Source organism: Capra hircus, chromosome 3, assembly GCF_001704415.2.
Source record: "Capra hircus breed San Clemente chromosome 3, ASM170441v1, whole genome shotgun sequence".
NCBI lineage: Eukaryota > Metazoa > Chordata > Mammalia > Artiodactyla > Bovidae > Capra > Capra hircus.
In genome coordinates, this window is record NC_030810.1 from 22,314,570 (window position 1) to 22,601,587 (window position 287,018).

The 287,018-nt window shown below is 51.2% G+C and overlaps 1 protein-coding gene across 1 annotated transcript; it reads right to left on the reverse strand.

The window, feature by feature from the left end:
* TRABD2B (TraB domain containing 2B) lies at window positions 9,635-230,675 on the reverse strand. Its single transcript, XM_018043936.1, has 7 exons — window positions 230,127-230,675; window positions 227,501-228,061; window positions 44,985-45,131; window positions 38,045-38,219; window positions 23,073-23,163; window positions 19,053-19,322; window positions 9,635-10,110 (listed from the first exon to the last, which is right to left on the reverse strand). Exons 1-7 carry the CDS (start codon window positions 230,226-230,228, stop codon window positions 9,891-9,893), a joined length of 1,566 nt encoding a protein of 521 aa, XP_017899425.1. The 5' UTR covers window positions 230,229-230,675; the 3' UTR covers window positions 9,635-9,890.

Below are 287,018 nucleotides of genomic sequence, written 5' to 3' on the forward strand. Positions count from 1 at the left end.
TTTATTATGCCCATTATAGAGATGAGGGAAATGAGGCTGAGAGAGGGACTCCTTGGAAGTGGGGGCAAGGTCAGGGCCAGGCCCCAGGACCCATGGAGACCAGCCCGTGACTGCTGCTGAGCCTGAAGAATCTTTGTTGGAGGACGAAGGGTGAGGGGGCTGCTCTCCTGAACTGGGGGACTCAAGCAGGGAGTTTGTGTTTTTCAAGTCTCCCTGTGTGGAGGAGGCTGCTTGCTCCCAAGAGTGTCTCTAGAGGTCTGTGTGTCTTGGCCCCTCATCCTAGGCAGCAGTCTGTGCTGACAACCCACGCCATGCTGCCTTGCTTTCGCTGAGACCCTGCTGTGTGCCGACTCCAGGCGGTCTGGTCCCTCTCCCCTTGGATTCTCCCCACTGGCGTTTTCCTTTCTGTCCTCCCGAGCCTCTTCTGACTGCCTTCCCCTTCTCCTCTTCCTCTCTCTGCAGCATGGTCTGTCTGTCTCTCCCTCTTCTGTCCCTCTTTCTGCTGATCCCTCACTCCTGGATCCTCACTCCTTCTTCTGTCAGTTTTCTCTCTTGTCCGCCTGTCTCCTCCTGTGTTCCTCTCCTCTCTCCCTGTTACCATCCTGCTCCGTCCTCCTTCCACGCTTCCTGAGTCTCAGGGAACAGGAGGCAGGTGAAAACTGGGGAGGGATCATCTGGGAAGCCTGTGACTCTCCAATCCTTGTCTGGGGGCTTGTGTCTCCAGGCTGGAAATTTTATCGTTCTTTTTTTGTGACTGATCAGGGAGGAAGAAATGGGAAATACAAAGAGAGAAAGCATAGGAACTGGTTTGCAAGCCCAGAACTGACATAAAACAGGGTTTTATGAATATTTTCTGAAAAATAATTTCTTTTTATGGTGCCGTTTAACAGGGGCTGGCCCGGCTGGCTTCCTGGCTGCAGCGAGTTGCAGATGGAGGTCCCCAACTCTTCTCACACCTCCCAGCTCCACCCTGCCAGGAATCGGCCCGGCCAGGGTGCTGCCCCTGCTGCAGCAGTCCGGTGGCGGGGTGGTGTGCGTGTAATGATGAGGTAGGGAGAGGGGAGGCTGATTCCTGGACCATTCAGTGAGCCCTGGAGCTCCCCAAACCCTCAACTCATGGGAGCCCAAGGTGGGCAGATCTAAGCTTGTGATTTGTGTCCACTCATAACCCAGACATGGCCAGAACATATATAGTGTAAATATCACAGCTGTAGCCTGTGACCTTGTGTTCTCTGCCCCTCCAGCTCTGGTCGTACTCAGGAAAGGAAGCCATCATCTACCTGCCTAGACACTCAGTGGGAAAGGGAGCCCTTGTCCTTCCTTGGGGGATGTAGTCCTCAGTTCAAGAAGCTACAGCCTAGGAATGGGGTCTCAGACACTATGGACTGAGTGACCCAGGGGACCAGGGACTCATCAGAGCCCCTGACACCTTGCTCTCCATATGGCAGCAGGTGGCAAGAGGGGAGACAGATCATCCTGGACACCAGCTCCATGGCTGACGTTCAGACCCTCCCAGAGTCAGTGGATTCCCTGGGGCTTATACTCAGGGAGGTGGCCCTCTTGGCTTCCAGTTCTCTGTTGTTTGACCTCACCACCTCTGCTTCACTCCATGCCAACTGGCAGCGAAAAGCCCCTCCTGTGGTCCCCTCATCCCAAATCTTCTCAAGCCATGGAGACTCTACTTGGACTTGGGATTGGCAGAGCAGATGGAGTTGGGCTTCTTGCTGCAGCCAGGAAATGACTGTTATCTGCACGCTTTCTCTCTGCCTAGGAGGTGCTGTGCCTACTTCCCTCGGTTTCTCTGTCTTCCCAGTTCCTCGCTCCGCTTCCCTCCTCTTGTTCTCTCTTTCAGAAGCAGTATGACAGAATTGTTCCCCTGGTCGTAAAGATCATCTTCCCCTTCACCTCCTTTGAGGTGGGAGAGGGTGGTAGTTTTCCTTCCTACCTCAGGCACCCACAGAGGAATATCTCCACATGAAAACGGAGGTTGCTCTTTCTCAAAGGAATTTTAGTGACCACAATCGGCTCCGCCTCCTTTCGTGTAAATAAGGAGACAGGTCCAGAGAGGGGCGGAGCTTGCCCGCGGCCACAGCGCTGGCAGCAGCAGAGATCGCAGCGCAGGGCCTGCGGTCCCCAGTACAGGTTCCGTTGCAGTGGACACTGCGCCGCTGCAGGGTTGGCTACAGGGCCCTGGATGCTCAGGGCCAGGAAGGAGGGGCCTCGGGGGACATAGAAAGATGGAGGGGGAGCAAGGGCCCAGAGGGGAAGAGATCAAAAAGAAGAGTCCGAGTCAGAGGGAGCTAGAGATGGCCAACTAGCCCGCCTTTATCCTGGGGTGGGATCACTTCTCCATGGAGACACCCCGGCCCCTCGCACACACCTCCCAGAGTCAGAGAACTCTCCTCTGCCTCCTCAGCGTTGCGTCCTGGTTCTGAAGCTCTTCCGCACCCCCTGTAGTTTTCTCCCTGGACCCAGCTCTGATCTTTGTAGCTGTATGGAGAAAGCCTCTTATCTGGGGCCACTCTACAGAGAGGTGGGGCTGAGATGGGGTTCTCCCGAATCTAATGATCTACTATCAGAAGGAGCATCTGGTTTCTCCCAGGAAAAGCATGTCAACTGGAGCCTGTCCAGAGCTCAGGGCAGGAGAGGTGGGCAAGGCTCCCAAGAAAGGAGGTGCAAACACGTGAGTGTACCAGGTATAAACACGGGGTCGCCCCTCTTGCCACCTGCTGCCATATGGAGAGCAAGGTGTCAGGGGCTCTGATGAGTCCCTGGTCCCCTGGGTCACTCAGTCCATAGTATCTGAGACCCCATTCCTAGGCTGTAGCTTCTTGAACTGAGGACTACATCCCCCAAGGAAGGACAAGGGCTCCCTTTCCCACTGAGTGTCTAGGCAGGTAGATGATGGCTTCCTTTCCTGAGTACGACCAGATCTGGAGGGGCAGAGAACACAAGGTCACAGGCTACAGCTGTGATATTTACACTATTGATGCCAACTCTAAAGACCATCACGGTGGGGCAGAGGGTGGGTGGGGAGCAGGAGGCTTCCTATCAGGAGCTCTGTCCAGAGTCAATGGGTGGGAGAGAGGTCTGGGCTGGCTCCAGGACACAGAAGAGGCATTGGGCCTCGGATGGGACCTAACCTCACCCACTGCCCTGTGAAATGGGGGAGGCAGAGGCCTCCTTGCTCACCTCACAGGCTGTAGCCAGCACAGCAGAGCTTGAGTAAAGGTTAAGGAAACAGTCTGGGAGCTTAACTACTTGGGTTGCAATCCTGGCTCCAGCATTTATAAGCTGTGTGATTGTGAACAAGTTACTTAACCTGTCTCTCTCTCTTTCTCTCTCTGTTATTTCATCTATAAAACAGAGATAAGGAAGAAGAGTTGTGAGAATAAAATAAGACAGAAATGCTTGGAACACTGTCTGATGCATAATAGATGCTCAGTAAGCATTTGCTTGCAGTTGCATCTTGTCACCTGTCTCGCGGACGGGCCGCCCAAGTGCAGCCCAGCAAGGGCTCATTAACATGGTCAGTGAATTGGCTCTGGTGAGGGCTCTGGGATTTCAAAACTAGAAACATGGCCCATCCCAAACCTCTAGGTGACCTGCCCCCTTCTGCCACCAAGTCCCAGGGGCCACGCCTCTTCCCGGGTGGACCCTTACAGTACGGTCACCTTGTGCAGATCCTAGCCAGCTAACACTGTGATATCTGATATAAAAGCTCTATCGTTTACCCGAAGTCTTGCCTCCCATTCTTCTTCCTCCCCTCCTTCACTGACTTGTCTTTCTTCCATGAGCACTCACTAGATGTCAAACCCTGTGCCTTAACAATACAGAGATGACCAACCACGGTGCCTGCCTCAGGAAGTCAAGGGGAAGGACAGCCACATGCAGGTCATTTCTGCACAACCCAGGTGCACAGTAAATGGGGTGCTGTGGGGCCGGAGGGACAGAAGGGCTGACGCAGCTTGAGGATTAAGGGAAGCCTCGTGGAGCAGATACCGCTGGAGCTGGGCTGTGCAGGAGGTACAAGAGCAATGAATGAGGGGGAGAGATACAGACAGACAAGGATCGCCGGGGGAAAGTGTGTGCAAAGGCAGAGGATGGAGACGATTAGGGTGAGCTGAAAAAACACGGAGACAGCCTGCAGTCCTGCAGTGCTAGAAACCAGGCGGGGAATGGGTGAGATGTGAATTTCATGCTGGGGACATGGGCAGGTTGAGGTTATCAGAGCGCCTTGTGTGACCTTGACTTGTGTACTAGGAACAGTAATTGGAAAAAGCCAGGGAGGTTTGTGGTCGTTGTTGTGGTTTACAGAGTTCACTTGGGCTGCCGGGCTTGTAGGGGGTGGGGGGTGGAGAGTGGGCCAGAGAGCACACAGCCCTGGTTGGCAAGGGAGAGTAAGGACACCTGGGCTAGGCTGGCGCCGGGGGAGGGAGAGAGGTGAGAGTGTTAACAAAGTTGAATCAGTAGGTGCTGATGAGTGAGAAGTGAGTGAGGGAGCCCCACGGGTGAAGCCAGGTTCCAGGTTGATTGTTCAGATGAACAAAGCTGGAGAGGGCTCCACGGACCCCACGTGGTGTGAGGTCTCTCAAGCCGCTGGACCCCTGCCCGAACACCCTCCCAGAACCTGCCTAAATTTTTACATGGAAAATGGGCCCATGCTAGGTCCTCTGCACCACCGCCTCAGGTGCTGGCCCTCTGAGCAAAGGTGACTCCCCACACAGCCCCCTGCGGGAGGAGGGGAGCCATCGGCATGCAGAGACACTGTCACATGGAAGTCATCATATCTTTTATTAATATATTATGCTACAAAAATATTCTTGGCAAAATAACATTAATAGCATCTTTCTTTGTCTTCTATTATATTCTTAAAGAACTCTTCAGGATAATTCACAGAGGTGAGAGGAAGAGGTGATTAAAAGCGCATCAGGAATACCTTTCCAATACATTACCATCTGAAGCTGTGTCACACAGTGAGAGTCGGGCCGGGACGCCTTGCAAGCTCTTTGAGGCCCAGGAATGGCACAGGGGCTCTGGCTTCCCTTGCTCTGGGCTAGAACATCCCTTGACCAGGAGTCAGCCCCTGCCGCCCCAGCCACTGGGGGCCCAAGATGGCTGAGAGCCCCGCCAGAAACTTCCTAGACTGAGAGTCTTATTCAAAAGTCCACTTTCCCGCAGTGGGACTTGGGATGGAGGGGCCCTTCGAGGCGCGCTACTCTGTCACCTTCCTTGCCTGCCACACCCTCCTGATCCCGTAGCAGCCCCCAGGTGCTGGGAGGAAAGCTGAGCACAGGGCTGGGGAGGGGGGAATGCCTCACCTTTGTGGAGCCCCAGGATTGCACGTGGCATTCCCCAAGCAGGAAACAAAGTCTCCATGTGACAGATAAGGAGATGGAGGCTCAGAGAGGGGTGGGGACTTGCTCAAGGTCACTCAGCAAAGTGGAGGACTCTCTAGGCTATCTCTGGCAAGGAAGAGCCTACACTCGGAAAAAGAGCAGGCAGAGCTGAGAGGCCTCCCCAGTGGCTCATCGGTAAAGAGTCTGCCAGGAATGCAGGAGACGCAGGGGACGTGGGTTCAATCTCTGGGTCAGGATAAGCCCCTGGAGGAGGAAATGGCAACCCACTCCAGTATTCCTGCCTGGAAAATCTCATGGACAGAGGAACCTGGCGGGCCACAGTCCAAAGGGTTGCAGAATCGGACACGACTAAACACACACACACGAGGGAAAGCTCAGGGTGTGCTGATGCTCCTGGGAAAGGGCCTGGGAAGGCTCAGTTGGTTCTCAGGCCCCCTCTTTTCTCTCCCTCAGTGTCGGGGCGGGGCAGGGAGGGAAGGAGTTCTGGGCTGGGAGCAGGGGCCTGGGTTCCGGTTCAGCCTTGCCCCACTGCCCAGAAGTCCCCCTGCCCCAGGGCAGCAGGCAAGCATGCCAATTCATGTCAGGCCTGGCTGGGCTGTTGAAGAATGGGGGTGGAGGGTGGGGGGAGTGAGGCTAGACTGATTTCTGAAACTTACTGGTTTAGAGAGCCAGCCCGGGTGATTTTTTTGGCTGCTTAGATGAATTGTTGGAAAAATAACAGTGTTCAAAGAACCTGAGCATTAAAGAGCCAGGAGGGACCCTACCCCACTGCCTTGCCAAGACTTCAGCTCTCCTACCACATCTCCAGCCGGTGGGCCAACTGCCCCTGCTCACACACCACTCCTGATGGGAAACTCACCACTTCTAGGGACACCTGCCATCTTACGACAGCTTTGGCTTTGCGGAGACCCTTCTACCAGCAGAACCAAGGTCTGCCTCTCTCCTTTCCTTCCTCATTCACTCCTTTCTTCCTCCGTCCTTCTCTGCACATCTCTTGGGTGGCATTTTTGTGTCCAGTGAGGATACAGGGATGAATTCACAAGACCCTTGCCACTGAGGAGCTCACAGTATGATAGGAGAGCAGAGACACAGTCAGTGCAGAGGGCTTCCTGGAGGATGTGATATCTGAGTTGATCCTCAAAGGATGAGCAGTTAGGGATAAAAGAAAGGCATTTCCAGGCCTGGGAACAGCATATGTGAAACAGCCTGTCTGTCGTGGGAAGGACAAATATGCTTCAGTCTGGCTACGCTTCATAGACTCCAGATCTTTGACGCTCAGAGCTGGGGGGTCCCTTGGTGGCCCGCTGCAGCTTCCTGCAGCTTGACTTGTACACCTTCGTGGTCCCGGCCTTCACAGGGTTGCTGGTGCTCAGAACAGCCTGGAGGGAGATCAGGAGACAGGGCCATGCTGACCTGACCTAGAAAGCCCCTAGGTCATTCCGTCAGCCGTTCTGGGGGACAGGACCCAGGGCCACCAGGAACACGCCGGCCCTCCGTCCTTGATCTCCTCTGCCTGCCTCAAGGTCAAAGGTAAGAGTCCTAAGCCAAGGATTTAGGATCTTAACAATGCTCTCAGAGAAACAGGGGCATTTTGTGAGAAGAGGCACATATCATATGCCGGAAAAAAATGTCAGCAGTGGTGGGTGGATTATTCCAAATCACGTGAGTGACTGCGGATGGAATGATGGTTCCCTGGCCCAGGAAGAGAGAATTCAAATGCCCCAGCTGTGCAGATTTCTGTCCATATGCCTCTGGTCTTTGGAAGTATAAGTCAGCAAGTTCTCTACTGCCTGGGAGGACTTGAGGGATGTAAGTTTCAAATCCTAGCCAGTGGTGGTTCCTCAGGGAACAGTGGATGTGGGCTGCAGATGTCTAACTCACACTGGCTCTGGCTGTCCCATCAGCATGTGTCTACCTGATCAGGCGGCCCATCCGTCTGCGGCCCATGTGGCTTCCTTTAAACACTTGAGTACTTGGTGGAGGGAGAGCTTGGGATCTCCCAAGCTGCTCAGAGGAGGGATCTGGGGAACCTGCCTGTGGTCAGGGGCCTGGACAGACTGACCTGTAAAGTTCCTCCTAAGAACCTGGGATTGGGTTGCTTGTTGCCTTTTGATGATGAACTTCTCTAGGCCAAGAAAGGTGGCTAGATTTGGCCCCAGCGCAGAGCCTGGCACTGTGTGTGTTTGATAATCACACACTGCATTAATTTACCTCTTTGGCCCCATGCCTGGCACAGATCTGGGCATGCGGTCAGGTGCTTGGACTGTTTACCAAGTGCTTCATCTCTAATTAACCTCGGGCTCCATCTCAATACATCTCATGCCACACTCTGCCCTGAACAGAGGGAAATCTGGCCTCTGTGTTTCTAATTCCTTTACACTTATCTCATCCAAATAGCACTCCGCGCCATCTATTTGATGTCCAACAGGCCTTCTGAGCCTGCTTTAAAAGTCAGCTAAGCCCCTTCCGGCTCAGAAATAGGAAGTCACATTTCTGCCAAGGATAAATGGACTCCAGCCTTGGCCGGGGTCAAGTTCAGTTTACAGTGTGGTACCCACGGGGCTGGCTGGACCCTGTGGAGCAGAGCTCAGGGCTCCTGCCAGGTCTCAAGTTCAAACATATTCATTTGGGTCAGAACTGAAAAGAATTCAGCTGCCTGCCAAGATGCCCCTGGGGCTTCTGACCATCCAATGAGTTGCCCAGAACCCTACTGTCTCAGATAGGAGGCAGCTGCCAGGCTGGGCACAATAGCACTGATGCTAATCAGACACTACCAGGCCTGCTAGGGAAGCCCATGGTGTGGCGTCGCTGAGGAACACTGAGCTAGCGTCAGCATGCCTGCCCAGCTGTGCAGCCTTGGGGAAGTACCTCGCCTCTCTGGGCCTATCTTCTCACTGTTCTTTTCTGTTGAATGAGGGCCCTTTCCACTCTTGCGTTCCAGGACTCTGCAACTAATGAGCTGCCAGCTCAGTGAGGGTCCAGGGCTGGGACGCAGCCAACCTGGGCCCTCTGTATTCTTGGCTGTCACCCTGGGGACAGAGGAGCTGGTCAGCTTCTCTGAGTCTCGGTGGCCTGCCTGCCCCCGTTTGGCTGCTCTGTCTCTGCAGGCCCATCACAACTATCCTCCAGCTTCACTGACTTGGCAGGAAAGCCTCTCATTGGCTCCAGGATAAGACAAGTTGGGGCATGGGACACGTGGCAGAGCCTGCTGCCAGAGCCCTTTGGCTGGAGGGACCAACATGATGACTGTAGCCAAGCGGTCTCTTTGGCTGCAGTAAGAAGCGTGTGCTGGCCCATTTGGTGAGATCTGCCTACCTTGGAACTTTCCTCTGCACAGAGAACCTGACAGACATGGTCCAAGAGACAAGTGTTGCTTTTGAGTCACCCTGATCTAGGGCCAGGTGCTGGCTGGGGAACACGGAACAAGTCCCCCTTTATCTCGTCCAGGGGCTCAGTTTCCTCATCTGTGAAATGGGGACAATCACATCTCACAGAACTGGCGTGAGGATCCGTGATAAAGTGAGTGTGCAAAATGCCTGCCAGACTTTGGGCTAATGGCAGCTCTCATTATGAGTATCGTTACCATGGAATTCCTAGAGGCCCTGTCTCTAAAACTGCACTTCTGTGCTCCTGTCCTTTGGCTCAGCTCACTCCATTTGGTCATGACTTCAACAGCCTCTCCTATAAGCCGAGATGGATTAATGATACCAGCCAGAACAGGGGGAGTCTAGACTCACACCCCGGATCTCCCACTTGCTTTGTGACCTTGGGCAACCGCCTTCTTCTCTTTGGTGAGTTTAACCATCTCAGTTTAACCATCTGTCACTTGGGGCTGGGGGGACCACCTCCCTCAGCGCCAACAGCCCTTCCCCCACCCCAGTGCTTTGGTCGGAACACTTACCAAGAGTTCTGGAGGGCCAGTTCACAGACACTCAGGGTTTTCAAAATAGCAGCATTCTCTTTCCTAAAGTACCTTCCCAGCCCCAGGATGCATCCAGGGGAAGGAAGGACCGTCAGCGTTCACATCTCTGGCTCCCAAGTCCAGTTTCACAAAAGCTAAGCCTGTCTGCCTGCCTCTCCCTCTGAGGACCCCACGGTGGGAGAAGCCAAACCGGCATGCTGGAGGACTCCACTGATCCAGGAGCTAGCCAGTTCAAAGCCACAGTCCCTGCACGGGCGCAGTTGTCCTGGCAACCTGGGTTCACCTCCTGGGTTGGTGATGGGGCTAGTTATTAACATCGGCCACATAAAAATAGTTTTATCAGTAGAATAAATACATTTTTCTTTTTTAATATGGACACATATTTTACAAAAGAGCCCCATAGCACTATGGGAAATTAAGATCCTTCTACAAAAAAGAAGATGTAAGTCAGGTACAATAAAGCTCTAGTGTTTTAACGGATCCCATCTGGACTGCCCGAGAGGTGTCAAGCACCCCTGGAGGGTGGCAGGGGCAGTGGGTGCGGCTGCAGGCCTTCCCGTCGGTTTCTCTGGCTTCTTTCTCTGCTCCGGGCAGGCATGTGGCCGAGGTCAGGAGGGTCCGAGGGTGTGCAGCAGGGAGGAGGCTACTATGCTGGCAGCAGTGGCAGGGAGCAAGCCCAGGGCGGCCAGGGAGCGGCCGGGCGCTGAGCTGCTGGCGGGTGCCGGCTCTTCCTGCTGCTGGAGTGGGTCGGAGAGCTGGAAGGGGGGCTTGGCGGTCCCGGAGCTGTGCGTGGTCTGGAAGGGCTGTGGGGGTGGCGAGGCTGTGGTGCTGGAGGGAGAGAGATACATGGAATGTGGGACGGCCGCTCAATAGCCTTGTCCTGGGCTGTCATCTTAGAGTTCAGATCCAACTTTCTGTTCAATCTGGGTTTTCTTCCCTCATAAAATGGAGAGGGAAACAGAGGGCTCAGACATGGAACGTGAGCAGCCCAGAGCCACACAGCCAGCCTCCAGTGTAACCACTCAAGAGAACTGAGTCCCGGGCAGAAAGCAGTGAAGTGTTTTGGGAGAGATCCATCTGGAGCCACACTGCGGCAGGCAGCCCTCACACTTAGGTACGCAGGGGCCCTGGGCTTCCTGCTGCCCTCCCCTCCCAGCCTGAAACAAACAGGAAAAACAGTACACAAACAGCAGCCACTGTTAACTGAGCACCTACCAGGAGTCTACACTTCACTACCAGCAGAATCTCTGGTCCTCAAAACAAATGTTCCTCGGTCTCACCAGATGAGAAAACTGAGGCTCCACAAGGCCAGCTCAGAGAGGGAGTGGGGCGGTGCCTCTGGGGGCAGCAACCCTGGTGACCTCACTCTGCACAATCACAGAGAGTGTTGGTGAAGGTGATCACTCATGAACTGATCAAAACAGAAGCCAGTTTGGGAGGTCACAGGTGAGGTTCCTGGCTCAAGAGAGCCCAAGTGAAAGAGACATGGAAGGACAGAGACAAGAGAGTGAGACCGAGAAATAAAAAGAGGTGAAGTACCGAAGGAATTGGCGGGCCGAGGCCAGCACTTGGTGGAACTGGGAAGCGGAGGGGAGGGAGGGGGGCCGGGACCAGGTTACCAGCTCAGGTCCGGGGGAGATAGGAAATGATGAAGAAAGACAGGGGCAGAGAGCAAGGCAGGGACTGGGGAGGACACAGGACAAGGAGGGAGGCGTAACAAAGAGAGACCAAGAGGGAGAGGGCTCCGGATAAAGGAAAGCACTGGACCCCACAGGTGATGGACCTACCCCTGCCCTGTGCAGCCCCAGGCAGCAGAAGGCAGATGGAGATGCAGGTGGAGGATCTGACAAGCCCCATCGGCCTAGCAGGTCAAGGCTGGGAGGGAAAGGCCAGGGACATGCAGAGAGGCCCCAGCCCAGTGTGGAGCCAGGATGGCTTCGCAGACGGGGTGGCGCTGTGAAGGCGGCGAGGCCAGCTTGCTTATGGCTGAGGGCATCTCCAGTGGCGAGAAGAGCACTTACTCACTAAGGGGCCTGCGACAGCTGTGCCAGCACGCGGCTGCTGTTCAGTCACCCGGTCGTGTCCACCTCTTTGCCACCCATGGACTGTAGCACACCAGGCCTCCTGTCCCTCACCATCTCCCAAGTTTGCCCAGGTTCATGTCCATTGCATCAGTGATGCCATCCAGCCATCTCATCCTCTGACGCCCTCTTTTCCTTCTGCCCTCAATCTTTCCCAGCATCAGTAGGGCACTGCTAATCCTCAAGACAGCACTATGAAGCAGGCAAGAACATTATCCCATTTTACTTGTGAAGAAACAGAGTCACAAAGAGGGTAAGCATTAATAACTCGCTCCAGGACACACAGCAGGGACGGGATCTGAACTGGGCGCCTAGTGGGTGCTCTCTAGCAGCTGACAGCTTGGCAGGGAGCCTGCCCCTCTGTGGCTGTCTGCAGAACAGGAAGCCTCCTCCCTATAGAACACTGCTGGCTCCCCAGTGCTTACCCCTCTCCCTGATGGGCTGCTTACGCCCCAGATCAGCCAGGAGTCCCTGTGCCATCTTGGCTGTGTTCTCACGTGCTGAGCCCTGTAACCATCACTGCTGCAGCCCAGCCTCATCTCTGTCCCAGCCAGACCCTCTCACCCACCCTGGCTTAGCCTCGGTGGGGGGTGGGGGATGGGCAGAGGAGCCCATGGGTTTCAAGCACATCCTTGTCTGTACATGGATCGGGACTTCTGATCAGTGTGTGTACTCGGCAGTGAAGGGGCTTATCACTCTCTGCCCTGACCCTCCATCTCTGTTCTACTCCGAGTCATGCTGTGGCTGCAGGAACCCACCACATCTTCTCACCCTGGACTCTACAGTTGTTACCTGTGTGTTCCTGTCTTTAGAAATTCCCAGAGACCTAATCAGGAGAGGAGGGTGCACATGTACCATGGATGGCAGGAAGGTGTTTCTGGACAGAGACTCTGTGGGTGGCACAAGAAAGAGGGGGCAGACGGCTTCGGATGCTCCTTATGACCACCCCCCAAGTCTGGCCTGTCCTGCCTCACACCCTGTGCCAGCCTTCGGAGCACCTGAGACCTCTCACATGATTTGGTGTGGGCTGACCTCCCCTTCCCGGGCTCTCTCAGGAACACTACCCTCCCCAGCCACATCTAATGTCCTGCCATTTTCTGACTCACCTTTGAAGGCCTGATTCCATGTCCCCTCACCTCTTTGATCTGTCCTCCAAGCCCCAAGACCCCTGGAAGAGTTGACGCTCCTATGAAGCCTTTCATATTTCTCACTGCTCACGCTGCCATTGGCAGTTCTGCACATGAGGCTTGAGTGGGTTTTGTACGTGAGGCATTATGTACAAAACAATGCCTGGTACACTGGGACTGCTGTATGGCCTTGGCTGTTTTTAGCATGATTATGACATTTGTGTGTTCATCTCTGTCACTAATAGCGTCCTCCATGTATGGAGTACTTCCTGTACGCTGGCGGATGCTGTGCTCCATGCTATACATATGTCATCTCATTATTCCCATTTCCAAGATGGGGAAACTGAGCCTGAAGATGTGCAATGGACTGTCTGCCTCCCCAGCCGCAGGTGGGCTGAGGTGCCATCCCTAACTGGGGAGATGGAGAGCCTGGGAGTGAAGCGTGGTGCTTCCTGTCGAGACCTCACACACCTGCGGATGGAGGCTTGCCAGGGTCAGAGAGGACGCCTCCTGCGGTCTCAGCCCTCGGAGGGGATCTTGCATATACCCAGCAGGGCCACTACCACAGCCCCTTCCCTCCCTTTCTCTTCTAGGGAAAAGTCCCTCCCAGCTGCTGCCCTATTTTTTCAGATCAAGAAGCCAGGAAGGCTGGCCTCAGAAGGGAGGCTGGGCTGCCACCTGAGATGCCCAGAATGGGAACCAAGGCTGGCTGCAGCCAGCCCCCCTGTAAGAAGGAAGACAAACAGACATCTTGAAAACTGTGTCTCACAAGGTACCCAAAGGCATTTGCTTTCACACTTTGAAAACCAAAGATGCAAGCTCCCTCTTGGAGCCTGAGTAGGGGTTTTATATGTTTGGAAGGAGTCCCAGGGAAATGGAGTGAGGTTGCTGGGGGGTGTGTGTCGCAGTGGGCAGAAATCTTCTCCAGATGCCCCCACCTCTTGGGCCCCCTTTAGAAAGCCCAGGCCCCAGTCCAGATCCCAGCCCTGCCCCAGGCCCATGCTAGGGAAAATCGTCTCATGGCAAAGCGGCCTCAAAGCCAAACCAAACACCCCAAGTGTTCCCAGGCTCTGCAGACGGCTGGATCCAAGGGCCGGGTGTGCTCAGAGCTGACAGGGACCCTGGTGTGGGCAAGGGCCCTCTGCCTGGGTGAAGGCAAGAGCCCGAGGTCCCTGTCCCCTGCATGACTTTGGGCAAGTCCTGCCCTCGAGGCCTCAGTTTCCCTGTGTACAATGAAGGAGCAGAAACAGACCCTTGGCTTTAAAGTGTTTTCGAGCTGTAGAAGCCAGAAGTGGGATCACAGGCACAAGCGGAAGGTATGATGTACAGGAACGCAGGGCTGGTGGCTGAGATGTGGCAGCTGGCTTCCCTGAGGCCCCACTGTGGGGCTTCCTGGAGGAGGGCCCCCATCCTGGCACTAGAGGGTCCCTAAGAACCACCCGGGACTGGGTCTGGGGAGTCCTGGGGCTGTGGCTCTCTTGCAGTACAAGCAGGTGGGCTCCTCAGAGGGCTCCAAGGAGACAAACGGGAGATAGAGCTGGAGGCATGAGGGCCTGGCTGATGGGCAGCCCTGCTGGCTTGGTGTGGCCCTCGCGATGTGGTCAGGCTGGAACCATCTGGGCAGACCGGGCAGATGCAGGCAGAGGTCTAAAGTGACCGGTACGCCCACAGCTCCCTGTCCTGATATCTAAGGCCCACGCCAGCCTCCAGGCCACATGGTCTTCTCTGTCAGGACTGCCTTCACCTTCCTCTCAGCTTCCTTGGGTCACTTCACCCCTCAGGGTCCCCGACCGTCCTCCCCTCACTGACTGGATTCCCTGCCAGGCACAGACAGGCTGGCCGTGGCTGCAGGGCTCTTTCAGCTGCACCATAGCTGGGAGCAGCCCCTGCCCGGCCACGATCCAAGGCTCTTCCTGCTCTAGTCCCCACCAGCACTGGACGTGGGCTGGGCACGCTGCACATGGCCATCACATTCTTGTTTAACTGTGTGCTGCTCACCCAGGGGGTCATTTAAGCCTGAGGTGCACTGATGGCCCAGGAGCCGTTTCCCGCTGGGGGACGGGGCGAGTGGTGCCCTAGACCCGACTCTGAGAGTCAGCCACCAACGGGGGGACAGCTGTTCCTGAGTGTCACCAGTGGCCTAATGCCAGCTCACCACTCTATAAGCACCATCTTTTTACTCTAAGCCTCAGAGCAAGGACGAGGAGGGGCTGGGGATGCTGCCCAAATTCATATATGTTCCCATCCACTGAGTGATCTTGTTCTCTGATCAGATGGGGTCCTGGCATCATGAAGAGACGCTGAGCACCCTGTCTAGTCCCGGGAGACAGCCTGGCTGTGCTGCGAGAAAGCTGAGCTCGAGAACCTCAGGGCAGGCTGGCAGACCAGTGGGAAGTATGCAGAGCCCTCCAGCGTTCCAGGGCAAGAGGACACAGTTCTCTCCTCCTCTGCGGGGCCTTGGACCATCTGCTCAAACCTCGGGGGGAAACCGAGGCCCAGGAGGCCAATGACCCCCTGCTCATGTGTGTCCTGCACCGCCCCCCGCCTCCTGTGTGGTGGCACCACAAGGCTCTGCGTCCACCACATACAGACGTCCACCTCTGCGCTTGGCTTCCGGCTGTGCCCAGAGCTTGGGAAATGCTCTCTACCCTGCACCTGCTCCCTCATGACGGTCCCAGCGCCCTGCTCCCTCATTTATCCAACTCCCCCCCTCCCCCAACACCTGAGCACACACACACACCCCAGCGGCCCAGCAGTGGACTGGGAGACAGCAGAGCTGGTGTGACCTACAGAGGACAGCCCAGGCACTGACTGTGCAAAAGGAGAAAACGAGGACTGTCACAGATCTGACTGATCGGGGCAGTGGCCTGCACAGAGCCAGCGTGGGAATCGACTGCGCCCTGACCTGCCCCCTGCTGGTCACGCCACTGCCCTGTTGCCCCCCATCCGGCTGACAGACGCAGGGGGTTCCCTGACAGCGCTCCACCATGACTGCTCAACCATCTGCAGACACGTGCCCCACCCCTTCCTCGGGTCCCCATAAATCATCCTGCCACGAGCTGCTGCTTCTCTAAACTTCCTTCATCGTGTTTACATTTGGGGTAATGAGGGGCGAGGGGAGGCCAGCCTGCTCCAGGTGGAGTCCTGGTCGGGCTCTTCAGCCCCCTCCTCACTCTTTCCCTGCTTCTCTGACTCATGCATGTGGTCAGCAAACGCTCATGAGGCCTCTGGTGACCCAGAAAAGTCAACCCAGCTCTGATCCCCAGGGCCTCCCACCCTAGACGCAAGTGAGGAGCTGCTGTCTGTGAGAGCATGCCAGGACAGGGGCACCCGAGGCACCCATGGACGGTGCGGGTGGGGTAAGGATGGGGGCTGTGGGAGCCGGGGCGGTGGGGGGCACAGGGAACATGATGTGGGGAGGAAGGGGAGGAGGGGGGAGACGCTGGTCAGGCAAGGACATCAGGGGCGTCTGCATGGTGCTGGACGACTGTGACTCAGCATCTGACAGACCTGGCTGCAGCTTCTGATTCCCTACCTGACTTGAATCCTGAATATTCATTGGAAGGACTGAAGCTAAAACTCCAATACTTTGGCCACTTGATGTGAAGAGCCGACTTCATTAGAAAAGAGCCTGATGCTGGGAAAGACTGAAGGCAGGAGGAGAAGGGAACCGCAGAGGATGAGATGGTTGGATGGCATCACCGACCCAATGGACATGAGTTTGAGCAATCTCCGGGAGATGGTCAAGTAGAGGGAAGCCTGGTGTGCTGCAGTCCATGGGATCACAGAGTCAGACATGACTGACCGACTTAACAACAACAACAGCAACAACAACCTGATTTGACACACGGTCTTGGGCAAGTTACCTGATCTCACTGAGTGTCAGTTTCATCCTTAGTCAAGCGAAGCTGACTTCCAGGACTCTTGACAGGACTGGGGGTCGTGATGGATGCAAGCAGCTGGCACAGCAGGGACTCAGCAAATGTCCACTCACACCCATTCCCCCTCAGAGAGAGAGGCAAGGACAAAGGTGGGGGTGGGCCATGCACAGTCCGCTGGGGGGCAGCACACAGCTCAGCCAGGACGCCCCAGGGGTCTCACAGGAGGAGGGCAGAAGCTCTGGATCCAAGTGTACCCAGTGAGGGATGGGCGGCAAGGGAAAGCTCTGAGAATCTCAGGCTTGAGGAGGGAGCTGTGCCGGGGCGTGACTGGGGGCCGGAGACCCAGGGGGACCTCGCTTCAGGATCACGGGTGGAAGATGAGGTCCGGCAGAGGGAATGGAGAGCGGAGGATGGAGCCAGGGGGGTGGACAACTGTTCTGTGCTCAGTCGTGTCTGACTGTGCGACCCCATGGACCGTAGCCCACCAGGCTCCTCTATCCGTGGAATTCTCCAGGCAAGATTGGAGTGGGTTGCCATGCCCTCCTCCAGGGGATCTTCCCAACCCAGGGATGGAACCTGGGCCTCCTGCATTGCAGGCAGAGGGGGAAGCAAATTGAGAAAACCCTGAATGGAATGAACGCTCCAAGGAACCCAGTACTGCCAAAAGGGCTGCAATGGACTCCAGGTCCCCTCCAGAGAGGCCTCCTCTGCTTCCTCTTGGAGAATGGCCAACTTGGAAGCTCTACGAGGGTGGGTAAGGTGAGACCTGGGAGTGGCGGGAGCTGGGCTCTTGCATCTAGGTCCTCGGGGACCTCAGCGCTGGCTTCCCCGTAACGCAGAGAAACCTGCAACAAACAGGCTGCCTGTTGGTGGAACTCTTCTTCTCTAATCCAACCAGATGGAAGAAAGTTATCCAACCACAGTTTATCTATTGGGACTGAGACGGGATCCCTCTAGTCAAAGAAAAGCTGTTTTCTTCTCCTGAAACCAGGCTCTGTATTCCAGAGCGACATTTTGTGAAAAGGAAACCGTTTGGAGTTATTTGCTGAAATTTACCTTTCAGACATGGTTAGGAGCTGGGGGTCTGTGGCTGGAGTTGACAGCCCAGCCTCCCTGCTGTCACCCCAAGGGCCAGACCCACTGCTGGCCACGTCTGGTCACCTGGCAGGTTGATCGGGGCCCAGGGTGAATGGCCTGACTGGGAGGTTTCATGGGCTGCCAGCCACTCCCTGGTGGCTCGTGAGCCCTCTCCAGGGCTGTGGAGCAGCTCTTGGTAATGCTGTGCTCTTGTTCCTGGTTTGAAGGAGGCAGACCATGCCGGCACAGGAGCCAAATGTGTCGAGGCCAATATAACTACAGCAGTGACCCCGCCTTGGGCAGGGCAGGCCCGTGGGACCCCTGAAGAAGCGTGTTTCCCAGCAACCCAAGGCAGGCGCTCTGAAACCAATATAGGCCAAATCAGCAATAGACTCGACTCTTACTGGCTGGAAGGCTCTTTAAGACATTGCACAGGCTGCACTTTAAGGCTGTAGACTGGACTATGTCAGCTTTCTGTCTATGACTCAGAGACCTGGCTAAGGGAGGATCTTGAAGGGAATTCCTGTGCAACCCTGGACAAGCCCCCACCCCAGGCCTTGGCTCACCATTGGTAAACTCAGAGTTGGATCCACGTTTCCCAAAGCTGCTCAGAAGACTCTAGCGCACGTTCAACAAGCAGCTTTCTGGTTCCAGTGCAGCATGTCCCCATACATCAGGGCCACAATGGGGCCTGGAGTGTCATTTAACAAGTGCCCGAGGAGATTCTATCTAGGGATGCTGAGGAAAACCCCAGATAATGATCTTTAGGGTCCGGGTGGAGACTCTGAGTCTCCAAGGGCCTGGCACTGGGCACAACGTCCGGCGCTGGGCACACAACCTCCAGCGCTGGGCTACCACGGTGGGCAGGACTCTGCCCGCCCCGGCGGTCATTCCCTGGGACGTCCTGGTTGCTCTGGGGACACTGTTCACCAGATGTGGAGATTTCTGCCCCAAAGTGGAATCTAGGGAGACCACCCAGTGCTGGGCCTGCTGGTGAAGGTTGGAAGGCAGCGTCTTGGTTACAGCAGGAGCTGTGAGCACAGACAGGCCAAGGGATTGCTGCAGGGAGACACGGGCAGAGGACAGAGGACGACTGCAGCACCCGCCAGCCCTGAACAAGGATATCACAAACCCCTCAGCCCCTCCTCAGAAGGAGCCCACGGCCTTCACCTGCCATCTCTCTGACCCGCTGCAGAGGCTGGCTGCTCAGACCATCCACCCAGGTCTAGGGAACTCGCAGCCTTCTGATGTAACCAGCCTGTTCCATTTCCTCCTACTTTCACCTTCTGGCCCCTGGGACAAATGGGGCCTGCTGTGCACCCCAGGTGCCTCCAGGAAAGCTAAGGGCAAAGCAGAGTTTTGTCCACTGCACCTGAAGGGAGCTGCTATTCACTCACCTTTAACTGGAAACTGACAAGTCAGGTGTGCGCATGCTCCGCAGACCCTGCCGGATGAACCCGGGACGAGCCTATTCCGATCGAGCGCCCACCCGCCACGCTTCCTCAGAGCCGGACTCGTGGATAACAGCGCGTCCGACCCTGCTGGGTCTGAGGTAGGCCGGCCAGAGAGAGGCCCAGCTCCCGCAGACCTGTCTCCCAGCTCACCTGTCCTCGATGCGCACCCAGAGGTCACTGAACTGCCGCGGCCGCTGGTGTTTGTTCTGCCGCTTGAGCCACTTCTTCTGCCGTCCAAACTCCTCCAGCTGGCTGAGGCTGTCGGGGAGCAGCAGGTGTGGGGACAGCGCTGGGTCCTCCTCCTCCGGTGGGGCGGTGGGGGGCGCCGATGGGGCCGCGGGCAGGGCAGCAGCTGGGGTCGCTGAGGAGAGGCTCCCCGAGGTCCCCGCGGGTGGAGGTGTAGGGCTCCCGGCGACAGGGCTGGAAAGGGGCAATGGTAGGTGAGGCATGCGTGTTGGCGCCTGTCATTCACGTGTCACAGGGCATACAACTCAGTGGGTGGGTTGTCGTGGCAGGAGAAGGTGCCAGGGTGCCCTGCTGAGAGGCACCCGGGAAAACTATTGCCTAGTGTCAGAGAGAGAGCTTTGATTCCTGCTTTCATTTATTGACTCAGTGTGTGAAAGTGAAAATTGCTCAGTCGTTTCCAACTCTTTGTGACCCCATGGACTATACAGTCCATGGAATTCTCCAGGCCAGAATCCTGGAGTGGGTATCCTTTTCCTTCTCCAGGGGATCTTCCCAACCCAGGGATTGAACCCAAGTCTCCCGCATTGCAGGCAGATTCTTTACCAGCTGAGCCACAAGGGAAGCCCAATACTGATACAATAAATATTTATTAAGCATCTACCCTGCACCAGGAACTTTCTAGGCAGTGAATGTCAATAGTGACCAAAATAGGCAAAGGCCCTGCCTTATTTGCGCTAATATTCTAAAGCAGGAGACAGAGAGGAAAATGTGCATGATGTCAGACAGTGGTAATTGCTGAGGAAAAAATAAAGCAGAGTCACAAGGGACAGTGTGGGCCATGGGAGGGGGCTGGCAGGGAGGACAGTTTGGTCCCTGTTGGTGACATTTGAGCCCAGACTAGTAGGAGTGAGCCCTGAGTGGGCATCTGGTTCCGTATCTGACCTTGGTCAAGGTCTTGTTCACTCAGCAGCTCTGGCTGAGGGGCCTGAGGCGAGTTGCCTAACTTGTAATGTGGTGTACCTCAGTCTCCCGCTCTGAAAAATGGGGATATTACAGCCAGTGCCTCATAGCTGCATCACGACGGTTTTGTGAGTTAACAAAGGCAAAGCACTCAGAAATGGTGCCTGGCAAATAGCGGCTGTAACATTCTAGTAATTAACATCCTTAAATATGAAATATTAACATTGCTGCTGTGTCATTTGTCTAACACACATCTCCTGAGCACCTTTTCAGGGGAGGCAGGACAGCTTGGAGCAGGTTAGAGCTCAAGCTGTCCTGGGCTCTAAGGTGGGTTCAGTCCCCGGCTCTGCACCTTCCAGGCTGTGTACCTAAGGACAGGGACACAAGCGTCTAAGCAGCTGCTGGCTATAAGCAGAAGTTAGTCACTTCATAGGGTTGTCATGAAGATGAGGGATGAGGTCTTAACATAGTGCCTGGCACAGATCTGGCCTCTCTTTAATGTTGCCCACAAGGGAATGGAGCTGGCTGCAGCAGGCACTGATGTGCAATTAAGTGTGTGGTGTGGAATCCATATTCCATACAGTGGTGCACAGACACCCTTCAGCCTGGAAACACCCTCCAGTCCTCTCTCTTTTATTCTTTCCTCCCTGTGGTCTACATGGAATTCCTGCTGGGGACATCTGACACGGGGAATGTTGGGCATGGTCCCAAGAATTGTAAAGGCGAGGTGGTGCCCAAGGGAGTCTGTCCCCCGACTCCATTCTACATGCATGAAAGGGGTGAGGGATTTCTCTCTCCTTGAAGGACAGAAGGCCATCAGCTAAGCCTGTCCTCCCCCAGCCCCCACGGCAACCCCAGATTCCCAGGGTCCAGGAGATGTCGCAGCTGCTGGGAAGATAATTCAAAACAGGCAGACAAAAAGATGGATCCAGGAAGCACCTGTGGTCGATGATGGCTTTTATTGTTGGGGCCTCCTCAGCATCCCCGCCCCCTCACCCCACCCGCAGGATTTCAGCAGAGACTCCGGCTGAGAGCGGGCCAGGGTCCATGGGGGCATCCCCCCACTACTGCCTGGGCTCTGAGATGAATAGGAGCTGAGGCAGCATTGCTCAGCTGCCCGCTCCCCTGCCCTGTTGGGACAGACACAATGAGCTTTGAGGTGAAGGTCCTTGGGGCCTGTGGGGAGGGGGAGCTTGAGGAGGGCCTTGTTCCTGAGGCTACCTTGGGTCCCTTACCCTTCAAGCACACGCCTACCCTTGACCCAGTACAGACTGATTTGTGCTGGGCTCAAATAGTCAGGAAGAGCAATCTGGTCAGGCTGACTCAGAAGATAGAAGGGGGAGGAGTCCAAGGTTTGTAAGTTCCTCCAGAAGTGCCATGGAGACAGGAGGGCATGGGCCTGGAGCTGGGAGACTAGACGTTCCAGGCTTCAGGCCCATCTTTGCAGAGTGAAGAGCAAGGCTACAGTCATTTCCGAGCACCTCCCACCCCTGAGCCACACCCCCAGCCCTTGAGGGAGGGTTGTGGTGAAGACCTCAGGAAGGCCCTAGAGCCAGACTTCCACTGAAAGGAGCTCTGTTTCAGCCTGGGACTGAACCCCCGTTAGAGCCCAGGACAGCTTGAGCTCTAACCTGCTCCAAGCTGTCCTGCCTCCCCTGGAAAGGTGCTCAGGAGACGCGTGTTAGACAAATGACACAGCAGCAATGTTAATGTTTCATATTTAAGGATGTTAATTACTAGAATGTTTCAGCCACTATTTGCCAAGGACCATTTCTGAGTGCTTTGCCTTTGTTAACTCACACAGCCTGCAAGCGGCTTCACCTCTCTGGGCCTCAGGTGCCTCAATTTTAAGGTGGGGATACCCATTGTTCCTGCCTCACGGGGTTGTCGTTAAGCTAAAAGCACTTAGAACCCAGTACACAGTGAGTAGTCAATAAACATCAGCAATGATTATTCAGGGCTTCCCAGGTGGCGCTAGTGGTAAAGAACTGACCTGCCAATGCAGGAGACATAAGAGATGCGGGTTTGATCCCTGGGTCGGGAAGATCCCGGGAGGAGGGCATGGCAACCCACTCCAGTATTCTTGCCTGGAGAATCCCATGGACAGAGGAGCCTGGTTACAGTCCACTGGGTCTCAGAGAATCGGACACAAGTGAAGCAGCTTAGCACACACGCACACATGATTATTCAAGCTTCTTTTGGACTCTGGGTTCATCAGGGACAAGGGCCTAAATCGCTCTGGCCATCGCTGTGAGGAAGGCTCCTGCTCAGGTTGGCCTGGTTTGGGATTCTGTCATTGTCTTCCAGGGCCGCCCAGCATGCGCTGACGCCTCTCCATGCCCAGCCTGTTGCTGGCACTGTGGACCACAGGCAAACCCAGCTGGCCTCCTCCCTTCCTCGGCTTCCAGCTTAGAGGGAGACAGGAAACCCCGCAGGAAGAGGGGATGGCCTCTATCTGGCTCTTTGGGCTGAGTGAGTGTGCTCTGGCAGGAAAGTCAGGGGTGAGAGACCCAGCCAAGAGACAGCAACAGGCAGGTATAGTCAGAGGAGGTGATGAAGACAAGGTTTGGGTGGGGCTGAGACTCAGGGCAGAGGCCTGGCCCTGCCTGTTGTCACTATGGCCTCATCTTGATTCAAGGCCTGGGCATCCACCAGGTCTTCTAGGCAGCAACCCAGAAGTCCTACAGAGTCCCTGCACCCCACCAATCACCAGTCTCTAAATCTTGAACATCTCTCAAGACAGTGCTCCGCCCATTCCCACCTCCACTCTTCCCCACTGTCCTGACCTCCTGCCAGGATTACCCACCAGCCTCCTCCCGGTCTCCCCACCTCCAGCCTAGCCCCCCACTCTTGGGTGCCTGCTGAAGGCCGGTCCCTAGGAGGCCCCAGAGGGAGACTCTGCCCTCCAGGCCTGAGCAGGAAGGCAGGGTATGGCCCTCTGTGCAGCACGTGGTCAGGCATGGCCTGTGGACCAGCAGCAGTGGGCCAGCCAGTCCCCCGCCCCCAGAGGCCCTGGCTGCTTACCTATGGATGGTCTGCCCTGCAGGCGTGTGCTCCACCTCCAGCCCTGCCTGCCGAAGGACATCGATGACTGTGTTGTTCCCCAGAAAGTGACCTGGAACACAAGAGACGGAGTGGGCTCAGCCACATACCAGGTCACTGGTGATTGGAGAGAGCCCCAGGCCGACGGCCTAGGCCAAAGTCAAGGGCTAGACTCCCTGAAAGGCAATGTGGTATAGCTGGAAGAGGGGCCAGTGCTGCCCTGCCTGGATCCAAACCCCGACTCTGTTGCTCATCCGTTGTACCGCCCTGTGCCTCAGTTTTCCCATCTGTACAGTGGTAACAACTGTACTAGCAGCCTCGAGGGTTGTTGTAAGGACTCAAGGAACACTGGCTGGCATGCAATAAAGGCTCACCAAGATTCCTGTTGCGTCACTGTCCCCCGCACCATCGAGCTGACCCCAGCTGTGGACTGTCCCGGTAGGGACAGCTTGCAGGAGTCACACAAGGACCAGCTCTGAGAAAACCTCCTCCAACAGGCCTCAAGGTCCAACAGGTTTACGGCTCAGCTTTGTCAGTTCCAGCAGCAACTCAAGTCTCCCTTCCTCGCAGGGAAATGGAGGCGGGGTTCTGTGTGTGCATGTCTGTCTCCTCACTAGGCTCCAAGAGGCAGGGACCACGTGGCCACTGCCCCCACATGCTCAGTATGCGTTGTCTGGACCCAAGACTTTGAAGATTCGTTTGTTCACCATCTATCCACACACTGCGACCCAGGCCCTGGGGTGGTCCCTGAAGACTCACTGAGGTGTAAGATTCTGGGGAAGGAGAAAGTAGTAGGATTCTGTGTGTTGGGAGACAGGCTTCTCAGGTGGCAACAGTGGTAAGGAACCCACCTCCCAGTGCAGGAGACAGGAGAGAGACGGGTTCAATCCCTGGGTCAGGAAGATTCCCTTAAGGAGGGCATGGCAACCCACTCCAGTATTCCTGCCTGGAGAATTCCATGGACAGAGGAGCCTGGTGGGCTACGGTCCATAAGGTCTCAAATCCCCATGGAAAAGAAATGCAAAAAAGCAAAATGGCTGTCTGGGGAGGCCTTACAAATAGCTGCGAAAAGAAGAGAGGCAAAAAGCAAAGGAGAAAAGGAAAGATAATAGCATCTGAATAAAGAGTTCCAGAGAATAGCAAGAAGAGATAAGAAAGCCTTCTTCAGCGATCAATGCAAAGAAATAGAGGAAAACAACAGAATGGGAAAGGCTAGAGATCTCTTCAAGAAAATTAGAGATACCAAGGGAACATTTCATGCAAAGATGGGCTCGATAAAGGACAGAAATGGTCTGGACCTAACAGAAGCAGAAGATATTAAGAAGCAGTGACAAGAATACACAGAAGAACTGTACAAAAAAGATCTTCATGACCCAGATAATCATGATGGTGTGATCACTCACCTAGAGCCGGACATCCTGGAATGTGAAGTCAAATGGGCCTTAGAAAGCATCACTACGAACAAAGCTAGTGGAGGTGATGAAATTCCAGTTGAGCTGTTTCAAATCCTGAAAGATGATTCTGTGAAAGTGCTGCACTCAATATGCCAGCAAATTTGGAAAACTCAGCAGTGGCCACAGGACTGGAAAAGGTCAGTTTTCATTCCAATCCCAAAGAAAGGCAATGCCAAAGAATGCTCAAACTACCGCACAATCGCACTCATCTCACATGCTAGTAAAGTAATGCTCAGAATTCTCCAAGCCAGACTTCAGCAATACATGAACCGTGAACTTCTTGATGTTTAAGCTGGTTTTAGAAAAGGCAGAGGAACCAGAGATCAAATTGCCAACATCCGCTGGATCATGGAAAAAGCAAGAGAGTTCCAGAAAAACATCTATTTCTGCTTTATTGACTATGCCAAAGCCTTTGACTGTGTGGATCACAATAAACTGTGGAAAATTCTGAAAGAGATGGGAATACCAGAGCACCTGACCTGCCTCTTGAGAAATGTATATGCAGGTCAGGAAGCAACAGTTAGAACTGGACATGAAACAACAGACTGGTTCCAAATAGGAAAAGGAGTACGTCAAGGCTGTATAGTGTCACCCTGCTTATTCAACTTCTATGCAGAGTACATCATGAGAAACACTGGACTAGAAGAAACACAAGCTGGATTCAAGATTGCCGGGAGAAATATCAATAACCTCAGATATGTAGATGACACCACCCTTATGGCAGAAAGTGAAGAGGAGCTAAAAAGCCTCTTGATGAAAGTGAAAGAGGAGAGTGAAAAAGTTGGCTTAAAACTCAACATTCAGAAAATGAAGATCATGGCATCCGGTTCCATCATTTCATGGGAAATAGATGGGGACACAGTGGAAACAGTGTCAGACTTTATTTTTGGGGGCTCCAAAATCACTGCAGATGGTGATTGCAGCCATGAAATTAAAAGACGCTTACTCCTTGGAAGAAAAGTTATGACCAACCTAGACAGCATATTCAAAAGCAGAGACATTACTTTGCCAACAAAGGTCCGTCTAGTCAAGGCTATGGTTTTCCCAGTGGTCATGTATGGATGTGAGAGTTGGACTGTGAAGAAGGCTGAGCACCGAAGAATTGATGCTTTTGAACTGTGGTGTTGGAGAAGACTCTTGAGAGTCCCTTGGACTGCAAGGAGATCCAACCAGTCCATTCTGAAGGAGATCAGCCCTGGGATTTCTTTGGAAGGAATGATGCTAAAGCTGAAACTGCAGTACTTTGGCCACCTCATGCAAAGAGTTGACTCTTTGGAAAAGACTGTGATGCTGGGAGGGATTGTGGGCAGGAGGAGAAGGGGACAACAGAGAATGAGATGGCTGGATGGCATCACTGACTTGATGGACGTGAGTCTGGGTGAACTCCGAGAGTTGATGATGGACAGGGAGGCCTGGCGTGCTGCAATTCATGGGGTCGCAAGGAGTCGGACACGACTGAGCGACTGAACTGAAATGAACTGAAGGGAAGCACAGGAGGTGGTGTGGGCACTCAGAAGGGCTCTAATTCAACCTGGGGGCAGGGCAGACTTCCTGGAGGAGGCATCGCTAGCTGAGGGATGGGATCAGAGTTAGCTAGGTGAGGATGAGAGTGGGGCAGCGGCGGGATGTTCCAGGCAGGGGTAAGGGCATGTGCAAAGGCTAGGAGGTCAGTGAGGCTCATCTGACCCAGTGAGCCCTGACCCAGTGTTAGAGAGGGTGGAACACAGAAGATTCTGCCAAGGCTCCTCTGTGAGTCTCCCCTATGTGATCCCAGGCAATCGGCTGCCGCCTTCCTGTTTCCCTGTATGTCAGATGGGTCTGGATCCCTTCTCACGGAGGCTATAATAAAGCCCTAAGAGACAGGAGGAGTGAACATGCTTTGGAAAAGCCCAGCGTGCACCTTAGAGCAAGGGACTGAGCCAGTCCTGGGCTGGGACCACCGAGCTGACCCCACCCTTGCCTGCCCCCAGGCGTGGTTGGGCGGGAGGGGCACCAGGTGTGGCAGCCTCCAGCACATAGGCTGCAGAACTTCCTACCCGCAGCTCTTGGAAGGCACTCCTGGCAGCAAAGGCCATTCCTTCCCTGCATCCATGGAGACCCATTTAGAGACGGGGGCCTCTGGGCCCAGCAGTGGTCCACACAGAAGACAAGAGCCACAGGGAGAACAGGGCACCCCAGGCTGCATCGGAGCAGATGGCCGTGTGGCCGCTCTGAAAGGGGCGTTCCTGGAGCTGGCAGAGGGGGCTTCAGAGGGGCCCAAGCCTTACGGGGCACTGGCTGTGTCCTGAGCACTGCCTGGCAGCATTTCAGTGTCTGGTCTGCATCCTGTCTGCTCCCTCGACCTCAGTAGTTCCAGACCCTTACTGTGCATGGTAAGACCCCAACAGAAGACTTCAGATACTTCGAGAAGCAGGAAGCAATCAGCAACGATTTTTCCCCCCAAATTCCTATAAGCCTTACAAGCCTTCACCTCCTTCCCTCCAGAGTGGAGGGCGGGGCGGGGGGGGAGGTCTGCCCCCTGCAAGGGGCAGCTCCTGCAGGAGGCCCGACTCCTATGGTGTTCCTGCCCCAGGACTGTCCGGCAGAAGCCCTCGCTCCTGACCGCGGGTTCCCATCGCCACTCCCTCCCTCGCCCTCTTTGAGGCTTGGTGTCACAGGACACCACAGCACCATTCTGTCCTGTTTTCTTCACGGCTCTCACTGCTCCCTCTCTGTCCCCTCAGTGGGTTCCTCTTTCCCTTGCCTGATAAATGTGGGTGCCCCTGTGAATGCTGTCCATGGCCTTCTTTTCTTCTCACTCTATTCACAATCCAGGGAATGTGAATCCATCCATCCATATGGTTTCAGAGACCACAGTGCCGTCACTGAACTGTCACTGACCACAGCTGCTATTCAGGACCCGCTGTCCTAGCCTGGACCCATTTGTCCAGTGGCCTCCCGAGCATCCCCCACCCAACATCCCCCAGAGCCTCACCCTCCCCTCCTGGGTGTGTCTCAGCTGAGCTCTGCTACCCTTGTCAGACGGACCCATCTTTGCTCTTCCTTCTCTCTCCTCATCCTCGTCCCATCAGTCACCAGAGTTCCCCAAATCCCTCTGAACCGTGCTCAGCCCTGGCCCAGGTCACCACCAACTTCTGCCAGAATCACTGCGTGTCGCATCCTCCCCACTCGCTCCAGTTCTCTCTCTTCACCACGGCTGGAATGAGCTCCTCACACCTCAGAGCTGCCTCTGTCAGAACGAGTTCCCAACATGCTGCTGGAGTGGAGACCCAGAGCTTTGAGAAGGCAGGGGACCATGCCTGATCTTTGCCCCCAAGGCTAAGATCAAATCTGGCACACGAATGGTGGCTTCACGAATGTTTGCTGAGTGAATGACTAACAGGATCTATTAGTCTATATCTTTTCCATGATCTCATCTTTTCTCCAGGAGACCTGAGCTCGAGGACCCCCTCACCCTGTAGCCCTGGCCCGACCCCTTGGTGAGGCTCCCCACAGATTCCATTGATCCTGGGAGCTTGGCCCTCAGAACAGCCCCAGTCAGGGCCTGGGGCACGCTGGCCCAGGGGTTGGTAGACAGGGTTTGGGCTTGCCTCCAAGGTCACAAATCCTGAAAAAGGTACCGCACCCATCCTGGAACCTGCAGGGAAGGTGTGGACAGTTTCCAAAGGGGCCCCTCGGTGTCGGAACTTAGCCTGCTCAGCTTGCCCAGGCTCCCGGGGTCTCCTGGCCACCACTCAGCAGCTGACGGCTGCTCCCCGGCCAGCTCTCTGCAGGAAGGCACATCCCATTTCATTTACTGAGGCTGCGTGAACCAGGAGAGGAGGGTGGCGAGGGGGTGGGGCACACAGAGCCACTGAGACAGAGTGAGGGAGAGGGACACAGGGAGAGAGGCAGAGAGAGGAGAAACACTCGCGACAGACGGGGAGGGGAGAGCTCCAGAACACAAGGAGACTGAGAGGAGAAGAGGTGAGGTGACGGGCTGGGATGCAGGCCATAGCTGAGACTCAGAGACAACAGCAGGGAGAGAAGGAAAAGCAGAGATGCCGTGACAGCAAGAAAGAGATCCAAAGAGAGACAGGAGGAGAGAAGGGAGAGAGGGATGAGAAGAAAAGGAGAATCCAGCAATGAAAACAGAGGGCATGAAGGGGAGACCGACACACTGAGAGCATCAGGGAAGGCTTCCTGGAGGAAGAGCCCTGGAAGGGGAGGATTCAAATATATGCGCTTGGGCAGGAGGGACAGGCAAGAGAAGGAACAAGGGCCTGGAGGAGGGTTATAGGTTTGACAAATGGTGGGCTGGTTTGGTCCCCTGACCCCACAAGCCAGAGCATCACTTACAAGACATCATATACAGTCAGGGAAGGGGTCTGGCTCTGAGCAGGCAGAGCCCCACAATGTTTTAGTGCAGAGACAAAGTTTCCCCTTCTTTAAGCAGGCCTATGCCAGGGCACAAAGCTCAGTGAGCAGAGCATAGGCTGGGTCTAGTCCCTATCCCAGGCTTTCCTGGTGGCTCAGTGGCAAAGAACCCTCCTGCCAATGAAGGGGAGACTCGGGTTTGATCCCTGGGTCAGGAAGATCCCCTGGAGAAGGATCTGGCAACTCACTCTAGCATTCTTGCCTGAAAAAGCCCCAGGGACAGAGGAGCCTGGTAGGCTACAGTCCATGGGGTTGCGAAGAGTGGGACGAGGCACTAGTGACCAAACAATAAGTCCCTACCCATCAGCTGGGCACAGCCTGACAGCTCCCATTAATCCTCTGAGACAAAAGACAGGTAGGACAGAGCCAACAATCCTGTCCTGAGGTTAGGACAGACCACCTGTCTCAACAGGCAACCAGCTATGTGATCTCAGACAGTTGCCTTCCCTTCTCTAAGTCTCAGTTTTCCTGCAAAGGAATCTCTCACCTTCATGATTCTATCATGTGATTACTTGAACATAACCTCCTCCTCAGTGAGTCTCCTGGGCCACAATAATTTTCAAACATTAATTCATTCCATCTTTGCAGCAGCCTTTCCAGGTACTCCTAGTTTACAGATGAGGGAACTGGACCTCAGCGAGGGGACGAGGCCTGCTCAAGGTCACACAGCCAGCAGAGGCAAAGCTTGGACCTCCATCCAGAGATGTCCTAGCTCGCTGCATGGGCAGTACACCCACTCTGAAGTGCCAGTGGCTATGAGGGATCCCGAGCTCATGTTTTGGGGTCAGGGCATCATCAGAAACATGTGTCCCTTGCTGGGATCACCAGATCGGAGAGGAAAGTGTGTGAGTGTTCAGTGCAAAGAATGCTCCAATTAACAGGGTAATTTTAAGACAGTGTTGGGGGACCCGGTGGAGGGGAGGAGGGGGAACCAGATGTTCCCACAAAGGCTCCAGAGTAACACGGGCTCCCCTCGGCCAGCACACATGTTTTCTCTCCAGCGAGTCCAACGGGTTTCCAGTTTTCTCTTCCTAGAAGAGGGAGTCCAAGCCCATATTTATGTTCTGTCTGAAATTAATGCAAGGGGAACTTTTTAAGTGCTAATCTCGCTGCCAGAATCAGTTGCTGGGTATCAAGCAATGGCAGTGTTTGTTTTCCTGAGGAAGTGTGGCAGGAAGGCTAGACGGATGAACCTGGGGGTGGACGGACAATGAGGGATACCCGGGGGCTTCGAATCTCCTAAGGAGGGTCCACCTGGGAAACTGGCAGTGCTGAGCTTTCTTTCTCCAGCTCTGCTGGCCAGGCAGGGCTGGACTGGGGCCTTGTCAGTCCTGTGAGGATGGAGACGATGTCTCCCTGTACCCAGTTTTGTGCCAGGAGCTGGAGGCACACGGTCCCCACCCTGGAGGGCATCACAGTGCAGAGGGGAGACGGGCGCACAAACAATCACAGGACGGAGTGAGCCAGGTGGCGGCAGAGGGGTGCCAGGGGCTACGGGGCCAAAGAGGAAGGGACAGGATGCAGCCTGGGGGAGGGGCCGGCCTCCTGCTTGGGCCCCACTCTCGTCCCATGGTGAGGATGCAAGCCCGGGGTTTTCTGATGAACCTGCACCCTCAGGACCTGAAGCCTCAGGGTTTCCTCCGCCAGCCTTCACTGGGTCTTCCTACAGGTCAGGCACGTGCTGGACTGGGGGACCCTGAGGTAGGTCAGATGTTCCTGCCTTCCCCTCCTGGGGTCTGGCACCGCCCCAGGTCCAGGCAGGCTGTGCAGAGCGGCTGGAAACCAGCAGGAGGCGCTGTGGAGAGCGCTGCGGAGATGGACCCTGCGATGGGCTCTGTGAGCTGCAGGGGGCAGTGCCCAGCTCGGGGTGCCCTGCCTCATGGTTGCTGCTCTTTTCAGCATCCAGAGGCTCCTTTCCTAGAATGGGAGCACCCAGCACCCCAGGAGAGCACCCTGTTGGCCAACACATGGGCAGGGACACTTCCCGAGCTTCACTGTCCCTTGGAGCTGAGACTGGCCATGGGGGTCTCTCTCCAGGGTCCCAGCTGGGTCCTCAGGGGCCACCGAGCACTTCAGCCCTTGGATAGCCCTGCTCTCCCCTGGAGGGAGTCCTGTTCCCGGGGGCCTCTGGGCTTTGAAATAATACTGAGGAGGCAAGAGCTCATGAGTGCTGAGTGATGGCACTGTACCATGTTTTGAGACCACTTGTGCTGCCCAGTGATGCCAGGCTCCTCTTAGATGGACTCTGAGGGTTGAGAGAAGCCAAGTACCTGGTCTATCTAGGCTCCTTCCTATGAGGAGAGGCACTGGGCTCCTCATGCAGGCAGTCTGAGTCTGAAGCCCAGACACTCTCTTCTCTCCCTGCGTTCCCCACACGTCCAGCAGGAGTGCTGAGCCCGAAGCTGACATTTGGGCCCCCTGGCTCACAGACAGAGCTCCAGCCTAGTCCAGAGCACAGTTAGGTTGGCTCTAGTTAGGGATGAACTAGCAGATGGGATGTTCGAACTGGCTGGATGCTCTGGGCTGAAACAGGAAGGGTGACTCTGGCCAAGGACTGCAGGCTAGAGCAAGCATGCCAGCTGCCAGATGTGTATATGGTGGGGCGGCAGGGCCCTTTGAAACACCGTCGGAAATTCTGAAACACTTCTGGATGCTGTGTGGCCTCATGTTCCAAGGTGGAGTATGGCAGGTGATTGGCGTTTGCCTGGGAGAGGAGAAAAGTGGCTGGGCGTGTGCTGTTTGCTGGGCCCCTTGTTTCCAAGGTCCCCAGGGCCCTGCGTGAGCTGTGTGTGCTCTTCTGGGCTTGGCTATGAGCGCTGAGGGGTTTTGTTCCTGAGGCACCCAAGTGGACAACCAGTGGGGGAAGAAGGTGGGTATGGGCCTTGCCCTGAGGACTGTGGGGATGAACTGGAAGAGGAACTGGAAAGCAGCTGAACCTGCATCAGGGAAATTTCAACCAGCCAGTTCACACCTCCTCCAGGAAGCCTTCTCTGACTTACCTTCCCTCCTAGAAGAGTAGATGATAAATGTGCTCAGCATGAACAGAGTTGTGTTAGGAAATCCTGTGGGACTGGGGGAATCCCAAAGCGGAGGTCCAGGCAGGAAAGGGGAAGGGCGTTCTCAGGTGAACAGAGGAGCAGCTAAATGACTTTTGGGTGGAGTCTGCCTGTCAGGAAGAATGGCCTAGTCATTGCTGACCACTGTTTCACTCAGTTCTAAGGTTCTTGCTCTACTTATCTGTACCTCGATTTATCTACCCACCAAAGGGAATAATCAATATCTTTTCGTCTCCCTCTGAGAGGCACTGAGGACATGAGAGTCACATAACCTGATGGATATGGGTATTCTTTAAGCAGGACGGCACGCACACTCCAAGGAGCAACAGCTGCTGTTATTAATTTTAAATGTTACCGGTGTGCAGTGTGTTGGATTTCTGTCTCTCCCTTCCTCAAGCCCAAGCCTTCATCATGACTCAACTTCTGTGTCTCGGCCCCATCAGTGTGTCTCTGGTTATGGGTCTGCTTCAGCTGGGGTATGAGAGAGGCTGGAGGCTGGATGTGTGTGCTTGGGGTAACAGGTACAGCACCTCTGTCTCTGGTGCTCCCACAACCTGGCTTTAGACTCTTCAAATCCTGCTTTAGATTTGAAGAAGCAGAAGCTTGGACTTCTGCTTCCTGTGGTAGGGGACAGGTGGCAACAGGCCCACGTGGAGGGATTTCCAGGCCCTGGAGGGCTCTTAGCTCCATCCTCTTTCCAAAGGATTCAAGAGTGATTGACGAAAACTCTGTGAGAGGGTTAGAATGCTATGATGATGGAAGGCTGGGATATCAGAACCACATAATCTTAGAACAACAGGCTGTTAGGGTCCAAGGAATTTGGAAAGTCAGAAGTTAGAATTATATTCAAATTGCTGCATGCTAGGGTCACAGGATGTATGATAGCCACTGGCTGTCAGAATTCACAATGAACAGGCCCTGCAGGTTAACTGGTCTACCCTTGAGTTTGGCTCGTGTCTCCAGCCCAGCTCTGCCAGCCAGCCCCTACATTATGCGCACTGTTTCAGATTCTATCTTAAGAAATGGTGGGTGAGGGGGAAAAACAATACAGTTACCAACTTTCCATTTTGCTGAGGAGGGCCTCTGAAAGCCCCATTTGTCTCATATCACCATCTTTTTTTTTTTTTTAAGCAAAAGATGTTTATCTTCAAACACAGTAGAAAGATGATTTCAGAATATAAGATAAGCTTATAGACTGAATTTTTCATTAATAAATTCTCCACCTTGTACTTATTTTTCTCAGTTATGTGGAGACCAGAGGAAATCCAGGGACACACTTGGCTCTTTGAGAACCCTCAGGATCACCTTGCCAAACTGCATGGGCCTGGCATTTGGGAATCAGCCCTTCTTTCCCCAACCCCAGGCCAATATACCCTTCCAAGGCAGGGGCCTGGATCCTTTCAGAACATCTGGGTTGCACCCTGGCCACAGCCACCTTACAGGGAGGTGGGGCTTCCATCTGGGCCTGTTTAGAGTTGTCACACATGTGCACACCCTACTGCCCCTGAACCTGCTGATTAACCTCCAGAAGAGGTCAAACAGCACCTGGATACAGAAACATCACAGACACCAAGGAGGGTACTCTTCTATGGGATGTGCCAGATAGAAAGACACTTGCCCACAATATTGTCAACCTGTCTGGAAGTACACAGCAAGGGCACCATGTGTGGGCGGTGGGGGGTGGGGGGGGAGGTGGGGGGGGTGGGGGGGCAGGTGGGGAATGGCCTGGTAGAAGACCCAAGAGGCAAGGATTCAGGTTGAAGGTCTGCCTGCCTGTGGCCTTGAGGAGGCCATTTGTCCTCCCTGGGTCTTATTTCCACCTGCAAAATGAGTATAATAGCTCCCATCTCCTGGGATTATTGCAAAAAGCAGGGGTGATGCAATCCAAGAGCCTAGAATGGTGGGGCTGGCCCTCAGTAGAGCCTTTTGGATAAGGGTCCTCCACCACAGTAGAGAGTTTAATGCTGCTTCCTAAGCACATCTGCTGCTGCTAAGTCGCTTCAGTCGTGTTCGACTCTGTGTGACCCCATAGAAGGCAGCCAACCAGGCTTCTCTGTCCCTGGGATTCTCCAGGCAAGGATACTAGAGTGGGTCGCCATTTCCTTCTCCAATGCATGCATGCATGCTAAGTCACTTCAGTCATGTCCGACTCTGTGCGACCCCATGGACAGCAGCCCACCAGGCTCCTCTGTCCACAGGACTCTTTAGGCAAGAGTACTGGAGTGGGTTGCCATTTCCTCCTCCAAAAAGCACATCTAGCACAGTCCAATGAGGCAGGTGTATTATCCCCATTTTACAGATGACAGACTGAGGTCTTGGAGGTGAAAGGGCTTTCCTAGGTTCTCTGAATTAACAGTGATGAAGCCTGGCTTTTTATCAGGCAGACTAACTCCGAAGCTCTCACTCTCTGCATCAAATCCCCCCTGGAGAGCAGACCAGAGGAGAGACCAGTTGGCCTACAGCACTGGGAATCCCAGTCTGTGCTTCTGGACTCCCAGGAAGGGGTTCTAGAGCAGGACTGGACTGGGGAAGGTAGGTGCTGATGGACCAGGCAGGTGGAGACTCTTTCTCTCTCTCACTCAGCAAGTCTGAGGCTGGCCTCTGAGGCTGGTCTGCTGTAGAATGGCAGAACCTCAGGCTGTAGAGTGATAGAACCAGCAAGGCTGGGCTGGGGATGACTGGGAGTCTTATAATTATGTTTCTGTATCCTAAGCTATTTCCTAGGGACATCCATGAAGTTGGATTGAGAAAACTTTGCATGAGCAGACACCTGTTGGAGGATAGAGAAGCATATTTCCAGGGGTACAGACCCTCCCTCCCACAGCCTCAGGGGCCCTGTACCTCCTTTGAGGGCTGGACAGGACATGGGCTGCGAGTCAGGCTGACTCAGGTCCCCAGTGCCCAGGGGTCAGGGAAGGCCCAAAATGGAACAGGCATCCAGAGGGTGCCGTAGAGCGGGGGAACCTGGAATTTGCAGACCATCCAAGACCATTAGCCTGTCCCTGCATGTACATCCTCAGCCTGCCAAAGGACATGGGACTCGGGAGCTACATGGACATAAGGACACAGTGAGGCAGGCATGGATTTTTGTCACCATGAGTTGTGTAGGGTGGGTCCCATGCCAACACACTGATTGTGTCACAGGTCCACTCAGCTGGCTCCCTGCCTGCCTGTGAGAGCAGAGCCCCTGACCACAGCTCCAGGACCAGGCACTCGTCCTGGCTCTACCCCCAAATCACCATGAGCTTCACCCACGTCCTGGTCTCTGTGGAACTCAGCCGGCCCATGGCTGCGTTGAGGCAGGCAAGCTCGAGCTGGAGGCTGAGCCCAGCTTTGAAATTCTTAGGATAAGGGTAAATGTGCAGCACTGAACAGGCCTTCTGCTCCAGGTATGGCTGTGCCAGAAGTGGCAAGATTGGCCCACAACCTGGGCCTGCTGCTACAGGGCAGAGGGTCTCTGAGAGCCAGGGTGGGGTTCCCATTGCCCTGGCTTTACTGCTGGCCCGGCCCAGGCTCTCCAGGCCCAGGAGACCAGGACTGGAGGATCTGGTCAACATTCGTCCATGTATTCCTCCCTTCACTCATACATTATACATTCATCGAGCTTGAAACCTGTTAGGTGCTACTGAAAACACAGGGATGAGTTAGTGGAGTCTGCGCTCCCGGAGTTCAGGGCACAGGTGGGAGACAGACCCAGCACCGCTCACCCACTCCACTGTGGGAAGCGGACTGGAAGCAGGGAGAGGACCAGGAGGCTGGAGCTGATGGAGCTCACTGGGCCAGGACAATGGCAGGGAGGATGGACAGAGTAGACAGGAGGCAGTGAGGTCTTTTGGGTGGTCTGTCGAAAGAACTGACCAGAAATCAGCCAGACTTCGGAGGCAGGGAAGAACCTGGAGGCGGGCAGGAGGCGTGCAGGCTGGCCTGTGCCTGAGTGGACACTTGTGCCCTGTCCCTGCCCTGCATGTACATCCTCAGCCTCGAGGTTTCAGTGTCAGGGGCTGCCCAGGCCATTGTGATTTTCAGCTCTAGGCTCTCCTGTTTCTACACTCACAGAAAGGAGCTGCTGTTAGCCACCTCCAGCCCATGGGTGCCTGATCCTGAGCCTGGGGGGAAAGCAGGGCAGGTGAAGCGTGCAGAATGCTGGTCCCTCACTGGCCTCCCTCAATGAGTGGGATCTCTTAGGCCAGGGGAGGAGCCTGGGGGCTAGCTGAGCTCCGAGTGGCTCCTTTCTCATGGTCAGCTGTGGGCCTTTCTGCCCAGGGACTCTGCCTATATGCCCATGGGGGAAGGGCTGGGATGGTGAATGAGGGAGGGGTGTACTGGGGAGCACTTCCTTTCCAGTACGGCCGGCCGCCAAAGCTGGGCCAGGTTCCCAGCAGGTGTCCTGCAGCCAAAGTCCTGCTTCCTTCAGGAAGCCCCTCCCACTGCTACAGGAATCCCTCCTGATCCTCAGAAGTCTGTTTTATAGCTCCTGGAATTGCGGATGGCCCAAGTGAGTCCTGGCTCTCTACTTAGATGAGCAAACTGTGGTTGCCCAAGTGGGCGCAGAGGCCACATCAGGCCATGGCACAGCCTCAGTGCGAGCCCAGAAGTCTCTGTTCAGCTGCAGGTGTGGCTCTAAAGGGGCCATCGCAGAAGTCCTGTGTTTCTGAGGCCCTCCCGTGTGCCTCTCCTGTGCTGAGGGCTGCAGGGAGGGAAGACAGGTGCAGATGCACGAACCCTGGCTCTTGCCCTTTAGCTAATCGGGGTTGAATGAGTGGGGATGGGGCAGACTTCCAGTAATGAATCAAGATGTCCATACAAGCCCTTTTGTGTGAGACCGCTTGGCTTGATCCAGCTCAGCCTGATGTAGGCAGGCAGCGTGTGGGTATTTAGCCAGGGTAGGGAGGGGAGAGAGGGCAGCCAACCACCTCGTTTAGCTTTCACAAAACAGGAGGTGAATTCATTCAGCCCAAACTGCCAGTAACATGAATAAAAAGACACAATGTTTGTCTTGCAGCTCTGGAGCAAAAGCTGACAAGGAGGTGAATGCGGTATCCTGGTCCCAACGTGGACAGCGCTGTCCTCAGCAGAGACAGCCATGGAAAAGAAAGAAAGAAAGAGTGGGAGAGAAGAAGGAGACAGAGAAGAGAGGAACAGGGAGAGAGATGCTGAGCAGGTGCCGCACCCGAGAATCTGGTGATGATAAAATTTGTATTCATCGTCCTCATCATAGTGGTGCCGATAACTGTGGCTGCCATTGTGAGTTACTCCTCCATGGTACTGATCTTTATGACTATTCCACAAGGTGTGTGTGGGTGCTAAGTTGCTTCAGTCATGTCTGAGTCTTTGTGATTCTAGGGACTGTAGCCCATCAGGCTACGCTGTTCATGGGATTTTCCAGGCAAGAATACTGCAGTGGGTTGCCATTCCCTTCTCCAGGGGATCTTCCTGACCCAGGGATTGAACCTGTGTCTCCTGCATTGGCAGGCAGGTTCTTTACCAGTAGAGTCATCTGGGAAGGGAGGTCTTTTCAATTAATCACATAATTATTGCCATCACTGCCCATTCATAGAAGAGAGACTTGAGCCTCTGAGAAGTTCTAGAGCCTCCTGAGGCCATGCCACCCAGAGGGGGCTGGGATTTGAAGCCAGGGCTGCGGGATGGCAGAGCTGCCCTCTCCCCACTGGGCCACGTGGCCCTCACCATCTTGGCCTTTGCTCTGCAGGGTGGGCCCAAGGCTGGGCTGGACACTGGGAACTGGCATCAGTTCTGGCCTTTCAACATGGCCTCCAGGGGAGTAAAGGGGCCACAGAAGTCGCCCTGCTCTTGGCGGCAGCCACTGCCCTTGCCCATGAGGACTGTTACAACAGAACCTTAGACCAGAGGTAGAGGACTTGCTTTGGCTCCCAGCTCTGTGGAACACTAGCTGGCTTTTCCTGCTCTTTCTGGGCCTCAACTTTTCCCTTTATAAAGTAGAGAGCCCAGCAAATTTCTCAGCTCTGAAGGATTCTGCAGACAATCCCTTCCCCACTCAGGCCCAAACCTGCTCCGAAGGCAAAGAAGCAGCTCTTGTCTTCGTTCTCCTGCAGAAGCGTCATGACCCTCTTCCCCATGCGCTCATTCCTCTTGTAGATGAGCTCCTGGCGGAAGTAGCTGTCAATCTCCTGGGCCGTGACCTGCTCGTGCGGTGGGAGGGTGGTGTTGATAAAGTTGGGCAGCTGTAAAGGCAAGACAGAGGCTGCCTTCAGTTCTTTCCGGAGCAAGGAGGGCTTCCAATAAGCACACACAGCCCAGTGTGGGGCCAGGTTGAAGTGAAAGTAAAGCGTTAGTCTCTTTAACTCGTGTCCAACTCTTTGAGACCCCATGGACTGTAGCCCGCCAGGCTCCTCTGTCCATGGAATTCTCCAGGCAAGAATACTGGAGTGGGTTGCCATGCCCTTCTCCAGGAGATCTTCCTGACCCAAGGATCGAATCTGGGTCTCCTGCTTTGCAGGCAGATTCTTTACCGTCTGGGCTACTTACCTTTATTAAGGTAATTGATGTTTTTCATCAGTTCCAAGATGCTTTGAGATGACTGTTGTTATCCCAGTTTTATGAGCAAAGGAAGAAGAGCAAAAGGTCCAGAGACAGGCAGAGAGTCACACAGCTAACTGAACAGAGAGCCCCGGATGCCACCCTCGCTCAACCCATCACTCCTGCACCTCTGCCTTGTTGAACTTCAGCCTCCGGACACTGAGGTCCTGGGAGGCTCTCCCTGTGGCACTGACCCTGTCACTGGCACACACAGCAAATCTGGCTTAGCAAGCAGGAGTAGCGGGTCAGCTGAGCTGCCTGCCTGCTATAACAGGAAGGCTGACCTGGGCTTTGGCCCTGTTCTGATGCTGTGGGACTGTGGCCAAGTTACTAAACTTTTCTGAGTTCCAGTTTCCTCATTTACAAGGTGGGACTGACGCTACTGTGGCGGATTGCATGACATGATGGGGGCTGTCATGGACACCTTTCAGCCCATCCCCCTCCAAAGAGGTTAGAGGAGGGGTCATAGCCTTTGGTTTTCCCAGTGTATGAGCACTAGTTGACCACTTTCCATTGCCACCACTATCTTCCCATCCCCAGCTCTGCCACTTCCCAGGGTGTAACCCAAACCCTCCATCCCTTCCTTTTTTTTTTTTCCTCCATCCCTTCTTGAAAACTTCAGCTCCAGGACCAAGGCCTTCTCCCATAATGATGGCTTGTTCAACAATCTGGCTTGGAACTATCCACATTGCCTAGCTCTCAGTCCCATGTTCACACCCAGCCATGTGGTCCAAGGCCAGCATCTCTGACATGATCTTGAACAAGGCACAGAGCTCCTTGAGTTCAGGGACAGCACGTGTGCCATTCCTAGGCCCTCAATGCCCGGCACAAAGTCGGTGACCAGCACCGGTTTCTGGAGCCTTGACTACAAAGATGTGCCATCCCTCCCCACTCCCACTGCGTTGCCTCTCTAGCCTGGATGGTGGATCCAGTGCCCCAGGACTGTGTCCTTCAGCGAGTGGGTGGGACAGAAGAGGAAGCCGCGGACCGCGGAACCTGAGCCCATGGATCAGAATGAACCCTCTTTCCCCACAGCCCACTGGGGTCACTAACCTTCAAGCCCTTGCTCACAGAATATCTTCCACCTGGAGTCCCCCCTTCCCTCACTCTGCCTCCACCAACCCAGGCCCAAAGTATAAGACCCGAGGCCCAGATGACTGGTGGACGAGCCAGGTGGAGAGTGCGGCATGCAAAGACTAAATTCCTGCAGGTTTTAGCCCAGTCACATGGCTTCTAGAGTCACTGATGAGTTTTCAACCCTTTTTCTGAGGAAACTGGTAGTATCCGTGGAGGCTGAACCCAGAAGGACTCAGGGGAGGCTGCGACCCCTGCCTCTGCTGTCTGTGGCCAAGGATGAGTACATTCCCCAAGAGAGAAGGGAGGGTCTTCTCTGCCAGAAAAGCCTGGTATGCTGTTCTGGGAGGAACAAGACAATGGGGTGACTGGGGTTCCCTGTGCTGGAGCAGTGTGCAGCCTGGTAAGCTGTATGCAGCAGCTCTCCGAGCGCCCGTCAGGGCCAGCACAGAGTCGGTGCTTGGGACTGTTGGGTAAATGGATACATGAAGGAACAGAGTTCTTACTCCCTCCCCTAATCATGGAAGAGATGCTTGGCAGCCCTGAAAAACCGGGCCATACCTGGACTTGATGCCGCTATAGGAAACTCTGCGGACTTCTGAGTGGGGCTGGAGCACAAGAGAGACTGACTCAGAGGGGTTATTTCTGGAAACATGGCTCTCGCAGGCTCCTCTCCATTCCTTGTGTATGGAAGAGAATGTGGGACACTGTTGTACCAAACAATAAATATTTTTTCAACGGGTGAGTGCATGGATGAATGAATAGGCTTGCAGGCAACAGCTCTGGAGATAGTGAACGGGAGTCCTGAGGTCAGACAGCCAGGTCAGCTCGGGCTGGAATCCCTCTTTTGCCATTTACCACTTGAGTGGCTACTGTAACTTATGTTACTTGGCCTGTCGGAGACTCAGTTTCCAAATTGGTCACATGAGCGCTATATACATTGTCATGGTAGAAAGGAAATCTTGACTAAACATCAGTACAACTAACTCAGAGGACGGAGCTGGCTCCCTCATCTTTCCCCTCTGATGGCAGAGGCTACAGCAAAGGGTGGCCTTGCACAGAGATGGAGATGACAGAAAGCTGGCCTTCAGAATCATTGGAGAGCATGAAGGCAGCGTTCTGCTTCCCTTCCCCTCTTCCAAGGGTCCAGGCATATGCCTTCTTCCTGGGACCTGTGATGTGTCCAGCCCTCTCTCCTTGGCTCCCTAAACATGAGCGTGCATCTGTGGAAGCTGAATCTCCATCTATTCTTTATGGAGATTTTCTTTTTAAAGAAAAACAAGAACCAGAAAGTCCAGTGTCAAAGTTGTGAAAAGGCTGGGTTAGCCATTCGGTTCCCTGAGCTGCCCAGCAGCTGGCTGATATTCTCTGCGTGTTTCATGCTGATGGGCCCTGGCTCCAGGCCAAGGATGAGGCCTGGCTGGATGGAAGCAAATTAATGATGCCATTAGGTTTGTTGGGAGCCTTAAATCTCTTGCGACAAGTTCAAGTGCAGGACGTATGAAAAGATTTTAAAGAGGATGTGTCAGGTCCCCAGGGCCCTAGAATGATGGATCCAAGATGGAGTGATGAGTAGATGGGCCTGGCAGAACTGGAACAGGGTCATGAGACTCCCCTGACTCTCATCTAGGACTGGGTGGTTTAGAGGTCAAGTGCTCAGGTCTGCTAATGTCACAACCTCATCCCTTCTCTTTACCTTGTCCATCCAATAGACACCTTCCAAGAACGTCCATGGGTCCAGACCTTGGTCCACTTAGGAGGCCACAGAGAAACCTCAGACTGGGTCTGCCGCCCTGGATGAGGCTCATGGCCAGTGGGGGGATCAGAAGATTGGGGGATGTGTGATTTCAGAGGGCGGTGAGTGATGTGGGAGGACGGACGAGGCCCTGATAGGGTGGCCACGTGTCTTGGTTTGCCCAGGACAGTCCCAGTTAATGGCTTGGGTAGATTGATTTCTGCATGCTAATTATTCTGACTCAATTATATTTGACCTTTCACTGTCAAAAGTATCTGAATACGAATGATAAATATATATATATATATATATATATATGGCTATTCTACACCTAATGCAAGCTAGGGGGCTCAGAGAAGGCTTCCCAGTGGATTGCCCTGCTGATCTGGGACATCGACAATGCTAGTGATCGGAGAGCGGTGGGAGGCCAGGGCCTCAGCTATTTCTGAAGGTGGGATGCGGGGTTAGGGGGATGAGGCGAAGCAGATCAAGAAGCAGACCAAGCGTGAGGTGTGCCTAGTCCCTGTCTGCCAGAGTTACCATCCTGCATCAGTCCAGCCCCGGCCTCCAGAGGCTGCTCCAGCAACCTCAGCACTGCAGCCAGAGGCAACTTTCTGACCACATCTCTGTCTGGCTTAAACACCCCAGGAAGCTGGCCCCTCAGTGAGCATTCTCACCCCTGCATGGTCTGCCCCCTGCTTTCTGCTCATTCCTCAGGACTTCCCACCATCCTGAGCACTGGCCACACAGCTGGCTCTGCTGACCAGTCCCTGCCTTCATCTGCATCTGGCAGACTCTACCCTCAAGCCTGGGACTCAAGACTCTACTCTCACAGCACCTTCTCCCTGAAGCACCCCCCAACTGCAGGTGACGACCGCTCCCCTCCAGCCCCTGGGTCCTGCAAGGCCTCCGTCTGCAGAGCCCTTCTCTGTTAGCACATGGGCTCTGGATTCAGCGTGGATACCCTGACGTCAGGCTTGTCTGTGTCTGGGAGCAGGGCTGCCTAGTCCCTCCCGTGAGTGCTAGACTCTGCCTGTGCACCCTGGGTGCAGCCTGGGTTGCTGTTCTAATCTGGGTGGGCGAATCTACCTGCGCCCTCTAACCCACTTCAAGTATAGGCACTGTGAAGAGACACCCTCCAAGGCAGTTCACCTGCCAGAGATGTGTCAGTGGTTCTGGACACAGTCGCCAAGAAAATCTGAGCTTGTCATGCCCGGGGGTCACCCCACTCTTCCCTGTCTCAGTTGAGTGTTATGCTGTCTGTGGCCACAGCTCTGTCCTGCACACCCCTTGCCCCAGGTTCCCCTCAAGCATACAGGTCCCTGGCGACCCAGGGCTCACCAGCCTCTGCCCAGCAGAGGATGCAGGGCCAGGCTCTATCATGGGGTGACTGGCTGGTGATGCAACTGTGAGCCTTGTGCTGCCAAGGTTCTCCTCCTTCTCTTCTCCAGGAGCGAGAGCCAGAGCACCTGGAACCCCAGCCTCCTGTGCGAGACCTCCCGATCCTCCCTCCCACACACCTGCGTTTGCCCTTGTGGCATTGAGGTGAGGTGAGGTGAGGTGAAGTTGCTCAGTCGTGTCCGACTCTTTGCAACCCCGTGGACTGTAACTTACTAGGCTTCTCCATCCATGGGATTCTCCAGGCAACAATACTGGAGTGGATTGCCATTTCCTTCTCCAGGGAATCTTTCTGACCCAGGGATCAAACCCAGGTCTCCCGCATTGGAGGCAGACGCTTTAACCTCTGAGCCACCAGAGCAGTTCACTGATATTTGCTCTGCGCCACACCCTGTGCAGGGCAGCCTGACGAGAGTGGGCAAGACGCCCTTGCTCTAGTGGGGTCCCTGGTTACGCCTCCAGCCTAAACTCTCACCCCTCCTCCAGCTCTCTCTTGCCTCCAGCTCATCCGCATGGTTTCCTCCATGGGCACATTCTTCCGCCTCCTGTCTGTGGCCAAGGCAGGTTTCTCCTCTGACCTTTCATCTTGCAAGAATGTTTCCATCTCTGCCCAGCCCTGCTCCACCCCTACCTCCAAGCCCACCTAAATTCCTGCTCCTGCCATGGGCTCCAAGGTCATCCTCCTCTCTCCCCTGTAGCAAGGGTCATGCTTTGTGCTATTGCGTGTTGAATCTCCCCTTTTCTCTTAAGAGACCCTCAGCCCTCTGAAGGCAGCTGTCTCTGGCTCCCTGCCATATCCCTTTCCATATCCCTGTGACTGGCATTTATAAATTATTTCTTTCATTCATCCAATATTTACTGAGTACTGTTCTGTGCCAGGCTCATTATCAGTGAATAAAACAGGCCCCAATTCTTGCCCTCAGGGAGTTAATGCTGTAGTGGGAATGGACAGACAACAAATAATCACTGACCAATGAATCGAGATATGTAAGTATGCGAGAAGATGATAAAAAGCCATGAAGGAGAAGTGGAGCACAAGAAAGGCGACAGGTGGGGAGGTGGGAGGTAGGCTGCAATTCTAGACCAGGAAGCTGGGCCTTCCTCCCTGAGACGATGATATGTGAGTTTCTATCTTGAAGGGAGAGGGGTGGTGAGCCATGGTGATAGCTGGGGAAAGGCCTTCCTGGCAGAGCAAATAGCCAGTGCAAAGGCGAAGTGTGCAAGTGGGCTCATGGGCCAGCGGGGAGGCCCATGTAGATGGAGTGATGCGTTGGGGAGGCAGAGGACATGGGGTGGAGGACACCTGGTCCATCACGGTGAAAGACCATGGGGCCATGCAGGTCATCACAGAGATTCAAGCTTTACCCTGAGAAAAATGGGGAGCAATTGCAGTGTCCTGAGCAGAGAGAGGGCCTGTTCTGACTAATTCAGCTGCCTCTTGAATGAATGGATTACTGAGCACCAGACGCAGAAAGCACAGGGTACCTAGAGGTGCCCAGGAGAATATCTAAATCCATCCAGAGCATCAGAGTGGTTTTGAAGAGATGACACTAGACCGCGGCCACGCGGGGGGAAACCCAGAGGGAGGAGGCTGAACAAAGGCAGAGCAGTGGGAAAGGGCAAGGTAGGGGAGGGCCCCAAGTGGCAGAGGTCCTCAGAAACAGGCCCTGGGCTGTGATGAGGTCCGTGGAGGGTGGGGGCGGGCGGGGGCCCCGACTGCCTACGAAACGTCTTAGAATCGTCCCCAGGGCAGCGGGAGACCTGGTGGAGCCACGCTCCGCTCCTTGACTCCCTCCCACCGTCCGGCCAGCCTGGGGTTAATCTTTGCTCTAGGACTCGAATCCAGGCAGAGCGCCCTGGACTGGACTCAAGCCCAAGCTCTGAGCACCTGTGAGCTTTCCCTTCCTTGGGCTTTAATCTCCCCAGATGCTGCATGGAGCCAAGCTTCCAGGGTCTAGGTCTCAGAGCCACACACACCAGGCTCAAGCAGGGCTCTTGACAACATAACAACTGAGCTGTGTGGCCTTGAGCAAGTCTCTTCCCCTCCCTGAGCCTCAGTTTCCCCATCTGTAGCAGGGATGCCAACAGCTCCTGCTTACCAGCTGCATCTGGCGCATAGTAGGTGTCTAATAAACACCTTCCTAGAGGCCTTGGTTATACGGGCACCCTGAAAGCTGCCTGGGCCTGGGGAGAGGAGCCTCACCTGGGAGGTGTCGTGGTTGAAGATGACGGCGTTGAGGTCCCCGCAGTTGTAGTGCTTGATGAGGTCCTCGGTGGTGTAGGGCGCCTGCAGGCTCCCAGCCCGCACGCTCTCGTGCTGCAGCAGAGTCTGGTTCAGGGCGAACAGCACCTGAGCAGAGGGAGGACAGGAGTCAGGGCTGCGCTCACGGCCCCTGGCTGAGGTCCCCGACCCCTGAAGGGAGGGCCCTCCACCCACTGGGCTTCGGGGCCACAGGCCTGAAACAGAGTGTGTGAGAATGAGGGGAGCCTGACATGAGCTGGTGTTGCTCGAATGCTCCACGGCCTTCGCTCTTCACTTGCTGGCCTCTCACCACACTCAGCCTGCTCTCGTCCCCAGCCCTTTGCCCTCACTGGTCCCCACTCCTGCTCTGGGCATCAACAGCTTAGTGAAGAAGGTGGCAATGGGAATCCTAGTTGTGTCAGGGTTTTGGAATGATAGGTGAGTTTTTTTCCTGACTCTTTTCATCTGTGCTTAGAAAAGTTCTAGAAGAAGCACAAACTCATTTTGGAATCAAAATGCACCCCAAACACTGCAAAACAAACAAATGAACCAAAAACCAGAAAGCCCATTAGATATCAAGGCCCAACCCAAATGCAACCTCCTTCAGAAGCCATCTTAAACCAGGCAGAGGGCTTAGGAGTCAGATCTGTGTTGCCACTCAGCACGTGTTTCCTCCAGCCCCTCTGTGCTCTGGGCCACCATGCCAGGCCCTGGGGACACAGCTGTGCCCAGCCAGACTAGATGGCATCAGGATCACTTGGAGGTACAGCCAGGCTGTGGATTTTTAACAGGCTTCCTGGGAACTTCTTTAGCAGTCTGATGGCTTCTGGTATTTGAGCCCCATGGCTCTAAAGGAACATGGTCTGCCCAAGGTATAAGGCCCTGAGAGATGATCTAAAATATCTCATTTTAGGTGGGGAAATTGAGGCTCAGGAGGGGAAGGGGCATGCCCAATTCTGTATGGCTGGGACTAGAGCCAGCTCCACATATCTGTGCACACAGACTCCTTTGGTCAGCAAAAGGGAGGAGCTTGACAATGAAATGGGTTATTTAACACAGTGAGAGGGAAAAACAATTGCAAATCCTGTGCAAAGCATCAGCAGGTAATCTCAGGCCTCCTGTCTTTGTTGTTTTTCCAGCTCCAGTCTACCTGGCAGGGCTCAGGCCCAGCTCATCCGGTCTGGGAACAGGGACCACCCCAGCCTCTTGGTCCACATTGATTCAGGCCCAGGCACCTCTCACTGCAACCCATGCTTTTTTGCAGACCCCCCCTCCCTTCCCATTTATATCATATTCTTCTGACACAGCTATCTTTTATTTATTTATTTATTTTTCTATTGTATGAAATCTTTTATTTTTATCTTTTCATTTATGTAAGACTTCTATATTTTCTTGTAGCAGTGTCCCACCATTTTCAGTGTGGAGGTCATAAACATTTTTATTATATTTAATTTTTCATTTTATTATTATTATTTTTTTTACTGCTAGTATGAATTTATTTATTTATTTATTTATTTAAATCTTTAAAAAAAGAGGAGGGGGGTTCATGTTTGGGAACGCATGTAAGAATTAAAGATTTAAAAAAATAAATAAATAAACAGCTATCTTTTAAAAACACAAATCTGATTGATTTTATTTTTCTCTTTTTTTGCTCAAAATTTTCATGGATGCCTCCTGCCCTGAAGATAAAAGCCTAGCTCTTCACTGGAGCACACACGGTAGTGACTTGGCCCCTGCTGTGGTCAATGACCTTATTTCCAGCCCTTGTGTCTCCCAGTGCTCAGCTACTTAGCAATCTTCTGACTCTGTGCTTCATACATGCTGTTCCCTGCACATGAGAAACCTCCCACCTCCACTCTCTACTGCTTGCAGATCCAGACTTGATCTTTTAGGCTCTGCTTAGATGTCTCCTCCATGAAGATTCTCTGACCACTGGGGGCTGGGTGAAGGCCTCCCGCTGAAGCTCTCATAGTCTCCCTGTGAGGTAGAATGACATCATGACCTCAAACCTTAACCTCCCCTTATATACATAGAGTGGGCACGTTTGGTTGTGAGAGCTGGACTGTAAAGAAGGCAGAATGCCAAAGAATTGATGCCTTCCAACTGTGGTGCTGGAGAAGACTCCTGAAATTCCCCTGGACAGCAAGGAGATCAAACCAGTCAATCTTCAGGGAAATCAACCCTGAGTATTCACTGGAAGGACTGATGCTGAAGCTGAAGCTCTAGTATTTGGTCATCTGATGTGAACAGATGACTCATTGTTAAAGTACCTGATGCTGGGAAAGATTGAGGGCGTCAAGGAGAAGGAGAGGAGGATATCAGAGGATGAGATGGCTAGACGGCATCATTGATGCAATGAACATGAAGTTGGGCAAACTCCAGGAGGTGGTGAGGCACAGGGAAGCCTGGTGTGCTGCTGTCCATGGGGTTGCAGAGTCAGACATGACTGGGCGACTGAACAACAACAATATACATACACCTGGCCAGGGACCTCGGTAGCTCCCTCACGTTCTGACTCTGGACTTGCTACGTGACAGATGGAGGCCAACATCACAAGCCTCCATAGACAAATGGAGAATGCATTACACACGCCCTGCTGCCGCTGCCTCGTACATGCCCACATTGTCTTGGGAACAGTCCACACTGGCCTGCTGGAGGGTGAGAGGCATGCAGGGCAGAGCCCAGCTGCTTCCATTGTTGTCCCATCAAGGCCGTCTTGGTCTGGCCAGCCAGCTCCCAGGCAAGCAAGTGAGCCCAGCTGAGCCCACCTGCCTGCAGCTGGGCCCAGACATCTGAGCAAAGGCTTCACAGCACAGCTGTGCTGAGAGATGAGCGACCCACCCTGCTTCCTCCAGCAGGGCGTGAACATCGGATTGTAATTACTATTTCACTACCTCTCTCCCCACTGAGGTTATGAGCCACTTGTAGATAGGAATTACATCCTATGTATTTTTGCACTGGCAGCACTCAGCACTGTGCCTGGTAAGGAGAGGGTGTCACACATCCTTTCTCTAGCACTTTGACACCTGCTGTGGTCAATTCATCATTCAAGGTTGCTCCATAAATCCTTCACACTAGCCCCTAGAACTCTGGCATTCCATCAGCACTGGGGGCACGCTGCCACCACGTGGTTCCAGAACACCTAATCTGAACAGAAAACTCAGGCCGTATGTACACAAAGTCTGGGGAAAATACTCTCCTGGGCAATGGGACCAAGCTTGTGCTTGTGGGATCACCTCCCCCCATCCCCTCCCACTTTTGTTTCCAGCGGGGCAGGGGAGCTGGCGTGCATGGAGCTTGACAGCACAGGCTGCTCCCTCTAATGAGCCGGCTGGAGATGAGGTCAGGCCCCACCAGCCTACCTCTGGGCCTTCTCCGGGCCTCCAGGTTCTGGCTGTTCCCCTTGAAATCTGATCTGCAGCCACCTGGTGCGGGGTGTCGATGGCGGCTGGGTGGCTGGGGATGGATCACAGGAGGCAGTGGCCCTGTTGGCCCGGACATCGCTAAAGCAACAGGCACTTCCTCCCGCCCGGCACATGCCTGGGACGAAGGCATCCATGTCGGGCTGGAGTGCGCTCCTCCTCTGGGGGGCTGGGACACACAGACTTCCTGTGACCACACCCTGTGCTGCACACACCTGCCCCGCTGATTCTCAGTGCCGGCGCCACCTGGCCTGTGCTGAGGTCACCGGCTCAGGCGCCCAGAAAACCTGGCTGGAGGGGAAATGGCCCCCCTGGGCCCTCTTCGACACATGGAGTCACCTCCGCAGACATGTAGCCTTCGTGGAGCTGGGAGGTGTTCTAGTGAACGAAGAACATCACAGTCTATAGGGTGCTGAGAACAGTCCTGGCATGTAGTAAGTGTGGAATAAATGCTTGTCAAATACAACTTGGAAGAAAACAGTTAGGCCTAAATATTCTTGGATTAGAGCTGGAAGATTCCCTTAGGGTCCAGTGGTTTCTCAAACCTTTTGTAGCCATGGAATTCCTTCCTATTGTTATTGTTTTCCAAAGAAACCCTGCCCGGAACTCAAAATGTGCAGTGGATAGAAATGAAAACTTCCCTGATTGATGTAAAGGAAGCAGGCTAGTGCCTGTCTGAAGTCTTACTGGCTCAGTGACCCCTGTGACAAGCACCTAGTGCTTCTCTGTGGAACCCATAGGTGCCCTGGAGCCTTGTTTCAGAACCACTGATCTCTTCCTATGCCCTCTTCATATGGAAGAGGAGAAAGGACAGGGGTCCAGAGCAGGCAGGATGAAGCTTGCCCAAGGCCACGCAGTGAGCTGGGGGCACAGTGAGCTCACTGTTCCCCAACCCCCAACTGAGGACCCTTTGCTGTGCCCTGGACCGTGTCTGGGGCGGGGTTTCCAGATGGCCACTAGCACAGTCCACATTCGTCCCACGCACCTTGCCAGATCAATTTTCTTTCAGAGCCTTGAAAGACAGCCAGAAACAGGCAGGGAGCGTTTGTTATTAACATATTAGAGATAAATCACTGCAATCAGACTATTCACGAAGCACCCCTAGGGTGGCACAGCTGAGGAGTGATGAGACTGGGGCTGAAACCCAAGCCTGTCATTCCAGACTCCCCTCACCCCCACCACAGACCCCCGAGCTCCCCTTGGTCTTGGCACTTATCCCACTGAAGTGTCCATTTCAGGCAATTCCCTGTTCCCTGTCTAGACTGAGAGCTTGGGGTGGGTGGGGAGCCTGCCTCTCTGGTCACAGCTGAAAAGCAGACAGTCAAGAACTACTTCAGAGAGTAGGATGCTAACCTGAATACCATGCATGGCCTTTCCCCACCATTTCCTGTCTTGTACCCATCCTCTGCAATTTGAAACTCGGTCCTCATCTATTTATCACTAGGGTAAGTACATTTATTGAGCACGTATCATGTGTCAGGAACCCTCTAAGCCCATATTAACTTATCTAACCTCTGATGCTGGGAGGGATTGGGGGCAGGAGGAGAAGGGGACGACAGAGGATGAGATGGCTGGATGGCATCACTGACTCGATGGACGTGAGTCTGAGTGAACTCCGGGAGTTGGTGATGGACAAGGAGGCCTGGCATGCTGCGATTCATGGGGTCGCAAAGAGTCGGACACGACTGAGCGACTGAACTGAACTGAAGTGAACCTTTACAACAACTCTGAGACAGGTCTAGTATTAACTCCATTTAATAGATTGGAAAAAAATACATGAAGCAAAGAGATAGAGAGTAACTCAGTGAAGGTGACAAAGCTGGAGAAGGCATGGCAGATGCACGGGACCCAGCCCTGGACCCCATCACCTCAATTCACCACTGCCCTTGGGGCTGCCCTCCGCTCTCCCTGGGAAAGAGCCAGCGGGGACAGTCCTTATTCACAGACGGGAAACTGAAGAAGCAGAGGGGAAGGGGACTCAAGGCCACTTGTCTCATAAAGGACAGATGTGGGCCATGAAATTTACTTTCGTCTGGCTCCCACAGGTTCCCACAACCAGGGCTTCAAAGTAATACGTGCTTCTTCATGAACAATCTTGGTACTTCCAGCAGACACAGGGAAGCTACACTCATTCAGGCATTCAACAAGCATTTACTTTCTGACTTTCTGCAGGCATCTGGGATGGTTGGCTTAATTGGACTTGGTTTCCACCCACAACACCCACTGGCCGTCACCATGGAGTGTGGTTGGTAAGTGGGGACTATAAGGCCCAGCGCACGGGCAGGAGTCAGTGCCCTGCTTCCTGCTTCCTTGTCATTCATCCTGAATCCCCAAGCCTGGCCCAGCTCAGACGCTCAGGCCTCGATGCCTTCTGCTCCCTGCCACTTTAGAATAACAAACCCTCCTTGCCTGTAGCCCTGGTGGCCAACTCTAGGATAATGTTTATGATAAGCCTTTGACATGAAATAACAAACATGGGGTGAAGGCAAGAGCCACCTCACTCCCTTGGATTGCCGTGTGTGGAGGCCTGGCCACCAAGAGCCCCGAGGGTCCCAGCACCCCCCTCAGTGGTGCCTGCAGGCCATGAGCTGGTCCACAGTGTCTGCTGAGCGTAGGCCCAGAATTTAAACACATCTTCAAACACGGGCTTCGGATGGAGGGAGGGAAGCAGGCGCCAGGAGGGTGCGGACAGGTTTATTGTTGCAGATTAGTCCAGTAAACAGTCCAAGAGGGGCTGGAAGGGTGAACACCACGACCTGTGTTCACTTGTCGGCCTAGCAGCGTCATGAGAAGCGTGAAGAGAAGGAAGGTGTTTGAGACAGGCCTGGCTCTCAGGCTGGTGCTGCCACGTCTCACCCACCCTGAAGCACAGGGAAATCACAGCCAAGGCCCCAACCCACTCAGTGGTGCTGACGGAGCAGCCAGCATGGGCCACACACCGTTCTAGGTCGAGGGATTTAGTCAGGGACAAAACAGACCTAAATCCTGCTCTCTCTGCTGGAGAGGAAAAGGAGAAAAATAAAATAATTGGCAAAATGTTAATATTTAGTGAGTTAAAGACACAACAATGGTTCCATTTAACTGAAAGTTCAGACCCACTGCCCCCCGTCACTTTAGGCTCCTCGTGCGTCTTAATCAACAGGCAAAGAAGGGAGTTACTGTATGGGCTTGGGGATTGGTCCTGACGACCGAGGGAATCAGACTGCTTTTCCACAACAGAGGTGAGGATGAGCATGTCCCTGGGGCAGGAGATCCCTTAGGGCATCTCAGATTACCAGGCCCGGTGGGTAACCAATGTTGATGGGAAACGACAATGACCCAATGCAGGCAGGACGTCTCATGGCCCAGACCCTCCAGGAATGAAGGTTTGGGTCATCCCACCAGGTAAAGAACCACAGCCAGCTGAGAAGCTTGCAGAAGGCAAAGGGAATGGGTAGTGGTGGTGCTAAGAGATGAAGGCAGTTATAAATACCAGCTTCGACCACATGACCAGTAACAGAAAGAAGGACTGTCCTGGAGTATTTCATGAATTCGTTAAGGATGTGTGTGTATAAAATCTTTGCTTTCTTCTTTCTCTTCTTTTTCTTTTCTTCTCTCCCATCATGGTAACAGAAGACATGTTGACTTTGTGGTTAAATTTTGTTAACTCAAGTACTTTAAGTATCAATTTAAGTTATGGTACATCAAGACGAGTAAATAACTTCCACTCAAAGATTCTGCATCCTCTTTGGGGGAAGGCATTAGTGTGCTTTGGTTGTACATAGAATTGTATCACGTTAGGATAAATGAGGCTTCGTTATTATTTATTTGGAGATTAGGTACCATTTTAAGGAGATACTGTATGAATGCCAACTAGACAAGGGGTGGACTTGTGATGGTTAATTTTGCCAACTTGATTGAAATTGATTGGTATGACGGGTTCTGCAGGTCGTGATAAGGACGTTGAGAAACTATCCTACACCATAATCCTTCCAGAGAACGGATTGTTATTCCCATACGACACTTGAAGAAACCGAGGCCTTGAGGCTGGTGAAAGCTCTAGCATGAGGTTTCACACTGAAGAACTGGAGCTGGTATTCAAACTCAGCTCCAGCTGACAGGTCCTGGACCTGACTCGCCAGGCTGCTTCTGGCTACCCAGACAGACAAGTAGGGACCAGCCTGTGAAGCCCCAATTCTGAGCAGTCAGTTGGGCAGGAAGAGGTCTTCTAGGGCCTCAGTCATGGGGCCTGCTCAGAGATGGCATATGAGGAGAGGAAAGAGGTCACCTGGCCAAGGAACCCCACCTGGAACGTGGCCTCCTGCTCTGTTTCTACTCTTTGCCCCGCCTGATGGAAACTTATTTGACTCCTCTCTTATGCTGAATTCTTCTTCTCAGCCTCAGGACCTGCCCCTTGCTCCCGCTTCTGCCTGGAACCCTCTTTCACCCAGCAGCTCCCACTCCCCTTTCACTTGGTTGCAGAGGCTCCCGTCTCAGGAGGACTGTCCTGGGCAGGGCCGGGCGAGTCCCCTGCTTAGTGCCCCCGAAGCACTGTCACTTTCTGAACCATTGCACTCCCCCTGCTTCATTGCTTTTTCTTTTAGTTTATTCATGTATTAGGTTTTGGCTGCACTGGGTCTTCACTGCTGTGTGCGGGCTTTCTCTAGATGCAGAGACTGGGGGCTACTCGCTAGTTGCAGCGCATGGGCTTCTCAGTGCGGTGGTCTCTGTGTAGACAGCAGGTCAGGTTCATGGGCCTCAGGAGCTGCAGCGTGTGGGCTCAGCAGTTGTGGCCTGCCCACTCTAGGGGCGTGGCTTTTAGTAGTTGCCGCACAGGGGGGTCATCATGCAGGCTTCAGTAGTTGTGGCTCTTGGGCTCTAGGGCACAGGCTCAGCCGTTGTGCACACAGGCTTAGTGAGCACAGGCCTGTGCAGTGTGCTCTGTGGCCTGTGGAATCTTTCCAGACCAGGGATTGAACCTGTGTCCCCTGCATTGGCAGGCGGATTCTTTGTGCCACCAGGGAAGTCCTGTCATTGCTATTTAATGCTCATTCTTCTTGCTCGGTGGTGAATGCTCCAAGGGCAGGCAAATTGCCTTCCTTGGTCTTGGCTATTTCTCCAGCAAAAGGCCCAGTGCCTGACGCTTACATAGTAGATGCTTGAGAAATTCCTGTAGCAAGAGTGAATGGACGCATGCATGAAAAGCTGGACCACTCACCCCAGGATCACCCCCTGAGCAGCTCCCTGCTGGGACTCCATACCCCCAGGGCACAGAGGTGGCAGCTGAGCCCCTGGCCCCTGGGCCACGTGTCTGTCAGCACCGATGTGGGCTGGGGTGAAGGGCAGCTCTGCCTTGCAGGAAGGTTTCTCCAGCCTGGGGGAGATTTCCTCAAAGGTTAGAGCTTGCCCGACTCTGACTGAGATTTATTTATTTATTCTCCTTGCTCCATCGGCAGGACCAAAGCAGCGCTGACAACTTCCCTGTTTCCTTCTCAGTGCATTGGGTCCCCTGGCCCCCGGCACAGAGTCCTGTCTCCTGACGCTGTGCCACTGAGCAGCAGGCCTCCAAGCACACACAAGGCTTTCTGGAGCCAGGGACTGGCTCTGGGCTGCCAGCTACGACCAGAGCTCCCATCGTCGTCTGAATCTCCACTATAAAGCCCTGAGTAAGTCATTTTCCTTCCCTGGGCCTTGGTTTACCCACCAGCCAAAAGGACCCATTCACAGGTTCATTGAATAAATATTTATTGCGTTCTTGTACCAGATGCTGTTCCACACCCTAGAGGGACAAGAGTAAACAGAGCAAATAGAGATCCTTGTCCTGATGGGAACTTTCATACCAGTAGCAGGAAGCTGACAATATACAAAAACAACTGGTAAAATATCTATGTTAGGGAGTGAATGTAGCTAACAAGAAAAGAAGGCAAGGAAGATAGGAAGAGTGTGTGTATGTGTGTGTGTGTGTTTGTGTGTTGGGGGATGACATTTCACATGAGATGTCCAGGAAAGGCACAATGAGAAGTGACATTTGAGGAGAGGTCTGAAGGAGATGAGGGGACTATCAGGTCATGGGAGTATTTGAGAGATGGAAGGGTTTTCTGGGCAGAGGGGAGAACAAGTACAAAGGCCCTGAGGCAGAAATGAGACTGATGGGTGTGAGGAGCAGGAAGAGGCCAGCATGGCTGGACAGGAGTGGGCAAGGGGGAGCTAGTCGATGCGATCTGTCTCAGCAGAGACCCCACAGAAAACAGATGGTGCACTGCCAGTGAAGTGAGCTCCAGGGAAGTAAGTTCAACTGATTGGGTAACTGAAGAGCATTGCATGATGGGAATATCCACAGGGGTGTGGGCTGGGGATGGCGGAGCACTGAGGAGCAGCAGCGATGGGAAGTTTTCCTGCCCCTGAGCCTTAATGGGACAGGAGGGGTCAGAGACCTGAAACCAGCCAGAGCCACAGCCATCAAAGGGGACGACAGCCGTTGTTCCATAGTCTGGACCATGGTGGCTGGTAGGAAGGAGGAAATGGGTGGCGGCAGGAACTATCCCAACTTTCTTCCCCTCCTGCCAGTTCATCCTCTGCCTATGCTTCTTATTGAAACCAAGATGAGACAGGCCAAGTGATATTGTGTCAGCTCCGGGCTCAGAGCATGCAGAGCAGAGGGCTGATCTGGAGAGGCGAGGGGGATTCCCAGGACACGGGCAGAAAGGTGGGGAGCACATCCTGTGGGGTCTGTGGGCCCTGAAGGCCTCTCGCTTTCCCCGAGGGGAATGGAAAGTCCCGGAGAGGCCGAGCAGAGGTAGCTGCATGGAATCTGGGGAGACAGCGTGAAGCAAGGAGATGAGGCTGAAGACGAAGGCGGCTGTCTTTCTCCTAAAGCGGAAGTGCTGAGCATGCTCCTCCCTCCCCTCCACATACACACCCTGTCCCCAACCCCAGCCACAACCCAAGAACTTGGACTTGTCTTCCAGTGCAGGCGTTCTCCGCTCCGTGGACGCCCACCGGTTAGACCTTGGTGGAGCAGCCACATCCTCTGTCTGCCCTGCAGTGTGGGCTGGCGGGCCCTCTGCGCTTTCCTGGGCCGGCCGCGGAGGCTGACTCACCCTCGCTTTCTTTCCTTCTTTTCTCTGAATGCCTCATTTCTCCACCCAAAGACCACCCTTCAAGATCCCAGCATTCCTCTTCTGTCCTTCAAGTCATGCCAGGAAATGCTCATAAATCCGGAGCCACCCACGGGAGGAGATTAGCATTCTGCTGGTAGGGAGGCTGATAGCTAGGCTGGGGATCAGGCTGGGGTGGGCGGTGGGGACAGGGCCGGAGGCTTGGGGTCTTCAGGAAGGGAGTTTGTATGGGAGTCTGCTCTGGTGGATGGCAGAGGGGTCCCTTGGTTTTTGGTTTTAGGCACAAGTAAGCCCAAGGGAGGCTGAAGACCTAGATTCTGTTGCTGCAGGCTCTAAACCCAGACTAGGAGTTGGCCCACCTTCTGGTCACAGGGTTTCCCTCTGAAACACGAGGGTGTGGGAGTATCCAGCTCTGCCTGCCATGTTCTATGAAGCCAACATTTTAGGATAGTGACACTCCACTATCTTATGATTTAACCTGTCTATGGTTCTAGGCACTTGGCATAAGAAAGTTCATTTATTCTTTGTAACAGTCCTGTGAGGCCAACATTATTGACTCCATTTTACAGACGGGGAAACCAAGGTGCAGAGAAATAAGTAATATCACATGCAACCCCATTGTTAGGGTTTTACATGACCCCAATGACCCCAGCCGCAGCTGTGCCTAGGCTTAGCACTCCCTGACCCCAGCACTGACTCTGTCATGAACTATTTTTGCTCCCCAGTAACTACTTCAGATCTCCTAAGTTGAATACACACCATGAATGGAGGAAAAAAATAAAAATATATCAGGATCCTCTAGGCCTGCCTATTTTCAGTTATAAACTTTTGAGGAACTTCAAGATGGTGGAGGAGTTGGACAGAGAAACAGGTAATTATAAAACACAGGGATAAGTTAGTGATAAAAAGAAAAAACAGGGACCTTTGCGTTTCAGAGAGAGTTTGTGATGCACCCTGGGAGTTGGTGAAGGAATCAGGCTTTAAGCTGGACTGTCCAGGATAAGTAGTGTTTGGAGAAAAGTGTATTCAAGGTAGAAGGGCTGGGAAATGCATGACATATTTTAAGATGTGTCAAGAGTTAGGCCAGGAGGGGACCCAGTGGTGAAAAGCCTTTAGTCTCAGGCCAAGGGCTCTGTGCTCCACCCACCCCTTCCCTGCTGGATGTTCAGACAGTGGGCTGGTCACCTGTGGAGGAAAAAATGGGTGGGAAACCACAGATGAGCAGATTGAGACCCTCAGAGGGACAACGGTCTATGCGGCAGGCAATCAGTTGGCGGTGGCCATGATTACCACCATCATTGTCATTATCGTGAAGCAGCTGCATCCACTGGTTGGCAGCATGTCATTTTTATTTTTCCTGCTGTCTCAGACCTGCCTGCTGACACAGCTGCCTCGACTTCAAAAGGCAAGTCTCCATTTTCATTTGCAAAATCAGTATGAAATTCCTAGAGGGCTTGTCTAATTCCTTCTGGTCTGACCACACAGCAATTACCAATTTGCAAGGAGGAGGAGGGGAGCCTCGGGGGCCCGCCAGCAGGGAGGGGACCTGTTCTGCCTTGGGCCTGGGCAGCGGCCAGGGAGCATGGGTTAGGGGTGGGCAGTTCCAGGTGGCCTGGGGTGGGGGGTTGGGGGGCTGGCTCCTTGAGCACTCGGTGCTGATGAGTGAAATCGTTTCTCCGCTAAGTCACAGGCTACAAGTGTTCAGACACCAACCACACAGAGCAGCAGAAGGGGCAGGGCTCTGACACTGACTCAAATCTGGGTCCTGGTGCATGCAGGCTGTGTGAAGTTGCCATTCTTTGGGTGGTATACTGCCATAAGAACACGGGCCAGACCCTTCTCCTCTCCAGGTCTCAGCTGACCCATCTGCCAAATTGGGGAGAATAATATTTGTTCTCCCTGCCTAGGGAGCTAGCACCCTAAAAACCTTGGAAAATATTACTGTTCTTTAGGGCATTTAAAGAAGCTTCTGTTCCCTTAGCAGCGGCGGGGTGTCTCTGGGTGCAGGGGGAAGGAATGAGCCAGTGTACATGGACTGATTCCTATTCACCCCTCAGTGATCACTATGGATTTGTACCAGGCCTGGTGCTGGGGCTATTGAACACTATCAGCACCATTTTTATCCTCAAGGAGCTCAGGGTCAAGAATGGGGTAGAGTAAGGCTGGAGGTACCCAAGGTAGGCTTGCAACCCTAATGTCACTCGTGAAGCTGGGCACAGGGATGGACACAGTGCTGTGGGAGCCCAGCTGGAAGGTCGGGGGAGGGGATGCTCATCCAGCCAGGGGAGGACTGCACACGGGACTCATAGAGGAGGCGCTTCGTGGTAGGAGCACACATCTGCCACGCAGAAGAGAAAGAAGAGGAATTCCAGGCAGTCTCAATGTCTATGCAAAGGCTGGGTGAGGCTGGCAAGTTCAGGGGAGTGCTGACGATCTCCTGGGCTGAATATAGCATGTGTGGCTGGTGAAGGGTGTGAGCTGGGACCAGAGCAGAGAGATGGGATGAGATCTGAAACTCAGACTTTATCTGAAGGACCACAGGAAGCCCTGGAAGTTATAAAGCAGGGAACAACCACTCAGACTTTTAATTTAGAAGCTGCCCTCTGGCTGCTTCACTGAGAAAGGATCCGAGGAGCCGAGGCCACAGGCAGGAGACAGTCTTAGACCTCTTTGGGCTGGGAGAGGTGAGAAGGCCCCACCTGGGCTGGGGGGCTTTGGGGATGAACTGAGGAAGTGAAGGCAGGCTAGAATTCCAATGCCTTCCTGGCTTGGATGATCTAGAAGCCTACAACTTAGGGCCTTGAGTCTCTCCTCTTACTTACCACTGGTACCGCTCCCCTACCCCAAATTTGGGGCTGGGTCCTTACCTTCTCTTCCATTTCAGGAAGCCTTAGTCACACTCGGGGAAGCCGTTGGATGAAGAGGAGCAGGCTCAGAATGGCAAGGAAAGAAGACAGCATGGGACTGGAACGGGACCCGCAGCCTTGACAGCGCAGGGGATTAACAATCTTGCTAGGGTACATCAAAGGTGACAGCTGCATAGAACTTGGCCTCATGGAGAAAACTAAAATACAGTCTCAAATTCTCCTGCTTTTCACCGGTTTAGTCACAGGGGACACTTCTTGGCAGCAAGAGAGTGGGGGACTCTGGCTCTACCAAGAGAATGTCAGGTGAGGGAGGATCCTTAGTTCCTCCGTGGGATCTCATTGTCAAAAGAGGACCTTGTGGCCCAGAGAGGGCAGGAAGGTGCCCAAGGCCACACAGCAGTCAGGAGGATGAAAACTAAGACAGGAATGAGGCTTTACTTGGGCAGCTCGGGTCTCCTAGGCCCCCTTATCCTTTTCTTCTCCCCACCACAGAAAAGGAAAATGTTTTTTAGACCCAGGCAAAAGAATGTGAAGCTGAAATCCGAGCCTTGGGTCTTGGGAAAAGAATACAGAGAAATCAGACATATTCTAGAGGAGCAGAGATCTGCTTACCCTGCAGACAGGAAATACTCAGGGCTGTCCAAGGCCTCCTTCTGCGCAGGTCAGACTTGGGAGGGCAGGTCGAGTGTGAGCTGATGGGAACACGGAAGTGCTGGGTAAAGGGCTAGTCCACCGTGGGCAGTTCCTTACCTGTAACCTTCTCCTGGGGCCTCAGGCCCAGGCTGGCATATTCCACTGCCTAGCCTGGATCTGTTGCCAGGGCCCTGCCAGATCAGGGGCAGGCGTTCTTGCTGGCCCCCACTTGTCCACACTCACACCCCTCCGGCCCCATCTGGAAGCTTACCACCTCTAAGAAGGAATCCTTTCCACTCCAGTCTTTGCTTGTCTTCTCTTTTTGCATGCTTCTGCAATTGAGAAGGGCAGCAAAGGACCAGAGTTTCTGCCTTGCAGGGTCTGGGGCTCTAAGAGTCTGCGGGTTCTGTAAGGATATGCGTGTGCACGTGTGTGTGAAAGAGATGGAGAGAGAGAGAGATAGACAGCTGAGAGATTCAGGACAGGAGCATGGACTGTCCTGTGTGCCATCCGCACCATTAAAGCCCTAACACAGACTTACGTTCACCCATGTATCAAACAACAAACATCCCATCTAGGCAGGAGACCCAGAAAGACTCAAATAAATGTGATTTAGTTTTGCTCCTGGCTGACACCCAGGGGCCCCATCAACCATTCTCCATGGTCAGTCTCAGGCTGGCCCACCGAGGTTCTCTGTGGTCTGGCCCCTACCATGTTTGGGTCTGCACCCTCATTCCCCTTCACTCTCTTCCTTTTAGTTTTACTGCCTCTTGCTGTCAGAGGGCACTGCACAGGAAGATCCTGAGCTCGAGCGTCAGGGTCTGGACTGTTCCTGGTACCGAGTATCCCTAACCTGATGCACGCCCACTGGTTCTGGGTCTAAAAGGAAACAGGATGCTATGTATAGTCATGATCTTTAAAAACCATAAATGAGGCCAGGGCACTGCTGGGCTTAAATCCTCATGGCTCTGCTCTGCTCGAGGAATAACCATGGACTCATTCAACACGCCTCTCAGCTCTGCTTGGCGGGCCCTGCCTGCCTCCTCAGGTTTATCGCGCTTCCTGCCCTCTTGCTCTTTGTTTTCAGCATGCTGCCTTGACAGGTTTTATTTGAATGTGATCTTTTGTTCCCACCTCAGCCCCTTTGAACATGCTGGTCCTTCTGTCATGCGTGCCATTCCCATCTCTGCTCTCTTTTTGGCCCCATTAACTCCTATTTATATTTGTTAGTGGTTTAAGCATCACCTCCTGAAAACATCTTCCCTGATGCCCAGATCAGTTCAGGGTCCCCATTCAAGTCTCTGCTATACCTGGCATCTTTCTTCAGTATGCTCATAATAGTCTGCCTTCATATATTGACATATATAATCATTTAATGTCTGCTTGGAAGTGAAAGTGTTAGTCACTCGGTCACATCCTGCTCTGCTACCCTATGAACTGTAGCTGGCCAGGCTCCTCTGTCCATGAGATTCTCCAGGCAAGAGTATTGGAATGGGTGGCCAGTCCCTTCTCCAACCCAGGGATCAAACTCAGGTCTCCTGCATTACAAGCAGATTCTTTACCATCTGAGCCACCAGGTTCAGCATCATTTTGACTTCCTTTGATTAACCATTTGTTCAATGCCTGACACTGTACAAAGTTCTTTCATTTAAGCTCCCAACAACCTTCTGAAGTAGTTACCATTTTTATCACATTTTACGGATGACGCAAAGGAGGCACAGAGTTGCTAAGTGATTTGCCTGAGGTCCTACAACCAGAAAGCCGTGGATGAATCAAGACAATCTGGCCATTCAGCCACGGGCCAATCCTCTGCCTATTGCTGTGGAGACACGATGGGGGTGGGGACCATGTCTGCAATGCTCATCCTCACATCCTCATACCTCGTCTTGGGCCTACCACTGGCAGCCACACCATTAAAGGGAAGGATGGAAGGACGGACTGGAATGCCCACTGTTGGAAAGATCTCCAGGAACAACCTTCAGAGGCCACATCTGCCCTGCCTCCTGCCTCCTGACTGAGGAGAGTAGTGTTCAAAACCAGTAAGTGTGAATGCTCTGTGGTGACCTAAATGGGAACAAGACCCAGGAGAGAGGGGATATATGTAAACATATAGCTGATTCACTTTGCTGTACAGCAGAAACTAACCCAACATTGTAAAGCAACTATACGCCAATAAAAACTACTTAAAAAAGAAAGAAAATCCTATTGATTGTTCAAAAGTTGATATTTTACAGGTTTCTATGTCTAGTCACAATCCAATAAAATTAGGAATAAATAATAAAAGTTGATCTAGAAAAAAACCCAAAACACAGTAAGTATACTTTTGTAAAAAAAGATGGAGCATGCAGAGAATGCAGCTATGGAGTCAGAGCTGGGCAAAAGCCCAAATGTGGACCAGAGCCTCAGGGTTTTCTGAGGGGCCTCAGAAATTGTGCAGTCCAGGGCTTCTCAGCTGCAGGGTTTCTTTTCAAAGTCCGTTCAGCCCAGGCGCCTGCCACATCTTCCCAGGGACACGTTGCAGGTCCAGGCTTGTCTGTGTGGTGGCAAGAGGCTTGTCTCCACCTGCAGGCAAGGCTATCGCAGGGCTGAGATGTGGACCATGGAAAGGGCATTCCTTCTACAGTCCTGAAGTCTGCCTGCTGAAAGCTTTGCCTCCTGCTGGAGGAGCCAACCTGCTTCTGAGACTGGCATCTGTTCTGGAGACGAGGTTCCAATCCCTTTACTGGACGTGAAGAGGGCCCCTCACCACCCTCTCCCTCAGCTGCACCTAGGCTCCAGCATCAGGAACAGGCCTGGGCGGTCAGTAAGCCTGGGAGGCTTCCCCCCAGCTCCCCGGCCCCCCTTTGAAGGGGATCAGGTTCCCCCACAAACATAATTGAACAAAAATATGAGAGAGAAAAGGTCTTTGTTCTCCCATTTACAGCGTCAGAAAATATGTAACAAATTAGCCGTTTATGAGGCAAGAGAACGGGGCCATGCGCTGCGGCCAGGAGGTGCGGCCGCCACACAAGGGGGCCTTTCAGCATGTCGAGTGCGGGGGGCAGCCAAGCTGGGAAGCATGGCTCACTGGGCCTGGCACTGGTGGGGCAGATGGAGGCCCCAAACGACCCCTAGCTCGGACTGGGTGAAGCCTGGCGAGTGGACACAGGGCGCCAGCCAATGAAGAATGGGGTCCTAGGAAGGACCGGGCAGTGGGCGAGGGGAAGTGGGGACCTCAGGAAGCCTAGCTTCCCCACCCACCTCTGACCAGCTCCCCAGAGTGACTCTGATGACCTCCTCCGTGCTGGGGACTTGCTTCTCCATCCCTAACAGGGGAGCCTGGGCTATGCTCTTGCGGCTCATTTCTGCCTACAGAAAAGCCTGGTGATGGCTTCCCTGCTGGTTCCTCTGAACCTCAGAACTAGGAAGGTGGCTCTTGGCATTACGTAGGATTTTTCTCTCAAATATTTTTGATATTTCTTTTAGGGTCTGATCAAAAATTCCAGCTGAAACACCAACAGAGGATATCATTGAGGTCAAGAGGAACCAGTGAGGGGATGGTTGGCTGGGCAGGAAGCCACCTCCTCAGAGGGAAGATGGGGAGAGCATTTCTTCTTCTTTTTGAGTATTTATTTGTTTTATTTGTCTGCTCTGGGTTTTAGTTGTGGCATGTGGGATCTTTTAACTGCGGCACAAGAGCTCGCAGTTATGGCGAGTGGGATCTAAGTTTCCTGACCAGGGATCAAACCTGGATCCCCTGCACTGAGAGCATGGAGTCAGCCACAGAGCACCACAGAAGTCTCAAGGGAGCACGTCTTTCTTCAACCTTGTCCTGGCCGTTATTTGCTTCACCAGCGTTCCCAGAGGAGCAAGGGGTGGGCTGAGCGCATTTGGAAGAGGCTCCTTTGGGCTATCCTGCTTGGCGAGTCTCAGAGCTCGAGATTTCACATGACCTACGTGTCCCTCTGTGGTCCTGAAGCCCTGCGACCTCAGCAGTTCACTGGTGTTCTGCAGCGCTGGCAACTCACGACTTGGTATTACTGATTCTGCAGTTGCCGTGTGTTCCTGGGGCCTGTGTTTCCCCATGCCCTTCATGCTGCTGCAGGGCTAGCACATGGCCGGCCAGTGAATGTCCTGCAGTCACTCAGGGCTGGGGTCTCTCTTGCGGCAGCCGGGTCATGGATTCATGGAGTCACGGTGTCTGTGCTCACACTGGCATTCACTTTCCTTTCATCGCATGGGGCAGGGGGCCCACGACAGCCCCAGGCCTCTGAGAGCACAAGCTAGTGAGATCATGGGTCCATGCCAGTCTGGGGTAAGCAATTCCCGCGAAAAGCAGGGTGCTGGGCTTCAGCATGAATATCCTGAGTGTTTCGTTTGCAGTCACAAACACATCGCTTTCCTGGATCTGATTTTATTTATTTTGATTGGATCTTAACAGTTCTTTACAAGGTTGAAACCGAAGCCGCCTGAGGTCCCTGGGAGACTTGCTAAAACTTCAACTGCACCCAGTTTAGCAGAGCAACTTGACAGTCAATCAGCGGTGAGGGACAATTTGCCTCATTATTTCCAGCCCTGGAATTTGGCAGCAGACGGAATTCTAGGCCTGGCGTGGACGTGGTGCAGGGCGATGAACACAGCAAGGTCTGTCGCCCCTGGCTGTGTCTGAGTAGGGTCTGCGGCCAGTTGGGCTGATATTCCCTCTGAGGGTGGGTGGTGCCATGAAGGCTCTCCTACTTGGGGAAACAAGGGCAAGAACCCCTTAGACCCCAGGTTCAAGGTTGCTGCTCCAAACCTGTGTGGATCAGTCCTGTAGGTACAGGATTCTGAACACCCCTGTGGGCTGAGCCCTGGCTGGGCTCTGAGGAAGCACATACGGAACCGGACATAGTTGCTATTCTCCATAAAGCAGCAGGGAGACACTGGGGCAAAATCTTACAGAAGAGAGCAAAGGGCCCTGGGAATGCCCAGGAAGGAACACCAGGGGCTGACGCCTTCTCCATTAGGCCTTCTTTTCTCTGTGAGGTCCACGCTGACCCCCAACCTCTGTGTGGTTCCCACCCCTCTCCCCACCCCCGCTTTGTAAGCACTATCATTTTCTTCATTCACCACTTTCTAACACACGATGCTAATCACTCACTTATCACATTTCCTCCCACTAGAAGGTAAAACACTCAGTAAATGTTTGGCATGTGAATGAATGAATAAACCTGGTGGCTTTTTAATACCAGTGACCATTCCCGGGACATCCATTGCAAGTCCAGTGCCCCAAGCCTCCATCCCTTCAGCAGCAGAGTGTCAGTGCCGGGGAGAAGGGAAAGTGGGGCTTACATACCATCACACCCAACTGCTCAGAGAGGAGCAGGGGTCTGTCCAAGGTCACACAGTGCAGGAGACCTCAGGATGTGCTGGTGGATCCTTCTGCTCCCTGGTCAACCAGGGAGGGCCTGGCCCACTGCAAGCTCACCGGGACAGAGCCTGTGTAAGAAAGGAGGACCAGAAGCCCTTGGCAAGGCCAGCAGCAGTGGATCCCACCTTGCTTCCAGCCATCCTGCCCTCCCTCCTGGCAGGAGAATAACAACAGTCAATGGATACCGTTTATCAGGTACTGAGAAATTTGTATCATGTACACACTTTATAAAATCTCAAGCCTCTTGTCAATCCTAGAATCATGAATATTTCAGTTTGAAAAAACAACAAAACCAAGGCTCAGGGAGGACGAACACCTTGTCAAGGTCACACAGGGCGTGTTCTTTCCTTGCTCCAGGTGCTTGTGGTGCCTCGTCTGGCATCTCTTACCCATCCCTCCTCTTCTCCTGCAGGAGGTCCCCAGACGAGCCTAGGTTCTCCTCCTCAGCTGTCAGGGGTCGGTGTGTGAGAAGATCCAGGGCAACCCTTTCACACCATGGTGCTAATTGCTTGCTAATTGCTAATCGCAGGCAGTTAAGGGAGTCAGGAGTCGGGAGGCTCCCGGCAAGTGCCGTTCTGTGTTAGGCTGTGCTGCGGAGCCTCAAGAGGCTGGCAGGGGAGGAGGCTCTGGGTTTGAGTTGGCAAATCAGGTCACCTCTCTGAGTCATCATCCCTGTCTTCCTCTGGAAAGGGGAAAGAAGAAAGCCCAGGGCTGTCGGAGGAGTCATGGGGGACCCGTGGGAACCTGATTCAACACAGGGCTCGGCTCTGGGAGCAGGAACCACGGCTCTGACTCTCAGAACTGGAAGGACCCCGCCTGTCTCCCTGGCTTGGAGATCCTGGCAGTGTCACTGTCTGGCAGGCACGAGGTGGGGTGGGTGGGGTGGGCACCATGGCTCTGGGGAAGGCTGGGGTTCCTGAGCACGTGTATCCCATCCCAGGCCACTGCAACTTCTAGAAAGTGCTTTTCCCACTGAATCAGACCCTGCCCACTGTCTCAGTCCAGGCTGCCGGCCCCTAGAACCAGTCTGTGCTCTGTGACCTGGGGAAGAAGGCCGCAGAGGTTTGAGGCAGCAAACACCCTGCGTGCATGCAACCCACCTCCTCCATGGAGACGCCTAGCTCAAGAACCTGTCTCCTCTGGGCCAGCATGAACTCCAGACCCCCCAACCCAGGCACGTACTCTGGAGGTACACCCTCCAGCCTGTCAGCATCTCATCCAAAAGCACACATTTGAGGAAGAAGACATTCTACATAGGTTGAAACAGTGAAGTGCCGCCGATTAACTCTCAGCCTAGCCTACCAGAAAATGTCATTAACCTCACTGCCCAACCCCAGCGCGGGGCAATCTGGTCTCTCTCAGACCTTCACACAGAGACGTGCTCAGGTGAGCACACACACACACACGTGCACGTGTACATTCCCACTCGCATATATACTCCACAACACACCAAGAGATCCTGCACAAATTCTCCCGTAGACACACACCTAGATGTACACAGGTCCCCAGACGTAGACACAGACACACACACAGAGTCACACTTAATTATGCACATACTCCCTGTCACAGTCTCACACTCATGGTCACAACACACACAGAGACACACACCCACACACTTAAACACAACCATATACACATTCATACTCACTGTCTCACACACACACACAGAGTCAGACACACATTCACACTGTCTCTCACAGACACAGTCACACACAGTCACACACACACACAGTCAGGCAGACACTTCTGCTATGCTCTTCCTGCCCCCCACACACCTGTGGGCTTGCCCTGGGATAAAATCTCTCTGCTCTGGGGATCTATGATCCCAGAACAAGGCCACTGCTCAGGCAAAGTGAAACATGCGGACCTCACCTCGGCTATCTTGGGCTCTAATAGACCTCTTCCGGTGCACCCCCCACCGGCACCCTCATCGCAGTCAAGGATACAGGGAGGACACATCCACCCTCCTGTAGAAGCAGGACAAACTCCTGCTCACTCAGTGACCTTGGGCAGGTGCCTGGATCTCTCCAGAGCATTTCCTCATCTGTAAAATGGGGACATCTTTCTTGCAGGGTTGCTTAGAGATAATGTACATGCCACACTTTTTGTTTAATTCTTTTAATTTCCTTAACAACCTTATGAGATGGGTGCTATTATTACCACCATTTTAAGGGAAGGAAATTGAGGCACACGGAATTTAAAGAGCAGACATGCTTGTGATCATTGGGCTTCCCAGGTGGCTCAGTGGTAAAGAATCCACCTGCAATGCAGGAGATGTGAGTTCCATCCCTGGTTTAGAAAGATCCCTTGAAGAAAAAAATGGTAACCCTCTCCAGTATTCTTGCCCAGGAAATCCCATGGACAGAGGAGCCTGGCGGGTTACAGTCCATGGAGTCGCAAAAGAATCGGACACAACTCTTTCTCGGACTAAAGGCACTGAAAATCTCATCTTCTGACTTCAATTCCAAGTGGGAATGGAGGGTTTGCTGCCTCAGTACGGTAAGGTCAGGGTCACTGCCCAGGGCAGGAGATTTTGGACTATAGGGAGAGGCCTCAGATGCCCGGCCTGACCTCCTTGACCTGGAGCATGGGCCTCTGCTTGCATTCCCCTTATAACAGGGGGCTCACTAAAGCCTAGGGCTTCAGGAAGGACGGGCCTCTGGTGGGCATGCTTGGTTCTTGGGTGTGTGTTTGCTGGTACAGGGGGAGCAGGGGTGCTGCTGGTCTGGGAGGACAGAACAGTACGTTGGGTGAGGCCTCCATCCCAGCTGAAGCAGCGTCAAAGCTGCAGAGGCCTGTGAAGGTCTTCCTTCTAGCCGAATCCTCTGGGTTTTCACTGGGTTGGATGGAGGCCTAGAACCGAAGCCACTGAGTTCCTGTTCAGAATTTCTTCCTCTGGGAAGCCATGTAAAGGGTGAGATTGGAGGGGCTCCAGGGGTCACCCCACTTGCAGGAGGGCTCCCCAGAGCTGAACGAAGCAGCATGCTGCTCCCTCTTGGAAGGGTGGCTAGTGTCATGCGGGCAGCTCCTTGGGCTGGCCCCTGGGGTGGGTAAGTCCTGTCCTGGGGCCTGGTTCCTGCTGCTGGCCCCGGGAAGGTTCCTGGCAACTCCCTTGTCCTTCCTGTGCCTGCATTTCCTCATCTGTAAAGTGGAGGCTGTTAAACTGACTCCCAGGGTCACTATGAGGGTCAGTGACACACAGGAAATCAGCCGGCACAGGGCTTAGGAGAGGACCCTGGTCAAGGACCGTGAGGAAGAGGCTTGCCCACAGGGTCTGCTGTAACTGGGAGAAACAGGGTTCCGGGACTGGTCATTCTTGGTCCTCTCCCCTCACTCCTTCTGTCCGCCTGCCCAGGCAGGCGGCCTCCTTAGGCAACACAGATCTGTTAGGTCTAAATCCCGCCAACACCACAGAGGCAGGGCTGGTGGGGGAGCCTCTAGTGATAAGGGTTATTAGCTCCCCTCAACATTCTGCAAATTCAGTCCTCGACTGAACTTACTGACCATCCACACTGGTGGGGGGCAGGGGGTGATGTGCTCTCTAGTCCACGATCTCAGTCATTACAGGATCCTATGGGTGGACAGGGTTGCCTCCCCATTTCACAGATGAGGAAACTGAGGCCCAAAGAAATGCAGCCACTCACCCAGGCATACAGCTCACCTAGTAGGTGGGGGAAGTGACACTTAAACTCATATCCAAAACTCATGTCCAAAGTCCACGTTCTATCTGCTCCCTCCTCAAACTTGCTGGAAGCAAGGATGACAGCAAAGGGCTGTGTGGCAGAGGCGTCCCTGAAACTAAGAGGGCCGGAACAACATTTGAGGCTCCTGAACCTTTAATAATTTCTCTCCTTCTACTCTATTCCATAGTTCCCAGGCCCCAGTGCTGCCTGCAGAGTGGCTAATCGTGGGCAGTTACCGCAACAGCTCGTCATAAACAGTCTGTAAAAGGCCCGGTAGCTCACACCACACAAATCCAGAGAGCACCCCACCCCCACACGCATACACATGGAGGAGGCCAGCCTGGCCAGCTCAGGCCCCGGAACTGCTGGGTACTCACCTCAGAACAAGGCGCCACGGGGGAGATAGACAGCCAGCCCAATTTTTCCTGCAGCGGGTCTAGGGCTCAGAGAAGAGGGCACCTTTTCCAAGGTCACAGAGTGGGCTATGGGCAGAGCAGGACGAGGCGTCTTGGTTTCAAAAACACATGAGCAAGAATAAAGGTTGACGCCACTGGTAATTTCCAAAGTACTTCCAAACCTGGGTTCTCACAAGTTCCCACAATAGCTGTCTTGGAAAGGTAGAAAGTGAGTCTCAGAGAAAGAAAGCCATAGTCCATTCCTAGCCCAGGCCCTGGAGTGACCTTCCCACAGCACGAGTCCAGCCACACCATCTCACTCCCAAGCCCTTGCGGCTCCCCACGGCCCCTGAAGCACACACCTGACATCTCCTTCCTTAGACACACCACCCACTCACCCGAATTACGGCTCTGAAGGGGGGACTAACTACTCATGAGTCGCCCCAGACACCAGTCTCTTTCAGTCCTCCACACTTTTGCTTAAGTTCTGACCTTCGCCAGGACATTTCTCCTGCCACGCCTCTACCTGGCTGACGCTGCCTGGGTTGAGCATCTGTTCCTTATGGGTTTCCACTGAAGAATTCCTGGCTCTCTGGGACTGGATGCTGAGCTGTACAAGGGCGGGAACACCCAGCCTGGTATGGAGCAGGTGCCTAGGAAGGCTCTCATTTCTGGGAGCACTGTCTCTTCTCCCAGGAAGCACCTAGCCCCTCAGCCACCACTAAAGGACTCCCTATGGGCTCGGGGAACCCTCTAGGGGAACGGAATGGGAAGAAGCTGCTGAGTTCCCGGCACGTAGTGCTAACCCTTCAAGGGAAGCCCACTCTCTGCGGTGGGCCCTTGGGCTGGGAGCCAGGAACCTAGTTCACATTCTGCCTCCAGCACTGACTTGCTGTGTGGCAATGGGCCTTGTTTTCTTGTCTGTTCCATGGGGAGAGGTCTGAGGCTCCAAGAGAACAGAGACAACGTCTGTGTGCCCCTTAGAGTACGCTCTGTGCTCCACAGGTGGCAGAACGCGGCAAACAACCTTATAACCCACCAGCTGGGATTCTCAGTGGGGTGGCTGCAGTGTCGGACTCTCACTGGGGGTTGGGTGAAAGCTCGCATATACTTAGAGAGTCACGCAGCCCACCTGGCTTCACGTGGCCTCCAGTGGGCTCCATCTATCACACCTGGGTCAGGGCAGAAGGGTGGCCGGCACTGAGCCCACAGACATAACTATGGTTGATGGAGAAATGTCTGTCTTCCCAGATGAAAAGCTATTCTTAATTTTACCACTGCTTTTGGTTTGTGGTTGAACTCATGATATATAATTGAAAATCTATTTAACTCATGATATAGAATGTATTTTACATCTGTCATTTATTTCAAAAGATACATTTATTTTGAATAAGTAAAAGAGGGTCTGAGATGTTCATGTTGAGTGAGAAGGGACCATGTTGTTAAAACACAAAGAGTGGAGAGACACTGTGTTGGTTAAAGGGATGCTTCATGGGTCCAAGCTCCATGCAAAACCAGGCAGGATGGATGGGTGACTGTTGGGTGAGGAGGAAGGGGCTGGGGCTGTCCAGGGTGCCACCCAGGCTTCTTATCCCCCTTTAACACCATGCATCCCAGCAGGCTCCCCAAAGTCAGCTGCTGACATCTGAGAACTGGAAGGGATGTGATGCGGGGAGGTGGCCAGTGAATTCCTCAACCCACTAGCTAGGGACTCTGGAAATATGAAGGATCAGGGAAGTCTGCAAGCAGGTTGCCTGATTTCTCAAATCAGCAGGCGTAGTTAGGGCATCCACACATGCTCTGCAGTGAAAGCCTTGGCTTCAAATGCCCATGTCACCTCCTCTGTGTGGCCCGTGGCGAGTCCCTTGGCCTCCCTGCTCTGCACACATGGCCCTTAAATTGTCGCAGCAAGAAGCACAGCGACGTGGAGATGGCCGAGGGCACTCCTGGAGGGTTCGGAGCCTGGAAGAAGCAATTCCCTCTCCGCAGATTCCTGAGGCACCTGACCTGCCTGTAATGGGGAGGTCAAGGCCTCTCATGGCCCAGAGGAGACACAAGGATGGATGGAGAAGAGGCCTCTGAGGGAGGAATCACCGCAACAGCGCAGAGCGGGAGCTGAGGCCCCGGCAGGTGGGCAGCCTCCAGCACTTTGGCCCGTAGAGTCGTCCCCTCCTTTTTTAACAGGAGGAATTTAAAGAAACAATTTACTCAAGCTGGGGCCATCACTACCTTGGGTCAGCCACTTTGGGGCTTGGTCAGGAGAGCTTGGGCACTGGGGCTTCAGGAGCTGGAGTCCCAGCATCTCAGATAGGCTGGGACCTCAGGCCAGGGACTTGGCCAAGAGCCTCGGGTTTTGCGTGTTAACTCGGGGAGGGTGAGCCTTTCCTCACAGGCCTGTGTCTCACAGCAGGTGCCCTGAAGGGCAGATGCTCCCTCCGAGGCTCAGCTCCCACCCGCTGTGCTCCTACCCCAATGGGTGGCACTTTCCCCCTTGCTGGCTGGTCCCCTGGAACTCTGAAGGCTTCCAAACTTTATCTGCCAAACAGGCCCCTGAGTTGAAATTCCCTCCCCCAGGCCAGATGGGGGTCTCTTATTCTCTGATTTGGCCCCCACAGCGAGGGAGGGAGGGGCCGTGCACACAGGAGGAGCTGGTCACGTCCCTTCCACCCACCTTTTGCATGGAAGAGGGTGGTTGTGGGTGAAAGGTGCACTCAGGTCACTTGGCCAGCAGCAGCTGCAGCCTTTGAGGGGACACACGGGCTCAATTCACAGGAGCAACAAAGAAAGAGTAGTTGGCGAATGGTGCCCTTTAGTGTCTGAGCTCACAGAGGCCAGAAGCTTGAGTCGGCTTTACCGGGGCCTCTGTCTGAGCTGCTTCTTCTCAGGGTATGGGCTTTCGGAGGAGCTCCCTGTGCTCAGACTGATCACCAAAGCCGCCTGTGGTCTGTAGACGAATTGAATATAACCCAATGACAAAGTGAGCCCCAACACCAAGAACCTAAATTGAGAAAGGAGGGTCTTTGAAGGTCAGGGGGCTGCAGCCCTTCAGGGCACAGGTGTCCCCTATAGGGGTATCTCAACAAGTGAGGTGGGGTAGCAGAAGTGGGGTCAGAACCCAGCCCCTTTCCTCCCTGGGCCTTCAGTGACAAGAAGCTGCTTCTGTCCCACACCTGCCTGCTGAGGTCTTGTCAGGTGACAGGCATTAGACAAGACAGCAGTCCTGGCGGGGACTGTGATGGGAATACCATGCTTTCATCTGATCCAGTGCCACCCTGAGTCTGTGACACGGGCAGGGCAGGGCAGGGAGGGTCATTACTGCCAAGGAAGCTGAGGCCTGGAGAGAGAATGACCAGCCCAGCGTGACCCAGAGAGTCCCTGTGCCGGCCTGTTCCCTTTTGCTTGGACATCAGGACTGACCTGGCCTTGACTTTCCAAATTCTTACAAGAAGCTAATTTTAAATATCCCCCCGGGGGGACAGGACACAAGGAATGTGCTGACTTCTCAGATCTCGAGGCTGCCCATAGCTCTCTTTGGCCTCAACAAGAAGTGTCCAGTTCCTGGGGGAGCCCTAGGCGTCACTCACCCCCACCCTAGCAGAGGTGCTCAGCTTGCGCAGGGTGGGAGAAGAGTGGGAGGAACCTGGGCTGCAGCTCCAGGGACTGGGGGCTGCGCTCAGCTCCTGCCCTGGCTCACAGGGGCATGCTGATGTGCGGCTCCCCCATGCCTCAGTGTCTCAGTGGTCATACGGGGCTCACAGCCCAAATCCACCTGCAGGAGTAGATGCCTGGCCTGGGGGTCACCCGGGTCACCATCCCCCACTGGATCCTCAAGTCCACCATCCTCAACTCTTCACCCCACCACTCCTGTTGGCCCCTGCTCCCACGTTCAGGCCACCTCTTGGGTCCTCCCTCCCTCATCCCTGTCCCCTCCACTTCTTTCTCCATCAGTTCTAAGATCCGAATCAGAACATAAACACAAGCATACAGTCAACGAACCTTGCACGAAAGAATCCCTCCATGACACAGAAGATCCTCCTAAAACACACTGACAGCTTTTTTGCTGTACTCCATCCTTCTTAGGACCGGAGAAAGAAATGACAACCCACTTTAGTATTCTTGCCTGAAAAACCCATGGACAGGGGAGCCTGGTGGGCCACAGTCCACGGGATTGCAAGGGTCAGACACGACTCAGTGACTGAACCACCATCCTTCTTAGCATAAGGTCAAGTCATCATCTACCATCAGGGACCTGGCCTCTCCCTCCTCATCGGTCACTACTGCATACCCCACGTTATGCTTCACTGCTCTTTTAAAACCTCAGGCCCTCTCCAGCCTCTGGCTCGTGAACCTGCTTTTCTATGCCTTCTGTCTAACCTCTGACCATCCTTAGAAAGCCAGCTGAGGCCCTTTCTTAAGGCCCTTTCTCACTAGGTTGGAAGTCCTCCTCTGTGCTCAGCACTTCAGCTGGTCTTTTCAGGGTCTCACTGCCCTGCCCCAGGCAGGACCTCTTCTTGGACTGGACCTCTTGAGAACAACCCAACATGACCCAGAGAGTCCCTGTGCTGGCCTGTTCCCTTATGCATGGACATCAGGACTGGCCTGGCCTGGCCTTGACTTTCCAAATTCTTACAAGAAGCTAATTTTAAATATCCCCTCTGGGGGGCAGGACACATGCCTCCCTTATTCACCCCTGGTCTTGTTCCCAGACCCAGGGACAGACCTGGCCCACAGGATGACCTCAGTGCATCTTAGAGGAACAAACAAAAGTCAGATCTCTTGCAATGACATCAAATACAACAACCCTGATGGGCCGCTGGGCAAGGGAGTGCAGGGGTTCACACAAACCAGGCATTGCTTTGCTACTGAGAAATGAAGTGACTTAATACACTCTTTTGGATGAGAAAACCCTCCAGGCTGGTGATCAGAAGGAACTGGGTTCAAGCCCCAGATCTGCCTCAAAGCCAAATCGCCTCCCTTCTCCAGGGCCTCAGTTTCTCCTCCTAACAAAAAGGACATGACCCCACTTTGCACTTTTAAAGGATCAGACAAGATAATGATGGTGAAAGGCGCTTTGACAAGTACAAAGCTCTAGCTAGACGTATAGGGTGACGGATATTATTCAGGCACAAAGAGAGTTTTCTCTAAAGCCTGTTATCTCGTCTTTATTTTCTTTCAAGGAAATCAGACCAGCCCGCCTGCATTATTGTTGGCACTGTGCACCAGGGGGAGAGGGAGGCAGAGAAGGAATCTTTAAGAGAGACTCTCTGGGGGACACTAATATTTTTAATAGTTTGTGGGTTATGAAGCAAATCTCTGTTCTCCGTATTATATATCTCGGCCGAGCCTGAAGAATGTTTCCAGAGTCTTTAATGAAACTGAAGCAGTAACCCAGCAGAGAGAGAGAAAGGAAGAAAGAGGAGATTTATTTGCAGAGATGTTTGCTCAGAGAGAGGAGAAAGCAGTCAGAAGCAGGGGGCCTGACTTGGCCACATTCCCCTGCCATCGAGTGCCCTGATCCTGGCTCTGGTCACTGCCAGACCACCTGTCCTCACCTTTGAAGAGCATAGGTGGTGGCCGAGTCCACGGCCTCTTCTCTCCAGGGCTGGGGTTGGTGCGGGCTGGGGGCGGGGGCGGGGGGGGGGGAGGTTTGCTGCTTTCCCATCTAATGGTCTGGAGAGGAGGGCGAGCTCGCCAGCAGCGGGGAGACTGGCTTTTACGGCACGTAAGAGAGCCGGCTGCAGCCCAGGGCCTCGGTGGGAGAGCGGAATTATTAATAGATCCTACCGAGGCCTCGGGAAAAATGCAGGACTACGTGGAGTTTAAAAGGTCAGCGTGAATAACAAAAACAGACTTTCTGGGGAGTCAGAATGGGTTTAAAATACACTCAGAGGGGCCTGGGGCTCCTTTGCCATGGCAGGCGCAGCAGGACCGGCTTTGTGTGTTTGCAGGCGTGCGTACACACCTCTGGGCTTGTCAGCTCCCAGGGCGCCGGCTGGAGACTTCAGCCTCACGGGGTGTGTGCTCTGGGCAACTTTTGAGTGCCAAGAATGGCAACTCAGGGGCTCAGCTGCTGTGCGCTGGGGGGACCACTCATCTCTCTCTCTCTATAAAGCAGGGAGAGTGGATTAGCTGGGCCTAAGAACATTCCCCACGTGGCCCTGGCGCTGCACGGACCTGGGTTCATGTCCTCAGCCATCGCTCAACTGGTGAGGGGACTCTGGGCAAGCCGGTTTTTTCCTTTCAGCCTCTCTGTGTCCTTCACACCCACAGGGTTACTGTGGGGATGAAGCAAGCAGAGTGTTCAAGACACGTGGTTCTGTGGTTCTTTCTCCTCCTGCCAGGCCTCTTCTTTCAGTCCATCTCCTATCCTTTCTCTGCATTTTAGAGGGTTCCTTCATTCGATTAGACCAATATTTATTGAACACCTACTATGCTCTCAGTGCTGTCTGAGGCCCTGGGATATGGTTAAAACCTCCTGTCCCCTGGAGCTCACATTTTATCTCACTGGTATCCGCCTGTTCTGGGCTGGAGGTCAGAACAGAGACTGGGAGCCCCAGGGCTCTGGTCCAGTCAGATTAACATCATTATGATCCCAGGTTAGCAGGAAAAAGGATACACCACAAATGAGAAGATGGTGTCAGTTTTAAGATAAAGTCTCAGGTACTACCTGGCTGAGCAAATCAAGAGTTACAGCCTGGAAGAGAGACTGAGAATTTAAAGCTGAAAACAGCTTCCCCAGATGGAGTAGTGGCATTTGGTTGAGTTCAGATAACCAAGACCCCGGCCAAAGGTCCGGCCAGTCCATGAGCACTGGCAAAAGAGGTTGCAGGTGACAGAAGATGCTGGGATGGGTTAAGATACCTTCCCTCTTGGTAGTCATAGCAACCTAGCATCCCAGCTCCTCTTATAACATTTACTTGTACTTCATCCTACCTTGATCATACCTTTCTGAGGACTCCTATGACATTCATTACGAGCATGCATTTTGGCACCTGGTAGACCTTCTGGACACCCCACTTTCCCCTTCATGCCCATGGATACTTCCTCCGGCAAACATGCAAGGAATTAGATGTCACCGAACTGTACAGTAGAGTAAGGACATATCAAAATTCTCTCCTCAATGAAAGCAACAAGAATATTGGGGGAAAGAAGATCAGAATCAATTTTTTGAGAAGTATGGAAATTAGCAAAAGGATTGCAGGAATCCAGGGAGCACGTATTCAAGAAAAAGGAGGTTAATTTTGGTAAGTATAGCAAATTTTTTGATATTTTAACTTTCCCTATTCTCAACCTCTACATTCCTTTGGTGGTAACCTTAAAAACCAACAACTGCAAATACAGTGAAAATCAGCAGTTTGGCAGTCACTGGAGAGTACAAAATAGTATTGAGGGAGCTCCTTTATAAGCCTCATTTCTAGAGAACTGCCATTCTACAACCTGCTGGTAATGACTTAGAAGTCCCAACTCTCTAGGTTGCCTGTATGTGATCTGACTTTGAGTGCCCCTCATGCTTACAGCCATTTCCCCAGGGATGTCTACTGAAAAAAAAAAAAAATCAGAGCAATTGTTTAACATCAATGCAGTCTGAGGTAGTGGATAACAGTTGAGGCAAATAGGGCTTCCCTGGTGGCTCAGACGGTAAAGAATCTGCCTGCAATGCAGGAGACCCGGGTTTGATCCCTGGATCAGGAAGATCCCCTGCAGAAGGAAACGGCAACCCACTCCAGTATTGCTGGGAAATCCCATGGACAGAGGAGACTGGTGAGCTACATATATAGTCCATGGGGTTGCAAAGAGTTGGATTCTACTAAACCACCACCACCACCACCACCACCACCACCACCAATAAGCTAATTTGAGCAAAGACTTCAGTTGACCACATATGACAAAGAATACACACGTAACATAACCGTCTCAGAAAAACCACAAGGGAAATAGTAATGACAACAAACAGCCTGAGGAGAGGGAGAATCTGATTTCCAGACTTGTCATCTTGCATTATTTTGAATGCCTAGTTTTCAACAAAATATATAAGAAATTCATAGAAACAATTTTGCCTATAAACAGGGGGAAAAAGTGATCAACCAGAAGTATCCCTGAGGAAGTGCAGTAGTTGTACTTACTAAAAAAAAAAAAAAGACTTTAAATTATCTATTTTAAATATGTCTAAAGAATTAAAAATGTCTAAAGAACTAAAGGAAAGTATGAAAATGATGTCTCACCAAAAGGAAACTAACAATAAAGAGACAGAAATCCTTTTTATAAAAGAAGCAAATAGATATTCACATAGTGTATAACTGAAAATCACAGTAAGTGAAATGAGAAGTTCACTAGAGGGACTCAACAGTAATTGTGAGCAAGCAGAAAAAAATGTGCTACCCTGAAGATATGCCAATTGAGATTATTCAGCCTGAGGAACAGAAAGAAATAAGAATTAACAATGAACAGAGACCCATGGACACCATCACAGTACCAAGACAGGCATAATGGGGGAGTCCCAGGAGAAGAGGGGACAGAAAACAGGGGCAGAAAGAATATCAGAGAAATAACAGCTGGCAACTTCCTGTATCTCATGGAAAACATTAATCTACACATCGAAGAAGCTCAAAGAACTTCAAGTAGTATGCGTTCAAAAAGATTGACACTACACATATCATAATCGAATTGTTTAAAGCCAAAAATAGAGAACCTTGAAGGCAGCAAGAGAGAAATGTCATTGCATATCTAAATAAAATTAATTGCTGATTTATCATCAGAAATCATGAAGGCCAGAAGGCAGTTGGAGGATGTATTCAAAGTCCTGAAAGGTAAAGAATATCAATGAAGAATTCTGTATCCAGCAAAACTATACTTCAAAAATGAAGGAGAAATGAAGATATTTGTAACAAGATAAGAACAGAGAATTTGTTGCCAGGATGGCCCTATAAGAAATACTAAAAGGAGTCTTTCAGGCCGAAATGGAAGGACACTAGACAGTAACTTGAATCTACATGAAGAAATAGAGCAATGGTAGGGCTTCCCAGATGGTGCTAGTGGTAAAGAACGTGCCTGTCAGTTCAGGAGATGAAAGAGACTCAGGTTCGATCCCTGGGTCGGGAAGATCCCCTGGAGCAGGTAATGGCAACCCACTCCAGCATTCTTGCCTGGACAATTCCACAGGCAGAGAAGCCTGGTGGGCTAGTCCATGGGGTCGCAATGAGTCAGACACGACTGAAGGACTCAGCAGTAGCAGCAGGTAGCTTTATAGGTAAATATAAAAGATGGTATACATTAGTTTTTTGTAACTTTTCCCCTACCATCTCGTTTAAAAGGCAAATGCATAAAAGAATAATTATAAATCTGTGTTGATGAGCTTTATTATACCTAAGGATATAATTGGTGCGCCAAAAACAAAAGAGGGGGAGGGAAAGAAGCTATGTAAGAACAAAGCTTTGTATACTATTGCAATATAAGTTGATATTAATCTGAACTAGGTTGTTATAAATTCAGTTCAGTTCAGTCGCTCAGTCGTGTCCGACTCTTTGCGACCCCATGAATCGCAGCATGCCGGGCCTCCCTGACCATCACTAACTCCTGGAGTTTACCCAAACTCATGTCCATCGAGTCGGTGATGCCATCCAGCCATCTCATCCAATGTCGTCCCCTTCTCCTCCTGCCCTCAATCCCTCCCAGCATCAGAGTCTTTTCCAATGAGTCAACTCTTCTCATGAGGTGGCCAGAGTACTGGAGTTTCAGCTTCAGCATCACTCCTTCCAGTGAACACCCCAGACTGATCTCCTTTAGAATGGACTGGTTGGATCTCCTTGCAGTCCAAGGGACTCTCAAGAGTCTTCTCCAACACCACAGTTCAAAAGCATCAATTCTTCGGTGCTCAGCTTTCTTCACAGTCCAACTCTCACATCCATACATGACCACTGGAAAAACCACAGCCTTGACTTTGTTGGCAAAGTAATGTCTCTGCTTTTTAATAAGCTATCTAGGTTGGTCATAACTTTTCTTCCAAGGAGCAAGCGTCTTTTAATTTCATGGCTGCAATCACCATCTGCAGTGATTTTGGAGCCCCCAAAAATAAAGTCTGACACTGTCTCCACTGTTTCCCCATCTATTTCCCATGAAGTGATGGGACCAGGTGCCATGATCTTCGTTTTCTGAATGCTGAGTTTTAAGCCAACTTTTTCACTCTCCTCTTTCACTTTCATCAAGAGGCTTTTTAGCTCCTCTTGACTTTCTGCCATAAGCGTGGTGTCATCTGCATATCTGAGGTTATTGATATTTCTCCCGGCAATCTTGATTCCAGCTTGTGTTTCTTCCAGTCCAGCATTTCTCATGATGTACTCTGCATAGAAGTTAAATAAACAGGGTGACAATATACAGCCTTCTTTTCCTATTTGGAACCAGTCTGATGTTCCATGTCCATTGCTAACTGTTGCTTCCTGACTTGCATATAGGTTTCTCAAGAGGCAGGTCAGGTGGTCTGGTATTCCCATTTCTTTCAGAATTTTCCACACTTTATTATGATCCACACAGTCAAAGGCTTTGGCATAGTCAGTAAAGCAGAAATAGATGTTTTTCTGGAACTCTCTTGCTTTTTCCATGATCCAGCGGATGTTGGCAATTTGATCTCTGGTTCCTCTGCCTTTTCTAAAACTAGCATGAACATCTGAAAGTTTATGGTTCACGTATTGCTGAAGCCTGGCTTGGAGAATTTTGAGCATTATTTCACTAGCGTGTGAGATGAGTACAATTGTGTGGTAGTCTGAACATTCTTTGTCATTGCCTTTCTTAGGGGTTGGAATGAAAACTGACCTTTTCCAGTCCTGTGGCCACTGCTGAGTTTTCCAAATTTGCTGGCATATTGAGTGCAGCACTTTCACAGCATCATCTTTCAGGATCTCTCATCATCTTTCAGAAATAGCTCATTAAGGTGCTAATTATAATCCCCACAGAAAACACTAAGAAAATAACATGTCAGTAGTCTTAGACCTAGGCTGTATACCAGGCCACCCAAAATGGCTGTTCTCTTGCTCTCTGTACATCCCCTGCTCAACCAGCCTTGCTTCAGCTGCACCCTACTCACATGCCTGACCTTCCCTCTTAATGATAGAGCCTAATCAGTAAATGCCTATATACTTGGCCCAGGTCCCAGCTAGTGACTGCTCTAATTATGATCAGAACTATCTCCACTACAATAGTTTATCAAAGGGGTGATTGAGCGATGGGCCCCTCTGTCATGGGTTCCATGTAACCAGTGAGCCAAACTAACATCAATTCCCTCTATAACTGATAATCTCCCTCTCTTTCCCCAAACCCGCTTCCCTGGAAGTGAAGACTGCTGCTGTGTTCTGCCTGCTATTTGCTGCACAGGGTGAAGTATCATTCCAGGACCTTGCTTCTGATGTGTAAGATCCCTCATCTATTAAACACCGATGTCTCTGTCATTGCCTCCAGACTCTTTGGTCAGTGAAAGACCAAAGCTGTATTTGCCCAGCTCTTTGAGGCTTCCAGGCCTGTGGGGTACAGTCCCACGTGGGCTCACACAATAGGGCTGTCATTTCATTGCTAGATGACCTTTGGCAAGCTACTTCCCATTTTAGCATCTTAGTTTCCTCAGTGGCTGTAGTTAATCCACACGTTTATCCATTCCCCCAGCAAGGCAATGGATATGCTGTGAATATCAAAGAGAAGATCCCTTCCACTGGATGGTGGGGGCCACCCTGGTAAGCTGGTTGTGAACTTGTTCCTCATCTTTCTTAGGTGCGTGACTTTGGACAAGTTATTCAACTTCTCAGAGCCTCAGTTTCTTCTGTGTACAATGGGGACACAACAGTCTATATGGAGTTAAGTGTGGCCATGGGTACTATCCTTATCCGGCAGAGTGCCTGGCATATAGTTGTTGTTGCTGGTTCAGTCGCTAAGTTGTGTCCGACTCTTTGTGACCCCACGGACTGCAGCATGCCAGCCTCCCCTGTCACTATTTCCCGGAGTTTATTCAAATTCATGTCCATTGAACTGGTGATGCTATCTAACTATCTCATCCTCACAGTAGATATCCAATAAATGTTGGTGATTACTCTGAACTGTGAGCGACTAAAGGGCAGGGAGGTTCTTTAATCATCTCTGGGTCCCCAGAGCCTGGCATAGAGCAGCTGTCCAGTAGATGGAGTGTTCACTCAACTAAACTGAAATTCACTGTCCCTTTTGTCATTCAAACAGAAGCCTAAAATCCTGTGAAAGTTCACACCACAGGGAAGGGGCTTGGGGCTCACGAGGCCAGGGTTGGAATTAGGAGAGAAAAGTCATTGGTGGGATCCATCTCTGTTCCCTGCTGGGCTCTGAGAGTCCAAGGCCAGGCCAGGCAGGACCTTAGCAGGAAATGTCATAACCTTGGCATCAAGAAGGAGCGGATTCGCGTTTTTCCCACATTAGGACATCTTGCTAAGAATGGGTTCCTGGCTCTGAAAGATATTTGGGATTCAAGGGTAACTAGGCCTCATTTAAAATTTCTTAAAGGGACCATGTACTGCCTCCATCACAGTCACTCTTCCTGACAGTCTCCACCTGCCGCCTCTCCCTGTCCTTCCCGTGTCACTCCATCTCCCTTCCACGGTCTCCAAGAGCCTCCTCATGATTGAGTCCAAGCTGAGCACCTTGGGCCCACCTCCTGCCCTACTGTGTCACCTGTACCATCAGGCCTCTGCAGGGCTTGGAGAGGGGCTAATCGGGCTTCTGGGGTAACTCGACTACCATGAGCGGAAAGTCCTCCTGGGACCTCCAAGAGTGATAAGTTGAAAAGCATCCCACAGGGCAACAGTGCCCAAGACTCACACAGTGGGCCAAGGAGCAGGGAAGCAGGAATCACATTGTTTGTTATGAGGCCCTTCCAGGCCCTTCCCATGGGTGTCCTCACTTAATACTCAGCAGCACTAGAAGGCTCAGCATCCCTTAAGGAAACTGAAGCCCAGAGAGGTTCAATACCATGGTCAAGTCACAGAGGGAAGGAGTGGATCCAGGACTGGCATCCACACTGTCTAAGGGCAGAGGTCACACTCTCAACCAGAACCCACGTAGCATCTCAAGGTAGGACATCTGCCTGGGAGGCGAGGGAGGGCAGCAGGGCCCCCCGCAGTGGCTTAATTTAGGGTTAATTCACAACTTAGGGGGTTGAGTTTTAGGAAAACAATCAGCTTCAAAGAAAGCAGCAGCAGGAGAAGCAGAATAAGGGAGGACGAGAGGGTGCAATTTGTTTGAAATCAGAACTGGCCTTGTTCTTTCCTTCCCTGCTAGGGACACTGGCTTCCCTCCTGAGACACCCACAGCTGGGCCCTGGACCAGGCTCACTCTTCTGGGAGGCATTCGCCCAGGAATCTGGAGACGTCTTAGCAAGAAAGAATGTAAACTGTCCTGCTCGGACGATGGGGCATGAGCAGGGAAGGCTAAGGCCTGGGAGGGAATCACCCCGCATCTCTGAAGGGGGATCAGCAGCATCTGCACCCACAAGCAGCGAGACCACAGATCATCTCTGAGGCTCCCAGTGCCTGCAGCTTACTGGGTGTCCTCGGGCGCTTCATTCACCTCTCTGCATCTCCTGTTTCCTGCTTAGAAACAGGTGTTGAAAGATGCTTTCTGCAGTCAGTGACTGCTCACAGGGTTAGATATTCACACCCAAGTCATTCCCCGGAGAAGACTAGTCCCCTTGGGAGCACTTTTAAAGAGAGGTAGTGTGACACACAAGCCAGCAGCAGAAGAAGGGACTTGATTATCCCCTGGTGCAACCCCACCACCAACAGATGGGAACAAAGGCGCAGAGGAACAGGGACTAACAGAGGGCTACCCAGCAGACTCAGCACGTTGGGACGTTGACCAAGTGTGGAGAAAGTAGATGGAGGAATGAGCTGCTTACTCAGAGTCAAGGCTGACCCCCAAGTGCTTCCAAAAGGATCATTGAAGAGAGCAAACAGGGGGCTCCAGCGGGAAGGGCACACGGCCTGTTGCCCAGGGCGGATCTCTGTCAGCCCTGGATACCCTCAGAGAGTCTCATGGCATGGGGGCACTGGCTAGGTGTGGTGACCATCTATCAGTTCCGCTTCATCCTCTACCTTGAGTGGGCCATGCCGGGCTTCAGGCTCTGGGAACAGGCTGGACGTCCACTCAAAGCTGCGGGATCACTGATATGAAATGCTCTCATGACAGGATATGTCACAAAATGCAGTAGGTGTTACTCAAGAAGGCTCAACTCCACCAGAGTCTGTCCTCAAAGAAGAGCCCACTGAGTAAAGAGCAGGGCTCTGACAGGCACACCGTGACCAACTGCAGGGACACAGGGGACATGGGGGACCCCCATACTCAGACCATCCCCCACTTCACGTGCAAGGAGCCTTGAAGTTGAGAGTGTTAGTTGCTCAGTCGTGTCCAACTCTTCGAGACCCCATGGACTGTAGACTTTGTTCATAGACTTCTCCAGGCAGGAATACTGGAGTGGGCTGCCATTCTCCAGGGGATCTTCCCAACCCAGGGATCAAACTCAGGTCTCCTGCATTGCAGGCAGATTCTTTACCATCAGAGCCACCAGGTCTTTCCTTTAATCTTACCCCTATCCAAACACACACACACACACACACACACACACACACACACACACACACACACTCTAGAGCATTGACATGCACATGCTCAGGCACCCACTCACACATGAGTACACATGTGCACACACACTCACTCATCTAACCAGTCTCCTAGTCAGGCTGAGCTGGCCTCTTAAATGTCTGGATGCTAAATGTATTAAATGTCTGGACACCATTGCCTCCAGACCGCCTCATTCTCCACCCAAACTAGCTGATCGACCTCCTTACTGAGTTCCTGCAGTCCGTGCTCCATCCAGCCTGCAGCCAGAGAGAACGTTAGGAAATGCAAATCACACCTCTGAGGGGAGAGGAACAGAAAGAAAGAACTAAGGACATTCAAACTCTGGAGCAAGCCCAGCTCCTGTGTCAAGTGGGGGTGACTCAATGAACCTGGCAGTGTTCCTCTACCCCCATGATTCTGACTGCTAGCAACTCAACTACTTACTGAGCACAGTCAAAGGGCCATGTGCTTAGCATCTGTGGCACTACTGAACCTCTCCCAGACTCTGCACAGCTGTGGAGGGGAGACCCTGTCCACCTGGTGGAATAAAGGGGAGGAAGATGAACCAACAGGTGGACGGCGTGGAGTGAGGTATCTGGCCCTCTGTCCCTGGCCAAGCCTATTGCTGTCACTACCATCACTCCCGTAAATCTCGGTTGGCGTGGGTTTCCCCATGTGGACTGCGAGTCCCAGGCAGGGGGGGTTTACGTCCTCAGATTCAGTTCTGGGCCCTGGGCTGCAGATCGAGCCTGGCCACAGATCAAGTTTGCTGAATGAATCTTTGTCAGCTCATCAGAGCTCAAAGGGGCAGGAAGAGACCAGAATGCAGAGCTAGCAAGTTCATTTCACAGGTGAGCAAAGTGAGGCTCAGAGAGATTTCAGGATGGGTATGCGCTTCCCCTAGCAGGTTATCCTTAATGGCGGGGTAGGTTTATCCTTTTACATTTGGGTGCTCTCATGCTGGGAATAAGGAGGTTAGGCGGGCCTATTCCAGGGCTGTCCTGTCATTTTCCATGGACATCCACTGCACGTCGAGCCCTTTCAGGAGCATTGTCTCGATTAGCCCTAAACAGATCTTCTCCATTTTCAGAAGCAGAGACTCAGAGGCTCTGAGAGTGTCAGGGGCGTGTTCAAGATCGCATCCATTAGGCTGGAAACGGTAAGAGCCGTGATTCAAACCCAGATCCCCCTGAGCCTAGCCTTCTTTTCTTTGCTCACAGACCCTACAGCCCAGCTCCTTGGCCCTCCTCGAAACAAGACAGGGTGTAAAGCCAGCCCCAGACTTGGTCCTCAGCATCCCCCAGAGCACTCATGTCTGAAACAGAATTTGGCAGGCCCACTGGGATTAATTAATTACAGGCCTATCTCCAGGGTGGCCCTGTCGGCTATCGAGGCTGCTGCATACCTGTTGATTACATAATCCATAAATACATTTGACATCTTTAATTGGAATCAGGCCCCCCAGGCCCTGCCCACAGTTGAGTTACGAGCTCCAAACTCCCTGTTGGCAGCCTTGAGCTTCTGCCTGAATCAGGGCCCAGGGAGGAGGAATCAGTTAGGGGCCTGATGACATTTCTCCAGGATTAGGAAGCAGAGGGGAAAAAAAAATAAGTTCTCTAGTGTAAGGAAGGGGATCTTCCTCAAGCTCCGTGGCTGTGGGTCACCTCCAATCCCATCTCCGCGAATCCAGAAAGCCTCCCGTGGGCTTCTGCATCCGAGCTGCTGGGACCATGTGACAGCAGAACAGCCATATTGGGTTTGACATGTGGGGGTTTGGGGCTTTCTTGCTGGAGTCCCACAGTGGTCTGCCTTACCCCTCTCATCTCCCAAGGTAAGCCCAGCGCCTCCCCAGCCTAACACGCAGATCCTGCAGGCACAAGGTGAGATGCTCAACTTGCCTGGACACTGCAGGGGTGCCTGGGCTCGTCTGATCCCGGAACTGTCGCCCACCCAGGGGGTAACTTTGCACAAGTGACACAACTCACCCGTGGTTTCGCGCCCTCATTCATTCCCTCCTTCATTCAGTGTCCCTGAGTGCCTTCCACCTGCCAGGCTGTCTGAGGGGTGTGATGCAGGGGTGGAGGGGAGCTGTACGTGCTGAGCACAGTCCTGTCTGGAGGAGCCCATAGCGCAGAGGGCAGAGTATGGGCACAGTATGGACAGAGGGGTGGGGTGATGCAGGGCTGGGGTGACACCTCAACTGGGGGAGGGCTGGGAGGAGGGAAGAGAGGTTCCCTAGAACTGACTGGTCTTTCTGGACAGGTCCGCAGGACCTACCCACTGTCTCTTCTGCCTTGCTTCCTTTTTTCCTTTTTTACATTTTTTTTTTTGATGTGAACCATATTTTTAAAAATCTTCACTGAATGTGCTTTATGTTTTGTTTTTTTTGACTGTGAGGCATGTGGGATCTTTGCTCCCTGACCAGAGATCCAGCCCCACACTCTCTGCACTGGACGGTGAAGTCTGAACCGCCGGACCACCAGGGAAATCCCCGCCTTGCCATCTTGACAACAGAACAGGTGCTGTGAAAATTTACACAAAAAGCTTGCGGAAAGTGCCTGGTATGATACAGCTGTATTGACACTAGGTTCTAAACATTTTTTCCGTGTCACATGGAAAATGACAATATTGGGCACACTGGGATAAAAGATGGGGGCTGTAGTTACCCTAATCCTTGCAGGAACACCCAGAAGGCTTATCTTTGGGGAAGCTCTGCCTCACTGGGGACTCACATCCCCCAGTCTGCCCCTAAGAGTTTACAGCCCAAGCCAGAGCATCGCCCAACCTCCTGCCCTGCTTTCTCACTCTACCTGGTCCCTCACTGGGGCTGGGACCTCCCAGAGGGAGGGGTCTGGTCCCCACTGTCTCTTCTTCTCCCCCAGCACCAGATGCTGCAGAAAGCTTCCACAGTGTGGAAGCCCAAACACCAGGAGAGAGAAGGCGTGTTCTGTGACGGGGCACGGGAGCAGCCAGGGCTGAATTTAGCTCCCACCATGCTGTGTGCTGGCTGTTCCCAACCAGGCAAGTGGTTGAGCCTCCTTTTCTCCTCACAATGCTTCCTAATTGGTTGACTGGGTGATTCATTCATAGGAATGTGTCTACTCCATTCAAAAATTGTTTTAGATCCCGGGGATATGGCAGGGAACAAAACAAACCCTGTAACATGCTGAAATTACTTTCTAGTGGAAAGGCAGGAATTAACAAAACAAGTACATATTTTGGATGGTGGGTGGCAAAAACCACTGGGAGAACACGAGGCAGGGGATGGGAGACCAGAAGGGTGTGTGTGGGGCTAGTTTAATTAGTGTGGTCAGGGAAGGCTTCGCCAAGAAGGGCTCCTGTGACATGTGTGTTTCGCGCCCTCATTCATTTCCTCTCTCGCCCAGCATCCCTGAGTGCCTTCCACCTGTCAGGCTGTCTGAGGGGTGTGACGCAGGGGTGGAGGGGAGCTGTACGTGCTGAGCACAGCCCTGTCTGGAGCAGAGGTCTGAAGAGGGTGCGAGAGTAGCCATGGAGGACACCTGAAAAACATTCTAGACAGAGGGAGTCTCCCAAACGTGAGGATGGAGCACCGCTGGCCCGTCGGAGGAGCAGTAAGGAGGCCAGTGTGGCTGAAGTGCAGTGACAGGGGTGGGGTGGGGAGAGGCATTAGGCGGTAAGTGTGCAAATGTGGGGAGATCATAAGCAGGACCTCGGGCCATCACGAGGACCTTGGCTCTTTCTCAGGGTGAGGCAGGAGGCACTGGATGGCTTTAAGTCGGGGTGGTGAGACTTGCATTTTAGAAGCTGACGGACCACTGTGTGTGACTGGCTGCTGACGGACCCCTTGAACAAAATTCAAGGGGGCAAGGCAGAGGCAGGGAGCCCAGGAAAGCGGCTACTTTGGGGGCGCTGGGGGGCGGGTTCGGGGCCAGGGAGGTAGAGGAGAGATGGTGAGCAGTGGAGGGTCTGGACTCACCATGGGGGTAGAGGCAACAGGATGTGCGGACCAAATGGACATAGGACGTGAGGGGAGAGGAGTGGGGAATGAGGCCAGCTGCTTGGGCCTGGGCGCCCACTGGAAAAAGTGAGAGTGCTAGTCACTCAGTTGGCTCCGATCCTTTGTGATCCCCATGGACTGTGGCCCGCCAGAATTCTCTGACCGTGGAATTCTCCAGGCAAGAATACCGGGAAGGATAGCCATGAAGTTGGTAGCCATTCTCTTTTCCAGGGGATCTTCCCAACCCAGGGATTGAACTCAGGTCTCCTGCGTTGCAGGAAGATTCTTTACCATCTGAGTCACCAGGGAAGCCCATTGGAAGTGTGACTCCATTTCCTGAGATAGAGGAGAATGTGGGAGAAGGTATGCAAGGGAGGGGAAGACTCAGAGTTTGGTGTCCAGTGGCTAATTTGGGGCACCTGCCAGACAGCCAGATGCAGGCATCACAGAGCACAGCTGAACACCAAGCTTTGGGGTTGAGGAGGGAAGTCTAGGATAGAGAGAGACATTCGGGAGATGACTTCAAAAATGAGTGGAGGTGGAAAGGAGGTTTGAGGATGAGCCTGGAGCCCTGGGTGCATGGAGGTCAGAGCTGTGAGGAGCCAGGCCACTGCGAAGGAGCACCAGGCAGGCAGGAGGCAAAGACAGGGGCAGCCCAAAATTCAAGTATTGTAGAAATTGCTTCAGAAAGAAGTTCTCCACAGAGTCAAGGCTGCTGACAATCAGATGCCCTCGCAGGAGAAGATGGCTGAGGCAGGTGTGGAGCCTGAGGAGCAGAGGGGCCCATACACCAGGTCATTCACCTCCCTCCTGGGATGCACACTCAGAACAGGTCTTTTGGGAAATGGAACAGCAGGGCCGTGGTATCTCTCTAGATGGGTTCCTGGCCCCAGGCCCACAGCCGTGGAAGAGAGCCTCAGCAGAGGCTGAGCAGAGCCCTAACTCTTGGAATGTCTTTGAACCCCACAAGGAAAAGCGGGAGCTTGGGAAGCAGGTAATTTTAGCCAAGTGCTCAGTGTTTGCTTAGAGTTCGGGTGCAGCAACCAGTTAATTACGCAAGTAAATCATGTCATGTCCCTGCAGCCGCTGTGCAATAACACCAAGCTGACCACACTTTTAAGGGTGATAGAAGCCTCTGAGTGCGAGCTAAGAGGTTTTATAGGCCACCCTTGAATGGGCCTCTTTCTCCCTGAGCCTACAGGAGTCATGTGTGTCTATGCCTGCTCAGCAGCGGGGCTGGAGGGTGGCTCTTGAGGGCCACTTTCTTAGACAAGGTCTATATGACCTGGGGCCAGTCCAGGGCTTGCTGGTAGCCCAGTTGGGAGGTGGAGAATTCCATCTTGTGTGACCTTGCTCACGTCATCGTCATTGTGACGTGTTTCCTCCACTGCTCGGACACCACCCAACCCTCCAACTCAAATTCATGTCAAGTCAACAAACATCCATGGGGCCTGGCCCTGCGTGTTGCATTTAGAACCCAGGGGCTGATGTACGTCTTCCCCTCCAGGCAAATGCAAGAGATGGGCAGAGACTCTGTTCATAGGGGATGACAGAATGAAGTCAGTGCTTCATAAGAGGCAACAGTGTAATGAGATGTGAAAGTCCAGAGTGAACAATGGATTCTGGGATGGTTGTTCCTACAAGGACAACTGGGATAAGATTGTAACATGGGATTTGGGGATAAAGGGCTTGCAGACAGGGAAGCAGCATGAACACAGGCCCAGGGACAAGCTTAGAACTCTTGACTCAGACACTCGGAATCCAAGAATCTCAGGCTGCTCCATGAGTCACAAACTAATGGGTCCATAGAAATGCAAGGATTTCAGCTCTTTAAGGAAGACAGAGGTTTCCCTGGTCAGATCTCTTCCCTCCCCTCCAGAGCAGGAGATCCTTCCACCAGTCACCAACAGGTGACACCTTCCAAGATGGGTGGACACGTGGGTCAGGGTTCCATCCTGCACAGGTGTTCAATCAGCATCTTTATCACCATCCATCAATCTCTAGACACTGACCAGGTGTGTTCATGTCACCAGCTTTGTCCCATGGTGTTCCAACATCTCTGCCGTGACCCTTCCTTCCAAATGTGAAGTTCCCCTCGCCACCAGGGCTAGTGTTTCTGTTGCAGGTCAGGGAAGGGGCTGAGTCCATTGGCACGCTAACAACTGGTGAGAGTCTAGGACCGCAGTTAGGAGCTTGGTCTCTGGTCTAACCGTACCTCGACATATCTGATCTCTCCTTCCTTAATATTAGGATAACACTGGGCACCACGATGGCGTGTCACTTACCTAGAGCCAGACATCCTGGAGTGTGAAGTTAAGTGGGCCTTAAGAAGCATTACTATGAACAAAGCTAGTAGAAGCGATGAAATTCCAGCTGAACTATTTCAAATCCTAAAAGACTATGCTGTTAAAGTGATGCACTCAGTATGCCTGCAAATTTGGAAAACTCAGCAGGGGCCATATGACTGGCAAAGGTCAGCTTTCATTCCAATCCCTAAGAAAGGCAATGCCAAAGAATGTTCAAACTGCTATACAATTGCAATTATTTCACATGCTAGCAAGGCAATGCTCAACATCCTTCAAGTTAGTCTTCAATAGTTAGTGAACTGAGAACTTCCAGATGTACAAGTTGGATTTAGAAAAGGCAGAGGAACCAGAGATCAAATTGCCAAGATCCATTGGATCATAGAAAAAGCAAGAGAATTCCAGAAAATGTCTACTTCTGCTTCATTGACTACGCTAAAGCCTTTGACTGCGTGAGTCACAACAAACTATGGAAAATTCATAAAGAGATGGGAATACCAGACCACCTGACCTGCCTCCTGAGAAACCTGTATGCAGGTCAAGAAGCAACAGTTAGAACCATGGAACAACGGACTGGTTCAAAATTGGGAAAGGTGCTATGTCAAGGCTGTATATTGCCACCGTGCTCATTTAACTTATATGTAGAGCACATCATGCGAAATACTGGACTGGGTGAAATCACAAGCTGGAATTAAGACTGCTGGGAGAAATAGCAATAACCTCAGATATGAAGATGACATCACCCTTATGGCAGAAAGTGAAAGTGAAGTCGCTCAGTCATGTCCGACTCTTTGCAACCCTGTGGACTGTAGCCCACCAGGCTCCTCCATCCATGGGAGTCTCCAGGCAAGAATACTGGAGTGGGTTGCCACTTCCTTCTCCAGGGGATCTTCTCAACCCAGGGATCGAACTTGGGTCTCCTGCATTGCAGGCAGATGCTTTAACCTCTGAGCCACTGGGGAAGAAAGTGAAGAGGAACTAAAGAGCCTCTTGATGAAAGTGAAAGAGAAGAGTGAAAAAGCTGACTTGAAACCCAACATTCAAAATACTAAGATCATGGCATCTGGTCCCATTACTTCATGGGAAATAGATGGGGAAAATGGAAATAGTGACAGACTTTATTTTCTTGGACTCCAAAATCACTGCAGACACTGACTGTAGCCATGAAATTAAAAGACACTTGCTCCTTCAAGGCAAAGCTATGACAAACCTAAACTGCATATTAAAAAGCAGAGACATCATTTTGCTGACAAAGGTCCATAGGGTCAAAGCTATGGTTTTTCCAGTAGTCATGTATGGATATAAGAGCTGGGCCATAAAGAAGGCTGAGGGCCAAATAATGGATGCTTTCAAATTGTGCTGGAGTAGACTCTTGAGAGTCCCTTGGACTGCAAGGAGATCAAACCAGTTAATCCTAAAGGAAATCAACCCTGAATATTCATTGGAAGGACTGATGCTGAAGTTGAAGCTCCAATAACTTGGTCACTTGATGCCAAGAGTCAACTCATTGGAAAAGGCCCTGATGCTGGGAAAGATTGAGGGCAGGAGGAGAAGGGGGTGACAGAAGATGAGATGGTTGGATGGCATCATTGACTCAATGGACATGAGTCTGAGCCAACTCCAGGAGAGAGTGGAGGACAGGGAAGCCTGGGGTGCTGCAGTCCATGGGGTTGCAAAGAGTCAGACACGACCAAGAGACTGAATGAAAACAATACTGGGCAATTATTTTGCTCTTACTAAGAGTTTGGTATTGGGTTAAGAGATTTACAGGCATGATATCTTCTAGACAATCCGTGAGATGGGCACTATTACTCTCTTCTTTTATACTGAGAGACTGGGACGGAGAGGTAAAGTAACTTGCCCATGGTCACCCAGCCAGTAAACGGTGGAGGTGGGATATGGACCACGGAAGTCTGACTCTAAATACGCTAGTAATGGCAATAATAATAACAACAACACATCCTTTTCCAGGGGTACATGCAGCAAATTCATTGAACAGGTGGTGTTTGAAATCTGTCTTTAGGACCTTTGTGTATAAAGAATATGAGTATATGGCCCAAGGCAGTGTGACTGCTGAGAAATTTTTTTTTTTTGTAGTGAGAAATAAATTTTTTATAATTTGAGTAATTTCCTTCTAATGTGTTTAGTCCCCATTAAACTGTGCACTTCTTTGGGGAAATAAACATGCTGTAGTCAACTTGAAATCCCCAGAACAAAGCCCAGCAAACAGTAGGTGCTTAGTATGTGTATTTGTGCGTGCCCAGTCACTAAGTCATGAAGTCTCTTTGTGACCCTTGGGACTGTAGCCCACCAGGCTCCTCTGTCCTTGGGATTTCCAGGCAAGAATACTAGACTGGGTAGCCATTTTCTTCTCCGGGGATATTCTCAACCCAGGGATTGAACCTGCGTCTCCTGCATTGGCAGACAGATTCTTTACCACTGAGCCACATGGGAAGCTCAGGTGTCTAGAAGTTGCTTGCCAACTCACACAGTGGGTTTCTTTTCTCTGGGGTTGACCCGCATGTCTGGCATGTCAAGGGCTGGAGGGAGTACATATCATCTTACGTATTTGCACTGGGGGTCTGGTGTGTGACCAGGCATACGAACCTCCCAAGTTTGGCTTTATGGCAATACTTTAACAGCTTCTGTGCAAAGACTCCTACGCCTCACAATGCAAGGGTTAAAAAAAAAAAAAAAGACCCAATATAGTATATAGTTAAGATGTGGTTAATAACACTCAGCCTGCCTCCCCCTCCAGTTAATTAGGAAACTTTATTACAGGAAAGTTGAAGTGGCTTTTTTCTTTTTCCCAAGGGAAATGTACCAACTTCTGAGAAGTGGGAAAGAGGGATGCCAAGGGCTGCTCCATCATCATTTCCATCCCACACTCCTCTGGGACTACTGACACTCACCCAGCCACCCAGCCAGTCTGGCTCATCTGCAAAATGGTCTCAGCTCACACCTGGACCGTGAGATGGAGCAACCTGATAGAAATGGTGTGTGCCCATCCAGGAGTCAGAATCCTGTTTCTCCAATTTGCTGCATGGCCCCAACAGGTGATGTAACTGTTCTGGGCTTGGTTTCCTCACCTGTTGAAAGGACTGGCAGCTGCCCCTACCTTTGAGGAGCCTGGGTGGTTGAGTAAGACAGTCAGTGAGGTGCATGAAATATGGAGTTTGGATCTCTGGGAGGTCAGTACATCCGGCCATTTCAGGGAACAGAAGGAAAAAAGTTCCTTGCAGGAGCTCCTTAGGGCTACAGACTAAGCATCTGGGGGACTCTCTGGGTTTTTCCACTTCAGTCCACTGTTGAGCTAGTACACAGACAATGGGTGACCAGAGAGGGCTGTAACACCCACCTAGACTGGGAGTGATTCCCATCCTATAAGACATTCCAGCTTAACATAACACAGGCTAGGTTAGGTTAAAGCACACACACTCACTCAAAAATGAAGGTTGGGTGCCCTCTGACCCTCAGTTCAATAGCTACCTCCCGGGCAGTGATGCTCGGGAGACAGGAGAGTCCACATCAAAGGATGGAGATGGGCAGATTTATGGGTGTGCAGGGGCTTCTCCCAGGTGTTTCTGCTCCAAACCCCTCCCCACTGGGGCATCTGGAGCGGAGGTATTGGCCTTGGAACAGGAGGCCAAAAAGGGCTTTCCCGAGAGCCAGCTACTTCTCTGGGGTCTTGCAGGGGAACCTGAAGGGGGTCCTGCAATCAGGGAAGCTGGGTCCACAGCCAAAGCAATATGACCCTAACTGACAAAGCCTGAAATGGGTCCTTTCTGGCCAGGCAAAATGCTTCCCCTTCATGCTGGTCTTCACAAGTGCCTCCCCCATGAAGCCATCCGTGGTTCCCACAGGAAGGAAGGATCAGTCACCTCTGTGTTCTCAGCACATATAACTCCTTTTATAGAGCTCCTCTTGGAGGGGGGCCTGTATTTAATTCACCCTTGTGCTTGCAACACCCAGCACAGTGCCTGACTTGGGTAATTATGTACCAAGAAATGTGGGTACAATGACTGTAAATGTTCTTGATGGAGTTATGGAGAATGATCTAAATAGTGCGCTCTTCACCGGAAAGGTGTGGGAATTTAGGCCCCGGGGTGGGGGTGGGTGGCTGGGTATCACTGCCCAGTGTGGTTGCCAGCAGTCAGCCACCAATGCATGACGGAGCTCAGGACTCCTTCACGCCGGCTATAGAGCTGGTGGGCAGCTCCGGCAGGATCTGGGCTTGAGAAGCGAGTTCTCCCACCTTGCCCTGCTTGTATCCACTTGACTAGGCTGCACACAGCCCAGCCAGGAGAGGGAAGTGTCCACATTACGAAAATCATACGAAAGAAATTATGGATGGAAAAATCATTACCTTATAAATCGGCCGAGCTGTTCAGAACTTGTAGGAAACAGGGCATATAAAATTCATATGGCACATTGGGGCTTTGCTAGAGCCTCATTACAGCCCTCAGACTCCAGTGAAATATGTCCTGACCCAGAGAGGCTAATTTTCCTTTATTAATGACATGGGGCGGGGCTGACACCATAAATTCCAGCTACCTGAGGGCCCTGGAGCTTGGGACAAACTCTTTTGAGCGATGAGTCTCTCAAGGCTATACTGGTCCCACCACACCCTGGACTCTGTCGCACCCCCAGGAAGCAAGGCAGCCTCCCTCTGCCCCAGGTCCCCAGTCCGAGGACCACAAAATAGAATGGAGAAGGTGGAGGTTGGGGGCTATCTTTTCTCTGATGAGGGCCTGACCTGAAATGTTACATAAATCAGCCCCTTAATGGGAGATGGAGTCCTAAGAAGGGGATCCATGCATTACTCCCAATGCTTGGTGTGATTCCTGTAACAGAAGTGTCACGAACGATGCCATCTGCATTCCTTAAGCCTGGTCTATGACCAGGGTCAGGCTCGGGCTGTGACCAGTCTCAGGGCTCAGGCTGTTCCAAGTGGGTAGAATGAGACTCTGGTCACAGGCTCATAGAGGATCCGAGAATCCAGAGTCCCAGACATAATATCAGAGAACAGTCAGCCAAGCCTGGTCCCTGGAAGCACACTTGGCCCCTAGCCCGTGTTTCTGCCTTTGTTACAGCTGTGGTCAGCACCCAGGGTTACACAACTGAGTAATCTTTGAGGTTAAATTCTCTCCTTGCTCATGATACAAATGAGGAAACGAAGGGCTCACCAATATCCCTGGTTGCAGGGAGCGTGAGCCCAGGCCACCTGCCCCACCCACTGTGGTTTCTCCACCACCCACACTCCCTTTGCAACAAAGGATGAGGGTAAATGTGCAGCCACAGCCTGGCCCGCAGTCCTGGCTCCTGGCTCTTCTTGACCCTGTGTCCCTGGGACAGAAGGGAAGGGAGAGCTTGTCTGTCTTCCCGGATAATCCATCACACGTCCCCAAATGTCTCCCCTGTGGCCATGGCTTTCTGAAATGCCCCAGCTGCCTTTGTCCCTTTGGGTCCACAATCAGCAACCTTCACACATAGATGTGGTGCTCACAGGTTGCCTAGTCTTTGACCTGGGTTGAGGCAGGAAGTCTGAGAAGCAGAGTAGCTGGGTGGCTGCTATGGGCTGAACTGTATCCCCATCCCCAACTTCATGTTGACGCTCTGACCTCAGAAAGTGACTGTACTCGGAGATGGAGTATTGAAAAGTAAAGATATAACTTTGCCAACAGAGATCCATATAGACAAAAATATGGTTTTTCCAGTAGTCGTGTACCGTTGTGAGAGTTGGACCATGAAGAAGGCTGAGCACCGAAGAACTGATGCTTTCAAAGTGTAGTGCTGGAGATCAAACTAGTCAATGCTATAGGAAATCAGCCCTGAATATTCATTGGAAGAACTGGTGCTGAAGTTGAAGCTTCAAAAGTTTGGCTACATGATGCAAAGAACTGACTCATTAGAAAAGGCCCTGATGATGGGAAAGAGTGAAGGAAGGAGGAGAAGGGAACAACAGAGGATGAGATGGTTGGATGGCCTCACCAACTGGTTGGACATGAGTTTAAGCAAGCTCTGGGAGTTGGTGATGGACAGGGAAGCCTGGTGTGCTGCAGTCCATGGGGTCACAAAGAGTTGGACACGACTGAGCTACTGAACAAAAACAGCTGCTAGTTAAAATGAGGTCTTCAAGGTGGGTCCTAGTTCAGACTGACTAGTGCCCTAGTAAGAAGAGATGAGGACACATGAAGAGGCTGCACACGTGCGTGCAACATGGTAAACACGTGTGTATAGAGGGATAGCCCTGTGCAGAGGCAGGAAGAGGGTGGCTGCCTGCAAGCGCAGGAGAGGGGCTTCAGAGGATGCCAGCCCTGCCAGCACCCTGTGATCCCTGACTCCACGGGAAAGCAGACATCTGCTGCTGAAGTCCTCAGTCTGTGATATCTGTTACAGCAGCCCACACTGACTGAGAGAGGTTTACCTTAGATTTGCCTAGACCCGAACCCAAGTCTTCTGACTCTTAGTTCTGAGTCTTCCCTACTGACCAAGTAGGCACCTCTTGATGCCCCAAGTAGCTAGAACGTGAGCTCTGGGACAACAGAAGTTGCATCTTTGCTTCGCTGTATCCATCATCTGGCAGACCATCACTAAGCAGGGGCTTCGTGAGTGTCTGCTGCTTTTGTTAAACCACATGTGAGCCTGTGAGGTTTGCTGGATGAGGAGATGGACGGGGCTGCCCTTGGAACCGGAGGAGGGGAGGAAGGACAGGGCACACTTGGCCCCTCAAGGCTAACTTGGTCCCTGCCTGGTGCTTTTGCCTTTGTTACAGTTGTGGTTGACACCCGGAGTTACACAACTGCCTTCTCACTCAGTCCCCACCCCCTTGCAGCCGAAAGTGGAATCCCCTGATGGGACATTTGGCACAATGCAGGGTTTCACAGGCCTGTTCCTTCCAGAAGGAGATGCAGACCCGGCCAACGCTGGCCCACAGACTCACAGGAGAATTGCAAAACCCAGGCGTTCACCCCAGATCAAATTCCCTGGCCTTGGGTCTCTGAGCTACTTGTTTATACCGAAGAAAACCTACTTCCCACCCTCAGCAGGGAGGCGGCTGGACACACACACAAATGTGTCATTGGGCCATGGCAGAGGAGGGACGGCTTCTTAGGGAAACTTCTGCCATTGCAAGTCCTCAGAGGATGCTGCAAGCTTTGCTCCAGAGCTAGTCCAGGACCTTTGGCTGGGGCACGGAGCAAAGGCCTGGACACAGAGTCAGTGGACACAGATGACAGTGATGAAGAACTGTCTTGCAGTCTGAGCTATCTTATCACAGAGCAGGCTGCTCCTGGATGTGCTGAGTTTGCCAGCAAGACAGTATGAAACAACCAAACATCACACAGTATGTTGGCAAATGACCCCAAAGACCTCTTCTGGCCTGGAGACAGTAGGAGTCCAAGAATCTAGATTCATTCATTCAATGAACATTCGTCCAGTACTGAAGCCATGCACTGTGACATATGAGACTCTGCCCTAAGGAGCTGGTGGGAGAGAGGGAAGTGGACGATTATAGTCCGGAATCATGTGTGCAGTGGCACACGTCCAAGACACTTCCGTGGGTTGGGTTCCCTGCCCACGTTCCACCATATCTCCACTCCTGGCCAACTTCCAACTTCCAGCCCCTGTGTGTTTTTGCCTGAGGCTTTCTCTGACCACTCAGGTCTACCCCACCCTGAGCCAGCCAGTGCTGGGGAAAGAATGCCATCCTCTGGACCAATGATGGACAAGAGCCAGGGTATTAATACCTCAACTCCCCTGCCTCCTGGGTGTATAATTGTGAGGTGCATTGCCACTGTGAAGTGTTAATGTGATTCTCAGCGTATCCCAGAAGATTGGGCTTCCTCTGCCAAGCTCACTTCCCCAATGCCCTGGGTTCAGTCTCAGAAACATGACTTGTACTCAAATCCTTCACTCAGGGTCTGCTTAGACTTTAGAGTCACAGACTGAGGGAAGGGACAGGAAGGGAAGTAAAGAGAGAGAAGGGGAGAAGTTGCTTTTTGACATTACACTCAGTAAGAAATGTAAGTCTTCTTTTGAGTGACACATAAGCTGAAGAAATGTCAGATAGTTTTCTAGAGTCAGAGAGTCCTGGTGGAGGCCTTCTCTGTTACTTGCCAGGTGCGTGACCTTAGGTGATGATACTCAACCATAACCAGAGTGATACTTCCAACTCCATAGGGGCATGGAGAGAATTAAATGAGAAGAACATGTGTGTGTGTATCTCACAGATGCTGACTTACTAAGTATCAATACTGCCACTGCCAGTGTTAGTTGCTCAGTCGTGTCTGACTCTTTGCAACCCCATGGACTATAGCCTGCCAGGCTCCTCTGTCCATGGAATTCTCCATTGGGTTGCCGTGCCCTCCTCCAGAGGATCTTCCCAACTCAGGGATCGAACCCAGGTCTCCCGAATTATAGGCAGATTCTTTACCATCTTAGCTACTAGGGGAGCCATGTATCAATACTAGATGTGAGCAAATTACTCCACAAGTATCGCTCTCCTGACTCCTCCCATCAACCCTAAGAGGCAGGGACCATTACTATCATCATTTTATTGATGAGGAAACCGAGGCTCATGGAAATCAAGTGAACCTCCCAAGATAACTCAGCTAATATGTGCTGGAGCTGGTGGCTCTAGAATCTGTGCTCTTAATCAATGCAATGGACACAGCAGGTCCTTGAAATAACAGTGGAGCAACCAGAAGCCCGCCTGAGCCAACGCAGGGGAAGCTGTCAAGAGCTATTTCAGAGCTCTGTGCTAAGGGCTAAACTAAGAAAGCTAAACAGAAAGACAGAAACTGTCCAAAAAATAACCCCGAATCCAAACACCCACAAGCCACAATGGTGGTCCCTGGCACGGCTGGGCTCCCAGGGAACCTCATGGGCTCTGGAAGCAGAGCTGGGCCCAGACTGTGGCCCGAGGAGGGAGGGTGGGGCTCAGGGCACAGCTGCCCGAGGAGGCCTGAGGGCCTCTTTGCCCCAAGGAGCCCATCTCATTAGGGCTGGAAGGCCACCTTTGCAGCTGTAGAGGACCAGGAATTCCAGGCCAAAGCAGTCTAACCGACTATGACCAGAAATGAGCTTGGGTCTCCCCCCACTAGCTCCCAACCCACCATGGGATCCATTTTCATGATCCCCTTGGAATGGTGTGAGCTGGAGAGAGCCAGAAAGGGGCCCCTTGGGGCATGTAGCACAAGGGATTGTAACTGTCCCTGCAGCCCCCCTGGGCCGCCACTGCCGGACAAGACTGGCCAGACTCCCTGGGAACCTGATCTCCTGGTGGAAGCAGCAAACCCTCCAAGTGTGCTGTGGCTGCCTGTAGCTCCCTGGTGCAATCCATTTCTGCTTAAAAGCGCCAGCTACGTTCTGGACACTCATTAAATACTATTTCACTTAATCTCAGAGGAGGGGCTACTACTGCTGTCTCCACTTTGCAGATGAGGAGATGGGGTGGGAGGCGATGGTATTAAAAGCTGAGTAATTTATCCAACTTCACTTTCCAAAGTGTCTTTGACTCAAAGGCTCTTAACAGCCATAATAGTTGCCCCCAAGCCGAGTGACTCAAAGTGTACTGGCTGGTCATCTTTAAAGTGGGGATGATGGCATGATGGTACCTCTCTGCGGGCCTGCCTGACTTGTCATATTCTCTTTGATGTTTTAGGGCTTTACTTCCATGACTTGGCAGAGGCAGCCAGAACCGGGTGGGATAGGTAAAGGGAGGGGTAGGGTGGGAAAGCTTCCCGCACATCCTGGAGACACGCCAAACAGAGAAAAACCTTTTCTAATGAATATAGACTAAGCAGAGAGGCCCCTGTACAAATATCCTGAACAGGGAACTGCTTGGTGATCGGGCCGAGGGCCACTCCCTGGGTGCTGTCAAGCCGGGGATGTCAAGCTCTGGGAAATGAGCAAACAGAATCCTGCAGAGTCCACATTCCTCAGCCTGCAGCCTAGGGCCCAGACCCAACAATGCGCCCTGGCATTGTCCGGCAGTGGTCCGGTTTGGGAAGCGGGGCAGGATCAATATTTGCTGGTATATATTGGGTCATACTTTCAGCAGCATCTGTGTTTGGACAGCCCGGCCTCCCACTGTCCAGCATCTCTTTCTGCATATACTATGGGCCCAGAAGGTTCCCACAGGAGGGTGGAGGGCGGGCATTAGACTTGTTGGCTGTGGGTTGGGAAAACTCTGGTGGGATTTCCTATAGTATCTGACTTCTAACATTTAATGTATTTCAGAACAAGGAGAGTCATGCAAGCAGGAGTCTAAAAAGACCTTGGGAAGCCTGGCCCAGGGCTTGCTTGCAGACCACATTATTTAACATGAGTTATTCCTCTTCTTTCCTTTCAGACCTATAACCTGTCCATCCATTCATCCATCCATAAATCCATCCATCCATTTATCAATCCTTCCAATATTTATAATGCTCTAAATACCTTTGAAAGTTTATTTATTCTCAACCATCACTGGTCCTGCCCAAGTCCAAGCCCTTCTTGCCTGGATAACTGTATCCATCTCTTACCTAGACTCCCTGCTTCCCGCCTCCCTCCCTGTAATTTAGTCTCCGGGTGCACCCAGAGAGGACTTCTGAATCACCAGAATGATCATGTCTCTCCCTGCCTAAACCTTGCAACAGCTCCCATGCCTGCAGGACCCAGCCCAGCTCCTTAGGTGGCTTACAGTGGCCTTCGTGCTTTCATTTCTGTATCTTTCTCCCTCTGATCTCATCCTGGTCTCCTCTCCACAATAATATAATGTAACGGTTATGAGCAGGACTTTAGAATCACAAAGACATGGCTTTCAACTCTACCACCTAGCCATGTCTTAGGTCACTTAAATTCCTGACCCCTGTAAAATGGGATGGGCTCTTAGAATTTCAAATTCTTAGCACAATGCCTACCACCTACAGAGCTGGCCGCCAGCCAGAGAACAGGGAAAGGGGCCATACGATGATGTTTGAGCGCCTCACCTTCTCCTGAACTCTCTCTGTGAAAGGAGATGTTCACAGCTCGGTTCTCTTCCTGCCTCTGATTTCTCCACTCAGAGATTCTGGTTCGGTTCTGATCAGGAAGGAAATTATAGGTATGATGCTTGGGCATCTGAACTAAGATTTCCTTCTTTTGAGGTTGTATAATCAGTATGCAACCAGAACAGAGATGTTTTATCTGGCCAGCAAAATGGAATCACTTTGCCAATTGTTTAGAATATGCCACAGTCCTCTACAAATTGATGGTGAGGGTCTCAGCTCTGAGTGGTAGGCACCACAGGCAAGTTCTTTTATACATATTAACAACATTGATAAGGGCAGTTATCCTGTTAGGGAAGCCACCATGGTGCCATCTGCATTTTGCCCTGAGGGCAAGTGAAGCTCCAGGAGATAGTAGTTCTCAAAGGTCAGAGTCAGTATGTAACAGAGGGAAGGTTCATGTCAGACTCTGAGCTGGTTTTCATTTTGTTTGGTGTTTGTTTGTTTCAGTTGGTTATATTTCATCAAGGAAATGTAGCTAGTATAGGTGGTGAGATGTGGAGGAGAGACCACCGCTTTGGGGGTCACATAACCAGAGTTCGAAGCTCAGATTTTCCACCTAAAGCTGTGTGACACTGGGCAAGTTACTTCCCCCTCTGAGCCTATTTCCTCATTTGTGAAATGAAGATAATAAGCCCCCTTCTTGGAATGCAGCAGATTAAATGTGAAAGGGTTTAACAGAGCACCTTCCACAAGTCTGGCACTTCAGAGGCCCTTAGACTGCGGTTCATGTGGGTTTTTGAGTCAGACTGTCTGGGTTTTGTTTAAACATCTTATTTTTTTAATGAAATATTTCAAACCAACAGAAAAGTACAGAGAACCTAGCAAATGCTTGTATTTACCACTGAGATTTAACACACATTGATCTTCTGTCATCTTTGCTTCACATATGTTTTAAAATAAATAAAATCACAGCATCCGAAGTCCCCTTGCCCCCTCCTTGATCCCGTTCACCTCTCTCCCCTTACCCACCCCAAGAGCTAATCACTTCTGAGTTTGGGCTGCATCCTTTTTGTCTGTACTCTTATTCTTTTATTACATGCATATGTGTGCATAAACAATATGCAATATTGTTCCTTCTTTAGATTTGCATAAGGGAGAAGACTGCGCGTATTGTTCTCTGATTTGCCTTTTTAACCCAATATTATGTAAGTGAGGTTTACCCATGTTGACACATGTAGGTCATTCATTCTAACCGCCACGTCGTGCTCCATCACAGGGACAGAGTATGCTCTATTTATTTCCTTGATGGACAGCTCCCAGCCCCTGGTCCATGCTGTTTTCACTAGACTATCACAAGGAAGAGAGACAGGAGAAGGGAAGCCACTTTCCCTGGAGAACAGACAAGCCACTTTCCGAGTGTGTGGCTGGACACAAAGAAAGTCCCCTTAAATGCTGATCAGCCTGGGTGAGGGTTACCAAGGCAGCCCAATATCTCCTTCCCCTAGTAACACAGGCTTGGTGTTCTCTGCGGGCGGGGGAGAGGGAAGAGTGGATAGGACCTCTGTCCCCTTCTGCTCATGCCCCCCTCACACAGTGTGGAGTGCTCCCTGCCGCTGCTCTGAGCTCTTTCCCCTGCTCCGATGGGCCCAGGTGCACCTTCTGCCGCCCTGCTGCAGGCTCTGTGCTGGGCACACAGTAGGTGCACAGTAAACACTAGTGACAGATGCAGAAGAGAGTGACATAAAAATGAACGGGCACATGTGGATGATGAAGGGACTAAGTGGATGAGTGCCATTAATTCTCAAATATAATTCTAGGCTTAGGGAGCTGTCTCTGTTGACCTTGGGAACGCAGACGGGAGCAGGGCTGAAGTGCCATCCTCGGTTCTAGACCCAGTTCTGCCACTGATGGCCTGTGCTCCCCCACACAGCCAGGTGGCCAGCTGTGAAGCCCAGGACTCTGAGCTGTGTCCCTGCTCCCACACACCCACCCCCACGCCCGGTTGCACTGTCCTGTCGGCAGTCTCTACTTTCAAAGAGCACAGTCTCGGATGAATTCCGCCGATGGTAAAGGAGATTTATTGCCCCACAAACTCTTTTTATGCTCCTCCCTCCCAGAGACTTTGATGGATTTTATCTTGATAAATGAGGAGGCCTGCACTCAGCGGGCGGGGACAGAGGTGCGCGGGGAGCGGTGAGCCTGGAAAGGAGAAGGAAAAGCAAAAACATATCAGAGGCTCTTCTCTGTTGCTGTGCAGGTGGGGCTGGCACTCAGAGCTCCTGCAGGGCTCAGAGATGGTGTCTGAATAGACTTTTGGACCACTTTCGCAAAGTTCCAGCTTTCTGGGCTTTGGACTTGAATGTCACAAAGGCACCCTCTGTGTCTAAGTGGCCAGTCTTGGTGGAAGGCAACGATTTTCTTTAAGTGCTCTCTCCTTCTCTCACACCTGGGCCTAAGGAGGCACTTGCTAATCAGGGACCTATTTGTGTCCTGGGCCTGACCCTTTCTTGAAGCCCCAAGGCTGTTGCTTTTGTGTTCAGACTTTGCTGGTACCTGACTCAGATATTGCCGCTGGAGGCCAGACCACAGCTATAGATTTGGCCTTGCCCTACTGTGCATATCCGCCTGGCATCCTCCTACTCATGCTTTCAGACTTAGGGCCACAGACCCCTCCTCAGTGCCTTTCTGGGTATCCCTCCAGCTCCCTCCTAACCCCTGTGCCTGAGGCCTGATGGTACACTTGTCTCTCCAGGTGACCCCTTAGGGCATCTGGGTTGATCCCAGCGTCCAGGACAGGCAAGGCACAGAGAAGGCCCCCAACAATGCACAGAGGAGTTGAGGACACAAGCGAACTCTCCCTGGGTCCGTGTCCCTTCCTCTAGGGGGTTGGCTCCCTGGATGTGGGGACCGTCCCTTACTTCTTTCAGCATCATTTATGTCACGTATTGCTGCTCAGCCAATCCAGTGTCTAGATGCGACACTGCGGCCAGAACTTTATTTCTCATTGAACACTCTAACAGCCTGCAAATTAAGAACTCTCCTCCCCTGTGGCAGTCAACGTGGGTGAGCCTGAAAGGGGGAAACAACTTCCAAAATTCACCCAGCTCTGAAATGCAGGGTCAAATTCTAACATGACCTCCCTGCCCCGAAGCCCCTGGGGTCTTCACTCTGCCTTATCCTGCACTGGTGGGCAGTGAGCGGCCACAGACCTTCCAGGAACCTGCCAGAAACCAAAGACTCGCCTTTGCCTTCCAGGAGGGGCTGAGCTCGCAGGTACTCTGGGGAAGGGCCTCAGACTGGTGGCCGGGTAGGGACTGGAGGGGTAGGGATTGGAGGGCACAGCGGGGAGCTCCAGACTGGGAGGGGGATCGAGTCGACTTGGTCAGGGCGGTGGCCCTGTCTGCTCCCTAAACCAAAAGCAGCCACAACTACCTCCCGCCCCCGATTCACACACATACACTGTCCCCTCAACCCTCAACACACAGGCTCCTCAAGCCTGCTGGGAGGTGGTCTTTGCAGCCAGGCAAGGTCAGTGAGCAACCGTGGGGCTCCTGATGGGAGTTCACTGTTTTCTCAGACGCAAGGCTGTCCGTCCGTTCATTCCAGCAGACCCAGCTTTGCGGGCCTGACCCTTTTGCTTCCCATCCTTTCTTTCTTTCCTCTCCTCCTGCCATTCGGCCTGCCTCCCACTCCACCTTCAGATGCCCTCCCACTGCCAGCGCTGGGGTCCTGGTGGTCACCTAGAGCCAGCCACACCCGACTGGGAAATGAATATAGTGACCAAGGGCCCGCCCAGCCTAGCTGGAGTTGGGCCCCAGGCCCTGCATCCAGAATCAGCCTCCCAACCCCATTTATAATGCCTCCTCTCAACAACTGTGTCTGAGAATAGATTCATGGGCCCCCGGGCATTGCTGGCCTTGGTTTTGACTTGTAAAGCTCTGGCCGTGGAATTCAGCAGTCTTCCTGCAGCAGGCCCTTTCTGGCCTGGCCCTGGGGTCACGGAGGCTTCTGAATGCACCAGCAGGCTCGGGCAGAGCCAGGCAGGGTAGAAGAGTGGTCCACGTAGGTGGAGAAGCGGGGATCACGCTGCCTGGCCCAGGGGGGCTGATTCCCCACCACCCCCACCCGCCTGAATGGCAAGAGGCTCCGCCTGGCTGCTCCCTGGGGAGTCAAGTCCTCAGCCCCTTCCAGTCCTGATGCTTCTGCTTCAGTGCTGATCTTACCACACTTGGTATGATAACCATCATTCCTCATGCTGGGCAACTTTTTGTGGTTAACCAAACTCTCGGGACTCCTGATCTCATTCAGCCCTCACACAACCCTGGGGTGCCCTGCTGACAGGTGGAAATGCAGCTCAGGGAGGCACGGCCCAGCTGGGGATGCAGTGGGATGAAGACATGAATCGCCTAGTCAGACGGCCTTTCCGGGAGCCCCTGCAGCACCCTGGCTCAGGTGTCGGGGATGTGACGCCGCAGAAAGCAGGCCTTGGTCCTTGGAGTCCTGTGGCTCCCACTCTCCTAGAGATCTGACCTGACTCACATCACTGCCCCCCTCCTTCAACTCTCCTTCCTCTTCGCAAAGGCTCCTTTCTTCCAGAATTCTTTCCCACCGTGACCTGCAGCCCCTCCAGCCCTGCACAGACAGCTGCACAAGCTCTCCTGGTCATGTGAAGCCCGCCTGTGACCCGCACTGGGCAGAACTGTCTGGAGCAGTCCTGTCTCTTCCTCCCCTCTGTCTCTTAACCTGCACCTCCTGGCACCTGGCACGGAGCTAGGCACCCCTGATAGGCTAGCCAGGGACTTGAGCTTGGAAGGAAACAGTTCAAGCCTCTGAGGCCTTGTTACAGGTGATATGAAGAAGTGATGAGTTCCAGACTCTTGAGTGACAGCAGGCACCCTCCTCTCCTCTGGTCCCAGCATCTTCCTAGTAAACTGAGCGTCTCATAGACTGATGGAATGCTAGCTTTAGGGAGCACCTTTCAACCCTCCCATGCAACAGCTGGTCTGACCTAGGTGACCCCAATATTCCCTTTCAGGTTGAAATTCTTTGGTTATCTACAACCGTGATTCTCAATCTGGGGGCAGTTTTCTCCCTTCAGCTCCCTAGGAAACATTGTCTGAGGGCATTTTTAGTTGTCATAAGTTGGGGGGAAATACTCCACTAAGAGTGTCCTCTATACCTGGTAGAATTGGGCAGCTTCTATTCCTGGAAGAGGCCAAGGATGCTGTACAATATCCTATAGGACACGGGACAGTGTCCATAACGAAGAATGAGTCCACTTCAAATACCGATAGTGCTGAAGAAGCTGGTCTAGGCTAAGGAAAATGACATGATTGTCTCAAAATTTCCTTCCTCCCGTATCTGTGTTTTTTTTCCCAGAGTGGTTTGAAGCCATCTCTGTTTATTTGTTAGGAACAGATGGTGCCGCACTGGGCTTTTTCCCTCCCAGGAGCTGCATGGCAGCACCTCCTGGAGACATGGTGAGGTGGCTCAGACAGAGACCTGGCGGTGGGGAGAGGCCCTGCTTTCAGCTGAGAAGGGGCAGGGCTGGAGGTTCTGATGGAGGTGTCTCACGAAGGCAGTGAGCAGCCAGACCTGTGTTGAAATCTTAGCTTTCCCACTCACAGCGTGTGTCCTTCAGCAAATCATTGACCTCTCTGAGCCTCAGTTTCCTCATCTGCAAGTTGGGCATGAAGTCTTCTACTTGGGGTTATTGTAAAGGTCAAGTGCAATACCCCTGTTGTGTGCTGGGGCTGGGGAGGCCTGTGCTAAGCACCAAGCTGGCACTCAGCAGCTGTTCGTGTGGTCACTCCCTCTCCGTCCTCACCCCACTCAACACTCCCAGCTTAGTCTTGCCTGGGTTTCCACATTTCCTACCAAGTAAAGAATTTGCAAAAAGGTAGGAACCAAGGCGTAACCTTCCCCTCTTGCCTCCATTCTCCATCTCTGACCAGCTCACTGGCAAGTTCTGAGGGTTTGTTTTTTTCAGAAAGGCTGTGCGGGGCTGGTCTCTCCTTTTCTGTCCCATGACCACCACCCTGCGCAGCCTCGTGTCGCTCTGCTCCCAGCTGTGATTCCCCAACTCTCCCTCCCAGTTACCTCGAAGGCCTCCCTCCTTACTCCCACCGTCAGGCTGCCCTCTGAAGGCCCATTAGTCTTCCCTGAGAAGAGCTCCCATCTTGTTCAGGAGCCTCTGCTGGCCAGCCCCGAGGTGCGGGAGAAAGTCCAAGAGTTCCACTCAGACCGGAGGCTCTGCCCTTCTCCTTTAGGTCTCATCAGCCCAGTCCCAAGACATATGTGAGCGTGGCCTCTCTGTGTGTGCTGGCAACTACCCAGTGCCTTTCCTATCTGCCAGCACTTTAAGCAGGCAGCACCCTGCCTGGCGTGCCCACCCTTACTGCCCATGGTCAGGCTCTGGTTCACCCTGCAGCATCGACTTCAATGCCAAGGATGCTGTCAGCCCCCAGCCGCCCCAGGCCCACTAGGGGACATCACTGTCACAGTGACCACTCCATGTTCTGATGGGCCCAAACTGTGAGCTTTCCCAGGGTATGGGCTGTGCCTTTGGGTGTGTCCAGGAACCGTGGAGAACATGGCACAGTGCAGGCTGGACAGATGCCTCCAAGTAGCGAGAGCTGAGGACATGAACCATCAGTTACACATTCTACCATGTAGCAAAACCACCTTTCGTCCACTCTCTTTGACCCTCACAAGAGTCCGGAGCTGTGTGTTTATTACAAAAACTACGTACCAAGGGGAAGAATCAGAAACTTCCCAGTGATCGGAAGTGGCACTTCTTTTTTGTATCAAAAATAGCTCTCTAACAAAGCCGGCCAGGAGGCCAAGGTGGCACTAAGGCTTGGCACCATCTGGCCAATAACAATAATAGCAGCTGGTAGAATCCTGCTTCCTGAACCAGGCATCCCACATCATGGCATTGACTGGCATGATGGCCCTAGCAGGTGGGTAGCACTGTCTCCATTTCACAAACAAAGAACCTGAGCCTCAGAGAGGGAAAGAGGCATGCCTGGGAGAACACAGCAAGTGGAACTGAGGGTCCAGGGGAGCTGCCCTTCCTGCTTGGTACCTTGCTCCCAGAGGGGCAAGTTTGCCAACTCCAGGCAGAGGCTGTCACAGACCTGTCCCAAGTGACCTTTGCCATAGTCAAGCTGCTGCCGTGGAGGCACCTGTCCATGCCATCTGCCCGGAAGGGAAGCCTGCCCTTCTCTTCCCTCTGCATGGGTTGGGCACAGGTACCCCAGTGGCCTCTGGTCCTCCCCTTTCCTGTTCAACAGTCATTCCTGAATTTCACCCCCATGCCCCATGCACGCCACCTGGGGCCAGATGCCTGGCCTTGGCCTCATTGCTCTCAGATCTGCAGGAAGGCCTGACTGTTGTGGGAGAGGAGGCTACAGCGGCTCCTGGGCACAAGGCCTAGCAATCTGCCCCTTTCCTGGGAAGCTCCTCTCTTTAAACAACACCTCTGTGAGATGCCAGCCTCCTTCAGCATCAGACTCTGTCCTAGCCCTCCCTTCTGACAGGCCATCCCCTTGGCTTGCAGCAGGAATCAGGAAACCAGGAGGTGTTTGAGAAAGGAGGCCTGACCTCTCCTCTCTGGTGGGCTTCCCACCACCGCCAGGCCTCCTTTCTTCACTCTCTCTCTTTCTGTGAGAAACCTCAGGGCCTCCCTCTCCAAAGTTCAGGTTTATGGGGACTGAAGTCCACCCCATCACTGGTACTCAGACCTGCTGGCGGACTCTTTATTCACTCACGTTCCCAACAAACTTCACCCAAGGTTTAATGATTAAATGGAATTTCGTTAGACATTTGACGGTTCACCTTTATGGGAAAGAATAAAATTTTATGGCCTGGGCAGTGTCCCAGAGTCCAGGAAACAGGCTTGTGGGAATTCAGAAGAGAAGTCAGGACTCTGGCTCCTGCTCTGGTCCTTCACCCCTCTCTGAGACTTATTTTCTCACTGGTCAAGGAACAAGTTTGCACCAGTTGGTTTCTAATGGCCTTTCAGCATCCTGGGCCCCTGTCACTTCCTGCCCACGGCGGTGATAATTCTGGCCAGACCATGGCCAGAATAAACACGCAGACCAGTGAGAGGCAGGCGCTCTTGGGAGGTGGAAGGATGCTACTGTGCACTGTGGGTTAGGAAGCTGTCAAGTCTGGGGCTCAGATCTCAACTTTCCACATACTGACGGCTACTTTCCCTCCTTCAGTCTCCTCATATTTGACGGGAGATGCTAAGGATTTTGTAAGAACGAAAAGTGAAATGAGGTCTGGACCTAAAGAGCCCGGCACACCGCATGACTTGTGATCACTAAAGTAAGTGTTAGTCACTCAGTCTTCTCTGGCTCTTTGCGACTCCCTGGACTGTAGCCCTCCAGGCTCCCCTGTCCATGGAATTCTCCAGGCCAGAGTGGATTGCCATTCTCTTCTCCAGGGGACCTTCCCAACTCAGGGATGGAACTCAGGTCTCCTATATTATAGGCAGATTTCTTTACCGTTTGAGCTACCTGGGAAGCTATGACAATTGTTAAGCCTCATCGCAGCTCAAGGAACTTCTTCACATATGCCCTGTGAGTGGGAAGGTGAACCCTTCTCACGTGCTTGCAAGATTCTCTTCTAGCAGGCGATCAGCCCTGACTAGAAAACATCAGACAACAGGTGGAACTGTGCAAACCCAAGTGCTAAATTCAGCATCTGAACTCGTGGTCTGAGAGAGGCAGACACAGGCCAGTTAGCTCAGCTCAGGGCTGGCCAAGACTGTCAAGAGCAAAGAGAATGAATTACCATGTAAGCCTCAAAAGGGAGCATTACTTCCTGGGAGACCAGAGAAGGCTCAAGAGACATAATTTGACTCTGGAAGTCTTGGCTGTTTTTCTACACCTTCCTTCCTCCCAAGGATACTGTGAGGCAAGGGGGCCGGTCATGCCTACTTCCCAGAGATGAGGCTCTTGCCCTGGGAGAGGGATGCTGGTCCCGTGAGGCTTCTGAGCCAGCAAGTGGCCCAGACGATCCCACTATCACCAGCACAGACCTCTCAACCCTGCCTAGTCCAGGAGAATCCTGGAAAATTCCCAAGGCACGTGCTGGGATGAGGGTGAAGGATACACCAGAGGAGGCCCCTTGGCTGTGTTCCTCCTGTGCTTGAGAACTTGGCTAGGCCTGTGATGCAATTCAGTGGACCCCTCTCCACCCACCCTTCCCGTCCAAGCCTGTTATCCTTGACTTTCTAACAAGCGCCCAAATGAAGGCAGGCTGAAAGGCCCTGGGGGCCTCAACGTCCAGGAATGGGCTATTAGTGGATTTCAAAGGCCCAGATCTGACTGCTAGGCTGCAGCCAGCTAGACCCTTGCTCTCAGGCCCTGTCACAGCCAATCGGCCCCTCGCCAGCTGGTAAGAGGTTTCCCTACACTCATTTCTACCGTCAGACTTCAGAGCCACCTGCCTGTCTCCTGCAAGGAAGTAGAATGTGTAATGGCAACTGCATTTACAGAGCTGCCCTGGATCACGGACCCAGATGCTCCGAAATCATTCTTGGCTGTAATGTTTGCAGTGGCACATCCGCTTACAAATGAGAAAACATGGTCTTTAGCTGAGAGAGAAAGAGAAAACGTTGGTCCTTTTCTGGCTTACACCAACATCCTTTTCTACACAATGGGAAAAAAAAATGGCGTGGCATCAGAGTGTAAACTATAAGTCATTGGTGGACGTAACGGACCACGTAACTAAAGATGCAGCAAGATGAAGGCTGCATCTGGTGTTTCCTTGCTGGACAACCTGGGTCAAGTTCATCAGCTTTTCTGAGCTTTGGGGTTGCTGTTGGGAGGATTAAATAAGATAATGTTTGCAAAGCACTTAGCATTACATATATTGGCTTCCTTCCATCTTTCTGAAAGGAAGAGGGAAGGATGGAGGGAGTGAAGAAAGAAAATGGTGATTCCTTCCAAGGACAGGCAAACATGCCCAGTGGACATCAGAAGTGTAAAATTGTGTTTTTGCAGGCTCCAGAATAACTTTCCTGTGACATTTTAGGTTTTAATGGATTCCAGAAACCTGAAATTTTCTCCACAGTCAGAACAGGATGTTTAACTTTCGTCCTTCATGAAAAAAACCCAATGCACTCTCTAATCTCTTCATTCACTGGAAATATGTGGGAAATAACAAGAAATCAGGCTAAAAAAAAAAAGCCACCATGAAATGTTCTGTTTTTAAATATGAGCAAACAAGAGTGTTGCAAAACATGGCTGGAATCAGTAACAAAACTTTTGGAGATGAACCATTGAGAGTGATGCTTTATTAGGGGCAAAATGCTTGGGAGGTTCCAATTCTAGAGGCCTTAAATGGAGTTTGACTTCCCTTAGTACCTCAAGGGCAGAGAAAGGAAATGCTTTTATCAGAAGTAGATCGGAGGTGAACTAGCTCACCAGGAAAACACCACCTCCTTGCTTCTTTTTCTTGAATTCTTTCCTCATGTGAAATGGGGAAAAGGAAACTATTTCACAGAAAATACCAACATGGAGAAACTCCGCCATCCCCAAGTAATGTTGACATTGGGTACCTGGAGGCATAGTATCAGTCTTTAGTTTTAAAGTGATGTGAATCCTGAATTAAGACACTTTATGGAGCTGAGACCTGTTGACCTGGCCCATCACCGTTCCTAGAGTCTAACAACACCAGACACAGGGCTCGTGCTAGGGAAACACTTTTGAATGAAGAGAGGAGGGACAGAGGGAAGAAGAACTCACTGAGGTCATGAGTGGGACGCTGCTTTGTAAACTTAAAGAGAAGAGCATTGCATGCATGCTCAGTTGTATCTGACTCACTGTGACCATATGGACTATAGCCCGCCAGGCTCCTCTGTCCATGAAGTTTTCAGGCAAGAACACTGGGGTGGGTTGCCATTTTCTCCTCAGGGGATCTTCCCGACCCAGAGATCGAACTCAAGTCTCCTGCATTGGCAAGTGGATTCTTCACCACTGAGCCAGAAAGCATGATCCTAATTGGGGGATATTACTGTGCTCAGCTGCAATCAGCCTGGAAACAGACGGGGATTTAGAACTGTGGGGCCTCACCTTTCCCAGCTTGGCAGATATCCTCGGTTACTTTCGTAGAAATCCTAATGCCTGGTCTCATTCATTAGTAACCAGGTGATTCTTGGTCCCAATCGTTCCCTGTCCCTAGGGTCTTACTGTGACTTTGCCTGTGTGCATCTCACAGTAGTCATGGACAGGTTCCATGCCTCTGGGCCTGATTGGTCTCTCTTCCTCTTCCTTCATTCTCTCCTTCCCCCAAAGGACTGTGCCTCCCTCAAAGAATTCTATGCATGGAATGGGCTCCTGAAGCATTTGTTTCTCCTGCCTTGAGGACAGGAGCTGTTTTATATATTCTCATCTCCACTGCCCAGAATTTAGTTGGTTCTCAATAAAAGTTTACTAAATAGATAGGTACTGCTATCTTCAGCAAGAGAAAGAAAAAGAAAACTCTTGAGACTTGTCAAACATGAAACACATCAAAATATTTTCTGATTTTGAGCTATAGAACCACTGAGCTCTGGAGAGTGAACTTAACCACCAGGATAGTCAGCCAAGGCAGGCAGGCATGTCTCCATGAGAAAGGGATGCTGCTCTGGTGTCACCCTGGCCTCCATCCTGGATGTCCACAGTCTCTTGGGCTCAGAGATTCAGCTGGGGGCAGTTTTGCCAAGGGTTGGGACTGTGGAGACCAATTCTCAGCCAGGAGGGCTGCTTCTGTCAAGGCAGGGAAAGGGGCAGGAAAAGAAGGCTCGGAGAACATATTTCTGAGGCTCAAAAGCCATCAGATATTGCTCCAGATCACACTGCCTTTGAGCACAGGGGAGTTGAATCAGAAACACATGGCACACGTTCCCTCCAAGTCACACATGGCTTGAGAAATCAAGGCAAACCAAAGAGCACTTTGAGGCCACGGAGGCAACTGGAGCCGGTCCCAGCGGCTGTTCTAGGGAAGCAGGGTAGGCTGGGGAGGTGGATGTTCTCTTTAGACCTGACCCATCAGACCAACGAGAACTGGGGCCCCCGCATATAAGTTAGGATCCAATCCAGAGACAGATACCGTAGAGACTGAATGATTAGGACCCTCACCCAAGTTCATACTTGAAAACCCAATCCCCAGTGTGGTGGTGTTTGGAGGTGGGGCTTTGGGGTGGTTAGGTCATTAGGCAGAGCCTTCAGGAATGGGACTGGTCTCCAGAGAGCCCTCTTAGCCCTTTACTCACGTGAGGGCACAATGAGATCACAGCTGTCTCCGAACCAGGGAGCAGGCCCTCACTAGATGCTGAATTTGCTGGTACCTTTCTCTTGGACTTCCAGAACTGTGAGAAATGCGTTTTTCTTGTTTGAAAGCCCCCCAGTCTATGGTAGTTTCTTGTAGCAGCCTGAACTGAACAAGAGAAACCACAAAGAAACATGATCAGGTGTAATGAGCACATGGATGAAAAGTCTGTACTAGCATCTGTAAAAAAACTCACACCTTTAAAGCACTTTCATAAATAGCTGACAGCCCACAACTTTACCTCATCTTCCCAATTTCCTACCTCCATCCTCCCCAACCTCAATCAGCATCCGTCCCTCTCGCGAGTCCCTAGCTCTGTGTCTCACTTGGCTCATCGTCACCACTGCACATACACACTCCTGTCCTCCAGTGAACACTTAAAAGAAATAAACATTGCTCACATCGCCTGCCCCAGTACTTGTGCTATGTTAGAGACACAGAGGTAGATTAATCACTATGGAGACAGACAGGCGAGGGGGTAAAGTACCAGTCCGCTCGATAGACACCCAGTGCCATCCAGGCACAGCAAGTGTGACAGTCAGGATGTAGCCAACTCGTCCACTCAAGACGTCGGAGAGGATGGACCAGACTGAGCTGAATCTTGAAGGATGAGTAGGGGTTTTCTAGACAGATCAGACAAGGAAGGGCATTTAGGCAGAGAAAATAGCACGTGAAAGGCAGACATGGAATGACAGAATTTCACAAAGTATCAGAACAGCAGGAGGATGTTCTCTGGGATTAGAGCACACTGCATAGGATAAGCATAATCACAATAGTAATGATAGCTACCCTCAGATATTTTGTATAATGTTTTCCATACACCAGCCAGGATTCTAAGTGCCTTACATTTGATAACTCTTTTAATCCTCACAAACAAGCCTAGGAGGTAGGCACTATTATTTCCACTTTCCAGTTGAGGAGACTGAGGCAGAGCTACTCCTCTAAGGGTGCACCAGTAGTAAGGGGCCGAAGTTACCAGGGTGGGAGCTAGAGAGCTGGGCAGGGACAGGGGCAGGTGGGGTGGGGGTGAAACTCGAAGGACCCAGGAAGCTCCCTCTGCACCTGCCGATCAGAGGGGCTGGAGAGAATGACCTGGATCCTGGAACAAGCTCGCTGGCTCCCAGGTGAGGCCCTTTCACCTGAGGTGGGCTGCTTCCTGCAAGCCTCATATAAGCTGCTCCCACACTGGGGTGGGGAGGTGGGCAGGGCACGGGGGAAGATGTGTCAAGCAGGACTGGGCATGCACCCTTGTTGCTGGGCTTCACAGAGATGGGGAAGTGAGGTCTGGAAAAGGTGGCAGTCCCCATAGACCCGAGCAGGTTCCTTGTAGAGTCTGCTCCGGGTGCCTGGTCCTCGAAGCTGCATTCCAGGCTCTCTCTTTACCTCATTTGTCCAATCCCTCCTGCCCGCTGGAAGTCAGCTCTCAGCACCGGTAATCCTGGCTCTTGGGACAAACAAAGGCAAAATGGCATCTGCAGTGGTGAGGGCTTCTCTTAGGAGGGGGAGGCTGGCAGGGTGGTGGGGGGCAGGCAACAGATGCCAGTGTCTTGGGCACTACTGGGCCCTCAGGAATGCCTGGGAGATGAGCCGTTCCACGTCCCTGCCCCTGGGGGAACCCGTGTCTCCTGGAGACTCACTGACTGTGGGCTCCTGGGAGGCATGGCTGTTCTGGGCATGCTATACCTGTGACGCGTGTCCGCTGTGGCCACAACAGGGAGGAGGGCAGCACACAGGGGTCCCAGCAGCGCTGTCCCCATCCTCTCAGGGGACCCTGACTCCGTCGGCTCCATGTACTAAGAGCTCTGGTCCTGCTAGGCCTGTGTCTGCTCTCCTGCGATGACCCAGGCTCTTGTAGCTTCAGATGACCCTAACTGGGGTGCTTTGTCCCTTGACCTCACAGACCCCATGCTGCCACCCACCCTGCCACCCTAGGGAGATTTGCAAAGAATAAGGGGTGGAGGGAGGCATGGATGGATAAAGAGATCAATGGCAGGTCCTAGGCCCCACTAGAAGCAAGGCAGGCAGCCAAGGGTCCTGGCTCCCGGTCCAGGCACATGCTTCTGCTCCCCATGTACTCTTGGCGTCTCCATTTCTTCATCTGTAAATTGGCGATAATATCGCTGCCTACCTTACGGGTTTTTTATATGAAGTTAAATATGCTGATGAGATTTTAAAGAACTGAGACAGCCTGGCGCCTGTGTCCGATGAGCACGCACTCTCGTGATCAGCGAGGAAGCACAGAGCATCAGTGCTGAATCCCCGAGGGGCACCAGAGGGTGAGTACGGAGCTCTCAGCCCACACCTGTGATCCCTACGTGCTGAGCAGGTCCCACTGACACGCCAGGACCACTCTCAGAGGGCCACACCTGCTCTGGGACCATCCCCAGCATGCCTCCTCGGGACTGAGACAGGCTGCATGGCTGCCAGGCCCCACCTCTGTCTGTTCCCCGATGTCACTGGTACCCACAGGTGTTCACACTTTTGCCTCCACTGGCTTCCCAATGGCCTCATGAGGCAGACAGGCCATAGTGGTATTTACACAAGAAGAAAGTGAGGCTCTAGAAGGTCAGACACATGGCTCAAGGGCAGCAGAGCTGTAAAAGTCCTGTGGAGAGTGGAAGAGTTTCAGTGCTGCTTTGAAGTACCAGGAAGGTGCCATAGAAGAACTCTCATATGAACCGAGTCTTAGAAGTTATCTTCCTGACCTCAAAGGAAAAGAGAGGCTTGGGGAGAATCTGGCTCCCTCATGGGACAGAAATTCTCGAGCAGCCTGAAGACTGGAGGAAGGAAGGTCAAGGGCAGTATATGGAAGGCCGAGGGGTGCTTAGGTCTCCTGCGCCTGCCGGACCACAATGCTACTCATGTTTGAGTTCAGGCCCAAGACAAGGAGGGGCTTCCCTGGTGGTTCCGACTGTGAAGACCCTGCCTGCAGTGCAGGAGACCCGGGTTTGATCCCTGGGTCAGGAAGATCCCACGGAGAAGGGAATGGCTACCCATTCCAGTATTCCTGCCTGGAGAATTTCATGGACAGAGGAGCCTGGTGGGCCATAGTCCATCGGGCTGCAAAGAGTCGGACATGACTAACTAATGCTTCACTTCATTTCCAGGACAGGGTAGGGGGCAGTGGGCGGCTCATCCAAGCTCATGAAGGAAGCTTTCTGGATGCTGATGCCAGACACACAGTTCACATGCCACTCTTCCCTGATCCACTGAGTGGAATGCATCCACTTCTGGCTCCCTGTCGAAAGAGCTCAAAACACACAGCCTTTCCAACCCACAGGCACAGGGGCAGCAGCAGGCACGTGGCTGGTGTGAGGGGACCGTGTTGCAGGAGCTTACACACAGGGAAGTGGGATGTCAATTGTGATTCAAAACACAGCATCGTCTTCCAGATGTGTCTACACCGCCAGGTTTTCCTGTCTAGACCATGCGACTGCTTTCCCTCTCCCCATGGGAAACTACGAGAAGGTCTGAACACATCCTGAACAGCACGGGGCCTCCAGTGGCTCCTGAAAATGTCCCACACCAAATCCCGACTGTGTGCCGGGGCCCTGGAACTCGAACGTTGCCTTGCACACGATATCACTAGGTCAGACCCTGCAGGAAGGAAGGCCAAGGCCAGAGCCCTGGCGCTATGTTTGGGAGCCATTCTGACACTAACTAAGGTTTGTCTTTGCTTTTTCCCCCTTTTTAAGATAAAAGCCTGGATTTCCACCTGAGAACGCGGGCTATGAGAGGATGCTGACGCCGGGGAAAGGGTGATGGGAGAACGTGTTGTCACATGTCTCAGAGCAGGCCATGGCCAGGCTGTGACCTTGTCTTAGAAAAAGAAGGCTGCCTACCTAGCAGAGGTCAAGATGGAGGTCACAACTTGTGAAACTGGAAACTTGCCAGGACGGAGCCTTGTCTAGCACGGGGCAGGGGGTGTGGGGAGGGGAGAGAATTTGCAACGGGCAAAGTGGATAATGAGTGAGCAACTCAGCAAGTTACTGGGCAGAAGAGGTCAGAGGAAGCGGACCTGTGAAATGGACTTTACAAGACAAAGCAGTGTCTCAGCAGATAATGAGGTGGATGGAGGACCAGGCCATTTATAAATCAGAGTGCACTTGAACAAGAACCCCTACAGGTTTGATGCTTGGCTGGACTGAGACAAAACCACAGATTCTCTCAGCTGGGCTTTTGCCTTCTGGATGCTTCAGGTGGGTACCCACGTAGTCTGGCAGAGTACGGAGGGTGGAGACAGTCAGGAGGCCTGGCGCCAAGCCTAGCTGCTGTTCAAGGAGCTGTGGGATCCAGTGCAGGACCTCAGTTTTCCCAACCACACAACGGGAACACAAGTTCTATGCTTCAAACCTCATCACCCCTACGGCATAAACACAGCTCATTAGGGTCTTCTGCAGAAAAGAATAAAAGGATGGATATAAACACCACAATGGGAGGTCTTTGTAACACACTTGCTATTCAGAGCCTAGGGAGACACGGAATAGTTGAAAGCCAGAGTTGAGAGGAGTCTCAGAGATAAAAGTGTTCAATTCTCCTTGCCCTTCCACTTCAGAGTTGAGAAGACTGAGACCTGAGGTCCAGAGAGGGAAGTGGTTCTTCTTGTCTCCTCACTGCTTCTGAATCCAGGAGCTCCTCAGCTCTGTGCCTGTTCACACAGCTGCTCACAGTGACTGTACCGAGGGCCGGTTAGTGCTGAGGGCTCAGGGCTCAGATGGAGAGGTTTGGAATGTGGCCTTAGGGTGGGCTGAGCCTTAGGTGTTAAAAGGAGATCAGTACCTCCCAGATAGGAAACAGTCTCTGCTCCAAGTTGTAAGAAGCCTGTTAGCACTCCACCGAGACCTCTCCCTGCATCCAGGGATGCCTGACATTTTCCTACTACAAAAAGGTGAGTGCTCTTTACTTCTCTCTCTCTCTACACATGTGCGCGTGAACACACACACACACACACACACACACAGAACCCCTGAATACATTACCCATAGAGCCTAAAGCTTACAGCTTAGATGCCACCAAGCTTTCTTTTCAGCCAGAAGCACACTGTGACTGATGAGTCTGTCCCTGGGAAGGAACCAAACCTTCTCAAGGTCCCAAGCCCCTTGAAAGTTCTGATCCTGGCTCCCCAGCCAAGACATGCACCCAGTTAGAGACCAGCAGCAATGCTGGCCACCATCTGGCCTTTACATACATTCACAACTATTCCTGTTTTTGTTTCCCACTGAACCTGCTACCATGCTGTGCATCATGTGGGTGCTCAATATATATGTATTTACAAAATTATGTGTTGAAAGAATAATGTTGCAAATCAAATCCAAGACAGTTGGACATGCTCTTTCACAAGATGTATGGGACACCCAAAGGAAGTGGTGTTCCCTCCAGCCCAAGAGGACTGCAGGAACTGAGTTCATCCATTCACTGCCCCTACAGTAACAGTAACAGCCTGGATACCCAGGGGGCTGAGTGGTAAAGAATCCACCTGTCAATGCAGGAGATGTGGGTTCGATCCCTGAATTGGGAAGATTCTCTAGAGTAGGAAATGGCAACCCACTCCAGTATTCTTGCCTGAAAATCCCATGGACAGAGGAGCCTGGAGGGCTACAGTTCGTGGGGTCACAAGGAGTAGGACACGACTGAGCAGGGTAGAACAGTCAGGAAGTAACAGTAGCAGGTAGTAACAGGAAGAGAAGAGCCTGCGTCGGACAAGCCACGTTTCGTCATAGCTGGGCAACCCTGAACAAGTCAGCCACCCTCTCTGAGGCTCAGGGCTCAAGGGGAGCCCTGAGATCTTGGGACTGCTCAATTAAAATGACCCATAGGGAGCAGTGTGAACTCTGTCTTGCAACAATGTAATGTTATTATCGCCGTGAGCGTGAGCACTCAAAGCAGAGATCCAGTGAGGGGGACGCCAGCCCAAGTGGCCTTGGAACCATAAGTATTTCCTGCCCCTTGGAGACCTGGGGACGGAGGCTGATACTGTGGATGGAGAGCCAAAGGGAGGCATCCCTCCTCTAGGCTGAACGCTGCTCTTGAACTTTTTATCTTCTATTTCAGGTACTAGCTTCTGTTCCTTGTCCGACTGTCTCACACCTTTCACTCCCTTCAGCCTCTACAGAAAAGGAGGGTCCTTCAAGGTGTGAATAAAGAAATGAATAGATTCACCAACCCATCTATCAATCACAATACTCCTTTGGGGAGAAAGCTTTTATTTTTAAATTGGGAAATAATACAGGCATGCCTCATTTTACTGTTTTCCACAGATATTGCTTTTTAATTCTCTTTTACAAATTGAAGGTTTGCGGCAAGCTGGTGTTGACCAGATCTACCAGCACCACTTCTCCAGCACCTTTGCTCGTTAGATGTCTGTATGTCACATACTGATAATTCTTGCAAATATATTTGTTATGGTGAAATCAGTGGGCTTTGGTGTTACTACTGTAATTGTTTTGGGGCACCATCAGCTGTACCCATATAAGACAAGGAACTAAGCAATAAATGTCGTGGGTATTTTGACTGCTCCACTGACAACTGGTCCCCCATCTCTCTCTTTCTTCTCGGGCCTCCTTATTCCCTGAGACACCGTAATACTGAAAGTTAGGCCGATTAATAATCCAATAACGGCCTCCAGCTGTTCAAGTGGCAGGAATAGCTGCATGTATCCTTGCCTAGGGAATCCCATGCACAGAGAAGCCTGGCCGGCCAAAAACCAAAGCTAGAAATGATTAAACTTAGCAAGGAAACCATGGAGATACCCAAGACAGGCCGAAATCAAGGTCTCTTGCACCAAACAATTAGCCAAACTGTGAACACAAAGGAAAAGTTCTTGAAGGAAATTAAAAGTGCTGCTCCAGTGAACACATGAATGACAAGAAAGCAAAACTGCTTATTGCAGATATGGAGAAAGTGTTAGTGGCCTGGATAGAAGATCAAATCTCCTACAACATTCCCTTAAGCCAAAGCCTGATCCAGACCAAGGCCCTAGGTCTTCTGTTCTGTGAAGGCTGAGAGAGGTAAGAAAGCTGCAGAAGAAAAGTTTGAAGTCATCAGATCGGTTTGTGAGGTTTAAGGAATGAAGTTGTCTCCATAACACCAAGGTGCAAGAGGAAGCAGCAAGTGCTGATGCAGAAGCTGCAACAAGTAATCCAGAAGATCAAGCTGGGATAATTAATGAAAATAGCTACACTAAACAACAGAGTCTCATGTAGATGAAACAGCTTTATACTGGAAGAAGATGCCATCTAGGACTTCCATAGTTAGAGAGCAGAGGTCAACGCCTGGCTTCTACGCTTCAAAAGATCAGCCGACTCTCTTGTTAGGGGTTAAAGCAGTCAGTGATTTTAGTTGAAGCCAGTGTTCATTTACCATCCTGAAAATCCTAGGGTCCTCAAGAATTCAGAATTAAATCGACTCTGTCTGTGCTCCATAAATGGAACAACAAAGCCTGGATGACAGCACATCTGTTTACAACATGGTTTGTTGAATATTTTAAGCCCACTGTTGAGACCTCCTGTTCAGAAAAAAAAAAATCTTTTCAAAATATTTCTACTCACTGACATTGCACCTGGTCATTTAAGAGCTCTGATGGAGATGTACAATGAGACTAACGTTGTTTTCACGTCTGCTAACACAACATCCATTCTGCAGCCAGGGATCAAGGAGTCATTTTGACTTTCAAGCCTTAGTTTTTTAAGAAATATATTTCATAAGGCTACAGCTTGCACAGACAGTGATTCCTTGGGTGGATTCTGAGCAAAGTAAATTCAAAAAACTTCTGTAAAGGATTCACTGTTCTAGATGCCATTAAGAACATTCATGATTCATGGGAAAGGGTCAAACTGCCAACGTTAAAAGGAGTTTGGAAAAAGTTGATTCTAATCCTCACGGATAACTTTGAGGGGTTCAAGACTTCGGTGGAGGAAGTAACTACAGGTGTGGCGTAAATAGCAAGAGAGCTAGAATTAGAAGTATAGCCTGAAGATGTGACTGAATTACTGAAAACTCATGATAAAACTTGAACAGATGAAGAGTTGCTTCTTCAGTTCAGTTCAGTTCAGTCGCTCAGTTGTGTCTGACTCTTTCCGACTCCATGAGTCGCAGCACGCCAGGCCTCCCTGTCCATCACCAACGCCTGGAGTTCACTCAGACTCACGTCCATCAAGTTGGTGATGCCATCCAGCCATCTCATCCTCCATCATCCCCTTTTCCTCCTGCCTCCAATCCCTCCCAGCATCAGAGTCTTTTCCAATGAGTCAACTCTTTGCATCAGGTGGCCAGAGTACTGGAGTTTCAGCTTCAGCATCACTCCTTCCAAAGAACACCCAGGGCTAATCTCCTTCAGAATGGACTGGTTGGATCTCCTTGCAGTCCAAGGGACTCTCAAGAGTCTTCTCCAACACCGCAGTTCAAAAGCATCAATTCTTCGGTGCTCAGCTTTCTTCACAGTCCAACTCTTACATCCATACATGACTACTGGGAAAACCATAGCCTTGACTAGACGGACCTTTGTTGGCAAAGTAATGTCTCTGCTTTCGAATATGCTATCTAGGTTGGTCATAACTTTCCTTCCAAGGAGTAAGCGTCTTTTAATTTCATGGCTGCAGTGGCCATCTTCAGTGATTTTGGAGCCTAGAAAAATAAAGTCTGACACTGTTTCCACCGTTTCCCCATCTATTTCCCATGAAGTGATGGGACCAGATGCCATGATCTTCGTTTTCTGAATGATGAGCTTTAAGCCAACTTTTCACTCTCCTCTTTCACTTTCATCAAGAGGCTTTTTAGTTCTTCTTCACTTTCTGCCATAAGAGTGGTGTCATCTGCATATCTGAGGTTATTGATATTTCTCCCAGCAGTCTTGATTCCAGCTTGTGCTTCTTCCAGCCCAGTGTTTCTCATGATGTACTCTGCATGTAAGTTAAATAAGCAGGGTGATAATATACAGCCTTGACGTACTCCTTTTCCTGTTTGGAACGAGTCTGTTGTTCCATGTCCAGTTCTAACTGTTGCTTCCTGACCTGCATACAGATTTCTCAAGAGGCAGGTCAGGTGCTCTGGTATTCCCATCTCTTTCAGAATTTTCCACAGTTTATTGTGATCCACACAGTCAAAGGCTTTGGCATAGTCAATAAAGCAGAAATAGATGTTTTTCTGAAACTCTCTTGCTTTTTCCATGATCCAGCGGATGTTGGCAATTTGATCTCTGGTTCCTCTGCCTTTTCGAAAACCAGCTTAACATCTGGAAGTTCACAGTTCACATATTGCTGAAGCTTGGCTTGGAGAATTTTGAGCATTACTTTACCAGCGTGTGAGATGAGCACAATTGTGCGGCAGTTTGAGCATTCTTTGGCATTGCCTTTCTTTGGGATTGGAATGAAAACTGACCTTTTCCAGTCCTGTGGCCACTGCTGAGTTTTCTGAATTTGCTGGCATATTGAGTGCAGTACTTTCACAGCATCATCTTTCAGGATTTGAAATAGCTCAACTGGAATTCCATCACCTCCACTAGCTTTGTTCGTAGTGATGCTTTCTAAGGCCCACTTGACTTCACATTCCAGGATGTCTGGCTCTCTGGTGAGTGATCACATCATCGTGATTATCTTGGTCGTGAAGGTCTTTTTTGTACAGTTCTTCTGTGTATTCTTGCCACCTCTTCTTAGTATCTTCTACTTCTGTTAGGTCCATACCATTTCTGTCCTTTATCGAGCCCATCTTTGCATGAAATGTTCCCTTAGTATCTCTAATTTTCTTGAAGAGATCTCTAGTCTTTCCCATTCTGTTGCTTTCCTCTATTTCTTTGCATTGATAGCTGAGGAAGGCTTTCTTATCTCTTCTTGCTATTCTTTGGAATTCTGCATTCAGATGCTTATATCTTTCCTTCTGAGGGATGAGCAAAGAGAGTGGTTTCTGGAGACAGAATCTATTCCTGGCATAGATGCAGTGAAGATTTATTGAAATGTCAACAAAGGATCATTTAGAACATTACATAAACTTAATAAAGCAGCAGCAGATTATGAGAGGACTCTCAACCTTCTTTCCAATTTTGAAAGAAATTCTAATATAGGTAAAATGCCATCAAACAGTATTGCATATTACAGAGAAATAGTTCACTAAAGGAAGAATCAATCGAATCAGCAAACTTCATAAGTGTCTTAAGAAACTGCCATAGGCACTCCAACCTTCAGCAACCATCACCTTGATCTCTCAGCAGCCATCAAACTGGAAATAAGTCCTTAAGTCAGCAAAAAGATTACAGCTTGCTGAAGGCCCAGATGATGGTTAGCATTTTTTTTTTTGAGCAATGAAGTGTTTTTTAATTAAAACATGTACATTGTTTTTTCAGGCAAAATGCTATTTCACACTTAATACGGTGTAAATTTAGCTTTTATAGGTACTAGGCAACCAAAATATTCATGTGACTATAAATTCATTTATTGCAATAGTTGCTTTATTGTGATGTGTGTTCTAGAACTGAAGGCACAGCATCTCCAAGGTATGTCTGTACTGATACAGACACCGCGAGAGAATCGGTGCTGGGTCCCGTCACTAAGTGTAATGTACATGCCTGTTACATGCTGTGTAGTGTACATACTGTTACATGCCTAGAACACTGATGCAAGGTCAGAATTGAGGCCAAGAAAGCACACAGCAGGAGTGATGCTTGGGGAAGGGTGCGGGCAAACAGCATGTACACAGGTTCTCTGCCTCTCCATGCCCTCCACACGGGGTGCCTGTCCCCTCCAGAACTATAGATTCATTTATTGCAATAGTCGCTTTATTGTGAGTTTTTGTCTAGAACTGTGTGGGATGGCCCACCCCATTCTGGGACTCAGTAGGAGGCTTCTTTGCCTTTCACAATAAGCTGTGCGCTTCAACTCACAGCAATCAAGAACTTTCTCAGCAATCAAGATGCTATTCAGCCCCCATCTGCCATCCTTTCTCAGTTGTTCAGAACTGGAGGGGCACTGCTCATCGGGAGCCCCCACGGGGCAGTGCCGGGTTTTGATGCAAGGAGAGGGAGGGAGGCAGAGCATGGAAATCTGTGAATTTCAGCCTCAGGAAGGGAGATTGGCTCTTGGCCAGAAGGTCATGGGGAGCCACAGAAGAGTCTGTGTTTTAGTGGCTGGAAACCATACCCGCAGCATGTGGCTCCTCAGCCAAGGACTTTGGTTGGCCTCAGCTCTGCATGGCGTGGCCATGTACTGCCATCAGTCTGGGCTGGGCTGGTGGTGGGGGGAGAAGAGAGCGGGTGTGAGCACAGGTCTGCACAGGTCAGGTCCAGGCAGACTTATTTGTGAGCCCCAGGGGATGCCTCTGTGGTCTTTCTGTGCTCTCGTGTGTTACTTGGTCCATTTGTGTCTTTGCGTGTCTGAATGTCTACATGCCCACGTTCCCATGTGAGCCCACACCTGGGACGGTGTTGAGAGCAACTGCTTTTATCTAAGGTTCATGGAGGGCTTAGTGAGCACCAGGGGCTCTGCTAAGAGCGACTGTTCATTTTCTCATTTTTATCCTCACAATGACACCGCGAGATTAGTACTGCTGTTATCCCATTTGATAATGGAGGAAACAGAGGCACAAACAGGTTAAAAAACAAGCTTCAGGTCACACTTCTAGCAAAAGGTGGATCTAGGAGCAGATTAAGGCTCTCTGATTTGGAAGCCATGCGTGCATCTCCATGACTGTGGGTGTAGGACCATGATATGAGTTCCGGTGGCACATGTGCCAGGTTTATCTGAACGTCTTTGCCAGGCTGTGCTTGCTTCACCGTGCACCCAGGAGCAGCTACGGCTCTGTGTGTATTTAACTGGGTGAGGCTCGGTGGGCCGATGCTTTGTCCTGTGAATCAGCGTGTTTCTATGTGCCTCCGGCTGCTGGGATGTGCCCCTGTTCTGCACACATCTGGCTCCGACACGCTGCCTGTGGGGAGAGTGGCAGCGGCTCTAATCCTGCCGTGTGTGCCTGCAAAGCTGGGAGAAACCCGACAGACGCAGGCAGGCGGCTCACTGCTGGGGGCCTGGCTGGGTTTATTTTCAGCAACCGAGAAGGCCCCGCGGCATTTAATTAATTCCACTCTCTATGTAAACATCAGCAAACACAGGGTTCCAAAGGCAGAAGCAAGTCCCGCCTCACACCCCCTGCGGCTGCCACTGCTCGGGGACATCGCTGTGGGGCCCGCACGTGTGTGCCTGAGCGCCTGCCAAGAGGGGCTTGGAGGTTCTGCTGTAGCAGCTCCCCGGGATCTGCTCCCCAAGTCTGTCTCCTCACCCCATCTTCCCACCCTGGTTTCAGCCTCACAGTGCTGGCCTAGATCCCTGCAAAGTCTAAGGGGAGGGGTGGGGGTGGGGTGCTTTGGTGATCTCTGTTCCCAGCTCCTTCCAGTGGTCTACCCTTCTCAATGGATGCAAGAAAGGACCTTGCATCTTTTTAATGCACATTTAATCTTGTTAAATGCACATTCATGGGATGTTTGGTTTGGATGGAACAGTTATTGACCTTAACATGCACGTGGGGTGTCTGCACACGTGATAGTCACCTTGTGTGTAACACAGGGCACCTACAGCAGGAGAAGCAGAGAGGACCCCGCCACAGTCTCAAGGCCCCAGTGCCCAGTGCTGGCTTCACTAGGATAAGCTCTGTGAACGCTGAAATACTGTGCAATGTAGGAGAGAGGGGTTGCACGGGTCTCTAAACCTTAAAGGAACAGCGATCAGTGAGTGGTTGAGGGGAAAGTTTTCTTCTGAGGAATGAGGAAGGTGGGAGTGAAGTAAGAGGTACCTGGGAGCCAAAGCACGGATGGATATCAGAAGAAGGCTGGTAAGAGGTCTCTCGAGGGAGTCGGGGACCAAGGGATTTGGAGGAGTCTAGGGAAGAAGCTGCTGCTCCTTCTCAGAACACATGGCAGATCCTACCCCACTGCAAGCACCAACAGTACAACTTTGGGCAAATCACTTAGTAACCAGCATCTTTCCCCAAGTGCGACTGTGCCTTAAAACAGAGATGACGTATATGTTTGATGATATATACAAAGATCTAGTAGCGTTCACTTCCTAAGACACAGAACCAGTACCTTCAACATCTTATCTCACTCACTTTTTTGATGATCACAAAATACGTATCTGACACAAGTTTTATTTCTAAAATACATGAACTTTTACAAATCAGTAATAAAGAACAACCCAATAAAAAAAGCTCTGACGTAAGTACTTGCTAGTGTTAGTGATTAGGTTAAAAAAGAAATCAGCAAATTAAAAAATGCACTGAGATACTTCAACAGTCACCAGAGTACTTTTCCCTTCTTTACTCTTACTTTCTTTTTTGTGAAGTATAATTGCTTTAAAACGTTGTGTTGATTCTAGAGTGTCATAAAGGTTGAAGTAAGTCACTCACTCTTCACAGCACCCCTATCCTCTCTCTGCCTCCATCCCCCAGGTTGCAGATGGGGACACAGAGGTTCAGGGATGTCAACTCTCTTTTCCAAGGCCACACCCCAGTTAGGCAACAGAGCTAATCCCAAGCCAGGCTTCTCCCAGGCCTCCCGCTCTCACACTGCCTCAGTTTTCTCAGCTCAAAACATGAGTATTCTAGCTTGCGGTTCATGTTTGTGTTCAGTCACCGTGGGAACTTTAACTCCACTGAAACGCAGACCTGTTGGGAACAAGACAGAGACATGACTAGTGGGCAGGGAGAGAAAGAGGGCCAAACGGGGACAGAGCTGGGAGTGAGCCTGGCCCAAGAAGGGGGTGCCTTGGAGCTGCTCCTCTGAGATCCTGGAGGGACCAGGAGCCTGAACCCGTCAACTGAGCCACAAAGGCAGGACATCTGGTTGATCAGCCAGACCCAGAGTAAGTAAAATGCCCAGGGGCACGCGTAGTATCTACACCAAAGCAAAACACTTCAACAGTCATTTTGTTCCAACTGCAGGGAGGCCGAATGTTCCAACAGCTCTGAGAGAGGAACACAAACCAAAACCCATTCTATCTCCCCAGCGTCTCACTTAGTGCCATTGGCTTTCTCTTTATTTAGCACATTGCTTTTACTGCTCACTTTAGGCAAAGTAAAAAATACGCATGAAGCATTTGGGAGGTCCACACCCAGCCCCCAACCGTCCCAGGAGCTCTAAAGTTCCCAAACCATTCATGCTCTCTCTGCGGGGACTTCTGGGAGCTGAGCCTGGTGGCTTGGAAGGGATGACCCTGTGTGCCTCCCAGGCCCGATGGGAGCAATGTGGCCAGCTACAGGGAAATAAATTCTAGAAGCAGTGGGCCAGTGCCTGTGATAGTTATGTAAAGGGCAAGCTGCAGAGCCAGCAGCCTCACAGTGCTGGTCGTTAGGGCTACACCCTCAAATTGTCTGGTTTTCTGGTCTTCCCAGAGTGGGTAGCACTTCCCTACCTTCTTTGAAAACAGAAGCAGCCATTGCTTTGGCCAGTGAAATGTGAGTGGAAATGGTGTGTGTCACCCGTGGGCAGCAGCTTCAAAACCAAGTGAAACCTGCCTGCTCTTGTCTCTCCACATTCTGCTGAGTGGCTGCTCTGAGGCCTCTGGTGGGTTTGTGACAGTCACGTGGTCACATGGGTGAGAGATAAGCGTCTGCTGTTTGAAGCCACTCAAGAGTTTCAGGGCTGCTCCTTGCCGCAACAAAACCTACTTATCCTGACCCTGACCTCCCACAGCCCACACATCTGCTGGGGGTTCCCAAGTACAGTGTGAAAGGCATCCTGCTCACCCCAGTCCCTCTGATGGTGTCCACTCTCAGTTCTACTGCTATCCACACAGCAGCCAGCGTCACCCTTACTCTCCAGGCCACTCAAAACCCCTCAACAGGACAAGGTTCCAGGCCTTCACGGCAGTAGCTCCAATTCACCTGTCCAGCCTCAGCTCCTGCCACCACTGGCTTCATGCCCTCAGTCCCATGCAGCCCAGTTATCCCTGTCATCCAAAGGTGCCATGCTTTCTCTCCCTTCCACAACCCTGCAGTGCTATTCCCAACACCCAGAGTGCTCCTCTCTGTCTTCACTTAACCAATTTCTACACCTCCTTTGGGCCTCAACTTATCTCCCACCTCCTCCAGGAAGCCCTCTCTGACTTCCAGGCCAGACTAAAGGCCTCCTCGGTGTCTCCACTCTTATAGTGTCGGTCACTGCATGCTGTCCACTTACTAGCAGCTCCCTATCTCAGGCTGTGGGTTCAACGAAGGCAAGGACTGTATATGTTTTTTCCCCATGTTATCCCCAGCACCTGTCACAGCACTGGCCACTTTGTAACTATCAAGCAATGTTAAATGTATGGATGATGAATTCCCCCCCCCCCCACACACGTAGGTCCTCTGACTGTGGGAGGGGGCAGCCGTCTAATGACGTAGGAGAAGCGTCCATGTGCACCCTGCCTCCGCCACCACTCCTGCCAACTTGAAGGGGAAGGCAAGGAGTCCTTTTAATAAATGGAGGCCTTCCAAGTGGCTCAGTGGCTGGGACACAGCGAGGGCAGCAGCCTGGGGAGTAATAGTTTTGGAAGCAGTTTGCCAAAGAGTCCCTCAAACAGCCAACACAAAACATAACCCCTGCAGACCCCCTCTGTCCCAAGTGCTCAGCTCAGAGCACGCTTGAAGGGGCTTAATGAATTATTATGTCCACATTTCTTGCTGATAAATGACAGCTCATGCTTCATTACCAATTGCTGGTAGTAATATTTAATCAAAGTCTAGTTTCATGCATCAGTTGGTTTTGGAAATAATATTTATGGGTCTGGAATGCCTTCAACCTTCAGGCATATGGCCAAAAAGAGTCATTGTGTGGCAACTACTGGTCAAGAATATAAGAAGTGAGATAAAGAATTTCCAAAGATCATTGTTGCCTGTTCAATGCCAGCTCCTCTATTGGATGTTGGAGATGCCAGGATGGAGACAAACTGGTTCCTTCATACCCAGGACCCATCCTTAGATCCAAGCCTTAGCCCTTAGGTGCTTCCATCCTCTGCCAAACCTGATTCTTCATCTAACCCATTAGTTCAAGTCCCCCCTCCTCCAGAGAGCCCTCCATGACTGGCCCGCCCTCCAGGGAGCTCTTGTTCTCTCAGCTCTGCTTGCTCTCTGCTGGGCACACAGGCCTACTCACTGTGCTGCACCCTGGATGAACTTTACCCCTGGGAGTTCTGCCATCCCACTGGACTGCAGGCTCCCCTGGGGCAGGCAGGTTCGCTTCTTGTCTCACTTCTCCTCTCCCCACGCTAGACACCTACTGGCGTTAGTGAAGGTCCATTTGATTGGAATGAATGAATTTATAGCCTCTGGACCTTGTACACAAAGGAAGTTTAGAAGTTTCGGTCATATCATGACCCACTCTGTAGATTCTCTCTTCTCCCTGTGCTCCCTAGTTCAGTGACTATGCCAAGCCAGACACCTGGAGGCCATCTGGGAGTCATCCTTCTGTTGCTTTTAATCGTTCCCTTATTTATTCATTCACCCGTTCACCTATCCACTCAGTCTTCTATTCCTCCTGTAATTACAGAAGGAACAGTGTAATATCTGCTTACATGCCTGTTAGGCCATGTGCTAGGGGCTGGGCACAAGAAATGATGCATTAATCAGAAATGGTTTAGTGGGATTTTACCCTCTGAAGAGCTATTCACACTGGTTTTTCCCCTCTACACCCCCAAGGCCACTGCCTTGGTCTTGTTCTCTTCATCCCTGATGGGCTTCTAACTGGTCCTCTGCCTCCTGCCTCCAGCCTTCTCCATCATCATACCCGATCAGAGCTTCCAGAATGTAGAGGGGGAAGTAGGGTAGGGTCAAGAGAGCCCTGAATGAGGGCTCAGAGGGCTGGCTCTAGCTCCCTATGTGAACCTGGGTAAGTCATTCTCTAAGCTTCAGTATTTTCAAACGTAAAGTGAACCAATAATCTACACTTTGGTGTGAATCTACCTTGGAGACAGGCCTGGAATCAGAGGAAATCTGTGCTGAACAAGCAAAGCACATGCTACGTATTAACTCCGCAGCAAACATGGGTGGGCAGCAATGCCTGTTACCATTCTGCAACACGGAAGCTGAGGCTCAGAGAGGTGAACTGGCTTACTCCATGTCACAGAACTGCGATTCCACACACAGGTTTGAGCCAGAGCCCCAGATCTTAACCTGGATGTTTTACTAGCTCTTTCAGACTGCAAGGGTGTACTTACTATGGCTAAAGGCTTTATATTGAGTAGAGTGTGGGGTTTTGGAATCATGACTCAGTTTCCCCTAAATACAGAACTAGAGATATCCTATCTTGGGAGGTAATCACACTTAAATCTGTGACTTGTCAAAATATTTTCATATTCTTCACCATTAAGTGAAAGGTAGGAAAGCCTCACGGAGAAGGCAATGGCACCCCACTCCAGTACTCTTGCCTGGAAAATCCCATGGACGGAGGAGCCTGGTGGGCTGCAGTCCATGGGGTCGCTAAGAGTCAGGCACGACTGAGCGACTTCACTTTCACTTTTCACTTTCATGCATTGGAGAAGGAAACGGCAATCCATTCCAGTGTTCTTGCCTGGAGAATCCCAGAGACAGTGGGCCCCCGCCTATGGGGTCGCACAGGGTCAGACACAACTGAAGCGACTTAGCAACAGCAGCAGGAAAGCCCCAAGGGTGATTATGTGACAAAGCCAATAAAATAGCTTTAACCTGAATAAAGCATGTGGATCTTACCAAGGTCACAAACTGCCCAATGGTATCACTGCAGATGGAGGCTGGAGAGCAGTGCAGAAAGGGTCAGTCTGGAGGCGGAGGGGGCCAGGTTCCCCTCTCCCAGAACTGCCTTTAGACTCCTCCCCCCAAACCAGTCCAGGGTGCTCCCCACCACCCCACCCGGCAGCTTCCTCTCTCATTAGGATTTCTCTGACAACCCCCAGGATTTACAACGTGAAATGTTTCCATTTCCCTGACATGATGTCTCCGCTTCAAAGCACCCGCGCCTGCCCTCCGGAGCCCAGGATGGAGGTGATTTTGAGAGGGAGACAAATGAATCAAGGGGTTGACACCCATCCCTTTCTTTTCCCCCCATAATACATCTGTTTATTATTGAACAGGGGCTTGCATGGTCCGTGATGAATCGTCTTCTCCTCCGTAGCCGTGTCCCCAGACGGCTGGGCAGGCTGAAGTGTCTTCCAGGAGCATCTGCTTTTGATCTCTGGTCCTTTTAAATCTCGGGTTAAAATCTTTAGCCTGACGGGTCTGAAAGACAGCTTCTAGCGGCAAAGGAGCCTTTAAAACCCTCAGAGAGGATGGTCTGTGTTCTCTCTGGAGAGAGCCCCTGCAGGATTCCCGCAGACAGGCTGAAAATAGAGTGAGGGGCCTTTCTGCTAGGAGGGATGCCCCCGCTTTGGTCTCAAAGATGCAGCTTTCATCTGCAGGCGCCGTGCCTCCTGGGGCCCCGGGAGGAGTGGAGGGGTTCAGGCTGTTCTCCTACCCAGGCTGGGTGCTGCCTGGAGAGAGGCTGAGCCTGGTCCCCTGGACACCTCTGAAATCCCACCTCTTTAGGGAAATCACTCTTGACCACCTCCAACTGGCCACCTGCCCACCAAATCATGCCCCCTCTGCCGGGTGCCATTCCTGCCTCCCCTGCAGGTAGGCGGGGCCACACACCTGGCGCTGGCCAATGGAACACAGGCCACTTGCAGGTCAGACCCTAAAACATCCCTGCGTCATCCCATCCTCCCTTCCCACAAACACTGCCGGGGTGAACCCAGCCAGGGTAGAGCCTTTGTCCACCGGGGTACCCTCACTTTTCCTTCATTCCACTGCAGATAGCTACACTGGGGCTGTGAAGACACTGAAATTTGGGTTTGTCATCACAGTGGTTAGTATTGCCCCAGGTTTGGTCCCTGTGGTAACCAGCTCCCCTGCCCCAGCCTCTTGTCCTTCCTGGTTATGCTTGATACCCTTGAGACCATTTCATTCTCTGGAGGTGTCTCTGTGATATCTGCCTTTCTCACTAAAGCGTCCTCTCCCAGGTGGAGACTGTCTCTCCCTCACTGCTGAAGATGTGGGCCTAATACAGCATGTGGCACACAGCAAGAACCCAGGAGGCTGCGGTAGGATGACAGCTGGTTGGGAGATGGTAATCCTTCCAAGACCCACGCTACTCCTTGGCGTCAAAGTAGAGGTATTAGTGGGAGCTGCCTGGAATATGAAGCCAGGGGCCCTGGTTTAGACCCCAGGAGCTGAGTTTCCTTTTTCATGTCCCTTCCCTAAGCCTCAATTTTCCTTATCTGTTCACTGGAACAGGCAATATTCCCACCCCCCGAGGTCTGAGGGAGAATAAAGAATGAGGAGCGTGTGCTTCAGTCACATCAATGCAGGTACGTGAATCTTAGAACGCCAAGGGTAGATGGGACCTCGGGGTGGCCCGGTGCAGTGTTCATTCTCTCATAACAAACAGTACAGAAGGTAAGGCAGGTCTTATCAAGAGATGATCAAAATAAGACCCAGAGAGGTTGAGCTACTAGGTCAAAGGTCCACAACTGCTGAGACTCAGTGATCAAGCTCAGTGGGAGAATTTAGGTGGAGGTCTCTGGAATTCTGGACCAGGGCAATGCCACCACATCAACACACCTTCCCTGAGCTCCAAGGCATAGGCTCTGGAGCCTGGCAGTGCCCTACCTCTGACCATCTGGGCAATCTCAGGCATGACCTCTATGCTCTCTGAGCCTCAGCTTCCCTGGGTTAGACATAAGGGAGATTAAATCACCATCTTAAAGTTATCATGTAGATCAGACGAGGTAAAATTCATGAATGCGCCCAGCATAGTATCTGATCTAGAGGAAGCCCTCCGTAAATTTCAGTTATTCCTTCACTTTGATCTCTGAGTTTTTTATGACCCGGATGGCGTTCTGAGTCGCTCAGCATCTCTGCCTGAGTCTCCTTTCCCTCTTCACTGCAAGATGCCTTGCCTACCGCACCAACTTGCCGTGACTGTCAGAGCAAGCATGATGTCACCCTGTTGATGAATTTCACGGTATTCTACATGCATTAAAAGTTAAGATCATTAAGAACAATAACCACAAGTGGTGGTGATAATAATACCAGCAGCTGGGGCTAGAATGGCAGAAGGAGCTGAACTGGAGTTGGGTTACAGCGTCAGAAGTCAGGGCTCAGCAGCGAGGGTTGTGATGGAGGGCACAGCACACGCTGGGGGCATGGAAGCCCTGGCAGGAAGTGGTAGTGGCAGGGGCGGGTGTGCTGTGGGCGGAGGGGGTGGTGGAGGCGCAATTCTACAGAAGTGGCAGCAGCGACAGACAGGCTGGTGGCGGAGGTGGTCCCTCTGCTCAGACCACATTGTCCTGCTTCCTGTTAGCAGGCCCTGGCTGTCTGCTCTCCTGGGAGACGCCTGTGTCCCTGCAGCCCGTCCCCAGTCATCACTCTACAAGGTGACCAGGTGGGGAGAGGGCATTCCTTCAGGCTCCAGCTGCTAGGGAAGCCTAGGTGACCCCGGACGACGGAGCACCAGTAGGTGGGCCCACAGGTCCACAGACCTGATGTTTTAGGCCTCTGGTCTGCCAAATGCCTCCTCAAATGCTCAGCCACAGGGACCTCCTCCAGGAAGCTTCGAGAATCCCCCAAACAAATTTACAGGTTTTCTTCTCCACTGTCCCTTAACACACACGGATTCATTCAATAATTATTCTCTGTGGACCCTGGAGAAGAACAAAACGGTGGCAGGCAGTTTAAAACAGGCCACAGTCTAGGCAGGATCTTCGGTGTCCTGGACTGGTCCGGGCAGGGGGCTGCTGCATTTGGGATGCTTACTGGGCTGTCCTCGATATTCATAGAGTCTGGTACACAGCAGCCACTCGGTGGCTGGATTTACACTATCCAACAGATACTTCTCGAGCAGCTACCACGAAAAGGCATAGCGTGCAGTGGTCGAGAGCCAGGTCCCCATCTTGGCTCTGTATGACCTCAGGCAAGTTTTTCAATCTCTGCTTCAGTTCTTCAACTACAGATATTGAGGACCTAGTCCACAGGTTTACTGTGAGGACTAAGCTATTCTTACAAGTAAAGTATTCAGAATAGTGTTCAATGCACATAGCAACATTGTAGGGAGTGTAAGCTGTAAAAAGGTGCCAGGGATCAGGCTGGGGCACTGGTCATAGAGCAATGAGCAAAAACCAAGTCCAAGCTCTCATGGAGTTTACATTTTAGTGGGGAAACAGATTATATGTCTATGTATATATACATATGTATACTCAGGTGGTAAAAGGTGTTATGAACAATATAGCAAGGTATAGAGATGGAAAGGAATGGGGGCTACTGTGGAGGTAGGGAGAGCTTCTCTGAGGGTGTGACATTTGAACAGAGGCTTGGGTAAAACGAGGTACAAGCCACATGACCACCTGGGGAGAAAGGGTTCAGGGCAGAGGCCATGGCAAGTGCAAAGGTCCTGAGGTAGGAATGTGCTTTGTATGTTCAAGGAAGAGCAGGAACCATTGTGGCTAGAGTGAGGGGGTAGGTAGGAGGTGAGATCATTGGGGTAGCTGGGACCAGGTTAGGCAGAAGCTTTCAGGCCACACTAATGACTTGGATTTTACTAGGAGTGAAGTTGGGAGCCAGCGGAGGATTTGAAACAAGTGTGAACTGATCAGAGAATTTTTCGAATGATTGCTTTAGCTGCTGTGGGAACTGCAGAGTCCCAGATGGGAGGAAGGCAACAGCAGTTACCCCTACAGTTAGGGGACTGCAATTGGGCTTGGTGCTTTGGCTGTGGGTCTACTGGAGCAGAGGATGAGACGGTTAGGCAGCATCGCTGACTCAATGGACATGAATCTGAGCAGATTCTGGGAGACAGTGGAGGCCAGGGAAGCCTGGCGTGCTGTAGTCCATGGGGTTGCAAAGAGTCAGACACAACTTATCACTGAACAACAACAGCTAGGCAGGAGAGGTGGTGGGAAGCTGTAGGATCCTGGACATATTTAGAATGTGGAGACTACAGAACCCGCTGACTGATGTAGGATATGAAAGAAAGGGAACATTCAAGGATGACCCTAAGTCTTTCAGCCTGAACACCGGGCAGAATGGAGCTGCCCTCTGCTGAGCTGAGAAGCCAGGATGAGAATCAGGCCTGGGATGTAGTGTCAGGGAGAACCCACTGGTTTTGAAGTTGTTAAGTCTAAGACATGCGTTCACCATCCAAATGGAGATTAAACCAGATATCTGAGATCAGAGAGTTCACATGAAGGGAGAATTCAGGCTGAAGATACAAAGGCAAACCTCCAGCATACACAAATAAGGACAGTAACATTCAGATAAAGAAAAGAAGGTTTGGGACTTCCCTAGTGGTCCAGTGGCTGAGACTCCATGCTTCCACTGCTAGGAGCTTGGGTTTGATTCCTGGTCAGGGAACGAAGATCTCACACGCCAAGTGGCAGGAACAACAACAACAAAAAGATGTATTGAATTGAGTAAAAATGAAAATGCAACATATCAACTTAAAAACTTGTAAGAAAAAGAAAAAATAAGAGAGAAAAGGGCTGAGGATTGAGATGTGTGTGTGAGCATGCTCAGTCGTTGTTGACTCTTTGCGACCCCCTGGACTGTAGCCCACCAGGCTCCTCTGTCCAGGGAACTTTCCAGGTAAGGATACTGGAGTAGGTTGCCATTTCTTCCTCCAGGGAGTCTTCCCAGCCTCTGGGACCCTGCAACATTCAGAGGTCAAGGAGAGGAGGAGGAAGTAGCAGAGGAGAAGAGATGGCATGTCCAGTGAGGAAGGAGGAGGGCCAAAGAGGGTGATGTTCTGGAAAGTAAGAGAAGGAAGTGTTTCCGGAAGGCAGGCGTGCTGATAGGTTGAGTAAGATAAGGACTGAAAAACGACCACCGGATCTATCAATGTGGATGAATGGCCAGGAAGTGATAACAGCTGGAGGGGGAATCACGTAATCTGGAGGAAACTGAAGCCATGATCTGAGTGCAGACCATCTCCGGGGCTCCTGGAAGTATACTGAAGCAGCAGGCATGAGCTGTGTCTCCAGCTTAGCTCCCTGGGAAGCAGTCTGACAAGCAAAGTTCTTCAAGGTTTATGAGGACATCCAGAGGCATAGGGAGGGGAGAAGAGGTCAGTAGGCAGGGCCTGATTTCTGCTTACTTCGGAACAATATAAAACGTGCTGGGGTCCTGAGCACCCTGCACAAGCCACCATGAGATCAGCGGTGGAGGGTCCGGTGGAGCCCATGAGGAATGGTTTCTGGCCACATGGCTCCTCGGACAGCGGACGGTCTCATCTCCCCAGGGTTCCCAGGAGGAGGTGCTAAGTTTACTGATTTCTTTATTATTTTCTGTTTCATGATTTAATTCAGTTGACAGTATTACTGCTGATCCAACCAGTTCATCCTAAAGGAGATCAGTCCCTAGTGTTCATTGGAAGGACTGATGTTAAAGCTGAAACTACAATACTTTAGCCACCTGATGTGAAGAGCTGACTCATTTGAAAAGACCGTGATGCTGGGAAAGATTGAGGGCAGGAGGAGAAGGGGACAACAGAGGATGAGATGGTTGGATGGCATCACTGACTCAGTGGAGGTGACTTTGAGCAGACTGCGGGAGCTGGTTATGGACAGGGAGGCCTGGAGTGCTGTGGTCCATGGGGTCGTGAAGAGTCGGACATGACTGAGTGACTGAACTGAACTGATACTATTTTCAAATAGCTAAGAAAACTTGTTTTCTAGGAACTGTCCTCCTCACCCCAGTTCCTGGCTTTACACAGGACAGGGGTGCTTCCACATGTCTGGCCAGAGGGAGCGGCCAGTGACAGATATTTTCTGAACATCTGACAGATGTCTGAGAGTGCCAGGGTGGGTGGGGCATCAGAGGAGCAGGACAACAGGGGTCTCTGCTACGTCTCCAGCAGAGAAGGCAGGACTCGAGAGTCTTGAGTTTGAATCCCAGCTCCACCGCCTCCTCAGTGTGAGCCCTCGTGTGTGACATTTTCCTTCTTTGGGCCTCAGTGTTCCCATCTGGAAAATGGGAGCAACGATCATTCCTGCTGCGAGGTGTGGAGGGCTGACCAACAATAATGATAAGAGTGACACTGCCTGTGCACATCTGCTGCAAATGTGACAGCCTTGTGTAAGCTTTCCATGCCATCAGACCAGATGTGTATTACTGCATAAAATGACTCTGGGGACAGAGACCTCAGTTCCGGATCCAGTCCTCACCGTCTGCTAGCTGTGTGTTCTTGATTGGTCACATCTCATCTCTGAGTCTGAATTTTAGCATCTGTAATGCGGGCTCTTGGGGCTGCTGGAAAGACTGAGAGCTGAGCAGGAAGTGCTTCTTCTTGGGTCGTGAAGAGCCTCCCATGTTCTGCTGCTGCTGCTGCTGCTAAGTCGCTTCAGTCGTGTCCGACTCTGTGCGACCCCATAGACGGCAGCCCACCAGACTCCCCCGTCCCTGGGATTCTCCAGGCAAGAACACTGGAGTGGGTTGCCATTTCCTTCTCCAGTGCATGAAAGTGAGAAGTGAAAGTGAAGTTGCTCAGTCGTGTTCGACTAGTAGCGACCCCATGGACTGCAGCCTACCAGGCTCCTCCGTCCATGGGATTTTCCAGGCAAGAGTACTGGAGTGGGGTGCCATCGCCTTCTTCTCCCATGTCTTAGCAGCTGCTATTACTGCAGGGGATCATTTGACATAATCGCGAAGAGCAGGTAACAGGGCTGCTCCCTCTGTCATGAGATGGATGCTGGCACACCAAGGACTCACCAACATGGCACAATACCTGGGGGTGGGGGGGAGGCATTTCCCTCACTTAAGAATTCGGCTCCAGGGTGGGAGGGCACCCGGCAGTAGGCATATTCGAAGGTCTGTGTCCTGCTGGTTTTGCACAGAACACAGGACCAGTTCTGCCCCCGCAGAACAAGAAACACCGAGAGCATGCTGAAGGAGGTTTGGCAGAAAGGGAAGGTATGATGCAGAGAATTAGAAAAGGAAGTGTGTCTTTCTAGTCAGTCAATAGAAATTTCATGGTACCTGCTAGGAGGAGACCCCGTGAATAGTGTAGCTGGATGTCTCGTCTCCCTGACTCTGGGTTCCCCCAAAACTAACCCTGAGATAAGTACTCAAGGAGCTAAAATTTGCGACATGAAGCCAGGAAAGCTGGCGGAGAAGCAAAGAACTGAGACAGGGGAGGGAGGAGCCAAGAGAGGATCTAACGGAGCGCTTTAGTCCCACTGGGAGCTTGCGGAGCCCATGGAGAAAGCGAACCTCCAAGTTATGTTCCTCTTGGGGCCAAGGAGCGGAAGTCCTCACTGGTCAATCCCCCTTAGTCAGTTCACGAGGGTGTTCCTGGGGCCCCTGCCCCTGGTACCCCCAGCCTGCAGCAGCATGTGGCAAAGTAGACTCCAGGGACAGAAAAAGTTCTTGAGGAAAGAAATGCAGGAGGATCGGCTGGACATCAGGTCAGAATGCACTGATGAGGTGAGGACAGGGCAGCTCCACTATCTTCAAGGCACGTACAGCTTTCAAAAATCACAGAATACAGTGACAGAAAGCCTTGACAGGAGCCTGCAGGCAGTGGTCACAGACTCAACGGTATCGCAGTAATCCCGCCTAGTTCCAGGGTTAGGGCAAACTCAGATGCTATGCATTTATTATTTGTGGTTTCTTTCTTAAATCTATCACTTTTAAAATATTGTATTGACATAGAACATACATGAGAAATATGCAGAAGTCATCAGTTATAGCTGGATGATGACATCAAACCAGTACCATGATCAAGAGGCAAAACATTAGTTCCCCAGAAGCAAGTTTCCCAAAGCATAACCACTATCCCTACTTCTAAAGCCGTTGATTAATTTTTCCTGTCTTTAAACTTTATATGGTTAGAACTGGAGAGTGTGTATTCTTTTGTATGGAGCTTCTTAAAGAAAAACAATTCAATATTCTGTTTGTGATTCACTCACATTATTTCATGTAACTGGTTCACTTGCTCTTGCTGCTACATTGTATCAGTCGTGAGAATCCACTCTACTCTGGATGGATACTTGGGTAGCTTTAGCTATTAAGAACAGGGTGTTAACAACATTGCTATACCATCTTTTGGTGAATATAAATAAGTTTGGTTTTTTTTTTTGCTCTGAGGAGTGGACATCCTAGGCTGAAGGGGAAGGGTATACTTAGCTTGCCTTTGGTAAATCCTGCCAGCTCTCCAAAGTGGTTGTATAAATTTTGCACCCAGCTGCAGTATGTGAGAGTTCCGGTTGTAAAGGAGGACACTGCCAGTAAGAGAAAGAACAAAATGGAAGCAAGATACGTGGATGTGGAAACGAGCACATAATATCACTCATTCAGCAAAGAGGTGGCACAGACGTGGTTCAGACGAGACTCGAGATCAGGGCGATGGCCAGACATGACCACAAAGAAGCAGAACAGCAGGTAGGGAGAGCTCAGGGCAAAGGGCTGGGCCCAAGGAAGGACAGGAATGAGGCTCTGTATCTCCTGCCTGATCAGCCACCAGCCAGGTCTAGTCCAGGTTCTACTTGTCTTAGGAGTTATCTAAAAGTGCACCTTAAAGAGGCTGGCAGAAACTTAAAGAGCCCTCAGACAAAACTCAGCTCTTGTAACTCTGCCCCATCCAAAGCTGACAATGTGACCTTCTCCAGGGAATTCCTAGGAGACGAGAGAGACTTGAGTTTCAGTGGATAATCCTTATCACAGCTTAGGACCCCCTCTTGGACACAGAGGATGAGCCCAGGAGAGCGGACAGACTCATGTGGTCTACCCAGCCCAACACCCGCTTCTCACTGGAGTTACCATAAAGCCCCGCCTGCATCCGGTCTCTCCACGTGAGCACGGCCAGGAGCTGCGGGTTGCCCTGTTGAGCTGAGGGACGCACACACACTTCCAAGTTCAACAACCTGGCTGCCTGGCAGTGGGTGCCTTGGGACTGCCCGGCCCTGGACCCCGCTGGCCCCTCCCGCCACCGTCAGAGAAAGGATCCTTGTTGCAGAGAGGAGCTGTAAGGCTGCCTCCGTGTCTCACTCGCCCCCAAGGACCAGGTGTTTTGCTCGGCAGCAAACCAGACCTGTCCTGGAACCAACCTTGTCCAGACTTTGTCACCCCGTCCATCACCCTGGCTTGGCTGCAGGGCTCAAGGTGGCAGGAGGTGAAATTCACTCCTCATTTATTTTCAGAATTCCCCTCTGGGGGTGGAGGGCACTGGAGTAAAAGTCTCTTGCAGTGACAGTGTCTGATAAGCCCTTGGGTAATCCTCTCTGCTGATGGGGATCTCTCAGAGATTTCCACAGGTCCTATGACTGGGGAGGGGGCAAGGATGGAGCTGGAGAAGAACCCATGCTCTCCTTACCTGCCAGCCCTGCCCCCTCGTACTCAGCTTTGCCTTTCTCCGGAGCCGGCCCAGATTTCCCATTGCCGGACACTGCCACACCAGTGGAGGGAAAATAGTTACCTGGTGCCTGGGCCCCAGGCGGCAGGACTTATTCCAGCCACGGCTCTTGGGGCACAGCGCCTGGCACAGGGCTGCAGAGGTGCACACCGTGATCTCCAGCCCCAAACCGCAGGCCGTCCCTGCGTCTGTCAAGTGCGATCTCTCCCGGGCTGCCGCTGGCCCCTCCAAACAAGCTATCTTTATGAAATGAAATGACTGCCCTCCATATATTAAAATAACACCTCCCCAGGAAGGACCTCACGTCAGGGCTGCGCACAAAGGGACATTCACAGGCTGGCAGAGGGGAGCCGGAGGAGGCTTGGCTCGGGGCCCAGAGGGAAGAGAGGATGGGGAGCTTGGGGCTCTGGGGTTACAGACAGGAGGGCGGGTTGAGGAGAGGCAGGGCTGGGGACTGTGGAGACTCAAGGCTAACAAAGAAACTCTGGGTTCAGCCAGGCGGTGCAGCCCACTCTGGGCTAATGGGCACGCCAGGGCTCCCGCTGAGTGTGACCTCGGGTTTGGCCCTTTCCACACTTGTCCATAAAGCCATGGTCTACACTGCCTACACTGCCCCCAGGAATACAAGCAGGGACCCTGGCAGAGAGATGGGGGTGGACAAGGTCTCAGAGGCCAGGACTTGCTTACCAAAGATGGTGTATCAAGAGTGGGCACAGAGGCCAGCCTGGGAGGCCACGGAACTCCTCAGGAGGGTTTACCTGCATCCTGTCCACAGGCTGTGTTGTGCCCTCTCTGAGGTGCCTCCACCTCTCAGCTTGGGAATGCAGCCCCAGATTCAGACTGACCTGGGTTTTGGTCCTGCTACTGCCATTTTCGGGACAAGAAATTGCATCTTCCTTGGCATCAGTTTCCTCATCTGAAAACTAGGGATCATGGGACCTAATTGAAAAGATCCATCATGGAGGCTGAGTAAGAGAGTGCAGTGAGAGTACTGCACATAGTAGGCATTCAATACTGGTTTTCTTTTCTCACACTTCTCCATGGATCAGGATTTTTAAATAAGCTGAGATATTTAATTCAGCTCCCAGAGTTCCCAGCCTACAGTGAGTTAGCAAGGTTGGCAGGAAAATTGAAGACCTACGCATACACACAAAGCATTGAGAATGCAGAGGTTAGGCACTAAGTGAAACTTATGGGACATCAGAAGGGCATCACATGTGAAGTCCAGAAATATTTACTGAGTCCCTATCGAGCCAAACACCAGGATTGGGATGTTCAATGTACAACAGACTCCAATCCTTGCTCTCTGGATCTTACAGTCTATTGTGTGTCGGGGGTTGAGACAATGAACAAAAGACACGGCGTAAGTTGAGGGCAGCCGAGTATTTTGGGCCTCCTAGACCATCGAGTGCTATGGGCTTCCTCAGTGGCTCAGTGGTAAAGAATCCGTCTGCAATGCAGGAGACTCGCTTCAATCCCTGGGTCTGGAAGATCCCTTGGAGGAGGGCGTGGCAACCCTCTCCAGTATTCTTGCCAAGAGAATTCCATGGACAGAGGATACTGGAGGCTGAGGTCCACAGAGTCCAACACAACTGAACTGACAAAGCACAGCCCAGCCCAGATGACTCTACAGCTTCTAACATCCCTGAAGAAGGACACAGAATGGCCTTTGATGGCTGAGGAATTCACTGGGCCAGGAAGTAGGAAAGCTCAGGAGTGTATCCTGAGAATAGACTCTTTCACAGATAGAAGACCCAGGAGGGAGGCTGGCAAGATGGAAGCCCCCACTAATAAATGTCATTTTTTAAAACTAAATGTCATTTTGCAGAAACAGTCATTCATTTACTCAACCTACTCATTCATTTGTTCAGCACGTCTTCACTGTCTTTACCACGCATGTCTGTCCCTTTGCTGCTGGAGACAGAGGCCCTGGCCATCCACTCACTCAAGCGCACGCTGAATCAGCTGGGGGTGAGCCCCTGAGACAGGCCCTGAGGGGTTCCTCTACTTCTCCCTGTTGCTGAACTTGCCCCACAGAGCTATGGTTCTTTTTCCATCTGACCTCCACTCCAGGCCAGAGTTCCTATGCCCACAGCGCTGAATCTTCTGCTTTGCTCACTAGAACGTGGCAGGTACTTGGATTTCAGCAAATCAAGTGCCCGCAAGGATCCTCTCGTAGGAACAGAGAAGGCCCAGGCCCTGCTCTGCTGTGAGGTTCATGCACAGCTGGGGAAGCAAGCCACCCAGAATGAGACCTAGAGGAATCACAGACTATCAGGGCAAGGAGGACTAGCCACGGTCACTTGGACACTGACTGCTAAGGCCCCCTCCACTCCACACGAGGCCAGTTACAAAAGGCTCTGCTATTCAGCGGAAGAAAATCCACCTTCCTGGCATTCTCCCCATGAATCTTAGGAGTAGTGAGAGAAGCAATTTGTTCCAATAGGTGGGTGAAGGAGGGAAACCAAGGCAGGCTTTCAGGAGGAGGCAATAATAGAGCATTTTAAAGAAAGGGTTTTGAGAAGCCTAACATGTTTGTGTAATGGTGGTCCTGTGTGTGTGTGTACATGTGCCAATATGTGCTGAGCAGATACAGCACCCTAAGGGAAGCACTTGGGGACAGCCACGAATCCTGGTCGTGGAGTATGAGAGTGACGCGGCTCCGGACCCCACTTCGGTGAAGGACTTGCCTCCCAGTTGCTAGCACTGCCGCTGGAACTGTCAGCCCTTTCAGGGCTCACCTCAGCTGCAAAGTCACCTCACTCAAGGTTCTGCCCTTCTAGAAGCACTCAATGATGGATCAAGACAGGTGTATAAAGACCCAGGCAGTTATTTCAGATCCAAACTTCCCCAAGGAAAGGCTTTAACCTGCATCTCCTCTGCCGATGCTTCCTTTCCAACTCCTTTCCCAAAGGTTGATCGCAAGGGCTTCCTTCATAAACACTGGGCACACAAAACTGTCTTAGAGTCTGCTTCCTGGTGACCTCAACCTGTGACACTGGGGGGCTCAAAAGAGGGTGCATGAGAGGACTGTCAGAACCTAAGGCTGGAGAAGTGGGCAAAAGGCACCCTGCCCTTCCAATGACAGGACCCACCCATAATGCCCACATCTCCAAGCAAGTTTGGGGTTCTTAGCATAGGGCCAACCAGCTTTCACAGGAATTCAAGGGGCCAGTCTCACCCTGTGAATTGGCACTGGCTGAGCACATGCTCTTTGCACACCTGTTGTTTAACAGGATCTTCACAATGGCTTGGCTAGTAGGTATTATAATTCCTTATTCTTAATAGATAAAAGAACCTAAACACCAGACACATTCAGTAAATCAAACAGCTAGAAAGTGGCAGAGCCTGAATTTAAATGCATGTCCAATTCCAAATCTGTGTATTTCCCCAAAGGTGGCCCCCACCCCTCGGCAGAGCAAAAGCACCGTGGTCTCCAAGGTCCAAATCTGATCTAACAGTTTGTGTTCTCTAAATGGAGGGAGTGAAACCTAGCTTTCTTCTCCTGGTTCCAAGAGTGCAGACTATGGCCAGGGTCAAGGCTGAGGCTGTGGCTGGTCAGGGCTCAGTGCCTGACTAAGGGCTGAGCCCAGGTGTGTGGGGGAGTTCAGGTTCAGTGTGAGACCACAGGACAATGTTTGTGTCTGTAAAATTAACAAACCGTGACTTTACTGGAGCCATCCTTCCCTCTCATCCCAAACACCATCTTTTAAGCGTTAAAAAAAGCAGAAAGGGGCGGGAGCAGGCACCGAAGAGTAAGGAGACAGATTTGAAGGGGTTCCATTCAACCTTTTATCCATCATCAAAACCCTCCATCATTAGAATAGCTGTGCCCGTCTGTCCCATAACATTTATGGACAATCATAAAAGGGAGGGTAATGACTGCAATTACAACTGAAGGGCTGGCTTAATGAATATTAAACAGCTTTGAACATCAAAGTATTGACTGAAGTGGAAACCTAATCTCTCTCCTCACAGCCCCTTCCGCCCTGCGAAAGGGCAAGGCAGATGGCCCGGCCTTCTGCGGGGCTGTCAGGAGCAATTTGCGAGAGTCACCAAGTGGCACTTTGAACAAGGATTTCTACCTCAAGGCCGGCCCAAGAAATAAAGGGATCTGCCATGATCTTCTCAGGCAGCAGTCAAGCAGCGGGGGAAGCGTGGGTCCATCTCACAGAGGAAACCTGGAGCCGGGAAGCAGACAGGATGCCCCTCCCAGCGGAGGCCGCTCAGGTCGAAGCAGAGGGGCTCAGCAGCAGGAGAAGGGTGCTGTGTGCCTGGCCTGCCTCCTCTCACCTCCCTCTGCCCGCCTGGGCCCCTTCCTGGTTCCCTCTGCCCACAGGTCCTCTGCTTCCAGGCAGAGTTGACACAGAACCACCCCTCTCCTCCTGGTTTCACTCAACCGTTCAGGCAATTAGGGAGCTGAAGGAGACGGTCCCTGAGCTGAAAGGAGTTCATAGTCTAACGGTGGATCCAGAGATGGTTGTTGCTGTTTAGTCACTAAGTTGTGTCTGAATGACACTTTGCGACCTCATGGACACGTAGCCTGGCTGGCCCCTCTGTCCATGGAAATCCCCAGGCAAGAATACTGGAGTGGGTTGCCATTTCCTTCTCCAGGGGATCTTCCCAACCCAGGGATAGAACCCGGGTCTCCTGCTTGGCAGGTGGATTCTTTACCGCTGAGCCACCAGGGAAGCCCAGATACAGAGACACAAACAGGTAATTCTGATGCAGTGGGGGAGCAGTGGGGGCCGATTCATGGAGAAGCACAGTCAGGCCAGGGAATGAGTACAGTTAAGGCAGGTCTGGGTCCTCGAAGCATCCAAGGTTGAGTTACGGACAAAGACATGGCAGCAGACAAGTGCCAAAATCCAGGACACGGGCAGCTGGGTGCTTTCACGAATCAGGGAAGGCTACTTAGAGGAGGTGACGTTGGAGCTGAGCGTGACAGAGGGAGAAACTGATCTGTGGGACAAGGAGGCATAGGGCAGCCCAGGAACAGACAGACACTCTCCCATGCTACGTCCTCCTCCTGATCACCTCCACCCACTCCCACTCCCCTACCGCATGGCGCACTCGGCTGGCTCCCCAGGGTTGCTCTGTTCCCTGTGGCTCATGAATTGTCATGAACTTTGACCAAGCCTCCCACAAGCTGCATCTTCTGGTGCTGGCCCTGACCAGCCTCCGCCGAGAGTTTTCTGGCAGGGTGGTGTGATGGACATGTGCTCTGTTGGCTGCTTGCTCAGAGCCCTGACAATCTCAGAGCCCTGACATCTCTGAGGAAGCATCTGATCCTTCTCCAGGCTCCTAGGCATATGCCTCTCTTGTAAACCAGGGGCACAGGGCACACAGCAAAACCTCATACATGCCTGTGGAATGTAGGAGCAACCTCTGTGCTCCAGCACACGGAGGTCCAGGGAAGAACGGACTCTCTCCCTCCCCTAGGAAGGAGCCCAGAGTCCTTCACAGATCACTCCAGGCTCCCTGCAGTCTGACCCCAGTGACCTTGTGGGCTCTTCTCTGGGGAGCCCCGCTCCTCTACACTCTAGTGCCAGTGCGGGACAATCCAGCTTCCTCTAATGATGGAAATTCTTTAATCCATCAGCACTACTAGCCACACCTGGCTGCTGAGCACTTGAAAGGTAGCTGGTGTGACTTAAAGGTAGCTGGTGTGACGTAAAATTTGTTTAATTTTAACGAATGTAAATGGCCATATGCTGCTAGTGGCTGCTATACCGAATAGCACCACTCTAGCCACAAATATATCATAGTCAGATTTTTCTCTGTGCCTCTGGGTCTTGGTATACATCACTCATTCTGCCTAAAATGTCAATTCCCTCTTCTCTGTTTGGTTTCACATTGCAGCTCAAGACTGCTTCCTTGGAGAAGCCTCTCCAGGCTGAGTGAGGGGACCCTTCCACTCCCCACAGCCCCTGGGCTTCCTGTGGTCACAGCACACACATACCCATCTCCTCTGTGCGTAGCATTTGTCCATTTCAGCTTCCAGCCTTGTGATGTCTGTGAAAGGGTGCCCTCTGACAGTGTGCAACAAACTTCCTGCAGGCTCTGCACTCCTACACCTGGGGGCTTCCGCACCCCTACACCTGGAGGGTTCTGCACACCCCTACACCTGGAGGGTTCTGCACACCCCTACACCTGGGGGGTTCTGCACTTCTACATCTGCTGCTACTGCTGCTAAGTCGCTTCAGTCTTGTCCAACTCTGTGCAACCCCAGAGACGGCAGCCCATCAGGCTTCCCCATTCCTGGGATTCTCCAAGTAAGAACACTGGAGTGGGTTGCCATTTCCTTCTCCAATGCATCAAAGTGAAAAATGAAAGTGAAGTCACTCAGTCATGTCCAACCCTCAGCGAGCCCATGAACTGCAGCCCACCAGGCTCCTCCATCCATGGGAGTTTCCAGGCAAGAGTACTGGAGTGGGTTACCATTGCCTTCTCCCTGGGGGTTATAAATTCCTACACCTGGGGACTTTTGCACCCATACACCTGCAGGGTTCTGCACACCCCTACACCTTGAGGGTTCTGCACCCCTACACCTGCAGAGCTCTGCACACCCCTATACCTGGGGACTTCTGCACACCTACTCCTGGGGGCATTCTAAACCCCTATACCTGGGGACTTTTGCACCCCTACACCTTCAGGGTTCTGCAAATCCCTACATTTGGAGGGTTCTGTATTCCTACACCTGGGGGCTTCTAAATCCCTACACCTGGGGGGTCTTGATGAAAGTGAAAGAGGAGAGTGAAAAAGTTGGCTTAAAGCTCAACATTCAGAAAACTAAGATCATGGCATTCGGTCCCACCACTTCATGGGAGATAGATGGGGAAACAATGGAAACAGTGTCAGACTTTATTTTTGGGGGCTCCAAAATCACTGCAGATGGTGACTATGGTGACTGCAGCCATGAAATTAAAAGACGCTTACTCCTTGGAAGGAAAGTTATGACCAACCTAGATAGCATATTCAAAAGCAGAGACATTGCTTTGCTGACTAAGGTCCGTCTAGTCAAGGCTTTGGTTTTTCCAGTAGTCATGTATGGATGTGAGAGTTGGACTGTGAAGAAGGCTGAGCGCTGAAGAATTGATGCTTTTGAACTGTGGTGTTGGAGAAGACTCTTGAGAGTCCCTTGGACTGCAAGGAGACCCAACCAGTCCATTCTGAAGGAGATCAGCCCTGGGATTTCTTTGGAAGGAATGATGCTAAAGCTGAAACTCCAGTACTTTGGCCACCTCATGCGAAGAGTTGACTTGTTGGAAAAGACTCTGATGCTGGGAGGGATTGGGGGCAGGAGGAGAAGGGGACGACCGAGGATGAGATGGCTGGATGGCATCACGGACTCGATGGACGTGAATCTGAGTGAACTCTGGGAGTTGGTGATGGACAGGGAGGCCTGGCATGCTGCAATTCATGGGGTCGCAAAGAGTGGGACATGATTGAGCGACTGAGCTGAACTGAACTGGGGGGTTCTAAATCCCTACACCTGGGAACTTCTGCACCCCTACACCTGCAGGGTTCTGTACCCCCACACCTGAAGGATTCTGCACCCCTACACCTGGAGGTTCTGCACTCTTACACCTGGAGGGTTCTGCATGTCCCTGTGCCCTGCCTTCTGCAAAGACCTGGCTGCACCTTTCCTCCTCCCCAGCTGATTCCCCAGGGTTTTGATGACTCGCTGTGAAGTGCTGGGCAAGAACAAGGTCTGGGAATCATTTCTCAGGGAAGATATGAAAAATGAGGGGATTCCTTTGGGAGAAGAAGCTACATCTGCTCAGGTGTGCCCCCAGTGCCCCGCAGAGAAGCAGGCACAGAGAGGGAGTGAGAATTCGGTGAGGAGGGAGTGGAGGGGTTGCTGGGAGCTGCCTGAGGTAGAGGCTATAGTGGAGAGCCCAGGAAAATCAATAGGAAGCCAAGCTCCACCTGCAGGAGGTTTCTGGGGCTTCCTGGTGGGGGCAGTTGAGTCTGGTGGCGGGGGGGCTCTGACGGCAGGTGGAGTGAGCTCCCTCCCCTAATCCCCCAGGGTAGCACATGCCTCCCATTACCATAAATGAGAATGGCTGCTAAATCCCGCATTAGGCTAAAAACTTAACACCCAGTAAATATTTATTAGTCACATGGACCCCTGATTAACCCCTGCTGCACCAGAGGCTGCAGCAGGCCAGGCTACAGGTCACCACTTCCTGGGGCTGTTCTCCTCCCCCACACTCACTGCGCACACTCTCTGGGCCAGGCCCGCCACAACAAACCCATGACTCAGAGCTCCCTCAAGGAGCTCACTCTGGGGAAGGAAGGAGATGAGTTCAATCGCCCCAAACCTAACTTAAGCATAAAACAGCATGATACACACAGAAGAAGCTACAATAGGGCACTGAAGGGGGTGGGGGTGGGTACTGGCCATGGAGAAGTGAGAGAAGGCTTCCTGGAGGAGGAGGGATCTGAGTCTAACCTAGAAGGATGGGGTGAAAGGATGCGGTAATGGGTCAGAGTCAGGGAGGCCACTGAAAGAGATAGGAATAGGGTGACTCAAGGCTGGGATGGGGGAAGTGGAACATGGGGGCAGGAAGAAATAAGGGTGCAGTGGTTGGCAGAGTCCAGGTCCTGGGACACCGGGCTTCATTCTGTAGGCGAAGGCATCACTAGGTCAAGTCCTTTCCCATTCAGGGCAAACTCATGGGGCAAATCCCCATCCCCTGCAGGAAGCCTTGTTACTGTGGTCACAGCAGTGGAACAGGAAACCCCGGCTGCACAAAGTTCCCCAACCAAGTGCCTAGGATGCGTCATCACCTCTTCCTTCTCCAGGTCAGCCTGGCACAGAGTGGAGGGTCCCAGAGCCGTGTGGGTCCACCCACACCCTCGTGGGCGATTCTCTACTAACCTGCATCCCTGTCCTTCCCTCCAACAAAATGCTCCCAGTCCATCTCCCCATCATACCTGCCTCCTGCCAGAACCCCACCGTTAGTGCCAATCTTCCACTTGAGCAAGTATTGCTCTCCATATATTATATACTCTGCTTTCAAAATATAATTTCCTCCCTCCTCCCTCCCAACAGAGCTAACTCTTTAACTCTGCAAATCACATAAATTAAATTCAGTAAGCCTCCCTCCAGATTAATCAGATTTGACTCAACATAATTTAATTCAACAGAAACCAGTCAACACACAGGCTGGAGCTTGGGGCTGCAAAGACACAAGGGGGACCAGGGGCTGAGGCTGTCCTCAAGCAGCTCACAGTCAATGGGGAAGAGAGGGCATGGGGCTCAAATAACCATGGATGGAGGGAGAAATCGTGAGAACCAGATGAACATTCATGGGATAAGGGAGCTTGAAAGATCAAATTAAGTGAGACAAGGCATGCTGAAGTACCCAGCTCATGCCTGGAGAGTGTGAGGCTCTACGTAAACGGTTGCTGAGTTTAACATTTTCTTTCTTTTTTGTCCACACAGCATGCAGGATCTTAGCTGTCAGACCAGAGACTGAACCCCTGCCCCCTGTAGAGGAAGCTTGGAGTCTTAACCATCGAACTGCCAGGGAAGTCTCCAGTTGCTGTGTTGAAACTCCACTCCTTCATTTCTCAAAGCGTCCAAGTCTCGGGAGAATATATGAGGAGCAATGAGAACCAGCTTCCCAGAGGAGCAGGCTCGGCCTAGTAGCAGCTGAGGATGAAAAGCGGCACTAGCCCCATAAACCGGAAGATGTCTGAAGATCCCCTCAGCTCAGCCCCCCTCTTCAGGCCTGTTTCCTGGGGAGTAAGTGCCATCACCTCCCCACTCCTGGCAGGTGCAAGGAAAAGCTTTAATTCTGAGGATGGTTTCCCTACTGGGAGGTCCAATCCTCCCTGGAATCCTGCCAGCCCCCACCCCTGCACCTGCCATTCTTAGACCCAGGCACTCCCAGTTACTCCTGGGCCTAGAGGTCATCACAGCACTATCACCGTCTCTCAATTTTCTGTCACCAGGAAAAAGTTAACAAGGGCTCAGAAAGTGGCTTGGACTTGCCTGAGGTCATACCAGGGACGGCTGCAGAGCCAGGATCAGAAACCAGGTGTCCTGACTCCCAGCTCTGAGCACTCCTTCCCCCCGACAGCCCACTTACAGCACTAAGACCCCCATGAAGGAAACATATGAGCGGAGTTCGGTTGCCACAGACCAGGCACTGGACTCACTGCTTTGCATCAAAGAAGACTGTGACTCAGTTCATCTTGAAAATGACTGTAGGAGGTGGATACTGTATCAGTATCTCCCTCATCTCACAGATGAGGAACCTCAGGCTCAGCAAGGTGAAGGAACTTGGTGGTCAACAGCAAGCACATGGTGGGTGGTGGAGCTGGACTTAGCATGGGCCACCTAGCACCAAGCTCCATGTCCTTGGTCATGGTGTGCTAACACCTTTCTTTTTATAAAAGAATATTTTTACTTATTTATTTGGCTGCATCAGGTCTTAGTTGCAGCATATGGGATCTTGCTTCATGTGAGATCTTTTGTTGTGGCCCGTACACTCTCTAGATGGGACGTGTGGGCTCAGTTACTCCACACCATATGGGATCTTAGCTCCCAAGTCAGGGATCGAACCTGCGTTTCCTGCTTTGCAAGGTGAATTCTTAACCACTAGACCACCAGGGCGGAGAAGGCAATGGCAACCCACTCCAGTGTTCTTGCCTGGAGAATCCCAGGGACGGGGGAGCCTGGTGGGCTGCCGTCTATGGGGTCGCACAGAGTCGGACACGACTGAAGCGACTTAACAGCAGCAGCAGCAGCAGCAGCAGCAGCAGCAGCAGCAGCAGCAGCAGCAGCAGCAGCAGCAGACCACCAGGGAAGTCCTTGCTAATGCCTCTCTGATCAAGGCCTTGTGCTGCCCTTCTCCTCCAGTCCTCAGCTCTATTGCCCTGTGATGGGGTCTGAGTGCGACAGGGCTTCATCCAACTTCCCTGTGGGGACAGGACTGATTCCCCAAGTCTGGACTTGCTTTGTTGCAACCCTACTTGGTAGCAGCCTGGCTGGGGGCTGTCAGCCAGCTGTCAGCCACCCTGCAGGGAAAGCAGCATTTCTCCACAGCTGCTCTTGCAGTTCAAAGGAACAGGGGCCCAGAATCTTGGCGAGGATGGCCTGTATTATGACAGGTCCCAGAACCCTAAAAGCAAAAGACAGCTTAATAATGCAGCAAAGAAAACACATCTCTTAGCCTGGCTCTCGCGGGCAGTCAGGAGCTTGGTGGGAGGGGAGCTGCCAGTGCCAATCCCTTGCTCTGTCGGTCCCCCTCTGGCAACAGGCACAATCGCCCTAGAAACACAACACCTCGTGCCTGCCTCGTTTCAGCCCCTTCCACGGACAGTTAGGAACTGTCCCCTGGAACCGGCTTACGAATCTCGGGCATGCACAGGACAGATAGCCCATGTGAGCACTGGCTAGAGCTGCTGTGGGGAGGAGATGGGCAGAGTCTGGCTCCAATAACATACAGGTTCCAGACACAAAAGTGGGGCTCTTCAGGCAGGAATACTACAACCTCCAGCAGCTGACGCTGCAGGGCCCGGGCTGCCGTGGCAAACACGCTTTCGTGCTTATTGGAATCTCTTTCATGATGGGGAATTTGTTCATTAGTTGGCTGGGCTTCCCAGGTGGCTCCATGGTAAAAGACCCTGCCTGCCAAAGCAGGAGCCTCCGGTTTGATCCCTGGTCTGGGAAGATCCCCTGGAGAAGGAAAGGGCAATCCTTCCCAGTATTCTTGCTGGGAAATCCCATGAACAGAAGAGCCTGGCGACCTGCAGTCCATGGGGTTGCAGAGTCAGACATGACTTAGTAACTAAACAACAACAATGGGCTGGGCCACTAACACAGCTTTCTACAAGGGAGTCTGTGGTCACTGGGTTCTGACTTCTAAGCTCTCCTCAGCCACTGAATAGAGGGGACATTTAACCAAGAACAGGTGGGCCCACTTCTCTTAGAGAAAATTCTCTGAGGATAGAAACATGTATCTAATTTCAAAAATTATCTGTTGAGTACCATTCCATTTGGTGCCATATGCTCACCAACTATCTTTCAGAGTCCCTGTTTTGCACCCACTTAGCAGATGAGGAAACTGAGGCTCAGGCATGAATCAGGACCCTATAAATAAGGAGGGAAGGGATTTGAACCTGGTTCCTCTGACTTTGGGGCCATTACACTATGTCAGGGTGGACAGTGGTTGGTTTCCCAGTGCATTCATGTTTGTTCTCAGGCCTTATCCATCTGAGGGGGGAAGATCACAGGCCCCAGAGGCCATGAGAAAAGCAGCGGAAGGAGTCCTTATCACAGAAAGCAAGATAGCAGGAGAAAACACAATGTTTCATTTGAACTTGTTTGCCTTCTGTGCAATAACCGATTGAAAGAAGTGAGCTGTGACAGTCATTCCAGCAATAAAGTTAAGTAATTGCAGGATTCACTGGAGACACAATGCCGGCTTAGAGCTCAGCCGGTAAGCCAGGGCAGGTGAAAGGTAGCTTGGGTGTGTGCAGGAAAAGGGAAGAGGGACTAGTTAGAGCTTCGGCCTCTTCTTTCACTTCAAATTTTCTTGATTTCTTTTCCTTTCTTACTAAAAAGTCACCTTGATAAGTGTTCTCTCCTGGGTGACTGTGGAAGCTTGGGAACAATCTAAATGTGTCCTGTGGCTACTAAATATACCACGGATATATTTTGACTAGAGTAGAAAGATGTTTTTGATATATGATGAACTGAATAAAGGAGGTTTCTGAACAGTATGTACAGTAATAATTCTGCTTTTACAGTTAAGTATTCATCTACATGCACATACACAGAGATGCAAATGGGCATGGGGAAAAGTCTGGAAGGGTACTCATTAAATGTTAACAACAGACTGAAGGCAGGAGGAGAAGGGGATGACAGAGGATGAGACGCTTGGATGGCATCACAGACTTGACGGACGTGAGTTTGAGCAAGCTCCAGGAGATGGTGATGGACAAAGAATCCTGGCATACTGCAGTCCATGGGGTCGCAAAGGGTCAGGCACAACTGAGGGACTGAACAGCAGTTATCCCACTAGATATCCTTGACTAGACAAACCTTTGTTGGCAAAGTAATGCCTCTGCTTTTTAATATGCTGTCTAGGTTGGTCATAACTTTCCTTCCAAGGAGCAAGTGTTGTTTAATTTCATGGCTGCAGTCACCAACTGCAGTGATTTTGGAGCCCCCCAAAATAAAGTCTGACACTGTTTCCACTGTTTCCCCATCTATTTCCCATAAAGTGATGGGACCAGATGCCATGATCTTAGTTTTCCGAATGTTGAGCGTTAAGCCAACTTTTTCACTCTCTTTCACTTTCATCAAGAGGGTTTTTAGTTCCTCTTCACTTTCTTCCATAAGGGTGGTGTCATCTGCATATCTGAGGTTATTGACATTTCTCCCTAGATGGTAGAATTTTACAATTTTTTGTTTTTGCTTTTTATAAAGATTATATATTCTGTAGTAACACATACTAATATCATTTTTTTAAGAGCAGAAAAACAAAATCCTTTGGAATCACATCATTGGTTGTGTGAACTTAGGCCGGTCTCAGTCCCATGGCCTCAGCTCCCTAGCCTGTCAGTGGGGCTCACAGCCCCCCACCACGGCTGCCTCCATCCTGACGGTCTGAGGAGTGCTCACGGTGTGCTGTCCAGCTCCTGTTCTCGGGCCTCACCTCCTGTCTCTTCCTGCCTCGGCCCTGGTTTCCCGCTTCATGCAGTCTCCTCTCCTCGGAGCTCCTCTGGCCTGCACTCCAATTGCTGCCACCCTCCCTCTGAGGCAGTCCTGGGGACGACAGTCCCCGTATTCTGGAACTCTGCCCCTTGATGCCCTTTTCCATGCCTGCTCTGCAAGGAGGCCATCACCTGGCCAGCTCTACCCTAAATGCAGCCTCCAGACAGGAGGAGCAGACTCGCTCTACAAGGCTGAGGGCACAAGCAGGAGCTGGCAGAGAGGGGCTGGAGGTGTGGGAGGGCTTCCTGACCTCTCTGCCTCCTCTCCTGCTGCCCCAGCCCCATCTTCCAGTCCAGCCTCCTGAGGCGACAATAGGTGGATCACCACTCTGGCTTTGCTCTAGCCATTTCTTCTGCTAGGTATGCTCTAAATAATATTAACATTATTAATTACTTACAGATACTTGCTATAATCCTCACTTTAATGTGTGAGGTGGGTACTCTTCACAGCCCCATTTTACAGATGAGGAAACTGAGGTTGACGCAACTGAGCACGCATACACTGTTTACATCTCCGGGTCATTTTAGGATAGAAAGATACAGACAAGGGTAGGGGGCAAATGTCTTTTATTTCCAGGTGGGAAAAAAGGCCGAAGAATCCTCTGGAATCACATAGGGCAATACACCATCACTTCTCTATGACAAACATCCATTTGACAAACACCAGCCACATGCAGGCAAAGCCTTGGTCTTGGGTCCAACCTGGACCCTGCCTCAGAAAGAGATGAGGCGTTCTTGTGAGTGCCATGTGTCCCCAGTAAGGTCACATGCTCTCAGAGGGCAGGCCCTCACCTCCTCTATCCCTTGTCTCTCCTCCAGGACCAGCTGCCCAATGCTGGTCACATAGGGCACATAGGGCCCCCTATTTATAAACTTAAGAATTTCAAAGCAGTGACAGCAAAGCCCTTAAACAAGCATGCAGGGTGGGGGTGGTCTCGTGCCTGCGGAGCTGGCCTGCCCCACTCCGTGCCCAGCCCTGTGCCCAGCACAGAGTAGGCAGACAGCAAGCGAACAACCATAAAAATGAGTGGAATCTGTGTGGCTCGTGCAAATACAGAGCACTCTGGCCTCCTCAAGGCAGCTGGGCTGGAGGTGGTTTGGATTTTCTTTTTCCCAGTCGCAGTCCTTGCCATCTCTTGGAGGAGGGGGTTGATGGAGGCACAGGGTTCAGGGGCTACAGTTCACATAGAAAACACACTTGCCCGGACGAGCGAGGGGACAGCAGGGAGCAAGAGGCATTTCTGAGTCGTTCTCCTTGTTTCTTGCCACAAGATATAAACTAATCTATTTAGTTAGAAAAACATGGTTTATTGCAATCTAAGTAATTTGTATTTCTTTTTCTACCACAAGATGTAAACTAATCTAGTTAGCTACAGCAAGTTGGTTTAACTGAATTCAGAGTAATTACACTGCAAAGTAAGGCGATGTGTGTGTTTTTTTGGTTTGCCCGGGCTTTTATTTTTTCCCCCTTGCCAGTATTCAAAGGTTGAGACATATATGCATTTATGATTAAATAAAACCCAGCCGTCTTTTGGTTTGCTGGGGCCTTGGCTTCTCTGGAGGGTCTCAGCCCCCATCACCACCACCTGGGATTTCCCGAAAATGTGCTGGAGGTGGCATGGAAAATCTAGTATGTGCTCTGGTGGAAAAACAATTTGTAACAACATTTCCTGGAGCAGTCCAGCTCCAACTCACTGGGAGGGTATTTACCAAATGCTAGGAGGGCTGAAGGGGCAGCTCAGGGCTGGGGAGAAGGGACACTGGGCTTCGTCCTGGTCACTTTGGGGAGGCAGGGGGGCTCCAGGCAGCCTTTCTGTGTGCTGGGCCCTGAACTCCCTCTACCCAGGCCTGCCATGTCCTGGGGCTGGCCAGGGCACATTGCTCGCTTCCTAACCATTACCGCCCCACCACGGGTCAGGGAGAGGATGGACGGTCATGGCCGGGAAATGACCAGCCTGAGGCCACAAAGCAGGAATGAGCTCAGGACAAGTAGGCAGCATGGCTAACCTCAGAACCCCCTGCCTTTCTACAGAGCCAGGCGACTGACGCCCACTGGCACGCCCTCTGCGGCAGGTTGCTGATCAGTGCTCCCAGGGGCTGGGCAGCTTGACCCTGAGAAGTTCTTCCTCGCTTGTACTCTGCTTCTCCACCAGCCCCAGCTCTGGCTGCCGTGACCTGGTCTTTCCCTTCTGCTGCGGCGCAGCCCTGCAGATATCCTTCTCCAGATATCTGGAGAAAGTGACCTCGTCCTCCCCAAGCTTCTCTTCCCAGGTCCGACTCCAGATTCTCGCACTTTCAGTAGCTCCCCGGCTCCACTCCCACTGCCTCCTCTGGACACAGACCCCCTCTCTCCTCGCCACCCATGAGCACTGAGGAGTGCACAGCCTTTCCTTCAAACTGCCCTGTGGGCTGGAGACAGGGTTTGGCCAGGCTAAGCCAGTAAGGTATCCAGTGGTGATCCCATGGAAAGAGGGACACTTTGAAGGGACAAATAGGAAAAAGAGTACGTCAAGGCTGTATATTGTCACCCTGCTTATCTAACTTATATGCAGAATACATCATGAGAAATGCTGGGCTGGATGAAGCACAAGCTGGAATCAAGATTGCCAGGAGAAATATCAATAACCTCAGATACGCAGATGACACCACCCTTATGGCAGAAAGTGAAGAAGAACTAAAGAGCCTCTTGATGAAAGTCAAAGAGGAGAATGAAAAAGTTGGCTTAAAGCTCAACATTCAGAAAACTAAGATCATGGCATCTGGTCCCATCACTTCATGGGAAACAGATGGGGAAACAGTGGAAACAGTGGCTGACTTTATTTTTCTGGGCTCCAAAATCACTGCAGATGATGACTGCAGCCATGAAATTAAAAGACGCTTGCTCCTTGGAAAGAAAGTTATGACCAACCTAGACAGCATATTAAAAAGCAGAGGCATTCCTTTGTCAACAAAGGTCCATCTAGTCAAGGTTATGGTTTTTTTTCAGTGGTCATGTATGGATGTGAGAGTTGGACTGTGAAGAAAGCTGAGTGCTGAAGAATTGATGCTTTTAAACTGTGGTGTTGGAGAAGAGTCTTGAGAGTCCCTTGGATGGCAAGGAGATCCAACCAGTCCATCCTAAAGAAGATCAGTCCTGGGTGTTCATTGGAAGGACTGATGTTGAAGCTGAAACTCCAGTACTTTGGCCACCTCATGTGAAGAGCTGACTCACTGGAAAAGACCCTGATGCTGGGAGGGATTGAGGGCAGGAGGAGAAGGGGACAACAGAGGATGAGATGGTTGGATGGCTTCACCGACTCGATGGACATGGGTTTGGGTGGAATCCGGGAGTTGGTGATGGACAGGGAGGCCTGGCGTGCTGCGATTCATGGGGTGGCAAAGAGTCGGACACAACTGAGCGACTGGACTGAACTGAACTGAAGTGACACTGTTAAAGGTAGAGAGACGCCCGATAGGATGCCTTTGGTCTGGTGGATCCAGCTGGTGGCTGACCTGGCATTACCGTGCCCATCATATTCAGACCAGGTGTCCCCCTTTCCCACCTGACCTTAACAGATGAATTTTTTTTTCTTTTTTGCCACACCCTGTGGCATGTGGGATATTTGTTCTCAACTAGGGATCAAACCCATGCCCTCTGCAGTGGGAGCGTGCAGTCTTAACTACCAAACTGCCGGGGAAGTCTCGACAGGTGAAATTCTAAGTGGCTGCTTTTTTGTCCCCTGAGACCCCAGCGCAGACCCAGGTGGGAACACACAGGGTGGCCAGCACCCCATGGATGTGAGCTCCTATCAAAGCAAGAGATACACTGCAGAGTTACCACTTCCCTCTCCCTTTCCTGTCTCCCATCACGCTGCCCCACCGCCTGGCTCCAGCAGCAGAGTGGACATGTCCTTTTTGGTTGAAAACATCTAGAGAATAGCTGTACAGAAGTAAAGGAACTCAGGGGGAGAAGGAGCCAGAGCCTCCTCTGTGCCTACACTGCCAAATGTTACCTTTTAATCATCATATCATCCTCGCTGCCATTTTATAGACGAGCAAACTGAGGCATAGTCTATCAATCTGCTCAAGTTCAGCAGATGACTGAATGGCAAGGCCAGGCTGGAACCCAGCCCTCCCTCCCTGTCTATCCTGTGTCACCTCCACCACCCCACATGCCCTCCTGCCTCAGGAAAGTGCTAAAACTCCTGTTTCCAGGCTTCTAGACTCTGTGTATATTTCCAGTGTTCCCAACAAACCCTACCTATGGCAGGACCTGGATAACTGAAAATGGGGGGAAGTCACTCACTTTTGGAAAAACTCTGGCACCCAGCAGGTGAAGCTGGGAGCCCGGACCCCAGGCTGTGTCCCTGAAGCCAGCCAGTGACCACAAAAGCCTTCCTTCATGGTCACCTTACCAAAGTGACTCCTGGCCCAGGCCTCCGAAGGCCAGAACTAGCCCCAAGGATGCAGGCGTGAGGCCAACACCAGAGCATCAGGATGGGGAGGGCTCTGACCCGAGACGGCTCACAATCGCAGAGGTGTTTCCTAGGGCATTTCCTGCTCTCAGCTCTTCTCTCGGGTTCCCGTCCTCGTGACCCGGACAGACTCTGCGGGGTCAGCCATGGGAGAGGAGCAGGCCTCATTGGGGATGGTGAGGGTGCCGGGCGCTGCATGATGGACGGTTGGAATTAATGAAGGAAGAGGCTCGGAGCCAGCGTGCTTGCCCGTCGGCAATTTTAGCTGCAGTGTGCAATTGGATAATTGAAATCAGGGGTGAGCACCGGTATGCAAGGCACCAGCTTCCAATACAAATATCAACGACCACTCCAGCACCCACCCACCCTCTCTCCCTCCACAGCCAAATCTTCCAGGGTGTCTGGCTCAGCCCCCACTGTGGAGAGGAGTGCTGGTGTTGATGAGGAGACCAAGTCAGAAGAAACTTAAAGTGGCCCTGCAGGGAGGATGGAGATGGAGTTACCCCCTCCAGCAGGGGCCAGCAGGGAGCTGAGTTGGCTGGGAGCCTACCAAGCCCTCGGCTGGATGCTGAGGGGTCGGTGGTGAACAGACAGACGTGACCCTCTGTGTACCCTCTGAGGGTACGGACCTGGTTAGATGTGGTCCCTTCCCTCAGGAGCTCGGTCGTGGGGAGAACAGGCTCACGTGCAGCACCCCCAATACAGTCAGATAAACCACAGGGCAGGGTGGCCAGAACAGGGGTGCCTGGGGCAGGCAGGGTCTGTGCGGAGGTGTACTCGGAGTCCTCGGAACATCCCCTGGTGCACAGCAGCTGCTCCGGAAGCACATCTTGGGAGTGAAAGGAGTGAGACACGGGGAAAGCCTTCCATGCTGAGGGGTATCGCAAACAGAGGTTGGGAGGTGCCAGAGACGCAGTGACCTGTGCAGGAGGCCAGGCCTCAGGGGGTCAGGGAAGGGGTCAGAGGCTAGAGACTCTTCCTAAAGGCCCCAGAGAGTTGAAAATGCCTGCCTGAGTTCAGACAGTCCCTCAGGGATGGATTCAGAGCCAGAGGCATGGGGCTTACTTTTAATAATCTATGTGTTTTGTACTCCAGGCCCTGTGCTGCATCACTTGCACAAGCGGACACACAAGCGGCTTCGCCCAGTCTCCTTCCACGACCCACTGAGAGACTCTTTACTGACTCATTTTACAGGTGAGTCAAATAAGACTCTAAAGGAACAATTAGGTCCCTAGGCCCACACAGCTTGGATTAAGCAACAATGAAGGCCAGGTGATTGGGACATCCACACTTTCACTCCCTGGAGCAGAACTCCAGGTAAGGCAGGGCAGAGGGAACAAGAGCCAGGCCTGCATTCATGCTCAGCTGTCTCCTCAGGGCTGGCCTATCTGGACCCAGAGCTCCCTGGCTCTGCTGGCTTGGGAGGGGGCGGTCCTGGGAGTCACAGCCTCCTGGGACAAGGGCATGAAGTGGCCGCTGTGCCCTGTGCCAGGCTCTGGGAGCCAAACACTCGGGGGAACCCTGCAGTGCCACCACCCCTCCCCTGCTCCACATCAGTGACCCTGAGCTGCAGCACAGCCACGGCTGACAGGTCTCTGGGAGACACCTGTTTTTCATTGCAAGCCCCTTTGGCTCTCTGGCAACGACTGTGTTTGTTTTGGAGGGGAAGGGGCGGGCAGAGTGGGAGTGGAGGGCTGTTTCTGCAGGTCTGAAAGGCCCTGGGGTTGCTGGGAAGGCCACAGCCGGCCCTGAGGAAAATGAACGTTGGGAGGGCAGCCCGGTGCAGCACAGACCTTGGCCTCACTCCTGCCCTCACCAGCAGAGCGGCTGCAGACAGTGGGGTGCAGCAGTGAGCAGTCACAGGCAGGGTGGGAGGGAGACGAGACTGTGGAGGCCAGGCCTTAGGGCAGCCTCTCCTGACTCCCCGTCTCCCGTCAGAGTCATCTACTTGTGCACTCATTCAAAACGGGAACATCCACTGAGCTGCCACAAGGACCCAGTACTGTGCGGAGGTCTCAGTCCCAGGCCCCTGGCCGCAAGGGGCTCACAGTCTGTCTGGCGGGGGGGACAGCGGAGCAAACAGACTAGACATGTGATGAGTGCTGTGAAAAGGGCAGCAGCTCAGGGAGCCGGGAGAGGCATGCAGGGCGTGGGGGCTCAGGAACAAGGTCAGTCAAGGAGGGCTTTCCGGAGGAGGGGGCATTGTACAGCCTCTGCAAAATGATGTCTCAAACAGGGTGAGAAGCAACGCGGAGGGAATGGCTGTGGAAGAAAACTGCATGCATGGCCACAAGTCCCACATGGCTGGAGAAGAGCCAGAACTCGGCTGGAAGGAGAAAGGGGCAGGTTGGGGGGCTTTTTATCCCCTCCTTTAGTGCCCACTCCCCTCTCTTCTTTCTTCTCCTTTGCATTCTCTCTTTCCAATCCTCTCCTCTGCCCCAGCCCAGTGGTGATGAAGAGTCACATCTTGAGAGCACCTTCTGTGACTCAGGTGCTGGCTACAGCTCTTGACACAGTTTAATGTTTGCATTAAAACTTTTACAGATGATGACACAGGCTCTAAGAGGCTAAGTAATTTGATCAAGATCACCCCATAGCTTCTGCAGAGCAGAGTCAGGATCACAGTCAGAAGCCCCAGCTTTGGTATCACAGACTGAGTCCAGTCCCCAAAGGGCCAACCCCAAGACTTCCCTGGACGATCTGGACCAAGACACTGAGAAGAAACAGTTCCACAGGCCCTGGATCTGATCCTGTGATGAGCACACCGGCCACACAAGAGGTGATCCAGGGCCAAAGCTCCCTAAGTGCGATCCTAGAAAGGGGCAGCGGTCCTGAAATGGTGCCTGGTCAGGGCGAGGCAGCCTGGGCGAAGCAGGCTCCAGTCTGAGCCTTCATGCAGGATCTCTAAGGAGGGCCTGGGGGAGGTCAGGCAGGGCTTCCGGGAGGTAGGGGCATGGATGCTGGACTCCAGAGGGCACACATGGTGAGCCTGAGATGCTGAATGCCTATGTCCAAGATGCCCCTCTGGGCCTATCTTTCCTGCTACAATCAGCATCCTTTCCCTCCCATTGAGGGGTGGGGGGTTGTACAGCAAGGAGAGAAGCCATTGCCTCAGTGTTCATGAAATATTCTTCCCAAGTTCCAGTGACTAAAAAACCAGTGTTACTGCTTCCCTTCTGACCTTTCCTGGGCAAATCCTCCTGAATTCCTGTTATGATCTATGACACGTGTGTTGGCATGTACGTGTGTGCTATGGGGAAGAAATTTAGGGTCAGGATGAGCAGGTTTGGTTTTGCTTACTTGTTTGTGATAAGTAGCTCTTTCCCAGTACACAGCCTATTAACATGAATTGTCCTGACTTGTTCTCTTGATAGTTATTATTCCCATTCAGTTGAGTCAGAATAAGATAATTTAGCAGTCCAAGGTGCTGTTTGGACTCAGAAAAAAGAAAACCTCCTACTTAACTCAAGTTCAAGTTACAATGTCACCTTCTCTCTAGAGCCTTCTAGGGACTTCAGACCCAGGCTCAGTCACCCTGCATGGAAAGCACAGGGCCAGGTGTCTCCCAGTGGCTGGGCTGTGAAAGCTTTCTTTATCTGGACCCTGAGCACCTTTCAGGCAATGTAACACATGGGAAGGGCTCGACAATTATGCAGCAAGTGCATCTTAAGACATTAGCCATCGTATTTTGAGTACCTACAGTGAGTCGGAATGGACATACAAATACCTTCATCAATCCTGCAAGTTAGATGCTATTACATTTTACAGAGAAGGAAACGTGCTCAGAGGAACCCATCTGAGGTCACATGACAAGTCCAGCAGGATTTGAATCCAGGTCTATCTGATGCCAAGCGCAGTGGCCCAGTGGCCTTGACCGCCATCCTCCTGCATGAGGACACTGCTATTGACTTTACTAATCCTCCCTCTCTCTCCTTCTTCCTTTCCAGTAGTAGAGGAGGCTGCGTGGATGTATGTGCCCCAGGTAATCAGCTGGAAGACAAGCCATAATATCCAAGATGGGGCTGGAGAGAGAGAGGATCCAGCTGTTTACGCTCAATCAGACTCACCACCTCCTGCATCCCCACGGCCCGGGGAGAACCAGTGGCCCTGGCCAGAGTCGGGGCCAAAGGCGAGCAGATCCAGACGCTCAAGTTCTGTGTGCTCAGGCTGCCTGGGGCAGAGGGATTTGCGCAGCTCAAGATCTAGGTGGCTCCTCATCAGGAGCTAAGGGACAGTCCTCCCTTCTCTCTTATCAACAGTTCTCCCGCTCATCCTCAGGGGCCACTTGGAGGCCCTCCACTGGGGGGTCTCCCTGAAGCCCACTTTCCCTGAGTCAGTTGCTCCCTCTGGCCTGCCCACTGTCTAAAACAATCATTTTGTGTTTGGTTACAGTTTTTAGTATCAGTTTGATTATCAGCCTCTCCTTTGAGCACACGCTTAAGTGCTCTGTGTTGGCTGTGTTTGCTGGTTAAAGGAATGAACGGGTCAGTAAGTGAATAAGTGGGCCGGTGAGTACGTGGATGAATAAATGATTACATGAACAAGTAGAAAATAAAGTAAATAAGAGATGAGTGAGAGATGAAAGGGCGATGAGGAGTAAGTGGCTGCGCTTAGCCTTACCCATGGCAAGCTCTCCAAGGTGATGGGAAAATCTCTCCATCGTAGGGAATCTATGTCAAGCCACACAGTAACTTCTTTCCTGAGGCTGTCTGAGGCTGCAGTCCTGTCCATGGGAGGCAGTGAGAGGGAGAGGTGCTTTCTGAAGACCCTTCCAGGGCAACTGGGGAAAGGAGCTCGAATGCTAGTCAGGGTCTGGTCTTCCCTGTCAGGTGACCTGGGGGAAATCACTGCCTGTCTCTGGATTTCAGACTCCCCACCTGTAAGATGAGAGGACTGGACTAGACGGTTCCTAAGGGCCTGTGCACAGGGCAAAAACCCTAGGGAGAATGCCAGCTACATCTCAATGTCAGCCCCTGTGCCCAAGCCGTGTCACTGGTCCAATCAGCTCGTGTAATCTGTCCTTCCAACATAGCACATTTAATGCACAGCCTGTGTTACCACATGCAACTGACTCTCAGGAATTGGGGGAGCTCAGAAGGTGGGATATCAAGGAGGGCCTCCTGCAGGAGGGCGTGCCAGTGCTGGGCCAGGAAGATTGGGAGGAGTTAAATGGGTGCAGAGGTGTTGCAAAGGCTCTTAGGTATGGAGCACAAGCAATGCCTGAGGTCAAGGGAGATGGAAAGGGAGCTAAGAACAGACGAGACTCAGCCTCCTGAACAGCCCTTTCACAGAAAACTCAAGTACCTTTGAGACCCTGGTCTGCAGCTTCCAGTCGTGTGTGTGTTAGTTGCTTCAGTCATGCTTGACCCTTGGAGATCTCATGGACTGGAGCCCACCAGGCTCCTCTGTTCATAGGACTCCCCAGGCAAGAATACTGGAGTGGATTGCCATTTCCTTCTCCAGGAGATCTTCCCAACCCAGGGATCAAACCCAGGCCTCCTGAATTGCAGGTGGGTTCTTTACCATCTAGGCCACCGGGGAAGCCCTCAGTTGTGTGCGAGACTTTGGTATTTTTATAGCAAAATGGGAATAATCATGGTGCTTATATTTAAGGGTTTTCCTGAGGACCAGGTGAGATTATGTGGACCTAGCAGCAGGCACAGTAAGAGCTCAGCCTCCCTGGAAGGCAGGGAAGGCAGTGTTACCACCTCTCTTGCGCAGTGAATGCAGTGAGATTCAGAGGGGACGTAATACCCCCAGGGTCACACAACTACCCTAAATCTCTGGATTTCCTGCCTTCAGACCTAATCCCCAGAAAAATCAAAGGTCAAGGTGCCATCGTTTTAAGACCCTAGCCTTCCCCGTCAAAATGATGTACGGCCTAGACCCTATGACTCTGAGTCTGAGCATTTTCCTCCCAAAAGAGATCTGCCCATGCAAGGTGGCCCTGGGGGAAGCAGGGTGACTCCCTTAGGAGGCTGCCACCCACCTGCTGGGGGAGCTGTGGCCTCTTCGGAAGCCACCCTGGAAGCAGGAAAGCATCCTCAGGATGGCTCTGAAGAGGGGTTTGGGCCTGAGTCTGGGGTCTGGAAGTAGCCGAGACTCTTGGAGTCAAAAGCTTAGAGAGAAGCAGAACTCAGTCACGCCGTGACTGTGCAGAGTTCCCAGCAGCTCCCTTGTTCTGGGCTGTCATTCACTGGAGGGCAGGACCTGTATTCTACAGTGCTCAGCACAGAGCTGTGCCTGCCGGGCTTCGGGAATGAAAGAATCAATGAGCAAATGACACAGGGGGAGGTCGAGGGGCTTGAGAGACGCCGCGAGGCCTACCTCTCTTATACGGAGGGCCCAGGAAGAAGGGGCTTCCCTTCGGGTCACAGAGTCAGTGCTGTATTCAGAACCCCAATCCACCCTCCCGGACTCCAAGCGCAGTGCCTCTCCCACCGTCCAACCTGCACTGGCCGTGGACACTCCTGGTTTTATTTCGGAAATCTAGTGATGCCGCTGACGTCTGCATCCCCAGCACCGCACATGGCAGGCCACACACTTGCTGAGTGCCAATTGAACTGGACCTCAGCATTTCATCTGTGCTCGGAGCTTGTGAAACCCCTCCGTATCTCCCATCTCTGGACTCCCCAAGCATGAAAGGTCAGCCAGGACCAACAGCTGGGTCAGTCTGACCTATGACGGACTTCTAGAAGTGGAGGCATTTCCAGGCCGCAGACGATGACCTCTAAAGATACGAAACACAAGCTCCCTCTGCCTCCAGGGCTGGCAGTCCAGGAAGACAAACCCATGGAGGGCTGGCAGGCTGAGAAGAAGCTTGCTAATCCCTTCCTGGACTCCTCTCAGCACACGCCAGCCTGACAGCACAGTGTTCATCGCAAGAGAGAAAACGCAGAGTCACTGTGGTGTCCCAGATGGAGTCTCTGTGATGGGGGCTTTCTCCCCACTCACCCACACGGTGCTGTGTCCACTCCATTTTGAAACTGACTGGATGTTATGTGTTGGCTGTATCCCCTTGGGGTTAAAACTGATTGGATGATGTGAGCTGGACGGTGCAAAGATGCTCCTGAGGAAACCTTCCCTGGCTCCATGGCCTTCATCTGCAAAGCACCGACTTTGTACAAGGGAGTGTGCTGGAAATACTGACTCAACGCCAGGAGATGCTGGCTGTCACCTCAAACATCCCCCAAATCTATTATAGTAAAGGAGATCATATCTATAGTGGGCTTTCCTGGTGGCTCAGCTGGTAAAGAATCTGCCTGCAATGCAGGAGACCCCAGTTTGATCCCTGGGTCGGGAAGATCCCCTAAAGAAGGGCATGGCAACCCACTCCAGTATTCTCACCTGGAGAATCCCCATGGACAGAGGAGTATGACGGGCTACAGTCCATGGGGTCATAGGGGGTCAGATATGACTGAGCGTGAACATACCCTATACAAACAATATCTCTAATCCACACCTCAGTTAGAAAAGTATGGCCTGGGATTCCCAGTTGACAGTGAGGAAGCATGTTCAGAGAGGCAAGGTAAGCTGCCCAAGGCCACAGAGCTAATAGGACTGGGTTCAGATCCAGGGCAAAGTCACATCTTATCTGCTCTCTGTACTGCAGCCACCAGCTCTCCATTTAGCCGGTGGGGTTATTGGCATCTCCACTCTCTTCTGGCTCCCTGGATAAACAGCAGTGTGAGCTGACCACAGGGCAGGGGCTGGAGTGTCACTAGCCCAGTGCTGGGCACAGAGCAGCTGCTCGCTGTCTGTCTGGAGGATGACAGAATCAAGGGGTCCTGGGCAGGACTCCACCAGAGGCCAAGACCGGGACTGAGTGGGTGGCCAGGGTCAGGGCCTGCGCTGGAGCCAGATGGGGATTGCTTAGTCTATGGCGGAGGCCACAGCTTAATCCCAGGGTTAGGGCTGAAGCCTGTGGTCAAGAACTTGGAATGGACAAGATGGATCACAAACGGAACCTAAGCCTCGGCTTTATTAGCACCAGGGAGAACTCAGCTGCATGGAGCAGAGCCAGCTAGAAGTGAGACAGAGGTGAGCTCAGCAGGCCTGGGCTGCAGAGCTTTGAAGGTGCTGGTCCACGAGCTCGGGCAAATAGCTGGTCCTTGACTCTCAGCTGCCCATTCATAACATGGGGATTATCACATGCACCTGTGATCACTCCCTGCTCTTCCCAGATCTGCACAAACAAGACGCTTTGTGGATGTGACCTCCTAAGTGTTCCTCAAATCTATCCTATTCCGTCCATCTGCACAGTGCTTCAAAGGGCTTAAGTCCCTATGGTCTCCCTGCTGGGAGTCTACAGTCATTTCCCAAGGTCTCCTTGTATCCAGTCTGACCCCCCTCCAGTCTGTTCCCTGCAGTCTAGTGACGGTCACTTTTTCAAAAAGACCAGTCTGCTCATGTGACTCCTTTGCTTCAAACATTTCAGAGGCTCCCTAGTGCCCTTCAGCTGAAGGTAGAGATCCTGGAAGGGCCTAGAGAGCTCAAGGTTCAGCCTCTGCCTTCCTCTGCAGCCTCCAACAGGACCTCCCTCCCTTGCACAACCTGTGCTCACTGCCAGCTTCTCTCTGAGTCTCAAATGCTCCAAACCCTTTCATACCTCACCGGCTTCATACACATGGCTCCTTGGCCTGATACCTTCTCCTCCACCATGGTCCCAGCCCATCCTTCAGGTCTCAGCTTGGACCTTGAAGTCCCCTCCTCAGAGAAGGCCCCTCCAATCCTGTCCCTGGGCCGGGTCCTATGCCAGCTGTCCCCATACGCCTTGTCTTAATTCTTTATGGGACTCACCACCTGGAAACACAATGACAGCTTTGGCTAGCTATTCATTCACTGTCTGTCTTCACCACTGAATTCTCAGGAGGGAAAGGATTACAGGTGACTTGTTAGATTAACCTAGGGCCTCATGCAAAGTCAGAATTCAATGCAGCATGTTTACAGGATGAAACAATGAATCCTGCCCATTCTGACTATTCCTCAAGGCTGCCAGAGGACCACGTTGACAGGATGGGGAGGATCATGTTGACAGGATGGCTGAGAGAAGGGTTTTTCATTGCCACTGATTCTTCAGACGGGAAGCAATGTGATGCTAATTTGTTGTGTTACTTTCGGCTGGATACTCAGATATTTGGTCAAACATTATTTTTTATATTACTGCAAAGGTAATAAGCTGAGGGGCTCTGACTCTTCCTGTGCCCTCTGAGATCTAACCTAAACCCAACCAGGCCCTGAGGCTCCAGCCTCATCTGCAGTGTGGACAGCGGGGGTAACTACATCTCTGGACTGTGTTCAGTGACGACTAAATGAAAGAATTCCCAGAAGATAGAACTTAGGAGGCTATTAGCTCTTAGTGTTAGTCGCTGTTGCTGCTGCTACAGTGCAGGTATTTTCCCCTTTCACTCTGAGATTGGTGCTTGACTCTGATAAAGTGAAATAGTGACCAGGATTATTCTCAATATAAAGTACAAAGAGTCCTCCTTCAAACCCCTGTTCTTTCTCATTCCCTTTTCAATTTATTAATAATTCCCTAATGCTTTTTCAGTTCCTCTTAAAGAGGAAAGATGGCTCTGTGAAGTGCCGATATGGCTTTGAAGTCGGTTTTCATGCTGTGTCATGGAACATGTGAGAAAACGGAGACGGCACAGGGATGTTTTGAGGGAAAGTAAGAAGAAACTGGAGGTGGGGGCCGATAAAAACTGGAATCAAGAGAGGTTTCTGTCCTACTCTATGATGTAGGGAGGCTGACATTTCAAAAGGGCCAGGTTGGTTTGCTGGAAATATTAAGGGAATGATTTAGTTACTTCCTGGGCTAGATGACTTCCCTGGAATCAAGGCCATCTGGGGTCACAACCTGACACTTAACCCTGACCCCAGACTGAGCCTGAGTCCTGCCTCTGGTCGCAGGGAGAGCCTTGCCCTTTTCACCACCGCAGGTTCTGAGTCACCACAAGGCGGGGGAGGGGAGGCTCCCCGCACCCTTCCCACCTCCAGGCAGGGGAGCACCAGCCCTCTGCTGAGACCCAGAAGAGCCTTCTTTCATTGAAAGAGTCAGCTGTGCAAGTGGAAGAGTGGGAGGAGGCTTTGAGTTGACGTGTTCTGTACATGCTTACTTTTTTCCTCTTTCGGGAAAAGTGCAGGCAAATTACTGCTCTGAAGGCACCATTTGTCCGGCAGTTCATCTGGGTTCCAAGAGCACCCACCCCAGCTAGGGGTCAAGGAGGAGATGGTGGGAACTGATCAGAGAATGGAAGGGCCCTGGGTGCCTATCTGGGTGGCATCAGATGTTGCTTCCCCAGGGTCCTCAGGACCTGGATGATACCCAGCCACTTAGCACCAATAGGGCCTGAGCTCTCCTTCTCTGTGATTTTGCCCCATAGCCAAGGCATGGCCCCTTCCTTGGCCGCAGAAGCCAGGAAGAGGTGTGCCCACATCTGGAGAAGAGCACAAGGCGCCCCCGCTCGGCGGCCGGAACAGACCGAGGCCAGCCTGTCCTTCTGTGACCTCGCCCCTGCACACCACCCACGCCACATCTGAGCCTGCCAGGGCACTGAGAAGCTGCCAGCTGCTCCCAGAGCAGGATGGCAGGTCCCTCCCAGTGGAGAGGTACAGCCATTGCTACCCCACAGCCCTGTGTACAGAGGGACTGGGGAGCGGGAAGGGGGGGAGGGTGGGCCACAGCTTCCAAACATATTTACAGAGGAAGGAGGCCAAGCTGACTTCCCCAGGGCATGCTGCACCACAGGCTGCAGGTGCAGACCTCTCTGCCCTGTTCCCACCCTCCTCCAGCTCCTTGTGCTTCAGCGATCCCATCCTAACAGCCTTTCCTAAGTGATGATTGTGTGCTCGGCTGAGAGAGGCAGAGGCAGTTTGAACATGAGTCCCGAGGTTCAGGAAGTGGAAGGAAACCAAGATCCACCCACAAGCAAGTCCATGAAGCTCGTATACACACAAGGTACGATGGCAAGCAGGTGCTGGACTGTTGGATGGAGGCCGAGCTCACAGAGCAGGCAGGCGGAGGTGGGAGCGGGGGAAGCCCCCTGGAAGGATGCTGGAGAGCCTGGAAGGACAAAGGTTGAGAACGGCAATCCAGGAAGGAGACTAGCTTGGGCTAAAGTGGGGGCAGGGCTGAGTTGGCCTTAGTGGAGGCCTGGCGCGGGTGAACAGTGGGCCCTGAGGCTGAGTGGGCTCAGACCACCAGAGGTGCCAGGTGCAGCCTTCCTGCCCTGGGTGACTCAGTCCTGCAACCCCGTCTCCCTGACAATACAGGTAAATACGAGGCCTGCAAATCCATTCTCAAACATCCACTCTTCCGGTGCCTTCTACCTTCCAAGTCAACAAACTCGAAGCCAAGGTTGGGAGTGTGATCATGGCAGTGCCTGGCTGGCCTGAGAACAAGATCCCCAGTGGGGAGGCTTACTCTTCTCCATGAGAGCCTCCCTCCAGAGAGCCACACCCTTCTCAGGCCCCACAGGCAGCAGGGGAGGAGTAGGCTGAAGACCCAGCATGCATTTAGGGTGCTGCTTCTTCGTCAGGAGGGCCCTCCCCATGAGGGGAAATGTGGGGCTGTCCACATTGGGAGGTCCTAGAAGAAAAGTGGGGAAGTGTGGGGAAGAGCACTGGCCAGGCATCGCCAGGAGTGGACAAGCCCTGAGCCCTCACTGAGCCTCTGGTTCTTCTATAAAGCAGGAGATGTTCTACTTATCTTAACCTCTGCCCAGAAGCTGAATGGAGTGGAAAGGATTTGCAGGAATGATCTTGGTTTGAGAAGAGCTTCTGCTCCTCTCCCCAGCAGGAGTCAGTCTTTGTGGATAGGTGGGCCCTGGGCGATGGTCCAGAGCTTGGCACTCCAGGGGTGGTCCATGGACCAGAAGCATCGGCATCACCTGGGAGCCTGTCAGAAAGGCTGCCTCTTTGGACCCCAGCTCAGTTCTTCTGAATGAGCATACAGATTTTACTGTATGTAAAGAAGTCCCCAGGGATTCCGTGCAGAGCGAAGTTTAAGAAGTCTTCTTCTTGTCTATCGAGTCTAGCCCCTTTATGTTACCAGGGAGGTAACTGAGGCTCACTCAGAACAAGCCACTTGCAGAAGGTTATACAGTTACCAAGTGAAATCAAAAGACGCTTACTCCTTGGAAGGAAAGTTATGACCAACCTAGATAGCATATTGAAAAGCAGAGACATTACTTTGTCAGCAAAGGTCCATCTAGTCAAGGTTATGGTTTTGCCAGCAGTCATGTATGGATGTGAGAGTTGGACTATAAAGAAAGCTGAGCACTGAAGAATTGATGCTTCTGAACTGTGGTGTTGGAGAAGACTCTTGAGAGTCCCTTGGACGGCAAGGAGATCCAACCAGTCCATCCTAAAGGAGATCAGTCCTGGGTGTTGATTGGAAGGACTGATGTTGAAGCTGAAACTCCAGTACTCTGGCCACCTGATGCAAAGAGCTGACTCATTTGAAAAGATTCTGATGCTGGGAAAGATTAAGGGCAGGAGGAGAAGGGGATGACAGAGGATGAAATGGTTGGATGGCATCACCGACTCAATGGACATGGTTTTGGGCGGACTCCGGCAGTTGGTGATGGACAGGGAGGCCTGCCGTGCTGCCGTTCACGGGGTCACAAAGAGTTAGACATGACTGAGCAACTGAACTGAACTCAACTGAAGTGTAGACATAGGCCCTGGCTGCAGTGTGGTGCAAAGGAAGGATTATTGTAGCTGAAATCTGGACAACCTAAGTTCAAATCCTGCCTCTGCCATAACATGATCTATGACCTGGGAGAAAGCTAGCAAATTTCTCTGAACTTTAGTTTTCTCATCTTTAAAGTGGGTATGATAATGGCTACCTTTAATGAATATGTTGAGGATTAAGATGAAATGACATATCAGATACCTTACATCTGGCATTTGCAGTTTTACCTTCCCTACCTCCGCTGTTTCCAAACCCCATACCCTATGACCATGAGTCTGTGAAAAGCCTGCCTCTGCCTCCAACAACACAGACACAGTTGCTGAACTGATAGGCTGGGGAAGGACAGGAGTCAGGGTAAGCAAGGCTCTTAAAATTTAGATTGCTTTATCCTTTAAATTCCGAGATGTTCCCAATCAAATCCTCCAGCAAAAAGCCAGTGTGAAGACAGGTGCCCACAGCTTGGTAAGAGCACTCAACACCCAGCTGGGTCAGTCTGATGACGCTGTGGCTGAGCGGTCCCTCAGGCCCTCACTCTGAGCTCAGGAATGCTCTCTTCTCCCACTCTCATCTGCCTGGCTTCTGCTCAGCCAAACACCGTCAGCTTCAGGAACTTCATGCTGACTCCCTTATAATGTATAAGGCCCTGGCTACCTCTCAGCCTCACTTTCTGACCCTTTGGCTAGTAGACCAGATGACTGACAGGTCCCTGAGCAGGCACCTCTTGCCTTGGGGTCTTTGCATAGATTATTCCCCTTACCAATTATGCTCTTTCCATAAAACCTCCCCTTCATCGAATTCCTGCTCAACCTGGTGTCTCAGCCTACATGTTAGTTTAGACACAAATTTTCCCCTGCTGGGCCAGGACTAAGGTGAGGCTAATGAGGCACCGAGAGCACAAAGTTTACAGAGGCCCCAGCTCGCAGGGGCCCAGCCTGCACTTGCATGATCCTGAGAGAGTGAACCTCCTTACACTGTGAGTCCCAGGTGTCTCCACACCTCACTCTAGTCCCGCCACTGTTTCCCTGAATTCCTGGCTATTTCCACACCCTGTTCTGTGCTGTCCTCTCATCACACTCTTCCCCAAAGAGTACTGCAATTGCCTGGGAATTTATCAGCCCCCGCACCCCCTACCCCCACTAAACTGTAAGCTCAAGAGCCAAGACTCCTGCAACTTGCTCAGCTTTTTATTCCTGGAGTGCAGCGCACAGAGCAGGCACTGACTCTGTGCTTACTAAATGGACAGAAACCTCTAGTCTCCCTCCTGTGCTCTTGAACCTCACTGAAGCAGCAGTATCACAGCACCTGGGACCACCACCTGTCTTCTGCTCCACACAGCTGCCCTTGTCTCCTTGGATGCATGCCTGGGGGCCAGCCCTCACCTGCACATGCCGGGGACCAGCACAGGGCCTGCCTCAGCAGGGGAGCTCATGAGTGGGCTGGACAGGGCTATGCCACATGAAAGATGCTTCAGTGCTGGCACTCTGGGTGTTGAGAGCAGCTGGAGCTGAGCAACACCAACAACAGCTTCCCTGTTTCCTCACCTCCAGCCTCTCCTTGTCCAGCTCCTTTGCAATCAGAGGAGCCCATTGGAAATACACATATGTCTATAGCTCCCTGTTACTTAAATTTTTGCAACAAACTTCCAGATCTCTCAAGCGCGGCATGCCAGACTTTCCGTGAGAACTACCTTCCCCACTGGCTTGCCAATCCCAAACTGCTGGCCTTTTCTGCCCCTGCCCTGCCACACACACATGCTCACACACCTGTGGCATTTCACACACCTGTGCCCTTGCCCACTTCAATCCTTCTATCTGGAATGCCCTCTCCCCAGGCCTCCCATTCAGACTCCAAGGGGGTACCTTCTCTTCCAGGGAGCCTTCCCTGGCTCTCCTCTTTTGCCTCTGGGTTTGGCACATGTTATTCCCTTGTACACTCTTCCTGCTGTTTTTCATCTGTCTAGCTGCTTCTCATCCTTCAGCTTCCTTGAGCCAAAATCCCATCTCACTGCACGAACTCCAGTATGAAAACAGCAGATTACTGTGCAGACCTCACTTCCTGCTCCCTCTGTCTCCACCCTTTCACATACTCACCGCCTCTACGGCAGTGCTAGGGGGTAATGGGGGACCAATCCTCCCCCATCTCCGATTCCCCAGGATCTAGCCAGGTGGGCACTCAGGTGTGGAGTGCAGGCTATTTGAGCCACAGACCCTCCCAGTTCCTGGAGATCACACCACGACCTTCCCCTCCTCCCTCCCGGAAGGTGGATCCTAAGCCACGGTCAGCCGAGGTTGAGGGTCCAATTTCCTGAGTGCCTTTTGGTGTCTGACAGAAGACGCCAAAGAAGAAAAAGACCAGGAGGCCGGTGATTTATGAGGGAAGTGTTGGCTCTGACAACATCTGAGCCCCTGAGATTAGGACAGGCAGGAGCAAAGTGCGAGGTCTCTTCCTGGGGGGCGGGGGTGGGATTTTTCTGGGTATCTGCACCTTGATCCCTCTGGATCAACGCTATGTTCTTTGCTCCCTCCAGCACCATCCCAGCTCCATGTCCTGAGTCAGAACAAGGGCCCTGGCTGTTAGGGAGGTTGGAGGGAAGGGAACTGCTGTCTCAGTGATGGTTAACCAGGACTGCTCTCCGCCCCCCACACCCCCATCCCCTGCCCACCACTCTGCCCTCAGAGAAGGCTGGTGGACAAAGGAGACTCCCAGCTCACAGTGTGACGGGAGGGAGATGCACACGAATCTTTGTTCGAAAGCTGGTGGCATACGAATGGAGGTTAATGTTTGTCCCCTGGTCCCCCAACTCCCCACAGCATCCCTTATGCTGAGAAAACACACCTTGAGGCTTCAGTCCCAGGTCTTTCTCCCTCCTGGCAGCCCTCTTCTCCAAGGCCCACGACACTTAGAATGGGATCTAGGGCCAAGACTCACTTTACTAGTAGGACTAAGGTCCAGAGAGGGAAAGAAACTGACCCAGGGTTGCACAGCAACTTGTGAGCACAGGTGGGACCAGATCCTACATCTGATGACTCAGGGGCTCTCACAGACCCCAGGTCTTCTCGGCACACCTGTCCAGGTGGAGGAAACATAAGGAGTGTGGCCACTGGTGAGGGGAAGAGAAAGGCCTGGCCTTGCGTAGGGCTGAGTTGGAGGCCCTCTAAAGTTTGCCCTGTTCTTGAACACTCTAGGACTCCAAAAGAGAAGGCATCTCCATTTTTTCAAATAAAGAATTAAAACTTAACATAAGTTGCTTGTTCTGCACATAACCATTCCTTCATTCATCCACTCACTTGTCCATTGTTCAGATCCCTCCTATGTACCAGGCACTGTTTTAAGTGTTGGAGATAAAGCCGTGAGTAAAAGAGAGAAGGTCTCAGCCCTCATGAAGCCTGCCTTACGGTGACGACACAGGACAGATAAGAGTAACAGATGACATGCTGGGATGTCATGCAGCCAATCAAGGGTGGCCCCAGAGCCTTCGCCATCCCTCCCACTAACAGGCAGGTCTGCGTCCCTGCTCCGTGGATCCTGGTGGGTCTGTGGCTTCCCTTAAGACACAGTGTGGAAGTGCTGCTGTGCCCCCGCCGCTCCACCCAGAATGTCACTCTCTACCTTACGGCCCTGACCTGTCAGCTCAGGCCTTCTCCGGTGGACCTTCTCCCTTGAGGCCCATTTAGACGCCCTTCCTCTGGCCCAGTCTCTCGGCATTCCTCACACTGCGCGTCTCTGCTGGTGGAAGATGCGCTTCCACCACACCTGGAAGGAGGGCCAGGGCAGAGTTTCTGTCATCTTTGTGACCCCAGAGCCAGGTCCAATGAGTGGCTCCTGGACCGCACTCCTCCCTGGTGGTAGATCGGGGGCAGCCCTGGCCCACAGAACTTTCTGCAATGATGGGGATGCTCTGTACCCACGCTACCCACTGCAGTGACCACCTGGCACAGGTCGGCTTACCGAGCACTTGAAATGAGCTAGGACAATGGAGAAATGAAATGTTTTAATTCAACTGAGTTTAAATCTAAACAGTCAAAGATGACTAATGGCTGCTCTATGGACTACACAGACAGAGGGCGGAAGGAAGGAGCTGGGGGAGGGCTGACATCACGAAGCACTTCGTATGTGTCAGGCTTCTGACACTGTTTAACACGTTAATCTTCACTGTTTTCCAGTTGAAGATGGGGAAGACTATTATTCCCATTTTACAGACAAGGAAATCGAGCCTCAGAGAGAAGGGGGTACTTGCCGTGATCCCTTAGCAGGTCTTCTGATTCCCAAATCTCTGGTTCTTCTGACTCCTCACTTCCCCAGGCAGACCCCACACCTCTCCAGGGCCTGACTCTGAAGGTGCTTTAGTGGGAGACTCCTCCCACCCTGCTGCCCCCGCCTACTCTCCCACCCCCCCCGTTGCCACGGTCCCTGCAGTACACACGTGTGAGGCAGAATCACGGCACCCACTCGCTAGCACACATCTGGGGACGCAGCCTGTGTGCGGTGGGGCAGGCGGCCCTGGGCCTGCCAGCATTCTGCTCCTTGGACTCCCACTCGCGGGAGCAGCGCTGGGGAGTTCTCTCGGTGCTATTGTAATTTATTGTTTCTGCTCTAATGATTGCTCCATGTCTGATTATAAATGCCTTCTGGCCAGGGGCCCAGATTCAGAAAATTCCCATGATCTGCTTTCAGAGTTGATGGAGCCACAAACGGGACCCAAGTCTCCGTTTCGTCATCGGCCGCATTTCCAAGGTGGGTGGGGGGAGATCAGGGCCAGACACAGGGCTCAGAGTGGAGCTGCAAAAGGGGGCCTCTGGTGGCCTGGAATTCCAGTAAGAGTCCCAACAAAGTATCACCTGCATCCCAAAGAACCTTCGAGGTGGCTCTCAGATAAGCCCACTGCTCTCCTCTCAAAACAGAAGGCAGAGTCTGAGTCAAAAGCAGAAAATGACAGAGCTCATAGTGAGGGGGCCACTGACAAAACGCTTCTCCTTAGCCAGCTGGCAAATCCGCACTGACCCTTCAGGAGGCGGCTCTGGTTTCAGCTCCTGTATGAGGCCTCCTGGATGAGGCCTCCTGGGACGCCCCTTCCCCCCTGCCCCGAAGCATGGCACACACCGTCATCATCACACCTGCTATTTACTGATGCGCTTCTTTGCCCAAGGCTGTGCTAAGTGCAGTATGTATCTTATCTCATCTAATCCTCACCCCATTCCTGTGGGAGGCATTCGCGTTACCCACACTTTATAGATGAGGGAACAAAAGCTCAGCGAGGTTAAGTGACTTGCCTAAGGTTCAAACAGCTGCCAATTAATGGAGTTGGACTTGAAGTCGGAAGATTCCAACTCAAAGCTTTAAACTCAGCGTATGTTTCCATGCTTCTCATCACTGCAATGAGCTGTTTCATGTCCCTTTGCTGGGACAGAGCTTCTGGAGGTGGGGGGAGGTCTAATCCCACGTGAGGTGGGGCTCTGGAATTGACCGCTGAGTGTACTTCACGTAACTAGAGTACAAAGTAGGTAATAAAACTAGGGTAGGCATCTATTTTGGGGGGACGTTTAAGCAGACTCCAAAAGAAAGGGACCAATGCTTAATGAGGATGCAGGACACGACTGCAGGGACAAACGCTCCATCTCAATGGGGACTGAAGGACCTGAGTGTTCTGGGTTAGTCCTCATTTCAAATTTCATATCCCATGAGCTGCTTATGTCACTGGTATGGCCTAGAAATCCCAATATCTAGGAATCTAAACTGTACTTTTTAAACACTTTCTCATGTCCAGAAGAGGCATCCCAAAGGGCCCACCACATCTTGTAATTTTCGATTTGGGACATAAAGTCACAGGAAGAAAGGCAACGATGTTAAAGGCAGGCAGACTCATGCTCAAGGTCCACTTGTGCCCCTTGTTAGCTATGCAACCTTGGACAGAGTACTTCCCTTCTCTGAGGCTCAAACGCAAAGATGGGGCTAAGAGCTGCCGCCTCGCAGGGCTGCTGGGAACAGAAACAGGAGAGCATATGGCAAAGCACTCAGCAGGGACTTGAGATTTACAAGGTCTCCCCCTCTCTCTCAGAGGAGGTCACGGAAGAGTCATTCTCAGCAACAGACTTGGCTGAGCACAGAGGGCGCGATGCTCTTGTAGGTCAAGCAACACAGAGAGGAGACTGGCTCACCCGGGCTGAGACGGTGAATTGGATGCGTCATCATTTACAGATGCACAAAGAATGTGGGTCAAATGATAGTCCACCCAACACCAGCCCAAAGCGGGGTAGAGGGAGAAAGAGATGGGCAAAATCCTGCCTCCCTCCCAGCTACGAGCTCACATGCTCTGGCATGGGAAGGAGAACAGAGGAGCTGGCAGGTGTGAGGATAAACGACAGACAGTGTGGGGACCCAGATGCTGATGAGGACTCTACAGACCTGGAGAAATCAGGGGAGGCTCATGGCAGAGCTGAGTCTTAAAGAATGCGTGGAACTTACATGAAAGGGTGTCTCCAGTTACAGAGGAACAACAAATAGACAGAAAACATGAAAAAACATCAGAAGTTTTAAAATAAGATTGCCATTGTATTTTCAGACTTGGAAGGAAGTTTAAAAAATCCACTGCACTATCCTTGCTGTCAAAGGTATTCTGCTTTTCTCATGTAGGAGCTCCGTGATCTTGCCAAGTTAATCATCCAGTGCCTCAGCTTTCTCATCTGGAGAAAGAGGGTATTAATGGTATTCATCACACTGGAATGTTGATCAATAAGCAAGGATTGTCATCTTCATTATTATTACCACCATCCTTACTATCAGCATCAGTTTCCTTACAGATGAAGAAACTGAGGCCCAGAATTTGTTCAGGGTGACTCAGAGGGTTAGAAGCAGGCCACAACACTGTTATTCTTCTAGCAAGAACAGGAATTTAAAAAAAAAAAAAAAAACAAGCTTCCTGTAACAAATGGAAGCTCAGAGGTCTCTGACTAGGGAGCAGGCGTCATGGAGACTGGCCAGCGCTTGTGCAAAGGCACCTTCTCTCAAGGTCCATCTCTCTGCCTCCTGCCCTGCTGGTGCCAACTGTCCTTCAGCCAAGCTCTTGCCATCTCCAGTTGATGGCAGAGGGCAACATCCCAAACCCAGATGCCAGGGAGAGGAAGCACATGCCCCAGACTCAGGGAAGGGCTCTTGTGGGGGCGGGGCACACACATCTGTCCTGACTTCCTTGTTCCAAGAGGAAACAGGAAAAACCCCCGGCTCCTACCCCAATCCCACAGCGGTCTCCAACAACATCATCATTCTCCGCTTCTACCGCTCATTATATATTTTGCCAGCCGCAAATGGGGCCTAAATTACATACCATAGCCACCAAACCTTGGGTGCGGGCATGCAGAGCAAAGCTGCAGGGAAATTAGGGAAGGCCAAAGGGAACTCAGGCCTGGAAGAGGCCCGAAGCCCACAGAAAGGGGTGAAGAGTCCATTCCCAGAATCCTTCTCTCCTTGGGGTGTTACACACGTGATGGGGTTCTGGCTACAGGTGTGGAGGGAGCAGGGCAGGTCAGAGAGGAAGCAGAGGGGACAAGAGAGGAAGAACTCAGAATTACACAGTCACAAAGCCTCTGGGTTACCCTAGTCACAGCTCTACCCCTCCTTGGAATACAGCTTTCTGCAAACTTTTCCCCCTTCCCATTGTTTATCTGAAAACGATGGTCTCTTCTGTCCTGAATCCTGGGTAAACATAAACAGCAGGTGGGTGGGGGGCAGGGGGTGGTATGCATGAAGACACTTGGTTCAGTCTGTCTTCTTTCTGGCACCACTGCTGTCTGGGACGGGGAAAAGAGAATGGCGGGGTCTCCCACCTTCCTTTCAGTGGAACCTTGGGTCCTTATCTGTAAAACAATGGAGTTGGGCCGGATTCAACTCAAGTCAAGCATGAAGCACACAGCGCTTGGGCCGCTCTGGGTGGAGATGATGTGCACAGCTGCAGAGACGCTACGCTACATGGCAGTCCCTGTAACAGACAAGCAGAGCTCTGTGAGAGTGCCCGGGGTGAGAGTCAGTCCTTCTGGGAGCAGAGATCTGAGAAGGCTACTTGGAAGAAATAGGGTAAGAGGCTGACATGGATGGAGTCAGAATTGCACACAGAGAAAAAAGTCAGAGTGTGTGCCTTTGTGCCTCTGTGTGTGTGCACGTGTGATAGAGACAGGGAAAGAGGCAGACAGACACAGGGTGTTGGGGAAAACCACGTAGGGAAAGCTTGGGAGGCGGGAAGAACTTCCCAACCTCAGTGTCCTTGGTGTCACCAAGGAAGAGAACCAGGACTAGGACCCAGGAGATAAACAGTGAGCACCTTGAATTCCTAGTGCCCCGCCAAGATTCGCTAATAACTGTTAAGCATTTCTACCTTGAAATAATTGGGAAGATGGGCCAGAAAGAGCAGGCAGAGACTTCTTTTAAAAGTTTTCAAGTCCAACGAAAGCCAGTGTGACAATGATGTGGAGACACTCGAGGAGCAGCTTAGAGCACAGGGGACGAGAATGGATATTGTGATCTACCTTAGAGAAGTTCTATTTAAACACTTGGTTATCATGAAATGGAAGGAGAGGATTCTAAATTATAATCATAGTCATAAATTAGCCATAAGCAACAATAATGAGAGCGGCCAGTTACGTAGGTTTGCTGTCAGCCAGGCACTAAGCTGTGTTTTTGTCTGGATTCTCTCTTTTAATTTGCTCAACAATGCATTGGGACTGGTTCTACTGTTGACCTGTTTTGTGGATAACAGCCACAGTGGCTCTGAGAAGTTAAGTAACTCAACCTTGTAAGAAACCAGGCTGGGAGTCTAACTCTGATATTAATCACAAGACTATCTCAGTGGCTTTGCTTCAGATGGAAAAACTGAAGCCCCCAGGGGATGAGTGACTTATTCAAGGTCACACACAGTCTATCTCCTCTTTTCCAAGTCATTCATCCAAACCTCTCTTCGGAGGAGCTTATCTATCAAGGCCTGCCTAACTCAGGCATCTGGGACCCCTCTTCTGGACTATTCCACAGCCTCCTCCCTGCCTTGAGCCTCTCCTTTCTGCTCCATCCTTCTATACCGTACCCAGAGTGGTCCTTCCAAGATCCAAGCACAGTTTAAAATCTTGCAGGGTTTCAGTGTCCCAGGAAAAACTCTGTCACTGAAGGCCCATCACAACCTGGTCCTTGTTTTCCAGTCTGTTCTCCCACACCAGCCCTGATACTCCCTCCAACCAAGCAACACCACGCTTCCCCCTGCCCCCGCCCCCAAGCACTCCCCCAGGTGACTGGGCTCATGCTCTCTGCGCCTCTGTTTATAATGTCCTTAGGTCTCTTCTCTGTTCCATCAACTCTGACTCTTCAAAGAGCAGCCCTGGAAAAGCTCCCTTGGCTCCCAGGAGGAGTGAGTGTTGCTTACCAGCCCCTGGTTCCCTACAGGACTCTGCACAGTAGGATTCCACTTGCCTCGTCGCACACGTAGCAGGGGGGTTCCCTGCTGCACCGTCAGGCTATGGGCATCTCAAAAACAGTGAGCAGGCTGCTGGGCTATGCTTGGAGTTAGTGTGCACAGGTACTATTATCTCATTAGCATCTCATTGCTGTTCTCAGTATTATTTTCATTACTCTCATCATCTCACTTCTCGCTCATAAGAAAGGAGGCACAGAGAGGTAGAGGAGCCTGTCCAGGTCTGTACACTTGGAAAGGAAGAAGTGAGGTGAAGTTGATGGTGTCTCTCTGAAGCCTAGGCCACATGCCACCAGTGTGTCACTGCTGACTGTCACTACCCGTTTCCTCTAGAGAACTGGGGAGCAGCAGTGCCAGCCCCCGAAGCCTCCTGGGCCCACTCGTGTACCCTGTCCCCATCTGCCACAGGCTGGCTCCCAGGGCCACTGCCCAGCCGTGAGCCGAGTCACCTCGCCCCAGTCACGTGTCCCCAACACAGACAGACAGCAGCAAGACCTGAGCTGGCTCGTCCGTGTGCAGTCAAGGGACAGAGGTGGCATGCAGGAATAAAAATAGGCTTCGTCAGAGAGAAATAAAGTGAGCAGTGTGGGAGGGGAGCTTCGGGGGGCATGGCGGTCCAGGAATTTGGAGGAGAAAAATGCCCATAATGGCATATTTTCCAGCAGTGAAAAACATTAAGACCCACTTTAAAAATGTAGTTCTCACCACAGCTATTCCTGGACTGCAGCCCAGGAGAGCAGTCGGGTGTATGAATGACACTCCCCGCCCACACTTCCCCACTCCAGCCGACTATCTTGGTCCCAACATCTTGTTCTTGGGGCACCTCCTCGGTGCAGCCTCCCTGGGCCCATCCCCTCCCTGTTTACTACAGCCTGTCAGCAGCGGAGAGTGCCACAGAAAGGCAGAACCTTTGAGACCCTCCTTGCCCATCACTCACCCTGACTGAGGCTGGGGAGAGGGGAAGGAAACGGGTACAGCCCCAGGACCCTGGTGGTGGAGCCAGGATGCATGCTGAGGTCTTCAGGTGAGACCCCATCCACCCTCAGGGTTACCAGCAGCCACCCACCCCCTCCTAACACACACACACACCTGCATGCCCATATACCCAAGCATCCATGTGCAAGCACAGACATGCACACAGAGAAACATGAGTGCCTCTGAGCACACACAGACGTGCATGTGCACACCCACAGTCCCCTGTGATCACGCACAAATACCCAGGTATTAACACATGTACAGGCAGCCCAGTGCAGGAAAAAGGTAACTCACCTTAAGAGCCAGGAGATCTGAGTTCCAATTTAATCTGACTATGAACTAGATGTGTAAACCTGGCCGTGTATGTCATTTCCCAGCTCTGGTCCCCCTCATTTATAAACTAGGCCAATAAGCCTTGCCTATCTCTCAGGGCTATGGAGGCTGAAAAAGGGCATGAGACAGAGACGATGAACTGATCTGCCTTCATCTCCTGTGAGGCCAATGGCACAGACGCTCTGAAGCCCAGCTACTTGGACTTAAATCCCTTCTCTGCCACGCAACATCTATGTGACCCTGAGTGAGTTATTTCACCTCTGTTTCCTCATCTGCAAAATAGAGATAATCCTAGAATTTACCCACTGGGTTTTAATGTGAGGATTAAATGAAATAACAATTAGGAAGTTTTTAGAACAGCACCTGGAATGTTATGTGTTCAACATTAGTCAATGGTACATAATTGTCAAAGTCATATTATGTATTAACTTTGTTCGGCCCAGTGCAAACCCGGAGTTCAGGAAATGTTTGTTCAAAGGATGAAGGAACATGACCAGGGGAGGGAGTGACGCAACTAGTCCCACCTGTGCTGGAGTTGTTCTTGTTGTGTGGTTGCTAAGTCATGCCCAACTCCCTGGGACCCCATGGACTGTAGCAGTCCAGGCTCCCCTGTCCTTCACCATTTCCTGGAGTCTGCTCAAACTCATGTCCATTGATTCAGTGCCCCCTTCTCCTCCTGCCCTCAATCTTTCCTAATATCAGGGTCTTTTCCAATGAGTTGGCTCTTCACATCGGGTGACCAAAGTATTGGAAAAAGTACAGTGCTGGAGAACTGGTCTGAAATGATTTCTTCTGACCCCTCTTGTCCTCAGACTTCCCGGTTCACTGGGGACGCCAAGATCTCCTGCTCTGCCTTTCACATGTCACCCTCCCCACCTCCGGCTGAGCAAAGCCCTTCCTCTCCTGGAGAATAAGCAGGGCACTTCCTGGGCTCAGCTGCACAGAGCACTTAAGCACTTAAGACAGAGCAGGACCAGGGTTGGGAGGGGATGGATTGGGGTGAAGGGGCCAGAGCAGGGGAGGCAGTGTCTCCACAGCTGAGGTGTTTATACATTTTCAGGGTCCCGCTCCAGCAACCATCAAGCATTACTCCAGGAAAAGCTCTCAGGCCAAGCAGGACTCAGGCGCCTCGTTGCTCCTCTTCATGAGTCACATGAGCTGGACCGCAGCCTAGCAGCTATGATGACAGTCTCCAGAAGGACATCCCCTGCCACCCACCTAGTGCCCTCCAGAGCAGACAAGCCAACAGAAACCCGCCAGATCCCAGGCTTGGATTGAAATAACTCTGACAACAACAATAACAACAACAGTAATTCCCAGTGCTTACTGCATAGTTAACCAGGGTGCCAGGGAGGCAGTCCCATAAGACCTCTATGCAAATTAACTTATTTAATACTTACAACAGCCTAGGAGGCAGTGACTACTGTTATACCCATTTTACAGATGAAGAGATGGAAACCAAGGAGACTGAGGAACTTGCCCAAGACAGAAAGGCTAGTGGGGGGTACAGGGGGGATTTAAACTAGACAGGCTAGTTGAGAGTTCATGATTCTTACTTTCTATGCCCAAGTATTCAGTGATTGGTTGTTTCTAAGTATTTTAGACTTTTTATTGGGTTTTTGTTTTATTTTGAAAACCTCAAAAGAAGAGCACAAGTGTTGGAGCCAGGAAGCAGTGGGTTCAAACACCCAATCACTTGGCTGTTCCAACTTTTGGAAAAGCTTCTTCCTCTTTTCTTGGTCTTGCTTTCCAAGTCAAAAACATGAGGATAACACTGGCCACCCCAGAATAGGTTTCTAGAGGTTTGATGTGGACAGGCACACAAGGTCTCCACTGGGACACTGGCCCACAGCCAGCAATTAATACATGTTCGTTTTCTTCCCCCACTTTTGGCAGGAAATTTCAAAAGTGGGTGAAACATACCTAAGTTCCTCCACAGGTACATTGTGAAATGTAGTTAATATCAAGTTCTAAGGGATTTGTTGAACATCTGCTCTCTGTTATTATAAATCAATCTGATGAACCCTCAGCTCTCCTAGAGAAAGGATGTGGGAAGTAGAAAAAGCAAAGATAATCTCAAAACAAAAAGCAAACCCAAGTTTATCTCTATTGGCTCTGGACCTTATAGCTCTATAAGGATTGTGGAAACCAGAGTCTGAGTTTCTACTACAGATGGTGAAACTGAGGCCCAGAGAAGGCCAGGATCACACATCGTGCTATCGGCAGAGTCCCCGGCTGGCACCACAGTCTCCTGACTCCAGACCCACGTTACCAGGCAATGAGGCCAGGACATCTGTGTCCTGTGTCTCAGGAAAGACAACACAATGCAGTTTGCACTCTTTCTCTCTTTCCCAACTATATGTGTGATGCATCACGGGGAGAAGAGCCACCGAGCACAACAGGAGGAAACATCAGCTCTAATTTGTGAGATATGCCATCACATGGAATTTACTGGAAATCAACCATGTACATTTACCACACACCTACTGCCTGCCGGGCCGCATGCTTATTGCTTTACACACATTACCGCTTCTCATCAATCTTGACAGGTCATGTGAAAGTCACTCAGACACTCAGCTAGTAATTTCTGCACCCCAGCATATGCTAGGCACTATCGTGAGCTGTCACCAGAGCCAGGTGCCATCAACCTGAGGCTTGTAGAAGTCCCACATGAAGGAGCTACTTACGGAATAAGAGGTGGCATTGCAAGACCCATTGCAAGACGCTGCAATACAGGCATTGCGTGTACTGGGGATGGAGGGGTCATGGGACACGGAATGGCTATGCATGGTTGTCAGGGGGCATGGCAAAGGAAGGCGCAGCTAGGGGCAGCGCAAGGAGAGCAGCCCAGGCACTGAGCTAAGGGTGCGGGGGAGGGCGGCACTGTGGACTGGGGGCCTTGAGAAATATGTGTGGAACGAGTGAGTAAATGCATGAATTAAGAGCCAGTGGAGAAAGAAGGAAAGGCTAACAGGAGAAAAGGGAATAACCAAGGAGAGGTCCTCTAGGAAACAGCAGCCAGGACAGAGGTAGACATCCTGCTGGAGCACAAACACTGCTCTGCTGGCTGGCCTCCTGCGAAGAGCACGGACTTGGTTCGGCAAGGCAGACAGATCCCCAAGGCCCTGCTGCTTCTGGAGGCCTTCGGGGCTCTGCGCTCCCTGGCAGCAGGGACCCTGCGCAGTCAGAGAAGCGATAAGTGGACTGACTGGAGCACACTGAGGAGGAAGCGTGCAGCTCTGTCTCAGGAGGGCTCCCCTGGACAGAGTGTCTCAGGGGAACCTCGGAGGTTGAGAAGATAGAGAAAAAGGGGGGCTGGAATTCCTGGAACAGAGAACAGACCACCCCCAAAGGCACCAAGGTGGAACCGGGTCTGACTTGGGCAGCAAATACAAAGTAGTTCAGTGTCCCTGGAGCTTAGCAAGGGCCTGGGGAGTGAGGGGTTGGGGGAGCCAGTCGTGAGGGCCCTTTGGGCCATGGGATGGATTCAGACCTCACAGCAAGGCCAAGGGGCGCCCTTGAAAGGAGGGGTTGTGTGTACATTTCCATCTTAGATCCTGGGGCAGCACGTGCAGCAGTGGAAGGCGGGGAGGATACAAAAGGAGGCTGCCACCCTGCTCCAGGGAGGTGATGCGACTCCACAGCAAATCCTGGATTGGACAGGGATGCAGTCTGAGAGAAAGACAGGTCAGAGAAAAACCTGGGAAAGACAGGATTTCCCAGGTCCAGTACATATTTGCATGCCACTCACCTACTCTGGAGATCTTAAAGCTTTACTAATCAACTCTTGGGGCTTTAATTTTTTTCATTATTAAGACAGTTTTCATACAGGAAAATAACTGTACAGTGTATATGTTTTAACAAACACATACAGCCCCATCAGTCCCTAAATTGAGATACAAAGAAGTTCCAACACTCCAAAGAATTCTTCTGCGTCATATGTAGTAAACCCACCCCACCCCCACCCTGATAGCTGCTGCTGTTTTCTGTCCCCCTGGTTGTTCACTTCCCAGAATGTCATAGAAATGCACTGCACGGCTTGCAGCCTTTCGAGACTGACTTCTCTCACCCAGCCTCACACATCCGAGCTTACCTGTGCCCCTGCACCAGGAGTCCTCTCCTTTCAGTGCAGAGCAGGATTCCATTTATGGACATACCCCAGTTTGAGTATCAGGTCCTCAGTTTAGGGAGATCTGAGTTGTTTCCACCTTGGGGTTATTCTAGATAAAGCCACTATAAACATTTGTGTACAGTTTCTGTGTGAACAGAGATTTTTTATTTCACTTGGGTAAACACTTAGCAGCGGGATTTTTCAGGTGTGGCAAGCATTTAACTGTATGTTGGTTTAGTTGCTAAATCACGTCCAACTCTTGCGACCCCATGGTCTGCAGCCTGCCAGGCTCCTCTGTCAATGGGATTCTCCAGGCAAGAACACTGGAGTGGGTTGCCATTTACCTTCTCCAGGGCATCTTCCTGACCCAGAGATCAAACCTGGGTCTCCTGCATTGCAGGCAGATTCTTTACCGACTGAGCTACGAGGGAAATCCCCTCGAAATTTAACTGTATAAGAAACTGAAAAACTGTTTTGCAGAGTACCGTTCTGCATTCCCAGCAGCAATGTATGAGGGTTATAGTTGCTCCACAAACTTGACAGCATGTGGTATTGCCAGTTTTCATTTTAGCCATTCTATTCAGCTAGTACCTTACTGTAGTTTTATTTAGCATTTTCCTAATAAATACAGCCATTAAACATTTTCTTGATGCTAAAGCTGAAACTCCAGTACTTTGGCCACCTCATGCGAAGAGTTGACTCATTGGAAAAGACTCTGATGCTGGGAGGGATTGGGGGCAAGAGGAGAAGGGGACGACAGAGGATGAGATGGCTGGATGGCATCACCGACTCGATGGACGTGAGTCCGAGTGAACTCCGGGAGTTGGTGATGGACAGGGAGGCCTGGCGTGCTGCGATTCGTGGGGTCGCAAAGAGTCGGACACGACTAAGCGACTGAACTGAACTGAAACATTTTCTTCATGTGTTTATTTGCCACCCATGTATCTTAAGTATTCAAATATTTTGCTCATTACCTGGTGGCTCAGATGGTAAAGCGTCTGCCTACAATGTGGGAGACCCGGGTTCAATCCCTGGGTTGGGAAGATCTCCTGGAGAAGGAAATGGTAACCCACTCCAGTATTCTTGCTTGGCAAATCCCATAGATGGAGGAGCCTGGTAGGTTACAGTCCGTGGGGTCGCAAAGAGTCAGACACGACTGAGCAACTTATGACTTATGAAACTGTATTTATTTTCCAATTATTGAGTTTTTAAAGTTCTTTTATAGTCTGGATACAAGTCTTTTTTCAGTTACATGATTTGACCAGTTCCCGATCTTAGGGAAAGGTGTTCAGTTTTCATGATTATGTTTAATGTTAGTTGTAGGTGTTTTGCAGATGTCCTTTATCAGACCAAGAAAGCTCCCTTCTAATCCTAGTTTATTAGAGTTTTTTTCATGAACAGTGCTGAATTTTGACAATGGCTTTTTCTGAATCCATTCAGATGTTAAGAATTTTTGCATCCATCCACATTAACGACACAAGGAGGACTGCTTTATAGTTTTCTTATAATGTCTTTGTCTGGAGTTGGTCATCAGCATAATGCTGGTCTTATAAGGTTAGGAAGTGAGTTAGGAAGAGGAGTCCTTTCTCCTCTCAAATTTTATCTTTTTCCCTTCATTTCTCTTTGTCATCTTTTCCATCTGAGTTATCAGTTTTGCTAATTTTATTCACTTCAGGGACTATACCGTGCTATACACAGCGGCCAAAGGGGTGCAGAAGAAAATAAGACCAGATTTCTCCCCTAAGGAGGTAAATGGAAGCAATAATAAAAGATACCATTTACTGTGTGTCTGCTCTTCTCCGTGCATTTCACTAATATTAGCATGAGAAAATTGTTGTACTCCCATGACACCAGTTTGCAGGATTTTAAGGATGAAAAGGTTGAGACTCGGGAGAGTTAAGTAGCCTGCCTGAAATCACACAGCACTCAAGGGGTACAGCTGTGGTTTGAACCCACATTCAGAGTTTATGTTCTTCTCACCTTAACTTACCATCTCTCCTAATATTTATGAGCACCTATCAGTCAAAGCTATGGTTTTTCCAGTAGTCATGTATGGATGTGAGAGTTGGACTATAAAGAAAGTTGCGCACTGAAGAATTGATGCTTTTGAACTGTGATGTTGGAGAAGGCTCTTGAGAGTCCCTTGGACAGCAAGGAGATCCAACCAGTCCATCCTAAAGGAGATCAGTCCTGAATATTTACTGGAAGGACTGAGGCTGAAGTTGAAACTCCAATACTTTGTTTGGCCACCTGATGTGAAGAACTGACTCATTGGAAAAGACCCTGATGCTGGGAAAGATTGAAGGTGGGAGGAGAAGGGGATGACAGAGGATGAGATGGTTGGATGGCATCACTGACGTGATGGACATGAGTTTGAGTAGGCCCGGGAGCTGGTGATGGACAGGGAAGCCTGGCGTGCTGCAGTCCATGGGGTTGCAAAGAGTTAGACACGACTGAGCGACTGAACTGAACTGAACTAAGCACCAGCTACTTTAAATGCTTTAAGCCTAGTATTCTGCTCATTGCTAATCACAGCAACTCTATGAGGTATGTGTTCCTTTCCGCATGTTCACAGTGAGGAATTAAGATTCAGAAAGGCCAGCACCCTGTTCGGAGGTCAGTCAATGCTATTAGACTCCAAAAACTCATGAGTGACAGGGGACAGGAGGTATCCGTATAGTAACATAGTTAACATGTAGATGTACAGAGCCACTGTGGCAAGTACTAGGGTAGAGGCATGAATGAGGGGGAGAAACAGGGAGGGATGATCCTGATTTGGGCTCTCATGAAAAACGCATTGCAAAGCAGGAAAACAGTGAAACCAGGCGAGAGGGCTGGAGGAATTGGAGAGTGGATTGAGTTAAAATTCTGAATAAACAGCAAGGGTAGACACGGCCCACAGAGTAAATGGAAGCCAAGACAAGCAGGGCACGTAGCTGGATTTTCCAGTGTCACGACGCTGATGCTGAGCAGGGCTGACAGGCACTGAAACCGGAATAGCTCACATCTGCGAAGCACTTTCCATTCCAACACGTTATCTTCCAAGCCCTGGCCAGCGTCCTCTGAGGCTGTTTGCTCCTCAGATTTTAAAGGTGAGGAAACTGAGCCTTATCCAGGTGAACAGCTTGTTGGTAACGAAGCCCCGCAGACCATAAGCCCCAGGACCCGACCTGATTCCTGGTCCAGGATTCTGCCAGGGGCAGGATGACAGGGACCAGGCAGACGAGACAATAGGGATGTAAAGTCAAGGGGGCACCTGAAAGGCTCCAAGGCTGGTGATATGGGCTCTGAAAACCAAAGCACCCAAACTTATGGAATTTGAGGGCCATGGGCTTTGGAATCTTGAGGTCAAAAGTTCTGAAATCCTAATGAAATAGGCTCTACGGTCAAAGACGATGAATGTCGGGAGTGGGCTCTGAGATTGTGGGGACAAAGATGTAGGCAGCTGCGTGTGTGCTAAGTCGCTCAGTCCTGCCTGCCTCTTTTTAAACCAGGTTCCTCTGTCCATAGAATATTCCAGGCAAGAATACTGGAATGGGTTGCCAGGCCCTCTCCAGGGGATGTTCCTAACCCAGGGACTGAACCTGTGTCTTGAACCTGCCCTGGCAGGTGGGTTCTATACCATTAGTGCCACCTGGGAAACCCGCAGATATGTGGGGCAAAGCTTATCCTAAAAGCCTTCCCTGTCCATGGCAAGCTGTCCTTCAGTGGGGAGCAGAGGGATCGGCTTAAGGCCTATAAGCAAATGGAGTCATGAAAAGTAAAAGGGGTTGAGTTCAACATTAAGCTTTCAAATCTGTCACCCCAGCCAACCTGCAGTCCCTGGAGCAGGAAGCAGTGAATCCGCTTCTTTCAGGTCATCACCCTTTCACTTCTTGGTGTCCTGGACCAAAGGCGTAAAGGACAGCCTCCAGATTTGAACCCCAAGGGTGGAGACTTTCCTGCCTCTCTACTCCCTGGATTTGAAAACAAATGAAATCATATTTGGATTTTCAGGAGGGAAACAGAGAGGAAGCCCAGCTCAAAGACCTCACCCCAACTTCTTGGCACTTAGTTTGTTGGGAAGAGGAATGTAAAATGCCTATCCCTCTATAAGGTTCCAAAAGCCCCCCAAAGAGAGAGAATAAGACAGCCTCGCTCCCTTCCCCCTCTTCTGGCACCTTACCCTCTGTATTCCTTTCCTGAAATTTCATGATGTTCCCCTTCCTGCTGTTTCCCTGCCCCTGAATCACCCTCTCTTGTTGCCCCACCCCACCTCTGGCCAAGCCTGCTCACCCTCTCGTTCACCCCTTGAGTCTCCCTTCTTCTGGCCATTAAGGCTCCAACTCCCATGACTTTACTAAGCGTCTGATGTGCATTTTTTCATTATATCCTCATGACAAACCTATGAGGCTAGTATTCTATCATTAACTTTATTTTCTAAGTAAGAAAGTTGAGGCTTATGGAGGTTGGGTGACTAATATAAGGATACAAAGGTTGTAAACGTCGGAGCTGAATTCAAATAATAACTGTATTACCACTAAGAATAGTAATAGTAGGGACACCTCTGGTGATCCAGCGGTTAATGCCGCGGGTATGGGTTCAATCCCTGGTTGGGGAACTAAGATCCTACATACCATGTGGCCAAAAAGAGACATTAAAAAAATACTAAATATCTTTTAAAAGTAATAGTAAAAATAGCTAATAAATAATATCAAGAGTAATAGTTTAGAATACTAACATAATGCTTGCTACGGCACCAGCATTGTTCTAAGTGTTTCTTATATATTGACCCATTTACTTCTCAAGACAGTCCTTGAGGGCAGTGCCATTGGAAGTCCAATTTTACAGATGAGGAAACGGAAGCAGGGAACCTATAGCGCCACGGTCTATTTGACTCTGAAGCCTGGTTGCCTAACTGCTCTGCCCGCCTCTGCCGCTTCTCCCAGCAACCTCTCTATACCTTCCTAGACCACAGTTCCGACCTGTGTTCCCAAGGACCCAGAAACACACTAGAGGAAACAATAAAATATTCCGAGAAGTCCCTGAAAATCAAGACACAACATTTTGGATTTCACTCATTCATTCAAAAAAGACATATATTTACTAAGTTCCAGGAATGCACCAGGCATGGAGCTTACATCCTGGTGGGGGAGACAAAGCTCCAACAAGCACAGCAGCATTTGCCTTCAGCAAGGGACAAATGATACAAAGGAGAGTAAGGCAAGGCTTTAAAGAGTGCGGGTGAGGGGAGACCGCAGAAACCAGAGGCCCCCTTACATGTCAAGGACCACCAGTCACCAGAGGAGAGAGCTGCAGGCAGATGAGCCGCGAGTGCAAAGGCCCTGAGGCAGAAATGAGCCTGGGGGGCTGAAGACACAAGAGACACAGGGTGAGACCAGAGAGGGGAAGAAGGGGGGCAGCATTTGGTGAAGCTGGGGCGGCAGACAGGAGCCAGCTACACGGGGGCCAAGCTGGACTCTGGTTCTGTTCTTGTGTGTGCTGAGAGGCTGCACCAGGTTACAAGCGGAGTGAGAAGAGAAGACTGCAGGCAAGGAGGCAGGGGCTGAGGGCAGCGGCAGAGGCTGCCTTAGTCACTGTTAGCCTCTACTGACCCGCCCGGAGCAGCAGAAAGGCACCCCCCAACAAATCTCAGTCAATAAGACCTCGAGGTGTGCACTTGGCAGGTTGGCTGCACTCTTAGCGCCTCCATTTTCCCATCTGTGAATTGGCAGAGGTGTGGGGCCACCAGGGCTCACCCGAGACCTGAACCTCGGACCTCGATCCAACAGGGAGAAGGGCTTCAGTTCTGTGGGTACAGTGCCTGGCACAGAGCATGCCCTCAACACACACCAATGGACTTGGGCTCCAGGCAGAGAGACCGGAGGACCACAGGGGCATGGTGGCCCCTGAGGGCCTGCTAGGCTGGACTGGGCTGATCAGCTAGGGCCCCAGGCGTCTCCTTCCCTTCCTTCCCAGCAGCCAAGTCAAGCGGGCAGCAGCAGGCCCACTGGACCAAGGGCAGACAGGCAGGCGGGCAGGCGGGGGCGAGCCGCTGGGCACAGGGAGAAAGGAGGGCATTGTCTGCCGAAACCCAACTAAGGGGCCAGGGCCACAATGCAAGGGATTCTTTCGGGAGAAACAGACATGCATTTCTTTCTACCAACTGCAGCTAAAATAGCTCGCTGGATTTGATTCTCTCCCATTTCGCCCCAAACAAATGATAAATAAATAAACCTTGGTGAGCTCAGAGCGCAGGAGCCAGGACCCTGGGCGCAGAGCAGGCTGGCCGCTGTCCTCCCAGGGCAAACGTCTCCGGTGCCAGGCAGCTCGCCTGCGCTCCTGCCGCCAGGCACGTGGACCAGTCTGCAGGGGCAGACTCCAGGCAGAGGCCTGAGGAAGCCTGTGTGGTCCTGAAGCCTGCGGGGACCAGTGATGGAGAGGGTGGGAAGCACATCACAGGCGGCAGGGCCCCGGTGGGAGGTTTGCTCTGGTGTGGTTTCACCATCCTCCCAGGTGCTCAGCGAGGTGACAGAGCCACCATGCTCCACCCTCCCCAGTCGACAAACCTCCCCAGTCTGAATCCCAGAAGTGACGTGTCCTGCTCAAGGTCATGAGACAAGGTCATCACAGGAGGCCAGCATCCTTGTTTCCCAGGGGGTCAGACTGCGGCGTGGAGTGGTCACCCTGACCCAAGCACTCCCCTGGGATTCCTCCCCTGTACTCACTCCCCAGAGAAGTGAGCTCCAGCCCCTTCTGAAAGCGCCAGACTTTGTGTCACGTGACACCATGAGGCCTCTCCCAGTCTGAGGCCCCTCCACGTCATGTTCCCATCTGGTCCTGGTTCTGTGCTCCTATTAGGTGTCCTCTCGCTTTCCTTCCTACTTGTCCAACCCTCTCCTCCACTGAAGCCTCAGGTATGCCTCCTCCTCCAGGAAGCCTCCCAGGTTACTCCCACCTCCACACACCTCACCCTCCTTATGGCCTCTGCTGCCTGTCCTGACAGCTGGGCTCCACTAAGACCCCCGGGCAAAGACTTGAGTCAGCCCTCAGGTGGGGTGTAGAGGGCAGCCACACCCACACCCTCCCTACACCAGAGTATCTCAGGCAGCTCCAGGTCTTGGTCCTGCCACTGACTGTTGTTTGTATTTAAGACATTTTCTCCTTCTTTTCCTTAACTCAAACTCCTCCAAGACCTTTGGGCACACCCTCTACCTCAACACCCATCACCCATGCCTGACTCCTGAGCATGCCTGTCTCTCCCCCTACATGGTGAGCCCCTCCAGGGCAGGATACCCACTACAGAGCCATCTGGGGCTTCTACAACCCATACCTGGCTCTGCTCACCTAGGATTTGCTGAGACCCTGATGACTCGTTGTTGTCTAGTTGCCAAGTTGTTTCCAACTCTTTTGTAACCCCATGGACTGTTGCCCACCAAGCTACTCATCCATGGGACTTCCCAGGCAAGAATACTGGAGTGGGCTGCCATTCCCTTCTCCAGGGGATCTTCCTGACCCAGGGATCGAATCAGCATCTTTTGCACTGCAGGCGGATTCTTTACTGCTGAGCCACTGGGGAAGCCCAGAAGGACCCTACTCTTATATTTATGTAATTGCTCTTCCACATGACCTGTCTCCTCCCTAGAGGACACTGTGACCTCCCCAGTGCAGATCCACTTTTTGTTTTCTGGACCGTTTCTACAGTCACCTCCGAGAGGGGCGGCCTGGGCATCCTCTCCTTCCTCAGTGACAGCAAAGGGACGCTGGGTCCTCATTCCTCACCCCAGGTTCCTGCTCAATCCACAGGCCACCTGGCAATCCCCTGCTCTTGCTGACGGTTGAGGGGCAAGGTTTACTCTGCTCTCATTTTCTTAGCTCCTGACCATGTGTGATTCAAAAACACCCCTGAGGACAGCCCAAGCAGCCCAGAAAAAAATGGGACAAAGGAGCTGGGCATGCAGGACTGGTCCCAGTGCAGCCAAAGCACAGAGGGGCCTGGACCAAGTCCAAGGAAGAACCAGCGGCTCTCTGAGATAAATCGGGACAGCTGAAAATTGAACACATACGTACGTGCAAAAGCCTAATTCCTCCCTTGGAGTTTTGGAGAGACACTTTCATAGCTTTTCATGACATCATGTCAGATGTTTCCAGACACCCAAGACTGAGTTTGGCCCTAATACTCTGTGTTCAAGTCACACGGTCCTTTGCTGTTGGAATCCTAGGGCTCAACATGACATCCCTTCCCACTCCAGACTTCCTTGAAGGCTCACTCCTGCTCTTCTCAGACAAAAGCAAACCTCTTCTATTTCCAGAGGCCTCCCGGGCTGTGGGATGGCCAGATATATAACGTGCTTAGCAGAGAATCAGTGTCAGTGACATTTAAGAAATAAACAATCAGGCAACCTGTAACCTACCAGCTTGAGCTAGTTACTTCACCCCTCTGGGTTCCCTGATATTATTAAATAAGATGAAGCTGATGAATCAGTGTATGAGTCAGTATCCCAAGGTTGCTCTGTGGATTGATGAAACAAAATGCGTTTGTGAAGGTGCCAAGTCTTATGCTTGGCTTCAGAAGATACTCAGGAAACTAAGTTTCGACTGGGGTCAGTGGCTGCGTAGCACTACACCCCTGACTCCAGCGCTCTTTCTAGTAAATGGTTCAGCCTCCTTTAGGCGTTCAAATGATTTCAGAGGCTCGAGCAATCTGAGTTCCATTGGAAGGAGCTCTGAGCGGCAGTCGGATTCTCCTCTTTCAACAGTCCTCGTTTGACAACTGGCCACAATCCATTTAAACAAGCATTTTCTGAGGAGCTAGCAGTTACAGAAGGAGTTCAGGTCACAGCTTCAAAAGACTGCTGAAACTGAGTTAGAAGGAAAGTCAGGTGAGGGGCACAGCCCGGGCACAGGGGGGCAGTAGGTGATGGGCAATCTGGAGAGGAGGAGGTGGTTCTCCCAGCTGGAGTCATGGGGAGGTATTCCTTCCATCACACTTCTCCTTCCACTTCCCACACGGGCTGCAGCCTGCATAGCCACAGCCGAACACTTGGGTACCTGTTCAGGCCTCCATTTGCCCTAGCTCCCTTCTCACAAGAACTCTCCTCAACCAGCTGACACCAGTTCAGGGGCCCTGTGTGCTGTCCAGGGCTGTGGCCCCATGGAGGAAGCAGCCTGCAAAGCTCACATCTGATGGGGTGATGCTCCATTAAGCAGGTCATTGCCACGTCATCCGATAGGTGCCTGGAGAGGTCAGGGAGGGGCTGTGGGGATGTAGAGGAGGAGGAACTGGTGCCTGGGGCAGGGAGCTGCCCAGAGTTTTCCAGAGGAGAAATTACCTGAGCCTGCATGATAGGTCTTGGGGTTGAGCTATGGTGTGTGTGTACAAGCATGTGTGCTTGGGTGCTTGTGCGTCTATGAACAAACATGTGCGTGTGCAAACAAGCATGTGTGAGTGTGAACATGTGTGTGTGTGTGTGTGTGTGTGTGTGTGTGTGTGTGTGTGTGTTGGGGACTAGGATTGTGGCAGAGGGCCCAGCCTGAGACTGGGCATGGGGGGAGCTGGGCTCTCCTGTTTGCCTCTGATGACATCTCTGGACACCAGGAACCCTGCTCTGAGATCCTGCATCCCCTCTCTGCCCTCTTGGCCCTGAGGACGGCTGCTGTCCCCACTTCCGTCGCTGGTCTCCTCTCTTTCTCTCTGTGCTCCATCTCTTCCCCATCGGTAGCTCCAGCTCTGCCAAGGCCTCCAGAATCCTGCTCTCCAGCCCAGGCCCCACTCCCTAGGGCCCCTTCCTGATGGCCTATTCACTGGGGCCCTTGACACTCACCTTGAATCCTACGAGATGGAAACAGAACTCACTTTGGTCCACAGCCGGCCTCCCCCTTTTCCCACTCCTTCTGTATCTCAGGAGCCAGAGCTTGTTGCTTCACAGCATTTCTCCCATCTCTCCTTCCCTCACTGTTCCTGCTGCCTCCACCCAGGCCTCCGCACTGTCCAGGCTCTTCACTACAATGGCTCCCAAGAAAGCTCTTCGGTCAATCTCTTGCTCCTTCCACCACGTTATGATCAGTCACTAAGTCATCTCTAACTCTTTGCAATACCATGAACTACACGAAAGCATCAATTCTTCAGCACTCAGCCTTCTTTACGATCCAATGTTCACATCCATGCACGACTACTGGAAAAACCATAGCTCTGACTCTGCGGATCATTGTCAGCAAGGTGATGTCTCTGCTTTCTAATATGCTGTCTAGGTTTGTCAATGATGCTTTTGAACTGTAGTGCTAGAGAAGACTCTTGAGAGCCCCTTGGACTACAAGGAGATCAAACCAGTCAATCCTAAAAGAAATCAACACTGAATATTCATTGGAAACACTGAGGCTGCAGCTGAAGCTTCAGTACTTTGGCCACCTGATGTGAAGAGCTGACTCATTAGAAAAGACTCCCATGCTGGGAAAGACTGAAGGCAGGAGGAGAAGGGGACAACAGAGGATGAGATGGTTGGATGGCATCACTGACTTGATGGACGTGAGTTTGAGCAAGCTCCAAGAGTTGGTGATGGACAGGGAAGCCTGGAGTGCTGCAGGCCATGGGGTCACGAAGATCAGACATAACTGAGCCACTGAACAATAAAGGTTTGTTATAGCTTTTCTTCCAAGGAGCAAGCATCTTTTAATTTCATAGCTGCAGTCACCATCCTCAGTGATTTTTAGACCCCAGGAAAATAAAATCTGCCACCGTTTCCACAGTATAGACATACAGAAGCTCTAACTGCATCAGACGCACTGTGACAGGGCTCACAAAATGGCCAGTGCTCCTCGTTACCAGCTCAGTTCCAAGGTTCCCCTCCCCTGGCCTTGGCTCCTGATTCTCGTCCCGGGCTTCCCCCCTCCACACACAGCCTCCACTCCGTTCCATCCTCACAAGTGTGCTCAGATTCCTGGACCTCATTATGCATCACACCACCTGCATCTTCATTCCATTCTCCCCCTCTGCCTGGAATGCCTCAACTCTGGTCATCCAAGTCATCCTCCAGGGCCCCATCTCAACTCCAGGTCTTCATCAAGCCCCTCTTCACGTCTCTCCTTTCTGGGATGTGGGTCACTGCTGACTCTGCTTCTGTGGTCCTCAGACCAAGCCTTGCCAGGCCAGGAGCCTGCTGCTTAGCAATGCCAGTAGCAGAGGCTTATGGTCTGGCTGCCAGAGACCTGATTTCAGGTATGCCTGCCAGGAACTCTGGGAAACCTGTATCTACTAGGCTTCTGCCTCAGTTTCCCTACTAAGCACTCAAATATATCCCTCAGCTCTGGCCTACCTAGCTGGCTCTGGACCACTCTACCTGAGCTTGCCTGCTGCCTGGATGTTATTTGCTAAACTCTCACCCATTCAGTAAGAGACAGAGAGAAAGAGAGAAAGAGAGAGAGAGAGAGAGAGAGAGAGAGAGAGAGAGAGAGAGAGAGAGAGAGAGAGTGTGTGTGTGTGTGTGTGTGTTGAGAGGGTAGATGTTTATTGCTTAAAACCAGAACCAGGAGGAAGCTGCTGCTATCCAATTTCACCTATGACCTCTTGCCTCCACTACTGTAGAAACCTGCCCATGAGACAGGACCTGAGGGCTAGAGAGCCACGCTTCAGAAACTCACTCAAACTGACCACAGCCTCTGAACAAGCTACCTCCAACTGCAGCAGCCCTCCCTCCTACCCTTCACCCCTCTAAAAACTGAGCTGCCTAGAGGTCCTAACACCCCTGCCTCTCCTCCAAATAATAACATTAGAAAGAGCTAAATAATTAGTACTTTGTGCCAGGTCCGCTTCCAAGCACTTCACATGTATTGATTCAGTGAGGCCTCATAGCAGCCTTTGAAGCAGGTACTATTCTTCCTCCACTTTATAGATGAGCAGATGAAGAGGGGACATTAGCACAGGAGCTTCAGCACTCCAGCTTCAGAGTGTGTGCTCTTAACTCTCTGTTTCCTATCTCACCCAGCAGGGCCACTGCACATACTGGTGCGATCTGACCTTTGCCCAAAAGCTCCCAGCGAGAATGAGCCACGCATCCCACAAGGGGCCCCATGCATGGAGGGGAAGGCTGTCTGCTTCCATGTCACAGAGAGACATCATGCAGGTGAGCCTGCTGCTTGGCCACGAAACAAGGGAAGTCTGGTTGCTGCTTTACCTCTGAGTGAGAATTGAACTTCTGTAATTCATTTGTTCATTCAGTAACTACTGATTATATGCCTGCCACTGCTTGGTACTAGCTGCACTGGTCTCAGGGCAGTGAGCATAGACTGACTTAAACATCCGTTTGCATTTACCTGCTGGATTTTCTCCAAATAGGGACTGACAGGTTCCTGAGAGCAGGAGCCACCTCACAGACAGGTGCCTGGCTACATGCATTCACTGGGGGTTCAAGATGTGTTTATTGAGGATCCTTCCAATAACAAACACATGGATGAGGCTTGGATGGCGTCTACTGCCTCTGCCCCCACATTACAGGTGGTAAACAGAGAGACCGGAAGCCTGGGGGCCAGAACTCTCCTCCTGACTCCCCACTGCCTGGAGCTTCCTTTTGGGGAATAGAAAAGTTATCGCCCCACCAAAGCACATCAGAGAAAAAGAGCAGGCCAGTCCTTTAAACAAGGGCTGGAAGACCCGGGGCCCGAAGAGCCGTGAGAGCAACTTCAATTAATCCCGAATGTCGGAAGATTTGTGAAGGTCAGAGGAATGCAAAAGGTAAGTCAAGAAAAAAAGTTGGCATTTAGCAGTGGAGATAAACTGAGCTGATAAACGGCCTTTGAACACTCAGGTTATTTATTTATTTGCTTCCAGTTCTTATGCAGTTGCTAATTCCAGCGAAAATTCCCCAGCGCCCTGCTCACATGTGTGGTACATTATATACCCATCTGGCAGCAAAACAGACACCTCCCCTGGCAGCTGCACTCTGAAGTTTAAAACACACTTACATGTTTGTGTCACAACAACAACGCAGGAAAGCATTCCCTGGAGTTTACTGCACTGATTCTCTGGCAGGGCTGCTAGTTCACCATGTCTTGTCTACGGTAGGAGTTCAACAAATGGAAGCCAACTGGGGCTAGGCCCAAAGGTGGGCTAACTGAGACACTGCGTGAAGTGAAGGGTACAAGGCAGACTTAGGCAAAGATGTGGCCGGGCTAACCGTGAGGCCAGTGAGGCTGCCATTGGAGTTCCCCTTTGCAAGATGAAGGTAATTGGTTCTGGAGGGTTTTTTGGTTTTTGTTTTTTCTTTTTCTCACATTCCCTCTGCTTGAACAAACCCTGCTGAAAAGAACTCCTGCTCTGATTATCCATGGAAAGGTTCCCTGGAATGTTGGACCAAGTCTCTGGAATGTATAGATTTAACGAGCCAATCTGGAAATTAACAGAAATGGAAAGGGAGTGTTCTGGTTACATTACACATGGAATTACTACCTGAGTGAGTGCAGGGGGCGGAGGCAAAGGTACCTTGGAGCTTCCTGTGAGTGGGCTTAGCACTTTTCAGACCTGAATCTCGACCATTCTACAAATTTAGGCTTGGAAGAGTCCGAAAGATCGCCCACAGTGTTGTCTGAGGGAAGGAACCAAACTTTACTAAGAATTCTGAAATGCTGGAAACATGGTTTCCAAACTTTTTACTAAGACCTCCCCTTTCCACTCACAGCCTGTTGAGTGTCGTGTTTTGAAACATTTTCCCTATTGAACAAATGACATCCCTGTCCCTAATGATGCTGTCAAAAATGCAAGTCCTATCTTCTGATCAGGAAAGAATTAACAGTTTAAGCCAAGGATACCGATGTATGTGGGGGTTAAAGACTTGCTGTTTGAGTAATCTCTGCAGTTGGCTTCCAATTACTATCATATTCCTTCAGTTGTTTGTTTAATATTGAACAGCCTTGGAATTTCAACCAGCACCTTCTACACAGCTGGGGAACTCGGGGCTTGGTCACTTTATCAAGAATCTCTCATGTTGCAGATGAAGTGACGGAAGTCCTGGGAAGAAGACAACACACCCACTGGGTACAGCACAGGAGGGACCCCTCAGAAGCTCTGCCCAGGCCGGGGCGGGGTGCTGCCCAGGACTGCAGGCAGACACCACCTCTCCTCATCTCAGGGCTCTACCTAATTCTTTTGAGCTTTTCCCTTTAGAGCAAGCAGGGCACTGAGCCAACTGACTCAGTCTTCAAAGAATACGTCTCTTTGTGTACAGATGTATTCAGGACTATAAGCACCTCACACGATTCTCCCTTCATAGCCTTTGATTTTTCTTCCAGGACTTGATCAAGTGGGTTCAACTCAAGCATCAAGGCCAGGTTGAGGTTTCAAGCCAAAGTCCCTCTGGAAAGGATGCCCATGTCAGATGGGGCTGGGGGATGGTGAAAGGGGTTCCAGTGAGGACATAGTCTGACTTTCCTGGGGACTTGGGGGTTATACCTCTGCATTCCAAAGTGATGGGGAATATCTACCTGGCAGGGCCCACGACCAGGTTACAGATCCAGACTTGCAGTTAAGCATCCCTCTTCTTGCAAAAGGTTGCCTTCCTGACCAGAAGGTCTAATGAATGGCTGTGTGGGATGTTGGGGCAGAGGGAGGCCGGCCTTGGCAGCATCTGACATCTGACGTCATTCTCCCTCCCATGTCCTGAGGATGGCTCTTCAACTGACACTGGTCCTTCCCCTTCCCCAACCCAGACCCAACAGACCTCTGGGGGAGTCTGTTTCAGCAGGGCTTCTGACAAGGTGCCTGAGACCTAAATGTGGCATCACACCTCCTTTCTACTTCAGTACATAGAAGAGTGGGATCCCACCTTCTTTCTTGACACCATGTGATCTGGGGTTGGCCTGAGTGAGCCTGAGTCCCTCCCACCTCTAAACACTCAGGACTTGAGGTTACTGAGAGCCAGGTTCTCCAAAACAGCTTTTGGAGATGTGGCCCCAGAGACACGAAGAACAGAGCAGGGAAGGAAGAATCCTCCTCTCTCTACCCTTCCCATCCTGCCAAGAAGACAATTTTGCAGGCAGACACTCCTCTCTGTTTATAAAGCGGGGAAGAGCCCAAACAAATAAAAAAAGGCCAAGCTGCACTCGGCACCACGGCCACGTGGAGCTCTGCGTGTCGCTAGAACGACTGTTTGGCGCTGTTTACAAAGAGGCCTATTAAATCCTTTTGAACACCAGCACAGGGTCCTAGGGTCTGAGCCCTCCACAGTGACTTGGCCGTAAACAGTGGAGAGGTGGCAGGTCTGTCCCTGTGGCATCTGCAAGCACAGGCCAGGCCGTGGGGAGCCAGGCGGCTGCTCCCAGCACAGACACATGAAGCCCAGCGCCGTGCACATGCCTTCTGGAGGCACCGGACTGTACTCATCAGTATTTACAGCCTTACAGCTGGGCTCTTGACCTGTCCCGCTGTCATCTGACATCAAAGGAAGCATCGCCCATCTCTAGTTATTTAAGACGAAGGTCTCACCTTGGGAGCCAAGGAGGGCAGGACACAAGGACACTCAGCTGTCAGTGTGAATGACAGAAGGCAGTGCTCCCCAGACTGGTTGATAAACTTCCTGGCAGAACCTCAGTAATTCAGACCCACCTGGGACCAGGGCAGCTTTCCTAGTCAGTTTGGGCTCCCACAACAAAACACCACAGAGTGAAGAGTTCAGACAACAGAAATGTGTTTCCTCACAGTTTTGGAGACTGGAAGTCCAAGATCAAGGGGCCAGAATGGCCGAGTTCCAGAGAGGCCTCTCTCCCTGGGTTGCAGATGGCTACCTTCTGGCTGTGTCCTCACCGAGAGGACAGAGAGCAAGCTCTCTGGTGTTTCTTCTTAAAAGGACACTCATCCCATCACAAGCGCTCTGCCATCACAAACTCATCTAAACTTAATTACCCCCCAAATGCCCCATCTCCAAACACCATCACATTGGGGTTTAGAATTTAACATACAATTTTTGGGCTTCCCAGATGGGACTAGGGGTAAAGAACCTGCCTGACAATGCAGGAGACATAAGAGACGCGGGTTCGATCCTTGGGTAGGGAAGGCCCCCTGGAGGAGGGCATGCAACCCATTCCAGTATCCTTGCCTGGAGAATCCCATGGACAGAGGAGCCTGGCGGGCTGCAATCCATAAAGCTGAAGAGTCAGACATGACTAAAGTGACTTAGCATGCATGCATATACATTTTGGGAGGATACATTTAGTTCACAATAGTCACTAAGCTGAACTATAGATTGCAGTGAAGTGTATATTTACATTTGGATAACATAGCTTTGTCTAATTTTAAAAACAGATTTTAAAAGTCAACTATGTCAACCCTTCAAATATATACATTCAGTATACATTGATTATACTTCAATAAAGGTGAAAAGAAATTCTAAATTTAAGAATCAGGTTAATCACTTGAGGGATGTTTAAATCCCCTCAACCATGTCCTTAGATGTATAGTTACCTGGCCTTCATTAGAACAGTTCCAGCAGCCCCCAAGGCAGGCATCCCATGACCAAACTTCTCTACTAGCAAATTCTTCTCTTGCTAAGCTGAAATCAGCCCCCTAAAAGCTTTCATCCAGTAAACAGGGTCATAAAGAACACACTGAATCCCTGTATCGAAAGAGAGCCCTTCAGAAACTAAATTAACCACCCCACCCCACCCCATGGGTCTTGAGTATATGTGAATGAACATAGACACACGCACACACCACAGAGTAATACTTCATGAATTTATAAGTTCCATATCTGGTAACTTCCCGTGTCTAGAACACGTGTTCAAATAACCGAATTGGCACCACATCGCATTCGTGCACTTGACTCCTTGAAGAATAACTCAGCATCTTCATCTGAAATTAGTTTAGCTTTGGACTCACTTTTAATAAATCTGGTCCTCTGGCTTCCTAGCCCATGAAATATTTAAAGCAGCCAAAAAGTTGCAAAGGATATTAGCTCCAGGAAGCAAGTCAAAACCTTCAGTCTAACTCTATTGGGAGAGATAGAGAAATGGTTAGCAGGACTCCCAGAAAATACAGAAAGACAGAAGCCACCAGCGGTCATCCAGAGACAGGGCAGCCATTGGCATGTACCGCCCAGGCCACTGGGGATGACCCTGAGTCTCCAAGCAAACGGTAGACCAATGGAAGCGCCTGCCCTCATGTGTGACAAACATACTTTTAAAGAGCTTCCCATCCCAAGTGGGTATGTCAGCTAACATCATGAGATCCAAGGGTTATGATTCTGTTATCTAGACAATTATCTACCTGTACTTAATGACCTAGATAATTCAATTCTGATGGAAGAGCTCACAAAACTGACGTTGCCTAAATGAGGTGTCACTGTGTGTTATCTCACAGTATACAATGTGGCTTTCAGGGACAGACCGTACTGATGATTATAATGCAGAATCAGTGATGGGCATGTGGTGGGACCCACCCTGGTTGACTGATTCCCATGGTAACTGGAACTAAGCAAGAAAGCACTGCCTAATAGAGATGCTTACACTACCTGCTTTCACAGAGATAAGAACTGTTGAAATTAATTTATTAATATTTGATTCAAAACAAGTAACATTCCTGCCTTGTGATAACTGCATGTTCATGACACATATGCATATTTCCTCATGAATATTTATTTTTAATTCTAATATGTTCAGTAAATCAAGCCAAAGAAGGTAAACTACAAGCTGCTCCTAGGACGAAAGTTGTGATCTTACTCCGTCCTCAGGCCCTTAATTCCTAGACCAGCTGCCAGAAGGCCAAGACTCTGGGCATGAATGGCCATGAAGGGACAGCAACTCTTAGTTGTCTGGGCAGCTGGAAGAAATACTGCTGAGCAACTGAGGCAATTCCAACGGAGTCTGGTTGTCTTCATGTGTGTGTGTGGGCGTGCGCACACCTGGGTATGACCCCAGGATGTGATTGATCCTGTGTACCTGACCTCAAGATGTATAACTTTGGATTAACCATTGTTTTGGCATTAGCTGGTCCTGTTTTCCTGGAGGAGGGCATGACAACCCACTCCAGCCAGTATTCTTGCCTGGAAAATCCCAAGAACAGAGAAGCCTGGTGGACTACAGTCCATAGGGTCACAAAGAGTCAGACACGACTGAAGTGCCTTAGCATGCACGCACACATGGTCCTATTTTCACAGCACACATTACTCTCCAGCTTACCAGTATATTTACTTAGGATATTTGCCATTTGCTGCCTTCCTGTCCCCTCTAGAATGTAATGTGCACAGAGGTCTTTCACACTGCTTGGTTTTGGAGCCACAGCACCGAGGACACTCCCCAACACCAAGCAGGGGCTCAGTAAGAATCTGTCGAATGAATGATAAGCGCATGGGTGATCCTGCAGCCTGAGGAAAGAGCTCAGCCCTCACAAGCAGTTGGCACATGTGCCCCCCACAACTTCTAATTCATCAGAGCCCAGTGTCCTAGCAAGTCCAATGGAGCCTCAGAGTCATTCTCAACCCAAGATTTCAGGAGGCCACTACCATTAGCGCCTCTTTAACACCAGAAACAGGTTCTGGTACCCTTCCTGGCCCAGGCTGTTCTCACTGAAGCCTGGGAGTTCTGTGTGCTTACTTCTCTTTCCCTAGAGAATCCACCGGTAGGAGCTGATGTCTCCTGACCCAGAGCAGGTGAGTCTGCTCATACAAGCAAGGTGCAGCCCTGCATCGGGGGCTGATCTTCATCTCAACCAGCATCAGGCACTTTTTAAAAAGCCCCTGTTCTCTGAGAGTTCACCTCAGCTTCTCTACCACGTGCCACCCTGAGGGACCCTCCCATCTTGCAGGAAAGGAACGAGGTCACCTTTCAGAGCCTTGATCAAGTATCGACTCAGTTAAGAAAACACAGGCAGAAAGGTGCAGACTTGGGATTTGAATCCAGGCCTCTCAGTGGTTATTTTACAGATGAGGAAACAGAACGGGAGAAGGCCAGGCTGTGCCAAAAGTCACACGTTGATTTATGAACCACTGAACTTTGTGTTCCTCTAAGCAAGGGGCTTCCCAGGTGGTGCTAGTGGTAAAGAACTTGCCTGCCAATGCAGGAGATGTAAGAGACGCAGGTTCGATCCCTGGGTTGTGAAGATCCCCTGGAGGTGGAAATGACAACCCATTCCAATATTCTTACCTGGAGAATTCCATGGATATAGGGTCCACAGGGTTCCAAAGAGTTGGACACGAGTGAAGTGACTTAGCACAAGTGAGGGGCTGACCCAGAGCAGATGAGTGAATGAAGTATGGACATGAAGCCTTAAAAGAATGGGCAGCCTGGTGCAAAAAAAGAGGAAGTCCAACATAAAGGAAATTCCCAAACCTAGTAACCCCTGCAGAACCAGTCCTGTGAGGTTTCAGCAAGCGGACAAGGGAAACTGTCCTGGTCCCAGGTGAAGCCAGAAGAGAGGACGCTTGAACCTGCTGTGTCCTCATGACTAGGAGCCGGGCACATCCCCTCCCTCGAGGGCACCACCGCCCCGTTCCCACACCCGAATGCCACGACCCCTCACCTCTTCACTCTCCTGTTCTAGCCCTACCTCCTGGTTGGCCTGACCCCTTTTCCAAAAGCTATGGGAAGGGTCCCTCCCCAAGTTCCACCCTGCTCTTCCCTGGATTCAAGTACTTACCCATTTCAAGGGCTCAGCAAACAAACGTGAACAAATAAATGGGTAAATAAGTGAATAATCAGGGACTTCTATATAAGTCTTCATTATCAATCCCCCTTAGGACAATATGTTATACATTTATTCATTCAACAAATATTTATTAAGTACCTTCCGTACACAGGGTACAATGCTGGGCTCTGGGACAGAGTGGAGAGCAAGTTACAGCAGCTTTCCAAGTCCTTTGACCTTTACTTCCTCCCCTCTCCATTTTAACTATTCTGCACTTATTTTCAAGTGTACTTTCTTCAGTGGGTTTGGGTCTCACCCTTCTGAGCTCAACAACTTTCCATGTCTCCCACTGCCTATTGGGAAATGACCAAATTCCTTCCACTGACATTCAAGACGTGAGATTTAGCTGGATCCTATACTCCCAGCCTCATCTCCTGCCTCTCACTCCCTCTTTCCCTCCACTACATATGCTGGGGGCCAGCCCTTGCCTGGGATGCCCTGCCTGGAATGTCAGCTACTGCTGTGTTACAAACCACCCCAAGGCTCTGTGGTTGAAAGCAACAATCCCTTCTTTTCACTGTGGGCCAGCGAGCGGTTGACTGGTCTGGGTTAAAGCCAAGCTGTGTGTCCATCTGGGGCTTGGTTCTTCACTGCAGGCTGGGTTTCAGGTCTACTGTGTTCACCGTGGGATCCAGGCTGAGCAGCCAGCAGCCACATGGGGAATCTCTTTCCATGGTGGTGGCAGACACGTGAGAGTGTGAGCCCAACTAAGCAAGCACGTCAAGGTTCTGCTTGCTTCAAGTCTGCTAATGTCGCATTGGTCAAAGAAAGTCCCATGACAGAGCCTAAAATCAAGGAGCCAGTAAGTACACTCTGCCCAACAGGAAGCCAAGGCAAGGCACGTGGCCAAACCCGGCATCACTGGAGAGTGGCAGAAGGGGGATGCTGCGAGTATTTCTGAACAATAGTCTAACACACCCCACGGACTGTAGCCTGCCAAGCCCCATAGGCTCCTCTGTCCATGGGATTTTTCAAGCAAAAATACTGGAGTGGGTTGCCATTTCCTTCTCCATGGGATCTTCCCAACCCAGGGATCGAACCTGCAGGCAAATTCTTTACCATGTGAGCCACCAGGAAAGCCGTCTAACACACCAACTCTGCCTAATGAAACTGGGCAGTAGGGTAAAAGAAAGCAAGCTTTGGAAACAGGAGGCCTGAGTTTGTATCATGCACATATTACTTTCTGAAGCCTTCCAATACAGTGTGTTCCCAGAAGACTTCACTAATTCAACGCTGCCACCGCCGCCAAGTCACTTCAGTCGTGTCTGACTCTGTGCGACCCCACAGACGGCAGCCCACCAGGCTCCCCCGTCCCTGGAATTCTCCAGGCAAGAACACTGGAGTGGGCTGCCATTTCCTTCTCCAATGCATGAAAGTGAAAAGTGAAAGTGAAGTTGCTCAGTTGTGTCTGACTCTTAGTGACCCCATGGACTGCAGCCTACCAACCAGGCTCCTCCACCCATGGGATTTTCCAGGCGAGAGTACTGCAGTGGGGTGCCACTGCCTTCTCTGCTAATTCACTGCACATGCCCCCAAACCCTACTGTGTGTAAGCATACCACCTGGACCCTGAGCCAGACTGGTGAATAAAGAGGCCCACCCCAATCTCCTGGTGATATGAATGAAGCTCTGAGCCCCCAGAGTGGGGGCTCCCTCATCCACAAAGTGGAAAAAAAACACCTTAAAATACATGAGAAAACTGGGAAGCTGGCCAGCTTTGAATGCAGTCACAAGTGGGCCAAGTCCTATATCAAACACCATTTCTTCTGTGACACCCAGCCTAGCGAGTCCTTTTGGAAGCGATTGCTCATCAGTCTGAATCCTTAAAACAATTAACTACCGTGTGGTTGAAGGCTCATCCAATCAATGGGAATTTATTGAGGTCCACTAGCCAGTTAGGCTTGCCCAGTCAAAACCCCCTGCCCTCCCCACAGACACATCTCCTGATGGGAAGACAGGGGCCTTTTTCCTGCGTTCCGACAGCACCCGTCCAGCACCAGGCCCAATTCGGTGTTCCACCCCTTTTGCTGTCCAAGACTCCAGAATCTTCTCAATCACTTTTCTCACCCCTTTCTGGAAATAGCCTCCAAGACTGAGATCTGCACCAAAGCCTTCCCATTCACCCAGAAAGAAAAATGCAGTTAATCAAAGCAATCTGGACTTCTCTTCCCATTCCCACCACCCCTACCCCCACCCCAGGACGAAACCTCCCTAAGTGATTAAATGTTATAAGAAGGATTTGGCATATTTACCTTGTCAAAGATTGTGCTTTTGTGGTGCCTCACGGAACACAAGCAGATTAAAGAGCCAACAGTGAGATGGACAATCGGCAGAGACCAAGGAGGAAAGAAAACAGCAAAACCTCAAGATAAAAAGTCCCTCTTGATCTCAGCCAATAACCTCTAATCACACACAGACGAGGCCAAGCATATAACTAACAGTTCTTTTCCGGCAAAAATAATGCTAATTAAGTAGTTATAAAAATTATTGTTATTATGAGCTGTATCATTATTATCATAAAAAATTAAATACTGGCTAGAAATTCAAAAATCTTTCTTCAGGATCTAGTTCCCTCCAGTTTTCTTAGACAGCGGTTCCCTGCGGCCCTTAGGAGACAATGGACTCCTTCGCTCTAGCATCAGAGGCCCTCTCGGCAGTGCTATCAGCCTAGTTTCCACTCACTCACCCATCCAGCGGGTTTTCGTTTTTAGCACCTATTCTGATCCACATGCTGGTACACGGGTGCTCAGCCCTTTCAGTTGTGTCCAGCTCTCTGCAGCCGTATGGACTGTAGCCCGCCAGGCTCCTCTGTCCATGAGATTCTCCAGGCAAGAATACTGGAGTGGGCCGCCATGCCCTCTTCCCAACCCAGGGATTGAACCTGCGTCCCCTGCACTGCAGGCAGATTCTTTACACACTGAGCCATCTGGAAAGCCCCCGTATGCTGGCAGACGGGCCATAATTGTGCCCCTCCAACACTATCTACTTCCAATTCAATAACAAAGACCCTGGCCACATGGCCCAGTCCCCTCAATGCCCTTCCAATTCCTAGCACTATTTCCATCTCCTCCAGGAAGCCCTGCCTGATACCTCCAGGCATCCCTGGAGACTGTGCTTTCTTTCCCTCCCATACATGGATGGCGGTACACTCTGCTAAATATGCTACTCACGCTCAGTCCCTTCACTGTGCTTACATCTTAATTTCCACAGAGGCAGGGACCACGACACCTCACAGTAATCGGTGCCGAATTAACACTTGTTGACTGACTTTACCATGGACATAATTCAACACAAACTAACACGTGCTTGCTTAATGGAAGCTGGGATAGGAAAAAGCAACTTCCCATGGGCTGGGCATGGGGAGAGGCAGGAAGGCGCCCCGCTCAGTGCCTGGCACATGCCCAGCAGGGCGCGGCAGGCGGCCAGGCCAGGCCCACCCTTCACGTCCGGATCGCCTGCCAAGGACATCTGCCCTTTGCACTCACCCCTCAATTGTGTGGGCTGCCGAGGAGAAAGGTGGCGACTGAATGAGCAAACAATGCTGTCCCCATCCCTCCAAACGTGCTGTGGAACGCAGATGGGCCATGAACAGCAGTGTTAGCAAGTGGGGTTCTGTGGGAGCCACTCTAACGCCCCCGAGTATTTGCATGTTAACCTCCTTAACGTGCTCCTCTGTCTCCTCTCCTTTCAGTTAATGGCACCACCGGGGCCAAAGCACGCAGCATGTTTCAGCTTCCTGATCTCTCCACAAGCAACTCATCAGACGCACCATCGACTCTGCCTCCAAAACGGAGCCAAACTGACCTCTGCCTGCTTTCGCCAGGTCCAAAGCACCATCACGCATACTGGTGTCCCAGTTTCCTCCTCTCTCAACTCCAGGAGGGCCCATTCTGCATACCACACCCAAAGCCACCGCTCATGTATAAAAAAGAAAATCCGATCTCCCCTGCTCTGAACCAATGGCTTCAAAATCTAAATGCCTTCTTGTGATCTGAAGGCCTCATGAGATCTCACGCCACCTCCTTTCTGCTCCACCTCCTGACACTGTCCAGTACACAAAGGGCTCTGATCATGACATCCTCTCCATTCCCTGAGCAGGCCTCAGTGCTTGGCATCTGCTGCTCCTTCTGCCCAGAATGTGCTTCCCAGATTCTCATGGCTGGCCCCTTCTCATCCCTCCAGACTCAGCTTGAAAAGCACCTTCTCCCGAAACCCCCAGGAAACCAGCAGCTGCTCCTCCCCTTCCTTTATCCCCATAACACCCAGGTCCCTCTCTGGCCCATTGCCCTTTCCTTATACAACTTGCCATGCTCTAAAACGATCTACTCATTCATTGTTAAACCCTCACTTCCATGCAGGTAAAAAATTTCTGTCTCGTTCACAGCTATATTTTTAGCATCTGTGGCAGTGCCCAGCACAGAGCAAGTATTTGACAAACACAGAGCATGCGTGTGAGCAGTGCCCAAACACACTGACTGGATGAGGAGCAACACTCCCCATGCCTTAGGTATGGCCTGCTCATAGTGACTTCTTGCCCAAGTGGATCGTATGGAAAGATGGGGTGAAACGAGTAACTTTCAGTGGAGGAGACTGACAGAGTGCCTGAGCCGGGTGACCAAGGTTAGTATCTGTAGTGATAAGTCAGGCTGGCAGTATGTGCCATCAACAGAATGTGATAAACACGGCTTTATCTCTAGTCTTTTTCTCCTCAGAGGATAACCCCAGACTCATCATGAGAGAAATTAGCAAAACAAACCCCAAGCGAGGGCCAAATATCTGGTTATTACTCAATGTCAAGGTCATCAAAAACAAGGCAAGTTTGAAAAACTGTCCCAGCCAGGAAGAATTGGAGGAGAGATGATAAGTAAATGTAATATGGGATCCTGGCACAGAAGAAGGACATTAGGGGAAAACTGAGGAAATCTGAGTGAAGAATGGACCTCAGTTAACAACAAGATGTCAATATTGATGCTTTCATTGTTAGAAAGTACCATATACTAATGTGAGATGTCAACAACAACGGGAAGTGGATAGAGAACTCTGTACTATCTTCTTAATAATTCTGCAAATCAGAAACTGTTTTAATTTAAATATTTATTTAAAAAAACACATTTGTTATGAGTGAATGCACAGCAATAAATATAGTTTCATGTCTTTTGTAAGAATACACTGAACATAGGCTCCAGTATGATGCCAGGAAAGAGCAAATTCTTGAGTCTGTGAAGCACCGGGGCTGCTCTGCTTACAGCACTGGTTTGTTAACAACATACTCAGGAACACTGTCAAGGAAGACCTCAGCCCTCTCCTAAGCGGACTTCCAGTGGTTCAAGATTAGAAGCACTTAGGTCAACAACAAAAATAACAAACCCTGCTCTCTTTGAAGATGAATCACATTTTTCCAGTGCTCTCAAGTCCATCCAGCCACAAGCATTGCTGAGGCCCTATGGTGCACCCAAGCCCAAGATCAGCTTAGTAGCCAGCTCCTGCACCAGACAGAGGACCAAGTCCCACCTACAGTGAAGCTGGTCCCCTCACTTTCAAATGGTGTGATACAGACTATAAATGGCACAGATGTTCAGAGATAACAGATCATGGGAACTACAGCAATCAAGGAACCCTTCCTTTAGGAAGGGCCAGACTGGATCTGGAAAAGGAAACAGGATTTTGAGAGCAGAATGAAGGAGAGAGGTAGCCAGGGATCACAGCACCAGTAGAGTCAGGGCATCCAAAACCAGCTGCAAGGAGTAGTCTGAATAGACTTGCCAGGTCTCCTAGGGAAGCCACGGAAGAGGAAGCTGGTTTGCTGAGTAGAGGCTGGAGATCCTCCCGGGCTTTTCAGGCCAGGAATCAGCACCTCCTCCAGGGAGCCTTCCCCAGGCACCAGGTGAGCCCTCCCTCTTCAGCACCCCTTGCCTGGCATTCTCTCATTGCTCACACCAGCTTCATCCTTCCCGGTCACGTGCTGCAGGCATTCCCGTGCCCTCCTTCCTGCCCACCTGTAGGCCTCCTAGGGGCAGGATCCTTTTCTGCCTCCTCTCAGCCTGCTCTAGAGAGCCCTGCACATCGAAATGGCTCAGAGAAACATCTGGTGAATGAATAAAAAGAAGAGTGAATTAATGAGTAGATTACAATCTAAGAAGCCAGGACTTTACCCCTCACACAATAGGGAAGCCTACAAAATTTGCAGAAAAATATGCGATCAAAACAACATTTCCTTCCCCATCTCACCAGCCCCTTCTCTGCTTTCTTTGCCTTGAATACTTAGCCTATCCTGACTTGTTTCTTATCTGTCATGTCTTATCTGTCAATGACCTCTCAGTCATTCAACAAACTTTAGCTGAGCGCCTACTCCATGCCTGGCTTGTTCTAGGTGCCAAGGATACAGATAACACAGACGGAATTCTCTACTCCCACAGAGCTGACATTCTAGTGAGAGAGTGAAGGGCAATAAACACAATAAGGAAGTAAAATATACAGAATGCCAGCGGATGGCACCTTCCGTGGAGGAAAACAGCAGGAAAGGACAGGAAGTTGAAGGGAGTGATCTGCCTTCATAAACAGGTGTCACAGGGAGACAGACTACCTTTGAGCAAAGACCTGAAGGAGGTGGGAGAGAGGACTTTTTTCTTTCGCATCCACTGATACATGCCTAGTACCTGCAGCAGTACCTGACTGGCAGCAGGCACAGAAGAATGAGTGTGTTGAAACAGTTAATTCATTTTTTTTTTTCATTAAACTTTTTATTTTCAGAGAATTGTAGAGAGATAAGCAGTTGTTAGAAATAATACCCTCCACTCAGCTTCCCTCAATGGTAACATCTCATGTAACTGGAATTCAAATTCAAAACCAGGACTGCGACATTAACACAATCCTCTGATGTGATTCAGACTTCAGAGTTTAATGTGTCCTTGCTTGTGTATACGTACGCAGCATACTCAGCGGTGTGCAACCGATGCTTCCTTGCTTGTGTACATGTGTACGGGATGTTCAGTGGTGTGTAATTTTAAGGCCCAATCTCTTTCTGACAATTAGGAGGCCAGTTGAAGAGTTGGAGGGAAGTGGGATGGAGCAGGCTGGGCACTTCCACACGTGGGAGTTCTGTTTAATCCTCACAGTGCTCCAAAAGAGTAGGTGTTCTTATCCCCATTCTACAGACGTGAAGACTGACAACTGCAGGGCTCAGAGAAAGGAACTTGTTGAAAGGCACACAGCTGACAGGTGGAGAAACCAGAACCCCCAACCGTGACTGTCTGGTTCCTTCACTGGGGCACATTCCTGCACATACGAATGGCCTGAATTTAAAGAAAAAGAGAGAGAGAGAGAAGCAGCAGGGACCCAGAAGAAGGCCTGGCTCTAGGAAGGGAGAGGAAAGAAGGGAGGAGTTGATGAGGATGTCACTGGGATTCTGCGTGAGGGAGACAGAAGTACCATTCATGAGAAAGGATGGAGAGCTGGAGAGTCCTCAGAGAGGAGCGAAGGGATGTCTTGGCTCAGCCGGACCCAGTGTGCAATCTTGGGCAAGTGGATTTACATCTCCGAACTTTGTGTTCCTCAATGAGACCAGGATGAGAATGGCCACTCAACCCATTTGCTCCAAGGCCAAGGAGAGATGAAAAGGTAGCCCTCTGGCAAAGCTGAAGTGCCAGACCAACTGCCAAAGCCAGAAAGAAGGCGACCCAACCCGACAGCCCAGACTGCCTGCGGCCTCCCGACGAGAACGATTGGCTGGCTTTCCCAAAGATGAAAATGCAGAATTTAGGTCAGCAGGCAGAGAGAAGCTCGCTTTGTTTACAAGAGACAGAGAGCGTGTGTTCCTATTAAATGCCTTTGAATCGCAGCGATGATGAGAGACCCAGGGCTGTTTACCACTTGGGATATTTACTTTTCTCATATACAAAGCAGTTCGGGTGCCGTCAGAGCTGACGCCACCTCACACTGCGGCCCTCTGACGTCTCTGTGCTTCCCCGGTGCCCACACATGGTTTGAATTTATCGGTTTTAGCAGCTTTCATTTATATTGTGTGAGGATCACGGAATGACCAGCAAACAGAAGCTCTGATCCGTGTCCTGGAAAAAACACAGACGTGTGAGGAAAGGGGGCAGGGGGAGGGCTGGGAAGATGCCTCCAATCCCATGAGAAGCACTGAGGGCCCCCATGGGAATGAAGCATCAACAGGAAAGCATCGCGGGTGAGAAGGGGCTCAGTGGGCAGAGCTGCCAAAGCTGAACACCTGGGCGCCACAATGGGACACATGGGCGTCTCCCTAGATGTTTGACCTCCTAGAACTGAACATCTGGTAATCTGCGAACAGAGTGGGGGTAGCTGGGGACTTTCTGTTTCCCACCCAGATACTCAGGTGGTGATGTGAGGGTACAGCTGGTAATTTTACAGCTGACCTCAGGATCCCTGGGTGTGTCCTGGGAGCCAGGCCCCAGGCAAACTCAGGTCATCAGATGAGGGTCCTGCCCTCAGAGAACTTCAGTCTACGGAGGAGACAGACATGTAAACACATCAAAGACAGTAAAATTAACAAATGCCCTTTTCCAGTGAGGTCAGAGCCAGCAGAGGCAGCAGCTTTGCAGCAGCAGGATGCCATGTGCGTCTAGCAAGTGCTCACATCCATGGAGCAGGCTCGGCCAGGGAGGAACCTGCCCAGGCTCATGCTGCTGGACTCCTGATCCAGCGCTCCCACGATGGACAGACCATGTACGAACTGCAGATCCTCCCATCCCTCAACCTCCCAGAACCACCTGCATCATCCCACTTCCACACTGAACAGCTGGAATCCCTCCCCCCAGTTCTGCCATCAAATGGGCCATACAAAATCCAAGGCCATGTTATGCCATGGTAACTATTTTAGAAATGGTGATCAGGGTCTCAGGCTCCTCACAAAGAGCTGATCTTTAACTACACACTAGTCTCACTCAGCAACTAGACCATTTTTACGGTCCCGTTTCAAAAAGACAACACACCCATGTTCCTGTTCCAGAAGCTGAGAGTCCTTCTCCTCTGGCTCAGCACTGAGATCAGCTTGGAATTATTGAGGGAAAAGACCTTCACACGGGAGCTCCTCCCTCAAGCCAAGGGGCTTGGGAATTTCCAAGCATGCCTGAGTGAGGCGCTCCAGTAAGAAGAGTGAATTACAGAACACAGGAGTGCGGAGCGGTGGCCCCCAGTGCTCCTAGGATGGAGTCTAAGTTTCTTAACACGGCTTAAGAGCACGCCACCATGTGGCCCGCGAGCCGCCCTGGCCAGTCCCCTGAGCCACCTCTTCCACCAGCAAGCACGCTCCAAGAGTACAGGATGGACAGTGAGTGAAGACGGCCCCTCAGTCTGAGTCAATATTACCATCAGCTCCCAACCCCATACTGGTGCTCCTCCTGAACCCTGAGAACACCTGTTTTTCTATACTGATCTAAGGTGGCACTGTACTGCCAAGTATAGTATGAGCATAGGTATGAGTTCCTAGCCCAGCCAGATACTCATAAGGAGGGGAGGTCTGTCTATTGTATACAATGAGCATCTTCACCAGCAAAGAAAACTCCGGGACAGCAAGGATGCTATCTCATTCATCTTGATACCATGTGTAAGGCCTCGCACGGCCCTGCAAAGCCCCAGTTGCAGGTGGGGCTGGGGGCTCAGGGTCAGCATTCAAGGCAGATGGGAGCTGTTACGCTACCCAGCACGGGCTCCTGAGGCTGGGTTTTGGGGGTGGCCCTTTGCCACACTTCCTCCTCCTGCTCCTGCCCTAGAGAGCTACACAAAGAAGTATCCCAGCTGTCCAGCCTGTGCCATTATACATTCACGGCCTCCACTCCCGCTGGGCCCTCAGTCTGCCCTGCTATCCCTTTACCTGCCAAGGTCAGCTTCTGCTCTCAACCCCTGCCTCCCTCCTCACCTCAGGCCCTGGCCAACAGACCACCTCCCTCTCTCCTTCCCAATGTGGCATTCTTTCTCAGGAGGGAACATCAGCTGTCTACCAACTCCCTACTGCTCCTAAGCTTTCTTACTTCTAGTCCCAGAAGAAGAGCTATGCCTCCCCCATCCACTCCTGACCCCTCCCACTGTCAGATTTCAGTCCCTTTCCATAGATGCAGAGAGTGTGAGTGCCCAGACTCTGCAGCCAGATTGCCTCAGTCTGAATTCTAGATCCTCCCCTCACCAACTGTGTGACCTCAGGTAAATGAAATCACCTATTGGTGCCTCAGTTTTCTCACCTGTAAAATGGGGTTGAATTATACTATGTCCCTGAGAGACTGTCACGAGGATTCAGAAGGGCAGTGCATATATAAGACTCAGACGCATTCCTGGCGCTCTGCTGTGGAGCACTTCTCTCTGGGGTCTCTTCAATCCCTCCCTCACCAGCCCCAGACTTGTGACCTGGAAGTAAGCCTGGCACAGTGTGGTTTCCAGCAGGGTTTGGCAAACAACTGAAGGAAGGAATGGATGGGTGAAGAGTTCCGTAATAACTAATTCAATCCACTGAGTAGATACAGGGTACTTCTCTTTGGGAGGAAGAGAAGAGGAGAAATACGTACTGAGCAGCACAACGCACACAGCCCACTGAAGAGCTAATAAAGTCCGGCCCAGGCTTTAACCCCAGCTCTCCCTATCACTCTGGGTCACTGCTATTAACATACCAGCCCCTGTGCAAAAGACAAACAGGACCCTCAGAGAGGGAATGGCTTCAGGTCATGCATGAGGCATGCAACCTGTGGCACAGCTGGGCCCGTAGCAGTCTTCAGCCTAAACTTTTTTTCCTTTTTGACGTGTCCACACCCCAGGGAGTGGTGGGAAATCGTAGGCAAGCTGAACTAGAACAAGCATGGCTAGATGGTCAGAAAAAAATAACCACGCTCTGGGTGATCAGGTTGCAGGGTCCCAATCAGGCCAATCCCTCACCCTGCTCTGGATGACGTTCAGTAAAGAGGAGACTCAAGGATTGAGAACCACTTTCTCTATGGGATGGGCTTCACCTCCAGACACAGTGTGAAAATGGGCCAGTAACAATAATTAAACTGACCATGACTTAAACCACCACAATTAACATCCATTACCCCTGAGTGTGTGCCAGGCGGTCAGCTCTGTGGTGGATATGCATTACCTCATCCACTCCTCAACACACCAGGAGGTGGATGCTATTATGAGCCCCAGCTTTTCAGATATGGAAACAGACCCTCAGTCATCCAGTCTGAGTTGGTGGAGCTGGAATTCTAACTCCAGCTCAGTCCAGTCCCTTTCTTAAAGTATCAAAAGATCTAACTCCTGGCTCCATCATTCTGCACAAAGTACTTAGTCTCAGCTCCTAAAATGGGGGAAATGATACTTACCTTTCAGGAGTATTTTAGAAATTAACTGTAATAAACCCGAGGTCTAGCACATAATAGGCACTAAATAACAATGGCTGTCTTGGGAGCTGGAGAGGAAAAGGAGAGAGTACAGTCAATGGAAGGAGGGGTAGAAAGACCTTCCTTGCAAACCTTCTGCATTGCCCATCTGGCACTTCTGCCTAACAGTTTCTTTCCCCCAGGCAAGGCCTCTCCCACTCTTATCTCCATGGGCCCTGGTCCTGTTGAAACTGCAAGTTCTCCATCAAGAATCCTGCATCCCTTTCTCATCACCCTCTCCATAAAACTACACTGATGGAAGCAGAATAACAGAAAAGTCACCTGCAAGACCACCAGAAGGCCTTGGCATGGGGGCTATATAGTGCTGGGTCAACTAAACAGTCAAACTCAAACACAGTGACCGTACCAGTTATGGCCCCTGAGGTCCCAAAGTGACTCAGTTCACCCACCCATGGCCCATACACAGTTCTTCAGACTGCATCTCATCCCCAGCAGAGGGTCTGGAGCTCAAAAATATCCCATAATCCTGAAGAATTTATAGCCACCCAACTAGTTCTCCTGTGGGGGGGCACTGGGAGTCAAAATAGGGGAGATGAGAGGGTAGGGACAGGAAACTGGTCCAGCCCCCTTCAAGGTGTTTGTCTGGGGGGTTGGGAGGAATTTCGAGCTAGAGTTCTTGCATGTGAAAGACTGTGGAAACTGCAAACCTCGATGCAAATGGTTGGAATTATCATTGCCAATTAGGCTTTTGTCTCTCCTCAAACTCAAAGCAGAGCAGTTCAAGGAAAGGAAACCGTGAGAACTAGGGCAAAAAGATGAGACAGGGAGGTATCCGAAAGGCTTTCTCTGCCCACAGCTTCTTTTCTCAAAAGCGGTTTCAAATGGGGCTGGAGGCTTAAATTACAAACCGCCTAGAAGTCGCCCTAAGTCGCCAGGAGGTAAAACTGGTCAGGAAACTTTACAGAACCATAACAGGGAGGAAGCAGGTAAGTCCTTTAAATAGAAGAGGAACTGGAAAGGAGCTGGCCTTTTATCTGTGCACTTTGGCTTCCCAGGGCAGGGCTGGCCAGGGGACATGGGCGCAGCCTGCCTTGTCTCCTGCACAGTCGCCAGGGCTGACTGAGGGGCAGGCGGGGCCATGTGCAGCGCTTCTAGGAAACATGCATCTTCAATAGCGGAATCTCGTCTGAGCAAAGCCGACTGCACTCTGACCCTGACTGGGAGCAGAGGTGGGCAGGAGTGGGAAGCCGGCTCCCAGAGCACATCACATTACCTGCCAAGACCAACCCCCCATCTTTGCCTACGGCTCCCCCCTCCACCGTCCCCCACAGTGTAAGGTGCTTCTGCTCCCTCCCCTCCCCACCCTGGAAGGCATCACAGCCTCGTCCTTCTTGCTCACTTTTGTATCTCAGCACAAATCCCAGTATCTGGCACACAATGGGAACTAAAAAACATTTCTGGAAAAATTATATGATGATGCTAATTTAAAGATGCAATAACCATGGGTGTCTGGTACTTCATAATCAGTTGATCCTCATAGCAATCAGATGAAACTGGCAGATAGGAGACTAAGACCCAAGAAGGTTAGGTCACTAGCCTTAGGTGACCTATATTCCTGATGAGTGCAATGATTCTGGGCCCTGCCTGAAAGAGCACTGGCCTGTCCTGGGCCCTGCCTGGAGGCATCCTAGGGGGCTTCTGAGCTGAGTCTGTGCTATGCTGGGTGAATACTGACTAATTCCTGGTTCTGAAGGTTAAGTCAGGCCAGGATGTTCCTCGGAATGAGGAAGCTTCATGCAAAGAAACAGGCTCACAGGTAAGAGAGGTAAAATTGAGTGCTTTCCCCTGCTCTTCCTGACCTGATGGGGAGAAAAGGAACATATATATATATTGGGACAGGAATCACATATATATATAGGGACATGCCCTATAAAGGGCATGGCAACCCACTCCAGTATTCTTGCCTGGAGAATTCCCACAGACAGAGGAGTCTGGTGGGCTAGAGTCCATGGGGTCCCAGAGACGCAGACATGACTGAAGTGACTTGGCATGCACAGGGAGGGTGGATGGTGGTTAGGGTCTGATCTGAAAGAACCTGCAGGTCCCCTGGCTCCCAGAGAAGTCACCTTGCCTAGTCAGGGGAGGAACACGGGCCAGCAGCAGGGGCCACTGAAGAGACTGGATAGGACCTAGGCCACCACCAGAGACAGCTCCAGGGCCGTGACTTGTGTGGGCCAAGTCTGATGACCTTCTGGCTCTTTTCAAGGGCAGTCAAGCATGCAGAGTGGCCCTGGTATGACTCACTCGCTATTAGGGACTGCAGATTTGCGTCACTCTGTCCATATGCTAAGGTCCTAACCTCCACTATGATAGTATCTGAAGATGGAGACTTTACTAGGGAATTAGGTTTAGAAGAGGTCATGAAGGTGGGGTCCTCATGATGGGACAGGTGCCCATCACCAGAGCACTAACTCTTTCTCAATCTCTAATATAAATGTCAAACTGAAACTGAAGTCGCTCAGTTGTGTCCAACTCTGCAACCCCATGGACTGTCACCTAACACGCTTCTCCATCCATGGATTTTCCAGACAAGAATACTGGAGTGGGTTCCCATGTCGTCAAGTAAGCCTCAAAAAAAAAAAAAAAAATCAGAAACGAAAAGGAAAAAAAATAAAACTTACAATGCTGAAAGCCAATCACATCATTGCACCTAAACTCAGACTGCCTGAGTTATGATCAGGCAGTATCAGCCGAGAGGGGACAGTCCAATCTTGTGACTTTCATCTTCTCGGATGAAAGTCTGGCTATAAGGAATCATTTGCTTGAAGGGTCCAGGCTTTTCAAATGGCTGCCCTCAGGGACCCTTAAAGCCAGACCATAAAAACCAGGGAGGGCTCTCAGGTAGAGGAACAGCATAAGCAAATGCATGGAGGCCTGATCAGGGACTGTGTGACAGAGAGAGGGAAGGAGAGAGGCCTAGAACAGGTTGGCAGCACGGGAGCCCAAGCAAAGTAGCAAGTATGGTTGAAATTAAACATTTTTAAATGAAAATAAAATGGGGGATGTAGTGACCCTGGAGAAGATCACATGAACTCTGAGTAGAGAGAAGGAGGGGGAAAAAAAAAAAAAGAGGCCTTTGTTTGCCAGGAACAGACAAGGAAGAGAAGACACCAAAGCATTCCGGGATGGAGAGACAGAGACATTCAACAGTGACCTGTGGTGTCATAGAGTCCCCACCAATGGACTAGCGATAGCACTGAACTGCTTCCATGTCTCAGGTGGGCAGTCTGAGGCTTTCTGTGAATCCAGAGGCCAACACGCAGCCTCCTGTTAGCATCCAGAGCTGCCAACACCTCAACCACAGGATACAACACAGGGCCCCAACTTCAGAACTGGAAAACATCCAGTCTCATTTTGTAATCAACTTTGAGCATATTTTGAGCTAGGTTTTGAAGCTGGGTTGATTAGGAAAGAAAAGACAGCCGCAGTAATAATCACAATAGAATGTAAAATATCTAAGTGGTGAAAGAATATCATAAAATGCCATCACACATTTCACAGAGGGAAAGAATAGACGTGGCTGCATCATCAGAGAAAAGCTTGCCCCAAGTCCTCCCAAGCAGATGAGATTTAGAAGCATTCTGGGAAGACTTCCTGGAGGAGGTACAGCATGGAGCTGAGTCTTAGAGATCTCAGAGGATTCAGGAGTAGGAGAGAAAAGAAGGAAATTCCTGCAGAGGGAGGGGGCCCAGCACATGCAACAGCATTTCCAAGCTTGGGGCAACGTTCTGTGTTCCAGCGGATATTCTGCGCAGATTTAAAAGCCTGTGGATCCTGGAGGAGCAGCTAGGCCAGACAGCTTGGCAGCCGCTGAGCAGAGCTGAAGGCTGGGCCACCGGCTGCCTGTGGATTAAGTGGGCGGACAGAGAGCCAGTGATGGGAGATAAAAGGGAGTGAAGTGGATAATATTTAGAAGCAAACTTGAGGGGGAAAGAAACACGGCCGCCTGGCTGCCTGGCTGCAGGCTCGTCCTATTCTTCAGTTTCCTCCCTTGGAAAGCTGCATTACCAGGCGACCTCTTCCTGGCTTTGAGAGATGTCCAAATGGGAACTATTAACAAAGGCACGCTCCCATTTTTATCTCCGTCACAAAGTCAGGCTTTTCTTTGGCCTGGGGAGGGCGGGAAGCTTTGTAGGGAGGAGATCACTGTGTTTGAGGATGGGACTTCTTGGAATTCTTGAGAACTGGTCCCTTCCAACTCTAAGATGTTAGAAGTCTGTGTGTATGAGCTGAAAAGTCTTCAAAGCTAAAGGGCTAGGATTTCACGATGTGAAGATTCTTTGAGTCCAAAAATGCCTCTGAGGCTAATGTTCTAAGATTTCACCATTCTTAGATTCCCTGAGTCTCCAAGTCCCAGCTCAGAGATTCTGTAAATCAGGAAGACTTCATGCTGTGAACTTCTGATTCAGAGACAAGAATATTTCATGACATCTTGGTCACACCTCCGGCTTTATGGCCTTACTCTCCTTTGATGGAAGGACCTGAGCCATGCTATGTGTCTGCTTCTGAGCTTAAGAACATTGAATGTTAAAGTTTGAAATTAACCAAGCCAGGGGAAAAAAGAAAAAAGAACAGAGCCTGCTGTGCTGGCAGGGGCTTTTTGCAAACAGCTCTCTGGGCACACAAAGAAAATGAGAGTACACATGTCTAGGGGTCAGGCCTTGGGGGTGCTCCAGGTGACTTCCACACCATGTGACAGATATTTGCTGAACAGCTCCTGACCACAAGGCTGGGATGGGAGCCACAGTGGGTGCTGCAGGCTGTGCCTGCTCCCAGGCCAGGATCTGCAGTTACAGGTGTGGACTAGCCCAGCCTGTGCTTAGAGCCAACACTGACCCCGAGGCTCTCTGTGGGTGACCCACAGAGAGAAGATGGCTCAGCATGGTTGCAGGTCCTTAGGGGTGCCCAGCTGGTCTTAAGAGAAGTGTCTTACCCTTTCGATCTGGGGAGGGCACACGGATCTGATAGGAAGCCACAAATAGGGATGAGTGCTATGGACATGAGAGGCCAAAGGTCACTGCTGCTATTGCTGCTATAGCTGCCACGGAGGCCCAGAGGGTGGGGGTGGGGGTAGGAACAGCCATTCTTGGAGGATGGGAAGTGAGAGGTGGGTTCCATGAGATGGGAATGTATGACAGCAACAGAAAGGTGACGTGCAGGCAGGACACAGGGGAGGCTAACACACAGGCTCTTCATGCCTCGGTTTCCACGGCTGTTAAGAAGAAAGCATTGATATTGCCCCTGGCTTGGCAGTAAACTCCCCAGGGGAAAAATCCAGGCTGCTCCCCGTACTATCCTGGCTGACACTAAGATGCTCTGGCTGAATGAATGGGGGAGCCAGTGAGGGAGGAGTCCTGGGGAAGGGCAGGCTGCAAGGCTGGGCAGCTGTACACCAGACTGCTCCACAACAGGCTGGGGCTCCATCCGCTTGACAGGCTGGAAGCAAGAAGCAGCAGGTCACCCACTGGAACCAGCAGGCTTCAGCACGAGTAGATGAGGTATAAGCAGCAGCCCACCATAGACAAGCTGGCCAGCCCCTCCCAACTGTGCAGAACTCAGCCTGGAAATCTCAGGGTGGCCCAGCCCCTCCAAACTACGAGGACTGCAGAAGAGCACACGGAAGTCAGAACTGGGCGGGTCCCGGAAACTGCGGGACAGAGCAGGCAATCTAGGCCCGGAGAGGGACAGGACAAGCCGAAAGTCATGGCCAAGGTAGAAACAGGGTAGGCCTGGAGCCTGTTTTGTACTCCACTGCCCGCTTCATTATTTCCACGTTTTGTGTCCTTGTAGGATGGTGAGGAACTATTAAAGTTCAAGGAGGGAGCTCTTCACTGCGGCTTGCGCCGTCTTTCTTCATTCATTCCATAGTGCTGCACGAAGGAAGGGAAGCAGGGATGGTCATATCACTGTTTCTGACCATTCATTCTCTCTCTGAATCCTAATTAAGCACCCTATAATATGTGCCGTTCCCTCAGATGTATTAATAGACTAGGACCTCTGACTATAACCAAGGAGACCCTTTATTCAGTTGTGTTGCCGAGCCTGTGTTAAGGGTGCTGTCTTCACCTTGGTCCCTTGGAAAGCTGGGCAAGCCTTTAGAAGAAAGAAAGATAGTGCGCTAAATTGTGTCCAACTCTTGCGATCCCATGAACTGTAGCCTTCCAGGCTCCTCTGTCCATGGGATTCTCCAGGCAAGAACTCCTATTTTAGAATCAGATCCAATTTCTAAGCCAGGGAGAAAATCAGTTTCAGCACTTTTCAATAATCTCTTTCAATACATTTTTTTAATATTCTATTTTATTTTTTAGCAAGATACGATGATCTCCCTGCATTACAATACACACATCACCAGATAATGCCATCTGACTGTTAAAAACAAAATTACATCAGCTCTCGGAATCTTGAAAAACATGCTCTGGCATCAGACACACTCACGCTTGAATCCTGAGTCCCCCTGACCTGGCTGTATAATCACAACCGAATGACTTAACCTATTAAGCCTTAATTTATTGTCTGTAAAAGAGATACAATGACAGGCCTTGTCACATCTCTGGGAGGATTAGAGATGATGTAATTACGAGGTCTAATATAGCGCCCTGTATGGAGACACAGCTCAATAAATGATGACTTTGGGCTTTCTAACTCCTTTAAGAGGAGGCTGTAGAATTTTACAAACATCTTGGACACCCTTGGCAGCCACACCCAAGCCACACACACTAGATGAACAGCGTCGGCGTGTGAGTTAAATCACAGCCAAGTTCAGAATGGCAGTGTCCTTGTTTTTTCATCTTGCCTTGGAGAACCACATAACTTAGAGGGCTCCTCATCCAGTGCCTCCACCGAACTAAGTGGGGGCCACTGAGGCCCCCTAGAGGGAGAAAGAGGTCCCCTAATCAGTCCACTGCATTCGGGGCAGCTGGTACCAATCCCCAGAGGCAGCCAGCAGAGCTGATTGAAATGGGCAGGTCTCAAGATTGTCACAAGATCTAGACTCGAGACTCAGGCATCCCCCGGCCCCTGAGCGCAGGGGCTACCACTGCCTCCTATTACTCCAGCTTTACTTTGTTCAGCAAAGCACAGGCAGTGGGCACAGCTGCTGGAAGAAGCTGCCAACAGGTGAAGGTGACGCCTCCCATGCAGCCTTCTTCCCTTGTCCTGAAGCCTCCCAGACTCTTTTCCAAGCATGGGCCCTATGTCTAGGTAGTCCTCTTACCCTCCTGACAACCCCCCCACAGGTCACGTTGGTTCACATCCTCACAAAACCAGCTCAGTTGTAAAAAAAAAAAAAAAAAAAAAAAAAAGGCTAGTCACTACTGTTCCATTCAATAGATAACAAGAACACCAGAGTTATACACAAGTCATTGGGCTTTGGAGCCAGAGCTGGGATCGAAACCTAGAAGCTAGACTCCCATCCCTCAGCCCACTATGCTTAGCTGCCTATAAACACATCAGAGAAATCTTTAGAGGACCTCCCTTTACCATCCCTGCTCTAGCCACAGAGCCAAAGGAAATAATTTCTCTACAAGGGTAAATTCTCCAAGAAGTAAACTGTGAAGCCCTTTACCCTAAAGGAAAGAAGGGTACAAAAGAAAGTACTGAAGGAAGAACTGCAAGACACGAATCACCCAGACGCAGGACGTCCCGGGAATCAACCCAGGGCAGCAAGGGGATTGCGTCCTTCCCTTAAGTCAGGCAGACTGGCTCTGTTCCCTGTGGCCTTGGTCAAGTCATCCAGGCTTTCGGAGTGCCCACCTAAGAAAGTCATAGGGTTGTGAGACTCCGACAAGATGAAAAAGCGTGCAGAGCCTCCTGCAGGGTGCCTGGCACATGGAGTTGATTATAATGGTCCCATGGAATGTCAGGGTTGAGTGGCTTGAATGATGACCTAATCCTGGTGTCTCATTTCACAGATGGGAAAAACAAGGGCCAGAGAGGGGAAGTGACTTGCTCAAGGTCACATAGCAAGCACACAGTGATGTTGGGTTCAGTGCGCTCAGTTCATATTAAAATTAGAGACCAGGGCCAAGAAGCTTGATCTTGCATGCTGTGCAAAGATGGAAGAAACTTTTACATAAGACCTACCTTCAGCCGGCATAGCTTTCTTTCTCCATTTAGCTAGGGGAAATGTGGTATAATCTGACTAGAAGAAAATATAAGAATTTTGAGAAATACTAAAATCAAAATTAAAATCCCAGGTCTTAACAAAACGTACTCTCTTTTCAAGCTTTTTTATCCCTCACCATCTTCTCTTTGCTCCCCCCTCCCCAAATATTTTGCAATAACAGTAATGCTGGGAGGAAAGAAAAAATAAAAATCTGATGCACTTAACAGATATTTCAGTACAATAATGCATCACAGATGTTCATATCAAACTGTGCACGCGTGCATACAATTTTACTGAGAAGGCTGTTGTTGCATTTCTGACTTTTGGGTTGGGGATCCCTAACAACTCCATCTGCCCAGGCTCTGGAATCGCTCCCTTCCCAGTTAGCCCATGTCTGCCCACGAGTATGGAGGAGAGATTTCATCACCTTGCTCCAAAATGATAACAGGACAAATTGGCGAGGTCAGGCACTCTGGCAGGTGGTGAAGGGTGTGCAGATTAGGGAACCGAGAGGAGTCCTGTTTTCTTTTGTTCAGGACTTGCTTCCTGCAGCCCTCTCAGGGAGCTGGACCCAAGAACAATTTTAAGAGACGGCCCAGGCTGGTGATGGGGTGGGTGCATTTTTGAAACCAGAAATTTGAGTCTGTTTGATCTTCAAACATGGGCTTTGGGGACTGTCAGCGGGCTTCTTGCTGGCCGATGAATGGCTCTCAGGAACTTTTCCTAAAACATAACCTCACATGCTTTCCAGCAAATGTTTTCAACCTACCAGAGCCATCCTTTGGTTGCACAGCAGTGTTTCCAGACCTCGAAGAAAGATAGTTTTGTTGTTTTAAGAGAGACAGATTAAAGCCAGGGGCTATTTAACCAGAGGGTCTGTGTGCTCCCTTCGGCTTTGGTCAGATTCCTCTGTGGTTGGTACAAAGAGGGTGTTGAGAGGGACAGTGGGTCGCCCACCTTCCCGGCCTAAAAAAAGACATCGAGGCCAGACATGAGGCCTCTGAACAGAGAGGCCTCCCACAAACCTGTCTCCAAAATGAGATGGGTGGTGAGCACTGGGGAGCCTAACACAGATAATATCAGCTCCTGAGGCTGGCAAGGGAAAAGTCACTTCAGAGGGAGTGAGCCGGTACGTTCAGAGGAATCAGCACCGGGCCAGAGAATGCACAGGATTTTTCCCCGTGGAGAAGGAGTCAGGCGTAGTCAGAACCCTGCGGGGCGTGACTAACTGCCCCAATATTCCTGCCACCGGGCCCTCTGGGGAAGGACTCCACAATTATGGGAGAGCCAGCAGGAGAACCGACAAACCCGCCTTTCATTTGGCCGGCAAATCAATCTGGCTTCTTACCTCCCTGGGGACAATATTGCATTTCCCCTGGAAAAACAAAAGCAGAGATCTCTGAAGGGGGATCAGTTTCTGCTCCTGTTTCCCTGGTGAAGAGCTTGCAGCATCTCGGGAGCACAAGCAGGTCTGGTTCCAGCAGCAGAGCTTGTGGTCCAGCCAATCTACCGGGCTGGCTCCTTCCTGGAAAAGCATGTCTTGGGGACCACGCCTCACTTAGGGCATGGGCCCAGGGCCCTGCCTAGGGTCCTGCTTGCAGGAGCCACCAACCCCTGACTCGGAGGGCCTGTTCTGGGATTGACAGCCCGTCTCAAGGCACAGATGTGAACTCATTGTTCCCAGGGCCTCAGAGTTGAGTTTGGGGCCAGTGAGTTGTGAGTGACCTCTGCCCATGGAGACAGGGCTTTTAACGACACTTTGCCGGATAAGCTCCACCCTCCTCCCTGCCCCCATGCCTGAGGTTCAGAAAGCAGAACTGTCAACCTTGAAGTGAACACATCTCTCTGAAGTTATTAACCCCCAAACTATCCTTGCTGACTTTCTCTCAGCCTAGGGAGGCGGTCCAAGGGGCACATGGAGTTTTGTAGAGACCCTGGGAAATTTGGCAGCTCTTAACCTCAACCTGCAAGCCAGGGCCACCGGACCCCAGGTCCATTGCATCTCTCCTGCCTCCCAACCCCAGAAGCACATCTCCCTCTATGTGTCCTCCGTACACATACACACACACACACACACACACACACACACACACACACACACACACAACGGCTGCCCAGATGCATCCTCCCAATGGCCTCAGGACAACCTCCTGCTCTTGAAACCCCAGGGCCTCAGGGAAAGTCAGATGCAAACTGGCAACTCTCTCTGTTTCTCATCACTGTGATGCTCCAAGGGAAATTCTTTCTTCTCGGGCAGGCACAGCAGGTGGGGAGTGTATATATCCCCACCAGGTAGCACACTGAGACAGAAGCAAACACCTGAACTCTCACCCCCAAGCTCAGCACACACCAGTCTGTCTTCATACCACCACAAAGGCAGCCAACAGCTGCCCCACAGCTCGAAAGACCCTCTCCCTTTAAGGGAAGGACAGGATCTGGCCGCAGGAGGAAGACAATCTGAGAAGAGGAGGAAGGCACATGGGAACGGCTGGGCTCTGGGACCCAGGCGCCCCGTGCTTACCTGGGAGAAGTTGAGCCCATTGAGCGGATGGCATTGCTCCTCCACGCGCTCCACGGCCCCGGTGCTCTTCTTCATCTTCTCAGCCTGCTGGGCTAGGTAAAGGTCAAGCACTGGCACACCACGGGAGCGAACGTCGGTCTCCGTGAGCGAGTTCACCATGAGCATTACCCACACCGGCCTCTTGCGCTCCCAGTTGCCCGCAATGGCATTGAACAGGTAGTCGGCGTAGAGCCCCTTGCCCCGCTGTGCAGGTGTCATCCATGACGGCATCATCAGTTTCACGTAGTCCAGGTGGCGCTTCAGACGCCAGTAGAGCTCGCGGGGCAGCACGTCCTGCAGGTTCTCCCCGTGCGGCAGCAGCTGGCAGCTGGCCAGCGCTGAGATCGTGTAGGGGTCGGTCAGGTCCAGCTCGAAGTAGACGCGGGCGCTGGCCTGGAAGGCTGCCTTGGAGTTGTCCGGGATGAAGTCCCAGACGCGGGTGTAGGGGACATGGATGGTGCCAAACAGATAGGCCGGGGGGTCACGCCGAATAGTCCACAGGAAGGAGTTCAGGTCCCTCTGCTGCAGAAGGAGAGGTGAAGGAAGGCCGTCAGGCTGAAGCCAGCAGAAGGTTAGAACAGAGGGGGCAGGTGGAGGTGGGGATAGAAGACAGAGACCGACTTAGGGCGATGGGAAGGAGCAAGGGCTTTGGAAACTGAGACCCACATTCAAATCCTGGCTTTGGCCTGTCTTGGCTGTATGATCTTAAGCACACTGTTTCACTTCCCACAGACTCAGTTTCCCCATCTGTAAAATGAGAGCTGAGAGCAGCCACCTCAAAGATTGTTGGGAGGATGAAAAGACACAATCTATGTAAATAAGCCCAGAGAGCAGTGCCAGGCTCAGAAGGAGTGAAGGCAGTGAAGGAAGCTCTCGTTATGATTGGCTCTAGCTGTGAGTGCCAAGGACTGCCACACCACCTGAGAATATTTAATCTTGGCCAAGCCAAACCTTCACCGGCGGTGTTTCATGTGGAGGGTGGGGAGAGGGGGACCAAGAGTCCTGCTCTGGCAAGAAGGGAGGAAGTCATATAACTTTTAAATCCAACCATTAGAAGATACACGCCAAGAGCACTTTGAAAGCAGAACACCTATTAAAAATAGCCTATTTAAACAGCTACTTCCCCATTCAGCAGGGCGGATGCAGTTTTCTTTTTGGAGGGCAGGTCTGGGGTGTCAGCTACTCTGCTCTACCAGCTGAAACCACAGATGAGAAAGTGCTTTAAAACCTGCAGGCTAAGTAAAGTCTCAGGCCCTGGTTTGGGAGTGAAAGATTCCACAGACTTAGTCCCAAGAAATGTACATGCTTTCCAGTCTCCTCCCTTTAAAAGGTGTACCTGGGCTCCAAGTCTAATTGTCTGCCGTCACCTAGGCTCTGAAGAGGAATGTGTGTGTGTGTGTGTGTGTGTGTGTGTGTGTAGAGATGAAGGAGGGTCGTGAAGACATGGGTCATTTCTCCAATCCAGTTTAGGTCAAGGGGTCAAGGGACATGAGAAAGGGTCTCTCCTGTCTCTCAGGCAAAGTCACTGTCCACCCAGGAACATCCTCTGAACCATCACTGCCATCGACCCTGGAACACCCCCTGGACCGTCCACTGCCAGCCACTACCTGCAAGCTTTCCGTCAACTCATAAAATTTTTCTGCCTGATTCTAGTACAAAAGAAAAGTATCTGTTGGGGTGGGGAAAGGGAATAGTACCTTACTTTACCAACAGTCAACAAATGTAAATCTCAGCATCCTGGTGAGAGACTGGCACTGAGGACTCTGCCTGTCGCCAAGGTCCCTGTTTCCATACAAGTCAGGTCGCTGGAGGTGCACCTTGCCCAAGGTCAACTAACTGGGCAGGCAGTGAGGACCTTACAGACGGTTTCCTGCTCCCTGGTCTCCAAACCAGGGTTATTTTCAAGGCACTAGTTTACACTTCGAGGGAGAAAGACTGAGGGAAATCAAGGGATTCCTTAGTTTGGAAGGAAAATTAGGAAACTTAGTAATTACTCAATCCCCAAAGAAATATTAGGCCAGCATGTCCTGGCACTTTCTTTTCCTCTCCTCTGGAATCTTCATCCTTTTCGTGAAACCGGGGGCACCTGGGAGCGTGGGTGCTGGGGCCTGGGCTAGAGATGCAGAAAGTTTGCCTGAGGTCACCGGCGGGGGTCAAGAGAGAGAGGGGAGCTTGCGAGGAGTCTGGGCGTGTGAACGAGAGGAAGGGGCAGAGAAGAGAAAGGCAAGGAACAGTGTCAGAAGTGGGAAGAGAGGAACCAGAGGGTAAAGACGGGATCAAAGTAAGAGGGGAGTCCAAAAGGGCACAGAGAGGAAAGTTCCAAGCGGGACCGAAAGTCCGAGGAGAGCCCGAGAGCGTCAGCGGGTGGGGAAGGAGCTGGAGAGGGAGCGCCCCAGCTCGGTTCCCAGCACGGGACAGGAGCTCGGGCGGCAGAAGCCAGGGCAGGGCGCCCGAGGCAGCGCCCGGAGCAGAGAGGTGGAGCGGGTGGGCCGAAGTGGGTGCGGAAGGCAGGACCCCCAAACCATCGTCCCCGCGGGGCTGGAGTGGCCGGGCGGCCGGGAGAGTGGCCGGGCGGGCGCTCGCTCACCGATCCGGGCGGCCGGCACTGTCCTCCGTCCGGGGGCTGCGGGCGGGCGCGGGCGGTGGCCAGGAGGGCGGCGAGCAGCGGCCCTGCCAGGGCGGCGTGCATCCTGCCGGGCCTGCGGGGCGCGGGGGACCGTCCTGGGAGGCGCCCCCTCGGCGGGGCAGGCAGCCCCCGGCTGGGCACAGAGGTTCCTCCGCAGCGCGGGGCTCCGGACGCGGGATGCCGGGAGCCCTTTGGGGCGTGGCTGGATGTCCCTGCCGGACCCGGGGGTCCCTTTGGGGCGGGGCTCCGCCTGCTGTAAGAGGGGGATCCTCTGGGGCGGGGCCCCCTCACCGGGGCGCGCCGCCCGCTTGGACGAGCCCCGGGGCTGTGAGAGCGCGCCGGGGTCCCGGGACGCGCGGAGGTCCCGGAGCTGCGTCGCGGTCCAGGGGTGCACGGTGTTCCCGGAGCAGTACCGGGACGGCGGGCGCGCGAGGACCCGGGGTTATGCTGGGGACCCGGGGCGCGCAAGGGTCCCAGGGGTGCGCGGTGCTCCAGGGGGCGCGCGGTGGGACAAGTGCGGCGGCGGGCGCGGCGGGGGCGGGGGTCGGGTCTGGGGCGCCCGGTGGCCCCCGAGCGGGGCTCAGAGGGGCGGCGGGCGGCCGCGCGGCCGCTGCCCGGGCTCCGCCATGCTGCTCCGCGGCCGGGAGGGAAGGAGAGAGGAGGGCGGGAGAGCGGCGCGGAGCCGGGCCGGGCGGGGGGCTGGGGCCGCCGGGGCGGGGGGAGGGGAGGACCCGGCGCGGGGGCGGGGGGCCGGGGCCGCGCCGGGCCGGGCCGGGCCGCAGGGAGTCCGGGCGAGCTCTGCGCCCGGGCGCGGCGAGGCGGGGTCTGATGGGCATGGCAGGCGCTCGCTCGCTCCTCTCCTGTTCCCTCGCTCGCTCCCTCATACACACGCGCGGAGGGAGGCGAAGCCCGCAGCAGCCACTTCCCAACTTTCCAAACTTCCCAGCGCAACTTTTTCCTCTCCTCCCCTGCCCGCGCCTCCTCCTCGATCTCCCTCCCTCCTCCCTTCGCCAGCTCCGCTCCGGGCCGCAGCTTCCGCGCGCGGCCGCCAGAGGGCGCCTGGGCCGATATCCGAAGGGCCAACTTCAATCCGCTCCTCTCTGGACTCCACTGGCCCGGGCAGAGGCAAACGTGGGCACATGGACCAGACAAGTCCTGGAGCCGTAAACAGCTAGAGAGGAGACGGACAGGAGGGGGTCGGCGCTCCCAGACTGGCTGGAAGGCAGCGCTGAAAGGAAATCCCCGGAAGCTGGTATCTACAACTTTGTATCATACCCCTGTTCCCAATGCTGGCACGTGATTAGTAGGTGTTGTGCGGACACTAGTTGCATGCAAACAGAACAACAAAATGATCTTCCTCAAAATTTCCTCAGACTTAAACCGTTTAAACAGCTTTCTCCATCTATATCTTTGTACCACACAGGATCCTGGTGAGGGGTCCTGCAAGGGTGAGTATCAATCTCCCAGTTCCTTAGACCTTAAAAGTTGAAAGAGCCCTTAAAACCAGCCTCCTTCAGTTCTGGAGAGGCAAATGAAGCTTAGAGAAGGCCAAGAGGCAAGACCCAAGCCTCTGGATGGTTTCCAGCCAAGAGGGAAACTGAGTCATGGGCACCACTGCTTACTTATGTTAAGAAGAGTTCACTGACTCTTTCTAGCCTGAGGATAGAAACTGGAGGAAGAATGAGGTGAAGTTGTCAGAGCCCTCAGCCTATGGAGGAGGGTAGATGGGGACAAACCTGCAAACAGGTAATTAAAATATGGACGGTAAGTGCCAGGTGAGGCCGAAGCTCAGAGAAATGGGAACAGAGAGAAAAGTGTCCTCACTCGGCCTCAGGGCTCAGGGAAGACTCCTGGGAGTGGTCTTGAAGGGTAAGTCAGGGGTAGCTGAGTACCTGCAGGGGACTGCTAGCAGTTAGGCATGGCTGGAGCAAAAACCCAGTGGTAAGAACTTAAGTTGTGTCCTCTGGCCAGGTGTTGTACTTGGTATGTACTGCTGCTGCTGCTAAGTCGCTTCAGTCGTGTCCGACTCTGTGCGACCCCATATACGGCAGCCCACCAGGCTCCCCTGCCCCTGGGATTCTCCAGGCAAGAACACTGGAGTGGGTTGCCATTTCCTTCTCCAGTGCATGAAGGAGAAAAGAGAAAGTGAAGTTGCTCAGTTGTGTCTGACTCTTAGTGACCCCATGGACTGCAGTCTACCAGGCTCCTCCATCTATGGGATTTTCTAGGCAAGAGTACTGGAGTGGGGTGCCATTGCCTTCTCCTTGGTATGTAGTAGGTGATGGGGAATCATTGCAAGACTTGAAGTAGAAGGTGGCTGGGGCCGATATGCTTTTAGGAGGCCTGGAGTGGAGGGGTCAAGCTGAAGGTAGACAGATCATTGGATAGAAGGGCAGTGAGTGGAGAGGGCCCCAGACTCCTGGCTCTCCCATGCCTCCCACAGCTTCAGGCAGCAGTGAGAGCAGCTGGAGAATGGCCAGTCTAGAAGCTGAGCGGGAAAGACCCACTGGGCTGCAGGGGCTGAAAAGTTTCTGGAGCTCAGGACCTGGATCTTTGGTGGGGAACCGAGAAGGTAAGGAGGGGCTGCCAGAAACTTCCAGGCTGACTCACCTGAGATCGTCATTTCTGAAGGTCAGAAATAATGACGGTGGGCAGTTTCATCTGGTTCCACCTGCTGGGTGTCAAAGCCGCCTCGACTCTTTGCTGTGCACACCTCTGGTGACAGATGCAGATCAGGCCAAAGGGTCCGGACGGTGTGAAGAACAGCGTGGCTCCGTGCTTCTCACACACAGAGCTCTGAGACCTGCAGCTGCGACCAAAGAGGCCTTGAAAGAGCCTCCACTCCTCGGGGCTCCAAAACTCCCCGCAAAGTCAGCACTCCCTGCGGTGAGGATGAGGTGAAAAGCCTGGGGAGTGGGAGGAGGATTTAATTCCATTGAGAGTGCGTGTGATGGTCTTCACAGGGACCTAGAGCACAAGGCAGATTGTAGGTAACAAAGGACGTGATGAAATTCAAAGGAACCCATGTAGTTGAAGTGATGGTGCACATGACTATGTGTATGAGTTTTTTAAATGTTCCGGGAATTTTTTGCTAAAATTATGAATGTTTCACTGGCTAATTATCATGAGAGCCAGTTATGACTTCCTCCTCCATGGTCCTTTACTATGGCTGTGTGACCAGGTCAAAACAATCAACTTCTCTGTGCCTCTCTTGCTTCACCCCATTTCTTGCCCTCACTATTTTCCTGAGTCAGTGTGTACAATAACACTTGAGGATCCTCACCGGTATGTATGGTTACTGATACTATTACTGAGATGCACGAAGAAACAAGTTTTTCCACTCCTAGGTACCTAGCCAAGAAAACAGAAAGCATCCGTTCTCACAAAAGCTTGTACCCAGATGTTGATAGGAGCACTATTCAAAATAGCTAAAAGGGAGAACTAACCCAAATGTCCGTTAACTGATGAGTGGCTGTACCAAATGTGGTCGGGTCATACAACGGAATACTATTTGGCCATAAAAAAGAATGAAGTGGTGATACATGCTACAGTATGGCTCAATCTTGAAAAGATTATGCTAAATAAAAGGAGCCAGTCACAAAAAGGCATATATATAATATGATTCCACTTATATGAAATGCCCAGAACAGGCACATATATAGAGGCAGAGAGTCCATTGGTGGTTGCTTCGGCCAAGGAGGAATGCAGAGATGGAGGTCGGTGGGGAGGAAGCACCGTGGTTAAAGGGAGCTGTATTTCTTTGGAAAATAATGAAACTATTCTAAAATTGATTGTTGTGATGGTTGCACAACTCTGTGAATATACTAAAAAACCCAGTATATTGTACAGTTTAAATGGGTGAATTGTATGGTATGTGAGTTTTATTTCCATAAACTTCTTACTCCCAAAGAAGAACAAACTAGTTTGAGGCCCCAGGAGAGGGTGGTCCCCAAGAATAGGGGTTTCTGTGTTTTCAAACAATTTTTCCCCCACCTGGTATATGGTGAGCATATGAGCTATCTTTAAAGTCCTGGAGGTTCCACAGGCTTCTGCTAACCTCTCCCTGAGTGGCTTCAGGTGGTGGAGCTGTCCTGGCTAGACCTCAGTTGCCCAGTCATCAAGATGAAATCAGAGACCTTTAACGGTCTTCTGTGCCCAACACTTGAGTCCAGAGGTCCATGCCACTGCCTGCCCAGGGACCTGTAGGCAGGATGGGAAGGGGCACAGGACTCAGGAGGCAGGCAGTGGACTCAGACGCCTGCCTTCTCTCCCCGGTCATATCCGGCCCACTTTCCTTTGATTGCATTTTAATTGAGTTGTTCAATCAGGTGGGTACCAGGAATCTGAAGGCTGTAACAGCCGAGGCAGAAGCAGAAGCCTTGTAGCGGAACTAAACCAACAAAGTCTGCCTCTTGAGCAGATCCAGGAGCCCCAGTCCTGTCGAAGGGCGCCTCTCCGGCAGGGAGGCCAGGGGCTCCCCTGCTGGGCTGGACCAAAGGAGAAGCTTTGCTCTGAGCCAGAGGGCTGCCCTCTCGTCCAGCCATAGCCTTGGTTGTGGGCCGCACTGGTATTTTCCAGTGGGTGTGGCATGGCCTGACTCCCAGCTCCAGCTCTGTCTCAGATGTGCCCTACTTCTACCCACGCCCAAGCTCTGTCTTCCCCAGTCTTTTGACAAATATTTTTATTTATTTGGGTGAGCCAAGTCTTAGTTGCAGCATGTGCAGTATATGGGATCTAGTTCCCTAACTGGGATAGAACCCGGGCCTCAGACACAGGGAGCATGGAGTCTTAGCCACTGGACCACCAGGAAAGTGCCCTTACCCTGGTCTTAGTGGGTTGGAAGTTAATCGTTGAAGGTCATGATGTCCTTGGGAGATGGGAAAGACAGAAAGAGGATTCTGAGACCATGCAGGGATCAGTAGTGCTCAATACACTAGAGTGGTAGAAAGAACTATAAAAAAAGGCAGAGGCTGAGATGATTCCAAAAGTGTATTCATTCTCTCACAGAAGTGCAACCGAGGAGCAGGCTCGCCAGATTAGATGGTGTTCATTAAAAACAGAAAGTTCTACTAGATCTGGCCCAGTGAGGGAGCAGGACACAGAGGAATCAGCCCAGAGTCCTGTCCTCAGGGAGCTTGCCACCCAGGGAGGGAGACAGAGGTACCCACAAATGGCACTTTGGGAAACAGATGGGGGCTGAGGGAGAGCAGCAACCTTAGGAGAGAAGAAAGTCAGGCTTAGGAGGGAGGAGGCCAGCAAAGGTCTTGCTGAGAAGATGATGTTTGAGTTGATCAATAAGGATGAGCAGTATTTGGACAGGGGGTGTGAGGAATGCAAGGTCATTTCAGACAGTGGGAACAGTGTGTGCAAAGGCAAGGAGGTATAAGTGTTTGGCTTACTGGGAATGCCGTAAGCTAGAACTTGAAAACCACTGGGGAGGATCAGAAATAAGACTGCACCGGGAAGGGCCATGTATGACCTTGGAAAGCCGTTCATCTTGCCCTTCAGAGGATGCGATCGTCGGGCTATTTTCCATAAATTGTGCTAACTGAGGGTAGTGAACATGTCAGGTTCCTGAAGAGATGCATTCACAGCCTTTGTGTGCAGCCATCAGTGGTGGAAGAAAAATGATCTGCATTGACTGTGTTAACTCACAAATAGTTATGGGTCCCCATGTCTGCAGGCGTGAAGGAATACAGTCCTGACCTCTCGCTACTTGCAGTTGTTGAACAACACAAAAATTATTCAGGTGACTAGTTAAAATGCATTTCAGTGCCAGGTGAATCATGTAGTAATTGTAAAAGTTCAGGAAAAGCCAGTGAGAACTGGAAGGTCAGGGGCATTAAACCAGGAGACATGGGATTTGTATTCGGCTATAGAGGAAAATGGGATTTAAATAGGTGAAAAGAGCCTTGTTTGCAACCCAGTTAAGGGGGATGATGAAAGCGAAGAGGCAGAGGAGGGTCAGGGGCTAGGACATTCTGGCTGAAGAAGAGGGGTGATGTTGAGAATGGGTTGTAGCGGGGATGGGGTGATATGGACCAGGTCTCTGCAAGTGAAGGAGGAGTAAGAGCTGGGGATTATCGTAGGCCAGTTATGTGCCAGACTCTTCATCTAAAGCGGGGGACCCCAGGCTCCAGAATCTGGTAATCTGAGGTGGAGCTGAGTGATAATAATGGAGGTAAAGTGCACAATAAATGCAGTGTGCTTGAATCATCTCAAAACCATCCCTCTGATCCAGGTCCATGGAAGAATTGTCTTCCACGAAACTGGTCCCTGGTGCCAAAAAAGTTGGGGACCACTGATCTAAAGGATCTCAGCAACACTGTGGGACAAGTATTTTTACCTCCATTTTAAAGACAAGGAAACTGAGTCTCAGAGGAGACATATGATGTATTCAAGTAACACAGCTGATAATTTGAAGTTCTAGACTGCCTGGTTCTTTCTGCTGAACCACTCCCTTTCTTTAAGACACCCGTGGGAAGGTAGTGAAAGGTGTTTGAGCCAGACTGGGTGCATCTGTGAACACACACACACGGTCACTGGGGGACCCATTCACACCACACGTGGCACATCCTCAGCTGTCTCCTGATCTCATTAGGACAGTGGGACATTTGTCATTTAGGAAACCTTTGCCTTTCTCTTTAGCCCGAGCTATCTGAGGCTCTAGTCCTCCATTTAGGCATTAGTAGAAGTATGGAAAGGGAAAAAAGAAATGTGATGCTTGAAACAAAATACCCCAACGAGCTGACCACTAAATAGCACTTAGACCCCAAGTATACACACAGCTGCTTTATGTAATGAAGGCTGTGGACCATGTTCCTGGATATAAAATAACAAACCACATATAACGTTTTACATAGCTGTGTAATTAGCACGGATCTGTGAGTGTGTGAGCCGACCAGGGTGAGGGAAGGGGGGCTCAAGCCCCTAGTGCAGTGAGCTGGAAGGAAGAACATGTGCTGTTGGACCAAGAAGATGGGGGTTTGAATCCTTGCTGCCCACGCGGCAGCACTAAGACCTTGGGCAATTTATTTAAACTCTGCGAACTTCCAGTTTCATATCTGTCAATAGGTGTAGAAGTATATGCCTTATTGCAAATGGTTTGACCCTTCTTGCCCCTAGAGGAACATTTGGCAATATCTGAAGATATTTTTGGTTATCATAATTGGTGCCACTGGCCTCTAGTAGGCAGAGCCTGGGCTGCTGTTAAACATCCTACAATGCACAGGATGGTCTTCCCAGGTGGCCAGTGGTTAAGAACCCACCTGTCAATCCCTGAGTCGGGAAGATCCCCTGCAGAAGGAAATGACAATCCGCTCCAATATTCTTGCCTGGGAAATCCCATGGATAGAGGAGCCTGGTGGGCTATGGTCCTTAGGGGGTTACGAAGAGCTGGACATGACTAAGCAACTAAATGACAACAGAAAATTATATCTAAATATTTCAATTAATAATTCCTGGCAAAGGCTGAATCACAACAGTTTGAGAAATGCTGATTGCCTGAACCCTGATGATTCGAACAGTGATGATTCAGACATTAGCTCCTGAGTGTGTATTGGTGATTTGATCATGATTGCATTTTTTATTGTGCTTAAATACATATAACAAAATTTACCATCTTTTAGTACATGGTTCTATAGCAGTAAGTACAGATGACCCTTAAACAATGTAGAGCTTAGGGGTGCCACCCCTCTATGCAGTTGAAAATCTGAGTATAATATCGGTCCTTTATCCATGGCTCCACATTCAGGGATCCAGCCAACCGCAGATCATGTGGTATTGCAGTATTTACTACGGAAAAAGTCCTGCATATAGGTGGATCTGAGCAGTTCAAATCCTCATTGTTTGGTGGTCATAGGGTTGTGCAACCAGTCTCCAGAACTCTTTTCCTCTTGGCAAAACAGAAACTCTGTATCCATTAAAGGGCAACTCCATTCTTCCCTCCCTCCAGCCTCTGTCAGCTGACACTCTACTTTGTCTCTCTGAATTTGATTATTCTAGATACCTAGGGCTTCCCTGGTTGCTCAGCTGGTAAAGAATCCGCCTATAATGCAGGAGACTGGTTTGATTCCTGGGTAGGGAAGATCCTCTGCAGAAGGCATAGGCTACCCACTCCAGTATTCTTGGGCTTTCCTGGTGGCTCAGACAGTAAAGAATGCACCTGCAATGCAGGAGATCTAGGTTTGATCCCTGGGTTGGGAAGATCCCCTGGAGGAGGGCATGGCAACCACTCAAGTATTCTTGCCTGGAGAATCCCTCGTGGACAGAGGTACCTGGTGGACTACCAAGGTGTCCATGGGGTCGCAAAGAGTCCCACATGACTGAGCGACTAAACACAGCAATACAGACTAGGAAATTGGAGCCCCAAACTTGATCAGAATCCCCCAGGCAGTCCATGGGGTCGCAAAGAGTCCCACATGACTGAGCGACTAAACACAGCAATACAGACTAGGAAATTGGAGCCCCAAACTTGATCAGAATCCCCCAGGCAGTCCATGGCAGAGCCAGGTTTGAACCATGGCAGGGTGACCCCAGAGGCTGACACAAGCTGAACAAAATTCATGTACCGGCTCCAGCACCTGGAGCATGGCAAGGATGGCGACTCCTATAAAGAGGGAAAGAGGATCTGGCCATTCGTTACTGTGACATATATGTGTTGAGAGTCGAATCGATGCTAAAGCCTGGTGAACAAGATAGGCAGAGATCTACCCACAATGGCCTTACCTTTTAGTTCATGAAGAAAAGCGATGAAGAAGTAACCCAGACCAGTGGGAGAGAGTGCGCCTCGTGGATGCTGAGGAGTCTGCTGTGAGAGGAGCTGAGGGAAGAGCATTCCCAGCAGAGGGACCAGCATGCACAAAGCCCAGAGGGAGGGACCACTTCAGTGTGCTCAGGAAACAAGATTCCAGCAAAGCTTGCCTGCACGAGGGGGAAATTCTAAGAGATCACATTAGGGAGATAGGAGGGGCCAGCTTTACTAAGAAACCGTGTGTGTGTGTGTGTGTGTGTGTGTGTGTGTGTGTGAATTGATCAGTCATGTCTGAGTGTGTCAGTTGCAACCCTGTGGACTGGAGCCCGCTAGGCTCCTCCATCCATGGGATTTTCCAGGTAAGAATACAGGAGTGGGTTGCTGTTCTCTTCACCAGGGGATCTTCCTGACCCAGGGGTTGAACCCAGGTCTCCTGCATTGCAGGCATTCCCACCAAGGAAGCCCAAGAAACCATAGGAGGCCTTTAAAGAAAGCAACACAATCTGATCTGCATTTTTATAAATTTATTTATTTTAATTGGAGGTTAATTACTTTACAATATTGTATTGGTTTTGCCATACATCAACATGAATCCGCCACAGGTATACACGTGTTCCCCATCCTGAACCCCCCCTCCCTCCTCCCTCCCCATACCATCCCTCTGGGTCGTCTCTGTGCACCAGCCCCAAGCATCCAGTATCATGCATCAAACCTGGACTGGCGATTCGTTTCATATATGATGTTATACATGTTTCAATGCCATTCTCCCAGATCATCCCACCCTCTCCCTCTCCCACTAACGCATATATGTGGAATTTAGAAAGATGGTAATGATAACCCTGTATGCGAGACAGCAAAAGAGACACGGATGTATAGTACAGTCTTTTGGACTCTGATCTACATTTTTAAAAGCTGGTTTAGACGTGCTTTTAAAAGCTAGTGAGGAGGGCTCCCAGAGCGAGAAGGGCTCCGTGGAGGAGTCCTTGAGAAGCACTAGAGCAGGTAAGAGGCTTGAGATCCGAGATAATGGAGGATCCCATCCTTGTTAGGATGTTTCCTCTGTTATTACAGGAGTGTGGGCAGCAAGCATGTGAATGTTTTAAGTAGTTCAGAAAGCTGTTCCGAAATACTTCTTCCTCAGAAATATCAGTGCCTTGTTGTGGGCCACTGGTCAGCCCCTAGCCCTGGATGCTGATCCAGACTGAGTTCTGGCCCCTTGACTGGATATCTAACCCTTTGTTCATGAGGGAGACCCTGGGAATGATCATGGATGACTCAGTGTAACCCATCTCTACAGCTGAAAAGACCACTGGAAGCAAAGTAGTTGATATTCCGCAACCAGGAAGGATCAATAGATGAAGGCTGCCTTAAGACAGTATCCAGAAGTGGCATCCCCAGGACTTGAGAGGAGAGGGTTGTTAAGAGTAGAGCCATATTTGAGGAGTGTCTTAATAGGAGGATAGCTAAGAGTCTGGGGCTTCGTAGGTGGTTCAGCAGTAAAGTGGTTCTGCCTGCAATGCATGAGATGCAGGTTCGATCCCTGGGTTGGGAGGATCCCCTAGAGAAGGAAATGACAACTCATTCCAGCGTTCTTGCCTGGGAAATCCCATGGACAGAGGAGCCACAGTCCATGAGGTCGCAAAGAGTTTGATAGGACTTAACAACTAAGTAACAAAAACAACAAGCCAAGAGCCCTTTCAAAATGGGTCAAAGGTTGGACTTCATTAGACTGAGAGGCCCAGACTGACGTAAGATGTTACTGAGATTGTCAACAAGGACTCAAGCAGAGTGAAGAGTGGGTTAAGTGGGGTTATTGATGGTCAAGTAAATCTAGGAACACCGAGTGACTTGCAGCTTTTCCCTTTTTTGTGGGTCCTTGTAGGACTAATGTTGCTTGTGCAAATAGGCTTATACATTTATATGGTAATTAAGAGTTTATAACTCTTAATTATATGCCGTATAAGAAGAGGCTTCACAACTCCTAGCCTAATCCCTGAGACCTCAATTTCCTCATCTGTGAAATAAGAACAATAGCAACACATAGCACGCAGGTGTGTGGGGGGATCAAGCTGTTGGATGTGAAAGTGCTTTGTGTACTGTCAAGGGCATGGATGTTACTTTTATGATGATTATTAATTATATTGATAGCAAGAGGCTTCTAAAATATCTCCTCTCCTTTGATAAACGCTTTCATGCTCTTCTAAGAAGTTACGAAAGAGCGTGAGTCATCTGTGACACAGATGCCTTTTGGAAGAGGTCATGAGTATCCACGGAAGAGTGGCACCCAGAGCCACTGCACTGAGCCTTTGCGCGGGTGGGGCCTTGCACAAGGGCACTCTGCTGAGGGGGTTAGTGGGCAGTGAAATCCAGGGGCAAGGGGCTGCATCTATGTTTGATTCCACAAGGCACAATTCAGGCTGGCAGTGGCTTTGATAACACCGGCCTGCAAACTTCCTCAAATATTTAATGCTTGCCTTACTCCTTAGAAGGAAAGTTATGACCAACCTAGATAGCATATTCAAAAGTAGAGACATTACTTTGCCAACAAAGGTCCGTCTAGTCAAGGCTGTGGTTTTTCCAGTGGTCATGTATGGATGTGAGAGTTGGACTGTGAAGAAAGCTGAGCACCGAAGAATTGATGCTTTTGAACTGTGGTGTTGGAGAAGACTCTTGACAGTCCCATGGACTGCAAGGAGATCCAACCAGTCCATTCTGAAGGAGATCAGCCCTGGGTGTTCTTTGGAAGGAATGATGTTAAAGCTGAAGCTCCAGTACTTTGGCCACCTCATGAGAAGAGTTGACTCATTGGAAAAGACTCTGATGCTGGGAGGGATTGAGGGCAAGAGGAAAAGGGGATGACAGGATGAGATGGCTGGATGGCATCACTGACTCGATGGACGTGAGTTTGAGTGAACTCTGGGAGTTGGTGATGGACAGGGAGACCTGGCGTGCTGCAATTCATGGGGTCGCAAAGCTACTGAACTGAACTGAACTGACCTTTGTTATTGTTGTTCGGTCACTAAGCTGTGTCCAGCTCTTTGCAATCCCATGGACTTCAGCACACCAGGCTCCCCGTCCTCCGCCGTCTCCCAGAGTTTGCTCAGATCAATGTCCATTGCGTTGGTTATGCTATTTAACCATCTCATCCTGTGCTTCCCCCTTCCCTTTATGCCCTTAGTCTTTCCCAGTGAATCAGCTCTTTGCATCAGGTGTTGGAGCTTTAGCTTTAGCATCATTCCTTCCAATGAATATTCAGGCTTGATTTCCTTTAGGATTGACTGGTTTGATCTCCTTGAAGTCCAAAGAGACTCTCACGAGTCTTTTCCAGCACCACGATTTAAAAGCATCAATTCTCTGGCTCTCAGCATTCTTTATGGTCCAACTCTCACATCTATACATGACCACTGAAAAAACCGTAGCTTTGACTATATGGACCTTTGTCAGTAAAGTGAGGCCTCTGTTTTTTAATATGCTGTCTAGGTTGGTCATAGCTTTTCTTCCAAGGAGCAAGCGTCTTTTAATTTCATGGCTGCAGTCACCATCTGTAGTGATTTTGTGAAAGTGAAAGTCTCTCAGTTGTGTCTGACTTTTTGCAACCCCATGGACTATACATTCCATGGATTTCTCCAGGCCAGATTACTGGAGTGTGTAGCGGTTCCCTTTTCCAGGGGATCTTCCCAACCCAGGGGTCGAACCCAGGTCTCCTGCATTTCAGGTGGATTTTTAACCAGCTGAGCCACCAGGGAAACCCAAGAATACTGGAGTGGGTAGCCTATCCCTTCTCCAGTGAATCTTCCTGACCCAGAAATCGAACCAGGGTCTCCTGCATTGCTGCTGCTAAGTCACTTCAGTCGTGTCCGACTCTGTGCGACCCCATAGATGGCAGCCCATCAGGCTCCCCGGTCCCTGGGATTCTCCAGGCAAGAACACTGGAGTGGGTTGCCATTTCATTCTCCAATCCATGAAAGTGAAAAGTGAGAAGTGAAAGTGAAGTCGCTCAGTCGTGCCCGACTCTTAGCGACCCCACAGACTGCAGCCTACCAGGCTCCTCTGTCCATGGGATTTTCCAGGCAAGAGTAATGGAGTGGGTTGCCACATGGATTCTTTACGAGCTGAGCTACTGGGGAAGCCCACAGTGATTTTGGAGCCCAAGAAAATAAAGTCTGTCACTGTTTCTATTGTTTCCTCATCTATTTGCTATGAAGTGATAGGACCAGATGCCATGATCTTGGTTTTCTGAATGTTGAGTTTTAAGCCAGCTTTTTCACTCTCCTCTTTCAGTTTCATCAAGAGGCCCTTAAGTTCCTCTTCGCTTTCTGCCATATAGGTGGTGTCATCTGCATTTCTGAGGTTATTGATATTTCTTCCAGCAATCTTGATTGCAGCTTGTGCTTCATCCAGCCTGGCATTTTGCATGATGTACTCTGCATATGAGTTAAATAAGTAGTGTGACAATATACAGCCTTGACATACTCCTTTCCCAATTAGGAACTGGTCTGTTTTTCTAACTGTTCGAACTGTCTAACTGTCTGTTAAAACTGTCTGGTTCTAACTGTTGTTTCTTGACCTGCATACAGGTTTTGCAAGAGGCAGGTAAGGTGGCCTGGTATTCCAATGTCTTGAAGAATTTTCCACAGCTTGTTGTGACCCATACATTCAAAAGCTTTAGTGTAGTCAATGAAGCAGAAGTAGATGTTTTTCTGGAATTCTTTTGCTTTTTCTTTGATCCAACAGATGTTGGCAATTTGATCTCTGGTTCCTCTGCCTTTTTGAAATCCAACTTGAACATGAAGTCCTTGGTTCACGTACTGCTGAAACCTAGCTTGGAGAATTCTGAGCATTACTTCGCTAGTGTGTGAGATGAGTGCAATTGTGTGATAGTTTGAACATTTTTTGGCATTGTCTTTCTTTGGGATTGGAATGAAAACTGACCTTTTCCAGTCCTGTGGCCACTGCTGAGTTTTCTAAATTTGTTGCCATATTGAGTACAGCACTTTCACAGCATCATCTTTTAGGATGTGAAATATCTCAGCTGTAATTCCATCACTTCCACTAGCTTTGTTCATAGTGATGATTCCTAAAGCCCACCTGACTTCACACTCCAGGATGTCTGGCTCTAGGTGTGTTATCATGCCATCATGGTTATCTGGGTCGTGAAGATCTTTTTTGTACAGTTCTTCTGTGTATTCTTGCCACCTCTTCTTAATATCTTCTGCTTCTGTTAGGTCCATACCATTTCTGTCCTTTATTGTGCCCATCTTTGCATGAAATGTTCCCTTGGTATCTCTAATTTTCTTGAAGGTATCTCTAGTCTTTTCCATTCTATTTTTTCCTCTATTTCTTTACATTGATCACTTAGGAAGGGTTTCTTATTTCTCCTTGCTATTCTTTGGAACTCTACATTCAAATGGGTATATCTTTCTTTTCTTCTTTGCCTTTAGCTTCTCTTTTTTTCTCAGCTATTTGTAAGGCCTCCTCAGACAACCGTTTTGCCTTTTTGCATTTCTTTTTCTTGGGGATGGTTTTGACCACAGCCTCCTGTGCGGTGTCACAAACCTCCATCCATAGTTCTTCAGGCACTCTATCAAATCTATTGATATCCCTTGAATCTATTTGTCACGTCCACTGTATAATCATAAGGGGTTTGATTTAGGTCATACCTGAATGGTCTAGTGGTTTTCCCTACTTTCTTCAATTTACGTCTGGATTTTGTGATAAGGAGTTCATGATCTGAGCTGCAGTCGGCTCCCGGTCTTGTTTTTTCCCTGCCGTCCTACCTCCTCACCAGTTCTTGGTCTTGTCCATGTTTGTAATCATAGTCACGCTAGTGGGTGTGAAGTGGTCTCCCGCTGTGGTTTCAGTCTGCGACTCTCTAATGACTAGTGATGTTAAGCATGTTTCCCTGTGTTTGTCTGACATTCTTGTGCCTTCTTTAGTGAGTCATTTGTTGGAATGTTCTGCTCGTTTGCATCAGGCTGTTTCTTTGGCTTTTCCCTGAGATGTGTTAGTTCTTTAGGTATTCTGTTTGCAAGTCTTTTGTTAAACATAGTTTTGCAAATATTTTCTCCCAGTGCGTGGCTTGTATTTTCATTTTCTTAATGGTGACTTATGAAGAGCAAATTCTGAAGAAATCCAAGTTATCAATTTTTTCATTTTATAATTTGTGGTTTTGGTATCTTATTTAAGAAATCTTGGCCTAACCCATGGTCATTAAGATTTTCTCTGCTTTGTTTTCTTCTAGAAGCTTTATAGTTTTTGGTTTTATACTTAGGTCAGTGATCCATTTTTAGTTGAATTTGTATGAAGCATGAGGTGAGGATCGAGGTCTTCTTTTTCTTCTTCTTTTTTCCTTCTTTTTGGAAATGGAATCCATTGTTCCAGCATCACTTGTTGAAAAGATCATCCTTTCTGTATTGAATCATCTTGGCACCCTTATCAAAAATCATTGGTTATTTATGCATGGCATATATTCTGACTCTTCTTTTGATTTAGATATCTGTATTCGTAGGAGCTCCACACTTTTTAAAAATTGCTATAACCTTTGTAGTTAGTCAAAAAACTGGGCAGTATAAAATTTCCAACCTTGTTCTTCATTCATGTATTTATATGGCTACCTTGAATCATTTGAATTTTCATACAGATTTTTGAATCAGTTTGTCTGTTTTTGGACAGACGCTTGCTGAGACTTTGATTTAGATTGCAATGATGATTGCAATGATCCTCCAGATTTACACCTTAAAAACACTGTATTCTGATACATAAGTATGGCTAAGCTCTCTTTAGTTTTTTTTTTTCTTTTTACTTCCCCTCAGTGATCCTTTGAGGTTTTTAGTGTATACAACCTGCCGTCCTTTGTAAAACCATTCCCTAAGTATTTCATCATTTTTGATGCTCTTAAAAATAGCCTTTAAAAATCTTCAGTTTATGATTGTACTTTCCAAGTATATAAAATACAACTGTATTTCGTTTATTGTTCTTATCTCCCATAATATTGCATGTTCTGAATCTATTGAAATGATCGTATGGATCTGTGATGATATCCCCTCTCAATGGCCAAACTTCTCTGGGAATTACAGGGCATAGGGGTATGGTTACTACCATGCAGAGAGGCCAGCCTCTCAGAGCAAGAGCAGAGTAGAGAATAGTGGAGAAGGGGTTGGAAGGGAAAGTAGAGTTGCTAGCACAGCGCATGGATATGAGAACGGCTGTGTCTCTGAGCTCTCTGTGCTGTACCAGCGGCGTGTTTGCCCACGTGTTCTTGGATCCATACCACAATGTGTTTATACTGTGGTTTTGTATCGTGCCAGTAGCTGGAAAGGTGAGTTTTCCTCCCTTCATTTTTCTTTTTTCAATATTTAAAGCTTTTAGGTTAAATCCATTTGTATTCCTCCCTGTATATTTTCAAATAAGTAGATTGAGTTCTCAAAAAAATCAATTGGAATTTTGATTGACCTTGTGTTAAATGTTTATACTAATTTCAGAGAAGAGATATGCTTTTTTTAAATGCTAAGTCCGCCCTGTCCAAGAACAGGAATGTGTCTGCTTATTCAGATAATCTGTGTCCTACACTAGTGTTACACTCTTTTTCACAGTGGTATGCTGTATTCTTGGTTAAATGAATTCCTGGATACTTTCTCTGTTGTTGCAACAACGAATGGTGCAAATATTTAGTAAGTTCAGGCCCTGTGTTGGATGCTAGGAATATAGCCGTGAACATGACCTTGTCCCTGGACTCATGGAGCTGACTCTGCAAAGACAGACATTGCACATGTAAACAGACAAATGGATGGCCACACATTGTGAAGAGTGTGCTGAAGCAAAGGCCCAGCTTTCCACCCTGGCCCTCTGCCTTCTCAGTGTCATTTCTCAGGGCTCCATGTCACTGCTCTTGCAAAGATCCCAGCCAGATGTCAGGGAAGCGGGCTTTCCAGTTCCAGATCTGATTCTATCTAGCCAGCTTTTTCATCTTCAGAATGAAGAGTTGGACTACGCAACCTTTGCAGACTCTTCCAGCTCCATCCACCATCTTTTGTTTCTTCCTGCCCTCCATTTTTCTTCCTTCTTTTTTTTGTCTCTCTCTCCTTCCCTTCTTCCCTCACTTTCCTCTCCCACTTTCTTTCATGATTGAGTGTGAAGGAAAGAATAGTATTACCTTGGGGACGGAAACTGCTTAGTCTTCTTAAAACTGTCTAGTTTTAAGTGCTGTTGAATTGCTCAGACCAAATGCCTACAGTAAAACATGCAGGTGTGACTCAGGAGCAGAATTCATGCTGGAGAAGGACAGATGAGAAGATACACTGAAACTCATTATGTGAGTAAGACCACTTAGAAAAAGTGTATAAAATAAGAAAAGAGAGAGAAGGATTAAGAATAGAAACCAAAGAGTTATTTGAAGTAAAATTAGAGAGAGGAAAGGTCTTTCAGAGGAAAATTGCCATAGGCTTATTTTTGTAAGGCCAAGTGGTAAAGAATCTTCTTGCCAATGCTAGAGATGTGAGTTCGATCCTTGGGTCAGGAAGATCCCCTGGAGAAGGAAATGGCAAACCACCCCAGTATTCTTGCCTGGAGAATCCCATGGACAGAGGAGCCTAGCAGGCTACAGTCCATGGGGTCACAAAAGAGTCAAACAAGACATAGCGACTAAATAATAACAACAAAGACACTTTGGAAGGAAGTTTTATGACTCATAATCTTTTAGAATTCTTTTTTACATCATCTTCACTCTGGAAGGAAACTGGTCAAATTGATGGCCTTCTACGATTCAAAAATATAGCACTGATTTTTAGTCTTTTTGTTAACAAGATGCTGGAGAAAGCCATCTCAGTCCTCACTGACTCAATTTCCTTATCTGAAAAGTGGGCATGATAAGCTTATTTGATGAGGCTGTGATGAATGTGAAATTTGAGTCTAGGAAAGTAAGAGATTTCTATGGAGTGAGGAAATATAAGTGTATCATTTTGTATGATAACACCAAGAGTTAAATTTGCTTTCTGTCTTTGACCTTTGTTTTCCACATCCAGTGACTAACATTTTCATAAACTATTGTGCTTTCCATTCTCACATATCTTTTCCTTCTGTCTCAGCTCCTCTGGACTACCCACACCCAGCAGTTGGGAGATCAGAAAGACACCATCTGCTGGTTAATAAACAGACATGTATTCATTTATAAGCTGATTGGATCAGGGTGTCTTGAAGTCTGTAATCTGAATGTTCATACATTTCACCACTTATCTGAGGTCACACCCAGAGGCTGTGTGGCTGGAATGAATCACAGCTGAGCTGACCATCCTTCCTGGAATCCACGGACTGCAATGGACATGAGTTTAGCCAAAGTGGGCACCTGCCACCTACTCAAATCAGAACTAACTCCTGGTGATCACATCTTTACAGACTCTACTTGGGGCCCCAATCAGCATGGGTTGAGGATCATGGATGGGGCTTCTATTGAGTGCCTTCTGCATGCTCAGCACTGGGGTGAAGGCTGTGTATAGGGTGGAATTAGAATAAATCTAGAGACCTGGAGCTCCTCAGAAGGAAAGAGGATGAGGACATGGCGACAGGTTTGGGACAGAAACTTAAGGCATTTCACGGGCATCTTGTAATTTATCTAGACCAGGTTGGGATCTAATAATACATAACTTCCCCCAAATGAATGAACACTCTGCCTAAAGATTCAAAACCCTCTCTAGTCCCTCTGAGCTTATTGACGTCTGTTGGCTCCCCTCTTGCCCTGAAGCGTGTTTACTTCTCTGGGAGTTGCAGGCTCTCGTGTTCACAGGGCTTGGCGAGGGCCTTGGTCTCTCCTCCTCCAAGTGGAGACAAAGAGCTGCAGATTTATCTGGACTTCACAGCCATCTTCCTTGCATTCTTTATCCCCCAACTGGATATCCCAGAGACTTTAACAGATGAAGTAGGGGTTGTTTGCTTTTATTTAAGGAAGAGATATTGGAAAAACAGAAGGAAGCATAAAGCACAGAGGAGTCAGTCGTCTCACCACCCGAGAATTTGTAAGACCAAAAAGATCCTATTGTGAGAAAGGCATCCACAGTCATCAGTTTACCTGGTACTGCCGTTTTTCAGAAAGGTGCTCAGGCCCCCAAATGTCTTTTATTCTTTGGTTAGTAGAAGTTAATTTTTTAAATTGGAGAATAATTGTTTTACAACATGGCATTACTTTCTGCGGTAGAGCAAAGGGAATCAGATATACCTACACACAGATCCCCTCCCTCTTGAGCCTCCCTCCCACACATCCCCATCCCACCCCTCTAGGTCATCACAGAATGCCGGGCTGAGCTCTCTGTGTTATACAGCAGCTTCCTGCTAGCTGTCTATTTGACACATAATAGTGTATAGATGCCAACGCTACTCTCCTAATTCATCCCACCCTCCCCTTCTCCCCTGCGTGTCTCTCCCAGACTTAAAAGTGCATACCCAAAGTCTTTTAAAGTCAGTGGCAGAATTGAGATTAAAATCAAGTGTCTCTTCCCCAGTCTGAGCTTCTGTTGTGTACTGCAGGGAGGACCTAGGACAGTTGAAGAAGAAGGCTGTAACAAGAGTGGCCGAGGCCAGGCGTCCACGTGGGCAGTCCAGGACAGCGCTTGGAGCCCATGGTCATGGTGTCCGGGCTGGTATGTCACTCACGGAGTGGTCAGGCCAGTCCTGTCTTGCTTTCTGGTTTAGTCTCTTTTCCTGGAATGTTGGGCTTTTTAGAAGGGCTACCCTCAATAACAGGGCTGATCTGATGGGTGGGGGGCACCCAGGGCTGCGTCTGTTGGGACTTTAGGCCTCTCCATGCCAGCTCTGAGCTGCACTTCCACCACCAAAAGTCAGTCTGAAAGCCAGTGGGTGGGGCGTGAGCGAATATTGGCACTAGAGATGAAACACAGACTCACAGATTGACATTCAGAACCCAGAGCTACCAATTCTCAGTTGTAGCAACTTACAGAAGCTGCCAGTACTTTCTGGACCTTGGTGCCTGAATCTGATTTTCATACCAAGCCATGTAAAGAAGGCCTATTAGAAAACTAAACATCAGAGAGGCGGAACGGCGGCCCGGATGTAACACTAATCATACAAGGGGTTAAGTCCTGGCCAAGTTTTAGCCTTCATCCGCGTCAAGCACTACATATCAATCCTCACTCCAGCTCTGGGAGGGAGGCACCGCGCTTCTCCCATTTTGTGGATGAGGAATCTGAGGCTTAAAGACAACGGGCGCTTTTTTGGCATCTGCTATGTTCCTCATGTGTTTCCTGAGGCAGACATGGAAGTCTTTCCCGCTTTACAGAGGAGGAGCTGAGGCACAGTGTACCTGGGTCACCCAGGAAGGAGCTGGGGGAGGACCTTCGTCTGAGTCCAGGTCTCCTGGCTCCCGGTTCAGGGCTTCCACCACCCACCCTGACTGGGCCCCGCCAAGTCCCAGGAAGGGCGTCCCGCCAGGGCGCGTGCTCTCCCCGGCCAGCCTCGCCCCTCTTGCCTGGGAAGCATGGCCCTCATCCCCTGCCAGACAGCCTGGTTGCCCAACTCGTGGGCAGGAGCCAAGCCTGGCAGCCTTTGGTGGGCGTCCAAGTCGAGCTGCTCTTTCCTGCGCCGAGTTTAGCACGCAGCATGGCTTCATCATCCAAGTATGTCCTGCCAGACAGGCCTCAGCTGCTGGCCGGCGGGGCACTTGGCGGCCCGAAAGAGCTTGGCGCTAATTGGGCCCAGCCGACGTAAATCAGGGCTCTCGTTAAAAGGAAGTCCAGCCGTTCTCTGGCAGGCGAGGGGCGAGAGATGGGAAGGATGGCAGGATGAGAACCCCCCACAGAAAGGGGTTGAGTCCCACCAAGTCCCAGTGACCTTAGCAAGTGTCCTGAACCATTTGGGGTCTTCATCCATCTGAAGAGTTAAGAGGTCGTACACAGTGATCTCTGATAGTTCACGCCAAACTGTGGAGCTGTCCTGTTGCTTCAGAGCATGTGATGTCTTTCCTTTCTGTTTGGAGCACCATTGGGGGTAAATCTCGTTATATCCCGTGGTGCAGAGGGCTGAATGCCTGTCATCTGACTTGGGGGAGCTAAGAGGAAGTCCTTTCCAGGAACACAAGATCTCCTGAGTGCTGTTTCCGTGTCTAGAACCTTTGTGGCAGAAGGCTTGGATTCCCCCTGGAAACAGAGCCAGGCACTCTAGGAAGGCAGGGGCGGGGGAAGGGGGTGCTTTCACCGACAGGTGGGTATGAGATTGATGTCAGGGTCTGTCCTAACAGCAGGCTTGAACTGAAATGGTCAGCTGTGCTGAGATGAAGCTGGAAAATGGTGGGACTGTTTGAAGACAAATTGTACCCACTCTACTCCCTTTTCCAAGCATGCAAGTGCTTAAGCAACTGTCCAGTCCCTAGGGCACCTACTCCCATGTTTAGGAAGCACCCAGTGTGTCAGGTACTCTGCCGGATACTGGGAATGTCGACAGATGAGATTCCACTGTGGCCTTCTTCAAAGTCATGGTCAACAGGGAAGGACGCATGTTGGAAAAATTGACAAGATGGTGCGATGAGTCCTTTATCAAAGATACGTGCATGCTCCTCTGAGTGCAGAGGAGGGCGTAGGGACTCTTGGCAGGGGTGGGGTTGGTGGAGGGGGTAACAGATTGCTCAAGAGCAGGTGGTATCAGGTGGTACTTAGAGAATGAGTTCAAAGCGCTGGAGAGGAAAGTTAGAGGGAGGGAGAGAGCATGAGAAAAGCTGAACAGAAATACCAAAGGGCTGCTATGATCAGAGACCGGCGGTGCTCCGTGTATTTGTGAGGGGGCATGGATGCTTGGTGGAGGGTAGGGGTGGAATGAAAACCAGAGTTGAGGCTGAGTCTTGGTCAACTCAAGCCCTATCCCAGCTGGGGATGGGGGATCTTAGTTTTTTCCAGTGTTCTGTGTTTTTGTTTTTACAGCTGTTCCCAACCCTGCTTGTGCATCTGAAATACCTAGAGAAGAGATTTTGTACAATACAAATGGTCCCCACCCTTGAGCTCCAGACTTAGCTGGCCTGGGAGTTTTTGAGGTAGCTAGCTGAGCAGCCCAGCATTTCTTAAAAATGTAAGTCATTGATAAACACGATGGAGAAAAAGAAAGTAGATGAGAGAGTTTGAGAAGGCAGATGGTGGCACAACTTCAAATTGTGTTTTTAAAAGCCCTGAAGGAGGAAGCCATAGGGAAATCTGGAGGAAGACCCCTCAGGTGGAGTCGCAAGTGCAAAGTCCCTGAAGCAGGGCTGACTGTTGTCTTGAAGGGAGCACTAGGAGGTCAGTGTTGCTGGAATAGAGGAGATACGGTCAGAGAGGCTACGGGGTCAGGTGGGTTGTATAAGGCGTATATCCTGGCCTTTTTGAACCATTAATTTAGTCCAACTCATCAGGCATTTAGTGAGGAAACTGGCCTGGAGAAGGGACAATTGACTAGACACATCTGTTTCCTCCCTCTTTTGCACAAGACTCTGAACTAGGCTGTGTGGTTGGGTGGTGTAGGGGAGCATATTGCTGATAGAATACAGGCTCTGTTTCCCCATAGATCTCAGTCTGGGAGGAGAGGCCCAGGCTCACACAACCCTTTCCAGAAGAAGGCAGGTTTCAACCCCTGCTGCTATCCCAGTTCTGACTATAGCAGAAATGGCATCACAGTTCCAAGGGTCATGGAGAGACGGGGCACCTGACCAAGCCACTGTGGCTGAACAAGCAGCACCTTGAAGAGGGGTAGGACTTTAGCAGGCACAGCAGGAAGCACTTGCCCAGTGAAACAGGACAAGCGAGTGGCCGAGATGGAGCCAGAAGGCTTTGGGGGAGACGGCAGTAGAGTGTGGGGGCATGAAGTCCTGGGTTTCTAGTCTGCCTCAGCCTTGGAATTTGGGACCAGCTGATTGTTCATGGTTTTACATCTTTGTGTCTCCCTGGTCTCAATTTCCCCGTCTTTTCCATGGAGTCAATCCCATCTCTGAGGATTGGCAGTGAAAATTAGTGAAGTACTGTGTGCTCACGTGTCTACCAGCCCAGGGTCAGTTGAGGAGTGAGTCTCGGGAAGGGGGCCGCGTGTGGTCCCTGCTGATAGTGAGCACCCACTCTGCTTGCTGCACCAGGCTGCTCCCATCAACTGCAGGAGGAGGAAGGGAGCCAGGTGGGGAGGGCAAGAAAGCTTGGTTTGGTCTGTTTTCCTCTCCACGTTCAGCATCGCTTTCTGATTTTATGGAAGCTGTTATGAGCAATGCGCCGCCTAACAGTACCCATAGCCATTCCCCCCGGCTGTCCCAGTGGCCATTGTGCCCCATATCCCAACCACGCCCTGGAGCTGGCATCCTTATCGTTGCCCTGTTTTGTGGGGTGGGGGACATGTGGAGGGGGCAGCAACATCAGGAAAGGAGCCAGGGCTTCTCTGTGTGTTTTTTCCTCTCTGCTGTGCTAACCTCCATAGCTGGGCCGAGGACCTACAGACCTCTGAGGAACTTAGCACACCAAGGTAAGCTTGAGCTGCTGAGCAGCGGGGGAGCTGGGGACACTCCCCCTAAGCCATCTCTGTGGAGGGGTCCCGAGTGACGTGACGATGCTCAAGTGGCCCTGTCCCGCCCCCTCCACCCTGCCAGGGCTCTCAGCTTGGCCCTGCCCTAGCTCTACCCTCTGACCTAGGCCTCCTTCTAATTTGATTGAGGTTTCTGCGGAGAGGGGGCTGAGCCAGGGAGAGGTAGGCGCATGCAAACAGGTTAACCCTCTCTCTGCCAAGAAAGGAATGTGTCTGAGGCAATTTGTTTAGATGCAAGTTCTTTGTTCTCTTGATCATTCATTAAAAGAAAAAAATTTTAATTGTTGGCTGCTCCAGGTCTTAGTTGCAGCATGTGGGATCTAGTTCCCTGACCAGGTATTGAACCAGGACCCCTGCACAAAGATGGGTTCCTGGGGAACTGCACTGATCACCTGCTGGGTATCCAGTTTTAGTTCTTATTTAAACTACCTGGGTCTTATTTGAATGGAAATATCGACTTGGGGTTAGTTTTTTGTACTCATATTTATGTAATAATAGTTTCACTAAAGGCTATATCTGCTCACAGACTTTCTATGATTTGATTGCTTTCATCAAACTTTTCAGAGAAATAAAATCAATCAGATAAGGCTAGGCCATTCTCAATATCACCTATCTTGATTCTTGGTTCAGAAATATTGGCTCTGTGCTCATATCCACCAGCTGGGGTCTAGTCTGACTTCCTAACTTAACCGCAAGGTGTTCTCAGGAAATGTTCCGTCCTCAGTCAGCTCCCCTGAAGTGGAGGGGGTGGTGGGGAGAAGGAGATGAAAGGATGGGGGTCCCAGTTCCCCTCACCAGGTGGAAGGTGGGATAGCATCATTAGCATTCCCAGCTTGAAATGACTCCGAGCCCCAAGAAAGAAAGCTCAGGGGTAGAGAAGCTTTGGTTATCTTGCTGGTTAGGAACAAGGGATTTTGAGTCGGCTCTGTCTTCAGGCAAGTCGCTTACCTGATGCACCTGTGTCTCCTGCATATTTGGTAGGGTCACTGAGGGCATCGTATGAGCTCGTGTAAAACATCATCAGCTTGTATCTGGCACTTCTTAAGGACTTGAGAAAAGGTGATCGATCAGATAGTCCTGGTTATAGCAGTGGAAGCTGATCATAGATACGACTTTTGGGACCAGAACCTTCACAGCCCCTGAGATTCTGTTACCACCGGGACTGTCACCTAGCCCTCCCTCACCGCTTCCAATTCACACACACCTGAGCAGGTGTAATTAGAGACCAGAGGCTGAAATGTTCAAAAATCATAAAACAAAAGAATGAAGACAATGACAGGCTGGGTTGTCTCTGTGGGGAATCCAGGGTCCCCCAGATCCCCTAAAGCCAGCATTTTCTCTTTGGGCACATACTTCAGAAGAGGGCCCAGGGGCTCTGTGCCTTTACAAGGCCCTTTCTTCTCCTCTGCATTCTGCTGGTTCTATCCATTACCCCTGAATGGAGGTGGAAGCTTGATCTTCCTCACTTGAAGCCATTAACACTCTGGGCTCTTGACAGGAAACACAGCTCAGCTTTAATTAGCTACAGCAAGCTCCCTGCATGAGCTTGTATCACAGCCTGGGGACTTCAAAGATAACGGCTTCTCCATTCCTTCTAATCACATCTATTAATGAGCCAATTAAGGCTTTCTCTGGGGCCGAGGCAACCAGCACTCTTACTACCTTAGATACGCAGCTCTGCCTGGCTGCTGAGAGGCTTGAAAATACCTTGGACTGGGAGCCCCAGTCTGTAGTTTATCTGCTGTGGATCCTCAGATGGAACAAATGTCCTCTCTGAGCTGCTTTCCACAGCAAAGGAGAGTAACACTGTTTTCCGGAGGAGTGATTCTTATAACAAGAAGAATTGCAGGTCATCGGTTCTCAAAATTTAGAGTGCCTCAGCATCACCCGGAGGCCTTATTAGAACTCTTGACTGGGCTCCTTTCTGAGCTCCTGACTCAGTTGGTCTGGGAGGGGTGGTGTGCAAGAATTTGTATTTCTAACTTATTCCCAAGAGATGCCAGTGCTGCTGGTTCGGGGACACGTTTGGAGAAGCCCTGCTCTAGACACGTGTGAGGTATTGCTTGAAGATTTGGGTTGCACTCCCATCTATAAATTAACTCCAACCTCTTTCCTTCACCTGTGCCTCACCTGATAGTTTCCAGGGGTCTCCCTCATGGGCTATCCACACGTGGACACACCCCTGTTTCTGGCTGTGCAGTGGCCAGCCAGTGGAGAGTACTCCAGGGGCGATCAATCTGGGGCAGAATTCAGCAGGACCACTTCTTTGCCTCATCTTCTAACCAAGATTTTAGGTCCTGATGTTGATCAGAAGTCTCTGACGTCACCAGCATCTCCTTTAGGAGCAGAAATGCATCAGGGCTTCCTGATGCCGGAGAAGGCAGAGAGCACGACGTCTTCAAGGTCTTCTCGACAGATGCGCTGCCTGGTGGATGCTGGGAAGGTGGAGCTGAACAGGAAGGAGGGCATCTCATGGTGTGGAACATGAGCAAAGTGCTGTGGCAGGACCATGCATGCGATTTTAGGAGACAAGTTAGATCTTCTACTGATGACCTGACTGAAGTTTGACTGAAGCTTTTTGCCCGTAACCTTACACAGCAGAGACAGACTCTTCCTCATTTCAACTGCTGCCCCCTGCCTGCAATGGCTGAGAGCGTGACTAGTGTCTCTCCAGGCTTCTGGCTTTAAAGACAGACTTCTGTGGTCAAAGGTGTTAACAGTTTGGGTACTTAGGTTCTGAGTTTCACCTGAGGCTGTGGCCTCCCCATCCAGACCCTCATGGTACTCACTCCCAGAAGCTATGCCCTTCCTTCTTCACCCCTCCTCCCTGCCCCAGGTCTAATTCAGCTTTCGAGTCCAGCTCAGAGAACTTGCTCCCGAGTATGCCCACTTTTGGAGAAGGCAATGGCACCCCACTCCAGTACTCTTGCCTGGAAAATCCCATGGATAGAGGAGCCTGGTAGGCTGCAGTCCATGGGGTCGCTAAGAGTCGGACACGACTGAGCGACTTCCCTTTCACTTTTCACTTTCATGCATTGGAGAAGGAAATGGCAACCCACTCCAGTGTTCTTGCCTGGAGAATCCCAGGGACGGGGGAGCCTGGTGGGCTGCCGTCTATGGGGTCGCACAGAGTCGGACACGACTGAAGCGACTTAGCAGTAGCAGCATGCCCACTTTGGTAGTCTTTGCTTTCTAGATAGCATGTCCCAAAGTGTGTGCCCATGGGCCTCAGGGAATGTTAACAACTGTCATGTGACTGAGGTGTCCCTCAAGGGGTGTTGGACTAAGTAAAGTCAATCAGATATCTTCTCTGCAGGACTTCTCAGAGCCTGGAACATACTATTGGAGGTGGGTTGGAAGATCCAAGAGGGATGCTTAACAAAACATTTCCCAAACTCCTTTCTCCACAAAGTGCATACTTTTTCCACAGAGGACCTTTCCTTTTTTGGATATTAGAATTTTTGTTACTCTTTTAAAGAGTGGGTTGCTGCTGTGTGTTTTTTTTTTTCTTCTGGTGCTACTGCTCTACAATGTTGTGTTAGTCTCTGCTGTGCAATGAACTGAATCAGCTTTATGTACACATAGATCCCCCTCACTTGGGCTTCCCTCCCACTTGCTCCCACCATCCCACCCAGAGGTAAATAAACTTCAGAGCCCAGCGGACTTGTGTTTCCCATCTTCGGACTTTTTGAGCTTCAGTCTCTTCGTTTATCGGAGAAGACAATGGCACCCCACTCCAGTACTCTTGTCTGGAAAATCTCATGGACGGAGGAGCCTGGTAGGCTGCAGTCCATGGGGTCGCTAGGAGTCAGACATGACTGAACGACTTCACTTTCTCTTTTCTCCTTCATGCACTGGAGAAGGAAATGGCAACCCACTCCAGTGTTCTTGCCTGGAGAATCCCAGGGACGGGGGAGCCTGGTGGGCTGTCATCTTTGGGATCACACAGAGTCAGACATGACTGAAGCGACTTAGCAGCTCTTCATACATAAAATGGAGAGTGATCCCTACCTTGAAAGGTTGTTGCAACATTTAAGTGAGGTGACATAAAAAATGCACAGCCCAGGGTGAGATAGACAGTAAGGGGCTTAATAAATGTGAATTTTCTCCTCTCTATCTTTTTCTTTTCTGGTGGAAGCTTTCAATCTGAGTCAAAATATGCCTGGGTTGTGCGCCAAGTACTCGGCCTGTGAGGGTGAGTACCCAAAACCACACTCAAATCCGCAAGGTCAAAAGAATGAGAGCTCAAAAGGGACTGGGCCATCCAAGAAGGCTTCCTGGAGGAAGTGATCTTTGCTGGCCCAGATTCTGAAGCTAGTTCTCCAGTAAAGACCTAAGGCAGCGGAGGCAGGAGGGGAACCTTTAGAACTCCCTTTTTCTACAAGCAAGCTCCAGCAGGAATCCTTTTCTTTATTTTTCTTTTCCACCCTGGAGGCCCATTTCCCCACCAAATCCAGCTGACACAGCACTTACCTTCCCCTCGCACTGCCTGAACTTGGCCAACGGCTCAAGTTCCAGAGGTGTGAGCCTCAGAGTGAGGCCCTCCTGACTTGTGGAAATTCACTGGGCCCGCAGAAGCCTGTTATACTGACACCCTCAGGGAGCTCAGGGCAAGAAGCCACCAGGACCTGGATACTGGCCCGGAGCCTACCTCCCCGACCTTGGTCACAAGGGTAGGTGGGAGGAGTCCATTCAAAGCTGAGGAGGAAGCAGTACTGGAGGCTTTCTCCCCAGACTCTGTATTAACCCCTGAACCCTGACCTCTACCAACCAACCATTTCAGGAGACACCACTTCGAACCAGGCATATTTCCTCCCTAACTCATTTAATCTCTTAAACTGTCATAGTAGTTTCCATTTTATTGATGAGAAAACAAAGGCTCAGAGAGTCAGCTTGAAACTAGGTCCATTTGGTTCAAAGTCCAAGCTTTTTCCACTAGTGCTCCGGAGCCATTATTTCTCTTTGGGCCTTACCTAGTTTGTCTGGAAACTAGATGTCACCACCTCCAGAAAGCCCTCCTGGTTGTCACCCAGGGCCATGCTTATCTCCCCTTCTGAATGTCTACAGTTGAAACCACAAGGCACATCTCCTGTCAGTCCATCTTTCCGGGCAGGGAAGGACTGGATGGATGCCCTACCCTGTACCCCTAGTACCTGGTACAGCTCACACAGTAATCTCTGTTGAGAGAAGGGATGAAGAAGTATAATTTTCGAGAGTATACAGACCTACCCGGTGCTTTGCATCCCTGTCAAGTCCTGAGCTGCTCAGCATCTTCTGACGGCACCACAACCCTCCACCCTTCCCTCCACCCCATGGGCTGGCCTCACAGATGCTAACTGACTCAGTTTTCCAAGGCAACATCCACTTCACCTCCTGCGATTCAGCTTGCTTCTTGGACTTCTGCAGGACCCCCCGATGTTCATGAGCAGATCCCTGTAGCTGGACACCCTCAGGAGGGCCCTGTAAGATCTCAGCTCCAGGTCTTCTCCTCCAAGTGAGCTGCGGTCCAGCACGTCCGCGTCAGACCCAGAGGTCACCCTCCGCCTGCCAACACCCACTTCAATGATTAGCGAAGGTGCCAGGGAAATTATGAAAACCATGTGACAGGTAAATGGCTCTTCCTGAAACTTGCTTAGGTTTCAAAGGGAGGATGGCTTGCCCCAGTGTGTGGGCTGGGAATTCAGGCTTTGCAAACACTTTCCAGAAGGCATGGGCATGGCAGGCCTTACAGGGTTCTGATTTCCCTTCAGTGAAATCCAACTGGGCCTCTTGGCCCCCGGGACTGAGACCAACCATGGACCAGGCTCCATTGAAACACTGTGCTTTGTTCCCTGCGTGAGGAGCAGACATGCCAGTGGGTTGGGAGCAGGAAGGGAGAAAAGCAAACAGAGGGTTCCAAGGATGGAGAGCATGTTGGGTCACTAAGCCCATTCTTTTCACTTTCAGGACAGGGAAACTGAGGCCCAGAGCGAGGTGTTGGCCTAGTGTCAGACAGCTTCTTGGAGACTGAACTGTGGCTGCAGGGAATACATTGATGTCTCTCTAAAATCTTGGGCAAGCTGGATTGATAAACGAATGTCCCTGAGGAATTATATCCAGAAGCTTCTCTTTGTACTGGCTGGTAGAAATGCCACAGGTACATGGATTGGGCTTGCCCTATCTTTGGATAATGCTGGGCATGGGCTGCTGAGGTCTAGAAGGACAGTGAAGGCTAGTTGGGAGGCATAGCCAGATGCTTGTCTTCCTACCTCTGGCCACCTGGCTGTGTCTCACAGGTATCTTTATGCCCACAGAACTCATAGGCAGACTGCATCCTGGAAAAGAGCCCAATCTGGGCACAAGTCGCCTTTGGCAGGCAGAGACAAGAATCTACAGTTGCCAAACACCATGCTGTTTCTACAGGGTCCCTTGAAATACCTGTGAAAGCATTTTCTGTACATCAGTTCTGGGGCTCCTACATGTGGTTCTTATGTAAATGTATTTTGAGCAACTCTCATGTGCTAGCACCTTCAGTAGCTCCCTATTACCTGCAAGAAATGGAGCTTAATCCCTTCCCATGCTCAATACCCTTATGGATTTATCTGTCCTATTTCTTACGTGTCATTTTTGAAAACTCAGTTCATACCATTCATAACCATCATTCTGAAAGCACCAGCCACTCTTTTGCTTCTGAATCTTTAACAAATACTGCCTGGAATGTTCTTTTCTCTTTATCTGGAGAACTCCTCATTCTTCTCTCTAACCCCGCAGCCCAACAAAGAAGGTGACACTTCTCTGTCAGGTTTTCCATCTCCCAATTCCTGGGCAGTTGTGCCTTCAAAACAAATCTCAAACCTGACTCTTTATTGTCTGCACTGCCAACTCCCACCTCCAAGCCACCATCATCCCCTGCCTGGTCTTCTCCGGTAGGCTCCTAATTGGCCTGCCTGCTTCTAATGTTTTCTTACCACAAGCTGTTCTGTCTGCAGCAGCCAGGGTGATCTTTCATGCATCATAGGTCAGACGTGACTCGTGCTCAAGACCCTCGATGGCTGTCCACTGCGATCCGTACTGTGGCTGACCTCACCTCCCCTGCCTGTCTCTCTACTGTCACATCATCCATTCCCCACCTTTTCTCCATGTTCCAGCCACAGCGACCGCTTTCTTGTTCCTGAACAAACTGTGGTTATTTAGGAATGCCTTCATCTGTCCCTGCAAGGCTCCCCAACCCCAGCCTTTCTCACAGTTGACTGTTTTCATAATTCAGGTCTTGGCTCAAATCACTTCCTAGAGAGAGCTTCCCTGACCATTCTCTCCAGAGTAACCTCCCTTATGTCAGCCATTTATTGTCTTCGCAGCAATCATCCCTATATAAGTGACTTTATGTATTTCCATATTTATTTTCTGTGTCTCCTGCTGCAGCAGCAGCTCAGTGATAGCAGAGCTGTTCTTCTCTTTATTGATGTGTCCCCAGCGTATGAAACACTCCAGGTGCCAAATGGGTGCTTAATAATAAACTTATATGAAGGACTGCCTGAAGCAGTATCCTGGCAAACAGAGCCTTATGGAAGAAGGAGATCTTTGTGAGCTTTCTATAGGAAAGGAAACCTGGATGAGCCATAAGAACATGGTGGGATTTGTGTAGGTAGAGAGATTCAGAGATGGTGTCCCAGGAAGTGAGTCTAGCCAGGAGCACAAGCTGAATGGTTGGAAGGAGAGAAGAGCACAGGGGAAAGCAAGGCCAGGGCAGAAAGTCTAATGCTGAGTAGAGAAGTAAGGTCAGCTCTGAGCCTAGGTAAGGGGCTGGCGGCAGGAGAGTGGGCTGAACAGGAAAGGTCGTGCCCCTTGGTCATCTTTGCACTGCTTCCCTGCTTTGCATGCACACAGGACTGTTTCTAATTGAAAAGGTAGACAGGAGCCACAGAAACTTAGAAGCTTAGGGTATCATATAATATGCTCATCAGCAAATGAGAATAAAGCTCACCCTGGCTGGGACTGAGCAATGTCTGTGCCAGTGCAGGGGCCTCAGGGAGGCTGGGGCAGGACTATCAGGATGGGCAGGAATAGCCAGTTACAGAGACTTTGCCTGCAAAGGGAATGCAGCCACAGACTTCTGAAATCCCAAATGTTCAGAACACACTGCTCTATAGGCTCCGGAGGCTCTCAGCTGACCTCCAATGCCCTTCAGCCTCCTGTTCCAAAGGGCCTCCATGGCTCCTTTCACACCTCCAAGGATGGAGCGCTCCCCACTCACATGCTGGAAAGCTCTGACACTCAGAAAGTCTTCCTTGTATTAAGATGGATCTGATCTGCCTGGAACACTCTGCCTGGACTTCACCCTGACTCCGAGGCAGCCCCCTCTGCTCCCAGGCAGGATGGTGGACGCACAACAGCGGCCGTCACACCTCCAGGGTCTTTTCCCCAGACCCCACGCTCTGCGCCTTTCCACCCCTTGTCTGTGGAGCTCCAGTTCCCTCCACGCCTGAAACGCATCCTCTGGGCTTGCCTCAGTTTTTACTGTGCTGGTTCCACCGCTTTGAGGAAAGTCTCCACAAAGGCACCCTGGGAAACCATTGGACACTCCTTTCACCTCCTCCTTGAAGACCAGCTGTCATCCCTGGTGGAAATGTAAAATGGTGCAGCTGCTGTGGAATACAGAATGGCAGTTCCTTTAAATATTAAAAGTACAAGTAACTGTATGATCCAGCAAGTCCACTTGTCAGAATAGACTCCAAAACATTGAAAGCAGGAACTAGAACACTTGTATACCAATGCTCATGGCAGCACCATTCACAACAGCTAAAAAGCAGAAGCAACCCAAATGTCCGGGCTTCCCAGGTGGTTCAGTGGTAAAAGAATCTGCCTGTCAATTCAGGAGACATAGGTCCGATCCTCGGGTCAGGAAGATCCCCTGGAGAAGGGAGTGGAAACCCACTTCAGTATTCTTATCTGAGAAATCCCATGGACAGAGGAGCCTAGCGGGCTACAGGGCATGGGTTTGCAAGAGTCAGACATGACTTAGCAACTAGACAGCAAAACCAAATGTCCATCAGCAGACAAATGGATAAGCAAAATGTGATATGCCTGTAAAATGGGATATACTTTGTTGTTATTTTTGTTAAGTTGCCAAGTCATTCCAACTCTTCACGACCCCATGGACTGCAGCACGCCAGGCTTCCTTGTCCCTCACCATCTCCCAGAGTTTGCCCAAGTTCACGTCCATTGAATTTGTGATGCTAAAATGGAATATTATTCATCCTTTAAAAAGAACAAAATTATGACATATGCTACAACATAGCGAACCTGGAAAATAGTGTGTGCGTGGGTGCTAAGTCACTTCAGTCGTGTCCGACTCTTCGCGACCCCAGGACTGTAGCCCGCCAGGCTCCTCTGTCTAGGGATTCACCAGGCAAGAATACTGCAGTGGGTTGCCAGGCCCTCCTCCAGGGGATCTTCCCAACCTGGGGATTGAACCTTTGTCTCTTACGTGTCCTGCAATGGCAGGTGAGGTTCTTTACCACTGAGCCACCTGGGAAGCCCCTGGAAAACAATATGCTAACTGAATAAGTTAGTTGCAAAAGGACAAATACCATATGATTCCACTTATATGAGGTCCCTAAACTAGGAAATTCATAGAAACAGAAAGTAGAATAAAGTCAACTGCGGAGTTGAGGGGAGGAAAGAAAGGGGAAGTCATTAATGGGTACAGTTTCCACTGAGATGGTGAAAAAGTTCTCAAGACGGATATCTGTGATGGTTGCACCGAGTGCTGCTGAATTGTACACTTTAAAATAGTTACTATGGTGAACTTGGTGTTACGTATGTTTTACCACATTTTAAAAGGCCACTATATCTACTCTCCATTCTCTGCCAAACAACAATCAAGCAGCAAGCATTTGCAAAGCAAATGATGCCTGTGGGCCATTAGACTGGCAGTGGAGACTGTCCTTGTCCATACCGACACTAACAGCCAAGTGCCAGCTTAAGTACTTACCATGAGTTACTTTATTTAATCCACATAGCCTTCCCAAATAACTATTGTACAAATTTGACAAATGGAACTGAGACTCTAAGAGGCTAAATAGCTTGTTCAAGATTACACAGGGGCCAGACCCAAGGTTCCAGTGTGACTGTCTGATTCCAGGGGTTAGTCATGCTACTTGAGGACTTCTTGAAAGAAACTTGGGAAGTTCTTAAGAGCCAGAACACACACACACACACACACACACACACACACACACACACATACACACGCCCTCTGAGATGCTTTGCTGGGTGAAACATGTGCTAAGACTCTTTTCAGAAGGGAGCAACCTTAAACTCCTCCAGTTGTGACTGGTCTCTCTGGTTCAGCCTTCTATCCTCAATCAGTATCTATTGGATGAGTGCCCATCAGTGTGTCCTGAGGGAATCAGAGGTGGCGTTTCCGCTGGGCCCTGTGGTGTAGGCAGGAGCGAGGGAGGAGGACCTCAGTGTCCACTTTGTCCAGGAGCTTCTGCTGGCCTTGGGACTGGTTTCCGGGAGCCTGTGCTCCACTGCCCTCCTCCACCCACTCCATCCTTTGATGGTCCACTGTTTACCACGCGACCAGATGGGTGCTCCTGGTGGGCGGGGCCCCATCTCATCCTTTCTGTACCTGGTGCCCAGCCTCATGCTGGCCGAGAGCCGGTGCTCTGGGGTTTCTCACTGGAGAGATGAACAGGGGAGAGCATTGGAGAAACCCGACAGAAGAGTTCAACCTCGAGGAGCTCTTGTTCAATTCTCCTTATTTCCCTATAATTAGAACAAATTCCCCGTTAGCTCAGTTTCCATTCCCGAAGGTGGAAGGAATTCAGGAAACTTCTCCCAAGATGCCGAGCCCCATTCTCAGTCTGACTGTCTAGACATATGACCCGCAGGCTGCCCCCGGCCTGCTCTTGCAGAACTGGTGGGGGCCGCGGCAGCAGCTGGCGCACATTACCCTGGGGCTGGCAAGGCCTCCGTCCTGGGCCCAGGAGTGCTCACGCAGGAGCAGCAGCCCCGGCTCAAGGGCGGCAGAGGCTCACACCCTGGCTGCCAGGGCAGCCAGTCACCAGGGCAGGTGAGGGCTGGGCCACTGCTGCGTCACACAGCCTTGGGGGCAGACTTCACTCAGAAAGCCAAGCAAACGGGCTTCCCTGGAAACATGCAGAGTGGCCACATTGGGCAGGGGTGAGGCTGTGGGAGCACTTTGTTGCTGGGCCACTTCCCCAGCTGTGTGAAACTGCTGCTGTCAGAGCTTATTTGCATGGACCCTTCTGCCCTGGGGCCTGGACCCCCTGCTGCCAATACTGTATATTACTGGGGCTTCACTTCTCTGACCTCTAACCAAGCAACTGGGCTTAGAGGAAAGGGTACAGGACAGACCTGAGTTCAGACTTAAAGTGATCACATTTTAATTGCTCTGTGATCCTGGAAAAGTTATTTTCATCTATGCTATTGGCATTTCGGCCTTCTCATTTGTAAATTGGGGATAGTAAAACCTACCTTCAGGGTTCTTAGGAGGATTAAATGAGATCATATTTTATAAGGTGCTCAGAACAGTGCCTGGCACATAGCTGGTTTCATGGAAGTGTTTGTGAAATGAGTACAAATGTATCTCAGCATTCCAAGTGTCCCGCTTTGAAATCTGGGGATGTGGAGTAGCTGAATCCTGAGTACTAAGTACCTAAGTACCTGAGTCCTCACCTTACCACTGACTTTGGTAAGTGCCCTGCCCTCTCTGAGCCTCACTTTTCCTTTTGTACAATAGGGGTGCGTGACATGTTATTCCGATGGCCTCTTCCAGTTTGAACATGCCAGGACCCAAAAGCTTGTGGCGTGGGACCCCACCATCCATCTTCAACTGTCTCTAGTCTTGCCCTGCTTTATCCTCAGCTACCCCCTGATCCCTAGAGGATCCCGGCTTTCTGAACTATAGAACTCGACCTCTTGGAAATGCCAGGGCCAGGGGTTGTCAGCAAGGATTAGTTCTGGGAAAGGCGACAGCCAGCCGAGTGTCCCCAGAGAGGGCGCTTATCCTGCCTAGCCCTGGATGGGGTGAGCTAAACATTCCGATCAGCCAAGTGGCCTCAGGGGAGCATTAGAGAAAAGGGCAGTGGGAAGCCGATGTTGGAGATCTCTTAATCCCAGGGAATTTAAAGTCACCATAAAGTGGACTCCTAAATGAGTAGGGATTTGCCTCTTCTTCCAGCTTCAACAGACTGCCTCTGCCCAGGGAGAGGTTTTAAATAGAAAAGGTGACTTGGCTTGATTTGGCCAAACTCACAGTCGGACACATTCCTCCCTTGGTTCCCAGGGTTCAGAAATAGTCTGGTGGAGGCATGGAGGTGCCTTGAGAGAAAGGAGATGCTGTGTTCTCAGGTGTCCCTGACAGGGGCATAGGCTGTGCCAAATAAAGGTGGAGAGGGCATCCTGAACTATCATGGGGCATTTTATGACTCAATGGGTCTCAGTTGTGTGGTTCTCCTAGATGGAGACCCCAAGTCCCATGGAAGAAAAACAGACCTCCTCAAGGTCCCTCTTGAGCAAAAGAGTGCGCAGCAGAGCCAAGGGTAAGATTGGGTCTTCTGACTCTAAGGTTGGCTGACTCCTACTCCTTAGATCCATAGCCTCTGCATCAGCCATAACGAGCACACCCCAGAGCAATGTTTCATTCAGTGTACATTTTTCGACTTTGCCCTGTGCAGATCCTGGGCAAGCTGCAGGGAGGGTTGGAGCTGAGGTGAGAAAGAGATGAGCCAGGCTCTACCCTTGCCCTCCAGCTCCTAAGGCAGGGACTTCAGCCTTAGGAGGATGAGTGTGCAACCAACCTGAGTACAGATGCTTTAGGAGGAGGTGCTGGGGGGAGGAAGGAGCTGGGAGCTGTAAAGCTGCTCCTGTTTCCTCATTTTCACTGGTCTTATCTCCCCTGTTAGTCTGAGAGAGGGATTAAGGCTCCCTCATTAGCTGGGGTGCTCCCTCTGGGCAGCTTGCTGCGCCAGCCTCTCCGCTCCCAAAGCCCAGCGTAATTGCCCTGCAGTCTCCCTTCCAGTGACAGATTTGTGGGAAGCTGATGCAGCCTCCAGCTCTCTCCAGGGCTGTCCTGGGACAGGTCTAGCCAGCCAGGTTCTGGCAGCCACAGAGGTCAGAGTCAGGACCCATGGGAGAAGTGCGAGGGCAGGTTTCAGCTCTGAGGAAGCTGGCTCAGTCTGTTAGCCAGACGGCCCAGCGTTCTAAGGGGCTGCTCTGCTGGCAGGAGGGGAAGAGGGAAGAGGGGGAAAGGATTTCTGCCACCTCGGGAGGTGTATGGGCTGGAACTTGGGCCTCATTGCTTGCTCTGACATTGTAGAGGGTGTTTAAGCATCATATACAGTTGCCACATTCCAGACCAGGACCTAGGATTAGAAGCACTCCAGTGCACTGGAGTTCCATGTCTGTATCCCTTCTTGGGCGGGGAGCATTTGAGAGCTGTGTGTTGGCAAAGAAGCGTGTGGGTCTGATTCATCTCGGCCTCCTTAGCTTTTAGTATGGAGCCCAGCACTCGCTACGGTCGGAAGTGAATGAATGAATGAAAGCGCAAATGCATGATTTGTGAGAGCGGAGATCTCAGCATTTCTCCAGAATGGGCCCAACCGCTCCAGCTGAGGGACGGTGGGGACTGGAGTGTGGAGCGAAGGCTCCCCTCCGGCTGCTAGTCTCCGAGAGCTCCCGTACTTCAAAGGACTTGTAGATAAGAAGGGCTTTCTGGGCTAAGTGAGATCCGGCCCTCCCCCAGTCTTCCCTCCCCCGCAGCCCCACACCAAATGTGCACACGAAAATCTAGCTTCCTTATCTGCCTGGGCTCAGATTTGGCACCCTGGGGCTTGAAAGGCTGACCGAGCAACTGATGGTACATCCAGATGTTCTTAAAGACCTCCAGCTGTGGCCCATGGGACATTGTTCCTTCTGAGGTGCCAGCCTCAACTTTCACCTGCATGGAGGTGTGAGGACCTGCTTGGGTAGGAATGAAAGAGGCTGTCCTAGGAAAGCAGAGGATCCCAGTGAGGGTGATGGGCTTGGCTGGAAGGATCCCAGAGGAGGGAAGAATGCTAGAGGACGAAGAAATTGGAGGGTGAAAGCCCCCGGTGTGAAGGGTGAATTCCCTAGACAGAGTCCTTAATCCGCATTTGAAGAGGGGATATGACTGGATGGCTGGAGGATGGGTGGCTGAAACGGATGGTGGTCCGTTCAGAGATTTATAGGACGCTGCCTTAGACTCCGTGCAATGAATCAGACCCAGCGTCTGTCCCCGAGGAAGGGGCTCACAATACACAGACGATGACACCACTGTTGTAATTCAGCTTGGAGATGGGCCTTGAAGCATGGAGAGGGCTGTGGCTGCATGCTGAAGATGAGTCTAAGCAGAATTCTCATGAGGTTCAGGGGTCACTCCACTGGGATCTGAAATCCTTGCAACATGTCACGAGCCACTTTGAGGTGAAATTCAAAATGAGCAAATATATTGGTTGAAAGTAATGCCTTTTTAAAGCGGATTTCAGTATGGTTGAGATATTATGGGCATAAAACTTCATGAAAAGCTTATAGAAAAAAATTAAAAATTGGAAAAACTGTACCTCCTCATGTAGTTTGTGTGTGGATTGAAAACTTGAAGGGAGGACTACTCTCTCTACAGTCTTTTGTTCAGTACAATACAGATGAAGATTATCACATACAGTCTCTTCAAATAAGAACACTTGGGTTCAGTGAGGTTAGGTAACTCATTCCAGATCGCACAGCCAAAGGGGCAGAGCAGGGGTGTGGTGCCACAGCTGTAAGTTGAAAGCCAGCTGATTTCTCTTCCATCACTGGCTCTCAAACTTTCTCTCAGCAGAAGTGCCACCGGTACAAGTCCTGGAATCAGAGTCAGCAGAAACGAGCTGGAAAGTCTTAGGCCTGCACAAAGCCCTGGAAGCAGGAGAGTGGGGTCACCTCAGTGCAGAAGTGGTTGTTGTTCTCTCGTGACTGAGGAGAGCCTTTGCTCGAGGGAGGAGAGGAGGATGGGTGAGGAAGGGACAGCCAGTTCCTTTACTGCTGCTGCTAAGTCGCTTCAGTCGTGTCCCACTCTGTGCGACCCCAGAGACGGCAGCCCACCAGGCTCCCCCGTCCCTGGAATTCTCTAGGCAAGAACACTGGAGTGGGTTGCCATTTCCTTCTCCAATAGCTTCTTTACAGAGAGCTTTAAACACCAGACCCGGAGCTGCCCCTGTAGAGAAGTGATGCCCAGTAGCCATTTGTCGGAAATTACTACAAACCAACAAAATGCAAAAGAACCTTGGTATGGTAGGGAGAAAAATAAGGCTTGAGTTACTTGAATCCAGTGTCTGCTGCTTTTTTGAACAGAATTTATGGCAAGGGCTTCAGCTAGTAGTAACATTTATTAACTTCTTGCTTTGTGCCAGGCATGGTTCTAAGAAAATTACATAAATTAACTCATTAATCCTCACAACACCCCTGTGAGGGGGATACAGCTATGGACCCATTTTACATATGAGCAAGTAGAGGTAGTGGTTGTGTACCTTGAACAAGTGACACATTCTCTAGGTCCCAGATTTTACACTTATAGCATAGGGCAGGCATCCCCAACCCTTGAGCTGTGGACAGGTACTGGTCCATGGCGGTTAGGAATCAAGCCGCACAGCAAAAGGTAAGTGGCAGGACTAGGGCGTGAAGCTTCATCTGCTGCTCCTCAGTGTGCCTGCCTCGTCGTTTGCATTACTGCCTGAACCACCCTCCACCCTGTCCGTGGAAAAATTCTGAAAAACAGTTCTCTGGTGCAAAAAATGTTGGGGACCACTGGTGTAGAGAACTGAGTTAAATGAGATAACTCATGTGAACATGGTCCACACCCAATCGGTATGCGAGAAACATCTGTGGAACCGTAGTCTGGCATGAGTAATGAAGTGACGAGGCCAGTGTTTTGTGACGCCAAACTCTTTGATTCCTTTGCCACTCCATCCCCCATCCCAGAGGTCTCGCATGTAGTAGGTGAGCATTCAATATCTGGAAAGTGGTTGATGAAATCTTTGTGAATTCCAGTGTCTGCCTTGGTCCGACTACTTCTCTGCATTCCACCCAAAGAAGGGATGGGGTGTGTTTTCTTGAGGTGGGAAGTCCCCCACCAGACACTTCTTCTCTGTCTCATGGGCCTGATCTCAAAGAGGAGAGTCTGTGTGCAGCCTCAGGGCAGAGGTGGTGGGGATCCCCTGATGAGGTTATGCTTTCCTTTCTGGTGGTATCAGCCCTTGGGCAGGGTGGATCCCCACTCTCTCTGGGTGGTACAGGCAAGACGGGTTGGCTTGTCTGAGAGCCAAAGGTGGATGGGGAGCGCGTGTGCCTCCCACTGCTGGGTGTATGTGTGGCAGCGTGTGTTTGTCTTAGTGTGAAACAATCAAGCTTCATGCCCGTTGCCTTCAAGAAGTGGATTATCTGGTTCTTCAGAAAGAAAATCACTCAACTAAGGAAATGAGTCCTGGGCAATGTCAGGCTGGAGGTTCTGACTGTGGGTGTCAGACAGTGGGTGTCCTGCCTGTGCTCTTTGCAGGGAGGTCTCACTGCCTGCCTGGGGCTTCCCAGGTGGCGCTAGTGGTAAAGAACCCGCCTGAAAATGTAGGAGACATAAGAAGTTCGGGTTGGATCCCTGGATCAGCAAGATCCCTGGAGGAAGGCGAGGCAACCCACTCCAGTATTCTTACCTGGAGCATCCCATGGACAGAAGAGCCTGGAGAGCTACAGTCCATGGGGTTGCAAAGAGTCAGACATGACTGAAACAGCTTAGTATGCATGCTAGGGTTACTGAAGAACTCGTAACAGACCCTTAGGACAACAACAGCCGCTCTTGGAGGAGCCCTGGAGGGAGGAAAGTGGGAGATGAAGCTGAAGTGAAAGGTAAGACTATGGGGCAGAGAGGCTGGAGAGAAAGGACTGCTGGGCAGGGAGAGCAAGCCCATGGCGTCCCCAGCTTCCCTCCATCCACGGCTCTGGTGCAGTGGGAGGTGGGTGACCCCTGATGTCACTTACACCTGGGGCTTGCTGCAAGCCTCGGGGATTTGCCCGGAGTCCAGTCAGTGCAGAAGTGACCAGGGAGGGTCCGTCCCCACTGCGCTTGGAGCAGGGAGGTGGGTAGAGTTATTTTTAGAGTCTGCCTGCGGGCTGAGATCACAGCACCTGGAGTCAGCCAGACCCAGCCTGGCGCACCCCTCCCCTGGGCCTGCTGAAGGATGCATTCTAGGCCACCTTGGCTTTCTCAGGAAAGCCCAGTTCATGCTGACCTGTCAGACCTGCCAGACCCTCCCCCCAGGCTCCTTGGAACCTTTCAGCTGGAGTCTGTTTGCTCAGCTGGGGTTGGGGTAGAGGATGGGTGGGGAGGGGCTGCCCTCTGGGTCCTGAGGCTCTGGCCAGTTATCCTTAGGCCACTTGGAAGAGGCCCAGAATGATGGAAAGGGGCCTGCAGACCCAAGAATAGGACATGGAGTTCTGGGCTGCTGCATTCCAGCTGCCGGGTCTCTAGTGGGCCCCCGGCCTCCATGAACCTGCATTCCCTTATCTCTAAAATGGAGAGAATAAAACACACAGCAGTCTTGGGAGGACAAAATCTGATGATACCCAAGAGTAAGCAGCCTAATGCCTGACACATAATGGGGAACTAAACATGGTGGTTCCCTTCTGTTTCTTCCCTATCCCTTTTCTCCTGATTTCTCACTCTGCAGACTCATTACTCATTTTTTAAAATTTTAATTCATTTATTTTATTGGAGGTATGATTGCTTTACAATGTTCTGTTCATTTCTGCTGTACAGTGAAGTGAATCAGCTATATATATTTACATGTGAAGTCACTCAGTTCGTGTCCAACTGTTTGCAACCCCATGGACTGTAGCCCTCCAGGCTTCTCTGTTCGTGGGATTCTCCAGGCAAGAATACTGGAGTGGGTTGCCATTTCCTTCTCCAGGAGATCTTCCCAACCTAGGGATCAAACCCGGGTCTCCCGCATTGCAGGCAGACGCTTTACCATCTGAGCCACCACGGAAGCTCAATGTGTGTATATATATATATATATATCCCCTCCCTCTTTCACCTCCCTCCCTTACCTACTAGCTATCTGTTTTGCACTTGGTACTGTATTTATGTCAATCCTAATCTCCCGACTTGTCCTACCCTTCCCTTCCCCAACTGAGTTCGAGTGTCTGTTCTCTACATCTGTGTCTCTATTCCTGCCCTGCAAATAGGTTCATCAGTACAATTTTTTTTTTCAGATTCCAGATATCGCGTTAACACACGATATTTGTTTTTCTCTTTCTGACTTACTTCACTCTGTATGAAGGCTCTGTGCATACATGCTAAGTCGTTTCAGTCGTGTTTAACTCTTTGCGACCCCATGGACTATAGCCTGGCAGGCTCTTCTGTCCATGGGATTCTCCAGGTAAGAATACCGGAGTGGGTTGCCAGGCCCTCCTCCAGGGGATCTTCCCCACCCAGGGATGGAACCTGCGTCTCTTATGTCTCCTGCATGGGGAGGCAGATTTTTACCACTAGCACCCCCTGGGAAGCCCATGACAGACTTTAGAGCCACTCATTATTATTCTGGTCGCTATTCACTGAGTGCCATTGCAGCAGGCACTATAGATGCTGTGGTGAATGAGGTGGGCCCTGGTCCTTGAACAGCTTATGGCCTCAAGGCCAAGACAGAGAGACAAGGGCAATGTCACACAGCAAGCAGAAATAAGACCGCCTTCAAGAAGAAGTGCTGCCTGAACTGATCTTAAGGTCTCCTCAGACCTTCCTGAGTAGTCAAAAGCCCTCTGCTTCCCTTCACCTTTCAGCGCTGCCTCCTCCATGAAGCCATCCAGGCTTTCCCCTGATCTCTCACAAGGCACCGTACTAAATACTTTACCCTCCAGTGCTTGGAATGATGCTGTGAGATGGGTAACATGATGGCCTGTTTATGGATAAATTGCTGGGACTTGGAGAAGTCAGGTACAGCAGCAGGATGTCATCTGAATTCATCCCCTTGTTCAGGATCCCACCTCTTTCCACAAAGCTAACTGGCCTCTGTCTCAGGCCTTCCTGCTACCTGGGGCCCTCTCAGAGAAGTTATCACTGGCTTATTAATGATTTGTTGTCTGAGCTACTGTCCCCACAGTCTAGAGGCCCTTCAGGAACTGGGCCGTATCTGATGCCGCCTCTGATCCAGGGCCCAGCGTCCGTCTGGCACAGGGCAGCCATCAGTGCACCGTGGTTGAGACGACACTGGGTCAGAAGCACATCACGACTGTCTCCCCACTTCCACGGGGCAGAGTCTGTGATTAGAACACTCCTCTCTCTGGATGCCCCCGGGCAGCGTGACCCCATGCTATTGGCCCAGGTCCCTTCCTCAACCTCCTTTCTTCTTTGTCCCAGGTGCTCTGGGCCCAGCAGGATGAGACAGGATGGGACGTGTGCCGGCCACACGTGTCCAGCCAAGCAGGCCGACCCCGGAGGCGAGGACGAGAACATGCTGAGGTAGGGCGAAGGCCGGGGCCGGAGACACGCCTGATAAGAAGTCGCACCTCATCAGCCCAGTAAACCTCAGCAAGGCCTTGCTAAGGAGCTTAAGGAATTGAGGGCTGGGACACAGTGCTCTGAGAATGAGGCCCCCAAAGCAGGAAAAAGGTCCGGCCAGCTCCTCAGACATGGGTCCCTCTGTTTTGACGTCCGAGTGGCTGCTTCTCCTCCCCCGTCAGAGCCCAGCTATGCTTGGCCTGTTTGCTTGGATCCTAGCAGGCCCTGAGGCTGAGGGAGCCTGGGAAGGAGCAGCCCCTGCCCTGGGGTGGGGGTGGGGAGTAGTGACTGACAGGTTGTCAGGGGGCTGACTTTTGTGTGGGAACTTGGGCAGATCAGACAGCAGCTGAGATCCTGGGGCGGGGGGCCTGGCCCTGCTGATGGATGTGCTGAGTCTCTCCTGTCTGTCTCTGCTCTGCCCCCGTCCACGCCCCCAGCTCCCATCCCTCCTTCTTGTGCTCTCCTTGGTCACTGGCCAGCGGTGCTGGGGCTGGAAGAGCCAGCAGATCCATCAGGCACAGGATGCAGGGAGGCTGGCGTCATCAGTTCATGAATCGGCTCAGCTCTGGGGCTCTAGTCAGTGGGAGCCGGCGCAGCGGCATCTGGGGTATGTACCCCAAGGGTATAGTACATGCAAGGGAGAAAGGGGCCGCTGGGGCCAGAGAGACCTGGCCTCAAACCCTGGCGCCACCACTTCACCAGCCCTGTGACCTGGGGCAAATCACTTGACTTCTGCAAGCTTCAGGGTCCTCCTTTGTAAAACAGGGATAATAGAACCTGCCTTACCTAACTCGCAGGTTGTTGAGAGGATCAAACAAGGGAAAGGGTTTCCAGATTGCCTACTGGTGAACTTCCGTGGTGGCTTAGTGGTAAAGAATCCACCGCCAATGTAGGAGACGTGGGTTCAATCCCTGGGTCAGGAAGATCCCCTGGAGAAAGAAATGGCAAGCCACCCCAATGTTCTTGCCTGGGAAATTCCACGGACAGAGGAACCTGGAGGGCTACAGTCCATGGGGCCACAAAAGTCGGACACAACTTAGTGACGAAAACACACCGCCACTACCAGTGGACGTTTGCATCACTGCTAAGCACAGCATGGGCTTGTGGCAGGATCCAGCTCCCGTCTGCCTCTCTGCCTCCCAGACTTTGGTTCTTTCCCTGTACTAGCCTAGGCTTCAGCCTGGTCTGGAGGCAGAAGGATAGACTTGATGACCTTGACAGTTGAGCCCCTCTGGGTCTGCCTGATTCAGTTCTAGGCGTTGGGAGCACTTAAGAATCAGGCAATTGCTTTGTTTGTTTAGCTGATTACATGACTGATGAGTGAATGTGGCTGATGAAACTGTACCTTCCCATGAATCCTTAAGCTGATCACTAGAGGGTCATCTTGAAGGGTGTTTCGTGGGGGAGGAAACAAGCAGAAGTTCCAGCCATTGAGTGACTTGCAGCTTTAGGGGGAGAGGCAACACCCATTAAGAGCTATTAGCTAAGAACCCAGGGCAGATAATATATTAATGCCATGTCTGATCTATTAATAGCAATATCCCCAGTACTAATGCTCATCACCAGCATTCAGTCAATTTCTGTCAAGGGAAGGGATACAGAATGACTGACAGATTTTGCGTGTTACCCTAAGCCACATGGCACTGCCATGCTCCTGGGAGATTTGGTGAAAACTTGCTCTGAACTTCAGACTGCTCATCTGTTCCACAATTTGTCACACTTCTCATCCCCCGCTCAGGAGAGGGCAACTTCCTCCATGTTGTGTTAAGCCACTAGACCCACACACAACATTTTGTCCTCCTTTTTCTACAAAAACGTAATTGCCCTGAGAATTTTGCCACCACGTTACTGAAGATTTGAGGGTGTCACAGGGGAGGGGCCACTGGTTTTACCAACTGAGAAGGTAGAACTCCCCACCTTCCAAACTCCAAGTTCTTGACCTGTGATCCCTCTCCCCAGGCTTCTGGGAAATGTCATTCAGGGGGTCTCCCTGCCCCTACCTGCCCCAACCCACTGTTTTTCTTGCAGGGAGGAGGGCTTCCCGTCCGCCTTCCCCAGGCCCCAGAATTCCAAATGACACACTATTCTCATCTATTTTCTCTTCCGTATGAATCTCCCAGGCCCTGTGGACCCGAGGCAGGTTAGGACTCAGGGTAGAGAAGCCCTGTCTAAGGTTCTAAGTTGGAGAGCTCTCTAGACTGCTGAGCTCCCTGTCAAGGGAGGTGAGTCAGCTCAGTGAGGTTGTAGAAGCGCCTCCAGGGTGCAGATGTCAGTCCCAGCTCTTTATTCAGCTTGGGGGTTGAAAAGGTCGTGAAGCTGGGAGGCAGAGAGCCCATGTTTTTGGCCCCAGTTCTCTTCCCGTCAACATGAACCTGCTCAAAACCCCGAGCTTCAGTTCCTTTATTTGCACAATGCGGTGAAGAGCAGAGAATGAGGAGGGCAGACTGGATGCTCTCTCAGGGTCCCTGCAGCTCTGAATCACTGCAGTTTCCTGGCATCTCAAGAGTGGAAGGTGATTTGTTTTCCTGCAGCAGAAACTGAGCGTCAAGTTTGTGGGGATTGAGAAAGACTACATCTTAGTGCTCTGGCCCTGGGCCCAGCCGGGGCTCTGTCTGGCTGCTGCAGGGGGGATGGAGGACCCTGGACTGTCCTCTGGCCTGTGGAGAAAGTAAAGCTGGCCCTTGGTGTCCAGCATGAAGTGGGCCAAGCCACGCTGATGGGCTCCCCAGCCTGTGCAGAGACAGGATGGCAGCAGCGCAGAGCTCGGCGGCCTCTGTCCAGGGACCGGGGTGGGGAGCATCTCTCTGCTGGGGTCACGGAGGTGAGCTCTGCTCTGTGGGTGGGACTGGGATATGGAGGTCGTTCCTGTCTGTTTTCCTCTTGCAACGCGGGCTGCATGGGAGGATATGGGTACACAGGGCTCTCTCTGACTCTCATTGAGATTAGTCCAAAACTTTTCCTAAGTTCTCCAGAGATCTTTTCAATTATAGAAACAGTTAGCTGCTCAGTGGTATCCAATTCACTGCAACCCCCACGGACTGTAGTCAGCCATGTTTCTCTGTCCATGGAATTCTCCAGGCAAGAATACTGGAGTGGGTTGGCGTACCCTTCTCCAGAGGATCTTCTTGACCCAGGGATTAAACCTGGGTCTCTTGCATTTCAGGCAGAGTCTTTACCATCTGCACCACCAGGAAAGCCCAAGAATACTGGAGAGGGTGGCCATGTCCTCCTTCGGAATCTTCCTGATTCAGGGATTGAACCCACATCTCTCTCTTACATCATTTTCATTGCCAAGCGGGTTCTTCTAGTGTCACTTGGGAAGTCTCTTTTTAATGATCAGTAATATTAAAAAAAAAAAAAAAAAAACAGCTCCCACATGCCAGGTTCTGTGTTGGGCACTGAGGTACAGCAGTGAATAAGAAATGGCTGCGGGACTTCTCTGGTGGACTTGTGGTTAAGACTGTATCTTCCAGTGCAGCGGATGTGGGTTCAATCCCTGGTCAGGGAACTAGGATTCCATATGCCATGCAGCACAGCCAAAAAAAGAGAAAGAAAGAAATAGCCTTTGGCTCTGGCCCTGTAGTGCACCCCACCACCCGCCTCTGCTCGTTTCTGGGGCCTCACCAACGTGGAGCACATCTTCACTGCCTTCCAGCCAGAGGGCAGGTAGCTTGGCCAGGCAGGGAGAGACCTGCCAGTGTTTAGAGCCGAAGGGATTCTGCCTTATGGCCAGGAAGTTCCCTCAGGACCCTGAGGAGCTCTAAAGCAGCACAGCACTGACCTGAAAGACCACCCACTCTTCCTGGAGGTGGAGAAGTGCTTGAACACAGGGTCAGCCGTGGCCATGATCTGGAGGGACTGAACGTGGCAAAGGCAGAGTGACTGATGCTTGGGGAAACCAAACCAGTGGAATCCAAGTCAAGCACAGTACAAGGGGACTTCTGTGTACAAGTCAGAAGGAACATCATTCAGAGCAGCGATGCAGTCAGAAGTGCTGAAAAATAAATCAGCCTATGGTTTAAGCCTGAAGAATTGGTGACTACAAGTTTTTTGCTTTTGGCTGGATCTATGAATAACAGGGAAGCAAAGCAGCGGTCTCTTTCACACCGCTTAATGTGTCCTTGGGTACAGCTCTACATTCCATGGATTTGGAAACAGTGGGATTAATCTTTCCTTCCTAAAATACTTGCCAATAAAAGACTTTGAAAACTGGGAAAAAGAAAGATAGATAGAAAGAGAAAGAAAGAAAGGAGGGAAGGAGGGAAGAAAGAGACAAGGAAGGAGGGAAGTGAAGAAGGAAGGAAGGGAGGAGGGAAGAGCCCCTGTCTCACTTGTGGAGAAAGAGACAAGCATTACGAGACAAGGCAGTCCATTCTCTGACAGGAGCCCACAGAAGGCTATGGGAGAGAGGGGACTGGCACCCAGATGTGGCAGAGCCAGACAAAAATTCTGAAGTCTAAGCAAGAATTTGCTAGATTAAGGGAATGTAGGGATGAAACTGGCCTGTTCTGGGGAGAAGGAGCAATGCCTGCAAAAGCCTATCCTAGGGAGAGGGCAGGGTTCGTTCTGAGCCCTGCAGGGGCTGTTTCTCTCACGCAAAAGACTGGTGTAGAGCAGGAAACAGGAGTTGGGGAGGGGAGTTCAGGACATGGGAAGGAACTGAGGCTGGAAAGGAAGGGCCTAGAATCAGGCAGGGTCTGGAACCATGAAGGTGGAGGAGGCTGAACATGATCCTGCAGTGGGAGCCAGTGAGAGGTTTTGGCTGGCGTGACACGGTTGCATATGTAATTAGACATGTCAGCCATGCTGTGTAGAAGATGGACAAGAGGGAGAAGGGTCTGGGCACAAGGTGGGAGACTGGTTCAGTGAGTCAGATGCAGACGGAGGATGGATGGGCTGCCATAGTAGAAACAGAGCTGGAGATAAACAGTGAGACTGTGGAGGTGGAGTCAACAGGACCTTCGTTCCCCTGAACTCTGGATTCTGAATCCTTTAATTTTCCGAATTCACTGTATCTTTTAAGCCATTCGATGATTACATCCACCAACACAGTAACAGTAAAGGGACTAACATGGAATCATTTAGGTTTTATTTGTGCAGCTTTGGAAATTGGTCTTACAACCCACCCCCTATCATGATATAATAGGAAATCGGAACTTTGGATCATAAGAACCTGTATAACTTTGCCTCACTTAGTCGATACAGCCTAAAGCAGAGAAACCTGATATTTTAGTTACCTGAGTTGCAGCTGGTCTCCAAGATCTGGTCTCTCTTATCTCTGGCATCACCCTGCACATGGTTGTCTGCATGACAGTCAGAAGGCTCTTTCTAAAATGAAAATTGGATCTTGCCTTAAAATTCCATGGTAGTGCCAGGTTCCTCTCTCCTGTCTCAGCACCCTGTCCCTCAGTGGGCCTTGTCCACATCCAAGGATACTACCTCTGTGCTATTTTTTCTCAAGTACATCTCACAGTCAGAATGCTATCCTGATTTTCAGCCTCCAGATTTTACCTGACAGCCTTAACTTGATCTTCCATCAGACCCCTGTTACCCAAACCCCGCATCTCCTAATGCTTCCCAGAGTTGTAAACGCTGCTACTAGTCGGGGGAAATCATCCCTGGTCATCATTTTTCCTCTCTCACCTCCATGCTAAAATCACTCTGATTTACCTGCTTCTCTCCAACTCTGCTGACAAGGCCCCCACCCTCGAATCTAAACCCCCATGTTCTCTTGCTGGGATCCCTTCAGGAATCTTCTGTGTGGAATCCCTGCTCCTGTCTTGCTGTTCTCTATGCCAGTCTTCACACAGCAGCCAAAAGGAACCTGTTTTTGAAAGATATTTTTAAAAATATGGATCATTTTTAGAGTCTTTATTGAATTTGGTACAGTGTTGCTTCTACCTTATGTCTTGACTTTTTAGCTGAGAGTTATGTGAGATCCTAGCTCCCTGTGTGCTGTGCTATGCTCAGCTGTGTCCAGCTCTTTGCAACCCAAATGGATTGTAGCCCTCAGGCTCTCTGTCCATGGGATTCTCCAGGCAAGCTCCTGGAGTGGGTTGCCATTTCCTCCTCCAGGGGATCTTCCCAACCCAGGGACTGACCCCGAGTCTCCTGTGTCTCCAGCACTGGCAGGATTTTTTTTTTTTTTTATACCACTGAGTCACCTGGGAAGACTTCTAGCTCTCTAACCAGTGTTCAAACCCACACCCCCTGCGCTGGAGGGCGAAGTCCCAACCGCTGGACCACCAGAGAAGCTCCCACAGGGACTTTTAAAAACATAAAATGGATCATGCCATTCTCCTCCCTCTGCTGAAAATCAAGTGTCACTTCCCACTTCTTGTAAAACATCATCCAAAGTTGAAGGGCCCAGTATGATCTGGCCTTTGCATACCCGTGTTGCATTTGTAGCATATCGAGTCAGCTATGTTAAGTCAGAACTACGTTTCCCAGAATTCCCTCTGCTGCAAACGCCAGGTGTGCAAGGCACATGGAGAGGGTTTGCTGGAGGCTTATGAGGAGGAAGCGAAACAGCAGTCTTCTACACTCTGTGCGCAGGGTCCCAGGCAGTGGCTGGTCAGTCCTCACTACCTTTCTTTTCTTGAACATGTGACATGCCTCCACTTCTTAGCCTTTATGTGCGCTCTCTCCCCTGGATGCTCTGCTTCAGTTTCTGCCTGAACACTCCTGTTCTTCCCACAGGTCTCAGGCCTGCTAAGTTTTCTCACGGCACTAAATACTTCTTTTATTCATAGCTCTTAAAGGTCTGTAGGGTCTTTTCCAATGAGTCAGTTCTTTGCATCAGGTGGCCAAAGTATTGGAGTGTCAGCTTCAGCATCCAGTCCTTCCAGTGAGTATTCAGGGTTGATTTCCTTTACGTTTGTCTGGATTGATCTCCTTGCTGTCCAAGGGACTCTCAATAATCTTCTCCAACACCACAGTTCAAAAGCATCAGTTCTTCAGTGCTCAGCCTTCCTTATGGTCCAACTCTCACATCTGTACATGACTGCTCGAAAACCCAGTAAAAAGTCAGACACAACTGAGCTACTGAACAACAATGGTTTGTGGGATGTTTTGTATGTACATGTATATATGGTGTGACCATTTCTATGTGTCTCCCCAGCAGACCATAACTTTCTTGTGGGCAGAGGGCACATCTGGTCGCTTCACCTCGTGTAGCCCTGCCTAGGAGGAGTGGGCGTGCCCACAAGTTGTGCTTTCATGATGACTCATTTAATAATTGAATGAAACAAAGAATGAGTAAACAAAGGGAAAAAAGAAAGGAAGAAGGAAAAAAGGATAAAAGAGGGAGAGAGAATGGAAGAAAGGAAGAAAGAGAAGAAAATGAAAACAGCTTTTCTTTGTTGGGCAGTCTTCAGCTAAATTACCACTTCCCCAGGAGGCGGGGTTAGAGGCCCCTCTGGGTTCCTCCATGCTGCACCCCTTCTCATACTGGATCCTGAGTGTCTCTTGCTTTTCCCTCTCCCTCACCAGACTGTAAGCTCTCCGAGGTGGGGCCTAGGCAGGAGGAGTGCAATGAATGTGCAGTGAAGGGGCTGGACTCCGGGGAAGCCTAAGGGTCTCTGCCTGGCATTCCTTCCAGATCTTTCTTGCCATGAATACCCACTCACCCCCAGGGCTCAGCTCTCCCTCTCCCCAGAGTCTTCGCTGTTATCTCAGCTGCCTGTTATACTTCCCTGGCCTCCCCTTCTCCATCCAGCAGCAGCCACATGCCCTTCCCAGCAGCCTTCTAGAACAGGCCCCGCTCGGCCTGCCAGAGGACTGGCCTCTGGGGCAGTAAAGGCTCGCTCAGGACATGGGTCAGACTGATCTCTTTTCCAAGGGTGTTCTTCCTTCCAAATGCTTCCCCAGTGACTGAAGGATTTGCCTGAAATAACAAAGGTCACTGGGCCAAAATAACCCAGCAGAACAGAAGGGAGGACTCAGGCAAATCATGGGTTCTCTGGGTTCCGGGGAACGTGACTCCCTCCATGGCCAGCACTCTCCGTTCTGCCCCTGTCGAGTGTCCTACAGCACGCCCTGCTCTCTGTCTCCTCCCAAGTCAGTGCCTTCCCCACCCCTGACCCCCTGCGAGGCCCTGGGGTTAACTGGCCATCTGTAAAATGCCTGAGGTCCAGAGTTCCAGTCTTTATGTTGTTGTTTGGTCGCTAAGTTGTGTCCGACTCTTTTGTAACCCCAGGAACTGTGGCCCACCAGACTCCTGTATCTATGGGATTTCCCAGGCAAGAATACTGGAGTTGGTTGCCATTTCCTTCACCAGGGGATCTTCCCCACTCAGGGATCGAACTCATGTCTTCTGCATTGCAGGCAGATTCTTTACCACTGAGCCACCTGGGGAGCCCCCCAAATATCCAGTCCTTATACTTCATTCATTCATCCTTTCACTCACATATATTCCTTCCAGGCTGGGCACTAGGGGTGCAAGATGAACAATCTCTGTCTAGACGAGAGGCACGTAAACAGTCAGAGCCTCATATGACAGATGGGATCACAGGCCAGAGAAGAGGGACACAGGGGACAAGGGAGAATTTTCTGCAGAAGTGACATCTAAGCAGACACCTGAAGGACTACAGGCTTCGGCCAGTCCGGGGGCAGGCGTTCCGGCATTGAGAACAGCAGGTCAGGCTCACAGCAGAAGTGAGCACTTGATGGGGACGACTTCACAAAGGGACTTAGAAGGCCACGATGACAAGCTTGAACTTCCTCAAGGGGCAGTGGAGAGCCACCTATAGGTGCATGTCTATCTAACTGTGAACCAGAACTGACCACCCTGCACTTGATCAGGTGTGGAGAGCAGCCTCTTAGTGCCTATCCTGCTCTTATCTCATGGTGGGGCCCAGGGCCTGTCCTTCCCACCCCGGATCTCAGCCTCCTCCACATCCAGGCCTCTTCATCTAGAAAATGAGGCCCTGGGACGAAAGGCTCCTCCAGCTCTGAGATGCTCCTGTCCTGGGACATTCTCTTTCATTAGTTAACTCATTGATTACATAACATTTTCCGAGCACAGATCAGACGGCAGGCAGGCATTTTATGAGGAGATGGGGATCCCAGTGCTGTCCTGCAGGAGCTCACTGTGTGCTGGGGAGCAGATCATTGGAGCTGGACCCACAGCAAAAAGCAGAGTAAGTTCAGAGCTGTGGGAGCGAGTGGAGCCAGTGATTCATTCTCCCTCAGGGGCCCGGGGGCGGCTTCAGAAAGGAGGCGCTGATGATCCAGTCCTTGAAGGCTGAAGATAGGGCCTGCTTTGTTCAGGGAGAATGAGTCACCTGGGGGCCGGAGGCAGGAAATGAGGCCTGGACACAGGTAGCTAGCAGGCCCCTGGGGGCCCTGAATGCCCTGAGAGTGTGCTCTGTCCTCTGCAGGGCAAGGGGAGCCCAAGGAACCCTGAGGAGGGGGTCGAGCTCTTCCCTGTGTCTTTGGGATCCTGGAGCGGACTTTGCTTCAGTGACTGGAGTCAGTTCATGTTGTGCAAACGAGAAAGGAGGGGTGATCTTAGGGACCCAGCTATTGGTCAGGCTGTGAGCCCGGTGGCTGAAATACATATCTTCGCTATTTTAACCCTGAGGAGAACTCTCTTAGATAGAAATGCTAATTCAGTTTTCAAGGGAGGAAATGGAAGCTCAGCGCTTAAAGCACCCGGTGTGACGTGGCACAGTGAGAAGGTGGTGAAGCCAGGACCACACCTGTATCCCCCAAGTGCCTGACCCCAGAGCTCTGCCCCTCCCACCAGCCACCCTGACTGCTCCGAACCAGCCTCAGGCTCCACCAGGCCCAGCGCCTGCACCCAAGCGCTCTGTCTGAGATGTTCCTGCTGGCCTTGGGTGATGCTGGGGTTTGGAGGGGAGTGAGTGTTGGCAGGGAAGGAGACCAAGTGCCCCCTTCTGTCCTGTCACTGGACACCCTCCAAGAATGGGCACCAGGCTCCCCACTGGCCCGGGTGGGAATAAACTCTTGAACTCGCCCCAGAGATAAAAAGTGCTATCTCCTCCTAGGCCTGAGTGTCGGCAGATGGGGACTCTTGGGCGCACCTCCGGCTGCCTCCATCCACAGCTGTGAGGAAAAGCTGTCTGAAGAGGGTGGGAAGGGGACCCCTTGGGCCCTGCCCTCCCCTGGAGATGCCCCATCGCTTGCTTCTTTAGGGTCTTTCTGCACAGACCCCCTGTCCTGCAGAGCCTAGAGTAGGGGTGCAAGACTCAAGGGAGCTGTGAGGTCACATCCCGGCTCTGCTACTTCTGGGAAACGGGTTTATAAGCAGACTTCTTTGAGCCTCAGCATCTTGTAAAATGGGGATGATGACCCCTCCCAGGGGCCAAGTGACACCAGTGCCTGGAACAGAGTGAGCTCTTTGCAAACAGAAGATCATTACAGAGCAGAGATAGAAGGGAGTCTGACTGCCTGGGTTCAAGTGTCCAGCTCTGCATCTCCAGCTGTGGGAACTTACGGAGATTTTTCCTCAATTCAGCCTTGATTTCTTCTTCTAGAAAATGAGGATTGTGAGACTTACCCTGGCTAATTCAGGCAAAGTATCCAGGACAATGCCTGGCACAGTGGTGGGTACTATGTGACTATTGGTTGTTTATTTTCAGCGTTTCTCTCTACTGCATCCACTGATCCTCCTGGACCCTCTCTGCTCTGGGAAGCACCACTGCTTCTCATTTCCCTTTCTTCCTGGGGCAAAGCTCTCTCACACCCATATTCTCTCTCCCTTCTCAGAGGGAGGGAAGCTCGGTGATCCCTTTCCAGGGTTGGGGGAGGGACTGAGGCTGATGGGACACAGGCTTTGTGGCCCAGCTTGAGTGAGTAGGCTCCGTTATTCTGTCTGCCCTGTGCTGGAGAACAGACCGTCCTTTCGCTGATCCTACAGACAAAATGCCACAGTGGTGATTCATGGACTCAGGATCCCAGAAAGCTGGGACTGAAAGGGGCCCCAGAGGGTACTCTGCCTGTTCCACATCCATGCCCCTTGCCCCCGGTCTCCTAATAGAGGGTATCAGACCTCTGATATCATGTCAGGGTAGCAAGATTCAATCAGTCTCCCCTGCTGCTGGGACTAATGCCCAAGGACCACTAGGTCTGGGTCTCCCAGGCCTGGGGGTGAGCCTGTGTGTCCCTCTGCAGTCACAGCTGGGCAGACCGGCTCTGAGCCTTTGCTATTTGAGGGCTGTTTTGATAACCTCTTCCCATTCCTCCCCCTCCTGCATAGCCCCACCTGATCACCCCACACCCGGGGCCTCCTCTTATCTCCTCACTCTAAGCTCTCCATCCATTACTGTGCATGAGTTTTATCTGAGTCTCCACGGAATGGGATTGATTTCCTATGAATAATTGGAATAGCTGGCTGGTGACCCAGTGTTGCTGCCACCAGGGCGGCTGGGGCTTCAAAGCTCCCATCCAGCTCTTCCCCTCTCTCCATTCCCATGTTTGTTATCTGGTCCAGGCCACTCTGACCTTTGGCTTGGATCATGGTTACAGCTTTCTGACTGCTCTTTCTGCCTGGCTTACAGCTCTTTCCCTCCCACCCCCGTCTTCCACTCCCAGCCATCTTCTCTAGAGCAGCCAGATCCATCTGTAAAAGCTCAAACCCTTCCCTTGGCTTGTCATTTAGGGCCTTTCTGATCAAATCCCAATTTAACTTTTTGGCCCATGGATAAATATTCATCTTTGTGTTCCCTAAGCACAATCAAGAATTCTTTCAAGTTGCTCCTTCTGGGGGTGTTCATTCACTCATTCACTCATTCTTCAATCACTTTTTGAACACCTGTCTTATCCAAGCCCTCCATGGGCCACCAAGGATGCAAACAGGAATAAGGCATAGACCTGTTTTGAGAGAGCATGTGAGCTAGCCGAAGAGGCAGATGTAAAAACTGGTCATCTGTACTGGAGTGAAATAGGTGAGGTGTCTGGGGAAGCACAGGTTTGGAGGGGGTGAAGGAGTAGAGCTGTGAGAGGCTAGAGAGTCCTATTCCAGCATGGAGTTAGTAGGGAAGACTTCCTGGAGGAGGGGTCATTGGTTGAGGTCTTGAAAGATGAGAAAACTGGCCACATAGAGTAAAGGCAATTTTCCTGTTAAGCAAAGCTGACTCCTTGAACCAGACCAGCTCAAATACTGCACCCTTTGAGAATTCTTCCTCGGATAAGGGATGTCATATGGTATTTCCCCTTCTCTGTCTGACGTACTTCACTCGGTGTGACACTCTCTAGGTCTATCCATGTTGCCGCAAATGGCATTTTCCATTCTTTTTAATGGCTGAGTAATATTCCATATGTATTCCTTATACATGGAATCTAAAAATAAATGATACAAATTAACTTACAAAACAGAAGAGACTCACAGACTTAGAAAATGAACTTCTGGTTACCAGAGGGAAAGGGGAGGTTAGGGGGTTTGGGTAAGTCATATACACACTGCTATATTCAAAACAGATAACCAACAAGGACCTACTGTATAGCATATGAAGCTCCAGTCAGTGTTATGTGCCAGCCTGGATGGGAAGGTGGTCTGGGGGAGAATGGATACACGTATACATACGGCTGAGTCCCTTCACTGTTCAGCTGAAACTATCACAGCATTGTTAATCAGCTATACCCCAATACAAAATAAAAAGTTTAAAGTTTGGAAAAAACCAAGAAATCTTTCTTAATTGGCAATACCCACATTGCCCTCGATCTAGGGCTGGCCTCATGAGTATGCAGCTCACAGAGTCCCTTAGAGGAGCCCATATGCTTGGTTTCTGCTGTTGCTGTCTGAAATTATTTAGAATTTTAGTAATTCACATCTTCAGTAAGTCCCTCCAAATTCTATAACTGATCCTGCCTCCCTCAACCCTTGTCACTTTCAGCCTTGTGTTATGGTTGTACCCCCTCCCCAACCAAATGCCATATCCTTTCCCTGGGGACCATCTACAACTCTGGATGGATCTGATTTCATCCCTGATCTCAGGGTCCAGCACTGAGGTGGGCACCAAAGAGCCTCTGTGAAAATCTTGGTGAAGGCAATGAGACTCCACTGGAACCTAGTCGTTTCATCAGAGCCATAACAGCATCCCATTGGAGAGAACGTAGTCCCCTTGCATACACTCCAGAAATTCAGACAAAAGGGATGGCTGTGGCTACAGGCTGCAGGAAGTGCTCCCTCGAGGACCCACCACTGCTCTCCTGTCAAATGTCCCCTCTCAGTCCTCCCCAAGTTTTAGTATCAATTCTTGGTGTACTGATACCCTCCCCTCTCTGGGCCTCTCCCTGGGCCTCTGGGCATAGCAGAAAGAAGCTGGGAGGTAGGATGACAGCATCTTAATTTCCCTGCTAATTACAAGTGCTGGGAAGAGAGGTGCTAAATGCCAGATAATTACCCAGGAGGAGACACGTGCCAGACTCCTGGCTGCTCTCAGCCCCTGGAATTTCACTTTAATGGTTTTCTTTTCTTCTCTCTCTCTCTCTCTCTTTTTTTTTAAAGATAAAAAGAGTTAAGTCCTGGCTTTCTCTCTCCTTGGGCTTAGGAGTTAAAGAAAGCAGTCCCTTTCCTAAAGCCTGTCCTTATCAGAGAGCTAGCCACAGACCCTCCACATTGGCTTTGGAAGAATGTCTAAGGATCACAACTGTGTTTGTACTTGAGTCAGGCTGTGGGTGTGGAATGGGGTGGGTGGAAGGAGGAGCCCCAGGCTTCTCCTCCCTGCTTGCTACCTGGAGACACACACATCACCACCACCACCATCAACACTGTGGCTCCACCTTTGAGAATGGGAAGCCCAAGCTACAGTCTTGTTCAGGGATGCAGGCAGGAGCAGGCAGGGAGGGGCCCCCTGTGGTCTCCTGCTGGGACTCTGCCACTCATCCCCAGGGCAGGGGGTGGAGTGCGGTGTCACCCAGTTGCTTGGCACCATTCCCATGCCCCAGTGCCTGCCAGTTTCAGTCGTAGCTTGAAAGGCTCCCAACAGGAAGCTATTAAGTTGATGAGCATTCTTGTGGTCCTGGATTGATACAGCGACGCTCTGTTTCATAA

Bases quoted from the DNA above. Each gene is read 5' to 3' on its own strand.
- TRABD2B (XM_018043936.1), bottom strand. From the start codon at position 230,228: ATGCACGCCGCCCTGGCAGGGCCGCTGCTCGCCGCCCTCCTGGCCACC. The intron at 45,132-227,500 runs GTAAGCACGGGG...CCCTCTGCTCAG, and splicing joins ATGGGCTCAACTTCTCCCAG to GTGCTGTTCGCCCTGAACCA. The intron at 23,164-38,044 runs GTTTGGGCCTGA...CTTGTGTTCCAG, and splicing joins CTTCTTTGCCTTCGGAGCAG to GTCACTTTCTGGGGAACAAC.